The sequence below is a fragment of the Macrosteles quadrilineatus genome, unplaced genomic scaffold (genome assembly GCF_028750875.1).
Source record: "Macrosteles quadrilineatus isolate MER2022 unplaced genomic scaffold, UCM_ALF_1.0 Scaffold_8__2_contigs__length_117827958, whole genome shotgun sequence".
NCBI lineage: Eukaryota > Metazoa > Arthropoda > Insecta > Hemiptera > Cicadellidae > Macrosteles > Macrosteles quadrilineatus.
This window is the reverse complement of record NW_026542601.1, coordinates 97,728,361-98,016,718: the sequence shown is the minus strand read 5'-3', so window position 1 is coordinate 98,016,718 and position 288,358 is coordinate 97,728,361. Positions and strand designations below refer to the sequence as shown.

General features: G+C 33.0%; 2 protein-coding genes across 5 annotated transcripts; one reads left to right on the top strand and one right to left on the bottom strand.

Moving 5' to 3' along the window:
• Positions 1–39,432: 39,432 nt before the first annotated feature.
• Positions 39,433–40,236, bottom strand: LOC129000593 (palmitoyl-protein thioesterase 1-like). Its single transcript, XM_054427554.1, has one exon. It carries the CDS (start codon positions 40,234–40,236, stop codon positions 39,433–39,435), a length of 804 nt encoding a protein of 267 aa, XP_054283529.1.
• Positions 40,237–63,402: 23,166 nt separating this feature from the next.
• Positions 63,403–270,389, top strand: LOC129001336 (irregular chiasm C-roughest protein-like). 4 transcript variants are annotated; one of them, XM_054428606.1, is made up of 13 exons: positions 63,403–63,598; positions 232,185–232,312; positions 238,799–238,982; positions 241,887–242,030; positions 244,156–244,350; positions 257,603–257,863; positions 260,652–260,942; positions 262,249–262,442; positions 264,509–264,641; positions 265,728–265,841; positions 267,027–267,060; positions 268,820–268,973; positions 269,698–270,389. In XM_054428606.1, exons 1-13 carry the CDS (start codon positions 63,541–63,543, stop codon positions 270,046–270,048), a joined length of 2,241 nt encoding a protein of 746 aa, XP_054284581.1. In that variant the 5' UTR covers positions 63,403–63,540; the 3' UTR covers positions 270,049–270,389. The 4 variants fall into 4 exon arrangements, with proteins under 4 accessions (XP_054284581.1, XP_054284580.1, XP_054284584.1 ...); XM_054428605.1 differs by having other exon boundaries at positions 268,805–268,973; XM_054428609.1 differs by having other exon boundaries at positions 268,805–268,973; positions 269,609–269,840.
• The last annotated feature ends 17,969 nt before the right edge of the window (positions 270,390–288,358 follow it).

Sequence of the window (288,358 nt, the reverse complement as noted above, 5' to 3'; positions counted from 1 at the left end):
CCTCTAACAGTTCGGTCAACGACATTTATCTGCAACATTTTATAACAAAAAAAGTTAATTATTATACATAGTAATCAATGTTTTGGTTACATAAGCTAAATCATTTATAACAATGTCTATAGAAATATACCCTGATAAAGTAAAAAGTATAGCACGTAAAACAATGTATCTAAAACTGGAACTTGTCTTGTGTATTACTTTGGGTTATAAATTGGGTTAAGGAAATACAATACAAGTTAAGTTACTTTGTACGATTTGTTATTGTTATCGTATCACGTAGCTTCGGCAGGTAAACGTGTATCAAACAACTCACACTTTATCAACTAACTTTTCCAAATATATCAAATACAGCTTCTCCATTTACCAATGTTTTGTTAAGGGAGATGATTAACTGTTGTTGTTGGCTCAACCATACTCGTATCTATATCCGTTTCCCACAATCACATTAGTATCTGTTTATAATTCATAAACGTACATAAATTACATTTCACTTGTATCTTAAAACACACACTGTACCCTCTACGTTTCTAGGCCTGGTATACATTATTTAAGGGAATGCAATAACATGAAATCGAATTTTTCTGACACAAACGTAGCATTCCAGTTCACTTTGAATTCATTCTGGTTTATAAAAACCATTTGTTAAGTTTATTGTTTGATTACATATAGTTGTAACTCTTTAGTTTCATCATTATTTAGTTATTTGAATTTTTTAAATGCTAACTCAAAGATTTTAAGGCACTTTTATTCATCATTAAGTTTTTGGAGTAGTCAAATTCTGCAAAAACTTTTATTTCATATTCAGCAAGTGATTTTTGTCCGAGCTTGGGTTGCATAGCATTTCTTTGGCTGTATGTGGTTCTGCAAATCAATTTTTATATAAAACATGTAAATTTAAACTGTCACAATATTGACATCTATGTTAACAATCATAGACAACCGGTTGATATGAACTTGCTGGTGGTGCTGTTTGTATTTCAAAGACAAATCAAAGAGTTTTTAAACGTAACAATCATAGAATATAGCCTATGTTTCATTAATATATTTTATTTATATTACCTGCAATATGTAAATATGCAGTGGTGGAGCGAACTGGACTCGTTCCTAGCGTCCTAGGATGAAAAAAATATGTAAGCAGTCGATTGGTTTAGTGATGTATATACACATTACAGCAACAAACAATTGTTAAATATTAGACATTTTATTAATGATATGTATTATTAAAGAGAAATATTAAATATCACCACCGTAACTGTACAGTTATTAATTAATGAAGGGCAGAAAAGCTCTAGGGCATCGTTATAATAACGCTCAATTAGATAACATGCACCATTGAACAAAGTATTGCTTGTAGCATAGGGTTCAGTTTAGGTTTAATATATTATTAAATACTGTAAAAGCGTCTTACACATCCATGTCAAGTATTACATTTTCCAACAGTTAAGATTAAAATTAGTTTTTATTTTCGATGATTAATTTTTAAACTTCAAAAAACCCCCAAACTAGCCTACGTGCCTTTCGGTAACAGTGTACATACTGTTTTAAGGGAAACGGTACAGTAGTTGGCACCATCGATATATCGATATGTGCATGGTTGGCACATAATAGCAGACATGTGGTTGCCAAAACACTGCCCTGCTGATAACAGCTGATAGTTGGGAACAGGAAACACGTGTAATTCTTGGGACTGAAGCATCATAGGAGCGACACCGCCATGACGCAGTATCAGCATCCTGTCCTGTCTCCGTCTTCACTGCAATGTATGTCTTCACTATCAAATGATGAATAACTTAAATTATTTATTATTTTTTAATTATTTTTTTTGTGCTCGCCTTTTATACAGAAGGTTAGAGGTTAAATCCTAAGCATTCTTTAAACTTTTTGGTTGTTTGAAAAATGGACCCAGCTGACCTCAAATATTGGGATTATAGTGAATTGTAATTGGCGATGAAAGAGCTATATTGGTCAGCTATAATGCTACAAAATACATATGAATTCATCCTAAATTCATCTTTCACTGATATTCTGGTTATATTAGCACATTGGTTGATTAGCACCTATGTGGCGTCCCCGTTGCAATTGGTGATATAATATTGTATAATCATAACTAACACCTAAGCCCTAAGCATATTTTTTAAATTTCTCTATTCAAGGGAAATAAGTACTAATGATAGTTATTTTTAACTGACCCTGACATGTCTTATTTAGAAAGCTATGCTTCCTTTTTGTTACCAAAAACCGTAGAGTTACTCAAGTTTCTTCATATTACTACCTATTAAAATTTAACACAAAATAATCGTAAACCAATTATAATGCTTTAGTTGAATAAACGCGATGTATGCTTTAAAAAAATTCCAAAGCATACACTGCGTTTAAAATAAAAATGTTAGTTTACATTTAAAATTTAATAACATATTTTTTTATTTGACTGAGGATGCATGAAAGCTCACGTGCATGTCTGTTTGGTATTTATTGTTGAATTATTTTACGAATACTGGAATGATACAAGGTATTTTAATAAGAATTTTAAGAATATATATTAAACGATAGTTACAAATACAAATATTCAAGGGCTAACATTTATATTAAAGATGTTTGCTAACCCATGGTTGCTAATTCCTTAAAACTGATTTTAATATTTTTAAGATAACTTAAGATAAGCACTTAAAACATCAATATACACAGAAACACATATTATGTGTAGCTATAAGAGGGTTCGATAACCAATATTATAATCGAGTGACTACAAAGTTCGGTCCATCCATCTCAGGACTTGTGAATACTCTATCCATCACCCTACACACATTGACGATACGTTCTAAAAGAGAGCTGTTAGGGAGAATCGACAAGAATTTTTGGTAGCTGATAAAGAAAGGGATACATACATATTGTACTGTTAGTGAATAAAACATATTTAGGTTCACCATAATGTTCGAAAAACCAACCAAAGTATCAGTTTTATATGTGAAAAATATGGCTTTTATATACAAAAGAATAGACCCCAACGTCTCAAAATAAATAATAATAAAAAATGAACATTTTTGTTTATTTATTTTAAGTAATTCTTTTGAACTACGGTCATTTTTCAATAATATTTGAAAAATCAAACGACAGAAAATTTGTGTACAAGGTAAATTTACACAGCCAAACCTCAGAGGGGAGGCAGCATAAACCATTGCCAATTCATCACCAATGTTAGTGACAGATATTGGTTTTGGAAATGCCCTACCTTTATTATTTCAAATCTCATCCTTCACCGATGATTAATATGGGATTTTTTGTGTGCCTTGTATTGATATGAGATAGGTATGAGAGAAGGGAAAAATGTATTGAAATTTTTTTACAAACGTTATCAGCGATAAGTTAAAATTTTGTTTCTATCCATAAAATATATTTTTTTAGTAAACATACGGACAAGTATTGTAACGTCTAAGTGGTAGATTCTAAGTAATTGCCAAAATACAGCTCTCACAGAAGCAACGAATCGCCAAGTTATGATTTACTGGCAAAACAGCATTACTGCTGAATAGAGAATTGATCCTTTTGGTCCTTGGCCAACCTGTTTTACTTAAGGAATAATATTTAATGAATGGGGCAAAATGTTTCAATTAGATGCTCACTTACTGAACAAGTTTATTATTTTAAAGGCGTTGTTTAACTGATGGACTTTTGATGAATTGTGTCCTTATGGATTAAAATGAGACCTGGGACATAGTAATAGTGTTTATAATTTAAGAGGAAAGGATATTTTTCTTTTTATGTGACCCTGGTTTTAAGTGAATAATTGAACAACAATATTTGATTCCATGAGAAATTCATGAAAATGGAGTGGCAACACAATTTGAAACTCAGTTATTACTTTGACTTGTATTAAAGACAAGGATTTACTATTTAACAAATCGTAATTTGAATCATATTGTTCATGTGAGCAAAACAATCAATTAAGCCTCAAACGTTACAGATTCTAAGCCAGTTTAAAAAGTAAAACGCAGTTTTTAATTATTTTTTTTTAGAGAGTCATCAGTCGTATACTAATATTAACAAATTATTTTCAATATTGATTACAAAATATTTTACGGTTATTGTTGATCGTTGTAAAAGGTCTTAAGTGAATTTTTCGCAGCTACTGCTTATTGTTTTTGTCATAAAATTCGCACGAAATCATATGAATTTAAAAGAGTAATAGATATTTTTCTTTACTACAAAATAATGTCATAAGAAAGGCAGATTTGAAGTTTACAAACTACGCATTTAGTAAACGTCATAAAACTACTGAGTTTTATTGCAGTTATGTGTATAAAGTTATTAATTAAACGAGTAATGAGTGATATAGTAAACAGCTGCAAACTGATTACCTTGATAAATTATAGTTATCAACTTCTAATTCTTAACTACAATTAACTACCATACTATACTTCTATTCACAAAGGAAGATTTTTCAAAATTTTTGTGATACAGCGATTTAAAATTTTAAAAATAGCTGGTCAAACGTTCAGTATCAAATGAAGCTATAAATCCCCTAAAAATATATTTATTAGTTTTGTAAACAATTTATGATTTGTAAACAATTATAATTTATTTATAATTAGCAACCTAATGTGTCTTTTGGAAAGTAACGTTATTTTCAGAAGTAAAAACGATTGTCCAAGCTATTGGAATATGTCGGGGATAGTTATCTTAACGGTAGTGACAGTAACAATTGTTACTGTCTCATGAATATTTATTTTGGAATTATAAAAATTTAACAAACATCATCACTGGAATGCATGTAGTTAAAACGTATTTCTTGTTAAATCAATAATTGTGGCATTCAACTGTACAATAAATTACAAACCATATGCATATTTCTCCTAGTAATAAAAAAATCATTTAAGGATAAAATTTTACTTTAAAAGTAGGAAGGACCGCCGGCCATCTTGGATTTTCTCCCCTTAATGGCAATATATTGAATCATATTACGGCGTTGTTCATTAAGATAAAAAGATGCAAAATATATAGTTTTAAAGCTATTGAAACCGCAGATGTGAATTGCTATTCGGATTTAAAAATTTTTATTTTGTAAGTTGAAAAAATCATATTCTTAGTCAACTAGTTATGTAGTTTGACTAAACAATAACAATCAAAATTAAAAAGTAGATAACAAATCACATCCGGGGTGTCAATAGCTTTCAAATGAGATTTTCTCAACTGTTATCTTAACAAATAATAACTCAACAATTAACATAGTTATGGGGATAAAATCCAAGATGACCAGTAGTACTGCCGACTCTTAATCTTATGTAGTGACAAAAGAAGCTTAAGAAAGTGTGTATTGTAGAGCTCTAAACAGTTCTAGAGTACTGCAATAATTGTAACGCAGCCACTTGAGATAAAAAGCCAGTGATATACGATGGACATTCTACAACTCGTCAACATGTAAACTTGCGCTGTTTAGCCTAGCTCTACTTCTGTTGGAACTATGTGTTGTGTTAAAGTACAAAAAAAAAACACGCAATATAAACTGCTATTTATTTCTGTATAATATTCTAATTAAGATGTGGGAACGAATGGACGCGAAACAGATTTTAGCTGGTGACATTTTAACCTTATGTGATTGTCAACCACCTAAAGAGGTTTTTTAGTTGTTTGTTATCTTTTAACGTTTTTACCATAAATTTAGTTTACCAGCAATCAAACTCAAACGAACAATCATTAGTTATTGAAACAATCTTCCTTTACCCGTAGAATTAGTGTTAAGTGCCTACACTGCACAAATTCAATTTTTTTAACTATTCTTGTGAAATGTTTAGTAAATCACTAAACAATTGGTGTAATGAACATAAGGTATAAACCATATTAACACGTTTTCACGTTATGCACTTTCGCTTTTATGTCTTTAGTTAGGTATTACACAGTTACTATATAACAAAATTGTCATATACTACACCATAATTTAATTAATTAATAAATAATACCTAAAAGATAAATTTTCAATATGTTTGATTATACAACAAGCTTTTCTCTACTCTTATACCTATATCACAGAAATGTTTTTAATTTCCTTTGGTTGTTTGTGGTGGAGCTACTGTATCAAGTAGACAAACTGAATATGCTACAAATGAATCACAGATGAACACATGAACAATAATGCAGATTGCTACTTGACACATTCTAGGGTAAACACTAGACAGTATTAATTTACAGCAGAACAAAGATAAATGGTTGCTTTAAACGAGAGAATTAAGAAATAAATTTTGCTGAGATTGTTACGCTCTAATATCTGCTATTCTCAATTATGAAAGACAGAAGGATAGTCAGTGTTAGCTCTAACTCGTGTTTTTTTGTGATAATAGTTATAGTAAATATTACTAGCGTGTACAATTTTAAAAGTCAAAATTTAATTTAAAATGAGTCACAATGTTCACTATTAGTCATTTTTACACTATAATTTAGAAAAAAAAAAACATGGATCGACAGAGGTAATTTAGTGTATGTCTATAGTTTATGATTTGTGTATTATGCCAATAAACTTTATTTTACATTGTTTATAATTTAATTAAGTCAGCCTTATTTTGTACAATATATCCGAATAAAATCTACAACTCTGAGCGAATTGGGTGTTTTTTATTTAAATGTATGAGTGAGATATGAAAGAATGTAAAAAATATTAGAGTTGTTTTACAATATAATATAACTAAAATATAACTATACAAAATGGCTGAATTAATTTATAATGATAAAACTGTTGTAAGGTAATGTGTATACGTATTTTATTTATTACAATTTGTCAAATCTATTTACGAAGAAATAAAATTGACATAGTAACAATCAAACACAAGTGTTTTTGTAAAAAAAAAAAAAAAAATAGAACAATTCTCGTAAAATTTTTACTTTATTCAATAATTTTAATAATCTTCTAAATTGTTTGTATAAAAAATAATTTAACCTCATTTTTGTCGCTAAAAATATTTTAATTAGTCAATTTAGTGTCTCATTAGTGTCAATGAATGTCCAAGGTATGGTATGTCTCATATGCACAGTATAGTAATATATATATTGTATATATAAAGACCACACATACATTAAAATGTGTGATTATATATGCAACATTTCTCTAAACAATTGTCACTAAAGGTTTATAATTTGATGTACAAGCATGAGTAGTAGTACTTGTATCTTATAAACAGCTCGGGAAAAATACAATTTAATGTTTGTGTGACCGTACATTGTACCTCACTGCTGCGACGGTAGAAATTAACTTAACCATTATAATATTCATATGTAGGCCTACGATTTCTCAAAATAAGAATGGTCTTTGTTGTATATTAACATTATACATATTTTACAAAAATCGTTAGAGTAGTCATAAAATGCCTAATTACCTGATTTTTGTATTTTTTTTGTCTTAAGATATTCTTTGTAAAACATTTTTAATTATCGTCATATTGGTACAAATTATATATAGATATATAGTTTTAAAGATTCTTTTTGCTATACGTTTTTAAGAACTAAGTTATACACAACTATAAAATATCTACGATTAGTGGTTTTATTACTATACTAAAAAAGCTATTAAGATAAATAATCATCATTTAGCAGCCAATGATAAAATCAATGAAATTCTAATTAATAACTAAATGGCTGTTTTTTAACATAATTGAAAAGTCAAGTCATTTAGTCCTGACAAAGCTTTAGAAGAAATGCCCAAACAAAAGAAACAACAAGAGAAACAATAAGAACAATACGTATGCTAACTATACTCAAAGCAAAGTTTTGAGCGAGCTTGGAGAAAAGGTTGGATGTCATGGTAATATACTAAGAAGGCAAAGCAGCTAGACTCCTATTAAGTGTTAAACCTTTTTCTCTTAAGAGATAATAACTTTAAAACCAAATTAAATCAGTTCAAATAACGTTAACGTTTTTACCTAGAGTGTAACGTTTTTGCGGTACAAGTGTTTAATTTATGAGTTATTTTCACAAGTAGGACTAAAAAAGGAAACCTGTTAGTTAATTTTGAAGACATTCAATTTACCTACAGCTTATAAAGTTTATTCAAAAACTAAGCGGATACTTCGTATGGTCTGGTAATGCAGAGATTTCATTAACACTGAATTACTATCCAAACAGTTGTAAATTGACAGTTTCTTTAAATATTTTTTCTGTTGTCATTTATATTATTGTAGGAATATGTACACCTGAATTACACTAGTTCGATGGTGAAACGTGTAATATTAAAAGCATTAATGAAGTGTTCAACTATAAACAACAAATATATTTCACATTTAACGCAGTACATATTTCACAGGGAGGAAGAAAATACTTTAACTAATTCACTACAACCCACTTACGTATGATACATAGCAATAGTATGTAGTGAGCATAAATACTCTTTAACAGGATACTTGGTTTGATTAGTGTTATTGTTTCTAGCATAGTTAAACTGAACTCAATACATAAATAAATGGTTCATAAAAATTTATTCTATAAACTTTTTTGCCAACGGGTTTTTTATCAAGTTATAGTCCAAATCAATATTTGCATAACCCTAGTAGCACAAATATGTATTTTATAAATATTTTATATATTTAAAGTTGTATTTGATAGAACCTCGAATAAAAAATATATAAAATATATCTTTAATAATAGTTTGATATATTCAAATATATATTTAAAATATTACCAAAAAGCAATGCAAAATATAAATTAAATATAAGTTTTGAATATATAAAATAGATTCATAATATATATTGATAAAACAAGTATAGAATCTATAATATACATATTTTATATGTATATTTTTCCTATTAAATATTTAAAAAAATTATGTGTTGAGAATATTTTAAATATATATATAAACTATTTTTGAAACTATATTTTATATTTAAATTATTTATAAATATATTTTGAAACACGTCAAATATTTTTATTAATAAAATAATATTATATTTGTAGAATATATAGCCTATAATATTTTATAATTAGCAAATAAATAATTTGCATCTTTTTGTTTTTTATAGTGTCTATCAATTTAAACATGCATTTTTTGTAATTGCTATTGTGAAAGCGTTAAAATTAAGTTAATATTAATACGTACTCTGAGTTGTGTCACTCTATCATACACGTAAAGAAAAAAATTGCATATAGTTAAGAGGCAGTATACATGTTCGACAGCTACATTTGGGTCAAACGAAAAAAAGTGTTGATGGGTTTTATTTTTTTAATTGCAATATGTGACAATGAATGTGATCATAGAAATCTCGAATGATTGGCTAGAAAAGGGTGCTAGTGACTGGCAACCTTTTAAGAAACTAATTACGGTTGTATATGACGTTCTAAAAATAATTATTTGATTTACATATGCCATAAATAACATAATATTTATCATAATATTTAAATTAATTTTTGTAGTTTACTGTATTTGTATTCGTGGAGACTACTCACTATTCACTACAGCACTATTCAACTCAACTACTTGATGCCAAAACAGATTAACATAATCATATTATAGGCCTACTGTAGTATCAAAAATATTTCAAGTATTGCAACCATTGCAACTGAGGGCCACTCTTTCGCCATTTGAAAACCAATGCTAACAACAGTCACAAGTAGCTCAGAGGTAAGGTAGGAGGCTCATAAGTCGAAGGACCTAGGTTCGAGACCCACCTGGGCTGAAAAAATTGTATCCAGTAATTTTTCAAAATTTGTTTTTATGAACTATTTAATCAATTTACTCAACTGATAATTGTGTTTTTCATACTAAATCATTATTATTTTGTGTTTTTATGTTTAGGCCCCATTGGATGTTTGGAAGAGATATTAAATACATTTTTTATTTAAATATTATTCACTAAAATATATTATTGGAACATATTTTTTTTAGTATTTAATAGATTCAAAAACATATTTTTTATATATTTAATATATTTTAAATATTATATAAAATTGACATTAATACACACTTGAGATATATAAAATAGATTTTAAATATATTTATTCATATGTATTTAATATATATTTGTGCTACTAGGGAAGTCTTAGCCCATAACGATAAAGTTAAATTTAGTATGTAAATATTTTTTATTATGTAGTCAATAAAAAAATAGGCCTAATAATAGGGAATGTTGCTGGAAGTCAACAGTCCCGGAAGATCAAATAATTTATACCTGTGCCGCTAGGTCAAAAACTACAATGTTTGCAGTGTCTGTAGATCAAAAGTCCCAGTAAGTCAAATAATACAGTCCGAGCTAAAAACGTGGTCTATGTTAAAGCAATTGACTTATTGGGAATTTGACCTAATGCAACAGCAGTTTTAATATAACGAAATACGGTAAAATACGGACGCGTTGCAGAAAGTCAACAGTCCCAGAAGGTCAAATAATTTATACCTGTGCCGCTAGGTCAAAAACTACAATGTTTGCAGTGTCTGTAGATCAAAAATCCCAGTAAGTCAAATAGTACAGTCCGGTCTAAAAACGTAGTCTATGTTAATGCAATTGACTTATTGGGAATTTGACCTAATGCAACAGCAGTTTTAATATAACGAAATAAGATAAAATATAAGTTCAGTTTCGCTGAGTCAACAGTGCCGGAAGGTCAAAAGTATAATCTGTTAAAAACAACGATAGTCCTCTCGACGCATGACTTCAATAATTTCGTGTTTTGGTGTACTTAAAGCTGTGCTAAAATTTTGAAATTTGGCACAGAGCTTCTTGGTTAGTCCTACTCGATGACTATTTTGTTGGAACTTTAAACTATTTACCGATCTAATTAATAAAAATTGATTTGTACGGTGAAATAGTTTTAAATCGTGGTTTCTAACATGAAAAAGTTAGCATGCGAGATTTTTTGTTTGTTTTTGGGTTAGAGAGGTTTTGTTTGTGGCAAAGTTGTAGCCAAAAGTGTGATGCGTAAAATATATTTCTTTGAATTTTTTACAATCAGTGGTTCAGTAGATAACTTGGGTTGAAGAGGACGGCAAATTTAGCATTTCGCAACGCATGGAAAGAACTACATCGTACGATGCGACTGCTGAGTGGACTTTTAATTTATAGTTAAGGACAAGAAAAAGATGAATATACAGATCACCAGTACATTCATATTATTTATAAAACATCTTTCTTTATTACCAGCTTACATTTTTCACTTATAAGAATACATCATAAACAGGGTGTTAAAATAAGCGGGGAGATACTTTACCTAGTAATTCCTTGGGTCAAAGTAAACAGAAAATCAAGGCTAACATTTTTTTCCAATATCATTTCGTTAACCAGATATCCACCATTTTGTATTTTTTACATACAAATATTTATCTTTGCACTTTTCCAACCGATGTTTATGAAACTTGGTATGTATGTTAAGGTAGGAGAGACGCATGTTATAAACAAAGATTCATCTCGATTCACCCTAAAATTTCAAAATTTAACACTTAACTACAATATAATATACTTTACTACACCACAATATTTACTTATCACCATAAATCTTTAACAAAATAAAACGTTAACATTTTTAAAATCCAAAGTAAATCAATATAATATTTCTTTTTTGAAAAATATATTTTAAAAAAAGGCGATGGTAAAATAACGACAGGCGAGTTTCGATCTGGGTGTTTCAGGTTTGAATCTAGGAGGATTTAACATTAATTAACATTAATGTTTAATCCTCCTAGGTTTGAACTGATTGAGAGGAATACATGAAACCGAAGGGGGGATAGGTAGCAACAAGTTCACTAGTATTTACTAGTGTCCAATTACAATTTGATGGATTTAACCAAAACCTTTTCTATTTCACTTATTTTCAGCTGTTAAATTTCAAACTATACGTTTTAGCGACTTATCATCATCATCGTTTGAGTTTGGGTTTGCGGCAATGTATTTTTATGAATAAAACCTTTAATTTGATACCAAACTTGACCTCTGCTGCTATTAATTGACTGTATGCACTATTAATTAACAGCTGTGTCTAAGGATTATGTCGGCCTTAGTCACAAACAGGACAACAACATCGCTCCACTCACCCCACACTCATCTCCATTCATACTTGGCTTAAAATGCATCCATTTGTATGGTCACCATTTCAAAGCAACATGGCTACATTATCGATCATAGATATAATAACCATTATGAATTAGCATTATTCGGTGTAGAGTTTGAGACCATTGTCTTTAAATTTCAACACAAAAAAAGTTTTGTTAATAAATAGTTTAGTTTGTTCGTATTTTTCCGCCTACAGCCCACTCATCACACTCATCTCCATTCATACTTGGCTTAAAATGCATACATTTGTATGGTCGCCATTTCAAAAACAGGTAAAATAGTATTAAAATTATATAAGAATTTTGTCTTAGTCTTTGTGGTCCACCCCCTTAAGGGATAAAAAAGTGATAATAGCTTAAGACAGTAGATATTTATGGCTATTATTGATATACCAAGTCTCACTACTTTATCTATATTGTTAAAAAAATATAGCCAATCCAGGACTTTTCAACCATACTGTAACGCCAACACGAAATTTTTCCGTTGAACTCTTCCGCATTTCTTAGGCGATTTTGACCATTCATGTCTCATTAGAAAGAGCGTGTCACGTACATTTGCAAACCAACATTACGTTTTAAAATCCCTTGGGCTCAGACCCAGTGGCTCTTAAAGAACCCATGTTATGCCTATGAAGAACATATTGATTTATTTATATAAGGATCAGCTCAATTAATTGCTGTTATGCAATTCAAGGAAATAATGTAGGCTACATTATTAACATGTTACTGATTTTTTTGAAATACTATATTTACTATTTATATTTGGGTTTGCTGGATAATTTAATCCATTTTACCAAACAATAAAAATTAATTAAGTAATATATTTCATGAGCAAAGGACCTATTGAAGTCCTCATCAACCAAAAGAATGCCTACTAAAGCAAATAAAATTGAGACGAACATGTAATGCACGAAATCAGGTGGTTCTTAAGTATGTGAAAAAATGTATCGCTATTCAAAAACAGTCGGAAAACTTGTAAACATATTCGTGACAACGGGCGTTACATGTCTACATTATCATTGACAAACGTGGACAACCTTATACGAGTGTGAGTAAGTCCGAAACAACTCTAAAAAACAATAAACAATAAATTGCAAGAACCGTTGCTTATATCATTTTCAGATAGAATAGGCAATTTAAAAACTTTTTTATCCTTGACATTTTTTCGATAAACCCACTCGTTTAGGAGTTACAGCATATGGAAAAATGACTTCCGGTGTACATTTTACATCATGTAGCTCCTAAACAAGTAAGTTTATAGCTAAAATGCGAAGAGTAAAAAAGTCTTACAATTGCATCCACATTCAAAAAAGACCATAAAATTCATTAAAAATATGAATTATATTATTAAAAAAATGGCGGCAAACTTGAAAAGTGGAAAACTTGTTGTTTTTTAGTCTTTAAGGAATGTAGATGCAATTCTAAGACTAATTTACTTTTTACAATTTTGCTCTAAACTTACTCGTTTAGGAGCTACATGATGTAAAATGTACACCGGAAGTCATTTTTCCATAGGCTGTACTCCTAAACGAGTGGGTTTATCAAAATAATGTCAAGGCTAAAAAAGTTTTTAAATTGCATATTCTATCCAAAAACATGATCAAAAAACTAAAATCACATTTTTAACTGCCACAAAAAATAAAGGAATGTCCCCCATTTAAAGTTTTCTCTAATTCTTACCGTTTCCGATTTCCCAATGGTGGCCTCCTTGAGTTGATCACCCTGTATATATGAATTTGAACGGATGGTGTTTTTGGCCTCTAGGGACCTCAAAACGAAAAATTTAATCGGTCCCGGGTCCAGGTGTTACCATAAGTACTACGGTAATAGCTTATTCCCTATATGGGAAATTCGCCAAAAACCTAATAGTTATATAGAACAATATTACATTCAACCAGCTGTTAGTTAAAACAAATTATATGGGACTAAAACAAATCAATGAGAACAAAGATTCCTTTAAAAAATCACTTGAACATACTACAATTTTACTATGCATATTTAATTAATCTGCCATCCTCATACCTAAGAATTGAATGTATCAATGGTCAGCATTACACATAGAATAAATAGGTCAACTCTAAATATGTCTTTAAATTTGTTTCCAAATGCTGAATTTGTGTCACAAATGCTGAATGTATACAGCTGTTATGTTAAGCAAATTATATTGTACTAAAAGCTAGCTTAAGGTTAGCGTCGGCTGCTAGACTTAAAAAAAATTAAAACTTAATTTCTAAAAAACTGGGACCCTTAATTATAATTATGGCTTTTTACATTCCCTAGTTCTCAAAATTATCTTTCTTTCAACACAAAAATAATGAAAATCCGTCGACTGGTTGATTCAGAATGTGAAAAACCCCCATTTACGTTTTAATAATATATATGATAGTTTGGACAGGTTTCAACCCTTCCGAGGCGTAATACATTTACACAGTTAATGTGTAGACTACATTATAACTCATAAAATAGTTCTAAAATTAAATGGGTCTCCTTTTACAAACGTATATAATAACCAGAAATTTTCAGATCGTCCTTGCGTGTATTTCATGCCACAAATTTTGACGAAAGGCTTTTCATTACATAAACTATACCTATTTACAGTGTTGACCAAACAGTTGGCAAGAAGCATTAATAGATAAGCTATGTACCAAATATGATAATTTTAGCTCTATTCTAATTATGACAAAACACGAAGTAACTAAAAGCGAGTTTTGTTGGTGTAGTAAGCGTTGCGGGAGGTCTACTTTACACTGAATCGACGTTCACTTTTATTGCTTTTGATCTTCCGGCACTGTTGACTCAGCGAAACTGAACTTGTATTTTACCGTATTTCGTTATATTAAAACTGCTGTTGCATTAGGTCAAATTCCCAATAAGTCAATTGCTTTAACATAGACCACGTTTTTAGCTCGGACTGTATTATTTGACTTACTGGGACTTTTGATCTACAGACACTGCAAACATTGTAGTTTTTGACCTAGCGGCACAGGTATAAATTAATTGATCTTCCGGGACTGTTGACTTCCAGCAACATTCCCTAAAATACAAGTTCAGTTTCGTTGAGTCAACAGTGCCGGAAGATCAAAAGCAATAAAAGTGAACGTCGATTCAGTGTAAAGTAGACCTCCTGCAACGCTTACTACACCAACAAAACTCGCTTTTAGTTACTTCGTGTTTTGTCATAATTAGAATAGAGCTAAAATTATCATATTTGGTACATAGCTTATCTATTAATGCTTCTTGCCAACTGTTTGGTCAACACTGTAAATAGGTATACCCTTTCGTCAACATTTGTGGCATAAAATACCCGCAAGGACGATCTGAAAATTTCTGGTTATTATATACGTTTGTAAAAGGAGATCCATTGAATTGTAGAACTATTTTATGAGTTATAATGTAGTCTACATATAAACTGTGTAAATGTATTACGCCTCGGAAGGGTTGAAACCTGTCCAAACTATCATATATACTATTAAAACGTAAATGGGGTTTTTTCACGATTCTGAATTAACCAGACGATGGATTTTCATTAGTTTTGTGTTGAAAGAAAGACTATGAGGTGAATAAAAGGTAGTACATACTACGTAGTTCGTACTACATAGTTCTAGCATTTGCTCAAATCGAAGTGAATAAGAATTAGCTAGAACTAGGTAGTAAGTACTAGGGGTTCCCTATGTGATGTAGTAGTACCTGCCTAGTACGTACTACCCCCTATATACTAGTACTTACTAGAGTGATTCACGAATAAACAAGTAAAAACAGGAACAGGTGCGCGGCGATAATCAGCTGTTTGTCGTCATTCCGTTGGTCATTCCTGAGAGCACCTGCAGTTGTATCAGACGTGTTGAGTGACTAGTAATTGCTAAAAATTTGAACGAATGGCGTGTTTGACCTCTTGGTACATCAAAATGAAAAAGTAAATCGGTCCCGGGCCTAGGTCTTACCATGCAACTACGGTAATAGCTACATCCTTATAGGGAAATTCGCTAAAAATATAAAATTACAAAAATCAACAATCCTTTTAAGATAAAAAAATCTTATTTGAATTACGCTATGCAATTGATATTACTTTGTAAACAATTAATTTGCAATTTTACATAATTCCTAATAGGTAATTAATATTCTATCTAATTAAAAAATATTGTTTATTTCAATAACTTTGTTACTATATATTAAAACTTATTTATGACCAATAAGAAGGTATTTTAATTTGTACAAAAAAATTGCTCAACTTACCTGGATCAACAAAATAACGCAGTAAAATTTCCATTTTCTGTCGAGATGACAGTACCCCGTTTTTGCCTGGCAATGGTGAAGTTGTGAGAAGAGGAAGGGACCCCTCCACTTCTCACAACTTGACCATTGCCAGGCAAAAACTCGTGGTCAAATAATCAACACTATAATTCTCAAATCGCAGTAATTGCTTACAGTTACCAATATTTCTTCGTTCAAGGTATGTTTTCCTGTTACGAACTTGTAAAAACATAGCCATATTCGCAAATGACCAAACTGAAGCATGCCCTTGAGCGTACTACATAAAAATGAAGTAACTACTATGCGGACTGGTTTTTATTCACCGAAAAAGCCTAGTAGATACTACTTTCCCTAAGTGATGTAGTATGTACTAGGGGTAGTACGAACTAGCATTTTATTAACCTGCAAGTCGTAGTTTGTACTAGAGGCTAGTATCAACTAGCATGTTTATTCACCGAAAACCGAGTAAATACTTCGAAAAGAAGTACGTACTACCAAATACTACCTTTTATTCACCTCACCCAATTTTGAGAACTAGGGAATTTCAAAGCCATAATTTAAAATTAGTGTCCCAGTTTTTTATAAATTAAGTTTTAGTTTTTAAAACGTCTAGCAGCCGATGCTAACCTTCTCCATGCTTCTAGCTAGCTTTTAGTACAATATAATTTGCTTAACATAACAGCTGTAACATTCAGCATTTGTGACACAAATTCAGCATTTGGAAGATAATTCAAATACATACTTATGGTTGGCTTATTTATACTATGTGTAATGCTGACCATTGATACATTTAATTCTTCGGTACGAGGATGGCAGATTAATTAAATATGCATAGTAAAATACAGTAGTAGGATGTTCAAATTATTTTTTAAAGTATTCCTTGTAATCATCGATTTGTTTTAGTCCAATATAATTTGTTTTAACTAACAGCTGGTTGAATGTGCTATGTATACTTATAAAAGGCAAAGCCCTCACTGACACACTCACTCTCACTCACTCATCATCACTAATTCTCCCACTTCCCATTTACCTAGGAGGCTGAAATTCGATACACCGATTCTTTGGGCATTAAATAGGAAAACTAAGTAATTTTTATTATGATAAGGCATTCGAGCTTCGCCCCAGTGGCTCTGGAGTTTCCCATGTTAACCTTATGATTTTTCATATTTAAAAGGAATTAATGAATCTTAACAGCTGTGTCAATTAAACAATTTATGACAACAGCTAATTTGCAACCAAAAGCTGAGTGAGCGTTTCGAACGAACTTCGACCTGGAGGCGAGTTAACCTCAAGGCAAGTGAGCTCAGCGAACGAGCTCCAACCTAAAGGTGAGTGAGCGTAGCGAACGAACTTCAACCAGGACGTGATTGAGCCATGCGAACGAGCTCATCTTGAAAATTAATTAGTTAAACGGGGCAAAGCCAGCGGGTACAGTTAGTTATTCTATAGAATTATTAGGTTTTTAGCGAATTTCGCATATAGGGAATAAGCTATTACCGTAGTACTCATGGCAACACCTGGACCCGGGACCGATGTAATTTTTCGTTTTGAGTCTCTAGAGGCCAAAAACACCATCCGTTCAAATTCATATATACAGGGTGATCAACTCAAGGAGGCCACCATTGGGAAATCGGAAACGGTAAGAATTAGAGAAAAGTTTAAATGGGGAACATTCCTTTATTTTTTGTGGCAGTTAAAAATATGATTTTAGTTTTTTATCATGTTTTTGGATATAATATGCAGCTTAAAAACTTTTTTAGCCTTGACATTTTTTCGATAAACCCACTCGTTTAGGAGTACAGCCAATGGAAAAATGACTTGCGGTGTACATTTTACATCATGTAGCTCCTAACCGAGTAAGTTTAGAGCAAAATTGCAAAAGTAAATTAGTCTTAGAATTGCATCTACAATCCTTAAAGACTATAAAATAAAACGTTTTCCACTTTTCAAGTTTGCCGCCATTTTTTAAATAATATAATTCATATTTTTAATGAATTTTATGGTCTTTTTGGAATGTGGATGCAATTGTTAGACTTTTTTACTCTTCGCATTTTTGCTATAAACTTACTTGTTTATGAGCTACATGATGTAAAATGTATACCGGAAGTCATTTTTCCATAGGCTGTAACTCCTAAACGAGTGGGTTTATCGAAAACAATTCAAGGGTAAAAAAGTTTTTGAATTGCCTATTCTATCCGAAAACATGATAAAATATAGGGTGTTCCATAAGAAATTTCCAATTTGGCCGCTATTTTGGAAAATGGCGGCTGAATTTCAAAAAACTAGATACAGTAGTCACCACTCTATGCGACATATTCTAACCAGAAAATTGTAATCGTATGATTCTATAAGCATTGGTAGGATTGCAAAGTACTACACAAACATTATTTCAAGGGTAATAACAGTTACAATTTCCGCTGACTTTAAAAGAGTCAACTAAAATATTATACTAATGGACACACAACTAAATGGAACAACTAATGGAAATACTCACGATGTACATATAACAGTTCGATACATATAAGCATTGAGTATACACGTCAGTAGATAGTGTATACCCAATGATATAAGCAACGGTTCTTGCAATTTATTGCTTATTGTTTTTTAGAGTTGTTTTCGGACTTACTCACACTCGTATTAAGGTTGTCCACGTTTGTCATTGATGATGTAGCCATGTTACACCCATTATCACGGTCGAATATGTTTAAAAGTTTTCCGTCTGTTTTTGAATAGCGATACATTTTTTCACATACTTAAGAATCACCTGATTTCGTGCATTACATGTTCGTCTCAATTTTATTTGCTTTAGTAGGCATTCTTTTGGTTGATGAGGACTTCAATCGGCCCTTTCAATGATTGCTTATGAAATACAGTACTTTGTCCATTAATTTTTATTGTTTGGTAAAATGGATTAAATTATCCAGCAAACCCAAATTGAAATAGTAAATATAGTATTTCAAACAAATCAGTAACATGTTAATAATGTAGCCAACATTATATCCTTGAATTGCATAACAGCAACTAATTGAGCTGATCCTAATATAAATAAATCAATATGTTCTTCATAGGCATAACATCGGTTCTTTAAGAGCCACTGGGTCTGAGCCCAAGGGATTTAAAAAATGTAAGGTTGGTTTGCAAATGTACGTGACACGCTCTTTCTAATGAGACATGATTGGTCAAAATCGCCTAAGAAATTCGGAGGAATTTAACGGAAAAATTTCGTGTTGGCGTAATACAGTATGGTTGAAAAGTCATGGATTGGCTATATTTTTTTAACAATATAGATAAAGTAGTGAGACTTGGTATATCAATAATAGCCATATATATCTACTGCCTTAAGCTATTATCACTTTTTTATCCCTTAAGGGGGATGGACCACAAAGACTAAGAGAAAATTCTTATATAATTTTAATACTATTTTACCTGTTTTTGAAATGCCGACCATAAAAATGTATGCATTTTAAGCCAAGTATGAATGGAGATGAGTGTGTGATGAGTGGAGCGATCTTGTTGTCCTGTTAGTGACGAAGGCCGACATAATCCTTAGACACAGCTGTTAATTAATAGTCCATACAGTCAATTAATATTAGCAGAGGTCAAGTTTGGTATCAAATTAAAGGTTTTATTTATAAAAATACATTGCCGCAAACCCAAACTCAAACGATGATGATGATGATAATAATGTAAATGATGTAGCTAAAACGTATCGTTTGAAATTTAACAACAGAAAATAAGTGAAATAGAAAAGGTTTTGGTTAAATCCATAAAATTGTAATTGGACACTAGTAAGTACTAGTGCACTTGCTGCTACCTCCCCCCTTCGATTTCATGTATTCCTCTCAATCAGTTCAAACCTAGGAGGATTAAACATTAATGTTAATTAATGTTAAATCCTCCTAGGTTCAAACCTGAAACACCCAGATCGAAACTCACCTGTCGTTATTTTAACATCGCCTTATTTTTTTACTATATTTTTCAAAAAAGAAAGATTATATTGATTTACTTTTGATTTTAAAAATTTGAACGTTTTATTTTATTAAAGATTAATGGTGATACGTAAATATTGTGATGTAGTAAAGTATATTATATTGTAGTTAAGTGTTAAATTTTGAAATTTTAGGGTGAATCGAGATGAATTTTTTTTATAACATGGGTCTCTCCTACCTTAACATACATACCAAGTTTCATAAACATCGGTTGAAAAAGTGTAAAGATAAATAATTGTATGTAAAAAATACAAAATGGCGGATATCTGGTTAACGAAACGATTTTGGAAAAAAAATTATCCTTAATTTTCTGTTTATTTTGACCCAAGGAATTACTAGGTAAAGTATCTCCCCGCTTATTTTTAACACCCTGTTTATGATGTTTTCTTATTAATATAAGTGAAAAATTTAAGCTGGTAATACAGAAAGATGTTTATAAATAATATAAATGTGTATATTTATATATACACATGTTATATATTATATTATAACATATATATTATTATATGTTATAATTATTATAATTATTAATGTTATTATTATTATATTATATAATATATATTATATATATATTATATTAAATAAATTATATAATATAAATAAATAATAATTCGTATACATATGTGTATTTCAAAGCTATCTTCAAGACTTAATTAATACAATGTCCAATAACAAAAATCTCCATTAAAAATATATGTATATATAATAAAATTTTAAATAAATCTACAATTGCTTTAAAATCAAGTTAACAACAGATGTTTTTATAATACTGTATTACTGCAGGACTTATAATGTATTCCGTTGATAAAGCCAGACCAATGAATGCCACTCGTGTATTGGGAGTGGTTTAAAGCAACAGATTTATCCTTCAGAGGAAATATGTCCTATCTGTACGTTTACACAGAACATCTGTAGATTTAAGTTTTATTGGAAACCCTCGAGGAAGGTATATGAGATTTCTTCACAACAAATCCCTTTCTATTTATACCACCGCTTGATCTCAAGTATGTTTCCTACTTTTACATTTATTTTCAAATATAAGAAAAAGCAATGTTTTCTTTAAAAAATGACCAAAACTATGATTTTGATTGGATTTTCGCTATTTGTAACATGCAAACTATTTTGTACCATTTAATATCCGAACCATTTATACTTTTAGGTCACAAACTTTAAACTACTGTATAGTAGTCTTATAACTGTCTTTTTGTAAGGAAAAATCAATTTTTTTTGTGAATTTCCCTATAGGGGTAATTCTTTTCCTATTTTGATGACATTTGGCTTAAGGCAGGATTAACTTTAATGAATTCGCAAACCAGCAAGATCGAGTTATGAGATCCGGGTATTGTGGGGTTTTAAAACTTAAAATGTTTACCCTTAAAACATAGAAATACCCGATTTTCTATAAAAATATTGTGTATGGCTTAGAAAAACAAATAACTGTGTATCGTTGAAGCGTTGATGTAAAACTAAAAGCTACGGAGAGAATTAAAAAAAAAACTACATTTAACATTCCCACGTTATTATTATGGAAAACAAGAACACTGTTGTATTTTGTTTGTTTGTAGCTGTGTGTTGATCAAATTTGGACAATTTATTTTTTTCATCCTATACTAGGACTATAATTATTTAGCAAAACAAATTTACCTTCCCCATATTAGCAAACTTATGTCCTCCTTTAAACTAATGTTATTTGAATAGGGAATATGTCTTATTAAAAAGATAGTATTGTAAAAATCCAATTTGACAAATTCAAAAATTTGCTCAATCTGCAGGTTAACCGTAGCAGGGTATTGATTAAGCACTGCGGAACACCTTTTTTAGTCACTCTGTGGTTTAAATATATAAAATATAAATATATTTTAGCTTAGCTGTCAACATTTCGGCCTGCATTAAAGCATATTCCAGTGTTGGTTCTAGTTTTCTCTTGATGCTGAGTACTTTGACCAGGTCTACCAAACGAATTATAAACGACAAAGTTCCTGTGGGATCAAACTTTAAGTTTATAAACATTTCTCTCCACCGAGGTATTCATTATGTTTGGAACGCTTTGATCTGTTGAATTTCAAATACACTCTTTTCCCAGAGTTGACCTCAGTAAACTTTAGTAAGTATTTTAAGTGGTGTATATAAGAGAAAAATATCTAGCACTTATATTATAATTTGCGTCACATAACCTACTTGATACGTAGCTTAATAAGTACCATATGTGTATACTTCAAAAGCTACAGTACTTTACTTGATTCGTCAGTAGGTTATATTTCTTTTGGGAAACAAAAACTGTTCTTAATTCTTTTTCGCATTTTATATTCTACCAGAAATATTAGATTTTTTGATGAAATAACCTATTTTCAATTATAAATATGAATTATTATTGAAATCGTAAAAAAAACTCCTGTTTTCTACCATTTGCAATGCTATTTTGTTATTACTTATGGCTACAGTCACCAATAATCAATAAGACACACAACTACTAAAACATCTTCTACAAAGTAAAAAAACAAGGATATATGTTTGAAGAGTCAAGTCTGAGGAGAAATTTTTAAATGTACAAAAATGAAACATGCAGCAGCGTAATAAAACAAAATTTCTAATAAAAATATTGTCATGATTAACTTCCTTCCAAACAAATGTACTCGTTTTAGATTTTTTTTTAGTTATTTTAATTACTCTTGTAATTAAGGTTCATACACAGGTTCCTAGGAATAATTCTTAATTAGTTACAAATCTTTATATCTCTTGCACAATTATAATGCTAGCATCAAAACCAAAATGTTAAAATTATATAGAGTAAATTTCCTTCCGTCTAGTTATACAATAAATGTAATTAAGATAGTTCATAATTGTAATCAATTACAGAGATGGTGTTGGAGGCAGGTCAATAGACTAATGCCACAATGCAATGCCATGACGTATTGGTTGTTTCATACACACATAAGCTAGGGTTTTGCAACGAAATAAAAATTCAATTTCATAAGACCTTTAATTATTTAAGACTTTTTTAAATTTAAATTTAGTTTGTTTTCCAGCAAATAAAAAAATATTTAAATTTGGATTTTATATTTCAAAAAGTAATTACTAAAATAATTTAGAAACAGATTTCAGATCAGAGTGCCAAACTTTGCATGTGCTATCAGACAACTGAAAGGTTATAATCTCTTATTCGATTAAATAATGTTTACGTTACTTGAATCACTTATACTTATTTATGCATATATTATTCTTTATACACAGATAATTATATAAATAGTAAAATTTAGAAAATTTTTCTATAGGAAATAGAGTTTTTTTAATAACTGTGTTTATGGCTTTATGTACCTAGCTTATGCACTAATAGATTTTAAACATGATTAACTACGTATAAATTTCAAGGTAAAAATAAAATTTTTAAAATATACTTTTATAAGCTTTGTATTTTGAACGTCGCATCACAAAAATAAAATATACTTCTCTTGGAAATGATGACGACCAAACTTGAGAACTCCCATTGAAGCCTTGCCATGATGAGTTGTTTATTTGAGCTAAAAACCAAACATAAAGTTTTTGTAGGAATGCAAAATTAAAAAGACACAATAATAATTCCTTGTTAATATCGGTAACGTAATTATCACTATAAATTTCTTTAGTAAATATATAATACGTAGTTTATAAAAATACATGATAGAGTAAAAATTTGATTTTGAATTTCAGGATGTGTTAGTCAACTTAACAACACGAATTTGAAAATAAACTTCTAGTCTATTTAAATACTCCAAAGACCTTGGCTAGAGATGTTAGCTAGTTCAAAGTTAATAACATAGCAAGCAACAATATGTAAAAACATTCAAATTCAGGGTTATTGATTAACACCAGCTACAGCACAATATTAAACAACACCATAGAGCACAATATTAAACATTATTACTAGTGCAGTTAATTCTAATAGTGGCAGCAAAATATATGAACTATAGAGGAGTTGTGGTTTCACAACCTTCACCCAGCGCATCTTATCAAGAAAGGGTTTCCTACACTCATTAATTCCCGTAAGGGTTGGTAAGGCAAAGAACAAATATACCACGTTTCACTCTTCGCAACAGAAACTGTAAACAAGTTAAAATATTTTTTTTATCGAAATTTTTTTTGACCAAAAATAATTATTTTTTCCTTGCAAAGCTTTTACAATTCTGCATTTATATATTTACTAGTTATAAAGATAGAGTTTCAAATACTAGTAAAAGTGAGGTATTCCAGTAAATTTTGTTAGTATTTTGTTGATAGTTAGTTATTCATGTGATGAAAAAATTCGCAAATACACAGATTTTACTTAAACATTTAAAAATTAATAATTATCTTCCATTTAAAAAAATATATATTCTAGTGAACTAGAGTGAGTCGGTCGCTCAGTTGGTAGCGTCACGGACTTCGTGGGTTCGGATCATGGTCACAGCCACAAACTTTTATCAGTACAGTTCACCTTTGTACTGTACCGGCTCACCCCTTGCTTTGCTGGATACGTTCCACGGACTGATCTGTAGTCTATGTGGACGGGCAAATGCAAGGTTAAAAGAGGTCGCCAACCTAAAAAAAAAGAAATATTTGTAATGTGTGTTAAATATATGTTGTAAACATTTTACTTATTAAAAATATTTATTGACTTAGACAGTTACCTATTTTTGTATTTACACATAAAAATGCTAAACCACAAGGGTTAAAACCCCTACCAATAATCACACTGTTAGCAGGTATTACAAATTTCACCGCTCATAAAATCAATCAACACTGAACACTTAATTACATCCATCTTCTGTGATCAATATAGTGTAACGCTCATCAAAGCACTGTTCTTGTTCTTCTCTGTATTATGGTCTCCAGTGATAATTATGTGTTGTAATATTCGATAACTGACTTGCAGCTGACTAATGGGTCATTAATAAGACACATGACGTCATAGAGCCAAAGGTGAACACTCGTGGTCGTCTGTCTGGTTGATTAATGATGCGTGTATCTGTACGAAATCGATCAACGAATATTGCGGCACTCGAAAACCTCTGTCTATTGCATGCGCTTCAACACCATTATGAGATGCTATAAAGGAACTGGACAGTCAGAATATAAAAATAAACCACAATTATATCTTAGAGTTTTAAATTGTTCACCATCATCGATACCTACCATGACCCTGTTTCTTTTTTTTTTAAGCCACTAATACACTTTCTTATTATAGACATAACGAGATTAGTTCAAGAATAGTTTTACAGTATTTGTGATGATAGAATCATGGGATACGAAAGAATAAATAAAATTAATTATACAAATTATAACCATAAATAATTAGCATGAATCATGTCCAAAGAAGGAAAAAGCCTTTGTTTTCTGATGCATGCTAAAATATCTGTAATCGAATATATCAAAAGATTAAATATTTCGTAGATGGATAATTCGCTGAAATGAACTGAATAGGAATTGTATTGTATAATATCCAACAAATTATAACCATAAATAATTAGCATGAATCATGTCCAAAGAAGGAAAAAGCCTTTGTTTTCTGATGCATGCTAAAATATCTGTAATCGAATATATCAAAAGATTAAATATTCCGTAGATGGATAATTCGCTGAAATGAACTGAATAGGAATTGTATTGTATAATATCCAACATATTACACATTACACACTACCTAAAAACTACCTAAAAAAACCGTCTCGTTAGGTTTTGATTTAACCATTGTTATATTAAAGTAGTTTAGTAATTTTAATTAATTGCATGAAACATTAACAACATAATGATTTTATAAATAGTTTAATACTACATCAATTAGTGTTGTATTTATCCAAATCACCTCTTAAGATAAATATTCCTATTTAATTCTAATCAAGTCAAAGGAGTGATGAGCAAGTTGAGTAGTTTTTGTAGAGACAATTTTCATTCAACTAAATGAAGTAGTTTTGTTTGTTGGACAAAGTAACGGTACGTTGCTAAACTAAGCAGTGCAAGTTTATAATGCTGACAATTTGCAGCATGTCCAAAGTATATCACTGGCTTTTTATCTCAAGTGGCTGTTTTACGGTTATTCCTGCACTTCCTGAATTACAACTGTGAAAAGCTTAACAAAACATACTTTTTTCTAAACCTTTTTGTCACAACAAAAATATCAACATAAAATTAATTTTTATGCTAACCTTTTATGTTTTTTTTTCTGTCAACCTATTTATAGCAACAAAAAACAACAGTTAAACCCGTCATGGACAAATTAATGTTACAGTACATAGATAAATATCTATATTTATCATCTTTTATGGTTATTTTATTAGCTTGTTATTATTTTTCTCAATAATAATTTTTATTAAAATAACAGCGAAACTTTAGTTTCAATTAGGTCTTACTATTTACAACAACCACGAACTTAAAAATAATAAACTAAGAATCAACTGGAAAATAAATTTAATCCGAGAAAAAAAATACAAAATTGGAATACGTTGTTATTTTTCAATTAAATGAAACTGAAGGTCGTGTGAATTTGTTTTTGGTGGGAAAATACTGTAAATCCGATTCTTTGGGGATTGATGGCTTGATTGAAAACTGTGATAACGTCTGACCAGCTAACGTTGTGGCTGTTTTGTGGGTTAAAATAAAAGTACCAGTTTAAAATTAAAAAAAAAGTTTGTAATAAAAATAAGTTAAAAAAAACATATTTTAAAGGTTTTTATGACAATAGAAAATATTAAAAAATATGTCAAAAATATCAATACGTGGGAATTAGTTATTTGTATTGAGCCGTGACATGCCCACCAAGCGTCCCACCAGTGTCACGCCTCAGTGTTTTTTGTATAGTGCGAGTACTGGCTTTGCGCCGGAACTCAGTCGGTTTGGGTCCGGCAGCAATCCTGCAACCCAGAGTCAATGTCCGTTTGACGCTTGTGAGTCAGAAGGCGTGCGACTGTCAACCATCTCAGACTTTGTGTTTGTTTGCATAAAAAATTGTATCCGTGTAAATCGTTTTTATGCCGTTGTTTTTCATGTTGTTTATTCAACCTTACAACGTTTTGATCCAGTCATGTAGATAAGTGTTTTGCCAGACGTCAGATGAGGTCCCGGATGGGAGGCTTGGATTTGCTGCTGTCCTCGGAGAGGGTCGCCCGGGGGGACACTCCATCTTCCACCTCCTGGGTCTGCCAATGGCCCAGTTTCTCCGGGGACCATTAAGCTACTCACCGTCACCCACCACCACCGCCTGCCACCAGCAAGGATAATAGTTGTGCCACGCAATACGCAAGTTATACTTTGAAATTACGAACATTTAAAAAAAAACTTTATATTTGAAGGGGGCCCCGCAAAATGATTGATTCTTCGTTATTTATTTTTATAGTATTGTTATTTATTTAATTGTTAATTTTTTCAAAGTTTAAATCATATTTACAGTTACCATCTTTAATTATTTCTTGTTAGGCCTAATTTGTTACTGGTACCAGTTTGTAATTCAGAAGGGTAAATTTTTTGAAAGATTTTTAAATGAATTCTTTGGATGGCTGACATTGTTGATTATTGTTATTTGGTTGAATTTTGGAATTAATATAGGCTTTGTTGACAACTGTTTGTTTTTTGATATTCACCCGCGGCCTTTCATTTTTGTTAGGGATGTGGGGCGGCCACTCGCACTGTCACTATGGGGGGCATGCTTCCAATAGTTGTTCGTCTGGGGGCGGTGCGAGGGGTCGGCTCAGATGGTAGCAGAGCGTGGTTTTTTGGTTGCGTCCTGGGTGCCTTGTCGTGAAACTTCGGTTTCACGACTTGGATACTTAGAGATCCGATCACTGTCCACGTTCTGATTTGTTTTGAAGGGCCGTGGATGGATTTGAATTTTGGGTGATGCTGGTCTGGCAGTCTTAGGAATTTTTTGAAGAAATGTTGTCGTGTTGGGGTAAGCACACTGTTGTTGTAGTTTTTTATTAGGAGCTCGCCCTTGGCCGAGTCACCGGGTGGAATCTGGTTAATTACTTGCATCCTTTGGGAGCAAGAGTGTCAAAAGCATGGCCAAACCCAAAATTGAAACTGTGTGTGTGTGTTTACCTCATCACACAAATGTTAGGTGTTGTTGTTTAGTGTATGTATGTTGTGTGTATGTCGTGAGTGTAAGGTCCGTGTTTTTGTTTTGGTGGCTTAGGCGGTGTGTATGGGCAGGTTCTTCTGTTTGGGACCTCATCTGACTGTAGGCATTTCAGTCCAGAGCCTTTAGTTGGTTAAGTTTGTGTATTGTTCGTTGTAAAAAAAAATTTTTTGTGTGTTTTGAAGGTAGACCGACTGACTGAGAACAAAATGGGTTTGTTTGCTCCACTGCCCAATCCCATTGCTGGGGTTTTGAGCGACATTCGCCCGGTTGATGGTTTAGAGGTGGAACCTTTGTTAGAGTTTTTGGGAAAGGTGTTGCACCTGAAGGAGTTCCCAGGCATGGAGGACTCAGTAGTGTTGGAACTGCTGGTTCCACTCTGCCTGAGACCTCTTGGTGACAAATTGTTAGACTGTTTGAAACGGGGAGTAAATTTTGACAATTTTCACAGTGAAGTGCTTGAGCTCTTTGTCCCCTTCAGGGTCATGGAGAGATTGAACGTTGAGAGAGTGTTTCGACCTCAAAAGTTTGATGAAACTCTCAGTCAGTATGTGGGTGACATTCGTGGCGTGTGGCGTGTCCTACGGCTGGGCATCCCTGAAAACCAACTGGTGGACATTGTCTTGCAGGGGTTGAAGCCTGAGGAGCGGTCCAGACTGATTTTTGCTCCGAAGCCTTCTTCTTTTGCAGACCTGGATAGGTTGGTCATCCTGTCACGGAGCGTTCAAGACGCTGATTTTCAGAGGGAGCATGTTCCGGGGCATCTTCCCCAGACTGTTCTCCATCCCGTTGTAGCTTCCGTGGGTCAAGGTCCTGAAACACCGCAGAGACAGAGGCGTCCTATTGTTTGCTTTGGTTGTGGTCAACCAGGGCACATGAGACGAGAGTGTGGTCAGAGGGTTAATCTTAGGACTTTGTCCAAAAACCTGAGTTGCTCACAAGGGGAAAGTTTGCCTAAACCGCCCTGTGAGAAAGCTGTTTTGGAGAAAGTCAGTAAGACTTTGGTTTCTGTGAGTACTGCCCCTTCTGGGAGTGCTGGTTTTGGGGAGCCTCTGTCGCGGGGAATGAGGGAGCTTGCATGCATGGGAGTGAAAGCGGCGCGCTCAACTTGCCCACGACTCAACATCTTCTTAGGTAAAACGGTGCAGAAGGCCCTTGTGGATTCTGGGTCAGCCCGTTGTCTCATTTCCTTGTCCCTGTTTGAAAACCTAAAATCTTCTGGGCTAATCAAGCAAGTTGAGCGAAGTACCCACATCTGCTGGACTGCGTCAAAATCCCCACTTCCTATCATCTATGAAGCCCGTTTGAAGTTCAAAATTGAACATTTTTCTTGGGTGTGGAGTTTTTGGGTAGCCAAGGACCTTTGCATTCCTGTCATTTTGGGAGCGGATTTCATTAAGCATTGTGGCCTGATTTTGGATTTAGGCAGAGGCCAGTGCTTCTTTCGTTTCGCAAGACGGGTGCTCATTCCTTTCGCGGATGAAATTGTGGATGGTGCAGCTTTGGTAGAGCCTGAGACACCCAGCAAACCAAAAGTTGATCCATTAGGGCATCTGACTCCTGGTGAGGCTGAAGCAATCAGAACATTGTGTTCTCGTTTTCCTGAGGTGCTGACGCCAAAGCTTGGAGTCACCAATCTTTTGGAGTACGAAATCCGTTTGACTGACACCCGTCCAGTTCGTTCTCATACTTACAAACTTGCTCCACCCAAGATGGATACACTCCGTGGAATCATCAATGAGCTTCTTGAAAATGGGGTAATTGAGCCTTCTCGCTCAAGTTACGCAAGTCCAGCTTTTCTAGTTCCAAAGCCAAATGGCAAGTCTCGAATGGTTCTAGATTATCGCAAGTTGAATGCTCAGATTGAAATTGACTCTGTCCCTCTCCCTGATTTGCACTCTGCGTTCGATTGGTTCGGTAAGGCCAAGTATTTTTCCGTCTTTGATTTGAACCAGGCTTACCATCAGATTCCCTTGAAACCTGAATCTCGACCTCTCACTGCCTTCTGCGTTCCGTGGAACTTGTACCAGTTCACACGTGTTCCCATGGGCCTAGCTGTGGGGGCCCAGACCCTCACCAGACTTCTGGACTCCATCTTCCATGACGTCAAGTTCAAATTTGTGTTCAACTATCTTGACGATCTTTTGGTGTACAGTGAGAGCTTTGAAGACCATCTGGTTCATCTTGAGGAAGTCATGAATAGGTTGCTTAGGGCTGGCCTTACCGTAAATCCCGAGAAAGTTAGTTTTGCTCAGGCTGAGATTTCTTTCCTAGGTCATCTAGTATCATCTCGAGGTGTCTGTATCGATCCGGCTAGAACCCAGGCTATCAGGGAGTTTCCTCCTCCCCGAGATGACAAAGGCATTGCCCGTTTCATTGGAATGGTGGGTTTCTACAAGCGCTTCATCCCCAATGTGGCTGAGTTGGCGGCTCCTCTCAATGAGCTTCGGAAGAAGGGCGCCAAGTTTGTTTGGGGTGAAGCACAACAGATGTCTTTTGATCTTCTGAAAGAAGCTATCATGCAACCCCCGGTTTTGGCGATGCCAGATTTCAGTCAAAAGTTTGTTTTGCAAACCGATGCTTCCTCCGTCGCCATTGCGGCTGTGTTGTCTCAAGAGGTAGATGGTGTTAGGCAGCCAATTGCGTATGCCTCACGCACTTTGAACCCATGCGAAAGGAAAAGCTCTTCTGTGTATGAGTTAGAGTGTTTGGCTGTCGTGTTTGGAGTGAATAAGTTCAGACGTTTTTTGGAACACAAAGAGTTTTTGCTGGAAACCGACAACCAAGCGCTCTCGTGGCTCCTTGCACATCCTCGCCAGCTTGGGAAAATTGGTCGTTGGGTGGTCCAAATATCTTCCCTCAAATTCCAAGTGCAACATGTTCGAGGCACGCAGAATGTGATTGCTGACACTTTATCAAGGATGTATCACTCACCTGACGACCAACCTTCTGATCAGGAGGAGCACACAGGGTGTGCCGTGCTCTTGGAGTTTCCCCTTGCCTTTTCTGAGTTCATCCCACTTCAGCTAAAAGATCCCGAGCTGGCTAAAATCATTGGTGAGCTTCAAAACGGGGGAGCCCACCCCCCGTATTTTCTGTCCCAGGGTGCCCTTTGTTGTCGAGACCGACAGCGAGGTAAACCTAAGGTTGTGCTGCCTAGTCTTCTTGTACCCATGGTCTTTGCTTACTTTCACTCTTCCCCTGTGGGTGGGCACTTAGGGATTCACAAGACCATTGCGAAGGTTAGGGACATGTTCATCTGGAAGGGTATGGACAGGGACATTGCGGCACGAGTACGTTCTTGTCAAACATGCTCGCTAAGCAAGCCTGCTCAGAATACCAAGTATGGGTTGTTGTCATCTGAGGTGGCGGAGAGACCTTTGGAGAAGGTTTTCATAGACTATGTAGGGCCTCTCCCACGTAGCAAGTCAGGAAACAAATTCTTGCTTGTTTGTGTGGATGCCTTCTCCAAGTTTTGTTGGCTTTTTCCTTTGAGGAACGCCACTGCACAGCTCACCGTGCAGGCACTTCGTACCCATTTGTTCCAACACTTTGGGATACCCGCCACCATTGTTTCCGACAACGGAACTCAGTTCGTGTCTCACCTTTTCAAAAGAATGTGCTTTGGGCACGGTATCCGCCATGTGACCACTTCTCCTTACTATCCACAGCCTTCCCATGCTGAGAGGTTTAACAGAAATCTTCGATCCGCTCTCATAGCTTTTCATGCTGACAAGCAGACCACCTGGGATCAGGAACTTCCTTGGATCCAATTTGCTTTCAATACTGCACACCATGAGAGTCACAAGGCGGTCCCTTTCGAGATGTTGTTGGGCTATCCACCCAACAATCCCTTGGCAAATGTGTGGAAAATTGGCGACCTTCTGCCACCCCCTGGTGCAGCCAATGTCAAGGCAACTTGGCAGGCGGCTAGGAGGAACTTGATCCGAGCTAGGGAATTGGTCCGGAGGAAGCACAATCGAGGTCGGTTGGACAATCCTTTCCAGGTGGGGGATTTGGTTTTCTGCAAGGCTCATCCGGTCAGTTCGGCCGTGGACAAGAGAGCCGCTAAGTTGTCTCATCGGTGGTCAGGTCCCCACCGCATCTTGAAGTTCTTGACTCCTGTCTCCGTGCGGCTGGGAGATCCGCAGACTGGAGAAGTTTTCCGGAGGGCTCACATTTCTCATCTGAAGCCTTTCCGGGGAACAATTCCGTAGGTCATCTTTCATTACTCTTGTGTCTAAGTGGGAAGTGCACTGGGCCAGAGAGCTTGATCACCTCTTCTGTCCCTTGTGCGCTGCTGAAGATTTTTCCCTAGTAAATTTTCCAGCACTGGCCAGTGCAAACCCTGGGGGTGAGTAGTCCCTCCAGTTGAAAGACTTTTGGCGTTCCCCACTTCAGACACTTGAGTTGATCTGTGGTGTTGAGATCTTCTAGAATTGGGAGAGGTTGTTTTCTTTTTTTTTGGAGAGGAAGTCCTCCTTTGGGGGGGGGGGAGGTTGAGCCGTGACATGCCCACCAAGCGTCCCACCAGTGTCACGCCTCAGTGTTTTTTGTATAGTGCGAGTACTGGCTTTGCGCCGGAACTCAGTCGGTTTGGGTCCGGCAGCAATCCTGCAACCCAGAGTCAATGTCCGTTTGACGCTTGTGAGTCAGAAGGCGTGCGACTGTCAACCATCTCAGACTTTGTGTTTGTTTGCATAAAAAATTGTATCCGTGTAAATCGTTTTTATGCCGTTGTTTTTCATGTTGTTTATTCAACCTTACAACGTTTTGATCCAGTCATGTAGATAAGTGTTTTGCCAGACGTCAGATGAGGTCCCGGATGGGAGGCTTGGATTTGCTGCTGTCCTCGGAGAGGGTCGCCCGGGGGGACACTCCATCTTCCACCTCCTGGGTCTGCCAATGGCCCAGTTTCTCCGGGGACCATTAAGCTACTCACCGTCACCCACCACCACCGCCTGCCACCAGCAAGGATAATAGTTGTGCCACGCAATACGCAAGTTATACTTTGAAATTACGAACATTTAAAAAAAAACTTTATATTTGAAGGGGGCCCCGCAAAATGATTGATTCTTCGTTATTTATTTTTATAGTATTGTTATTTATTTAATTGTTAATTTTTTCAAAGTTTAAATCATATTTACAGTTACCATCTTTAATTATTTCTTGTTAGGCCTAATTTGTTACTGGTACCAGTTTGTAATTCAGAAGGGTAAATTTTTTGAAAGATTTTTAAATGAATTCTTTGGATGGCTGACATTGTTGATTATTGTTATTTGGTTGAATTTTGGAATTAATATAGGCTTTGTTGACAACTGTTTGTTTTTTGATATTCACCCGCGGCCTTTCATTTTTGTTAGGGATGTGGGGCGGCCACTCGCACTGTCACTATGGGGGGCATGCTTCCAATAGTTGTTCGTCTGGGGGCGGTGCGAGGGGTCGGCTCAGTATAACTAGATGCGGTAATAATTATTTTACTTATTCCCTCTTTTCTCTTTTCTTCTATTGGCTCTGTAGCCTAGATCGTTTTAAATAGGCGATGTTCATGGTTTTTACTAAATTCTATCAGTGCAGTTCAACTGAACCGGCTGGCTCCTTCCTTACTTACCTATAACACTCATAGTCTTGAGGACAAAGCAATATTAACAATATCTAATCAATGAAAAATATCTTAAAAAGCGTTGTTAATCAAGTATAGCACACCTTGATTATGTTTTATCCTTTCAAAAGGAAGTATTACTCTTTAACTGAATAAATTTGGCCAAGGACCAAAAGGATCAATTCTCTATTCAGCAGTAATGCTGTTTTGCCAGTAAATCATAACTTGGCGATACGCTCCTTTTGTCAGCGCTGTAATTTGACAATTTCCCTGAGTGTTAACATATACATTTGCTTTTACCCGTGTGTTTTGTCACAACAAAGATATATGTGGGTAAACACCAAGTTGCATAAAGCTCTAGTGCAGTGGTCCTGTTTAATTAATAGAGCCACTTAACTGTGCAAGAAATATAAGTAAAAATTATAGTTATTTTACTATCTATTACAGACGAAGGAAAGACAGATTTTTTTAGTTTAGGGGGAAGTGCAAAAGTTGACATTTGATGATGCCTTCTTATACACATTTTATGTTAGTAAACGATGGATAGCTCAATTTTGCATTTTCATCTACACCTAGCTTATAGAAATATAAGGCAACCAAAGAAACTTGCATACAGGTCCCCGGAAGAATATGAAACCTTAGGTAATAGCATATTTATCACCAATAAGGGTGGCAGATATTTGTTTTTAATGTGCAATACCTTTATTATAACTTGAACCAAAAATAAGTTTTAATCAAAAGCAAGGAAAACGGTAGAAAAGGGAATTATTGTTATGAAAAGGAGTACAGCTTAATTAACGGAAGTAAATGTCACATTAGTCACTTAGGGCGGACTGTCAGCCAATATTTATATTAATTTATGTCTAGGATACAAATCAAAGAAACTATTGGATTACCTTCTTTAAGTATAATAAATTAAAGTTTTCTTTCAAAAGTAAAATGGAGTTACAAAAAGAAAGCCAATACATTTTTTATAAGCAAGTGTCAGCAAATATGATTTTAATGAAAGTCTAAAATCTTGGTTGTTATAATTATTGTAATAGATGGTTACTGTTGAGTTTTATATGTAGGACTAATGGTGTAAACCTACGTTTATTCGAACTAGTTCGCGAACCAGCATGATCGGACTTTGGGAAGGGGGGTTAATTGGGGGTTTTATGGGGTAAAAATTGGTTTTTCCCATTTTTGACCCTAAAAACACAAATTTCACCATTTCTTTCCAGACCAATTTGTAGAGCTTAAAAAAAGGAGTAATTTAGTATATTAAAGCGTTGTTATATGCCTAATGGTTACGGAGATAATTAAAAAACTTTAAATACAAAATTCTTATGTTATTCTTATGGAGAATAAAAAACTGATGCACACTTACTTGTTTATGGATGTATTTTTATCAAATTTGGCAATTTTGTTTATTTTATACTAAGCTATCAACATTTGAAATAAAAACACACCTCAATACCCTCCCTTTAGCAGCAAGCCTAGGTACTCATTAAAATTAATTTGATTTAAATAGGAAATAAATCTGACAATTTTCAGGGTATATTTTAGTAGAAATCCAGCCAGGTTAATAGAAATTCACTTAGTCTGCAGGTTTGCTGCGGCGGGGTATTTTATTTTCATATCGAAATTTTTGCATGTTAGTTTCATAATCTATTTATTCTGAAGTAAACATAAAATGCAAGTACATACTTCCTATAATAAAAAAAAAAACAGTGAATATGTTTTTTATATATTTATGTTATCCAGCTATGTTTCATTGATTTTCAAAATACACTCCCTATCCTTTAATTTATTTATATTTGCAGTGAGAGCCGCGGCGACTTGAAATACGTGAGCTTGACTATTACAAAAGTTTACTTTATTAACATTATTTCGTTCTTTTTAGAGCGTTTGAAGTAGGTTTTTTTTACGGAAAATTACTATTTAATGCTTTTTAGTAACTGTTTAATTTGTTATAGTATATTAATTGAGCGGAGCGAAGCGAAGCTCTTTGGGATCAACTTCAATGCAAACTTTCTAACACATAAACTCAATAACAGCTGAATATATTTTATTCAAACTTACTGCGGTTGTTTTATCAAATGTTTGGATGGTTTAGACTAACATTACGAGTACGATGATTAATTACACACTTGTGTATGAAACACTTGCGCAAAAATGCCGCTAGCTCACTTCTGTCACTATTCTGTCTCACTATCTGTCGAACGTTTCACTAAGCATCTCGCGATGTTTCGTGTTGTTTTGTATGTGTTGCTGACGTGTTTTGTTCTAGTTACGTCTAACAAAGAAGAATACGAGACTTACACCAATCCTACACCTATTGTTTTGTGGCATGGTATTTATGATACCGCTCGATCAAAAGAAAACATGGAAAGTATTATTGGATATATAAGAGCTGAAATAACAAATGCCCACATCCTTCTTTGGTGATCAGTTCGTGTCCTTTTACGGAAAAGATGAATTCGCTGTTTATGGATGTGAACAAACAAGTAAAGCTAGCTTGCAGGATGATCCTCGATGACAAGAAATTAGAAAATGGCTTATAGGGATCTCGCAGGTAGGGCAGTTTTTGAGAGCAGTAGCACAAAGATGTCCTCGCCCTCCTATGTTTAACCTAATAACATTAGGCCCAATTCACACCGAACGGACGTCGGGCGGAGACGTTGAACGGACGTGGCGAGGACATATGTCCGTTCCTCGCCTCCCCATGTAAACAAATTGGTCAATGCACACACAAGTGACGTGGCGCGGGCGGCCGCCCTCCCGCCACCGCCACGTCGCTTCGTCGTCCCTCGTGGCGTATCGGAAGTGGCATGTCCGTAGCGCGCCCGTTGTTCGGACTGCAAATATTGTACTATACTTACCAAACTTCTTGTGTATAGTGTGCTTGTACTTACCAACCTTGTTGTGTAGAGTTGTTTTTGTGTGTAGATTGTGAGTTGTTTCTTCAATATGTGAGACGACATTGAATTTAATATCAAATTTTGTGAGGAAGTAGAACCATTCCCTTGTTTGTACTAATTAAGTTGACAGAAATTAACTAACACCATTGACATTAATAGAAATAAGCAAAAACCAAAGCGTCTAGTCTACATACAGGTTGTCTCGCCACTCTACCGTCCCTTCACCGTCCCTTCGGTGTGCATTGAACACGCCACGTCACTGCCACGTCTGTACCTCGTCCGTGCCACGTCTCCGCCCGCCGTCCGTTCGGTGTGAATTGGGCCATAGATCACAACACCAAGGATATTATGGTGTAGGGCAAATCAAGTATCATGATAAGGCGTTGCAAAACATATCTCATACTGGGTTATCATTCGGAGCAACACTGTAGTTACGCAAAACTGGCACAACCCGATTAACTACGAGACTTACGCCAAGAAGAACACGTTTATCGCAGATATTAACAATGAGAAGAAGAAAAAGGAGGAGAAGTACAAGACGCATCTACTGCGGCTTAAAACTTGGTGCTTTTCAAGTTTACACGTGATGAAAGAGTGGTTCCACCAGACTCTTCTTGGTTTGTGTTTTACACTAATGGGCAAGATAAGGAGATAACACAAATGAGAGAATCGCAACTTTACAAAGAGGACTGGATAGGTTTGAAAGAGTTGGATGAAAAAGGAAGACTTCGCTTACTTGAAAAAGCTGGTAGGCATCTTGAGTTTACGAGTAGGTGGTTTAAACAAAAAATAGTGACAAAATGGTTGGCTCCGACATATTCACACCGAACGGACGTCGGGCAGAGACGTGGCATGGACGTGGCAAGGACATTATATGTCCGTTCCTCGCCTCCCCATGTAAAGAAATTGGTCAATGCACACACAAGTGACGTGGCGCGGGCGGCCGCCCTCCCGCCACCGCCACGTCGCTTCGGCGTCCCTCGTGGCGTATCGGAAGTGGCATGTCCGTAGCGCGCCCGTTGTTCGGACTGCAAATATTGTACTGTACTTATCAACCTTCTTGTGTATAGTGTGCTTGTACTTTTCAACCTTGTTGTGTAGAGTTGTTTTTGTGTGTAGATTGTGAGTTGTTTCTTCACTATGCGAGACGACATTGAAATTAATATCAAATTTTGAGAGGAAGTAGAACAATTCCCTTGTTTGTACTAATTAAGTTGACAGAAATTAACTAACACCATCGAGATTAATAGAAATAAGCAAAAACCAAAGCGTCTAGTCTACATACAGGTTGTCTCGCCACTGTACCGTACCGTCACCGTCCCTTCGGTGTGCATTCAACACGCCACGTCACTGCCACGTCTGTACCTCGTCCGTGCCACGTCTCCGCCCGACGTCCGTTCAGTGTGAATTGGGCCTACTGTTTGCTGATCTTAAACGTGCATTGTATATTCGAATTAATTTTAATCATAACTTGTTCATAATATTTATGAAATATTTGTTAGTTGTGTATTTTGAGGTTGCTGTACTCTTGACAGCATTTCAAGCTGTTTATGAAATCAATTTTTTAACAAAATACCAGATAAATGTATTTACATATGAAATTAAATATCACTAAAAACCAGTCTCTATCGATGCTTGTTTGAAACAAAATTTGTTTAGAAAATATCTGGTTAGATTTAGGAATGCATGGATGAAACAGTTCAGGCTACTTCAATCAATAATTCCAATCAAGAGAAGTGTATACAGATGACCAAGCAAACCATAACACAAACATGTTTACCTCCAATGAGATACAGGGGCCAAATATACAGTTTAATTTGGATATTTTATACTAAGAAATTGACATAACTTTTGAGAATTATAAACTAAAGTAAAGAAAATTGCCTTGTATAGAGGTGTTAGCTGGTTTATACCATTTTGTTATTTCTCTTATAATGGACGACAAATCGTACAACACGAAGATATATATTACAAAAGGAATAATGAATTGGTTTATTAGAGAATATTTTAAAAAGAAAAGAAAATACAATGGATGTCTCCAAATGCTCTGAGTTTGATCCGAGATAAATCTGAATATTGTATTTCGTTCACTTTATCTGATCTGTTCAGTTAACTGTTCAACAAATTTTGGAATGTTTGTTATACATAATGTATGTAATGTTGTATTTCTAAAATAAATAAATGACTTCTTGATCAGCATGGTACGTGTTATTAAATTTACAGAAAGTAAATAAAAGAACAATCACCAAAATCGATCACCACTTACCATTTCTTTTTTATTTACCGTTTTGTGAGTAACAGTATAATAGTAAATATATGTTTTAAGTGTTATAAGACCTATCTTTTATTTACTCTCCGTAAAAAAATAAATTGAAATACTCGTAAATTGATTAATTGAGTTGATACACACGACAACATTCTCAAAGTTGTTTAAGTAATTTGAATAAGGTTTGTTACTTACAGATTAACGTGTTTAAAGGGTTAATCGGCTTATTTTACATAAAGCCTTTTTTTGTAAAATGACATAGACTTTGTATTCACAAGAAGAAGTATATTATTCAATGTTCATATACTTGCTTGTCACTGATAGCATTTCAACTCTGGGGGTTCTCCTCTTCTTCTTTCTTCCAGTAGGTCGGAGTCAACCATGGTGTCACTACGTTATCTATAAACCATTCTCTCGAATACCGAAGATGCACATTATCAGTTTCAAGTAAGTGAAGTCTTCCTTTTTCATCCAACTCTTTCAAACCTATCCAGTCCTCTTTGTAAAGTTGCGATTCTCTCATTTGTGTTATCTCCTTATCTTGCCCATTAGTGTAAAATCCAAACCAAGAAGAGTCTGGTGGTACCACTCTTTCATCGCGTGTAAACTTGACAAGCACCAAGTTTTTAAGCCGCAGTAAATGCGTCTTGTACTTCTCCTTCTTTTCCTTCTTCTCATTGTTAATGTCTGCGATAAACGTGTTCTTCTTGGCGTAAGTCTTGTAGTCAATCGGGTCGTGCCAGTTTTGCGCAACTACAGTGTTGCTCCGAATGATACCCCAGTATGAGATGTGTTTCGCAAGGTATAACGCCATATCATGATACTTGATTTGCCCTACACCATAATATCCTTGGTGTTGTGATCCTAAGGTTATTAGGTTAAACATAGGAGGGTGAGGACATCTTTGTGCTACTGCTCTCAAAAACTGCCCTCCCTGCGAGATCCCCAAGCCGTGGTAGCCATTTTCTAATTTCTTGTCATCGAGGATCATCCTGCAAGCTAGCTTTACTTGTTTGTTCACATCCATAAACAGCGAATTCATCTTTTCCGTAAAAGGACACGAACCGACCACCAAAGAATGGATGTGGGCATCTGGTATTTCAGCTCTTATACATCGAATAATACTTTCCATGTTTTCTTTTGATCGAGCGGTATCATAAATACCATGCCACAAAACAATAGGTGTAGGATTGGTGTAAGTCTCGTATTCTTCTTTGTTAGACGTAACTAGAACAAAACACGTCAGCAACACACACAAAACAACACGAAACATCGCGAGATGCATAGTGAAACGTTCCACTGTTAAAGTGAGCCAGCAGCATTTTTGCGCAAGTGTTTCATACACAAGTGTGTCATTAATCATCGTACTCGTAATGTTAGTCTAAACCATCCAAACATTTGATAAAACAACCGTAATAAGTTTGAATAAAATATATTCAGCTGTTATTGAGTTTATGTGTTAGAAAGTTTGCATTGAAGTTGATCCCAAAGGGCTTCGCTTCACTCCGCTCAATTAATATAATATAACAAATTAAACAGTTACTAAAAAGCGTTGAATAAGAATTTTTTGTAAAAAAACCGACTTTAAACGCTCTAAAAAAAACTAAATAATTTTAATAAAGTAAACTTTTGTAATAGTCAAGCTCACGTATTTCAAGTCGGTGCAGCTCACACTGCAAATATAAATAAATTAAAGGATAGGGAGTGTATTTTGAAAATCAATGAAACATAGCTGACTCTTGGAACTTGTAATTTAAGTTACTTAAAAAAACAGCTTGTAAATTGAAGATCTTAGCTTCAATTTAAAATAACTAAAAAAACAACAAGGATACGAATATCACTACGCTAACATTTTTAAAGATCATAATTTTATGAGTAAATTGACAATTAAATTGGTCTGAACAGCTGATTAGTCGAAGTTCAAATCGAATCAATTTTACTTATTCTCTCTCAATTCTTGAACCACATTGGTCCGTTTACCGTGTTGTTATGAGTAAAACTATGTTGTTATGACTAAAAATATGTTGTTATGAAAGTAAACATTGCTGTTGTGTGAAACTTTTTAATTCTAAAAACTGAAATGAAACAGCTACTTTAAAAAAACGGTCTGAGGTTAATAATTAAAAAATCAGAGGTAGTTCCCATGATGATTGCATATAGCATTTAAATAAGGGTTTCAATTTAATGTTAACAATTCATCAATACGTAGACTAGTTACTATAGTATATTTATTTATAATTGGCAATATATTTAAGTCTTAGTTGTGTAGCACAACCATGCATAATAGCTGCCTTGAGGTTAATGGCCCACATATGTAAGCTTTTCAAACAACTATTAACTTTTACGAGTAGAAAACTTTTCACGGTTATAAAACTTGGAAGACACTTTTAGTTTTGCGAGCTCAAATTATTACAGCTTTGCATAACAGATCCTAGTAGGTTTAAATTCGTAACCATCTATAAGTGTTATTAAATAACACTTAAGAAATGTGAAAGATACATTTTAATAGGTTGCTGCATTGTATTTTAGATGGAGTGATTTAAATGAATTGAACACCCATGTTGGAAGTTTCAACAAGTCTAATGTTTTTGTTAAAGTGGCAACTGTGTTACGCAGCTTATGAATTAAGTTTTACCTTATGTATATGTTTCTAAATTACTTTCAAAAGTACCACATGTATCAGAATCGCAAGCCACACAAACTTATAATTTAGATCCATACCTTTCTTTGAAGAGTTATGTAATATACTGGTATTAAAAAAATGTCTTTCTTTTGTGTATAAATATTAAAAATGATGTAGGCCTATTGTACAACAAAAAATATATTTTATAAACCTAGCTTTGTATAAGCGAAGAAGTGTAAAATTCTAAGAGCATATAAACTCATTAATCAATGAATAAGATGCATTTAGGGTGTACAAACTTCTAGTCCTGCATCTTTACTTTAATTAATATTTCATTATTTGAGTGAGAAGGTGAAATTTTCGTTCACTTTCTTATGGATTTAACAACATTCATATCGTCGAAAATGTATTCTTTGAATGGAAAAAGTACGACCCCAAAAATCGTGAGTAAAAGGACAGATATCTAGAACTATACAGAATCTGAACAAGTAAAAGTATTAATAAAATTTACTTTGGCCTAACAGATTGGCCTGAATTAACGTTTGATACAAGGTGCAACTCATAGTGTGTACCAAATATCTCATAACTTAACATAAAATACCAAAAGTTGCAGTTTAAAATAAAATTATATACATTCTTGTACTTTTCTATGTCTTCCTCAGACAGGAAAGGTTTCATGTTTCTAGGTTGCCAAGCAGACTATTCAACTGTAATTTATTACTTTAACTTTATTTTTTTGAGCGGAGCGAGCGAAGCGAGCGAAGCTCTTATACGTCGACTCTTATGCATTTCGTAATACGCAAACTCCTCCTAGACGGCTGAATCAATCGTTTTCAAATTTTGCATGGTGATAAACACCATATCGGGGAGTGCCAACATCTATATGGCGTTAAAAAAGTCCCTCAGGAATCCGCCCCACTGGGTCTCAAAGTTTCAATGTAGGCCTAATCCTTATGGAAGCAGTATTTGACACATAAACAAAGACATATGATCAGCTGTTGACTTTTGAATGCAGGAGATAAAGAAATAGCTGATAGCATTATTCCACAGATATTAGAACAGAAACGGTATGGATCATAAATATAATCAAATGACGACACTAGCTTGAGGTCCGTGACGTAGGAAGTGGTGAAGGAAGTAGTAAAGGTGAGCAGTCAGAAGTGTGGAACCTTTTTATGACGATTAGATTTAGGTATCTTCATTCCTAAAATTCTATGAGAAGGGAGGAAAACGGGTCTGCGACGTAGGAAGTGGTGAAGGAAGTAGTCAAGGCGAGCTGTCCGGAGTGTGGGAACTGCTTATGACGATTACATTAAGGTATCTGCAATCCTAAAATGCTATGGAAAGGGAGGAAAACAGGTCCGCGACGTAGGAAGTGGTGAAGGAAGTAGTCAAGACGACCTGTCCCGAGTGTGAAAATGCTATGGGAAGGGAGGAAAACAGGTCCGCGATGTAGGAAGTGGTGAAGGAAGTAGTCAAGGCGAGCTGTCTGGAGTGTGTGAACTGTTTATGACGATTAGATTAAGGTATCTGCAATCCTAAAATGCTATTGGAAGGGAAGGAAACAGGTCCGCGACGTAGGAAGTGGTGAAGGAAGAGTAGTAAAGGCGAGCTGTTCGGGGTATGGGATCTGTTTATGACCATTAGATAAAGGTATTTGCAATCCAATAATGCTAAGGGAAGGGAGGTAAACAGGTCCGTGACGTAGGAAGTAGTGAAGGAAGTAGTAAATGCGAGCATTCCGGAGTGTGGGAACTGTTTATGACGATTAGATTAAGGTATCTGCAATCCTAAAATGCTATTGGAAGGGAAGGAAACAGGTCCGCGACGTAGGAAGTGGTGAAGGAAGTGGAGTGAAGGCGACCTGTTCGGATCATGTGATCTGTTTATGACCATTAGATTAAGGTATTTGCAATCCTATGATGCTATGGGAAGGGAGGGAAAAAGGTCCGTGACGTAGGAAGTGGTGAAGGACGAAGTAAAGGCAAGCAGTCCGGACTGTGGGAACTGTTTGTAACGATTACATTAAGGTATCTGCAATCCTAAAATGCTATGGGAATGGAGGAAAACAGGTCCGCGACGTAGGAAGTGGTGAAGGAAGTAGTCAAGACGAGCTGTCCGGAGTGTTGGAACTGTTTATGACGATTAGATTAAGGTATCTGCAAACCAATAATGCTAAGGGAAGGGAGGTAAACAGGTCCGTGACGTAGGAAGTAGTGAAGGAAGTAGTAAATGCGAGCAGTCCGGAGTGTGGGAACTGTTTACGACGATTAGATTAAGGGATCTGCAATCCTAAAATGCTATGGGGAGGGAGGGAAACAGGTCGGTGACATAGGAAGTGGCGAGAGAAGTAGTAATGGCGTGCTGTCCGGAGTGTGGGAACTATCAACGATTATTACATTAAGTTATCTACAATCCTAAAATGCTATGGGAAGGAAGGGAAACAGGTCCACGACGTAGGGAGTGGTGAAGGAAGTAGTAAAAGCAAACAGTCCGGAGAGTGGGAACTGTTTATGACGATTAGATTAAGGGATCTGCAATCCTAAAATGCTATGGGGAGGGAGGGAAACAGGTCTGAGACGTAGGAAGTGGTGAAGGAAGTATAGTTCGGCCGCTTAGAAAAACGACCTGCGCGCTAATGCTAAACCAATGCTGGAGGAGGTCGATTTCTAAGCGGCCGACCTATAGTCAAGGCGAGCTGTCCGGAGTGTGGGCACTGTTTATGACGATTAGATTAAGGTATCTGCAATCCAAAAATGCTATTGGAAGGGAAGAAAACAGGTCCGCGACGTAGGAAGTGGTGAAGGAAGAGTAGTAAATGCGAGCAGTCTGGAGTGTAGGAACTGTTTATGACGATTAGATTAAGATATCTGCAATCCTAAAATGCTATTGGAAGGGAAGGAAACAGGTCCGCGACGTAGGAAGTGGTGAAGGAAGAGTAGTAAAGGCGACCTGTTCGGATTATGTGATCTGTTTATGACCATTAGATTAAGGTATTTTCAATCCTAAAATGCTATGGGAAGGGAGGGAAACAGGTCCGAGACGTAGGAAGTGGTGAAGGAAGTAGTCAAGGCGAGCTGTCCGGAGTGTGGGCACTGTTTATGACGATTAGATAAAGGTATCTAATCTTAAAATTCTATGGGAAGTGAGGGAAACAGGTCCGCGACGTAAGAAGAGGTGAAGGAAGTAGTAAGGTGAGCATTGTGGAGTGTATGGGAAGTGGAAACCGTTTGTAGCAGTTAGATTAATGTATCTGCAATGCTGAAATGCTATAAGAAGGGATGGAAGCATCCCCACGACATAGAAAATGGTGAATGACGTAGTAAATGCTAGCAGTGCGGAGTGTGGGGAATGTTTGTGGCAATTAGATTAACGTATCTAAAATACTAAAATGCTATGGAAAGTGATGAAAACAGGCCCATGATGTAGGAAGTGGCTTAGGTAGTAGTAAAGTATGAGCATAGTGTGAGAACCGTCTTTGACAGTTAGATTAATGTATCTTTAATCCTAAAATGCTATGAGAAGGGAAGGAAACAAGCCCCACGACGTAGGAAGTGGTAAAGGAAGTAGTAAAGGCTGGCAGTGCAGAGTGGGGGAACCGTTTGGGAAGTTAGATAAAGGTATCTAATACTTAAATGCTATGAGAAGGGAAGGAAACAGGCCCCACGACGTAGGAAATGGTGAAGAAAGTAGTAAGGCTTGCAGTGCAGAGTGTGGGAACTGTCTTTGGCAATTACATTAATGTATCTGCAATCCTAAAATGCTATGGGAAGAGAGGGAAACAGGTCCAGGGGTGGTGAAGGAAGTAGTAAAGGTTAGCAGTTTTGAGTGTGGGAATGGATTAATGTATCTGCAATGCTAAAATTCTATGGGAAGAGACTGTAGACTGTAGGTTAAAATGATTACGAAGCACGAATCGATACATATTTCGACACATGCAATCGTTTACAATATAAATTTACAACTGAGTTGAGAACAGCTGATTTTTACTCCTTAGAGGCTAAAAATGATTTTTACTCCCTAAAGAGTAAAAATGCTACTTTAGACCCGCAACGCATGCATTAAAAACTACTGTTTTTACTGCAGTATGACAAAAACAATATAATATGAACCCTTGATGACTCCGCTCAATTTTGTGGATGCCTCTGCGAACGCCACCTAGTATCGCATACGAGTGCTGAAGTTTATAGAAATAATAGTTAAAACGCCGGGGCCAGAGTTGTCTCTATAGATTGAATGAAATATGGTTGTGATTATTAAGATGAGCATTGAATGATGGTTTCGTATGCACTTTTGAATGCATATTTTACTGTGAAAACCATCAGTTTTTGTAAAAAAACTATCAGGCTAGGAATATGAAACTTTTGCTGAAATGCGTTTTTTGAGTGTTAACTTACCTGCAACTACTTGTATCTTCTATCAAGGTGTTTCAATACTTATCTCATACTAAATTAATATAGACCACTACAAAATAGTCCGTTAAATATATCTTAATAAAGTAGGAAACCAAAACATAATATACATACAAATTACGTGGTCTTATACCCTTTACAATCCTAACTGATTTGAAACTAATATCACTAAATTATATTATAGAGAAGTTTAAGGTGATGATGTAAAGGTTAATTTTTTTTTATCACAAATAAGGTAATCACAAATTACAAAATTAGTCATTAGTTTTGCATCTATTTCCTAGTTGTGTTTTAAAAAAGGGAATTCAACGGGTGAAACAGATACACAAATATGTATTGGCCCAGACTCTATCAATTTTATCAGTACAAACACCAATCTCTTCTCTGAATCGCATTCATTTGCACGCAAAAATCAAATTCACACCAATCTTCAGTTCCAAAAATAACAACCTATTATACATTCGAGTGCTAGTAGGATTTGTTTGACAAAAATCGAAAATATAAAAACTGTGCTTTATATATAGATGGTAATTTATAAGTCTTTATATTTATAATTCGTTCCGAGAAAGATGTATTAAAACTAGTGTTTCTTGTGAGTAAAATATTAAAATTCTTACTGTAAACGTATTATTTAAACACTTCGTTTGCGAGTTGTATTCACATTTTTCGTCCGTGGCGTTTGTAATTGTTAATCTATTCTATATCATGTTAGTTGTATGCGTATGGAGCCATAATGATATTTTTTACAAATCCAGTTTATAGGTATGCCAGGAATTCCTCTTGTGTGACTTAGATTTAAGTAATTATATTTTCCCAATTAGATAATTGTTGCTTGGGATCTTTGCAATATTTTTATGAAAAATGCTATAAAAAATCCATAAATACTTTTTAATTTAAATACATTCAGGCCGTTAACTAAATTATGTAGCTCAATACATATTAATCAAAACGTGCTTAGGAAAAGCTGTGTGAGACTTAGGTAAAATAATTTATCGCTACAATACAATCACTGAACTAGATATTGGAATGGTTTCACGATTTAATGTTATTTGGTAAAACCCATCGTTGCCTGGACCAGATGTCTTGTGTACTAATCGACCGTATCCCCTACTCTGGAAATCCTAGGGGTCACCAACAAAACACTGTATCCTCTCCCAGGTAAAGTCAAGCTAAGCTTCCTAACTGCAGAAGTAGAACAGGAAAAGGCTGGGCTGGCACCGAAAGCAATTCTCTTTAGTCACGCTTTACTGAATACCCCACTTGACAGAGAAATGAATAATTTGAAAAAATGGAATGTCATCTGAAAAGTTTTAAGAATTTGTAATCTAAATTATAATAAAAAATTTTGTGTTTGTACAATAATAATAAGCCAATTAAAATATAAAAAAAAATTGTTCAACCTAACGGTTATACGAATAGGTTGCAGAACATCATTTTATACTGAACAGTAGTGGGCTCATAAAGTTTCCAATTGAAGGAAGCTATTGGCCTCTGACGGAAGTGAGTGTCGCAACGACACAGGACTTCAATCAGCTGATATTCGTATCAGGGACGTTCATAGAGAGTAAGAGTGTTAAAAGCCCCTTACAATTTAATGTACAGATTCAACTTTCTAGGGTAAAAAGTAGGTGGAAGGTTTTAACATGAATCTAAAATAAGGTTAAAATAAAAAGTGAAAGTGGAAGAAAAATCTCCTCTTACGGACTCTTGTAAATAAATAAAGATTCTTAATGCGCTTTATAGTATCACTATAGCTTATATTATCTCTACTAAAAGTATAACTTTTAGTCTTATAGGCAGTCTGGAAATCTAAGGATAAGTTATGAATATTTGAGTCAATTTCAGTAAGGGCTTTTGATTTTTACATGTTATTCTATTGTAAAATATCCGATATTTTATATATTTTTAAATTAGTAACTAACGTAAAAGTTGAAATGAAGATTTTCGAATCCTTCACTTTTCTATTCTAGTGAAACCAATTAGTACATCACTTGATAAGCCAAGTTCTCAATCGAAAACCTAGTGACATGCCGTACTTTTCATAAGTTTATTTTGTACAAATTACCATCAATTACCATCAGTTAAAGCAGTAGACTCCTTTAATCTACGATATTTCTTACTATATTTAATCATTTGTCAAGTAAAACCCTGATTGTATGCAAGTATACAACGTATTCTTAGGAATATGAACCACGTCGACTTTTACCATCACCGCTATTGATTCTCATGTAATCAATCTTTGTAGACTGATTAATGAGTTGCTGAGGATGGTACCGTTTGTATTCTGCACTGACAGAAGAGAATGATGATTAAAAGAGGATAGCATTACTACCAAAAGTACTTGTAGTAGTACAGTAGTAAAGTACTTGATTCTAACGTAAGTTTCGTCTTTTTTGAATGACTTTCAAATTAAAGCTTAAACCTACAGTTCAAACAAAATACATGTGATGCACTTTTCACATCCTTTCTTGTGAAGTTTGCATACAGGGTGTCCCGTAGGTAAGTAAAGTTAATTTAGGAATAGGTTTAATTAATCAATCTAAAAAAAAACAAGAATATTTATTTTCAAAACAGCATCTTTAGCAAGATATCCGTTATTATGTTTTTATGTTTTAAGTAATTTAAATAAATAGATTATTTACATCTTAAACACTAATAAAGATATACTAAAGATATATTCGTTGGTGTCCAGATGGAGGTCGTTTTGATTTTTGTAACTTAAATGACAAAAAATGAAATATTTTATAAAAAGATGTCAAGAGCATTCTCATTTACCATTTTAGTTCTATATCAAACAAGGATATTTATTAAAAATTGTCTGCTAAATCACGATTTTTTAGTTGTACTGGTCAGACAAAATAACGCAAAGCTCTTGGTTGGATGTCTTTTCCATAAAAAATCTATATTTTTCAGTTAGCGTATTTATTAATATTTAATTTCGCATCATAATGTTGCTTGACTGACGATTTTAAATGCTAAATTACTTTTCTAAATTTATCAACCAAAATGCCATAAAGATATCTTACATAGGTTTAAGATGTAAATTGAAAATAGGTAGGTAGATATCTTGATTCTGTTGGTCTTTGAAAAGTTTTTATTTTTTATTTTCGTTTTATTTAGACTTAAACGTATTCCTAAGTGTTTTGCACTTACTTATGGCTCACCCTGTATATTAATAAAAAAACAATCTAGGTTTGTGGAAATAATCAAATGGATTTTATTGGCAATCACTCGTCAGCATCTGCATTCCTTTCACAAAACTATATCGTATATATTCTTCAATCAGGGGGTTTTCTTTTATTTGTAAAAATGTGTAATAATTTTAAAGGACGAAAACTCTATCACATGAGTAGATTTGCCATAAATCGAAGCCAATGCTATACTTTACGATTGGTTTAATCACCGTGGGTTATTCTATTGGAAATTGAACTTTTAACAGAACGTTAAGATGGATAGGATCATATCTATGAAATCCAAAACGGTGTTTGTCAAAACAATCTACAATCTACATGTTATGAAAGAGAAGTTCCCAACGGAGTTCTTCAAGATTTGGTACTTGGTTTACTGCTTTTCATTATTTCCATTATCTTTTTTAGAACTAGTTCAACTACAAAAGGTTTTATTAATATACTGGCTATAATTAACGATTATTTCAAAGCCAGTCCTTTAAAAAACACTGGAAACTTAATGAACCAAAATACTTGAAAAAATTTGTTTTGCAATGTCAGTAAAGAACAGAAAGGAACTTATCCTGTCAAAACGAAGCCATTGATTATGCCTATCGTAAATTTGTTTCGTTCAATTTTTCATATAAGATCAAAAGTAGAATCCATCTACATTTGTAACTTTTAAAGCCTACCATATACTGTTTTCAAAATAATTATTTTAATAACATTGTTGTACACATATTCCTTCTTACATGTTTTGCTTGAATTTTATTCTATAACACAGAGAATGTATCTGACAATCAATATCCAGAAGACTAAAGAGTTTGGTCCATCGATCTAAAGTCTCATGAATACTCCATCCATCACTCTCTCTATTGAGGATACATTCAGCGGGAAATGTGTGGTATCCGGTAGAGAAAATGTTTCACGTATAAAATATTCTAAAGGTTCTAAAAAAAAAAAAAACATTTTGTACGTAAGGATTAACTAAGAAAAATAACGGGGATACTACCGATGTTAATACATGAAGCATTTTACTTCTTCCACCTCTAAGAATTGAAGGGAAACAATATTTTCCAATGTGGCCTATACAACTGGAGCATGTAACTATGTTAATTTATATTTGCCAAAAGAAATTAATTATATATCACGGTTGACAGATGGATTGTATGGCATTGTATATTCTTATATATAATATTTTTATTATTTTATGGGTTGTTGAGATATATATGTTTTTTATTTTATTTAAAATAATTACGGCTAACTAAGATTTATTTCGTTTTATTGTATCTGGATATTATTTTTGTTGGTAATTTCTAGAATAAAATATTATTAACACTGTGATTGCTACACAAAAAGACACAAAACGTGTTAAACGAAATTATGAATAAATTATATCACCTGTAAAAAGGTAATGAATAAAAAAGAATATTTACTGAGACGTAGTGTACGTTTAGTGAGATGTAAACCGAAGCATTAATACAAAATTATGCTTTAAAAACATTAGAGATATTTTACGATACCCCAACATTGAACTCAAATTTGTGTGTTTAATATTTTGATGGAACTAATTTTTAAAAGTGTGTTATAAGAGCTAGCATTCAAAACAATAACTCTAAAAGGAAGCACTCTTGGAAATTGCCTAAATTCGGCCCAGGCATGGGAGAGCGTGGAAAATGCAGATCTATGGTGAAGAGAAAAACTCTAACTAGCCATCCACTTTATTTAATAAGTTTAAAACCCCTTGAAAACCTTATATTTATTTGTAATGTAATAAACTCTTTTAATTTCGCCCTAAGGTATAATTTCTTAAAGTTTAGTTACAAAATTAAAATATTACGGTACTGTACTTTTATTGCAAACACGGTTGTGTTATGACACAGTTGTCGTATATATTTCGTCAAAAGATAAATATTATGAAGCCGGTGTGCAGTCGAAAGTTGTAAATAAATCAAGCTTATTATGTTTAATAAGGGTAATATTTTAATTTATAAAATTATTAACTTAAAGGCTAAGTTTCAAGCTTATATTCATAATTTTGTATTTGCCAAGTTTATATAAAAAATGCCAAGTAATATTTGAAAAAGTGTATACCTTACGGAATGGTATTTTCCTTTCCTACCAAGAAATAACTTTATGAAACTATTAGGTACGTACAGTATGTGCTACTAAGGTACTGAACCAATAATAAATATACGTTCGGTTTGTATATTTGTAGGCCTACCCATACACGATATACACAAGGTAGTATAAGTTACATTAGCGTTTTCTTTATAAACACCAACCAACCACTTTGAATCAGCGTTTAGCCGCTTTGTTGTACACTGCCGCAAAGCGTTTCAAACAGGAAGTAAGCAGAAGTGTGGAGTTTGTGTGCTGAATGTGCTAAACCACATCCGCCAGCACAGCTGCAGCATATAGACACAAATGCACACAGACAAATAGACACAAAGACACGTAAACAAATAGGCATATAGACACACAGACACGTATATAGAATGGCAGATAGACACACAGACACGAATACAGATAGGCAGATAGACACATAGACACGTAGACAGATAGGCAGATAGACACACTGACACGTAGACAGATAGACAGATAATAAAGATGGCCTGGCTACGCATGTGCATATAAGCACACTTAACATTTAGAAAATTGTGTACTGAATTTGCTAAACCGGATCTATCTGTACAGCTATAATGTACAGACACCTTAACAACATACAGTCACGCAGAAACACACAGAATTACGTATTTAGATTGGATATCTACTATTTTTTTTATTTTAGACAACCAATTTTTCAGTTTACTTTGTTCTAACACAGGACGATGAATATAAAATACATACATTCACCCAATGAGCCTTAAATATATTCTTTCATGATTCTGAGAACATATTGTATTTCAAATCTATAAATAATACATTTTAAAGGTATTAAATGAAGCCGAAATACTATTACTGTCTACATTGTTGATCAATTAACATTCAATTGTACAAGTATTCCTTGGGAAGTAAAAGTGTCTTCAATTAATTATATTTTTAGTAAAATTAGTATTTTCAAAGACTGACTTTTAACGTATATTTTTCAGTATTTCATTATAATTGCAGATTTAGTTAAAAGAAAAATATGCATTATAAATTACACGGCTACTGCATAGCAACTAATAAAATAAATTCTATTTGGATAAAAGCCATGGAAATAATTATTTTAAAAGGTGGGCAAGGAAGGTCCACTTTTCCGGCGCTGCGTCACCAAGTTTTGATTTATGGGTAAAACAACATTAGGCCGGGGAATAAAACCGAAGTGCTGACTATGGAAATATTTCATAGTCTGGCGGACATTACCCTTAATGTATTGTTAGTTTAACAAGATCACTGTATTTTTCAAGGGTCGTAAAATCTTGTATGTGTATATGAACAAACAAGCTGGTTCACACGTTTCAGGGACATACATCGTATTAGTATATCGTGTATATGTGCTATATTGGAAGAACCATTTTCTGGCATAAAATATACATTTAGTCCAAGAATTTTAGGAATAATAAAGCCATTCGACCTAACAAATTCGGATTAAGTCGAAACTTTGCACAGTTGTTTAGTAAGCCTTAATAAATAAAATCTCAAAAGTCTCACTAAATCCGTGCTGTGCTTCAGCCGCCATATTGGAAAATGGTGGCCGATTATCACTTTTTTGACAATATTTCACAAACTATTGGTATTAGAGAAATTGTGTAAATACAAAAGTTAAAGAACGTCTTACATACATCTTTTTTATATTACAAGGTTTGCTCTATCTCTAATGGTTATTGAGATAAATAATAAAAGTTAGTATTAAATAAAAAATTCCCATGTTATTCTTATGGAGGAAAATACAATTGTTGCAGTTTGCTTATTCATGGAAATATTTTTATCAAACTTGGCAAATTTATTTATTTTATACTAAGCTATTATAGTACGGTGCAATTAGACCTAAACCGAGACATCAAAAAAAAAAGTTTCAAACCAACGCAAAATTGTTGAATACACTTCCCTCAATATGTAAAAATAGACACTGATTTGAGTGTCGGGTTTGGGGGGGAGGGGGTGAAAATGGGGTGAAAATATGACCTTTTTTACTTTTTCGCAAATACCTCAAAAACGGTGCGTTTTTCTCGAAATACAATGAATTACAAAAATAATCTACAAATAATTTCGAACAAAATGATACCATACAATACCTATCTACTATAAACGGTTCAGGAGATATTGGGGGGTAAATGTGATTTTTTCTTAAAATTCTAAAAAAAAGAATTTCTAATACCAATAGTTTGTAAAATATTGTCAAAAAAGTGAAAATTTGCCGCCATTTCCCAAGATGGCGGCTGAAGCTCAGCTAGGATTTATGGGGACTTTTGAGATTTTATTTATTTAGGCTTACCAAACAACTGTGCAAAGTTTCCACTTAGTCCGAATTTGTTAGGTAGATTTTACTAATATTCTTCCACTAATTGTGGTAATATACATTTTGAGATCACGATTTATTTTCCTAAGCATTATCCTATAATGACATAGATATATATTCCTTGGCGGTTATTTTATATAACTCGCTCGTTTGGATAGGAAGAGAATCGCGTAAATCAGCAAGTCTCAGTGGTTATTTCTGATATACCAAGTATTAAAAGTTAATCTTTAGGGGTCAAACTTTAACCATCTCAGAATACGCTGACAACTTCCTGTTATTAAAAACAGTTTTGTAACAAGTAAAAAAAACAAAACAAATTAATGATATATAGTGCATGGTAATGCACCTTGTTAATTCATACAAATACAAGTATTTTTGCTTTTTTAGAAGGTACTTGAATTTTACTTTGTTGAGTGCAATTTAATATTTGCCACATGTCTGTTTTTAATGTTATACTTCAATGATGAATACCAGATGGTTAAATTGTTAAATGTGTTGTTAAAAACAATAATAGTTTTAATCTATGTCTTCTTTAGTTGGTTCAATTAAAAAGTGTTGAGTTTAATAATTCAGTTTGCCCTTTTATTTTATTGAGCTAGGTATTTTAATTTAGTGTCCAGGGAAACCACATATTTACAGGTTATGGGCCCAGGGCTGTTTAAATACGGAATTTGTTAATATTTTTTTACCTGGCTAATGAAATTGAGTTAATATGGCAACTGAACATGAAAAGTATCGAATACCATTGTTGGATGGAACCAATTTCAGCAATTGGAAATTTAGAATTGAAACTCTGCTGGAGGAATTAGAATTATTATCTTTTGTAAAGGAATCTTATGTTACCAAAGTTGAATTTCTGGATAAAGACACAGATGAACAACGAGAGAGGAAGGAAGCAAGGTTGTTGGAATTAGCGAAACAAGATCGGAAGTGCAAGTCGCAGATTATACAGCGTATTGCCGACAGCCATTTGGAATATGCAAAAGACAAGGCAACTGCTTTTGAACTATGGCAATCTCTCTGCAACACATTTGAAAGGAAAGGAATAGCTAGCCAACTTCTACTAAGGAAGCAGTTACTAACAATGAAGTTTGATGCGAAGAATGATGTTTTAAATCGTCACTTTCTGAAATTTGACAAAGTCATAAGAGAGTTACGTTCTACAGGAGCAACTGTTGAGGAATCTGACATTGTTTGTCATCTACTACTGACCATGCCCAAAGAATATGACGTCGTTGTCACGGCCATAGAGACTCTATCAATGAAGGACTTATCTCTAAGCTTTGTGAAGGTCAGACTGCTGGAAGAGGAGACAAAGAGGAGGGGCGTTGGAAAAATTGAATTTGATTGTACATCACCTCCTACTGCCTTCCAGTCTCAACCAGGGAAAAAGAAAAATTTTCCAGGAAATCAAGGAACTTCTGGCAACTCGTTCAATTTCACTTGTCACAGATGCGGAAAGCTTGGACACAAACGAGCTAACTGCAGAGTCAAATTACCACAGAACCCATCAAAGAAAAATAATTCTGCGACCGTGGTTGACACCAAACAGGAAGATGCCGCATTTTGTTTTGGAGCATCAAGTGAAGACTGTTCAGCAGATACCATAAATTGGATATTAGACTCTGGAGCAACAGAACATCTGGTTAACAGTAATGAGGTATGTCTCTCTAACTTTAAGAAATTAGAACAGCCTATTAAAATCAAAGTAGCCAAGTCTGGAACTTATCTTGAAGCAAAATGTAAAGGGGAATTGTATGTCACTAGTGTTGTTGAAGGGAAGGAAATTAAAATAACAATCAAAGATGTTTTATCTGTACCTGGAATTAGTTACAATTTACTTTCAGTAAGAAAATTGGAAATGAATGGTTTTTGTGTTATCTTTCAAAATTCATGTGGCTTGATTAAGAAAGATAATCAAACTGTTGCGGTTGCAAAAAGAAACAATTCTCAGTTATATATGTTAAATTTTTTGCAACAAAAAGCTTTGTCAGCTTCTTCAACTGAAACAGAAATGAAACTGTGGCATGACAGGCTTGGTCATTTGAGCTATGGTTGTATTAAAAGTCTCAGGTCGCAGGTAGATGGGATGGAGTTGAATACTTCAACATTACCCTTAGAAAAGTGTTCAAAGTGTGTTGAAGGGAAACAATCACAATTTCCTTACAATCAGAACAGGAGACGTGCCACCAGACCTCTTGAGTTGATTCACAGTGATTTGTGTGGTCCAATCTCACCAGTTTCATTTGACGGTAAGAAATATATCATCACTTTTATTGACGACTTTACTCATTTCACGGTGGCCTATGCTCTAGAATCGAAGGCGGAAGTCACACGATACGTCAAGATGTATCATGCTTTGGCTACATCTCATTTCAATCTAAAGATTAGCAGATTTCGTTGTGACAATGGTCGTGAATACATGTCAAATGAGTTGAAGCAGTTTTTTGAGGAGCAAGGAATTCAGTATGAGTTCACAATCAGATATACTCCTCAACAGAACGGTGTCTCAGAACGAATGAACAGGACTATTGTTGAAAGGGCTCGTTGTTTAATACTTAATTGTGAATTAGGTAAGACATTTTGGTCAGAAGCTGTTCGAACTGCCGTATATCTAATCAACCGAAGTCCGACATCAGCTTTAGGAGGAAAGATCCCTGCTGCTTTATGGTACAATGAGAAGCCTAATCTTAGTAAGTTAAGAGTTTTTGGCTGTGCAGCATATTTGCTGTTACCTAAGGAATTAATATCGAGTAAATTTGACAGCAAGTGCTTGAAGTGTTACTTTACTGGATATTGTCCTAATGGTTATCGACTGTGGTGTCCTGAAGAAGGAAAAATAATCACTGGAAGAAATGTTGTGTTTTATGAGGAAAAATTTAACTTTGAGAGCACACCAATAATTGAAGACTGGATTCCCGATCATGTACATGAATCCAGATCGAGTAAAAAGGAAGACAAGAACAAAGAAGAACCCAGATCATTGTCTGATGAAAATCAAAGAATTTCTATACCAGATCTTGAAGAAGAGGAAGAAGAAATTGAAGATCATGTAAGTGAAGAAGAAACAATAAGACACTCTACCAGAAAGAGGAATGTGCCAAGACACTTACAGGATTATGCAGTTCTTGCTCTGAATGCTGAATCTTTTGTCGATGATGTACCGCAAAGTTACAAGGATATTGCAGCACGTGATGATAAGGATCATTGGTATCAAGCTGTTAAGGAAGAACTTAACTCTATAAAGGAAAACAAAACTTGGACTTACACTGAACTACCACCTGGAAGGAAAGCTATCTCCAGTAAATGGGTTTTCAAATTGAAGAAAGACATAAACGGAAATATTGAACGATACAAGGCAAGACTTGTTATCAAAGGATGTTCACAGAGAAAGGGTTTTGACTATGAAGAAACATATGCTCCAGTGGTTCGTCTTGCAACAGTTAGGGTGTTGCTGGCTGTAGCAAACGAACGTGGATTAATTCTTGAACAATTAGACGTCAACAATGCTTTTCTTCATGGTGAACTGAAGGAGGAAATATATATGTCCATTCCTGAAGGAGATGAAGGAACACCCGGCTCCGTTTGCAAATTGCAAAAGGCGCTATATGGCTTGAAACAGGCACCATTAGCATGGAATCAAGCTATTCATTCATTTCTCATTTCAGTTGGTTTCACCCAATCAGAATCCGACAAATGTCTTTACGTTATGATACAAAATGATATTGTCGTGTATCTTGTGCTCTATGTTGATGATATTCTCATGGCAGGAAATAATAGGGAGAAAATCAAGGAAATTAAAGTAAAGTTGAATGAGAAGTTTAAAATCAAGGAATTGGGAGAACCAAAAACATTTTTGGGAATCGAAATCTCCAGGAGTGAGGGGGAAATGTACTTAAGTCAGACTGCCTACCTAAAGAGTCTTCTTAAACGATTTAACATGCAAGATTGTTGCCCAGTCAAAACGCCAATGGAAGTAAAACTAGAAATCAAAGGCGGAAAAAGGACTGATAAGCCGTGCAGAGAAGTAATCGGATGCTTAATGTATGCAATGCTAGGTACAAGGCCAGATTTGAGTGCTGTAGTAAATTTCCTAAGCAGGCATCAAAGTGACCCAACAGAAGAACTCTGGAAATGTTTAAAGAGAGTCTTAAGATATATAAAAGGAACAATCAACTTAAAATTATGTTATCGAAAGAGAAAACAAGATGACATTATTCTGGCTTACGCTGATGCAAACTGGAATAAAAGTGGAGATTCAAGATCGACCTCAGGTTATCTCATACAAGTGTTTGGAAGTACTGTAAGTTGGGCAACAAAGAAGCAATCTAGTGTTGCGTTATCATCTACAGAGGCGGAATATGTAGCTTTGGCAACAGCAGCAGCCGAATTACTCTGGATGAAGTATCTGATAGAAGATTTTCAAATTTTGCTTAAGTTACCAATCCGCATCCTGGAAGATAATCAATCTTGCATACGACTTCTACAGAAGTGGGAGCATCGCCGATTGAGACATGTGAATGTTAAATACAATTTTGTGCGGGAACTTCACCAGCGGAGAATCATGTCTGCAGAATATATATGTTCGGAAAATCAGATTGCAGACATTTTTACAAAAAGTCTGCCTGCACCTCGGTTTGGCAATTTGAGAAAGATGTTAGGATTGTTTGTTTGTTAATTGTGTCAAATGTAAAATTATTAAATTGAGGAGGGGTGTTGAGTGCAATTTAATATTTGCCACATGTCTGTTTTTAATGTTATACTTCAATGATGAATACCAGATGGTTAAATTGTTAAATGTGTTGTTAAAAACAATAATAGTTTTAATCTATGTCTTCTTTAGTTGGTTCAATTAAAAAGTGTTGAGTTTAATAATTCAGTTTGCCCTTTTATTTTATTGAGCTAGGTATTTTAATTTAGTGTCCAGGGAAACCACATATTTACATACTTGATACAATTCTATGTTATCTGCAAAAACAGTTTCGTACATAAAACATATGACCACTACTAAATGTATCGTTCAAGACCAACTGTGTGGAAGTACCTACTTGAGATTATTTTTTTTTTTATCCGTTTAGACGCATTTGCTACGGCTATTACATAATATTTTAATACTGAAATCGAACTACTGAAGATTCCTATTAAAAATTAAGTTTCACACCAACATAAACATAATAGAAGAACAATAAGAATAATGAGAATAATAAGAATAAGAAGAACATGGAATAGAAGTGCGTTGTAGCGGTTCCCGGGAATATTGCGTGTTTTCGTATAATTCTTGAAGGCTGCATATTCCCACAAAACCACGCAACTAACTCTGTGTCGCTTGCCTGTTTGTATTCATGTTTTATTGCAATTCTTAAATTGATTCAATGGTGTTGGGGTTGTACCCGGCAATTGTCAGCCACAATAAAAGCGTTGTATGCGGTAGTTTAGTCCAGTAGAAGTGATTCAGAAAATAAGATTGTGTGTCGTTTACGGTTATGTAGGAAATGTACATAATGATTTGTATCTGTAATGAACTTAGTCCTTATTTTTTTTTGTATTACGTATTTGAATTTTCCTGTGGATTAACACCTAAGGTGAACATCAGACTACCATATCAATGTCAAATAGTCAATTTAAATCTTTAATCACAAGCCTTAAAAGTGCTAATTGCTGATAATCGCAGTGTTTTTAAGGTAGCCTGTATATTTTATAATCACATCCACCCACGATAGACTAATATTTATTGTTGATTTTACATTAAAAATAATGTCCTTTAAATTCGGCAAAATATGGCGAAAGTGATTAGTAGTTAACAAAACAGGTCATAAATTCGATTAGTTATACATTTTATGTTTACACTAAAATTAAATTAATTTCATACATATTTAAATATCCGGCACTAGACATTCAACTTCAAGAGATAGTTAAATGTATTTTGATTTTTAAAAAATTGTTGGTAAGCAACTACTGCTTCTATGATACGAGTATATGCTACACACGAGGCTCCAGGTTTGGCAATTTTAGTATAGTTATTTCATTCGGTGTAATAATTCAGAGTATGATATGAAATTTTAGTATCATAAATCACGGAGATAAAATTACTATTCTGACCCAACTAGGCCAATTTGCGTTTATGTCAAGACGTACCATTGTATGATGTTTTAATTTATTAAAAGCATTAAATTCAAGTTTCTTAGTAGTTAATTTTGAATGATTACTGTATAGTCAAAACTATATTAGTACACTACGAGAGCTCGCCCCGTGGTCAAAAACTCGACCAAAAGTATGTATTGTTCAAACTTCTATATTTTCACCCCAAGTTGTAAATAAAACATTTGACTTTATTTCTTCCATTTGTTTTGGTTTTTGTTTACATTTCGTTGTTTTTTCGTCACCAACATGGCAACCCATAAGGCCCATGATATTATTTTATTTTAAAATTCATTTTTTCTGCTTATTTTTTAACCTATATAAATTTATAAAGAGATCTGCACGTCTAAAGGAAAATAGCTTTCATTTGGTACCAACCGCGTGTAATTCGGTCCAACAGTACGGTCAGGGTAGCTGTCATAAGTTTTGCAAACGTTTTTTAGTATATAAGATTAGTTGTTATTTTATTGTACAATGATTTACTGCAGTTTTGTATCACTAATGCTATGGTAAGTTTTTTTCCTAGGACGCTAGGCACGAGCCCAGAATTGTTTTTTGCATTACTTCAGGAACTAGAGTTGCGGCAATATCACTTCGATAAAATGCATTGGTGATTTAGCGGGATTTGAACCCGGGACCGAAGTCTTGCGCTCTAACCACTTAACCTCCTTATTGTTATAGTAAGTAGGCATCGGGGACTCGTAACGGATTTAGCCCTCCAAATCCACCTGACTTACTCATAGACACATTGAAGAACTTGTCACATTTTGACTTGACGCCAGCTTACCGCAGCGACGTGGACAGGCTCGCAAATACTGAGAGCGTGTCGCCGCGCGGACGACAGACAGTTCTGCGAACGACTAAGTGACTAGCATTGTCCGTGACGCTATTTTGAAACTCTCCTTTGTTCTTTTGATTCTCACTGATAAAGCTTTCAGGCAAGCAGTCTATTAGTCACCGACAGGAAATACACTTGACTTTGGAAAGCAGGATTAGAACATTTGCGACTATTTTAGAAACCTTGTTAATTCTGGTGGGGTTGAAGTTGTGTTTATCGTTGACAATTATTTTGCTCGGAATGAATTTGCCTTCTTTAGTTGTAATTGTGTTTCGCAGAGGACAAGTAAATTTCCTATTCATTATAGTTCGCAACTTAGGGTCAATCCTATGTGTTATTTGTTTATGGACTACACAAACTATTCGACAAATGATTGTTGCATATATTTTTAATATATGAATAAATTAATAAAATAAAATATTGGCTTAATGTAAGGGGAAGTGATATAGATTGAATATATGCTTAAACGATTTGTAGGAATGTATAATTATGTTTTAACCTCTATACTTTAATTTACAACATTACAAAATAGGCCTAAATACTTTAGGACTTAAAGAGTTTAACTAAGACTATACAATGAAAATATAGGATAAATAAATTTAACGCAATCTATGACAATACAAAAATTACAAATTACGAATTTGTATCTACAAATTTCTTTGAATTAAATCAAGCAAAGAATTTCATTTCCCCAAAACAGAACAACATTCTAAATCATCGTAATTGAATTAAGTCGGATATATTATAAAATATCAGTATAAGATACATAGACATTAAAGTAATCAAACACAATGTAAACGAAGCTAATGAATACGATTGCAGTTAAGTATCAAAACAAATCAATTCAAATTGAAACGAAAATTACCCATAACGGTGATTATAAACGGGCGAAACGAAACTAATAAACACTCATACCACAGTCATTACCATAAAATAATTGAATTGGCCTCTTGAAAATTCAATTAAGTCCATCGCAGTTGGCGCGATTTTGAACGTTAGCACTGTGGTGAGACTACTGCTAAATGTTCAATTATTAGTGAAATAACCTCGAATAAAATAAAGCTTCTCTTTATTAACATCTCAAACTAATTATTTGCATAATTATTATGAGTTCCAATTATCGTAATTTTTCAACACAAAGAGCTGATAGAAAAACTCGTTTGGTTTGAAAATATGCATTTAAAAGCTTGTATTTAGTATATACATATATAGCTGAGCGAAATTGTGAAGAAATGTGTAATTTTTTTAAATGGACCAAGCTTCCCTTTCTCATAGTGCTCTTAGTAAATGGTTCTGATCAGGGAAGCGGCATATTTTGGTAAGTTACTCCATTCTACTTCTACACCAACCCTATTCATATTCAGCAGAAAATACGAACAGAAAATATATCACTGGCTCGGCGAAGTGATAAAATGGTATTTTAATCCAGAAAATACCGTTAATCTGTGACAAATATTGAAATACAGTATGGGAAATCTATAAAACTTATATATATTCCCAATTATGTTTCGTGTATAAGAGTATGCAAATGATAAAAACAGATTTATGTGATTTAAATTATATGTTTCGAAAGGGCTTTAAAATCCTTATGTTTTGTTTTTCCACGTGGAAGTTTTAAAGTAAACCCACCACACACAATGACAATAACAATGCCTTATGATTGATTATTTTACATAAATTACGCTGGATATTGTTTTTTGTTTGTAAATAAAGCCTTATTAAAAGTATCTAGAAAGTGCGTATTACCAACATACTTTAATAAAAGTTTCGACAAAATGTAGGAGGATTATGATTATGTAAAAAATTCTACTTTTTAATAACCATTAAAAAGTTTACAAATATTAAATTGGCTTATCAACGCGACTATATTTTTTGTTTATCGTCTCTTAAGAAAGGATTGTATATTTAATATCAATTGATCCTTTAAAAAACACATTGTCAGCATACGTAATAGTTTGTCATGCGTATTTGTCATACAATTGTCATACGTTAATATAAAGCCCATCACCTTTTAGATTTTTGAAAAAAACTATCATAACTTTCGTCATCATAACAAAAATATCTAATGCAAGTTGCACACATAGAACCAACACTGATATAACTTACAAAAGATATAAAATTATAGGATATAATAATACTTTTAACATATATTTGTTCATTATAGGTACATAAAGCCATTGTCTAGTATAGTTTAAATTATAAGATTCGAACATAAGTTTCAAACACAATTCCACATATGAAATACATATCAGCAAGTTACATACCAAAACTTGACTGAAACAATCAAACCAATACAGTATCCCCATATGAAGGTAATTTATTCATAACACAACAAAGGGCCAACGGGACTCAGTGCGTGTTTCTCATACATAACAAATGCGCTAATACCCCGGAGAAATCCAGTGGGATGTAATCATTATTAAATCGGCGGTATTTATTTTGTATCGTGAACGTAACCAGTCGTGCGAAGATTCGGTCGGATTGACCTCCGCCGCGGGCGAAGCCTGGAGCTGGAACGCCGAAACTGTACGACGCGGAGCGGAGCATTGTTGGGTGGGGCAGTAGGGGAGGTTGTGTGGGGGAGGGGGAAACGCGAGTCCAGTTCGGAACGCGCTATCAGCTGAGCGGAGCCGGAGACCTCCAGTTGCCTGCGTGCGCTAGAACAAGACAGTTGAGGTTATGTTGCTTTTCCAACCGGCTTTGATACGTATTCGTGTTCGGATTTGACGTATGTATTCCACCCGGTGTGGAGAGTGATGACCTATTTGAATTAGTGGATTTCGTTCGGATAAAAGTGAAGTGATCAAATTTGTAATGAAGCCAACAGGAGCTGCTGTGATCGCTTTGGTTAATTTGTTCTACTTGATCAAAGGTTTGTAATTTAAATTGTGTTTATGTTTGTTTTAAATACTATGTATACGTAAGTAATAATGTATATTATTTTAATAAATAACCTTACACCATTCTACTTAGCTTTGTGGCAAATTCAACGATCACCAATCGTTTTTATTTTAACATATGCGTTAAAAAACCTATTTTCACCAGTTTGTTGGATCATGGCGTTTGTTGAATTTGTTTGGCTTCTTGGTTGACATGGGAAATTAAAAAATAATCTGCATCTTGACGTTAGTCGTAATGCAGTTTTCAATATTACTAAGCACTTTTGGATGTCAATCTTCATTTACTGATACATTCCATTTCATGTCATATGATTCGAGATTCGTTTAGATGGTCATAATGATCCACTGCACAATATCACACACACATCAACAGAAAGAGCATATATTATGGCCTTCGTAAATTAACGTAGCGTTTCCTGGAATTCCGTGTAAAATTTATCATATAAAGAGCTTGTAAACAAACATTTATAATTTTGAACAGCAGTGAATTAATTAAGCTTATTAATCGTTAGATATTCCGAGTATTTGCAAATTATTTAAATTTGTCAGGATAAAAATACCTAGTCATTAGAATTTCATTAAAAATACGAAATTATTAATACGCAGTTAACTTATAACTTATGCAATTATATTTTATATTTACTTGCAAAAAAAAACTTAAACAAATAGCATGAAACAGCAGCAGCAGCTATAATATAATTAAAAAGCTAATTGTATCCAAGCAATAAGTAGGTAATTGAATTTTCAATGCTTGTCGTCTTGTACTTGAGCTCGGAGGCAAACTGGTATTCATAATACTTATGGGATTGTCAATTTTAAGTAACCTACAATAATTAATTAAAAATAAATAAATCAAAATAAAACATTTCATAACCTTAGTGTAGTTTTAATCGTACTTTTCATGATTAAAAGTTTATATTATTCATTAAAAATTTAAATGTGGTGTGAAAACTAAATTAGCAATAACAAACCATTATAGACAAACCAGTTTCGTTCACAAATTGAAAAGTAATAGCATTATGTCACTACAAATACAGAAGATTAATTCATTGTTAGGGAATAGTTATCATTGTTGCTCTAGCATAGTAAGACTCAACCAAATTTATAATAAAATATGCCTAGTTTGATAAAAACAACAATAGTATCCTAAACCAACATTTAAACACTTTTAACTGTGGCAACCAACTAGGTAACTACCTGATTGAAGTGAAATCATATTTCTGTGTTAAGCCAATATAACCACAGAGCAGAGAAAAAAATGTAATCAGTATGTATAACTAATTTGATGTGAATTGCCACAAACTACATGCAGTACTTGTAAAGTGAAATACTTAGTCGATTAAACATTTTAAAAAGTGATAACGATAAAAAATACGTGTTCTGAGGACCTTAACTAATTAATTTTAACGATACGGTAAAATGTATCAATGAATTTTGAAAACAATTAAATAAACAAATACTAGGGTAGGGCTCAGATTTGTATAAATTGTATAGCTAAATTCTATGAGTTTGGTCATTGTTATCTCTATTGTACGGGTTAGGTTAGGTATTAACAATCAAGGTACATTAATTTATTATAGACTGTAAAAACCACTATGACCATTTTGTAAACATTCAGATAAAGTATTCCTGCAAGTTCTTGTATTTATTTAGTTATAATAACTTATATTTTACAATAATTTAATTTCCCTACTTGACACGAGGTTCAAACAACATTAACTTATATTTGTTTTGATTAAAACCTACAACAATTCAAAGGGGATTAGTAACAAGCAAAACATATGTTTTGTTTATATATTTATAACTTTCGTTATGTTAGTTAGAGTTAGTTGTTCTAAAAGCTACTCCATACTAATATGTCCATAATATCCTAGTATTTGTAAAAGCAATCATCAAAAATACTTTCAAAGTTGTAGCATCCCATAAGACAACGTGAAACCCATCAAAGTATGATAAAAGTACGATACCTTAGTTAATCAACATAAACATTATCAACCATACCAATTTAAAGGGTTTGTTTAAACTAATATAAATTAGTGTTCCCAAGTTAGGTATTTATCATAACAATATTCTTATTTATTGGTATTAATTATTATCGTATTCATTAATTTATTGTGTGTAATACTGCAAAGCACAGTTTTATAAATATGAATTAGTAAATCATATGATATAGTGTACCATTGTTGACAAAAGACTAAAAACATTTAATAATCTTTCATTAAAATATAAAATTCTGATTTCATATACTTTCATTAAAATATTTTGGACAATTTAATATACAAGTACCTTTTGAAAGTAAAAAGAATGTTGAGTCTTTAAATTACCTATTTTTTCCATGTTACAAGCCTAGTTTGATTGTGTTATCCTACTGCTAACATTATCTCAGTTTGTAAGTAAACAGGGCTTATTCGTTTCCTTATTGACGTTGTTGTGTGGACCAAAGCTGTTTTCACGCCTTTAAATTGTTATTTCAAAGCGATATCATCTTGAGATAACGTAAGACGATGATGACTTGTTAAATATTGTCTTTGAAGATTGTTGTTGTCAATTATCGGTTAAGATACGGGTTAGTGTTCCTTTTTCTTAAGCATCGCTAAGGTAACAATTGTTAAGGCTACATGTTAAAATTCTCAGTATGTGAAAATGGCATAGTTAAGTGTTGTTGGTAAAACATTGACTTTGTTATTGGCCTACGTAAATGTTTCAATTTATGTTTTGTTGGGAAGGAAATTAACTGACATCAAGCACTGCGAATCCCAACGTATTATACGTCAATTTTCTTATATAAATTACAATTATTAATGTCTAAACTTTCGTTCATAATCTTGTTATTATATTAATTGTTCGATTAGAATAATAAGATGAGTTAGAGGCTACAGTATTAACGCAGGACTAAAACCAAGGTTGTGATGAGTCGTTCCCAATGCCGCTTACTTACGAGAAGGTCTATGTTTATATTGCTCCGGCTCACTCCTTTTCCTAATGCCATACACAAAATCTAATTGTATTTAATCCTATACTAGACATTTCTCCTATAACAAGACATTGGGCCTGTTCAGACTATTAAGTTCAAGGTTTGAAAACACCGTTGGACTTTTACAAAATTACAAATTTATATTTAACATTCACTAATTAATAAGTTTTTCAACAAAAAAATCCGTAAATTTATCGTTCTTTCAGTTTATTATTTTTTGTGTTCTTGATTTGTACACCGAAACCATTTAGACATACACCCATCACGTATATAAGAAAATTTAGTTATCTTTGGTCAATGGCCCTACGATAGGCTTTTTAATCTGCTAAGACAGGCAAATTCAAGGTGAGAAATGACCATCGACCTTTTGAATATTTTCTTAGCATTACGCTTAACTATCACTAAATATTTTTTTTTTCCATAAATATATCCGAATGTGAGAGTTTTAGATCCTTTGTCGTCTCTAATTTGTCCACAACACCCATTATAGCGTAGGCCTACTTTCCACCAATCTCGCCGAGGGCTAATGGGTAATGGGTAGTCATGGGTTTGTTGACCCAATGGGTAATTAAACACAGTAAACAGTCGGCCATGATGGGTTACTGTCGAGTGCATCCACTACTGGCGCGTGACAAGCTTTTTATCGACAAGAATGAAATCTTCAATACTCGCTGCCGTTCCGCTCGAAGTAGCTCGCAGATTTATTTACTTTCAACAGATAAGAGCCGCCCAGCGCAACTATATTTCAGGATTGTATCTAACAGTTGTAGGTGGTGGGAGGATGATTGCAATTATGTAAGTCACGGAAAGTATAAAAATCCCGCTTAGTTTTAGTTGCCTTCGGTTTAAAAAGTTAAATGTTGTACAGGAGCTTTAATTTCAGTTTCATTGAAGGTTCCCCGATTCAATGGCTAAATATTTAAGAGTTTTTGGGTGTGTGCAACCAAATTTGCCACACATATGGTATTAGGTTTTGATATATGTATATGTGAATAAGAGCAACAATAAATTTCGGCCAATGGATGACGATGAGAATGACAAAATTATCGAGATGTTAGCCTATTATACCTTAGATCAGGAAAATTTGGTCATAAGATAGTGAATTTGACCTAGTGACGTATTGCATTTAGTTGTCGTGCAAAATGGCTTAGGTTTCTCTTGTCGATGTTAATAATCTAAGTAATTTACCAAAACCATTCTGTAAGCGGGGGAGCGAGCTGGTGGTTAGAGCCAAGGCCACACTATACTACCTACCTATGTAGTATAGTGTGGCCTTGTTAGAGCGCGGGACTCCGGTTCCTAAGATCTCGGGTTAAAATCCGGCCAAATCACCAATGGATTTTATCTAAGTGATAATGCCGTAACCCCTAGGTCTAGCCTGAAGTAATGTGGAAAAACAATTCCGGGCTCGTGCCTAGAATCCTAGGACAAAAAAAAATCTGAAAAACATTTCACGATAACTAAATACAGTAAAACATTGTTCTTTGTTACAGGAACACTTGAATGTGTAGCTAATTATTGATATCGAGCCAAGAATGCCTTTTCGAAATAAAATCATAAACCTTACTGTCGTTTAGTAAATTGTATTTCTGCATTTATTTAAATCTGTGAAGCCAGTTGGACATTTTATAGAAATACTATGAAATTTTTACCTGTATGAAAAAAGAAATGATATTTTGTACATGTAAATAACATATAACTAATAACATGGTACTTAATAAAAAGACTAACAATATCACCATGAGTACACTTACCATAAGTTCGCAATAATCTCTACGTATCGTGAGTTTTCTAATGGATTCCACCAACAAAACATTTATTTAAGGCTCACATAAGACGTTATATTTCACGAGGAAAGGAAAAATGTCACCATTTCACCTGCGTGCGTGGAGGCGTCTCATGAAAAATGTATTGGAAATCTTATACATATGTTGCCACCACACCTTGTGCTGCATTTATCATGAAACTGGTATAAGACTTGGGTTATGTAACTAGTTACATACTTCCAACATTATTGGAATGTTATTTAGCCTGCGTTTGACTTTTTTAGTCACAATTGCGATTGTTAATAATATATAATAAAACAATATATTTGTATAGTTATTGGAGTTCTTGATGACCAAAATGTATTATGAAATTTCCAAAATATAATCTGACGTAAGTATATAAGTTACTTCGAGGGATTCATTTATATGAAAATTTATATGGCGTGTGTAATCATAACCTGTCATTTATAACGTAGTAAAAGAGACAGTTTAAAACTAAATTAAAACAAAATTAAATTAAGAATTTCATGTGGATCTTAATCATAGGTTCAATTTATATTATGCTTTCATTGCTCATTAAAGCGTTTCTCGCTAAAGTTACTGTTTTAATGGATTCCTGTAATAAGACTCTACGCAGATACATACACAATAACTAATATGTAGAGGTATGAAAATATGAAATTCCTTGTAGTAACTACTGTAGGTGTTTATGGGGTTGTAGTGTACTGTGTGTTTCACTAGGAAATTAGATTTTCCCCGTAAATGTGTCATCCTCATTAGTCGTAGATCTTGTAGCTAATTTGGGGATGCGAAATGGGGACGGATACCGCACTGCGGATCTTCCCTGAAAAACTGACTCAAAAAGTTATTTAGTTCATACAGAAGAAGAATCAAATACATATACCTTACATCTCATCAACAAAGATCACTAGCGCATCTGCCAGTTAACATTTTTTAAGCAAATAAAGCTTTATATTATATCGAAAGTTAATCTCACTGTCTTTGTAAATACAATACTATGGACTAAGTACGCTTAAATACATCGGCGATGGTCGGGATTTGAACCCGCAACTCCACCACAGAAATACTACGCTCAGAACATAAGGCGAGAATCTTACCTTTTTTTTATCAGATGTCTTGTTAAACAAAAGGGAATGAATAGAAAACAGTTATTACGCAAAACAATAAGTTGAAACTGATGTAGAACAAAGGGATTGTTTACACCGTGGGTGCTGGACTTAGGTGGTTCATTTCATGTTTACATGTGAAAACACGAAGCTGATTTACTCTTCCCTTAGGGACATTTAACTTGGTAATAAGGGAGTTTTTATTTCCAAATGTTTTTATTTTCACTGCGATTATGGAACAACTTGGAGCCAAGAGATTAGTTTATTTTTCCGTAATGGTTCACAAACACACATTTGAAATAGTATATTACGTTACTACTCCTGAAAATAGGTGTTTACCGGACGAGTGTGGTTGTTCCCGTGTGATTTTGGTAAACACATTTTGGACGAGTGATGTACGATATTTTACGCCATACTACTAAATCCGTAAATATTATCACCGACTAAAGGACTAACAATCACTAGTTAAACCTCTAAGAGAGGTTATGTTTTAGTTTATAAACTAACCACTCTCACTCATTGCCAAATACAGTATAATTAGCTGGTTGGTGTCCGGTAAAACTCATTACAGTACAGTAGTACGTAGCCTAATGAAACCCCATTTGATAAAGATGGCGGCAAACAGCTGTTTTTTGGATTAAATCCTTGCGTGGGAAGTTCGTCAAAACAGTGTAGTGTGGCATAAAAGAAAAATCGTCTAAACGTCTTAGCTAATCAACATCAACAAGCTTTTTGTTAACAATATGAAAAAAGCCACCAAGTAATTCAAAATATTCGTCCAATTGTAGCATTGCTGATACCAATGATTACAGTATTCATTGCTGATACCACGAAAACCACCAAAAACTAAGTATGTACCACAGTAGTAGGAGTAGACGTATTAAAATTGCAATAGTTTCATTCACCAAATTGTAGATTTCGTACCCAGATGCCATTTTGTCATTAGTTTCTCTATCAATGATTCTGTGTGACGTTCGTGAGTCTACTTAATTATGCTAAAGAAACACAAAAAGTCAAATTTCAAGAAGTAATTGCATACATAGTAAGTTGACAGCTCATTCTTCTTGTATCATTCAACAATAAAAAAGAATGACAATTTTAAATACTTTTAAAATTGTACTTTTTACTTTTAAGTTTTAAATTTTTATTATATATTTAACGAGAAAATACCGGTTCAACCTAACGTCGTTTGAAAGCAGCAAATGAGCCACAGTTCAGAACAAGGGGAGAAGTTACATCGTTTGTCAAAGGTTAAGTCAATAATGGCAAACAAACTTTATATCATCTGCCGTTTGGTTTAATGAACAACAATGAATATGAACTTGGCGCCTGGATACAGCTGGCAAAGTTTGAACGAGGCTTTTGAGGCAGAACATTATCATGTTTTGGAGCAGAACCTTCGCGACAATCACTTTACTTTGTGTCATTTTCGTTTTGACTTGATCTATATTTAATACAACTACTTAAACTTTTTAAACTTTTTTCTCAATGTTTCACTTTACCTCATGTATTTTTGTAGATTTTTTGTATTATTTTATTTTAGTTGTGGTTGTTATGTTTTAAATGGGCATGTTTCCTTATAGTAGTTTACGCAACGATTGCGTAAAGATAGTGTTAACGACACGAGTAGAAAATTTAAGGTACGATCCTTGGTTAGTGCCTGAAAAACTTCTACGAGTGTCGTTAACACCATTTACGCGAGTTGCGTACACTACTTTACCTACGACGGTGTTTTAATTACTAAAAATCACTACTCACAACTTCTAAGAAAGGTTATGTTTTTGTATATAACCTCTAATTGCCACTGACATTGAAGCAACGAAACATTGTATCAAATACTAATTGCACCAATCAACAATTAAATTGGCCTGAACAGCTGATTAGTTGAATTTTGAATAACAACAATTTTGCTTCTCCTCTCTCAATCCTTGAACCTCATTGGTCCGTTACCCGTGTTGTTATGAGTAAAGCTATGCTGTTATGAAAGTAAACAATGCTGTTATGAGATACTTTTCAATTCTAAGAACTGTACTGAAACGGCTACTTTAAAAAACGGTCGTAGGTAAACTCATTTTTATTTATTTGTTGAAATACCTATTCACTTTATTGATGGCTTTATGTGAATTGTAGAGCTTGTATTTATTGTGGAATAGTAGCTTTTATTTATTCATATATTACATACTGTAAAGTAGATTTTTCCACATACGTAGTTTTATGAATTCCCTTTGACATATCTACTCGGTAATTAAGAAGCCAATGCTTCTAGTAAGATGACAGGTAATAGGTGGTGTCAGTACCACATCAGTGATTCTATTTTGCAACAAATAGGTAATATTTAAACACAAATAATAGCAACATATTTTTTAGTTGATAGTAATATTAGATAAACTGTAATGAGATATTAGATTCAGATATTTTTCGAAGTTTTACAGTTAGATTAACATTATTAAGAACATATAGGTACAAAAAATAGTAAAAAAAGTTGTACTAAAACAAACATAGCCTAAAAGTATTATCAAGTTGACTTAAGTATATGATACAAATTTCTTGCCTTTAAAACTTTCTCAACAACTTGGACCTTGAGCTAAATACATCAACTCATCTAAGGACAAAAACTAATTCTCCTTTTCATATAATTTCTCTCATACATTAGTATTCCACGAGGAAGTCAGGAGTAAGAAAGGTGACCCTTGAGTTCAACTAAAGTTTCCATCAAGGTGCGATTTCAAAGTTCCAAGCTGCGCACATTTATCACTTTCAAAGCGAGTTATGCGTTAACTTTCTTAGACAAAATTAGATTAGTCCCAAGCGTGTGTTTCGGGTGTAGTATATCTCTGGACAGACGTTCCCTCAGGACTGCAAACATGTTTTGGAATTATGTTTCATGCAGGTTCTTGAGTCGCACATACTGTAACATCAAATGGCAAATGAAATGTGTGCATGTTAACTAACAGTGATACGTTCTAAATCTTTTTCAATGTTAGTAACGTTTTTGTAGCAAAAAACACTAAAAACATTTATATTTACATAAAGCCCACGCGCACGTTGCAGTATTGAATCAAGACATTACTTTTATGATTCGTGAAACTACAATATAGCAAGGTGTAAAGACATGAGAGCAACGTAAAAACTTTGCCCAGGGCTGTTATAGCCTCTAGACCTTTTACGAAGAGAATTAATTACGTCGAAACAAAGTTAAGTTAAGGACAACAAGAAATTCAATTTTCGTGGAAAGTTTTACCTACCTCAGAGCTTTACATACTAAACAAAGTTCGCTCGTAACAACCAGTGCAGACCAGAAATACTAAATATTTTACAAAATTATATTATTTTGTAAAAATAATTTTTTTAGAGGGTAAAAGTGGATTTTGTAGATCTTAGATATTTATACTTGACTGTATAACTATAACTTATTAGGAGGGTAGCATTTAACAAGTAACATAAAAATACAGTAACTAGTATTGCTTATCACGGATCTTAAAAAAAAAAAAATTACGGGTCTGCTACTTTCTAAATAACAATTACACTGTATAAGTCCAACGTAGCTGGCTCATGGCCAAAAATATGTGGAAGTAATGAGTTTGATACCCAGAATACCTAAAAAAATGTTTAGGATCACTTTTCCTGTAATGCTTTATTGATCCTAAACTAAAGTGTTTGGATAATTCACAGCATAAACAAAAGGACTAATGACATTCAAATTAATTTAAAATTTATATTATAGCTTCGAACATAACTTATGAACTAAAATATTTTATTGCACTTGAATAGCCTAAATCAGATATAGAGCTTTGAGTTAAAGGAGTTTTTTAATGCCTACTAACTGAAACATCCTAAAATATGATACTATTGTGTCAAGGTTATAGTATAAACGGTGAAGTAATTTTTGTATTGTATACCTAGAACAATTTGTACAAAACAAAAGGTTGACATTTCGAGCTGAAAACGTCTTTGCTAGACTTCATCATAGATATGTAGGTATACGCACTAGAACTAAGTGGAGATTATATTTGGTGTCAAATATATATTCAATAGGAATATTCTCTTAAATAAAGAGTTTTTTGAACTGAGTTTTAAAGTAAATAATTTTGCGAGGCCAACAAAAGGAGAATGTACGGATAGTTAGTTTTGAAATACAACTCTGTTACAAGAAAATATACATAATCTTTTTTCTAAAATTCCTAACAATATATTTCCTTTGTCATTTCCGAATTTTGTTTCATGTGTGGAAACGCCATCGGATTATATTAATGATGTCTCAGAACGCCACGAACAAAAGACATCAGAGTCAACAACAAATGACAAATGTTAGTTTTCCCCTCCGGTCGCTGAGAAATGTATTTTCCCTTTAGCTATTTATTTTGAAAATGTTTCTGATTTTTTTAACAGAAAAGTATATTTTAGAAGTGAAATCAACTACATTTCTAGAATATAAAATGTAGCCTAATCACGCAAATAATATGTAAAGGAGTTGAGTTAAAAGGTAGAAACCCCTAAAACTTACAAATGGGCAATCGTTTTTGTGTTTTCTGTTGATTTAGTCCTAACTAAACATAGCTAGATAGCTATACAGTTTACTCACTCGTGCGGATGTTAATCCACACCAGGGAGTATCACATCCACAGTACATGTCTATAAATATCCACAGTGTGTGACCTCCTAGTAGCTGGATTACAGGACGACGCCACCCGTCCCAGTCATAAGTTCAGATTCATAAGTTCTCTAGAGGATAATATCCTTTAACTTCCTCTTGAAATGCCTTATAAATATTTCGTATGTACTGCTACCATATAATATTGTAAACCACAGGTCCACAAGAAGGAAATTTGATCCATGATCAACATCAAGTACGGATAACTAATTAATATTAAGTACAAAACGGAGTAAATTAATATAACAGCATAACTAATTGAAGTATCATTGGAAATATACAACCACTAAATTAGTTCCATGTAATTAATAATGTACTCAGCTTACTTTCAATTAGGTGCATTGTGTAATGAATTAACAAGCTTAATTGAAGCGAAATTGGATTACATTGTATCACTTAATTACTTCACAGTGATTAAGTAGTAAGACAATGCCGCACGATATTTATATAATTTATCCAGCAGATGAATTTATAGTGTGTTTAGAATTTAGCAAGACGATCTTTGTTGTTTTTTACCTATGCTTGCTATGTTGCCTTTCTATGCTGTTTCATTAGGTAGTATCGTTTATTGACTAGAGAACCATTATCAAGCCAAGTACCAAGATGAACTGGGTCTAGTTTATACCCACCAAGAAGCTGACGACGTTTAAATTGTTAGGAAAGAGCTGTAAACTCACCTATACACTACATTATTGTACTAGATTATTCTGATCAATATAAGTATAGGAAAAAGGCCAGTTCAGATACAAATAACCCAACAGCAACCAGTAAAACCATTAAGGATTAGTCAAAACTAATAATAAAGAAATTGATCATTAGAGACTATTAATATCTATTAACATCTATGGAGGTACATCAAAACAAAATTTGGATAGAATTCTTATTCTTCAAAAAAGGGCGATAAGAATCATAATGAATTTGAATTTTGGTGATTCGGTTCGTCAGCATTTTACAGATTTGGGCATAATGACTGTTTACAGTTTATATGTTTTTCACACAGCACTTCATGCTAAAAAACTAAGTATAAACAATCTGGTTCCCAGGTTAGGTGACAGCCATTCTTATTTTACAAGAAATAGAAATCAAATTGCCATTGATTTCCACAGGCTAGAGTTTTATAATAAAAAAAACATTAAATGCGGGTGCTAAGTTTTTACTACGGCTACCTGTGGAATTAAGAAACGTTAAAGATGTAAAACTGTTTAAGAAAAATTAAAACTGCATTTGACAAATAAAACATTATATAAATTTGATGAACCCTGACAACCATACTTTGTGTTGTTTATTATCAACTTTTGGTTTAAATTGGGAGCTTATGGCTTATGGAGGAAATGTAATGAAATTAATTTGTTAGCTGTAATTTAGCATAATGACAGTATACAAGTGGTATTCGATGTATACCACTGTATATTATATGAATAAAGACATTTTCAATTCAATTCAATTCAATAGATGGAACCATTACGCCGAGGAATGATACTAAAGTGTTTATAGAGTCTACGATTTTGCCATTTTTTTCGAATGGCCAATAAATATTGTGATTTTCAACATTATTATACAGTTATCCATTTTTTGTCGGGTGGTACAACTGCTTCCTGCCTATGAAGCAGGTGTAGGCCGGAACTGAGTCGACGACAGTCACGGAAACATGATTGATGCTCAAGGCAAACTTTGATTATTTGCTCAAAACTTTGCTTTGTCATTATAATAACTTATTCATGACGGGCTTCTTTCTACCTGACATTTCTAGGAGTTTCGTTTGTTCTATAATCTTCTGTGTGGGGGTATGTAAATTCGTAGCTGCGTTTGTCTACCCGTAGCCATGAGTTTAATGTATATTGGGGTAATTCCACATACCTTATAGTATATTTTGTTTAGGTATATCGATAGTATGGTGGGAGATCAAGAGTTTAAGTGGTAATTTTCAACTTAAACGGCATAGAAGTTTCTTTTGTAATTATTATGTACCTTTTAAAAGTACTCAGGTATGTTATTTAAATATATTACATTATTGTTATAACGTTGATTCACTCATACATTATCAACATTTTCCATGCAAAGATATTTATTCCAATTGAAAAAAAAAACTGGCCGTTTAAAATGTTTGATCCTGTTATTTAGATCCTTTTCAATGATTGAACACACCAAATGCCTAATAGCAGAGTTCCTCAATGAAAACGATCATGTTTATTTTTATTGATTTCAAAGACTAATGTGAAAATAATAAATATAACTCGAATTTTGACTTGCAATTTCAGATCAATCAAACTTAATTAACCACAAATATGTAATATATATTTATTATTCAGCGATGGATTTATTTTACATGAGGAGTTCCATACATTTTATACAGTAAGAATACCAGGTGCATTCATATGAAAGATCAAAGAATTGTGTTAAAGATTGGCCGAGTCGCTTGAAATTGATGGATAATATAATGTCTGAAATGCCTGAATAAAGAAATTTTATGTACTAATGGTATGATATTCGGATACCTCTCTAGATTGAAATTGTACTGGAGTAGCCATCTTTAATTCAGAACCAATGATTATTAGGTTGAATTTTAATTTTAATTAAATTTTATGACATGGGTGTTAAAAATATTATTATTTGTTTCAATTACTAAGTGTTAACTCTTATTAAATCTAGGCATAATTTTTGGCAGGGTGTCCATGTATGATTCATTTTAAAAACATACAACTACCATGACAAATTCATTTTTTACAATGTCTCTCTGTGTTACAAATCATGATACAAAACTTCTAGCAGGTAACTCAGGATCCAACGGAGTGTTTCAAAACTCCAGACCGTGGTAAAAGCCGATTTTCTTGAATAAAACCCAAAGTATGTGACATAAGAAGAGGCGCTGTAATGCGATTATCAACAGTTCGAGGACTTGGCTCCTTTTTGTTCTCCTTACCTTACAAAACGACCTTTGTCAACTTAAGGTGAGGAAGTTGAAAAGATTCATAAGGAAAGATTAATTTCACAATGAACAGTCTTCGAGATTGCATCATTTCCATCACGCATTATTTTAATACGTTATTTTACTTAGTGTATGAACAGGGTGAACTCAATAATATATGTGTGACTTAAGAGGCTGTTGCTGTTTTTATAAATTTGTATGGTAGACATTTTAACATATACATGTTTAAATTCATAGCAGTAGCACAAAAGTCATGTTTGTAAGCAGTTTGTTTTTGTTAGGGAATTCTATTTCACATTAAGTTCTCACCATAGGAAAACTAACTTTTCTCATGTATTTATAATTGGTGTATATATAATTACAGCACTATTGGCATTATCGAATGAATAATAAATATGCTGCCTTTAATATTGCGTAGAAACGTACTTAAAAAATTACAATTAGAATTTTTAAGTGTTAGTTATTGTTAAAGTAAAATGCTATTTAAATAATTAATTTTACCTTTACCAAAAACTACTATTTATCCGTCTCAAGACATTAATATGTAATAATATGAAGAAAGTAAAATACCCATGTATAATCCTACATTTTGATAAGCAACCAAACACATGGAAGGTACTTGTAAGAAAGCTAAACCTAAATATTAGTTTTTTCATCAAAGCATTTTACAATAATATTTATTTGGTGGCATAACATATTACATTTAGTACATTGGGTTTTAAAAATATTATGAATTTTACAAGTTAAAACAAGCTTAAATAGTAGGCTAGTTTTCTACAAAATAACTAAAATCTAGGGGTTCAAAACGTGTTGATTATAAAGTCTACTGTTCAATGTTTTTGCTGAGAAAGATTTTCTGGAGAAACCCATTGTATAACAGTTAAGTAGAACATAAACTGTTTTCAGCTTGGAAAGGATTCCGGTTTTCCTCGCGAAACGTACGTTCTAGGTCAAAACAGAGTTAGATAGGACCAAATTCTCCCTCATTTTCCAAGATATAAACTTCATCGCCGACATTCCTTCTACTCTCCTTTATAAAGCTGCGAACTTAATTTTCCACTACTCCTTTACCTTGGTGTTATAATTAATTTATGGGTTAACGTTCGACTTTTGAAGTTATAATGATAATGGACTGTGAATACTACATTATGTTACATATAGTTGTCTGTTATATATCACAGTAAGTATCTTTTTATATTTTCAACTGCGATTAAATAATGAAAAAATAGATTATTTACACATTCTTAAGAAAGTATTTTTGTGCTTCGTAAAATAAAAGAGTGAAGAAATTCTAGTAAAAATTGTTTATCCAAATTTTAAAGTAAATTTAAGGTATAAAGGTATACGATTTCAAGAAATTGTTATTACAATTTAGTACTTGCTATATCAAGCATGCAGTAAACCAGATATAGCCATTAACAAACATTAGGGTATGAAAATGCAAAGAAATCATGTAAATATTAGGCCTATTTTTAACTAAACATATCTATGTACAAATCATAAAGAAATTTTATGTTGTAAATATTGAAGTTATATATTAATAATACGTTGATATAAATAACCGAACTATTACTATCTAAAGCTTCTTATTTCCATCGTAGGACGCAATACGTTTATAAGTATAAAGCAAGAATAGAAAGTGTATTCAGATGCAGGGTCAAAAGATTGTATTGGAGGTTGATCTGATCACTTGACAGTTGAAGGATTATGTCCGAAGCATCTACTTAAAGCTTTAACTGGTTTAATGTTATGATATTCGAATACCTCTGTACCGTACACCATTATTGAGTCGTCAATTTCAATTTAAAAGTTCTTTAAGTTACATTGAAGTTGTAAACTGTCAAATAAAAATTGGTCGTTGTGTAGTACATGCAGAGATAACTTAGTCAAGTTGGTTATTCATTGCTGGTGGTGTATTTTGCTCACACGACTCTTACTTAACTCTCTGTACCTTTTGCCTGTGTACATTGTGCTTTAAAAAGGACTTGAAACCACTTATAGGAGTTTAATAATCAATCTTACAGGCACAGTTTTGGTGGAAGAAAGTGCCAGAATCTTTCGAAATGTTTACCTTAGAACTTACATTTGCAATATGACTTTACTGGGGATGTGACACAATTTAGTTACTGAGAGGTATAAAGGGAAAGGTTTGAACTCATGTAGAATTTTTTAAGTGCTATTGATTACAAATCTTCGAAAAAAAAAGATTCATAGTGTTTGTTTGATGAATATTATTGGTTCTTTTTTAAGTTGTTTAATAGCACTACTTTTTTTATTGCAATCCCAATATTTTTAACAGTTAGCCTAGTCTTTGAATATATCAATTATGAAATGAAACTAGTCTAAACTAACCTAACCAATCAAACTTGCTGATTATGAAATAATTATGATAATAAACGGAATTGCAATAAAAAAATAGTGGTAGTGAATTAACAGAAAGGGACCATTCTATTGACCATGATTGTTTAATAAGGATCTGTTCTTGGATTACATTATGTTTTAAATTTTAAACTACATCACTAATGAAGCCGGGTTGTATATATTTAGCTAAAATGAAAAAAATAGTTACACCCTTATTATTCGTAAAAACTCCTGCAAACCTCAAACTTTCATAGTCATTTTCGTAACGCTCTGTAGTATATCACACAAAATTTTAAAATGGCAGTTCTCTCACCTATATGGCAACATGACTGTTTGTATCCTTGAAAGTTCCATCCACCTTCAAAACAAAATATTGTTCTCTATGTTGAGGATCTATTTGTAAAAAAACTAATTAAAGTCTGCTAAATGTAAGCACTACTTATTATGCTATTGAGTGAAAGTGTCCATGTAAGTAAACGAGTGGGTATTTTCAACTCGTCATCAAACAATATGAACCACAATGAGCATTTTAATTGGTAATTATATTTGAGCTGGCACATTCAGCTCATGTGGAAACGTAATTAACTTTTGCTCGTGTGGTTTACGGTCAGATGTGATTAAGAAGAGCGTTTCAAGAATTAAATTACCTTCGTAAATGAAAAAGTAATTTTTAAAAGTTCCATGTTATACATGTATAAATTTTCAACTGTGTACTACAAAAGTACAATTAATTATGCCGTTCAAGTTGTTTAAATTCCATTTATAGCCCCTGAACTGCTTAGTATAGACTATAATAAAACATACCTCATCTTGCAGTTCAAATAGTGTGTTTTTGTTAATCCACTACATGTTTCGCCATGATGGCATTTTCAAGTGGTACACAGAAACATTGAAACGTTATACCATCCGAATATGACTTTGTCAAGTTGTAGAAATTTACATTTACACATAAAACTGTATATACATTTAACACGCACGAACAAAACATTTTCATGTAGGCCTACAACACTTATTTCAACCCGATCACGGCACTGACAGAGACAGAACTCGTGCCGTGATTGGGTTGAAATAAGTGTTGTAGGCCTACATGAAAATGTTTTGTTCGTGCGTGTTAAATGTATATACAGTTTTATGTGTAAATGTACATTTCTACAACTTGACAAGTCCAATTCGGATGGTATAACGTTTCAATGTTTCTGTGTACAACTTGAAAATGCCAACATGGTGAAACATGTAGTGGATTAACAAAAACACACTATTTGAACGGCAAGACGAGGTATGTTTTATTTTAGTCAAGTTGTTTAGTATGGTTTTTATTTCGAATTCGATATTAATATTTGTTGAAGATCTCTGAAGGTTGTTTGGAAAGCAAGTAATTCATATCGGTTTGTTCTACAACGTTGAGTTGTATATCGTACCTTTACAGCCTACATGTTCTATTTAGACTCTTGAATTATATCTAACTACATCACACAGTTTAATCTACAGTTACAACAGTACTACAGTTCTAGTTTAATCTAACTATATTCGTCTGTTAAACATGTATGTTGCATGTATTATTTTAAAATGTAATCTTAAAACCTCATTGACAGCTAAATAAAATACTCAGTCAGTTATAAACACACTTGAATTCTATTGCAAAAATAATCTATACGTTTCACTCAAACTAATTTTAACCACTATTGGTTTAACTGTTATGCAATTTCAAGCAGTGGGGATTTAAATCCCTAAATCCCTATTTTTAGAACTCCAGCTTTAATCTTTTTAAATGAGTGTTTCAAATTTTTGTTTACTTTATGCGGATGTAGATCGTTTAACTCAGGGTTTTAGGAAAACAATAATTACATAGATTCTCCGGTATATGTTTTACTTCAATGCCTATATAAACGTTACGTAAGTCTTTAAAATTAATTTACACTTAGTCTGTATGTTAATGCAGCACTATTACGGCAAAGAAACTGATTAAGCTAATTACCCGTCTGTCCACATGATGCAATCAATTATAATTAGGCTACTGGTTGTTATAATACCAATTACGTGTATTGGATTGAATTATTATAGTTTAACAGGTATTATGCTGTTAATCACTACTAAATATATTTTTAAGGACGAGCTTAGTTATTTATTGCTTTGATTATATGGTACGTTTATCAAGATTATTTATTGTACTATTTGGCATTGTATTCATAGTTGTTACATTCCAAAAGCAAATGAAATTGGAAAGAAAGTTAAATGTTGTGTTTATGATTTGTTTAAGATTGTTTACGATTGGTGTTTTAGAATCATTGTGAACATATCGTGACCATAAGGGGTTGAATTAAGTATATCTATATATAGTACAAACTTCTATATTTTTAATAACGTTAACGTCGGAAAGATTTTGTTTTAAAAATGCTGCAAATTACACAAATGCATGAAAAGGGAAATTAGTAACGCACTTGTCACTTTCATCATAATAAAATACATGATTAAGAGGTCAAAAATGAGTTTTTCTATTAAGGCTCTCTTTAATACCTATACCCAAACTAATTCTTAAACACTAATAACAACATATCGATGCAGACCAAACATTAAGGGGCTTTTCGCAGCTCGGAGGAGTTATTTTTCCTTTTGGAAATCACTCAACCAAAAATAAACCATGATATATTTTGTTTGAAAGCAACTATAAACCGTGTATTTTACCAGTCAAAGCCAATCTAAGCTCAGGGCATGTTACTCAAAGGAGGGTTAACCATCAAAACCAAAGGCAGCCTACACCTCAGGATTAGGAGCATTGATCAAAGGTTTTGATCGCTAGGACTACTTAAACCAACCACATAATTGATGCAGCTAAACTTTATTTTATTTACCAACGGCAATACACCAATTTACAAAGATAATCAGTTATAAATTAACTGGTATAATATAGTGTATCTTTAAGTTTCTATAATTGTAGTTCAACAGTTTAAAACAGAGTATAAAACAGCCAAAACGAACAACACAATACAGTTCAGACCAACAATATTCATCCTACGCATCCCTGCAAACCTACACGACGGCACATCCAACGTGTTTGTTTGTGGCAATTCAAACATTTCCAATCAAACATAACTTCGTTAAAATGGAGGGAGTGTTTGGATTGCAAACATACATTGTCATCAAACCAAACGAAATTTCACGCCGGGAAACGTAATAGTATTGCTGTTGATTATTACTGAATTGTTGTTAATAGATGATTACTTTTACTTCAATGTCATAGATTACTTGTGGTTATTAGGTTTTTAGTAGTTTAAGTGTTTTTAGTAGTTAATAGTTTAATACTATTTCTTGTGGTGTATAATTTTGACTTAACACACACCTGAAGACTCTCTATAACAATATCAGGATCAATAAGTGTCATTTTAAATAGTTTTTTTAATGGTAGGAATTACTAATTTTCCTATGTGCCTGGTTAAGTTAGTCCTTAAATTAAGCATTTGACCATGTAAAGGCAATGTGTAAATAAATAAATGTCATGAATGTCAATTTTGCATTGACATTAAAAGGAAAGTAATTAATTATTTTCGGATTTTCTTAATAATATGAAATAAAATAAAATGGTTAATAGTAGACGATGTCAATATATAAATCAGGGCAATGAGTTATTGTGAGTTATTGTTAATAACCAACGGAACCTTAATTTAATTTAAAAAATATATATAAAAAGAGAATATGTAATTCCTTCTAAACCTATAGTAATTCATAGATACAATCAAGGAACGTTTTTATATAAATGAATTAATTACCTGCTAAAATCATGATACAAGAATTGACCGGAATTTAACTAATTTAGTGTCTTGAATGGCAGGGAAGCGAGCAGGTCAGTGGTAGAGCACGGTGTCCACGAGGTCCCGGGTTCAAATCCCGCCAACCACCAATGGAGTTTATCCATGTGATAATGCCGCGACCCTCTACTAGCTTGAAGTAATGTGTAAACAGTTCCGTGCTATAACCTAGCGTCCTAGGATGTGAAGGTGGGACATTAAAAACAAAAAAATGTCTTGAATGTTGATACTTAGATAGATAACAAAAATACAATTTATATAGAAAACATAATAAATTACTCTATATAGTAGGCTATAAAGACTTTGAAGTGTATGAGGCAAACTTTTTGTGACTAAAAAAATTGTGTGTCATCAGATAAATTTCCAATGTCGTCGACGAACAATAAATGTAGACTATTCCCCAAATCACCTTGTAAGGCCCCGCTGTTTTTCATTTGTTCTAAAAAACAAATACCTTAAATCAGAAGCATTTTCATTTGATTGACTGGATTTATAATAGAATATTTCAGGTGAAATATTCCAATTCTTTATTAGTATATATTTGTAAGTTGTATAAGTTTGTGAAATTCATTTATTTAATTTTTTACAGGTAAGCCAAAACTCATGTTGACCTAATTCAAGCAGAAAAAGCACAGGTAAGTTAAGTGTAAAAAACCTTATTTTATGTTCTGATATTTTGTGATGTTTACTTTTATAGAGTAAACAGCAGGACAAATACACATTTTTACTGTCATGTATTTTAATATCAGAACGGGTTTCAAAAGATACTATAGGTAGTAAAACATGTAAACGGATTTATAATTTTATTGTTCCAATACTAGAAATGGTAGTATTGTATTTTAAACCCCAATCGCAGTACAGTACTTGGTTGTTAAAACGATCCATAATTGTGAAATAATATTTTGATTCGATCAATTTTTTTAAATTTTTTATGAAGAAGTTACTCAAAAAGGCCAAGTAAATCATGAATCTTCATAAACGACTCAATAAATTCTATTTTCCGATTGTTTTGGCCAATGCCGACATCATAACGGTCAATTTACGTAACAATATTGCTCACGACCTCATTCTTCGTACGCTTTCAACATTCCATTTTGTTTTATGCCTTTAATTTATATTTTAGCTTGTATTTTAATTTACAATTGTGTAAAACAGTAACTTACTGCTATAGAAAGCATACGTAAGTTTAACGTTTTTTAGAATAGAATATATCACCTGCTCCGTCAACCCAAGAATAATGTCTCATGAAAAATGTAACCTAATCCTTATACATATGTGATTTTCAATGCGATTTTGGAGATTAACGGAAAACATTTCCGATATAACTGCAGACATTTTAACTGTTCCTCCATAGGCGTTGTACCTTAATTTTGACTGTGAATCCATTGTTACTAGTAGCTTTTTCTTAAGAGCAAGGTTATCTTTTCCTCTTAATCTTGGATTTTAGGATGGTGCATTGAACTAACTTATCACTTATCAGCAATGCAAGGTTTGGGCCGGGACCGTAGAAGAAAATTCCATAGTGATAAATTTTTAAAAGGGCGGCGCCCGGACACCAACACATGACAATAGTTATTTGTGCAACTAGTGAGAAAAGTGAGCAATTGACTCACTCGAGAGAAATCCTTACTCACGAGCCGTAGGCGAGTGAGGAATGGTTTCTCGAGTGAGGCAATTGTACTTTGAACTCGAGTTGCACATTATACTTTTCCTACAGTTACCATAAAACAAATAAATTGTTGAAGAAACTTAACCTATTTTTACACAGAAGTGAACTTTTAATATAACATTTAACGTGAAGTAACAAATACAACAGTACAACAGCTGACCAGCTGATTTACAGCCAGTGCTGCCAACGTATTTCGCGCGCATTCGACGTTGCCTGCATGTTACGCGCTCACTATTTCGTTCCTTCACGTTGCAAATCTGGAGTGAGACAAAGTAATTAGAGTGAGACAATGTTAACATTGTCTCACTGATGAGCGAATTGGCCACTTTGCTTTCTCAAATCAGTGAGAGAACATGTACATTGTTAGGTAACTGTAGGAAAAGTTGTATTTATTCCAAAGTCTATCGTGCCACCTAAGGTACAGTCTCGACATTTTTTATATTTTTTTATAATTGAAAAGATTGAAAACCAATTCCAGTTACATAGTTATGTTTAAACACAATATAACTATAAAACACATTATAATTGGATTACCACCTTTGTAGACTTAATCAACACGATTTAACAAGAGATTAGTAATTAAAACAATAATTCCTAATAAGCCACTGGCTCCAAACGTTTACAAACGGATCAACATTACAATATGTAATGAGGTTATTAAAGACCATAATGAGTACTTTGTACGTTTTAATCAGATTTTATCCATTCACTATGTTTGTGTTCAGGTGTTTTGCCGGTTTATGTATTGCTAAATAGCTAATCTCGGAAATAAATAATAGTGGTTTACATGAAATGTGAATAGTAGTTTTTGTAGGTTATTTCGCCGATTTCGTGGGTTACAATCTTCGGAACGCAAATAAATTTTATGTTACTGTTTGTAATATTTTTACAATCTCTATTGCGTCCTCCCGACGAAGTAAAAGATAGAAATTTGCTGAATGACTTTCAACTTTCTTATTTGATGATTCAAGTTGCCAGGGAGAATTCTTCTTATTCGACCATAATACACTGGTAATTTTAATAAAATAATAATTATTAATTTATATAGATAAATTTAGTCAAATTTTGAAATTCTAACTACAAGGTTGGCTTTGCTTTGAGATTAAGTTACAGTGATTGTAAGTAAAAAACCTGTACCGTCATCATAAAATGTTTGTCTTTAGGCTTTATGGGAAAAGCTAACGACTTCCATTGATTTAATAAACAGTGTTATTGTCAAGAGAAATGAGTTGTTTAGCCTGAGCAATTATTCTTTGAACTCTTTTTCTCAAAACAATTTTTAATTCCTAGATTGATGGTAAACTAGATAGTTAGTAATTCCAGTATTTCTTATGCCATTCCTTTTCTAATCGATCATGTGGTTGTATAAAGCTAAGTAGGGTTTGACATGTTAAAGAATTTTCCAAAAATGAAGGATGAAAGTCAGTTTTATCAAACATGTTTAGCTCAGTAAATTGCACACGCGTTTATATTTATTTACAAGTTTTAATGGATATTTGTTGTCATGGCAAATATTTCGGTCCATTAATGGTGTTTGAGTTTTGGTCCCTGAGGTGCACCAACGCGTTTACAAAGCCATGTAACCAATCTTGTATCTAATTGCTTTTATGAAACAATAATATTTTCATCAGCTTTGGCACAGAGGACAATAACGAACTAAATTGTAATTCCATGTAAATGATTTATTTGGAATAGTTCTGTCAGATATTTTATAAATTCTTTTTAACAACTCAATATCATCGTGAAATTTTTCTTAATGATTTGTGCAATTTGAACCTACTGAAATCATAAAAACTACTTTAAATCCCTACCTATGTCCAGTTCTTGGTGAGACATTAAGTGTTAAGAATTTACAAGAGGAGTGATATGTTAACAACCAAATCCAAATATCTAATGCCACATTTCCTTCATTTCTGTCTATAGAAACGACAATTGAAACGTAAAAAAACACTAACATTTTACCAGTTACACTGAATATTGACCTAACTAAAAGATTGGGATTGATAGCTTCCTTATTAAAAATATATGTTATAAAAGATATGCTTACATTTGTAAAAAACTTGCATCGGTATTTTGGGTTACATTAGGAAAACGCAAACATCGAAACTAAGAAAAACTTATTTTACGTAAAGATACAACCTTACTCGCTGATCAACGTTTATCTATCGGGCATAAAAGAAATACAGTGATTACGAATCCTGATTCTGTTCAATCTATACAATGTAGTAAGTCTCATTTGGTTGTTCAAAGAAAACTTTATTGAAAGTTACGATACGCAGACTATTTATTAATAATACAACTCTACCATGCAATTTCTGTAAATCAAATGTAAAGGTGCTGACAAGTCGTAACCATTGTCCAAGTCTAAGTTTTGAAGCATCAACAAAGTCGTCCTCCGTTACTCAACATTGTTTTGACAAACTGGATAACTTTCTTGTTGATGGTCTCTTGGTCATAACGTTCTTAGGCAAGTACCTTGGTGAATAATATATCCTTCTTTTGGTGTTATAGGCACCTTTTACAACTGAAAACATATCCTACATTTCGTTAAAAATGATATATTTGATTAAAAATTGAATAACGGCTTTAAGTTAATAAAAAGTCAATGTTATCAAAATTAACAGCACACCACAGTTTAGCTTTGTCTATGAAGACTTTTATACAGGGTGTCCCGGAACTCTCTACTAATATTTTAGGGCATTGCTCCTGGGTAAGAAACATAACTAAATATCATATTTAAACTGTCCGGAAGTCCTTAGTTACTCACACAGCCGCCTTTTTGTTTTTTTTTAGTTATTAATTTTTTTCTGAAGAATGGTTAAACATACGAAATGGAAACTTTGCACAGACATTTATGACAACTAGACAAAGCTACCAAAAAAGTATCACGATTATTCAAATTCATGAAACAAAATGGCGGCCATTTAAAATTTTTGTAAAATCAATGGTTTTTGAGTTATTTAAGAAAGAAAATTTTAAATGGCCTCCATTTTATTTTATGAATTTGAAAAATCTTCATAGTTTTTTTGTAGTTTTGTCTAGTTGTCATAAATGTTTGTGCAAAGTTTCCATTTCGTATGTTTAACCATTCTTTAGAAAAAAAATAATAACTGAAAAAAAACAAAATGGCGGCTGTGTGAGTAACTAAGGACTTCCGGACAATTTAAATATGATATTTAGGTACGTTTCTTACCCAGGATCAGTGCCCTAAAATATTGGTAGAGAGTTCCGGGACACCCTGTATAAGCAAATATCTTTTTGGTCCGAGACTTCTATTACAGAACTCGGCCATTATGGCAAAACGGTTCCGTGTCAAGCCCACTGAGAATGATAAGGTAAACAAGAAATGATAAATGTAGGAGGTCATTATATAAACTACCTTTGTTCTGGATTCGTCCCTTGTAATACGTAATTTTGTAATATGAAATTCTCTTTGATTTACATGGAAGAAAACTCGTTTATTCAAGTAAGTAAAGAAAAGTTGTGTTTATTTTCTTTCTATAATTTTAATTATTTTACCTACCACCGTTTTTTAGTAGCTCTCTTTCAATTCAGCTGAAAAGTTTCAAATAACAGCACTGTTTACTTTTATAACACGGACCAATGACGTCCAAGGATTGAGAGAGAATAAGAAAAATTTTAATGATTCGAACATCAACTAATCAGCTGTTGGCCGATTTAATTGTTGATTGGTGCAATTAGTGTTTGGTACAATGTTTCGTTGCATAACTGTCAGTGGCAATGAGAGGTTATAAACGAAAATATAATAACCTCTCTAAGAAGTTATGAGTAGTGATTTTTGGTAATTAAAACACTGTCGTAGGTAAAGTAGTGTACGCAACTCACGTAAATAGTGTTAACGACACTTGTAGGAGTTTTTAAGGCACTCGCCAAGGCTCGTACCTTAACTCGTGTTGTAAACACTATCTTTACGCAGTCGATGCGTTTACCACTATTCCTTACTTAAGGAAATATTTCAGATTAAACGATTAGTGACTCTATATTTTTTACATTGCAAATGGCATATTTTGGAAATGATTGTTATGTAATAGCGTTAAATATATAGCTGCATAAAAAGCATTTTTTTGTACATTCCATTAATTTTTCATCGATTGTAGAAACCTAAACAAAAATATGCAAATTCCACTATAAATAGAAGACGGCACACGAACATGGTAACAGTTTTATCCCTATAAAAATACAGACGCTAAAAAGGTAAAAAGTATATATGTAGTGTTATTGTAACTTAACAATATTTTAATTGTACAAACGTGGTGTTTTCAACGTTCTTCCACCTGAATAAACCACCTGAAATTAGCATAGAAATAGCAGTCACGCACTTGAAGAGTAACCAAAGAGAAACCTTGCGGTTGAGAAGACTCCGTGTACACGACTCCGGTGAGTTTTGGGGAAATGTAATTAATTCTAATTAAAACATTGCTTTGCTAGCAAACTAAGGAACGCTATACGACATTTGTGTATTTTGTCAAACAAACACACCTTTCTTGCCAGTTTTCAAATAAATTTAACTTTGAAATATTCTTAAAAATGTTGATCAGTTTTATAGTTTCAGTTAGAATTTTATTTCAAATACCTTTTTATCACAATTTACGTATTCACAGCTAGTAAAATACCAAGCCTGACCCTTCTCAGTGACCTAGGCCGGATGAACAGTGTTGAAAGGAAATACAAATTACAATAAGCTTCATTGTGGACCACAATCAATCCCCACATAGTAATGGAATAAACAGTTTGATTCATAGCCACATATACAACTCAGTATATCAGATTAGGTCTTGTGTTTGACAGAGATCAACAACACAATAGTCCCTTCATTTATGGCTCGTCTGAGCTGTGACCTCTTTGTTTGTAGTACATTCAAAGAAACCACAACTCCTTGAGTAATTAATTGGTCAAGATAGGTGAAAATATTTGCCAGGCCGCTATACAAACTACGAGTATATTATGATTGTGAAAATAATTCCATTATAATACTGAAGAATCTTATGTAAAAAGTATAGAACATTTTCTGAACGTGACGGTGTCGCGTGTGGCATTAATGGTTTTACATATTCCGGGTATATTCGTACTAACTCATTATATTTTTCATTCGTCTGAACATTTGAGCTGTGTTTTCTTTCTAAACGTGCATAAAAGCCCCAATTGAAATAGCCATAAAGTCTTTTAACTTTTTTACATATGAAGCACGGAAAAAATCCATATATATTAATCCCAAAGTCCAATTAAAATGTTCGTCATGACGAGAAAACTTCGGCAAAACTATCCATTATTTCATCATTTGCCCTTTAAGGTCGTAATTCCTTTCCAAAATTAACTTTCCATATACCTAATGTTAAAATTACCTCAGCTATACTACTACTTTATGATTTTCTTTCTATTTATTACCTTATTAAAATAAGGCGTGATTATTTCTTCGTATAACTGTATTCTGTTTTGTTTATTTCAGCTTAACTTAACCAATCAATATTTTTATTAATCCTTATGAAGTCAAACGGGGTGAAGCCCGTGAGTAACAGCTAGTTACCATAACAGTAAAATTACCTAGTATAACGTAAGAGTATATTTTCTTACTCAGTTCGTTAGATGAATTAACTATGAACAATTACGAAAACTCCATCTGAAGAGGAATTACCTTTTAACAAGGATTCACATAATGGAGGATATTTCAATAGAAAGGTAATTCAATTATGGATTGCAACGACAGTGATGCAACTGAGAATTGGATACTGTGATTGCCAACTTGAATGTGTAAGCCGAATATACCATTCTGTGTTTCAAGTCATGCGGAAATATAATTGACTCTAACCTACAGTTGGTATGACTGACGGCAATGAGCGATTCCCTGAAGAATGTAGATTCAGTGAAGTTAATTAGGGAGGCGACCCTTTCATTACTTTACCGTTCATTTGGAATGGAAGTCACGCGTTCGGTTGTGATTTTACTTTCGAGTTTTGCTCTTACTTGTATTTTCAACTTGTAAAAAGGAAATGTTTACGTTTATTTTTCTTCTGTGGAAATATACGAGTGGTTGTATTGTATGCAGGTTTGTGTATACAGTAAGTTGGTAAATAACAATGTTTAAAAAATGAAATTTTATTTTTTTAAATAATTAATTTATAACATTGTTTGTTGTTCAGAATACGATAATGATCCTTTATAGCAAGAAACTACATCAGACCCTGAACCTTATAGGTGTACAATGTAATATGGTGTATTTGGTATGGGGTTTTGAAAATAAGTTATAAGTTACGCGGTATGTAAATAATTAGTTTTACACATGTTTCTTTAGCTCAGTTATGTTTATTTACTTCCATTGCAAACAAAATCAATATAAATAACCATAATGCTTAAAGCATTAGGATGGAGGAAGATATTTTTTTGATTTGCGATGTTATATTTTAAATTCTAAGGACATCGACCTAATTTTATTCCTTTGTTTAATAACTACTTTGGTACTATTTATCAATACTTAATCTCTCTCTAGTTAAATATTTGTCAACAGTAATTTGTTATACGGTCTTTGAATGATAAAATACACTTATTACGATTCTTATATTAGGCTACACTAAACTTAATAAACATAAGATACTAAAGATTTAGCACGTGAAACAAACATTCTAATAAAGAGACTATCCAAAAATTTTGGTTTTATTCTATTAATGAGCGTGCAGAAAATAATCAGTTACCAGAAAACTTATATTCATATACTTTCAGGGTGTTATACCCAAAGAGCTGAAACTATCTTCCTTTTCTAGGAAGGCTTGCAAGGGAACTATTAGTCTTAGTGTGTTTTGTTGTTCTAGCAAGACTTTGCAACTGCTAACATTTATCACCGTAAGTAACTTGTGTAGAGAAACTTTGGTAGATAAAATTGAATCACTGAAGGATCTTGTTATAAGGGACTCCTGATCAAGGTCCTCTTAAAATACTATACAAAGTCTTGGCACTGCGTTTATTTGTGTTAAGATAAATAATGTAACTTTCAACATTGTTTTAAAAGAGAAAATATATTTGTATTTGCTGGATTGTGTTCCCTGGAAATTTATTTTATTCATGATGCGCAATAAAACATATGCTTTTGCCCTATTTATGATTTATTAATATTGTTTATTATTAATTAGATTTACAGTTTGTACTAAACGATTGTATTGCGATTTGCATTAATTATATTTAACATAATGTGTTCACTCTGTTTTGAAGTTAAAATCTAATGTTTTTAATATTCGATCTTTTTAGTGAGCTTGTTAATTTAGTTTAATTTCTTAACATTTAGACTTGAAAATTTGCGAGTTTTTTCTTTGACTTACCATATTAGTTTTTTTTTTTAGTTGCTTGAAAGTTTTAAACGCATTTAGTATTTACTCAGATTTAACTTAAAATTGAAAATATTTCTTTTTTCAGACTTTTGTAATTTTTTAGCACATCACTTTTTTATAGCCATTGATTTCTAATATGATCCCGGAAATATGTTCATCCATCAACCCGTCACCAGTATGTATAATATGCTATAAGGTCAAAATATACTATTTAAATTATTATTTTTTTTATAAGTTTTTAAATACTGTGAAAAACTCTGGGTTTTTTTAAGTTACAAAGGATAAGTAAATTTAAGTAAATAAAAGTGGCTATAACACTCTTACTAATATTATACGTTATGTTATAGTCTTCTGCCAAGAATCGTCGAATCACGGTATGAAGCACACATTAGGATTAGATTAAACACATCCAATCTAACTTGGCTTGTTAAATCACTCCTGGCTTTTAACAGTTAACTAAAAATTACTTCCACACCCATTGTGGATAATGTGATTGAAGTAAATTTATACTCCTTTAAGTTATAAATATATATTTTCATTGTACACATCAAGATGTTGTAACACTTTATCGTTCCAAAATACTACTTTTATTATGCAGAAAACATTATTTGATAAATTTGTTTACTCATTTAGTACTTATTGCTCATACCCTTGTTACCTTACTTTTTATTATCAATCTTTTACACTAAAATTCAAATAATACATACCATATTATTTACAATGTTTGACCTCGAATTTTATAGATATAAATAATTAATCTTATTGATTTAGTGCTTTTCTCTTTTGCTTAAAGCAATTTGATTAATAACCGTATAGGTGCGGCTTGACTAGTAATTAAAGTGTAAACCTTAAGCTTGCAGGACCGGGTTCAAATTTCGGTAATCACTAAACAATCTTATTTGCGTCATGATTTTAAACCCATTGTTTGGAGGCTCCAAGTAAACCCAGAGGTGGGGCTGAATCGAGGAGAACTTTCTACCAAACTTCCCTTACCTCCTAAAACCCTTATATTAATATATTTAAATACGTTTACCTACGACCATTTTTTAAAGTAGCCGTTTCAGCAAAGTTCTTAGAATTGAAAAGTATCTCATAACAGCATTGTTTACTTTCATAACAGCATAGTTTTACTCATAACAACACGGGTAACGGACCAATGAGGTTCAAGGATTGAGAGAGGAGAAGCAAAATTGTAATGATTCGAAATTCAACTAATCAGCTGTTCAGGCCAATTTAATTGTTGATTGGTGCAATTAGTATTTGATTCAATGTTCGTTGCATCAATGTCAGTGGCAATTAGAGGTTATAAACAAAACCATAACCTCTCTTAGAAGTTATGAGTAGTGATTTTTAGTAATTAAAACGCCATCGTAGGTAAAGTAGTGTACGCAAATCGCGTAGATAGTGTTAACGACACGAGTAGAAAATTTAAGGTACGAGCCTTGCGTAAACTACTATACCGTAATTTTCTTTTACTAACTGAACTTTAAATTAGCAATCGACTGATTTATCCGGACATTTGAAAAGTTCAAAACCGGATAAAGTATCTAACAGTAAACGATTTTCAGAAGAAAATTTATAAATAAAATTCAACTTACGCATTTCAAATGTAGACCAGTTTTAGTACATTTCAAATGTCTGGCTATCAGCATTAAATTGTTTTCTCTTTTGGCCCGTGTTGATAGACACAAAGTGATGGTGTCTGTTTGTTGTGGAAAGATGAGGCTATGTTTACTGACATGGATACCCTTGAAGGGTGTTAAGGGATGTAATCTAGTTGGTGTCTGATATACAACATGCATAGCAGGTATTAACACATGCGTGGTAACTCTTTCAATAACAGTTACAGTTTTAAGCCATAAACATAAAATAATGTTGTTGGAACAAATGTTTTTTTATGTTTTTTTTTAGTCTTTAGCATTTATGGTTTTTGTATTTAAATGGTCCAACCCTCGTCGGTTAGTGTCGGGTTAAGAATAGTATCAGTCACAGAATGGAAAATAAACTACACAGAATAACAAAATCTTTGAATAAACGTGTCATATTTTACTGTTTACCAACATTAATACGTCTAAAGTATGCATTATAAGAATGACTTTTAGGCTAGGGCTTACACTGACCTAACACTGGCTTACACTTCAATATATTACACTGACTTGGCGACTTTGTTGCCGCGACAAAGTCGCCAAGTGTGGCCCTAGCCTTACAACTGTATTTATTTTGTCCTTGCACGCTAGGTACGAGCCTGGGATTGTTTTCCACATTACTTCAGGCTAGACCTAGGGGTTGCGGCATTATCACTTAGATAAAATCCATTGGTGACTTGGCGGGGATCGAACCCCGGACCTCAGGGACTGAAGTCCCTTGCTCTAACCACTAATCCAGCTCGCCCCCTTACAACAATACTAGGTCGTAAAAAAAACTTAAGTTGACATAAAACATTTTATTATAGATCCACTATGATGAATTAGTTAAGTTTTCCACATTTTACCTACGTATCTATTAAATAATAATAGGAAAATTAAAAACGCTGGCAATAGGCACCAACACCAAGGGGTTTTGACCAATGTTATGAGGTCCGTAAGAATAAATTTTTATTAATCGCATTTTTAATAGTGCCAAGCTAAATGAGCAGCTAGCACAGAAACTATACACAGTAGTACCTAACTCTTTAAGAATTTCATCCAGAAATATGTTCTTTTTGAGTATAAACGTTGTACCTGTCAACACGTGTGTGACATTTATTCTGCCTTAAATCAGATGATGTAATATTTATTATTATTATTGTTTGTTGTGTTTAGTTTAGTTTTGGAGTTTTCATGGTGAGTTCTATTAAAAACCAGTGTTCAGTACCAATAAATAAAATATAATTTATGAAGCTTTATCATTGGTGGCAGCGGTAAAGGTAATATACAAACTTAAATAGAATAATGGACCTTTTTAAACCTCCGTCAGCTATTGATTTAAATAGCAACACATTAAATGAATGGACTAAGTTCAAGCAAAAATTTCTGTTGTACCTGGAAGCAACTGAAAAATCTAAAAAGTCGGGGAAAATCAAAGTTGCTTTACTGCTATGTTTAATGGTGGATGGTTGCCTAGACATTTTCAACACCTTTGAATTGGATGATGGGGAAAAAACAATTTAGACACTGTAATTAAATGTTTTGACGAATACTTTGAGCCTAAAGTAAACACTGTTATTAATAGGTATACTTTCTTTAACCTCAGGCAAAAGTCCGACGAATCAGTTCAGTCATTTGTAACTAGTCTAAAAAATCAGGCAAAAAAATGTCAGTTCGGGGATCAGGAAGAAAGCCTTGTAAGAGATCTATTGATAATAGGGACTAAAGATGAAGCGTGTAAAGAGTTACACTGTATTCAGTTGCTTTCAGTTGATGACGAGTGATTTGAAACTTGATAAAGCAATTCACTACTGCACGGCTAGGGAGGAGAGTAAAAAACAAGTGCTACTAATGAAACTTGATTCACAACTTGACGAAACAACTAATGTAGGATCTAAAATTCATAACATTACTTTACCAAATTCGAGTAACATTACAAATAAAAGACAAGTTAAAGTCTGCTCTAAATGTTTAAAAACTCACAATTACAGAAATTGTCCTGCTTGGGGAAAGAAATGTATAAAATGCAAGAAATTTAATCATTTTGCAAACGCCTGTAAGGCCCAAAACATTCATAACGTTGAATCTAATGAGGACATTGAACCTAATGAAGTGGGAATTAGTGGCGAGAGTCAGGACTTAAGTATTGAAACTATTGTTGTCAACACTGTAGACTCAAAACATGGTTGGTGTCAGAATATTACCGTAAGTGGGGTTGACATATCTTTTAAGCTCGATACTGGCGCCTACGTCAATGTTATTCCTTACAAGCTTTATCAACAATTAGCTCCTGACGCTAACATGACGACTCCAGGTAAACGCCTCAAGTCTTATAGTGGGCATGACATCAAAGTTGTAGGTACTTGCCTTCTAAATTGTACACTGGGGGGTTCTAAAAGAATTTTTTTAGCAGAATTCTACATTGTGAATGAAGATGCCTGTCCCATATTAGGGCTTAAAACATGCCAAGAACTGAATCTCATTTCTAGAGTAAATGAAATAACTAAACCAAGTGAAAGTGTGTACGATAGATTTTATGATGTATTTGGTGATGAGCTAGGAAAATTACCATTCGTTTATGATATAAAACTTGAAGATACCGCAGTTCCTAAAGTTATTCCTGCCAGAGCTATCCCTAAAGCTTTAAATGATACAGTTAGGGAAGAGATAAATAAAATGGTCAAAGACGGTATTTTAAGAGAGGTAAGCGAACCTACTGATTGGGTACATCCGATTGTAATAGCAAAGAAGCCAAATGGTAAAGTTAGAATTTGTATTAATCCAAGAACTCTTAATAAGTATATTAAAAGGGAACACTACAAAATGGCGACGCTCCAAGAAATTTTCTCACAGTTGGATGGTGCAAGATACTTCAGTGTACTGGATGCTTCTTCAGCATTTCTACAGATACCGTTATCAGAGAATAGTTCTCGGTTATGCACCATTGCTACTCCTTTTAGCCGATTTAGTTATTGTAGACTACCTTTCGGATTGAATAGTTCCCCAGAGATTTTCCAAAAAGCAATGGACCATGTAACCTGTGGATTGGAGGGAGTGAGTGCATACATAGATGACGTCCTAGTGTTTGGTAACTCAAAAGAGGAACATGATGAAAGACTGGCTGCTTTCTTAGAAAAGGCAAGATATTTTGGACTTAAGCTGTCTAAAGAAAAAAGCCAGATTGGCCGTGAAAGTGTCCAATATCTAGGTCACAAACTTACTCCACAAGGTATTTCAATAACCGAATGCAAGCTGAAGGCTATTCAGGACTACCCGAGCCCTAGGGATAAAAATGACCTCCAAAGATTTTTGGGAATGATTACATATGTAGGAAGGTTCATTGATAATCTATCTGATAAAACAGGACCACTACGATTACTGATGAGCAAAAACAAGTCTTTTATATGGACAAGTATAGAACAAAAATGTTTTGAAGCATTAAAGGAGGAGATAACAAAGGTTCCTGTTTTGGCCTATTTTGATGGAAGAAAGAAGTCTACTTTGTCTGTAGATGCTAGCAAATTTGGCCTCGGGGCCGTTGTTTTTCAAAATGACCATCCTATCGGCTACAGCTCTTCAGCTTTAACAGCAACTCAGCAAAGGTACAGCCAGATTGAAAAAGAGCTTCTGGCAGTAGTAAATGGTTGTAAAAAGTTCCACTATTACCTATATGGAACAGACTTCACAATAGAGACAGATCACAAACCTCTACTTGGTCTTTTAAACAAACCTATAGCAAGTCTATCACCACAGCTTCAGAGAATGATGATGGAACTGATGAGATACAATTTTAAGTTAGTTCACGTACCGGGAAAAAAATGTTCATTGCGGACTCCCTTTCGAGAGCTCCCATTGATGAACATTTAAACACAAGTTATCTGGACAACGGAGCTGAGGTAGTTTACTCCCTGGCAGTTTTTGCTAATGACGATGTAGTAAATAGACATAAATATGCTACAGAAAGTGATGCCGCACTAAAGCAAGTACGTTTTTACATAGAACATGGATGGCCTGAACACAAACAAAATTGTGATGACAAAGCTCACCCTTTTTGGGAAAAAAGGTATCAATTACATTTATACGATGATCTGATATATATGGAAGACCGACTTGTTATTCCGAGTGAGCTGCGACCCGACATGATGAGGCAACTACACGCTTCACACCAAGGAATTAATTCGTGCCAAAACAGAGCACAGGTGGCTTGGTACTGGCCAGGAATGACGAGAGACATAAAAAAAACAGTAGACCAATGTACAACATGCCAGGAATACCAAAGATCAAACCCAAAAGAACCTCTTAAACCTTATCCAGTGCCAGAAATCCCATGGGAAGAAATTGGAGTTGATTTCTTCAAAATTAACAATACCAATCACATGCTAGTGATTGACTATCATTCCAAATTTGTGGAAGTAAAGAAGATGAGTACAACAACAGCTGATTCAGTAACTGCAGGATTGACACAGATATTTAGATCTCATGGCCTGCCTAAGAAATTACACTCTGATAATGGCCCTCCGTTCGGTAGCCACAAGTTTTCCACGTTCACAGAAAGGTATAAAATTGAGCATATAACTTCGTCTCCGTACTACCCAAAATCTAACGGGATGGTGGAGAGGGCTATACAAACTTTAAAGTCAATGCTGTCTAAAACGCTAAAGACCAAGGGAGATCCAAACCTGGCCATAATCGATTACAATAATACTCCTAAAGCTAATCTCAGAGCACCTGCTCAAATGCTAATGGGAAGATTACTAAAGACACTTCCTGCTACTAAAGATTCCATGAAACCACTCTTCCCTACCAATGAAACAGTTCTAAATTTGAAGCAAGCCCAAGAAAAACAAAAAACATATTATGACAGATCGGCTCATCCACTTCCAGAATTAAAGGAGGGCGAAGAAGTTTATGTCCAAAAGGGAACTCGAGAATGGGCAAAAGGAAAAGTTGTCAAGAAACACAAAAGCCCGAATTCCTATTTGGTACAAATGGACAGCAGAGCAGTTTTCAGAAGAAACCGGTGCCAACTGAGACAATTTAAAATGGAAAAGGAAAAAGATTGAAATTGAAAAAAAGGACATGTGACATTTATTCTGTCTTAAATCAGATGATGTAATATTTATTATTATTATTGTTTGTTGTGTTTAGTTTAGTTTTGGAGTTTTCATGGTGAGTTCTATTAAAAACCAGTGTTCAGTACCAATAAATAAAATATAATTTATGAAGCTTTATCATTACGTGTATACTCAATGGCGTAAAATATCTACTTCATTGTCTACAATCAATAACACTACATGGCAATAGTACAATCATTTTGTAGTACCACGCCAAGCGATTACATAAATGAAGTCATTAATCATTCAGAAAGGTAATCAGAACCCATTAAAACAAGAATCGCAAGGAACATTAATGGACTTGTTAAGGCCAGTTTATGTGCTAACGTAGGACTCAGATATAAGTTATGGCATTGTGAAGCGCAAACCAACAATAATTCAACTCAAAGAGCTCATGTAAATGTGGTCATTGATTATCTTTTCTTGAGCAACCTTAATGGTAAACCTTTTGAATTATTTCTTTCACTATGGATAAGCGAATATGATCTGACATTCCCATTTTAACTTTCAACATAAGTCAAATAATGAAAACTTCTCTTTTAATTGAGCGTACGACAAAATATGCTGATGAAAAATACAGTTTTATGTACTATACAATTTTCTTCATCACTCAAAAAGCAGAGGGGAAATTTTGAATACTCTACACCCTTATAAAATATCATAAAAAATTAAATGTAGAAACGTAACTTATAAACGTAGCACATTTTATAAGAGGCTTAATAACGAACCCATACGATATTAAAAACCCGGGACTCCATATAAATAGGACGTCTACTTTTAAAGCTAAAGTCAATGTAAATCGTTAATGAATAATATTCAAGGTTATTTTTTAGACCCATTATATTTTATACCCATAGAAATACTAGTATTTTAGAACTAGTATTTTAGTAAATAGAAACACTACTATTTTGTGCCCATAATAAATCAAGAACAAATTATTTTCGAAATACCTCTTATATTACAAAAACAAAACATATAAATGATCTTTAAGCTTAAAAATTTTCAATATAGTAAAATATGCTTCTAGCTCTAACAGATCCTAGCAGCTTTCTTGCCTCGTTTATGGCAGAACTTACGATGTTTGTTAACTCAAGTTGAGATACGGGCGCTCTGCAAACTTACTGGGAAAGTAACTTTGGATCTCATCGCTAAGGGTTATACCTGCGCTCTATGGAGGTGTTATGAAAGAGGTCACGGAATATATAAATAGGTGTGTGCTTACAACGATGTTTTGTCCAGCTGCATCTTTTGAATTTTCTCTACATGAACGACCTTAAATTTCGAATATTGCGTACCTTATATGTTTATATGAGTGATTTAGTCCTTTTGCTGTGGCATTTTTACTGTGGAACTCCTTGGATGTTTGTGGATATGCCAGACACATAAATTGTCCTTTGGCATGGATTAATCCGTGTTTTTAATCTGTAAGATGTATTCACAAAAAATAATATTGCAATTTTAAGTAATTAGTATAGGAACCATGACCTATACTCTTTGACCTATAAGTCAAATGTCTATACTTTTCCTTATTTTCCTTATTATTGTGTTAAATTATCTACTGTTTAAAAGCGTCAAAGATCCATAACTGAATGTGTAAAAATAATTTTAATGTACCAAAAAGCTATACAACATACAAATAAAAACAACAAAAAACTATAATTGTTATTTTAAACACCATTTTATGTTAGAATCTCCGATGAAAAAACCTATTTTCGAATGCTTTGTAGCCCGAAAAGATGTTTAAGTATTTGATGTCTACGTGTTTGGCTTTGCTCATGATCGAAGTTTTAGGAAACGTTTAGACCAACTGGTTAGTTTCTTTTGATTCGCCCTCAACAAAAATAGTGGAATAAGCTGCATAAACCACCTCTTTGTAAAATAATTGATTAGATTCGTAGGAATTGGAAGAAATGAGAATGAGGTTGTGAGTCGGTGGTTCAGTTGTTAGCGCCACGGACTTCGAGCCCAAGACGCGATCTTGTGGGTTCGGATCCTGGTTACTGCCGCAAACATTTTATCAGTACAGTTCACCTTCGTACTGTACCGGCTCACCCCTTGCTTTGCTGGATACGTTCCACGCACATATCTGTAGTCTATGTGGACGGGCAAATGCAAAGTTAAAAGAGGCTGCCAACCTCTGATAAAAAAGCTTCCTGAGTATAGTCGTAAGCTGGATTTATAGCGTCATAGTTGAGTTCAAATCCAATGTGAAATATCAAATCAAAACCAACCCAGTTATATTATTGTTGGTGATGGGATTGCTGACATCAAAACGCCATCAGACTGTACAATACGGCTATTTACGGTTGAAATTCCCAATGTCAGTTGATTGTTTGCAATCCCTTTGTAGCTGTTACCAAACATATTTCCATATTATGATATTTATTCCTTTGAATCCTTTGTTATATTCTTGCAAAACCGTTGTAATTTTATAATGTAGAACTTGAAATGCCCTTTGTATGATTATATTAAGACTTGAATTAAGATAAAAATTTGAGTTAATGCTACAAAGATACAGTCCTCTGTAGTATTTTGTTGTTTTTTTTTTATTTGGTAAGAAACGCTTATAGAGTATTCATAGTTTTTGTAAGATTGTGTATATCCTGACAAAGACTTTAAGCCCTTTAAGTCGGGATATACACATTCTTAAAAAACTATGAATACTCTATAAGCGTTTCTTACTAAATAAAACAAATACCCCTTCCGCATCAAACCTGCAGACTTAGCGATTTCCCATTTGCCTCATTGGATTTACACTAAAATATCTCCTTAAATATATCACATTTATTCCCTATTTAAATAGAATTATTTTAACGAGTACTTAGTTTGCTGCAACAGGGAGGGTAAAACAGGGTTTTTTAATGTAAAATTTTAATAGGTACTGTAGTTTAGTAAGAAATTAATGTATTTTCCAAATTTGATCAAAATATGTTCCTAAATAAGAAAACTACAACAGTTGACTTATTCTCCATTAGAATAACATGGGAATTTTAGAATTACAATTTTTTTAAATTTTCTCCGTAACCCTTAGGCGCATAATAACGCTTCAATATACTAAATTATTTGTTTCTTTAAGATCTACATAATGGTGTTTAACGAATGGTGTTTTTGGCCTCTGGGGACATCAAAATGAAAAAGTAAATTGGTTCCGGGTCTAGGTCTTACCATGCCACCTACGGTAATAGCTTACTTCCCTATGGGGAAATTCGCTAACAACAAAATACTACAGAGCACTGTATCATTGTAGCATTAACTCAAATGTCAAATTATTATCTTAGTTAAGTCTTAATATAATCATACAAAGGACATTTCAATTTGTCCATTTTAAAACTACAACGGTTTTGCAAGAATAGAACAAAGGATAAATGGAACAAATTGAATAGTATGGAAACATGATATGAATGAATATAAACCCGACTAAAGTGAGATTTTGGTTTAAGTTCGCAATCAATCATTACATACCTTTTAGTACTATACTTAAGTGTATAAATAAATGTGTTTTCTCTACATAACTCACCTAAAAGTTTGGATAGCAGCGAATTGAGACTTATTGCGAGATATAAACTTCCAACTTTCTCAAACTACTTCATCTCCTCGGCCACACCGTATCACAATTTGTAAACTTTAGTTGCCCCACTAATGTCAAGGATCCTTCCAAGAACATGATCCAATCTGATCATTTCACCTTTTCGTTTGCTTTTAAAAAGTGAGTCGTAAAATAAAGTTAAATAGCAAATAGGTTAACCTAAATCAAACAGAAAACGGTTTTTTAATCATACTTGAAATTTGTTTACACATATGATTTCCAATTAACACACATTCCAATACATTATTTTGCTTTTATTTACTGTACTATCTCTTTCCGATACACTAACCAACCCGTGTTTCTAGTTCTAGTTACAGTATCCACAGATATCTTACCATTGTGAATTCCAAATTAACATGCAATTCTATTTGTTAATTGCGAAATTGAAAATGGAAATGGTTGTAATGGTTAAATTATGACTTATGAAACTAAGTCTTGACGAAAATGTTTTATTTATAGTTGCAATTTGGTCCAAGCATATTATTATTAATCAAACTTGCAGAAATTAAAAACATTATTTTACATGGACTATTAATAATTTAGTTTGCAGTTCCAACCAACAGTTACTACTGCTCTGTTAATATAGTTTCTTGTAAAATTACTTTCTGACGATGATCGTGCTAACTTTTATCGTTTACTTAATGACTCTTCCGTTTACTACCATTACCTATTGAAAGAGGTTTGTCATCCATCAAAATATAATGAGAAACTTTCTAGATACAAATGCTACCTCTGTTGAGTATTTAGGAGGTACTTATTTTTTGAATATTTATGTCAAAAAAATATTAAAAAATATAACTATACAAACCCTACTTACACTACATGTTCAGTTTGTCCGCTTGAACTATTGTCCAGTCCTAATGTTCAATTCGCTCTCTTCAAAGACTGCGGGGTTCTTTTAAGATAAATTAATTACTTTGTGCAAATTGCAGTCATTCGTTCTGTTCAAGAGTTTTTATTATGTCCTTCCTTCACTCCTTAGATTTATCATCATATCACGTCCTGAAATGTTTATATCACTTCTATTTTGTGCATTGGATGATATTAACATAGGGATAAAGACATTGCTGATTGGCTGGATTTGAACCCATGACCTCGGGAACCAAAGCCCAACGCTCAACCACCAATCAAGCTTCGTCCCCAATTTTCAGTACAGTAGCTATCTATCAATATTTTTACACTATATTTCAATCAATCAATTTGATTTGTAAATAAACAATATACATTATACATTGTATAAAACAAAATACTTAAGTGACCAGTCAGGTATTTATTTACATCACAATTAAATTAAGACCGACATTTGCTACAGAATTCAACTGAGAATGTGTAATTAAATTGAGTTTTTAAGTGTTATACTCAAATTGACATTACAATGTTATTAATTTAGTTTGAAATGTAATATATTTCACTATAATAATATATATTATACTCTTGCATCTGTAGTGGAACAAATATTTGATTTGTTTGGATTCCAATCATTAATTTTCATATCTTTGTACCAAGACTGCACAATTGTAATGGCTAACCTAAATTTACTTTTCGTCCCCTTCTTTTCACGTTGGACAGTGAGTACAGAGTGCTACTCATGAACAGAATCATTCTTTCAAAACGAAAAAAAGCTTAATACCCCCTCTCTCAGTTTAGACTTCTTGTTCTAGACCATCAAAGACGTGATTGTTTCAGAGTCAGATTTGACTGTAGAGGTTTCAGTAAATCATAAGAAATGACCGGTCGAGAATGCAGCGGCAATAAGCTAAACAAAACTGCTTAACTTATTGGTTCTGACAAACGTAGCAATAAATTGTCTATGTTATTGGTCGCGAACCGTCGTTATGGCTCAGGCTTTCTCCCCTTCACACCATCGCACGTGTTCGATGCCAGCTGTTCACAGTTGAATATTTTCGTTTCCGATTTTCCAGAAAATTTATAATATGTACAAAAACGATCCATGCAGCTTACTGTTACTTTTTATATACCCGCTTCATATTTTCCTAGATTATATTACATTTACTTTCGATTTATTATTAAAAATTGGTTAAGAAAATATGAATAATTATCTAATGGATGAGTTACGTGTTGAATTGCAAGTTAGTTTTGCAGAGTTTTCGATGATTCTTTTCTATAACAATTGTTAATATTTTCTTTTAAAAATCATATTTCCCGTCATTTTATTTATTTTTGTATTTTTTATAGAGAAACGAAATTATTTTCACCATATTTTATTAGTTAAGTAGCAATTTTTTACGTATAATAATCCTGTCTAAGTTGAGCTTAAGTCCAAGTTGCCAATGTTGCCTAAGTCCAATAGTTGATAACAATACGTACAATGGTACTTTTTGTACCATTTAATTTTCAAAAGCATGTTTTATAGGTATGCTACCATGTTCTTTGCAAGCCTGCGATCGTTTTAGACTAACAATATAAATTATTACGTGGGTAATGTAAGTTACTTTTAATCACTAAAATCGAATTTGCCTATCCAAACAACAATAAATAAAACTACAACTAAACGTTTCCACTGTTACTATTAGTGAATAGAGGCGTAAGGGCTCAACATATAAACATTATGCACACGATTGCCAGTGCTCATAGAACTAACCTAATCTTGTTGGAAAGAGGTAACAACCATTTTTGAGTGATATACAATGATTAATTTAGTTTTAATAACACTTTTCCCTTAATACTCAATGACCACAAACTACAAGAAAACATCCTTAAACCTTTCATCTTACTTTAGCCAATTCTTACTCAATATTTAACCTATCTAGTAATTAACTGAGGCGAAATAGTTTGTTTACGTCACGTGCAAAACTTCGTGCAGGTTGAGTAGGATCCTATCGGGAGGCGATCGCGCCGTGATTTGTGAAAATGAAAGCAATCGCGTGCTTGAAGAGTTAATCAGCTCGCATTAAGATTCAGTGTCGGCCTGAAGATTAACTGCCTTGTTAACGCCAGTTTATGCGCCAGAGTGTAAGGCTGAAATATTTCTGAGGCGCAAGTCGTGGCACCCTTATCCCAACCTGTCTTGTTATTCTCTTGTTAATTAGTACTTGGTAACAGATTGTTATGTGTCTTACAGTGGTGTTGATTGGGAACAAATTGATGAGGGTATTCCTTGGTAAAGTGTTATTGTTGATTTCTATAAGCTATTGTCGGTAGTTGATGCTATTTTAACACGTTAAAGAATGTTATTTGGTTTTTAAAGTCTTTCTTTCAGGGAACAATAATTGGTCCACGTTAATAGTTTCTATGGTAACACATCGCAAACATAACTCGTAATGTGTATTTTAACTTCATTTTAAACCTTCTAATTAGTGTTTTGTTTAGTTAATTAGTGTGCTAAAATGTTCGTTAAAAAGCCTTTTAGTTTTTGACATCGTTTAGTTGTGATCATTTTTAGTTTAACAGCTGTGTTGATGTGGTCAACCTGTATCTGGATGTCACTATCCATGATACAACTAATATTATATCGTTATTACAACGTCATTTATACCTATTGCAATTGAGGCTGGGACGCAAGAACTGACGTGTTTAGTTGAGGTATGAGTAACGGATGAGTCTAAAAAAGAGTAAGATGAAAAGCTTAACTTTGTTGCAGATTAACAAAACTCTTTTTATCAAGACATTTATCTAATGGTAAAGCAGTTATGGACATTGTATTACTGTACACACCAAAACGGAAAAAGCAGGATTTGAAAGGTATATTTAAAAGGCATATTTTGGTGTTGCGTTAACTACTAGTACACAAAAATAGCTTGGTCAAAACCAGTTAGAATTAAACGCTTAAACTGATTAAAACCATATTTAACATTTCATAAATTTATGATTTGCGAGTTTATTTTAGTGTCCTATTTCCACTGGCTCCAGGTGATGTCTCTTTACAACGTTGTGTCACGACATTTTGATTGATGACTGCCGAAACTTTTGTGTTTTCCCGTAAACTCGCTTTGTCATTATTATTTATTATTACTGCCAAAGTTTGACCCACTTACAAAACGACCGTGAATCGCATTCAGTAGGTCATTTAAAATGTTCATCAAACGGAGTTAAAATATATAATCATCAAGCCACGGTGTAGAGAAAAATAAAATAATAATTTGATTAATATAACAATACTTACATGTAACCATTGATAATTTCAATTACAAATTTCTGTGGGATTTATACAGTGTTTTTTAATTGCCAGGTCAGTTTAGAGCAGTACTGTACGGATAAAAATATCGTACGCCACTCATCAAAAATGTGCTAAGCGTACTCGAATGGTTACAGTATCATCTATTTTCCGGACTAGTAACGCAATTATACTATTATGATTTTTAATCAGTAGTATGACACATATTTTGCACAACATCTAATGTCAAAACTGTACCAATCCCAAATATTTTATTTTTATGAATGTCATAAAGGACATATCTACTATTCCTGAGATAAGACATCAAAAGCTATAAGCTCCTTATACCAAAGGTGCGACCGAAACTTTGCTCTCAACATCCTCCTAGTTATCCTCTTAAGGGAGTGAACTTTTCAAATCCATTATACTTACAATGTGAAATGTATTTCTTAAAACCTCGGCTGGAACGTTAGAGACTCAAATCTGCCTTGGACGAACTTATATTTGTAAGTATAACTTGTACAATTGCAGCTTAAGTTAGTTTAAATAAATAAAAAAATTGTTCTTTTGTAAAAGAAGAACCCTCTGATTAGGTCTTGTGCTAGTTATTTTGGTATGAATTTTAAATTTTAGTACAATTTAAATAAAATCCTCGGCCAAGATTTTGTTTATTTTGTGTAACAAGATGTATTAGGTATACCTCGACCACGAATGTGAAAGGATATTATGTAGTGTGTAATCCGATAAATGTAGTGTTGTTACATTTATTTAAATCATGTACCTTTTTCGTAAAATATGTAAGTTTGCCTTAAAGTTTCTGATAAGTAAAAGCTGTACTTCATCTTAAATAAATTAAAACAGTATTACGTTAACAAAAATACAATTATTAGGTATAGTAGGTAAAAATCTGTTAGAAGTTCTCTCTGAATCCTATGTTCTGCCTGCCTTTTGTGCGCAAATCATATGTTTTATTATAGCTTGTTAATACTCTATTTACATTACTTGTTTACATTTTGTCAGTTTTGTTCTCAGCCATGTTAATCAACCATCATTGTTGTTAATCTCTTTTATTTTGTAAAATCTAATTAATCATACTATCATTAACAAAATCAAACTAAGGTTTCCTATACAGTAAATTAAATTGTTTCCCTCCAAGTTAAATAAAAAACATATTCATCCGACCCATAAAAGTAAAAAGTACGTAGGTTAGGTTAGGTTGTTCCTGAGCTTCGATAACGTTGTCTAATAAGAATAAAAAAAAACTAATAATTCTGTTTGCGAAATATACGTATTTTTCTCATAGCTTATGCTGCGTGAAAATACCAAATCAGTCAATAAAACCTATGTATTAGAAAACCTAAACACAACACTTGAACGATCGACAACTCCCATGGCAGGTGTATGTTTAGCGCTAATCAAGGGAAATCGGTGAAATATTGACAATGGACTACCGTATTGACTACCTGTCACAACTTTGTTGTTGCTGGTTAAGGTTTCTTGTTAGGTGGTTGTTAAAACGAAGAATATTGTCATAGTGATAGTAGTTAACTTATATTTTCTCTATTTTTTTTGTGTAAAATCCTAATTTAATCAAAATTGTAAGTAACACTACAGTAAACGGTCTACCCGAACAACATGAAATATTACACTTTCAGGAAGCCATTTGTACATAAATATTTTAGTGCTTGGCTGTATCCTGAGGCTCGGATAGAACAGAAATCATACAGACCGTATAACATTTATCCGGAACTGTAGGGATATACAGCAAAGTAGGACAGGCGAGCGGGTCACAGGGTTACAAATTCGATGCACCTTTAACCTACATTACACTATACTTTATCCAGGTTTAACGGAAATCCCTTAAAATAGGGTGCACGTGATGTTGCAGCACTACATTATTTATCGAGATATAAGCATCTTCTAAGTATCTGCTGTTTAAAACTTTATTTACAGGGTTTTAAAGAAAACAATATTGTCTATTTTACAGAAGTAGGTGATAGATATTCAGACTAAGCTCAGGATTGTTTGTTTATACCAGTATTTCACAAAAGAAATGTTATATACGGATTTGGTAAACACATTACTTATTTTAGTTGTTTTTAGTTTTGCATACTCTTTACCCCTCTATGAGTGTAAACACATACACTAACATGAAATTTGTTAGTTTTGTGAGGTCCCACAATAGTTGCCACCGACAATAGTTTAGAGATTGACCCATTGGAAGTATAACAACACAAAGTAATTTAAAATGTTCATTCACACTATTCACTTACATCTTGCCAACATTTCTTCCAGCTTCTTAATCAAACCAAAGGGACTTTAGTAAAACTAAGATGATCAATAATTTTGTTTCTTTCTATAATCAATGATTGGTGTAAACCGTTTGCGACTAGGTACTTAAAGAATCACATTTTCACTCTAAACAATAGCAAATAGTTAACACATATGTAACGATGGTATACAACCTTTAAAAATCATTTTATGATTTGATCTTCTTCATAAGACCAAAGAATCATTTGTTTGCAAGTCAACAAATAGTATTGTAAGACACGAGGCTAAAAGATGATTGTTCCTGATTTTACGAAGGAAGTGTCCACTTATACCTGACGTGGGGCCGAAGGTTCTAGGGCTACGCCCCACAGGGTGATGAGGAGTCACGGGCGATGGATATCAAAGGGAAGTCGGGAGTGGTAGGTGATTAAACTGACAACACAGAGGTAGAAGGGTATGAGGAAAGTACAGTTAGTTACAAAAAAATCATGATTGGTACGTCTGTCAAGAAATAATAATTATAAAAATGTATACAAAAATTAGAAGGGGGTAAATGTGATTTCGTTCATTAAAAACATGGCTGAAGCTGGTCGGTTTAGTGATAAAAGTAGCCATACCTGAAGTAACAAATTCGATAAACTATTTTGTTATCAATTACATTAGTGTTGGTTGGTATTCGTATAAATATCTTCAAATCGTCAGCAATAGATGTATCTAGAATGTCTGGAGTATGTTGAGTTACGGAAAGTAAATAAAAGAAACGTCTTGTAACACTTAAAACATATATTTACGCTTATACTGTTACTCACAAGACGGTAAATATACAAAACAGATGGTAAGTGGTGATTGATTTCGATTGGACACTCCCAATCATCATCAGACCCAATAGGCGAATCTCGCATTCGCATAGGCGCATTCGCCTATTGGGTCTGATGATGATTGGAGTGTCCAATCGAAATCGATCAACACTTACCATCTGTTTTGTATATTTACCGTCTTGTGAGTAACAGTATAAGGGTAAATATATGTTTTAAGTGTTACAAGACGTTTCTTTTATTTACTTTCAGTAAATTTAATAAAACGTACAATGCTGATCAAGAAGTTATTTATGTTGAGTTAGCAAAAGATTTTTAACGTGGTTACTTGTTGAAAGAATAACCTATATCAACGCGATACTAGTATACATGGTTAACAAAATTTAAATTTAAATGGTGGCGGAACTATTGAAACCTACACCGCGAAAATAAAATATAGACTAGATATCACTATCAAACATTGAACCATACACTTTCGCCAGTTCGCGGATATTTCTGATACTAGACAAAGGAGCGCCTCGACACCTCTATCTCAACATGCTTGGTTAACTTTCCCTTCTTACAGAGAAAGTCGATTACACTTTGTTGAAAGAAACTGTTTTTAGGAAGTCACTGTTACTTGCATTCTGCTTTGTAACGTGATAGCGAAAGTGACAAGGACTAATCAAGTCTACAAGGGGTTTCAATTATCTTTTTATGTTGAGGATAGAAACACATGGAATGGGGTGTTAAGTTTTTCTGAGGTTTCTTTTAATGTTTACTAACGGATTTTGATTGTGTATTACCGTATGCCATAGATGTGCAGTGGATACTATTATGTTGGGACTATTCTAATGGTTAGGACGTTGCACTAGGATCTGGGGACACATGTTAAAATCCAGCCAATCACCAATATTTTTAATCAATGATATTATGCTATAACAGCTTTGTGTAGTAACTTTATGTTATAAAGAGACTTAAGGTTAAGTGAAAGGGTTTATAATCCAAAAAGGTTCTGGGAAATGCAAAAGGTAAGCTATAATTTAAGTTATCTAGAGACTATAATACAACAAAGTGCTTAGATTATATTCTGTTTCTAGCATAGCTGTGATTTGGAAGGTCTTTAGTTTTAGTGTCAGAGTTTTTAATTACTACACAAATAGAGATTCTTCCCCACTACATCAGGGGACCCTCTCTTTCAAGGACTATCTGTCTCCTCTTATCAGGCTGGTTTAGGAATTCATTCAAATATTTGTTAGTTTAAATGTTTGATTTATGCATAATTAAAATAGTAAACATTTTAAAAGCTGCGTCAACGATCACATTCGGATACAACATAAATACATTTAAAAACTTTTTATAAGTTTTTTTTTCTAAGCCATGTAAAATTTGATAATCCAGAAGATAGATTTCGTCTTACCACAAAAAACTACTAGTAATTTGCTCATTTAGAACACCGTAGAAAAACTAGGTTACACAACAAAAGACATAATAGTCTGAGGTCTGAATCAAATTATTCCAAGGCACGGTTGTCAAACAATTGTTGCATGAAGATTTGCAGACAGATCAAACAGAAGGACCGCTAGAGAGTATTGTGTCTTGGGCAATTGTAGGAAGTTTAGCCTTACTCCGCTACTCGGGTGTACCGTAAAAAGGTTAATTGCTGGAACTATCTGCTAGCCAGACTGAGAATAGATGCTGTTGTAACTGTTGGTTAACTAACGATAGAAGTACTGTTAAGTCATTCTGATTTTACAGAAAAAAATGTACGTACCAGTATTTTATTTAACCAAAAATGCAAGGAAATGTTGAAAATAATGTTTATAGGTATTAAAAGTAATTAGGGTAAAATTTTACATATTCAAATGAAAACAAAAGAATTAACTAGTGGGACCTATCACTTAAAAAGTCCCTGATCTATGAGTCTGAAAGAAGTATCAGGGAATCATAGGGAAAGTATCAAATTAAAAGGAATGGACAATAAATGTGTTTACTGAATGAACAGAATGATTTTTGTTATCATCCATAGTTAGCGTATAATCATAACATACATTGTTAATTCATCCAAAGAGGAAAAGCTTTCGTCATCATGTAGTGGATGAAAATCAATTTACCTTGTACTAGTGTTGACTTTTAGTCAATTGATTAAGCTTTATTTAGGGTTTCAATAAAACCACTTTATAAAAAAAAATATATTTCAGCAGTGTTGGGAACTGTTATGGTACAAGTCCAAAATTCCCAATACATATCCCAGCGTCATACTTAAGATTTTCCTTTCGCTTTCCCAAAATAATACTTATAAAGACATCCTTCGTACCCAGAGGGTCAAAAAATATCACTATTCAGGGAGAAAAATCAGCTAACACTTGTTAGATCAAACAATGAATCACCAGAACCAAATTAAAAGTTCTGAAGTTCTGAATTAAAAGAACTCTATTGATTAAAAGTCCAGCAGGTTGAATGCTGACTTATAAAGACATCCTTCGTCCCAGAGGGACAAAAATATCACTATTCAGGGAGAAAAATCAGCTGACACTTGTTAGATCAAACAATGAATCACCAGAACCAAATTAAAAGTTCTGAAGTTCTGAATTAAAAGAACTCTATTGATAAAAGTCCAGTAGGTTGAATGCTGACTTATAAAGACATCCTTAGTACCCAGAGGGACAAAAATATCACTATTCAGGGAGAAAAATCAGCTGACACTTGTTAGATCAAACAATGAATCACCAGAACCAAATTAAAAGTTCTGAAGTTCTAAATTAAAAGAACTCTATTGATAAAAGTCCAGTAGGTTGAATGCTGACTTATAAAGACATCCTTAGTACCCAGAGGGACAAAAAATGTCACTATTCAGGGAGAAAAATCAGCTGACACTTGTTAGTTCAAACAATGAATCACCAGAACCAAATTAAAAGTTCTGAAGTTCTGAATTAAAAGAACTCTATTGATAAAAGTCCAGTAGGTTGAATGCTGACTTATAAAGACATCCTTAGTACCCAGAGGGACAAAAAATATCACTATTCAGGGAGAAAAATCAGCTGACACTTGTTAGATCAAACAATGAATCACCAGAACCAAATTAAAAGTTCTGAAGTTCTGAATTAAAAGAACTCTATTGATAAAAGTCCAGTAGGTTGAATGCTGACTTATAAAGACATCCTTAGTACCCAGAGGGACAAAAAATATCACTATTCAGGGAGAAAATTCAACTAACACTTGTTAGATCAAACAATGAATCACCAGAACCAAATTAAAAGTTCTGAAGTTCTGAATTAAAAGAACTCTATTGATAAAAGTCCAGTAGGTTGAATGCTGACTTATAAAGACATCCTTAGTACCCAGAGGGACGAAAAATATCACTATTCAGGGAGAAAAATCAGCTGACACTTGTTAGATCAAACAATGAATCACCAGAACCAAATTAAAAGTTCTGAAGTTCTGAATTAAAAGAACTCTATTGATAAAAGTCCAGTAGGTTGAATGCTGACTTATAAAGACATCCTTAGTACCCAGAGGGACAAAAAATATCACTATTCAGGGAGAAAATTCAACTAACACTTGTTAGTTCAAGCAATGAATCACCAGAACCAAATTAAAAGTTCTGAAGTTTTGAATTAAAAGAACTCTATTGATAAAAGTCCAGTAGGTTGAATGCTGACTTATAAAGACATCCTTAGTACCCAGAGGGACAAAAAATATCACTATTCAGGGAGAAAAATCAGCTGACACTTGTTAGATCAAACAATGAATCACCAGAACCAAATTAAAAGTTCTGAAGTTCTGAATTAAAAGAACTCTATTGATAAAATCCTGTAGGTTGAATGCTGACTTATAAAGACATCCTTAGTACCCAGAGGGACAAAAAATATCACTATTCAGGGAGAAAATTCAACTAACACTTGTTAGTTCAAACAATGAATCACCAGAACCAAATTAAAAGTTCTGAAGTTCTGAATTAAAAGAACTCTATTGATTAAAAGTCCAGCAGGTTGAATGCTGACTTATAAAGACATCCTTCGTCCCAGAGGGACAAAAAATATCACTATTCAGGGAGAAAAATCAGCTGACACTTGTTAGATCAAACAATGAATCACCAGAACCAAATTAAAAGTTCTGAAGTTCTGAATTAAAAGAACTCTATTGATAAAAGTCCAGTAGGTTGAATGCTGACTTATAAAGACATCCTTAGTACCCAGAGGGACAAAAAATATCACTATTCAGGGAGAAAATTCAACTAACACTTGTTAGTTCAAACAATGAATCACCAGAACCAAATTAAAAGTTCTGAAGTTCTGAATTAAAAGAACTCTATTGATAAAAGTCCAGTAGGTTGAATGCTGACTTATAAAGACATCCTTCGTACCTAGAGGGACAAAAAATATCACTATTCAGGGAGAAAATTCAGCAAACACTTGTTCGATCAAACAATGGATCACCAGAACCAAATTATAAGTTCTGAAGTTCTAAATTAAAAGAACTCTATTGATTAAGAGGTTGAATGCTGATTTTCATTTTGTGTCACTGTTTTTTTTTGTTTTTTTTTTCACTTTCCTCAAATATATTTTCGCTCCTCTAAGGTGTCTTAAAAGTTTCCAATTGATTGCATAGACACCCTTCATTAAATCTATAGAGAACGAATCTTACATAGGAATGTGTGAGTTTCTATGTTAAAACCTTCATCCAACAAACCTGCTCTCATGCCATCCCTTACCTCTCATCGACCAAAAACATAAAGCTTTCGAAAGAAACTTGCTTCTAAACACTTATTTTCTCAAACCTTTCTCCAAATGAGTATAATCAACAGTTTACTATGCGGTCCAACAAGTAACGCGAGCAACAGGCCCAGAGGATATGCGCACTGGTAGCGTCACCGTCTACTTCCGGTAGCGGCGGTGCGTGATGTAGCAGTTCCGGTGTCGAGGGTCGCCTGCGGTGCCCACAGAGTGTGACTAGGCGGAGCCCCCCGTCGACACACCGCAGGGGGGAGTGGCTCCAGGACTTAATACTCTCTTGTACTTAATGGTGCGGAGCAGTTTGATAGCTATTAAGACCTATTAGGATGCAGTAAAGCAAGAATTATTCAGGTAATATTGTAAGAACAAAAATTGGTAAAACAATCGCTAACACCGGCTAAGGACTACTCTTCGTTCTCTTCGAATTGGTAAGAAATGCTCGGGATGGGGGTACGTGTGGTTCATGATATGTTGCAGATATCCATCTTTATGCAAGATATAAATACTGCCATTTTAAGAGTTTGATTGCAGATTTGTTCGAGGATGTATTTCAAGGTTGCAGATTTCTTAAGCTAAGAATCTTCCGACACGTCGGTCAGTGTTCGTTGGTCATCTCCTTTAAGCACAACATTCGACAGTCTTTTTTTAAGCTTACCTTCAAGTATATACTCTCTTAACCTCCGTAAAAGAGGACATCGACGCACATTAAGGCGTTTACTAAGCGTGTTTGTTAGTTTATTACTTGTGTAAATTAATTTTTTATAATGGATTACTAGCATGGTACGTGTTAAAAGGGAATGAAAATTATCAAGAAACGTCAATTAATTAAATAAAATTTGGCTATCGCTCAACATATTCCAAATGAAGGGACTTCACAAATTCTTTTAAATCTCTGTTATTGTGTTCCAAACATTCCTCAGTAGTGTAGTTTGGTAGAAAGTCCTTAGTTTTGCATCTACCATAAACCCTTATTTATTTATTTTTTGTCCTAGTACGCTAGGCACGAGCCTGGGATTGTTTTTTCACGTTACTTCAGGCTAGACCTAGGGGTTGCGGCATTATCACTTAGATAAAATCCATTGGTGACTTGGCACGGATCGAACCCGGGACCTCAGGGACTGATGTCCTGCGCTCTAACCACTACGCCAGCTCGCTCCCACCAAAATCCATATAAGATGGACGTATACTTTGGTTATTCGTGTATAGCCTTGTCGTTGTATCAATATATAGAATAAGCTAATTTAATTATGTTAAATGTTGAAAAAAGGTTTTTACACTATTTTAAATTCACAAAATCTGGTTTTTGTCTTGGTGTTGAGGGAGTAATTCATAAACTTGAAATCATCAAGCTGTTTCAAAAAGCTTCTTTAATGTGTGTGTGACAAAACTTCAAAAATGCTGAAAAATAAAACCCAGACATGTGGTTGGAATAGGTAAGCTTGTAGCACAACGCCGGATCAAACTTTGGTGGTAAGAAGCTTAAATGAGAACACGAAGATGTTGGTACACACCCTACAGTAAGGGGTGGGGGTGTTGCATGTGTTAAGCATAAAGAGGATTTGTGGGAAATTACTTAAAAATTGTATATTTCACGACTCGTAATTCAAAAAATATAACTCAATTAAAGTAAACATTCAATATTTTATTAAATTTAACACTATTAGTTGGTAGCAATAACGACTACGAGTAATTACAAAGTAATATGGTCAAGGTTTTGTTTTGTTTATAGTTGGCCTAATGCATTTGTATTTTAGTGTTTTTTTTCTTTTTCAGGTCTGTATTTCAAGTATTGTGATACTACTATTCCTACGCCTGTTCAGTGAGTATGCTGAGAATATGTAATTAAGTATTGCTTTTTGTTTTGGCTTTTGCTGGTAATAAATTTGGCTATCTAAAAATTTGTCGACCTTAAATATTAGTATAGACTATAAATATTGCAAGTAAATGCATGTCCTACAGCATACTTTAAGTCCTGAGTAGTGCTTATGGTGGTTTTATGTTGGTAATGTTTTGGGAAATGAAGTCGATCAAATTTGGCTCATTATATTTTGTAGGGATTCGAAATATTTACCTCCTTTAATCACTGTGATCCCAACTGCAGTCCATTTGTACACGATTCATATTCGTAATTTGCTACCAATTGGCGATACTACATGACAAACAGTCTACGTTGATTCGGACTATTCAAAAAACTTAAAAACCAATTATATTGGAAATCACTCTCAAGCACAAAACAGCATGAATATTTACATCCACTTGTAACTTGTAGTTACAAAACGCTCACTTTTTTCACGAAACAGTTACAACTCAGCCTTTACAACGTGTTGTCCGTGCTATTTACATAATATTTTGTGTACATTCACGCTAGAACCGCAGCTGTCACACGTTTCGTGGAACAAAGTAATCATGCAAATTCATTCTAATTTGAAACTGTAAACAATTCTGACCGCGGCAGTCGCAAAACAAACATTCGACCGGGTCTTGTAAAAGTGTCAGCTGTTGTGGAAAGTGTCCCGTAGATCACAAGTAATGCTGTGTGTGTGTGTGTGTGTAGAATAATTACTACAATATTTGCTGGTTAGTTTGACATTGCTAAGTCATATTTTTAAATAAGATTATTATGTTTTTTGCACAAAATCTTTGGGTAACAAAATTATAGTATGGAATACAAACGTGCAGATAGAACTTACATAAACAATCTATAGTTTTGGTTGGTAATGATAATTTTAGTAAAACTCAAATCACGAATACCACCCAGTATGGATCATAAACATAAAAAAATGAAGTTTTTGGCCAGAAAGTAAACATTATTTTTAACTTTGTTTGAATGGAACTGTCTAAATCTATTAGTATAGGATTCGAGCCAAACACGTAATTTATTTATGTTTATGATCCATACAGGCATTTTTTTAGTATTCGTGACTCAAATTAACTTACTGCGTCATCCTGCCGTACTATTTTACACAAAATATACCTAATAGTATATACACAGGGGAGCGAGATGGCGTAGTGGTTAGAGCGCAGGACTTCAGTCCCTGAGGTCCCGGGTTCGATCCCCGCCAAGTCACCAATGGATTTTATCTAAGTGATAATGCCGCAACCCCTAGGTCTAGCCTGAAGTAATGTGAAAAACAATCACAGGCTCGTGCCTAGCGTCCTTAGGACAAAAAAAAAATAGTTTATACACAAACTGGTAAGTAACATGTTAAAGAAATATTTAGTGAAGGCGTTGTTTTATTTCACATACTCGGCAAATTGACTAACTCAAACCTAACTATTGTTACTCATCTGTAACTTTATACTAAGGACAGTGCTATATTTTGCTATATTTCTAAGTTTTGAGTGCCTATGGTATGGGACATCGTGATGTTCACTCATAACGAAAATTTAATTTCATAATGAATGTAAACTGAGTAGTGAATTGAAAACTTTAATAGGATGATTGACGAAAAAACACACCGTTTTAACATTTTACGATTTCACAAGGAACCGATAATTATAGGTTATGTATTCTGAAAGAATCTACCTAAAACAGAACCATATTCAATATATTAATATACAGTATAATATAATGGATACGTTTGATTTTTATCTTCCTATACCAAATAAAAGCATATTTAGCTTATAATGCATTTAAACACTGATTTATTGACTTATAGCATAAGTGTTTTATAATTTTGTATTCCAAAGAAAGCACGTCCCACAATGCTGTTACTTCAGTACAAAACTTAACATGGTATCTCTGCTGCATATATATAGACACTGAAGGATCCACAGGGCTGTAAAGGCAGAAGGCCAAACGACTTGTAACGTTATCGAAGTTTATACGACTTTGGAAGATCGAAATGTTTGAAAATCGAGTTACATATTACACAAAGAGACAACGTGACCGAGTAATGGAAAAGTCGAAGACACTCATCGTTTCCGGTTCATAAAATTACTGACTTTGATAAAAGTGTTATAGTCTGTTTTATAATGCACTCGTAAGTGTAGGAAGTTAAAAGTTTTATGTTAAAATATTCTTATCGATCTTCTGGATAGTCTTTAAAATGCCACAAACATAGTTTTTCGAAATCTTACCTCATTTGAGAAGAACTAACATCGAGATTACTTTACCTATGCTATGAAGGCATTTTCTTAGGTATCTATGACCAGTCAGTCACATTTGAAGTATCGTCATCATTTTTAATAAAACTTTTACACTTTAATTTGGATAGTGAGTTTTTAACCAATACTAATTGGAATACTTTAAAACCATATACTTCACAATTTACAATATCGTAACTCTTACTTGCAGTCACATAACAGGATTTTAAACAGCAAACAGAACTTTTCCTGTTTTTGTTTAAACTTTTATCGTAACGAAAGTCTAAATATGAACCACGTGTGTTCACTTCTGCAATCTTGTTTTTGACAAAATTATCCCAATTGTTTTTGTATAGAGAAGTGAAGAATAAAAATTTGAAATTTTTTCACCTTCCATAAACTAGATGGACACACAAATATTCACCTTATTATTCATTGGTTTAAATAACATTTTGTCATAGATAAATTATCTCAAATTTGAACGTAAACAGCTGTGACAAGCCCTTGACAAATTCACACTCCACCATCAAACGTCACAGTTTTGCAAGCCTTTACAAACCAGTTGCAGGTTAAATTAACGACAGCCCCACCAAAAGCAGCCTCTTTGTTCAAAGTCCTTTGTTTTTGTTTTCAAGTATTTACTCCGCGGGCCTGCGCTCGCCACAAATTAGAAACGTTCCGGCGAGTTTTGCATTCAGTCCATGTTTGTGTACAAATGTCGGTAGTTCCTTTTTATGTCTTTTGTTTGAAGTTGTGCACGCAATTCTCCGTAACGCATGTGCGTTGTCAAAACATCACACTGTTAATGAGGATGCTTCTATTAGTGTGTACGAGAGCAATTTATGCGACACAGTTTTTATTATTACATGTTTTATTTCTAACACAGAATGGCGTAAAGAAGAGGAAATTTAACTGAAACAGTGATTCAACCTATTCCAATCCAGTCACCTGACACCCCCAACAAAATAAATATCCTAATTTGGTATCAAGATTTCGTAACTCAATTGCTGGTTTAATGTTGAAGTGAAAACTGTCAAATAAATTTATTAGCATTAAAATATTAATTAATTCTAATTTCGGTGTTTGATTATAATACTAGTGTTTCATTAATCATTGGTATTAGGTACCTGTTTCAAAACCGGACCCCAAATGCAGACTATTTTGATTACAGTATGATATTAAACTGTAGGGATAAATTAAATTAGCTGAAATTCAAAGATAATTAATTTTGTAGTGTGACATACTCTTATTACGTGTTGATCATCGAATACATAGTAGATATCATTGTTCTGTGTTTTGAACACTACGAAAATTGAGCTAGAACTGTAATACGGCTATTGCACTACTATTAATGATAAGTTAAGATCTGTGTTTTCATAAAATAATGTTTATATTTTTAGTATATCATATTTACAGCCTATTAAAAACTGTTGCAAAACATTGCACCGGTTAATATCTTCGTATAAATAGTTTTCATAACAATTCCAACGCAAATAATTATATCGTTACAACAACACTAAGCCACTTTATAACGATTCAATTGTCCATAACTGATTTGTTTGCTAGTTGTGGTAAATCATAAACGGTTTTATGTTATTTTACCGCCTACAGAGAACACAGGCGATGGAAAAATCATGCAAATTTATTCTAATTCTAAACTGTAAACAAAGTTAAGCACCGACATTGGAAAACAAAGGAAATATTTACACCGGTGAGCCTGTGAATGACAACAACATCTGTAAATAACTTTTGACGAAACGTGGTGGCCATCATCTGTATTAAAGTTGAATAAACTAATTACATAAATGTAAGGAAAGTTTTGTGCATAAAATGTCTTAGTTACGTCGAAAAAACATATAACGAAAAGAAGCTACTTTTTGAGGGTTTTCTCCAATCTTGATGACGGATCACTTTGTACTTTTTATGTTCCTCAAGATCTAATATAACCAGTTATATAGTTCACAAGCTACAGCGCTTTCGAGCAGGATATCAGTGTTAAAATACGTAAACACAATTATATACGTTTCTTATATCATAATTCAAGAAGGGAACGATTCCTAGAAGAAGGGAATTTCCTATTCAGGGAATTTTAACCTGAATTTGAGTGAAATCTGGTACAATTGTGAGAATACCCCATTCACTAAAGATGAATAAAGCAAAATGTTTTTGGCCACACTAATGTATTTACTACACGCTTCAACTACTAATGTACTATTTACTATAAGCTCAGCAATCAACTAGTTATAGCTTTGATTAATCATAAAAAATGACTTAATTTTCTTCAGGATAAAATTAAATTACGATATTCGTCATTATTCTAATGTTTTGACAGAGCTATCAGTTGTTTTTGAGCATGTGGGGGGAGAAATTGAAAAAAAAATAAAACAAGTAGAATTTTTTATGAACTATTAAAACTTTGCATTGTTAATTTACTTATTAGACAAGGAACTTTGAATAATGTAGATCAACAACCGAAAAGTAACCAAATAAATTGCGTAATATTTGCTACTAAATTTTTTGGCAACAATAAAATTGTTCCAGGATATCATATCTTCACTTATTAATAATGAGCCAAGTGAAAACATTTGCCCCAAACTTATCCAATTTAAACCGAACTACGCCAAAACACCAAATAGTTATATAGTATTTAAAAAACTTAAAACAAATACCTTAAGATATAAAAGGGACAAACAATATCCATTGTTTAGCGGTTTCCTGTAAGAAGTGAGTGGATAGTTAAATTAATTACGTTTACAATCCATTATCGATAAAAGGCACTTCGAGGAGTCCTTTCAAAAGGAGACAGTTTCGCAGTTAATCCAATTTTCTCGCTTTAAACAAAGAAGTACGAAACCAAGTTAGTTGGAGTTTTTCTCGTTAAAGCTCGTGTTTTCTCTACTGTCCATCTCAGTTTTATAAGAGTAATAAAAATGTATAATTTTTATTCTTAAGATGTGTAATGAATGTGCTATTTTGTTTTCAATATTACAACATGCAAGTTTTAATGGTGTTAATCATTAGTTATTTATAGCTAAATTGTGTTACAATATTTTGTGAAATCATAAGCTCTCAAACTTAAAACACAAACATAATTCTGTGAAAATTTATTCACCAATTTATAAAGTTGTTATTTTATCTAAACAAAAAATGTTGTTAAAATATTTTTCCTACGACCGTTTTTTAAAGTAGCCGTTTCAGTACAGTTCTTAGAATTGAAAAGTATCTCATAACAGCATTGTTTACTTTCATAACAGTATAGTTTTACTCATAACAACACTGGTAACTGACCAATAAGGTTCAAGGATTGAGAGAGAAGTAAAATTGTAATGATTCAAAATTCAACTAATCAGCTGTTCAGGTCAATTTAATTGTTGATTGGTGCAATTAGTGTGTTTCGTTGCATCAATGTCAGTGGCAATGAGAGGCTATAAACGAAAACATAACCTCCTTTAAGCCTCGTTCACACGGGGCGAGTTTACACACTACTCGCCGGCGTGTAAGAAGCCGGCGGGTTGGCGAGTGCGCTTGTATTCGTTCACACGGAGCTTGTCCACTTGCCAACTCGCCGACGTGTAGAAAGACGCCGGCGAGTCGGCGAGTGCGCTTGTAGTCGTTCACACGATGCTTTTTCCACTCACTCAGTAGCTGGCTTGAACTAAATCCTCCGACATCTTCGAATAACATGCGCACAAGCACAAGAAACTGCCCATGTAGCACAGATGGTTGGGCCAACGTTGGTAAATTGTGGAGCCACACAGTTGGCCAACGGTAGAAATGTCACCTCTTTAAACTGTTTTCCATCCAACCATTGACCAACCGTTTTATTTCACTCAAAATAATAAAGATTTAGTACGAAAAGCATAATTATTAGTTGAGTAAATTGATTAAATAGTTCATAAAAACAAATTTTGAAAAAAAGCTAGAACAAAATTTTTCGGCCCAGACGGGTCTCGAACCCGGGTCCTTCGACTTATGAGCCTCTTACTTTACCACTGAGCTATCTGTGATTGTTGATATAGAGAGTTTTCAAGTGGTGAAAGAGTAGCCGACAGTTGCAATGGTCGCAATACTTCAAACATTTTTGATACTACACAGTATAATATGATTCTGTTAATCTGTTAAGGCATCATAAGTAGTTTTTTTTTTTTTTTTTTTAGTTAGAGAGGATACTGGTATTTGAATATATATTAATTAATTACTGTTAGATTATTAATGCTATTATAATTGCCTGTTATATGATTAATTACTCTTTCCCCTTAAATTGTTGCAAATAAGTTAAAGAATATTATTTTAAAAAATATTTGCATTATTATAATTATTAAAATTCATTGTTGTAGCCCCGGAACTGTATAAAATATCTGGTTTTACAATACCTTTATCAGTTCCAAAAACTTTTGGAAACTTTTGGAACTGATAAAGGTATTGTAAAACCAGATATTTTATTATAATTATGTTGTGAAAGCTAGACCCAGAGAATGAAAGTCGTGTAAACTCAACTATGGACCATCGTTGGTCCAACAAAAGTATCTTTTGTTGGTCCAACGGAGTGAAAAACGGTTGGACAACGGTTGGCTTGATGTATGATACCCAGCAATGCATATTAATGTATTTCATTAACAATGAACCAATGTTGGTCCACAGTTGTAAATATTGGTTGGCCCAACTACGAGATATACAGTTGGACAACGGTTGGTTGGTTGTGGAAGCTCCAACCAACCATCGACCAACTGTCCCACAGTTGGCCAACGTTGGCCCAACCATCTGTGCTACATGGGTGTGTTCACACTGGGCTACTTTACACGCCTACTCGCTCAAAAGCTGGCGAGTTGGCGTGTAAAGTAGCGGCACCGTCAACTTTTTCCAGAGCTTTTTTACAAGCAGCTTTTGAGCGAGTACGTTGTTCACACTGAGCTATTTTACTAGCTGCGTGTAAAAAATCCGGCTTGTAGCTTGTAAACTCGCCCCGTGTGAACGGGGCTTTAGAAATTATGAATAGTGATTTTTAGTAATTAAAACAATGTCGTAGGTAGTGTACGCAACTCGCGTAAATAGTGTTAACGACACTCGTATCGTTACGTAAACTACTATATTAGTTATTTTATTCGACAAAAGAATGTTATTGGGCTACGCTTTCATTAAATAACTCCTTGCTTTGCTAGTTTTTTGTATTTTTAAAGTTGCCTAATGGCAAAAAATATGAATATTTATATTTATTTTTAGTAAGTTACATGGTTATTTTATTCTGCGGAACAATGTTTCCTCTAGTATATTACAATATTCGGTCAGTGAGTTATTTTTTCAACGGAATATTATATCCTACAAATATTATAAATAGATTATTAATTCCTGATCTAATAACATAAACAGGGTACTTACGTATTAAACGGAGGCCACATTTTGTCAGCGCGCTGCGGCGGTTATGTTAGGTTGGGTTATCGTAAATATTATGTGTGTAGGACTTTCCTCGCTTCGTTATGAATCGATACCAGACGAGTTATACTTTCTATTATGATAACCCAACCTAACATAACCGCCGCAGCGCGCTGACAAAATGTGGCCTCCGTTTAATACGTAAGTACCATAAACAGTTTTTAACTCCTCACTGTGGTAACTTTTGCCTAATAAAAAAACTTCCGTTCGCCAAGTAGACTGGATTAATTATGAAATGAAAATTAAATATATAAAATTGGATTCATGAAACATTGTGAAAGTTTTTTAAAATTAAAAAAACTATTTACGATATTTTGTTCATATATAGAGAGATTAATATAATAGAGCAAGGGTCAAAGTAAGTGGTTATGTTTAGTGTCTAAAGGTTTTTTTCATGTGTCATTTAACAATTGCTGAACAGCAACTTTTTTTAACAGCAACTCAAAATCACTTGCAACATTATCTTAACATGTGCCACATAAAATTTCACAATACTACAATATTTGAAACTGAAAACCTAATGTACTGAATCTACTTAATATAACGCACTGTAGTATAAATCCGGGTAAAAACAACAGCTCCGAAATACACAAAAGACAAAAATTAAACTCAGAAAGCTCGTATAATTGTATCAAATAAACTATGACAGAAATAAATGCTTAAAACAAAACACAATAGAAAGGGGGGAGGTCAAGTAGCCCAGCTAGAGTACACCATTAATTCAGACACCGCTAGTCTTGACAAAGGGGTTGTAAAGCGATGAAGAACGCAGCGTTCTCCCTTTGTTAAGTGAATAATTGCAAAAGTTGTCGAAACCCCAACTGCTCTGGGCACGCACTGTAGAAAACAAAAGTTAAAAGTATTCCAGTTTAACCTACATGTGTTAGGACGTTAGTGTAGATACAATATCTTGTCTTAATTCAGTCAACATGTTTTCAAATATAGTTTTCTTATGTTAATTGTTTATAGGCAAGGAGAGTCAACATTCTATTCATCTCTTGTGTGAACTATGACTCTGCACCCTAACCATTCTCATAACAATCTTTAAATTTTAAATAGACTGCCACTCTCCAGGAGCCAAGAATTAAAATCCTGCTACTAACCAATGGTTTTAAGTTTAGATAATACCGAGCATTGATGGTTTCTGTGCTCACATATTGCTGCAGATCAACCTGTCATAAAACAAAAAAAAGCTAGTTTCTCAGGTAAGGAGTAGGCCTTTAGCGTCCACTTTAAGCCCTCCGATACAGAAACCATTGACTATATTTAACACTAGTGTAGTGTTATATAGTCAATGCAGAAACTAGTAATAAGACTATTAAAAATCTCTATTTTCTTTAGTCAGTATTTTTAATGTAACAAGAAACCTATACAATACACCCTTTTACCTAAGAATGATCCAAAATGAATTTCAGAAATATTTTCGTAGTAACGAATTGAAGTATTGTATGAACATTTCTTGTGTGTGTTTTACCATAGTATTATTTTTGGATATGCCGAGAGGTTGTTCTTTGTCCCGAGCCCTATTCGCCACGGTTTCCAGTAGATCACAATAGGTTTTGTCCCCAATTACATAATTTCCGCTGTCAAGGCTGATACGCTTATTTCCCCTAGGGTCTTCGGGCTCCGCAATTTGCCGCTTCAAAACGAAAGCTAATAGGGTATAATTGAACTCAGGTCTTCGACTGTCTAAAAAAAAACTCTTACTACTGTATTTCACTTATTTGATGATAAAAACACTGAAGTAAGGAAAATATTATAATATTATTCATTATTTGTATGAATATCAAAGCAATCATGAGTCAACCATATTGACTATTTGTTTTAGAAACTCGTACGAGCCGAGGTGGTTTATTTATGGGAACGAAATTCATATGCAACGATTTCTCACTCTTTGTCTATGAAAATTATACAGTTTGTTACTGTATTTTTTTAAACTAGATATTTTTTTTCACTGGAACGACGTGATTCAATGTTATTGTATAAGGATTTAAGAAAGCGTTTTACAGTTTTGTGCTTATGAAAACTGGTTGAATGAATTGTTACCATGTCTATGTTACTTAGAATGATAATTTGTTGGGAAACGCATGATAATCTTTGTATAGTTAATAATATAAATATAATGTTATTTGAGGTTAATAGACGAAATTTACATTAATTCCATCCATGATGCTACAAAAAGTTTGTTGATACGTATAATTAAATTATAATAATTAAAAACCATGAATAATAAAATATATGTATAAGTATAAAATACTACTGCTAATTTGTATTTACCTCCGGTCACCATCTGCCAGTTTCCCATGCAGGCGGGAAGGTCATGCAAATGTATTTTAATTTCAAAATATAATTTCTAACTTTAGAGGTCGCAAAAAACACAATATCTGTAACCTTTGGCATGTGAACGTTAACATATTTTGAAATGTTAACAACTAACGTGGTTTTGTACATGTGTGTTGAGAATGATGACGACTAACTTGGTGTTGTACATGTGTTTATCTATGAGTGTGAGTGCAAGATTGTGTGTCTCGTAGTCACATGTTGTACCACATGTGCTGTCTGGATCAGTGTGGTCCTTTGCTTTTTATAGACACCCCTCCTGGACTGCAAGTCCATTGTTGGATTATCGTTTTCCAGAGATAAACGTAATAGTTTCAACGGATATATATTTTTTCCAGTAGGATACTACCATAGAAACCACCATGATATATACTATCAATATACTTACGGATTAGTTACCATCAGTGTGCACCTTTATAGCTTATAATTAGTTAAGTTTTATCCAACTCGAATCTGGCTGACTGAGTAATTAAAGAAAAAACCTTACCATGACATTTGGCGATAGTTAAGTTCATTCATAGTAGGCTACTGTACACAAACCTTTAGGTATTTACACCAAGAAGATGAAAACAGTTACCAACCATTAGACGTTTGGAATTTAACTTGGGCTAAACATTGAGGATTAGGATAAATTCCACTCCCTACGGCACTTGGCAATCTTAAAATATTAGCCGAAGCCCATTTGGCCAATAATAATTTAAATCAGGCTAAGTGGCCGGTGTAAATTGAAAGATAAAATAGCTACAACTACTTTCAGAAACGTTTTCGTCGTCTGTTAACATCCAAATTTACCTCTCCGATCCCAAGCTAACGCTTTCTAAACCAAGATGTACTCGGGGAGCGAGCTGGTCTAGTGGTTAGAGCGTGGGACTTTGGTCCCTGAGGTCCCAGGTTTAAATCCCGCCAAGTCACCAATGGATTTTATCTAAGTTATAATGCCGCAACCCCTAGGTCTAGCCTGAAGTAATGTGAAAAACAATTCCGGGCTCGTGTCTAGCGTCCTAGGGTGAGTAAAAAATTATAATATGAATTTGAGCTCTAACGGATAATCGTTCCCTCTGACGCATATGCTGAGTATAAGCTCCCAGTCTCACGATCAAGGATTTATTTCCCTTGAATTCCCTTCCAAGATCTGTGCAAAAGCGGTTTAACGAGGTTCACTCCATATGGGGATATTGCGCACGCCACCTACTGCTTTTCAATCAGAGATGGATCTAAGGACCTGATGATTTACGTATATCCAGAGGTTGATCACGTCTTGTTGGACGATAATAGGTTAGGTAATCTTATAGGTATAAGATTATGGGCAGGTTCCCAAACTTATTAAATATGAATAAGTTATTCACTTGTCAATAGTTCTCAAACCAATTTCGCTTTTCATCATTTACTCAAGAGGTTTCAGCAGAAGAAATGTTCTTAGACTGATTGGATGGTAAAATATATGTTGCAATACATTATTCGGATTTACGTGTAAAAACTTATTTAAATTATTGTACTATTGGGTGGCTATGTCATTCGTACCTGTGATGAAAAAAGGTTTCTTCATAAACTCGGCTACAATAAAACCATAAAAAAATGACTAACATACTAATAGTATAGAGACTTACCTTGTACTAAAATACCACCATTTGTTGTTAATTTTTATTTATGGTCGTCAAACAAAGAAACCTAATATAAAAATAAACCAGTACACAAGAAAGTTTGTATAAAAGTAAAGGTGTCACTGATAGCCCCATTGTCCTGCGTTGAAGACGACGTCATGATGTGCAATGTCCATTGCTCGACACTGTTGTTTGCTTTTACAAAACCCACCTTTGTGAGGGAAAGCGAGAACCAATTTACTCTTGCGAGAAAGGAAAACACGGAAAACCGAGCAGTTTACCACCGATACGCTCCATCTTGCCGACGGAACAAATGATCCAAGTAAACTACAGCAAACTCGCATGGGTTGGAAATGTAGGGGTTTTTTCTCTTAGTAGTGATGCTGAAATTTAATCTAAATAGGCATTATTTAAAATTTACTGCGCACAATAAACACAAAACGGAACTTAATAAATAAATAGTGAAAAAAAGATAAAAAAGACAGTTATCGTGTTAATTATTTTTTGAATTTCTAGTATCGTATGATCATGCTGTATTGTTTAAAGATTCTATGTAGACCGTGAGTAGTCATGTAAAAATGTAGTTAAAAAATTTAAAATTAGAAAATAATAAAATGAGGTTATAATTTTCGGTTTCTACGCTGGTTGTATTATTTTGTCTTTAGGGGACTTTGTAAATTAATTTATTTGAACGTTTTCACCAAGTTTATATCTTTAAAACTTCTATTAAATTGGTCTGTTAAACGTTTTCGTGTCCCTTGTTCTTTTTTATTTGGTTTTGTTAGAGAAGAACATGCTGCAAGTTCAAATTTATTGATATGAGTAAAGGGTTTTTTAACGTTGTGTTTTTTGTGTATATTTCAGTTGTCAAAGGTTTTTTTGTAAATGAAGTCATATAATACACTCAAGAATTTAAGGTAACTGGTATATTACATTTAAATGTGTGCCATATTACAGCATAATAATTGTTAATAAAAGTTGTAATTCAAGCCATTACCTGTTATAATGTAATACACAATTAAACCAATGTTTTCAAAATAAAATTGTGATGAATATATTCGGCTTGTGCACATCAGCCTCTTGTTGTAACATATTGTATTATAGTTATATGTAGATACATGACATGGATCTATTGTCTATACTACACAACATGTCTGATATTATGCAATTAATCCCTTCGTGGAAACACATAGAAGCCAGTAAAATACTCTTGACAAGCTTCTAGCTTAATACACCATAATACATCAAACCTGACTGGGTAAGAAACTTATAAAATGAACGATTATTGACTGCATGTTGTGAAAATGTAATCATCGTAAATTTTATCAATAGGGTATAAAGTTATTACTTGATACTTGATACTTGATACTTGTGTCCTTAATCCTTGACCGACAATGTCGGATAGATTGCTTCATAGGCACATTAACATACTATTTATTTACATATTATTTAAAACTAATATTTACAAACTTCTTACTAAACAAACTATTTATTAACTGGGCTGTGGCGATTTGATTTCCTAACTGATTTCCTACTGTAGTGCTGTTTTCAGCTAACTTTTAGTGGCACTTCCCTTAATTCCTCTAAAGAGTAGAGGGGTCTTTTTACCAGATGTGCCTGCAGTACTGCCCTGAATTTAGTCCTGTCTAACTCTCTCACTCTTTTTGGCAGCGTGTTAAAGATCTTGATTGCTGAGCGAGGGTAGCTTTTGATGGAGTGGCTAAGCCTACACCTCGGCAGATCAAGGTCCTGGGCCTTTCGAGTGTTATGGCTATGCTGGCTTTCCCTCATATCAAAAAGGTGGAGGTTGTCTTTTAGGAGTAGCAAACTGCTTAGGACATATTGGCTGTGCACTGTTAGTATTCCTAGCTCCATGAAGAGAGGCCTGCAGTGTTCATCAAAGTCTGAGGATGTTACAATTCTTACAGCCTTCTTCTGTAAGAGGAGAATGTCCTGAGTTAGTGGTGCGTGTCCCCACATCGCTATGCCATAGGTGACATGGCTATGGAAAAGAGCATGGTACACATTTAGTAGATAAGGCTTTGTGATGTCGTAACGGAGCTTCCTCAAAAGACATAGTACTCTGGAGAGTTTAGTACATACCTTATCTATGTGCGTATTCCAACTTAGCTTGGGGTCAAGCCAAAACCCAAGAAGTTTCACGGCTTCGTCTTTATGTGAATCAAACTTTAGGGTGCACAGCAGCGATTGGGTTTTGTCCTCATTTAGCTTGAATCGGTTCATGTTGAACCAGTCTTTGGCCCGTTCCAGTAGGTGGTCAGCCTCCGTCCGAACCTGTCCAATGTCCTTCCCCTGTGATATGAGGGTGGTGTCGTCTGCAAATAACATGGTGGATCCATTAAGCCACAGGTCGTTAATCATCAAGCTGAAGAGGATTGGGCCTAGCACCGAGCCCTGAGGTACTCCGTGTGGGACGTCTCTAATACAAGAGGAAGCACCATTTAGGGAGACAACATGCTTGCGGTCGGCCAGGTAGCAGGACAAGGTGTCAAGGACAGCACCTCCAACTCCATACTTCCTAAGTTTTGCTATTAGCAGATCATGACTCACGACATCGAAGGCCTTGCTGAGGTCGCAGAGTCTCAGAAGGACTGACTCGCTTTGTTCAAAGGCTTCCGTGATTTTCTCAACAAGAAACGTCAATGCAGTGGTCGTAGAGCGTCCGCTCCTAAAACCGTGTTGAGCCTCAGAAAGTAAGTTATTATTTTCAAGGTAGGCCATCAGTTGGATTTTCATAACGGTCTCAAGGATCTTGGAGAAGACTGGTAATATGGAGATTGGCCTATAATTAGACAGCATAGATGGGTCACCCTTTTTAAAGATTGGGATAGTTCTAGCTATTTTAAGACTGTTCGGAAAAATACTATTGCTTAGACATAAATTTACCAGGAAAGTTAGTGGTTTTACTATTTCATTTATTGTACTTTTAAGTATGGAGGTTGACAGTCCATTAACATCTTGGCAAGTTGAGTCTTTAAAGCCTTTGACTATGCTAGTAATTTGTTTTTCACTCACCTTGTTCCAATGTGTTAGTGTATGGTTCGAGGAAAAATCGTCAAGTTGGTGTAGGGGGTCCTGATGCTGTAACAGAGGTAAATCAGAGATTATGTCATCTGCAACTTTAACAAAGAAGTTGTTAAATTCGTCAGGTGACGCTACAGCAATGGGGCCAGGAGTTTGCTTGCGGTGTTCATTAACAATCCCCCACGCGGCTTTACAGGCATTAGTAGATTCTGAGATCACTTTAACATTGTGTGCCTTCTTTGCATTTCTAACTTCAGAACTATAGTGCTGTTTTATTTTAGTATAGAGTTGGAAGTAGCGAGCTTTTAGATTATCATCATCGGCAAGTTTATAATGATCATGAACTATGATCATATGAGAGCGTATAGCTGCAAGTTGAGGGGTATACCATGACTTATTGCTATTTAGGGGCTTAGGTTTGTTAGAGGTTGATTTGAATTTGCAAACTTTTAACGGAAAGATCTCATCAAATTTATCTTGGTACATTGTAGAAAAGACAGAAAAAGCAGATTCAGCATGTTGAATATGTTGGATTGAGTCCCAGTCTACTTTCCCTAGCTCTTTGCACAAAGTAGGCAGGTTGGTCTTATATATAACTCTTTTTTTAATTAGATAATTATCACACCATGCAGGTTGGGTCCTTACCTGGTCTGCTACCAATGACATGAGCACAGCTCCGTCGTGATCCGCCACCAGTGATTTAACCACCTCAGTCTTATGGTCCCAGGAGTTTATGTTGGTAGCTATAGCGTCCAGACAAGCACTTCTTCTGGTCGGATCCCTTGAGGTTATGTGGAGATCAAAACTTCTTAATAAGTTCACAAAGATGGATTCTTCTCTCGAAGGGCGTTCCAGATGCACGTTGAAGTCGCCACACACAATCAGCCTTGAGTGGAGTTTACTAAGATAGTCAAGACACAAATCCAGTTGTTTTATAAATGTTTCAAAGGGGCCATCAGGTGACCTATACACAGACAGCAACGTTGTCGAGATGTCAATTATTTCCACAGCGGTTGCTTCAAAGGCAAGTTCAATGCAAAAAGTTTTTAAATTAATATATTTACATGTAAAATTGGATTTTGCATAAATAGCCACACCACCATTTCTATGGTCCTCACGGAAATAGGCACTAACTTGTTGTAGGGAAGCTAAGTTCATATAGTAAGTTGATTCTTCAGCGTTCAACCAATGCTCCGAGATACACAGAATGTCACAGTTGTTTTCCTCCACAAAGAGAGACAAGAGCTCAACTTTAGTTCTAAGACATTGAACGTTTAAAGAAGCTATATTTACTGTAACTGGTTTTATAACAGTCTTATTTACACTAACAGGCTTTCTAGCACCAACTTGCAATGGCCTAGGCCTAGTCGCTGACAGGTTTAGGTTAGGCCTAATTGAGATGTTAGATTGGGGAGTAGGCCTAGGTGAACCCAAAACCACAGTCTTCTCTTCCACTACCTCACCACAGTTCGATAAAAGGTTCTGCCTAAAAAAGACGACTTTTCACTGTTTTCACGTCTGGATGGAAGATAGGCTCTTACTAATATTCCAGCAGGCCATAGGTTAGGGTCACGGATTTTGGATTCAAGGTCCGCAGGAACACACACTTTAAATGACTTGTAGTCTTTGAAACGGGTCTTGAGCTCATAACACTCACTGTCGGTTATGCCATTGTCGTTCCCCCCCAAAGAATGTGATATCAAATTTCAGACCTATTTCTTTACTTAGTGCGGTATCCAAGATAATTGAAAAATGTGTCAAGCAACAGTTGTATAGATACCTCGAGGAAAATAATATCATTGACAACGCACAGTTTGGGTTCAGAGCTAACGTAAGCACTACCCATGCCTTATTTAATATCTCAAAACATATTTATGAAAAAATTGATGATAAAAAACGTGTGCTTGTAACCTTTTTAGACTTGGCAAAAGCATTCGATTCTATTGATAGGCATAAATTAATCACAAAACTGCAGTTGATAGGCGTTGACAACCCATCACTTGACTGGTTCCGCAGCTATTTGACTGGTCGATCACAGTTCGTTACTATCAATGGCGAAAATAGTGATATCACTAACATTGACTATGGTGTCGTCCAAGGAAGTAACCTAGGCCCTCTTCTCTTTTTAATATATATCAATAACATTACTAAATTAAGAGTCAATGGTAAATTGTTTCTTTTTGCTGACGACACAGCGGTAGTGTCCTCGGGTAATACGTGGGATGATGTCTACCATCAAGCTGCATCTGACTTACTTAAAATAAAAAATTGGCTGGATCATAACACATTGACATTGAATGTATCAAAAACCAAGTGCATGCCAGTTTTCTTATCTCGAACTCGTGACCCTGGCCCTAGAAAACTCTATCTTCATTCATGTGGCGATCTGTGGTCTAATACCTGCGGATGTGACACAGTCGATCGTGTGGACCAATACAAGTACCTTGGGGTGATCATTGATCAAAGGATGACATGGTCTCCTCATATTATCTATGTAAAGCAAAGATTGAGGAAACTGGTCTACGCCTTTTATCAACTAAGCCGTGTGTTAACGGTTGATCACTGCAGATACGTTTACTATGCATACGTGCAGTCTGTGCTGCAGTATGGCATACTGGCGTGGGGCGGTGTATCTGCTGCCACATTGGCTCCTCTTCACGTAACCCAGAAAACCTTAATCAAAATTATTCTTAAAAGGCCAAAACATTATTCAACAAGTTTACTTTTTTCCGAATTCCCAGTTTTAAATATTAGACAATTGTTTATCAAAACACTATTACTTTTCATTAAGAACAACAAGGAAATTATTTTTTCTAACTTACAACACAGTTATCACACTAGGCACAGGCATAACTTTGGATACCGCACTCCACAACTAGCATATAGTTCCTTGAAAAATAACGTGTTTTACATAGCTCACATCCTTTATCGCAACTTGCCGCCCAACATAACTGATGCTGAATCAGGCAGTGTCGCTGTGTATAAAAGCAAGGTCTGTGAGTGGCTGATGACTGTGGGAAGAGAGGCTGCAGAGGCTTTAATTCGCTCGCCTTACATTTAAATTAATCTCTGACATCAAACGCCGCCATAATAGCTATCAAAATAAATTTTTCTTCATAGATTAATATTTTTATTGTTGCTTAAGGCTGTTTATTGTTAATTAATTCTAGTATACAATATATTTATATAGCATATATATACATTTATTAAAGCTCCTGATACGTATTAAGTACAGATGTACACATTATTTATAAACAGTGTGCACATTTTTTTGACCTATGGACAATAACCAAAACTTATTTCCTGCTGGTAAGAGCTCTTCCCTCGAGCACGGACTTGCAGTTCATTCGGGGGAATACTATTCTTACCCTGATAATGTATTCCTGTATTTATATATGTGAATAAAGTGATTTTTGATTTGATTTGATTTGATTTGTTCAGCAGGCAAGAAATTTCTTCGCTTGAAGCGTTGGAACTGACTCTAGAGACAAAGAACAGGGATTTTCTGCGAGCTGCTTTCAGTTTATTTGAGACACCACTTCCAACTATGACGTCATTGTATTTCGATTTTGACTTGCTAGTATGAACATCAGTGTTGTTTGACTTGGTTTTAAGGACATCAGAATAGCTTTTCGGATATTTGAAAATATTCGATGCTTTACTTGTGTTGAGATCAGAGGTACTATTTTCGATTAAAAATTGGGATGAAGAAGATTTAGAAGTTTGAGAATCAGCAGTTTCGTTATAACCGTTTGGTTCACTTTCCTTATATACCGAAACTAGCGTCACTTCCAGCAGTCCATTTCCATTTCTTGGTTCTTCGTTGTGATTGGTCATCTCTGTAGTTTCAGTTTCATCCACTGCCTTCTGTATTTCATGTGATTTTTCGCCAGCCAATGAGGGTTGGATTATAACAGAGTCATCATTCGATGTCGTCATTGACATAAATACGTCATCACTCATATGTGTGGAGGGGAGTGGAGACATGTCAGGTTTTGAAATTTTGTCCAATGAGGTTATGTTATTACTAGACGAATTATCTGAGTTTACAATTTGTTTTATTGCTACTTTAGTTTTTATGCTATGATTAATTAGCAAATTTATTCTTTTAGACACGAGAATAAGTTTAAAGCTAGAACATGAGCGAGTGTCAAAAAGACATTTTTGGCCTGTGTAATGATTGTTCGTTCTACTACAATTTGTTGTAGTCTGTATGATGGAACCTGGCTCTTGAATAACCATCTATCTAGGTACTAACCAATGGGGTAAAGCCCAAACCAGGTCTAGGTAAACGGAGGATAGGGTACATGATCTACCTTACAGACTATAATCAAGAGGTTGATGGCCGAAATAAATTTCGTGCATTGTTATTATTAATTTAGCTTTCAAATGGTTTCTGTCTGGTTTTGCTAATTTGGGAACAGCTATTATATTTATTAATAACCTATATGTACTGTATTCATCCACTACCACAAAAAAATCAACCTATGGAAATTTTAAATTTGCTAAAAAAATATTAAAATTTTACATTTTTGCTAATCAATTAATGCAGCACGATGACATATGAGATTCTTAGTAACAATTTCATGACAAATTTATTAAGAGGTAGGCTACTATAGTCTTTGAAACAGAGGAACAATTTTAAGGTTTAAAACAAGTTGAGCTGGTGTCCTCATTTCCAGCTGATTCGCTTTTCACCCAAAAAAAGATCAACTGAAAAATACATAAAAGTATTTGAATGAAAGAGCCACTTTTGCCGCAGTGTGACAGCTTGTGATCGCATTTCAGTTGTATTTTAATAGCCAAGCAACAAAGCAATAAACATGCTAGATTGTAGTTTAGAACTAATCAGCTGTGTGATTGATACAAACCTAAAGACCTTTGCCTCTAGATTAGGCAATACCTTTGGCCATCTGTCTGTGAGATTGTGCAATGCTTTGTCCTTCGCTTGCTCCATCAATGGTTGGTTAATTACTTTCACATTCAAACTGTCAAAGCTAAACACACGCAGATTGACTCACATCAGACGGTTAAATATATATTCGACATCTATTAAAGGTTTGCAAACGTCTTTATTAAAATATCTTCCAGTAAAGTTTCGGTAAGTTAATTATGGGTACCAAATTCACCTCATCTGTTTATTCACCATTGATTATTTTAAAACTAGTGTCTACTTAAAAATTACATTAGACACTAAGTTGCATTTTCGTTGACCATATTTCGTTTAACTAAATGTAAGGGGATGTTAATTTAAAAAAGATATATTTTATAGTAAAGTTTTTATTGACCAATTACTTGCAAAACTAAACCTATTCCACACCCCAAATCTACAAGGGTTTAACACACCACACACTAAGAAAAATACTTATTCATGCTTCTTCCACAATTCATTGCAAATTACTACTTATTGATATAAAAAAAATATACTAAATCGTCCAAGTCGATTAAAGAGATGTAGGTGTAAACATTTAGTTTTGAGTTAGAAAATAATAAAAAATCTCTACACTTGTAAAGGTAAATTGTATTTGTTTTCCCTACAGGAATTCTTTTTCGTTATTTGGGAATTGGCCAGATACCAGTCTTTATTGTTTGCCCTATAAAAATGCATCTATGTCTAGGATTGGGGTATAAGCTAGCAACCCTCAAATTAATTACGATGGCAAGAATTGTTCATACTACCCTACTCGAACACCCAACACGTTCTGGAAGACTTATTAAATTTAGATAAAAGATCCTTTTTGCTTGACCCTTTACAAGGCATGATCCAGTCAGAAAAAAGGGTTTCACCTGGATGAGAAGCGTAAAGGGTTACAAAACATGTAAACGACTCCCTAATATAGCGTGAAAAGAAACACGGACTAAATAAAAAGGCTGTGAAGCGTTGTTAATTTGTGGCGAGCTCAACCCTCACGAGGTAAATACTTCAAAACAAAACGAAAAACAGAACAAAGGGCAAGTGGCTTTCACTGAAAGACACCATTAATTTGGCCTCGCAACTGGTATACAAAGTGGGGATCTTTGTGTGTAGCTTTGAACTTATTGTCATCTAAATGCAGCTGACCTTAAAACTTCCTTTATTATTTTGTTACGAAGGCTCAAGTGTGGCTATTGATAAACGATTCAAAGCAAGCTCGTTCTAATTTTTTGTTTACGTAAAACTTGTTTCTAAACGTAAATTTATTTTACTTCAGAAAAGGAATATATGGTATTCCGGTATACTAATACATATTTAATTTCCTGTACCGATTGAAGCACCTTTCTACAACACGCTTTGAATTTATAATTTTTTTAAAGTTTAATGGATTTATTTCCTAAAAAAAAATAATCTTTGGTATTGATTTAAAAATAAAATTTAATCCTTTTCCAATAATTAGTTGAGAACATTTTCAAAACTATTATGAGGCTTTTCCTTAAACCATATCGACAATGTTGCCTTGTATGTTAACAGAATATCAACCTATCACAAAGTCAATGCTGTCTTGACGAGTACAATGTAAAGAACAATAAGGCATATTATACAGTTTGTCTATTACATTTTTTGCCGTAGTATTTCAACAATGGGTCCAAATTGCCTTGGTAAATTAGTAAATGGTCTAATGGAGAGCGTTTAGCAGAATTATAGGGTCGGGATAGTGAGGACGCTGTCGTCGTTGTATTAGAATACAATGTCCTGCATTATCTCTAACGATACCTCCCAACTATTCAGTTTACATGTTTCTGCTTTTCATCGAAAATACAATATATTTTCGTGTAGTGCATCGTTAAGGCATTGTATCGCAAAAATATAGAAATCCACGATGCTGCAAATTTGAACCATTTTAGTTCTGTGACTTTTAACTCTTCGATTTTTGCCTTTTTTAGTTTGTGAAGCTTGTTATATTTTATGATTGTAGGAGAGATTACCATTTTAGTTTAAACATATAAAACATAAACCATTTAAGAGTAATAAGTATTTAAGTAAAAAATACAACCAAACCAAGTCACCTATTTGTTAGTGTCCAACTGCTATTGAAACTAAAATGTTTTTCAAAACACACTAACAAAGAAAAAAAGGAAAGTCGTACAAGGAAAATAAATACTTACCTTCAATAACACTTCAAGAATTAAATTTAATTATTTTTTTACAATTTTTTTTTATCATTAACATATTCTTCATAAACATCCTGAGATTTTAATTACCCGCAGGACCGATTCTGGATCCGCATGAAATGTTGTGATTGACATATTAATTAATCATGCTTTCAATGCGTAAAGGTTCACGTTAGGTAGTAAGAATACTAGTAATGTACCGTACTAGTAATGTACACTCACAAGCATAAAATATTTATCATTAAAACACCTATGGTATTGGAATCACACTTATAAATATACAAAAAATAAAACAGTGCAATGCAAACACGCAAAATACAGTAATCCATTACCAATTCAACACTCAAAGCAATTATCGTCTTGCATGTTAACAGCTTCGGAGCGCTCAGACAGCCCGGAGCCCCTCTGATTGGGGGGGGGGGGGAGCGAGGTTGGTGGTCAGGTATATCACAGTCGTGGGCGGCACAGGGCGCAATTATGTCTTAATCCTGGACCACCTCTGAGCGGCCGCCGTAGCTTTGTACCTAGACAATGCTCACTGCTTGCTCGATGCTCACTGCTATAGACAAAGACATGAACACTCTGATCTTCACAGAGTCCAATCTGTACTCTAGTGATTGAGCCTTCAGTGAAGAGCTCTTGGGTAGATTAAACTTCTTAGAAGAGAGAAATTTAGGAGGAAGATTTAGTAAGATTCCGTAAAATGAGGAAAATTATCAATGTAAAATCGGTTTCGTCACAAAAATTATCAAGAATTATTTAGGTAATTGCTTTCCGGTTATATTTTGGATAGGATTGTACAATATTTATTTTTAAATTGAGGTATCAAAGAAACTCATACTAAATACAGACACATCAATTCATCTGTTTGTTTATTGGGTTTAATTTATATTTCAATCATATACAATATAATACGTCTTACAATAGTTTTTGATTCTTAAAAAATTACGCTCGAAATAATAACAAGTCTGCCAAGGTTACTGATGGCATTCAATTTCGACCAATTGATCCATTCAATAATTAAACCAACATTTAATACTCGTCAAATAAATTTCAAATAAAAAATTGATAACATTTTATTGTACGTATCGCAGAATGATGGCATCGTCTAGAAACGTATATCAATCTTCGTAGAGTTTGGATCAAATAGCTCTAGTTAAAATGTTTATCAGTAAATTGGCAGATTTTTGTTTTGCCATAACGGAAATATTTAATTTTTGTTTTAATTTTAAGTACACTTTTAACCCTACGCATGATAACGTTATTCCTGTGTAGTAGGTCAGAGTTTTTATTTTGAGTTGAGTTGAGTTTATCCTATCGCTACAAAATGAATGATACATTTACGAAATTAGTCAAAGTAAAATACGAAAGGGGTTCAATCTGTCCCTAAAAAATTAATCCAATATGGTGATCTTAGAATATTACTGTTGCAAAACATTTGACAAGTAAAACCTCTTTTACCGCGGTCTATTCAAAGTATTTAAATTAAAATACTAAGGAGATAAGCTTGTTATATTTTGTCATGGAAATAAACTAAACTAATCTGAATAAAAATATTTCTCAAATGAAACGAAATTAACCGTAACGTTGCAATTGAGATGCAAATTTATATGCAAAGTAGCTCACAAAGGCAATTAAAATGCGTGCAATATTACCCAGCACGGACTAAACCTTTGATGGAACATAAAACGACATTTTCGTGTCTTCATTGCTCCTTAAGTTTTATGTAACGCATGGTTGAACATTGCTCATTTTACGCCAGCCATTAAGATTGCGTTTATAACCAAGGTTGTTACGCAGTAAAAATACGACAAATGTATTAGTTAGCATGCTGTAATATTCTTTTCAACATTTATTATAAAATTTATTTAGTTTTAAATTATTATTAAATTTATGTTTTTTTTTATTTTGGGTACAAAATATTGTGTGCATTTTTAGCTTGTCTAAACAAAGATCGTTCTTTTTGGTCTTACACCGATTTTGAACCAAATAATATTTTTTTCAGTAAACGTATGGCTTTTTTATTACAACATATGTCTAAAATATACATAAGTGGTATTATGTATGTTGTGAGTGAGAGATTTTATGTACGACACGGTATTTCAAAAAGCATAATATGTACAATTTTAATTATATAACAATACGCAAATAATACATAACATACTTATTAAGTATGAATGTTTACCGAAGATTAAATGAATAATAGTAAGTCAGTTGTCTTGGTTAATATTAAAGGCTACAACAAATTAGAGTACAATAATGATACATCAACATGTTCATTTTTTTTACAAATATTTCTCTGAAACTTATTATTCGAAACCAATTGCGAATGTTATACAACGAGTACGTACAACGTGATTACGAATACGTATATCGTGATTACGAATACGTACAACGTGATTACGAATACGAACAACGTGACTACGAATACGTATAACGTGATTACGAATACGTACAACGTGATTACTAATACGCACATCGTGATTACGAATACGTACAACGTGATTACGAATACGTACAACGTGATTACGAATACGTACAGCGTGATTACGAATACGTACAACGTGATTACGAATACGTACAACGTGATTACGAATACGTACAACGTGATTACGAATACGTACAACGTGATTACGAATACGTACATCGTGATTACGAATACGTACAACGTGATTACAAATACGTACAACGTGACTACGAATACTTCATAAAGTTAAGTGTAGATATTATTTCTAGCAACAATAAAGTTTTGTTTAGTGACGCTAACCGAGTTTTTGCCCCATCCCTGGCGGATGTTATTCTAATTAATTCATATTCGAAGACAAATATTCACTGGAATAACAATGAGTCTATGTAGGGAGATGGGTACTTTTTATGTCGCTCTTATTTTAACAATGTAATGGTTTCCTTTTATTATCTGACACTATGTGTAATCATAATAGTTTTCTTTTATATAAAATTCAATATTTAAATAAGTAAACTCCTATTACAATTTGTATTTAATATAATGCAAGACATGTGATGCAAGACATGCTCAGGTGTATAATTTTTACCTAATTAAAATTATTTTCTTACAATTTTTCTGTTCGGGATATTATCACGTCATTGAATAAAGGAAATAGTGAGCGAGGTTTTGGATGTATACAAAGATTTGACAGAATACAAGACTTAAAATCTACTTTGTAGGTGGACATTTAACATCATAATTCTGTAAATATTATATTTTAATAGTACAGATATTTTAGTTTTCGTCAACATGTGAGAAGAACTCATATTAGTTGGTAGATATTTTTTCCTTTATATACTTATAATTGTAAAAAAATATTTATGTTCTGTGCATGTAATTTTTTAAATAAATAGAATGATAAATGTGTATATAGATTATTTTGGTTTTGGTTTATTTTCGACAAAGTTTGATTTTTATCTTCTTGTAATTTAATTAGTTTGATTTATTGAATTTAAACCTTTTAATTTTAGGCAACGTTAAGATATTTTGCAACTATTGCACCCATCCTGCATTACGTAGTCGAAAGCTACTTTTTACAAATTTATTGCCGTCAATCACAAAAGTTGCTTGATTATTAATTTAAATAACCCCCAAACATTCTAGGTAATTTACATTTAATAAAACGGATAATTGAACACAAAATGAAACAATTAATTAAAATTAAAATGTTCAGGCAAAATACTTGACTTGTGGAGACTTGGGGGTATAATACTGGAGTTCCAAATAGAGATTTACAACAGGTTTTAGAGAAATACGTTCGGCTCACTCGTAATTAACTTGTTATATCGTAAATTACTACTCGAGGGCGGGGTTTCTGGAACAAAGAAACGCGGGAAAATATCTCCTAGTCTTTCGAAATAGTAATAGGGTTATATTTTATTTCGACATGTTGTAGGCTCGTATTTTACTGTAAATAAGCACAGCATTAATCTTTCGTGTAATGAATAGCTTTGGACACTACAGTAATCACCGTGATTATATTGGGACATCGTGGCCAATATAAAACAAATAAAAACATAAATATATAAACACAATTATAATATTGGTACATTATATAATTATGTGACCTAATGACACCAAAGCTAACATAATTGTTATTCTCATATTAGCCTATATTTTTATCAGTTACGGTTTCGGAATTAGTAAAACACAAAAATTAGTATATATTTATAACTAATCAATACACATTTTTAGGAGAATACAGATCCATACGTAAATAACTCAAAACTGCAACATTTTAACATCAATATTCATATTAATATCAACAACTGTACATCCAAAATTTCTAATATCGTTTACGTGAAAAAAAAGGTTGTGAAGTTGTATTTACATGTTGAAAAGTTACGAAGTCAACACCAAGCACAAAAAAGAACAAGTTTAAATTACTAGCTGATTTATAAACACTGCAATACTATTTATACATTTGTTTAGGAAATATGATACGATTTATTTCCTACACTTTAAGATTATAAATTTCTGTATGTCATTGAAAGTAAAACCTTTTTAAGGCTATTGACTAGAATTAACACTGAACTGATTCTTCAAAATATTATCCAACATATAAAACCAAAATATTGATAAAATTACCTAGGTTGTTTCTTAAATCATGGCGCATTGACACACTGTTATAATCCTTCCTTAAATCATTTCAGGACAAGTCAAATAAAAATATGAAATATTTGGCAAAAGATTTATCGTCAACAATTGTTTAATCAATGAAACAAATTATTTTATAAAATATTTAGGACAGTTTGTAGTAATAATAAAGTTTCATTGGTCTATTTATTTTGAATTTATAATGATCTGACACTTTATCGTGTGAACTATTCATCGATTCGAACAAACTGTGACACAATTTAACCGACACGTTGAACTTTTTTATTAATACTGCATTTATTCTTCCTCGATTGAACCAGAAAGTTTAGATATGCTTGAAATCGACGGAGCACGAATCATGATACTTCGGCAGCCCGCTATAATGCTTGCTGCTAGAGCAAATATAAGCATCTTAATATGCAAGACCTTGCTTCGCTGCTGTTTTCAGCACATGTTCTCTGCTGGTTGTGCACATGGTCTGGAACCGTGCTTCAGGGCTGTACGTGTTTCAGTACATTTGAGTGTGTTATCAATAGAAACACACATAATGTACTGTTTTTTCTCGAAAAATTCCGTACTTTAGTTAAACATTTCTTAGGATAGTTGTTTTGTTGTTAATTTAAATGTGGATAACGTTCTCAATGGAAAGTTTTTTTCTATGTACAAATATACAAGGTTACAAGGTTCTATGTAAGGTTAGTACAAAATATATAGATATGATTTAGACAGGTATGTTACGGACTAAGCGGTAGACCTTTTATTTGGGGGTTCCAGAGAAAAACTACCAAACAATTACCAAACATGGAAAATCTATTTAATATTGGTATTAAAAGGCTTTCGAATGGGTATAACCAAAAAATAGTAAGTTTTAAATCGTCAGTATTTTAATATATAAGAAAAGAATAGATATAAGTCGGTTAACAAGTATTAATATTAAGTAGTATTCGTGAGTTTTATCTCTACATGTAACAGAATCTGAAGGCACAATGTTTATACAAAAACAAAAATGTCTTCAGGATGTAAATTCATAATTGATGATCAAGCCCAGATTGCTGAAGAATCATATAAAATTCAAAAGGAAAGATAAACAGAGAATGTGACTTTTCTTCAACTTGTTGTTTTTGTTATGCAAATGTTGATTCAGATCTTTTTCTCTCTGCATATTCTTCAGTTTTATTTACATTAAGAAACTCAGCTCTAAGGTAAAAGATATTGGATGTTTACCAACTGGTAAATAATTAACTGTGGAAAATGTGGTTAAAACTTGGGTTTCTAGCTTAGGTAAAATATCACTCACATTATAATTAAAAGGAGATAAATTCCCAAAGAAAAACAAATTTCCAAATATTTTAATTTATATGGAACATACTCCAAAAAAAATACCATTCTTCAAGTACAGGTACTTTTTCATAATGGAAATTCATTTATTAATAAATATTCGTTTAAGCTTGACATGTTTAACCGAAAAGTTATTTGTTGAAAAGGTGGTAATATATTTCTTCACTTAGGAATATTTTCCTGTTAAACATGAGGCTAGCATTACTGACGACGAGAAAAATGTCTGCCTGCCCCAGTGTGTTATGTCTGGATGTCAAAGGGGGTTCAACTTATGTTAAAAGTATAACAGTTATACAAAAAAAATATTGCTTATCCTCACATGCTGACATAAATCATATGTGAAATCATGTATCATATAAAGCATATAGAAAACGTTTCGGTTACTCAAGATTTTATTAAATTTAATTCCTAGTTAGAATTTTTACAGAAAATATACATCTTGTAGCTAGAAAGAAAATAATGTCTTATACAGTACTATTTTAAATCTTTAGGTAGATTGTAAATTTCCAAAATGGAAGTTGTATACGTTGTTAATTTTAGTACATGAACGTGAGAAATAGTTATTTGTATAACTAGTGGGCAAAGTGGCACTTATCTCGAGTGCAGCAAAGGCCTTTTGCACTAGTGTTACACATTATATTTTTCCTACAGTCACTATAAAGCATATAAATAATTAGTCTTTCAAACATTATACAACACTTTTTTAGGTTCAGCTGGCAAACACAAATAGGTGCCCTAGAGAAAGTAGTACCCGGTCCGTATCATTCCGCTATTTTTCCTCGGCAAGAAAAGTGCTCCGCGTTTTGAGAATATAGTTCCGTATGTTTTTGTAATTTGAAGTAGTTCCCGCGCCTAAACAAAATGCTTTAAAGGTATTTTCTTGTTTATTAAGATCGTAGGAATGTTATAAAAACGTGTAAAAGAAAAGTCCAGAAAGTTTAGAAATACCGAAACTATAAACACGAAATGACAGGTTAAATCGTAGTTATAATAGTCAATCAGCTGCTCATAGTATTAGTATTTTCAAGTGTTGCCAACCTATTTCCAAGCGTACACGGATTACGTGCATAATAGAACCACGCTGTTTTGTGTTGTTTCGTTGGAATCCTGATGTGCGGCAAAGTATAAACCGTACGACAAAGTATAAACCGTACGGCAAAGTATAAATATGCAGCAATTAGCAGCTTTCTGTACTATAAACAGTACAAGGAAGCCAACTTTGACTGTAGCCAAGGGTGACTGTAGAAAAAATATTTTTTGTAAGTTACTAGAGCATATTTCCCAATTAAAAACATTGAAATTCAATAATGTGCATTTAGAATAATAAAAAAAAAAACATTTATCTCACAAGATACAATATGCTGACAACAAACTATGTATATATTTACAGGTTATTTTCCTGGTAGCATAGGTTGACCACATAAAGTTTACCCACCTCACGTGACTGCTACAATATCAAAGTTTGTGTTATTAGTACTCGGATATGCTGTACAACCGCACGAATGCTGGATGTGTGTACTCTGATAACACCAAACACATCCAACTTATTATCAACAGCCAACTTGTTTAGCTTACTCTGTGTACTGTGGTTGATATAAACTTAGCAAGTCCCTGCTGCGAAACTTTATTACTGTTTCTAAATGTGGTTAATTATTGTAGCACTGGTTATTTGAGGGTTGAAATTGTTTGTTGTATTCAGTAAATAAGTGAATTAATTGTTGATTTAGCCTAACGTTGTTAGGGGAAATATATGTATTTTGATAAAAAAATACCTTACAGGATTGTTTTTATTGGATTTTTTTTAAATTTACGTGTTGTGTTTTGATTTAAGTTTTTTCAAGCGAGATTTTACAGAATTCAAATAAATCCCTGCGTTTGGCTCCAATAAAGTAACGATTATGACTACGTGAAACAAAAGAAATATATTTCTTGTTATTTGTATAATGTTTAAATTAAGTCGTAAAAGAAAAAAATTTTAATCTGTAGTATATTTTAAAGGAATATACCAGAAGTGTATAGTAGAAATGGGAAGCAACTTTCTGTGGATAAAGTTAACAGTAATCACACCTTGCAGGGTACGAACTCTAACGCGAGGGTTTAAAACTTCCCCCTATCTCATCTAATGATATAATAGCCCATTAGACACTAGTTATCAAGGCGAACTTTCATCTGTGGCACGGGTTAGTAAGTCCTTGTTACTAAATCAAAATGTTTTAACTTGCAGTAATAACGTGTTTAATTGCGTTACATGCATGCGCTTCGATGTCTGCGTTTTATTCCATTAACATTAAATAATGTCTAGAATATAAAAGGACAGTTAAAAAAGTTCTTATAAGATAAACTATATGAGTCGTTGAAACTCTATTCAAATGTTCTATTCGGAATGCATTATGCCTTTTTACGGTAACGTATTGTATGACTGGATATTATTATTTTTCCGTTGAGGTAGCTTAAGTGTAAACAATATTGGTATTTTTTTTAATATTGTCCTTTCTTTTTTTCAGGTAATGTAGCTGAAATTCCTACCTGAAGACCTCCCAGTATCGTAAGCACCCCTCCCTTAACTGTGTTTGCTAACTTAGATAGAGAAATTTATATGTAATTAGTTTGAAGGTATACCTAGCCAACCATGTTGAAATATATGATTGAATACTTAAACATAAACACACATTGAAAGATCATTAGAAAAACAATATTTTCTTAGAGTAAATATAAATAATATCAATATAGACTATAAGTGCTAGATTTACAATTCCTTAAATTACAATTGCTTGTCTGTAACCAATTGCGCCGGTTACTAAGATTCACGTTTCTTCGTACGTCATACTGTATTATCCTACTGTCATATGCTGTTGACAAAGCAAACCCAGTGTTAGTATGCGAGAACACGGTACTGTGTTTGGTGGTGGATACATGGTTATGGGGGGGGGTTGAAATGTTTATGGGGGGAGGGAGAGAAAGAGGGGCACTAGTTAACATGACACAATTTGAAAAGAGCAGTCCTCACGTGCTAAAGATGGTTAAAAGATATAGACAATGGTGAAAGAGCAAAATATTTATAATGCAAGTTGCTCTGGCATTACTTCTAGGTGGGTAAGAATGCAGATAATAGTATAATACAAAAAAATATTGTGATAAAGGATTTCAACACCCAGACAAAATAATGGAAACTAACCTAAAGCATATTACTCATGTTTACTTATTCCGTACACTTACCAAAATTATTTTATTAATTCAATTAATTTTTTTATATGTGAGGTCAAAACTCTTTTTCACTATGGGCCTCTGCATAAGTTTATAGTGTTTATTATTAATGCGTTTAAATACAGTTTTTCAGGTCAAGGTCTTACCTTGGAAACTACAATGATGTTTATATCTTCTTTGCGAACTTTCTGAAAACGTTATTCAGGTCAATCATACTTAACTTCTATTATATCTACAATGCACTTGTGATTATATTTGGATGTTAGTGTTTAAACTATTTGGATCCTATTATTCAGGGTGATTCAAAATGAATGACCCAGTTTTAACGCTTTATAACTTTTATACTATTAAACTTACCGCTATAAAATGCACATCAAACGAAAAAGCAACTCAAAGAGTTTATGCCATCCAATGACACATCATTTTACAAAATCTATCCAGCAGAACTGTAGATTTAATTGTACAAAGTTAAAAAGTAATCTCCAACTTGTCTTACCACTAGAAATTTGGAGGTTACTTGACGTTTTTGCAAATAACTTTTAAATGATGAGGAAATCGACCCAAGTGGAAGGTAATATTCCGAAAGAGAAGAAAATTTTCCTACAACCTACGACTATGCATTTGAAAAATACTCAATAAACGTAGCCTAATTTTGGCTTAAAATAAAAAAGTGTGAAATTTAATGTTTGCTATGTTTATTGTCTACATTGGAGACGAGGATTTCCAATTTTTTTTTTTTCATTTTGAGGCAATGTTTGGTGCTTTTCTTGAGTATAAAAACATTAATAATAGTAGATTGTAGGGAATTTTATTCTCTTTCGGAATATTACCTTCCACTTTCGTCGATTTCCCCACCATTTAAAAGTTATTTGCAAAAACGTCCAGTAACCTCCAAATTTCTAGTGGTAAAAAAGTTGGAGATTACTTTTTAACTTTGTACAATTAAATCTACAGTTCTGCTGGATCGATTTTGTTAAATGAGGTGTCTTTGGAAGGCATAAGCTCTTTGAGTTGCTTTTTCGTTTGATGTGTATTTTATAGCGGTAAGTTTAATAGTATAAATCTATAAAGCGTTAAAACTGGGTCATTCATTTTGAATCACCCTATTATTATGTTCCCAGCAAGATAGAATACCTAGAGTAATTAAAAAATATTACGAATATATAGTGGTAAATTCAGCAAAGTACGATGATTTACACAACTAAAATATAGGGTTTTGTGGACGGATCGTGTAGGAGACCATTTGTCACCGGGACTGAGGGTCTGGGACTCAACTCCCTTGTGGGTTTATTGACATACGTTTTGGTGGTAAAATCTCCCATAACACCACTTGTGAATTGTTAAACGAAATTGAGATATCCAAATTTACTGATATTGATTGACATTTCTTACTTGTCTTGTTCTTGTCAACACCATTAGCTTTTAAACGTGTTTGTAAGTAAACTCCTAACCCTAACTTACGCCATTTAATCTATAAGACCTGTTGGATCCCATCGTGAAGAATCAATAGAGAATTCAAATATGTATTGCTAGAATAATAAAACAACTATTAAATGGCACATCTTATTTAAATCAAGTTTGCAAAACAAACACCAGAGAAAAGTGAAAAACTAATAAATACATCAAAACCTATCATACACGACCAGTGTCTGAAATTATGAGTTTTAAATTCAAAGTAAAATCTTGTACCTCAAGCGGGTAAATAGTTTGTGCTACATATTGTGTAAAATAACTAACAGGTACCTGACGCTTAAAACATTAAATTATATATTTTAGCTTCAAATCAATCTAAATTATTATTAAATTAGTGTTACTCTCATTTAGAATATTTTATATCTAAAGATTCCAACTTAACTTGATAAATTTTTATTCAAAAGTCCAAAATAATTAATTGACAATAATGACATCACCTTCAAACAATTTAATAAATTTCCGAATAATATTATGAATTTCCAAATGTAAAATATTATCATTATTATAATTATAATAAAGAATGTCTAAGGCCAAATGTTCCGTTAACTAGGCGAGACAAAAATATTTATACTAGGTGTACAATGCAGTTTTCTGCTTGCAATATTGAGCGGAGCCAGCATATTAATTCAATGTCAATGATATATTTGGTTCGCATTTTAAATAGAATGCCTAATTGCAGTAGGTATCCAAAGTCAATCATAAGTCAGGATTAAGTGAATGAATTGTCTACTTGCAGGAACCATATTCTATGTTTCATCTGGTTCTCATAAGTTAAATGTCTACTTTCAGTAACCAATGCCAATGATACATTTGGTTCGCATAAATGTAATGCCAATTTAAGGATTCTAAAGTCAATTGTACGTCCGGTTCACGTAGACGGATTGTTTACTTGTAGTATCCAAACTCAATGGTACATGTAAATGAATAGTCTACTTGCAGTATCCTAAATCATGGTCCATTTATTTCGTTCACTTAAATAAAATGCCGAATTGCAGTATCCGAAGTCAATGGTAGGCTTAGGCCTACTTCTGCTTCACTTATATGGGATGTCTATGTGCAGTATTTAAAGTCAATTATGCGTCGGGTTCATGTCAACGAATTGTGTAATTGCAGTATCGAAACTATGAGTGTTATATTTGGTTCACCTTAATGGAATTCCTATTTGTACACTGCAAATAGGAATTGCAGTACATATTCAAAGTCTACATTAATGGCACGTCTTGCTCACATAAAATACTGTAAAAGTTATTTACAGTATCCAAACGCAATATGGTGCATTAGCCTAATTCTGGCAACCCTTATGGTTATTCATTTTGTAGTAAATTATGCTCAATGCTATTAATCAAAAGTAGGAGTGTAGTATAAGAGAAGTTATAAAGTCAATGATAAGAGCTTCGCTACGCTCTGCTCAATAATTTCTATATCCTGCAAATGAATCATGGTAAACCTATGCGATACCTGAATTATTAAAAGGCAATAACGTGCATTATTTGAGAGAATGCCGGGCAAATGCGGACACGGAATATTGGGGACACATCATTAAAGAGGGCATAAGCGGACACTAGAGATTACTGCTACCTGACAAGGGGTTGACAGGTCTCTGCAAATATTTCAAGGGTGGAACATTGCGGACACAATTTCTACGACGGGGAAAAGGTGCGAGGGAGGGAGGGTATTAGGCAGTTTAAATCTTTCATCTTTCTATTTATAGCTAGACTATTCCTACACTATTATACGCGTTACGTTTGTGCTTACAATGTTGTTAAAAATTGCTCCAACGATTTCCAAAACTGGGACTAACTGGGTCATTTGCCTTCAACAAATGTTGTTATTTATTATGAATATTTTGTAGAGCTTTGATAGTTAATTGTTAGCTTTGGTTTTAAAGCTGTTGATATTTATATTTTTTATAAATATCAACATAGAAAGAACAATAGATATAATATTTTTATTAGAGATCGCTTGCCAGATTGACAATGTTTGTTAAATAAATAAAGAATAAATATGGGGAACCGCTAAGAGATATTGGTTTCCTTACTTTATTAGTCCGGACATACTGGTTCCCGATCTCCTTTGAAAAAAAACGTATATTTTTAAACGTTTGTTTCAAATGTTGCCAAAATCGTATTTTTCTTACTTGAGTTATAGTGCTAATGGACGCATGTACAAATATCTCTATATTGCACATACATATTTGAACGAACTGTTTTTGGCCTCTAAGGGAGCTTAAAACAAAAAAAATAAAATCTACTTCGGTTCCGGGTCTAGCCTGGTCTGGTTAGTAGGTCTTGCCATGAGACCTATGTTTAGCGAATTTTCATTTGTGCTATTGGATATATTATGCCTATCCTGTTGTGCCGCATCACGGTAATAGATAATTCCCTATATAAACAATTTGATTTAACAGATTACAAAGAGCGATTTCCAGATTACAAAGAGCGATTTCCATCATACTTTACACACGAACTGCAGTCCACAGGCTGTGGACTGTCAAAATGATAGTAACATTTCGTAATATCATTTTTGCGTGTTTAAAATCAGCTTACTTATTAATAGGCTTCGTCAAGTTTTTTTTAGGTATAACTACTATATACATCAATAGTTTCTACAAACACCCTCTATTATATTAAACTTTCTTGAATATATACATAGTCAGCTTATTAAGGCTTCGTCATAAACATTTTATACATATTTACATCAGTAACAACCAAAGTGTTGTGTCACAATTGCAGTTTCAATTGCTTTGTCAATTCTTTCCTTCCTCTTCTTGCCTTCCAGATTCATCTCAATTTTCATACACATGTAGTTGGTGTGTTCCGCTTCTTTGTTTAAACAGTTGACCAACAAGCTCAATCGTGGGTGAGGGTTGCCGATGATGGTGTTGATTTTATTATGCCATCCTTCGACAGCATGTGTAGTCCTGTGCCGTTTTCCAACACAATTCCACATCTCGATGGGGATTTGTTGATTTTCCAGCCACGTCTCCACAAAACAGTCCAAAAAGTCCTTCAACTTAGGATACTGAAGGGCAGGAGCCGATAGACACGTCGTACAGTTTTGACAGGCCTACAGGAATAGTATATTACACTACTAGCCCGGTAAGTGGTGTTTTAACGTGCAAGCACGACAGTTCGCGGATTTTCACATGATTTTCGTGCGAGCACAGTGAAGCTTACCGGGCGAGTAACGTACGGTAACTGACATCATACTACACAGACAAATTAGTACATTTTAAACTCATGAAACAATTTGTTTGGATATTACATAAATAATTATAATATTTTTATACTTCAGAAAATAAAATAGGCCGTTGCATTTTGCTGTTTATTTCATCAGCTGACTAAGTGCACGGTAAACAACCTTTACGTGTGGCGTACACTGGTTTTACGAACTTCCCACACAAGGATTTGTCCAGATAACAGCTGTTTGCTAATAAAGTAAGAAAACCAATATCTCTTAGTGATGCCCCGTCTTTATTCTTTATTTAATTAACAAACATTGTCAATCTGGCAACCGATCTCTTATGAAAATTTAATTATTAACAGTAGACTCCACAAAATATTCATAATAAATAACAAAATTTGTTGAAGGCTATTAGTTCCAGTTTTGGAAATCATTGGAGCAATTTTTAAAAACATTGTAAGCACAAACGTAACGTGTATAATAGTATAGGGATAGTCTAGCTATACTATCAGAATAGAAAGAATTACTTGAATAGAAAGATAAAAGATTTAAACTGCCTAATACCCGTGGCCTCCCTCCCTCGCACCTTTTTCCCCGTCGTAGATACATGTGTCCGCAATGTTCCACCCATGAAATATTTGCAGAGACCTGTCAACCCCTTGTCAGGTAGCAGTAATCTCTAGTGTCCGCTTATGCCCTCTTTAATGATGTGTCCCCAATATTCCGTGTCCGCATTTGCCCGGACACCATTTGAGATCCCAGGTTCGAATCTCCTCGGCGGCCTTAAAGTTTTGCTTCTGATTTTGTTAAAATATGATTTTCTCTTAACTTCACTAATCAGTTTTTTTATCTGAGACATTTATAATTTAATTTTGTGATAAGAATGCATTTTTTATATAAATACATTAACTTTTTGTTTGTAATAATTTCCTAACAGCGAATAATTGAGATAGGCTAATCGATAATATAATTAGGTCTAGTTTTATTTCAGCAGTTAAAAGTAAGAAATATATTGTCAACCACTTTCAAAATTTCCCTTTGGTGCAATACAATTTATCAATACGACTATAATGTAGACTACAAAGAATAAGTGAAAACTTTAGGAATTGGTTTACCGGTACGTTACATAACATTTATAATGACATCAAAATAAGCAGTTTGCTTAACTTGAAACCTTATTATTCCTAGTAGCTGGAACCTATATATTTTTTCCAACCTAACTTTAGACTACTACATGGCAATGTTTAAAACTATTTTGTAAGTTAGTATCGCAGAGTAAAGCGAGGTGGTAGACAATAGGCCTACCAGTAGGCATATTTGGTTTAAAACGACGTTGTTACATCTTCTCATGAATTTGACAGAGGAGCATATAGTCCTAATTTAATTAATGATTAATTCTTGTCGAAGTGCACACAGCAATATTAGTGTTAATCCTTTGGGATTTTATTGTCTAAGTTACACCATTTAGTTGTAAACCTTATCTGTAAACCAAGTGGTTGTGATTTCATTTCGTAAAATTATTTTGTATTTTTAGCTACAGGTACATTTTTTTACAAATTTACTTGCAAATCAAGGGCAGTGTGATTTTTGTCGGTATAATTATGTTATAGTGTTTTTTAATGCCCTCGTTTTAACTTCTCCTTCTCCACGCTACATAGGCCTAGGCCTAATTAGTTGACTATTCATTGTTGTTAAAAAGAACAGAACGATTATACAATTAAATATAAACGTCATGATTTTAATCACTCAATATATGACTGATTGTTAATCACTTCGTATTACATGCAATTAACTAATATGCTCTTTAGTATTCATCAGATTTTTTCTTTTGTACTGTATTTATAATGTGGTAGATTTGTTGACTAACATATGTCGAGGCTCTTGTTTACTTTTTATTGTTTACTCGCAAATAATGTCATGGCAACCAATTAACCCATAAGGCCCATGTTAAATTTCTAAAAGTTTGCATTCATGTAGGGAATATTCCTATGGTCCGATTTGTACCATTTCAGATTTATACCTTCCCATGGTTGGGTACTATGACTGTGTTAAATTTCGTGAAGATCGCTTCAGCCGTTCAGGAGGAGTATTTGTAATAAAAAAGCAGGAGTGTAGTATAAGAGCTTCGCTCGCTTCGCTCGCTCCGCTCAATAAAATACAACCTAAAAAGATTAATGTAATGTAACGATGGGTCTATATTTAACCTTCAATGAACTGATAGTGTATATTACAATACCTATTTGAGTTCCCGAAAGCGTTGGCTTGCACTCAATTAATTATCCATCCACTCTGCAAGAGGAAATTCGCAAGAGAAATATTGACTTACGGTACTGTTGGGAAGGCAAACTTAAAACACTCCCTGCCACTTGGTTGGCTATTTATAAGCGGAATCGTCGTCTTCAGTTTATATATTTTAGACCTGTTGATTTTAATTTAATTCTAGTATTATTATTACTGAAGAACACAATTATGACCTGAACTAACATTATAACTTAAAAAATACTTAAGAAGATGTTTATTATACTTAAATCATTGAGGTTAGTTTCAAAAGTTCTTCTTATTCTACTGAACATTTGAAGATTGTCCTGGTGGGTTTTGTGTTCGGTTAGTGCGCTGATTTAGAAGTTTGTTCGTTCTTATTTTAAGGAAACCTTTACTATATGCACTTTTCTTTATTTAATTAAAATTCCAAAAGACAATAAACAATTAAAAATTTATCAACTTATTCTATTAAAGTAGTTTTAAGCTACTAAATCATGGAGTCAAAATCTTACACAACACCCTTCCATATATTTCAGACAAAGCCATCAATTGAAGCTGTCTTCAGCTTAACTAGAAGAATGATAAATCGTTTAAGTTGTTATATTTAATCCTTGTTAGTAAAATTATATTAAATATCATTAGCAACTTCCATGTTAAAGTGACTAATGTCTGTATCTTTGATCTTAAAATGCATTATATTCTAATTTATTTAATAGGGTGGGAATTTCCTATCAAATCATGGCAGCTTTACTTAAAAACATATTTTAGTTTAATCTATCCACTTAAATTGCCGATTGTATCCAATAAAGAAATGTAAAAATATTTTTACAAGCAACGGCATAAATAAAAGAATAAACAAAAACTAAGTAACAAGTTAAACTATAAACAGAAGCTATAATTCTGTACAGTGGTTTAACCTTTTGTTTAAATTAACTAATGTTAACACTAATCTTTCCCCGAAATGTTTTTTTTTTTTGCCTGACCAAGGTTTGAGCTAGCATGTGTTTGTGTGTTCGAAGCTACAAGTGATGGTTATAGTCCCTTGGGCCATGTAGTAGTCATACATTTGACCCGCCACCCTACAATACTACCATCACATTTGTTGTGTTTCCATGGAATCACACTCAAACAAATAAAATGATCAAGTACATTGGATCGATCGGGTTTCTTCTTCATAATATTATATGTACACAGTATTCATGACCTAGGGAATAACTAGTTTGTTGGGTGGGTTATTGAGATAACGTATTTTTCATTTAATCAATTGAAATATTTTTTACAAAGTTAGCTTTTTTATGGAACAGGTTAAAATAATACGTACTGCTATCCAATATATAGCAGAGAGAGAAAGCAGAAAAAAACATTGCGTTTGAAATAATATATTTCAAAATTATATCACTATCATTAATTTATTACATTAAAACAGGTCCTTAATAAATGCATTTTTTTACACTTTCGCTCATAGCACTGTAAAGTGAGATTATCCGTGTGGTAATGTTAATTTGTTATATAAAACCGTCTGTTTCTGTTTACAGGATAATTTGAAAACCAATTATTAAGCATCTAGGTCCAATGTTTCAGAAACTACCGACCGTTAACATGCAATAATTTTGATAAATAACCTAGATATTGTATAACCAAATAGAAGGCTGTATACATAAAACAAATTAGACTTATATCTGAATCACAAAAACTTTAAGTAATCTAACTCAATAAACGCAAAAAATATCTACGGTACTTGATGTGTACTCAATCATAAATACATTCACATACGTAATTTGCAGTGAATCAGGCCTATTATCTTTAATATTCGAAATAAGATGGTAGATGATAGTGAATATTTATTCGTATTTTATTAAAGGAACTTTTAAATTTAATATGACTACCGTTTTCATCTTTCTCCGTATGAGGTTCAATAACGCTTTGTGAGAAAACTTTTTTATAAAATATGGATCATGATCAAAAGCAATTGATTAGGTATATAAACAGAGGTGGGCCTGATTTAGAGCCTTTTCCCTCTTCAAAGCCTCTCCCTGGAGGGCACTTCACTCACAATGGTCAGGTGTTGGGAACTTTACAGCCTTTGTGCAATCAAGCGCGGGGTTCACTTCTGTGAAATCCCCGTCTCAAAAACTTTTGCAGATTGCAACTGCTTCTAACTCTTTTGATGAGAAAAGGTATTACTTTATGATAATTCGACTGAAACTCTGGCTGGGATTTGTATTTGGATTTATCTCCTTGGTTGAAAATTAGTGGAGTGTTTGTGAAAAGTGAATGTATGATTTGTTGCGTAATTATAATATTACTGACATATTTTTACACTTTGTATGTATAAACATTGTTTAAAAAAATAATATAAAAATAAATTCCAGCAAATGCAAAAGTTTTTTGTAAATAACATGTTTGTTATACTTGTAGGGATCTGCTTTTAAATTCAATATAAAATAATATTACACATTGTAATCTATTCAAATAGAATAATGGAAATATGTTCATAAAAAAAACATTTAAATAAAACCTGAATTCACATTGAAAATATTAATAACATAGCCTACTAATATAACAAAATATCATATTTTTCTACGTTCAACATATTTGATTTTTCATGTTAGAATACTAAAGATGTTACTTCGTGACTGATTTGTATACATCCTGATTTCCTTAAGTTGATTAGTTTTTCATCTAACGTAAAACCCTTTACTTAAATTCCATATTTTCCTTCCTTCAGGCTTTAGAACTGTATGCAAATTTAACAGTTTCCAAAACCTATAGCTTAGTAAATGACTGATGGAAGCAGAGTTATGTGTTCAGTCAATTAATTATCAACGCAACTTCTACAATTCAAAAGATCAACACTACGAACATCCCAGGAGGAAAGTTAAACTGAATATGTAACATGTAATGTATTCACAGCTTGCCAATACTTATACCATCTCGCTTAGTTCGGTTTTCAATCAATCATTATATATTCAAAAGTTTCCTAAAATACGTAAAAACTGTTTTAAGTATAGCCGAACAGTCATTGTCTTTGACAACCTATAAAATAAACTTGTGGTCATTAATCCTTCACATAAACCTTTGAAGACACATTCAGTTATTACTGAACATTTTTAATCACTCAACTTCAAGACAGCAATGTTCTGTGTACGTATTTAGAGAATAATGCAGATTGTGTAGCTTTGTTACTGACTGAGATCAGCTGATTCTAAAACTAGGATTGTGTATCCCTATTATGATCTGAAACCATCTGATTAAACCATTTAAATGCTACCATTATCTCAGGATACTGCAGGCTGTTTGGACTACATTAAAAACATTCCCCGTTACTTCACTTTCAAGTAGCTAATCTACTATTTACCAGCAATATAAAGTAAATAATGTTTTTCATCCTATCTCATGTTAAAATAACGATTATTACATGGATCCGATTTCTTTATATACGAATTTATGCTGGTTATAAATTTGCACATCTTTATTGCCTATAAGGTTACATAATCCACAAAAGATTGCTCGATGAAGGATTTGGTTTAGTATTTTAGTTGCAATATTTTAATTCTTTACAAATTATTATTTTTCATGAAACATAAACGCTGGAGATTTGTGCTCAGACCTGAACCGATGCAATCAGTGCTCAAACAGCTTTGGAATAACCGATTTTAGAAATTCCAGGAGCTGCTTTGAAAATATCGTGTTGGAAATCTAAATCCGTGGAAAACGGAAAATAAATTATTTAGAGTACTTTATTGTATAAATACTAACCTAAATACTTTAATAACTAGAAAATATCAAAGCTTGACTAATCTCTGTGTAAAATCAAATGAGAGTATTTTCAAACGCAACGCCGACGTAATAGTTGAAGCGGTGCTTTTTAATATGCCATTAAGCAGCCTCGTGCTAGCTGCTTATTATTGCCTAGTTTAATGTCCCTTGAAAGCTTTTAAATCCTCTAATCACTTCAAAGTTCTTTTACTGTCATAAAGCATAGTTAGATTGAAACCATACCAAGAGCTTTAAGAAGTTTGTTCAGGGATTATGTCTTGAAGAAATAAGAGGCTTATACAAAACATGAAACTGGATGACAGGATATTAATAATATTGTATAATAATAGGGTGTTAATATTGTGTTTAAAATTAATAGGACAAGGAGTATTGAATGGATGTGTAAGTCTATGAAGAGTGTACAAATAAAACCTTTCTTTATTTTTGGTGGTTTTTAACCATGCCAAAATAAATTGTAACCAATAAAACCTAAATTTTACTTTAAGCTGGGTTATCTTCTTCTGACTTAAATTGCCTAGTTCTTAGTAAATTGGTTAGCTTATGAAAATGACGGAAAAAGCTTTCCTATTTGTGTTTTTTGAGAACGATAAATTGTACAAGACATTTGGTGCGAAGGATGGGCTGATCGTACTTGTCAGAGGTTTGCTTATAGAATATCAAGTACTTCCTTTACATGCAGCCAGTCGCATTTGCATTTCATCATAACGCAGGGTGTATGGGTGTAATTTATCTGATCGATACATCTGTTCTTGTGTTTGTCTGTTCCTCGTGAGACAGGAACAAGCTTATAAGATCTAGTGATCATTTGGTGATTGAAAATAAATGTGGTAAAATAATGCATTAATTAAGGTTTGTTATTAAATATTCTACTATTTGAATTGCTTTCAAAATATTTACCACGTTTATCATATCAATTACAATTTCAAGCAACACCATCTAAAATCTAGAATACTAAAAACTTTATTTTGATTTAAGATGTTTAAATTAAATTAATTTAATGCCATAGATGTATCTTTTCCAAAATTTTACTTTATTAAGAGTCTTTGTGCAAGCTAAGTAAGAGGATTAAACAAACACGTTGGTACTCATAATTTTTATTCAGCCTGTAATATTGTACGAAATAAATGCTTACAGAAGATTTTTACAAAATAACCGTTTCCCAATTTGTTTGTAATTTGTCAAACAAACCTAAAAATTTGTGATTTTAAAGTTACTTTGACTAAATCTCCTCAATGCAATCCAAAAGTGATCTATATAGCAAACATGATTTCTTTTCTTTATCAATTTCAATGATAAGCACTTCCATCCTAAACAATCCTTTACAGAATGTAAATAACTTCATTTTTTATAGTATTTAAGTAAGTTTCAATAAAGTCTAGACTTTCAAACATCAGGTAATTTAAACAAACACGCTAGGCCGGGACTATGTCAAAGGCTCGGTAGTTTCACCAAATTAGAGAAGCGGAATACATAAGGGAAGTTGTGCAGATGTTTCAGGGAGAAGTTAGAGTTTAATTTGAACGTGTAGGTCCCTACGTACCTTAGTCAAATTCCCCTTCCTCTCTGTGTTTACAGCCATGGCCAAAATTTATTTTTAACTCATCTCCTTAAAGGGTTGCACTTATAAACAACAAGCACATAATATATATTTATATTATGTGCTCGTTGCTTATAAAGTGATGCTAGACTAGAGGGTAGATACCTAGTACTCGAACCTGGAAGTCTTGAGTGAGATCTAGCTAGTTTAAAGCTACCTACCAACGCCTATCAAAATCATTTAGATACCTATAAAAAATACACCGCATTTCTCCAACCTTCAGGGTAGGCGAATTTATATTTGTCTGTTTGGATTTTAACTTAAATATTTCCACAAGCATTTAGATTTATTCCCTTTTTTCATAAAATAAGATTGAATTCAGTAGCACTTAGTTTTGCTGCTTCAGGGAAGGTAATACAAACACGAAAACTGCCCCAGTTTATAGATTTAATATTTTAAGATATTTAAATATACAGTTGTTTAGGGCTTTCTTCATAGCCATTAGACTACAGTTTTTCAATATACTAATTAGACTGTATTTTAAACTCTACAAAATTGTTTGCCTAGTAAATACAAAATATTTGTTTCATATATTGCAGTATAACACTTGAGTTTAATATCCAAATTTAATCCCGTGTTTTATATTTCTGGGTTAATAGGATACCAATGAGTTTGACATGGTATTTTAAAAGTATACTTCGTGGTTTTGAAAACAAGTCTTGTTTGTCGTTTATACGACAAAGAATTACTGTCACTAAACTGCATAATGGATATTGAAAGTGCACTCAGCAAGCATATTAACCTGGTTATAGCAAAACACGACACTGCTCTAAAGACACTGTTGAAAGATCTGCGCCATTCATTCGTAATGTAAAACCCCTAACTGTTTCTGGAGTCAATATTGTTCTTGCGAATTTCCCTCTCGCTCCCGTTGCTGATAATTAATTAACAATTTCGCTAAGCATTATATGCTTAATTGTTTGCGAAAAACGTTAATATAGTTCTTATATATATTTCACAAATATGGTTGTTAGGTTAATACCTTTTGACTTCCTAGAATGTTTATCAGTTTCAATCTCTTATTATCTCAATAATTATGATCATAATAATGTTGTTAAAACCCCGGAAAAGCTTGAGGATTTTAAAAGCCTCTGATTGGAAGGTTAAGATCTCATACATACCTTTCTTTTAGTCTCAAATCAAATAATGTGGTTGAAATATCCGCCCTGAGGTTTAACATACTGTAAATATTCGTATGAGCTTAAACTGTAAAAAAAAACCCTAGTGGATGACTTTACCAATTTTAAGGCATTGTTTTAAACGTGTACAAGTGTATATTTAAATTTAAGCAAATCTTACTTTTTTTAACAAATTATTTTTTTAATCCTCTGGCTTATTATAATTTTCAGCTGTGTTAGCCTATTACAACAATTAATTGGCGTTTGTAACCTTTTTTATAACACAGATTGTTAAGTTACATATATTTTTCTTCGTTGGCTGAAAATCCAGTAATCATGATAAACAAACCAATTTCTATTGTTCAGACCGAATGTAAAGTGTTTTAGTCGAAGGCTGTGGAACATGTCTATTACAAAGGCCGTGGGCGAGTTCCCGTATTTGGAACCGGTCTGTCACCTGTCATTGGAGATTTACTGATGTCCGAACTGTCAACGCAAATTAAACTCAACACCGAACCCGGAGATTTATTGAATGAAACCTCAGATCCTGACGACAATCTATTGTGGGAAGTGTATTATTCCAAGGATATAACTGTGGCCTAGTCCTAGTATAACCGATTAGAAAATAACGGCATACTTCTTAATTTGTTGGTTGTTAGCAGATTTTTTAATGCATTTAAAAACAACTTATGTGTTTTAAACTTACATTTTTTATATTTATATCCTTCAATGTACCAACTAAATGATCCTTGTGGAATTCCCTGAAGTTTTTTCTTCTTTTTATAATTTGTCCTAACAATAAAATAATCGTTTTATCATGTATGTTTTGGCTATATTCAGTTTTGTATACAATAAAATCAAACAGTTTTTGCGTATCACCTATGTTACGTGTATTTTTGTTTTGTTTGAATTCTTCAGTAAACAAACTATAGTGGTGTTTCCCTTACTTGCTGATATTTGTTTGTTTCAATGCTTCAATTGAAACAATAGCTGTATTTCACTGCGTTGTTTACAGTTATTTGCTTTTACCGAACGATAAATAAAAATGTTGAAGTGTTTCACTTGCACGATTAATATGTAATTGTTTTAATGCAGCATTGAAAAAAACTGCGTTGTTGTTTCGAATGTTTAGTTTAAATTTATTTGTTTTAATACAGACCTATAATGATTCAATGATGATTAATATACGGTATTCATATAAACATGTTCCAAAGCGTAAAACCAAGTAACAATGTGTTTAAAAAAAACCCGTTTGTAACAGGGTTGGTAAACGTCCCTTTGGGAGGAATATATCAGCTTCGTACGTTGTTGTGAAGATGTACATTGGATCGCCTAACATATGTCCAACCTTTCCCGGTTTCATTCGTAATTCCAATGTTTTGCAATCGTTTATAGAGTAGTTTTATGTTTTTTTGTTGATGTTAGGTGTGACCTTTATGTAACTTCACAATTTGTAATTTTTTTTTTACAAAACTAGAAGAGTGTTAAGGATGATTGCTATATACAAAAATTAAGAAATAATAGAGGGATTCAGTACTTAATAACTTGTTTGTAAAGGGATATCTTTTCACGAAAACATAAAACTAAGTGTTAAAATTAGAATAATAATAAAACCTTACTATTTTTAGGTCTTTATAAGCATTTGTTTTATTTTGTATTGATTATAAAAATCATTTTGAAGTTCTCTACATTAAATAAATAATTTCTCTTAAATTAAAATGTTAAGCCTTCATTGTAGGCCCTTTAATGCTTACATGGTCTATATATTGGTGTACTTATCAGACTTGATTATTGTCATGAATTAAATATTTATATCCAACACAATATTATTGATCTCACTAATAAAGCGAGTAAAACATTGACGTATTAATCTATATTTCATATTTTAAATATTAAATTTAATTTTAGTTATTAGATTTTTTTACCTTACGGTAATCTCCAGTTAAATAAATAAATTATCAATTAACACACGTGGATCGGAAATTGTTAAGCAAGGCATGAAAAACAATTTATGCTTAACATTGCTAGTATTTTAAAGTAGTAATTATTATGATACGTATCTGTACGTAGGTTTAGTAGTTAATTATTATATCAAGAGGTGTTATACTATTTTTAGAAGCAGTTCTGTTCTTACAAAAGTATCACATACCCTACGTTTGCACTACCCTTAATTACAAAATGAGATGAAATGGAGAGCTGGAGGAACCCATCACACGTTTCCAGTTACAGTCCAAGTTTATAGTTGCAAACTCCTCTCCTCATACAACCTTTAACTCTATACTTCCGTGGATAGAATACTCTTGTAATTAGATTATATTATTTTAACCATTTAAAGAGCTAATTTTTAGAATTAAGAACTGCGAAATACCGTATAGAGTCTTCTTGAACTCATTGTTTAGAAATCGGGAATGTCATTATTTTACAATTATTAACTTTTAGTTCTACCATTTTACATTAAAAACCTATCTCATACCAGTACTCTTTCTTCGAAATATCCAGTATCCCATCTAAAGTAAAGTTAATGCTATTTTACTACAAGCATCTATCACACAATTAATTTTTCCGAAATAACTAAAATATACTGAAATATATAGCTCCCCAAAATATTTCAATTCCGATTTTAAATTTTGTGTCTCAGGGTAGTTCACGAATGTCTCATTATTCTTCGATCACATTGCGTATACCTCATCATGTGACCACGGCTTATGGCAGGGCTTTTGTTGTTACCGCTTGTCGTCTATGGTACGGCCTACCCCTGCGCATTAAGACACTTGAAAAAACGTTCCCAGTTTGTGGCGCCACTGAAAAAGCTCTATTTTGAGAAGATGGTCTCGGCTGGCGTGTCCTAGGGCTACTGTTGCTTTGCGCGATTGCTGATGCATGTATGCGAGAGTGTGTAAATGTGTTTTTCTATTTGTTAGATTTGTATGATTTTTTCTTAGATATGTAGGTACTTAAATTGTTGAATGTTTTATGTTTGATTAGAATAAGTATCCCAATGTAACATTATCTTTGTTATATTTTGAATGTCAGGTTAAGTGTAAGAAAGGGCCATGTGGCCCTAACTTTGCCTGAAAAAATAAACAATTTTTCATTTCATTTCATTTCATTTAAAAGGTAATGACTAAACAGTGTTTCCTTAACCATGTTTTCTTTTACTACTATAAACTAATTTTCGATGCTTTTTGTATATAGAAACATACGATTATTGTACACTGTATAAACCAAATGAAAATCAAACCAGCCAGAAGGAAACGTAAAGATAAGCGCGATTTATACCGCTCCTCATCAATAGATAAGGTCTGATTCTCGAACCGACACTTTTAAACTAAAACTCATAAAAAGTCAGGCCGTCAAATCTACAGAAACGGGGTTTCCAGTCAATAAATCTCAACTGGTGGAGGGGGGTCTGGAGGGGGTTTAATTTGTGCGGACAGCCTGAACCTTCGTAAATCTCCGGTTGTAATAAACTGACCGGCGTAGATTTGGTTACTCGTGTAGCAACACTGTTTCGATAATCCAATGGTGTTCGATTGCCTTCAAACATTAATTTGTAGTTGTATGTTTCCAACTTAATTGAAAACACAGTCCCTAAAGCTTAGCTAGGTTTAAGGTTGTCGTTCTATGTAGGACTTGTAGTATTACAATACCTTGAGGGGCTTTGACTAGAGAGCTGGACTTATTTCTCATTGGTCTGCCTTATTGGTTAATAATTGGCTATATCACCAATAATACAATGACTTACTTCCTCGTAGCTCAGATTAACCAGGTATACTTATATAAATAGAAAACCTCCATATGACAAGAAATTTATTTGAACTGAAGAACTTGTTCAACTAAAAGCTACATTGAGAATAGTTATGTTGTCTATGTTTTCCCTACGGTAGTGACATCCAGAAAATCTGCATAAAATAAATGCAAATTTTAACCAAATAGATTTTAGTTTTGCCTTCCTACCCTTACCGAATCCCAACACTAAAATGCAGTTATGCGTAGCTTACAGGGGTTTTATTATTATTATTATTATTTTTTTTTTTTGTTGAACTTACAATGAAATCCCTATTTATACGGTTATTTTTCCGTTTTTATTTGCTTATTATTAGAGAATCTAGTAAAATCGAATAAAAATATCTTAGTATGTATAGTGTAAGTATATATACGGTTTCGGTTGTAGTTTAATTGTTGTCTAGTTGACAACTTTGTCATTTTACAGTAATTAAAATATGTATAATTTACAATTTTGGTAACTACCACAAAATGACGTACGAATAATTAATTATTGTTGATAAAATAACTCCTAAACCAGAAAATGATTTACTACAAGTTTGGTTAATACATAAGATTTTATATTTATTTTAATTTACGGATTTTACTTTAACGAGTAGTTTTTTAAGTTTTGTATTAAATTGAGTGGAATATTCCTACCCCTATGTGAAATCAAACATTCATTAAATACTGCATAAAATCTCCCGCCATTAGATCTTAAGTGTAATTTTTAACAAAACCTAAAAATGTTTTAGTGTTTGATATCCAGATCAATGTAAATAATTACGAAATATTATTTTAAAAATATAAAAGTTTAGTAAGTTCCTAAATATCCTCCTAACAATGCCTGGAGGTTGCTAGCAGAAGGGTTTTACACTTTGGAACTCAAACCCTTTGTGCAATCAGGGAATAATTAATTTTACGAAAGCACGCCGCAAGCATTCGGAATTTACAAAAATCTTTCTTTTTATTGGAATTTTTACGATAGTCATTTATAGGGTTTGTAGTCTTTAAATTCCTGATGTAGGCTATTTTCGTAAAACAGGGATACAACTAGTCTGTAGTTAAAGCACGATACTTTTGTCCTGAAAGTACAGGTTCGAGTCCAACCAACCACATTTGATTTAAAGTCAAGACATGATAGTCAACTAAATGCTCAGAGTCTACAACAAGCATTATATTTTGCTATCTTAAAAAGTCTTTGAGGTGTAGAGAACATTTTCTGTAATAATAACAATCGACTCAACTAAATCCACTTTAAATTTGATTACTTTGGTGAAATCATCACGGAATACTTTAAAGCCACTTACATGTGCAAATTTTATGAGAAGATCGTGATTTAAATTATGAATGACGTTGAACTACGACGAGCTTTTTTTCATAAAGTTTGCGAACACTGTAACAACCTCTATGCCTATTATAACTTTTTTTTAAATTTTAGTACGTAACTTTTAACACTTTTCAATTACTATCCTGCAGTTACAATAGAATGGATTATTGCTTCAATATGGTATTACCTACAGAATATCAAATAGTTTCTACGCTTAGTAAGGCCAGTTAGAAGGGTAATTTCCATATAATGGCTACGTGAATGTAGCAATGAAACTCGGCACTAAGGTGGTTGTTAAATCTGTATTTGAACAGTACGAAATATGTATCAATAAAGCTTTTTATTCTTAACTAAAAAATGTATTTATAATGTACTTTTTTACAAAAGTAGGTTTTTACAAAAGTACGTTTTTATTCCTGGTATGAAAAAAATATGTTTTGTTAATTATTTGTTGTGTTTTTCAGGTGAATGGACTAAGTGGAAATAAGCTGACGTAAAGTATTGCATGATATTACCTTTTAAAAATATGTTGAAAAATTAAAAATTAAATAATTTAATTATTGTTGCAAAAATAATAACTTAATTGCTAAAACACCATTTTAAAACATTTTTCTTTTCATGATTAGCCCATGTATTAAATATGTATATAACTAAGATAGATTTAATGATTACATTTTATTTTCCTCATAAGTTCCACAGTTTTGTTTACAATATCTTATTTCCTGTTCACTGTATTTATTAATAATCAATCAATCAATAATAATCGTTGAGATGGGGACAACACCTAGGTGCGTATTTTAACCCAAATATGAGTGAAGGATGAGTGTAGAATGGTGTGTGATGACCTGTGTAGTTTTGTTACTGACTAAGATCAGCGGTTTCATTAGTCAGGATAATTTATTTAAAGCCCAATGATCAGGAACAGCTGGGTCCAGTTTCGAACCATCAAAAAGCTACTGACTTTTCTCAGGACCGAACCGGTGACCTTTTGATTAATAGGCGAGCCCTATAACCACTCAGCTACCCAGCCAGTTAAAATACTGCCACAAAAACACAAAAATCTCCCTAAACCGCAAACTAATAATGGAATGGGTCTAAAACTGAGTTTGATATCAATAGAAATTTTGTAATATTATTTTGTCAAATCAACAGCAATGTAAAAAAGTAATCTTTAAACTGGAAAAGAACAAAACTGGTTTTACAAAATTAGTTTACTGTGCAGCAATCAACAAATAAACTTACATATTTTGACAAACAATAGCAAATACAGGCATTCAACCATACTATGTAAAATTTTAAATTTATTGTTAAACTCCCTATAAACTATTGTCATAATCCCACTAAAAGAGTATGATTTCCAACCTAACTCGTCAGGTGTTTCTATATGCAAATGTCGATCAGCTGTCATTGTTTTTGTGACATATGACCTCAATCAGGCTGGCAAACCTCTAAAACAAAAGCAGAACAAAAGATCCCTCTTGATATATTGTGACAGTAAATCACAAAACATGCAAGCCGGGCAGATACGGATTAATGTTAGCACATGGATTATTATTGTTTTCTATTTATAAATCTCCGTGCTTAATGAAAGACGGATAAACTAATTCTTAATTGATCTTTTCAATGGTTTATCTGAGTCCATACCGGATTTAGCTACGGACTAAATTTCAGCCACCTGGATATGATATTTAAATAGATAATGTAAATAAAATGATTTCTTTAAAAATAATAATGTATGTGTAATCTCTAATGTACAGCTCGTGGATAAATAAATAATTAGTTCATAGTTAGAGGAAAATGCTTATTTTAAAATACGTTCTTTCAAAAATGTTTTATTAATTACCAAGATTTAAATATCTGCTTAATTTATTGTATACAGCCCAATTAGCAGTATATAAATAATAAGTATCAGCAATGTCAGTAAGTTAATAAATAAACATTCCATTAAGCTTAGAAGCTTCTGTGCTTTCCACTATTCTATGAAACGAAGCATGAATATAAAATTGATAAATGCGATTTGATGAATTTGAATATTATGACTTGAAAGAGCTACTAAATTATTGGATAATTATCAGCTACTATTACCATATTACTAATTATGCATATTGAATATAATTATGTTTATGTGGAAAAAAGAAAACTACATAAAAATTGTTCTGGAAAAAAATTAAACTAAGTTTAATTTAGTTACTAGTACAAGGTTATAATACAACTACTTTACATATACATTTCAACGCCGATGACTTAAGTATCTTTGATAGTTTTAAGTAAAATGATTCTCAAAATCTCTTTAATGCGTGAAATTATATAATTTGTATCCTAGTACATAACATTATCAAACCACAAAATCAGGCCATGAAATACTGTATTTCCGTCCAAAACTACACAATGTATTAAAACAAACCATAGTGTTTCCTCTTAAAATACACGAGAAAATGAGTGAAATAGAAATATATTACGCTCAAAGAGTTTGAGTATGTTTGCTTTGTTCTGCTGTTAATTTGCAAATGTGTTTCCATTTATGTTCCTAAAGGAGTTTTATTTTCCATTTGGTAATTACTTAGACATCCTTTGACTGAAAACGAGGTGGGTGTTAAATGAATAATTAATTGTAGGTTATGTCAAACAATGATAAAATACATTGATGTCATTTTCCAACAATATTTGTTTGCGCTTAAGATATTTGGTTTAGATAACCAGGTAACTCCTAGTTGACAAAATATTTAAGAAGATTTCCTCCACGTCTTACAGCAATGGATATACTCTACTGTATTCCATACATATGCATACTATATTAATCTTAGTTATCTGATTCATTTTATTAGTATTGTTCGTCCGTGAAAAATAAGGAGTCAAAGGTTTTATTAACGCATGCTGTTCTCCTGATGTTATTATTAATTTTGAAAAAGCCGTAAACAACTTAACTAGTTCTTAAGCCACTATCACTAGTTAGGACAACAAATCTTAACAATTTAAAATTAGAAGGGGAATAGGCATAAAATAAAAAATATACTAATTTAAATTACCGTTTTATTCACACAGTACTAGGCTTAAATTTAACATAAGCCCACTAGTTAACTATTACATGAGAATGGAGAAGGTAGGAACATATTGACTTGGGAATGAGTGAAGTTTCAAAGCTTTACAATTAATTAAACACCAACTTGGTCCCTTGCGAGTCGAAGTGAGAGAAACTATCCTCCTCTGCCTCGATCTTCCTCTAATTGTGTTCGCTGCCATTTCCTCGCCTTTGCAGGATATATCCTGTTTATTTGTATACGACAAGATATCTGGTTATAAATACACTGTTTTATGTTTTTATTTGAAATATAATAATTCATAGACATTAGTTAGGAATTTTTTTCAATTTTAAATTTTAAACCAAAGAGTTGTATTTTGTCCAATAAAATAAAACATTGTAATAATTTCCTATTTAACATTCAATTTAGATTTTTTATGCGCAAATAATATTGACATTAAAGATTATATCCGTGTACTGTGGAACATCACATATTTTTACACCCGTGTTTTAGTGGTTAAATTACCACTTAATATCACTGTGGGAATTTCTATACATTTTTAGCTCTCTAAAACGTAGTCTTTGTTTATGGAAAGTAAATAAAAGAAACGTCTTATAACACTTAAAACATATATTTACGCTTATACTGTTACTCACAAGACGGTAAATATACAAAAAAGATGGTAAGTGGTGATCGATTTCGATTGGACACTCCAATCATTATCAGACCCATCATCATCATTCGCCTATTGGGTCTGATGATGATTGGAGTGTCCAATCGAAATCGATCACCACTTACCATATTTTTTGTATATTTACCGTATTGTGAGTAACAGTATAAGCGTAAATATATGTTTTAAGTGTTATAAGACGTTTCTTTTATTTACTTTCCGTAAATTTAATAACACGTACAATGCTGATCAAGAAGTTGTGTTTGTTTATATCACACAATATTTTGGATATTCAACGTAACAAGTAAAAGTGCTGTACCCGGTTATAAGTTTTTTTACTATATAATCAGCATGTTCCCCTTTTCCCTAATAATAATATAATTTCCATCCAGATTAATTTTTTGTGATAATTGTGCACAGAAAAAGACAGATTTACATTTTTCTTCTATGTTTTTGATAAAATTTTGATCGAATTTACTGTATTTGTTGCCTTACTAAACGAGCTTAAAATCATTAAAACAATTTAGATTCATATTAACAAAAAATGTCTACAGTTTTAACAACCAAATGGTTAAGTTTTAGATCGACACGTTATTCATAGACATGTTCGCCAATCTATCGATTGACCTATGGGGGAGGAGCTGGCGTATTGGTTAGAGCGCGGGACTTCAGTCCCTGAGGTCCCGCGTTCGATCCCCGCCAAGTCACCAATGGATTTTATCAAAGTGATAATGCCGCAACCCCTAGGTCTAGCCTGAAGTAATGTGAAAAACAATCCCAGGCTCGTGCCTAGCGTCCTAGGACAAAAAATCTATCGATTGACCTATCAAGTATCCACTCCTGTAACCGTTTTCACACAGTATTAAACGGAAGCCCCTGACTCTCCAGGTATGTTCACAGTGTATCCAGTGTTGTCTTATCCTTCTAAGGAAGGAAGCCGATGTGAGAAGCCAGTGGAGGAGTAATGTGAACCGGAGCCTTACAAATGCGCGACAGATCTCACGTTACAGGCTAGCCGAGTCGCTCTAAACGATCTTCTGGATTGATATGTAACTGGTAATTGCTGTTCCAAACGTGCATAATTTCTCAAATGCTCACACTAAAATTAGTTTTTTTTGCTCTAATATTGGTTTGCCTCTGTATCACGTTTATAAGACAAAAACTATGTCCGGAGTTCTATAAAGTGATTCACTTTTCCCCTACTATTTTCAAGCATGGAGACTTATTTTTGAGCTGAACACTGGATTATTGAAACAATCCCACATTTATTTAATCTACAACTTGACGAAGCTACACCCGATTGGGCTACGCTTTTACCGTAGCTTAAAGTGGTTCGTAATTTGTGGGATTCGAACCCGCACCCTTAGGACAGAGGTCCTGCGCTATAACCAGCAATCCAGCCAAACGTCGATACCTTAGCAAAAATTGTGGAGGGTATTTTATAATTTGAAAATTTACCAGTGTTCATGTTAATACTCGCTGTTTTGGCGCGAAAGTAACTTTTATTACATTAATATTATTTATTATCCAAAGAATGTCGTTTAATGCTGAGAAGATTCTCCTCGCTCGAAAGATCTTTTATGTAGTAATAGTATTTAATATTTAATTAGTTAGATTCACACGACGCTGAAACGCCAGGATGCTTTTTTTAAGGCGAGTTCTATGTATTTGGTAAAAGCTTAACATACTAAAATAAGCTGGTTCTTGAGCCAGACCCTTTTTTATTTCTGGTAAACAATGACATCTAAAACCAATTTCAAGCCATGAAACTCTTCAAAACTCCTCAGGATTGAACCAAAAACCTTATGAATCTTCTCATGGCTAGGCAATCAGAAGGGTGTATTAGGATTGTTTAAAAGCGTTATTACCAACATAATGACAACTCACGAGTCATGGAATCTAATTGAACATTTTCTCGATTATATCCATACATATCATCACAAAAGAAGTAATAAACACTATGTTTCCGATGAATATTTTGTTGTCGAGCATGGGATTCAGCCAACCATAAATTCATCAGAGAAACGAGAATGCAGCCAAATCTAAACGGAGAATTTATTGCCGGGCTGGTTGTTGATTAGAATATACTGCTTTGCTCTCTATAAACATTGCTTAGGAAAATGGAATCTGTTTACATTAGTATATTCAAAGTAAAAGGCTAAATTTTTCGGGTGAACTAAACATTTTAGTGATGTTTGAATGTGTTCTTACTAAATTTTGGTGTTTAAACGTTGAAAAGAATCATGTGACCCATGGAAATAGTGTGATCAATAAATGTCTTCTGAGGATTCTGAGGATGTATAGCTTTTAGATGTTTGATGAGGACGGGCATTAACTGCGCCAACTGACCTGAGTCAGGTAGGTAGTCTCAGATTCCTTAATTGCACCAACTACTCCAAGGAGCCACCCAACACGTTCATTAACTGTGCCAATGTGTGGTCTTCATTGATTGTATAATTGAGTAGGTTAGGCTAGGTTAGGTTAGGTAAGGTTAGATTAGGATATGTTAGGATGACACGTAAGCAAGGTCGTTCCTTCTGCCGGCAACTCACCCCTATCTGGCTTGGGCTTGGCGCATCTGAGGAACATTTTTAGGGACCCTTTGAGGGCTTGGTGCAATTAAGGAACTTTTTGACGCAATTAATGCATGAACTATGATACTAGGTGTGTGTAGGCCAGGTCATTTTACATGTGTTTTTTTTTTTGTTTTTTTTTTAACTTTAATAGAAACCTTTGCGTAAATAGGCATTGAAACAAACAGTTGATAAATATTGTTTTGTCGTGGAGAGAATGTTATGAAAAGTTAAATCATATTTTGATAAATGTTTGTGTCGCCGAGGTGCGTGACTTTGCTGTAACAGGTTCGCAGCCAATGTTCTACTTAATTACTGCGTCATGATACTTCAACGTTGTTTATACACTGTTTTGGTGTCGCAGCTGCATATGCCTAAATATTGAAATACAGATTTTTGATGTTATAGAATAAATATATATTCCCCCAAACGATGATTTCACGCTAAGTTCAGGAGTAAATCTGTATTATGCTAGCGTATTTACGCTAACCTACACATGTTTTGGATTTTTTTTACAATTCCAAAATGTCAATATTCTTACCTAAATGAGGGAAATATGCGTTTAGTTGACCCAAACCATCCAGTTTTAAACAGTTGAGGTTATGTTTACAAACCTAATTAATTCCAATCGTTAGGAAATATATTAAAAAAAAAAAACACCTGTACCTTAATCTAATCAGATAATCGTGACTCCAATGTTTTTGATTTTGTTGTATTAAGTCTGTTCTTTTAGTCATATGATTTATTTGTGTTTAAATATCTTTTGTTGACAGATGATTTTTGTAAACATGTTTTTGTAAACATTGGTTTAGTTTGGAAATAGACTTTGTTGAAACAAGATGTGTGTTTAATAATCTTAAATTATAAATAGAACAGATTTGAACTAGCTTAATGGTACTAGGTAAAGGTACAGAAAAGCCATGTGTTATAAAAATGTACGATTAAATTACAAAACATAAATGATTTGTCTTGATAAATATTTCCCTACCAATGTGTCAACATCAAACATTAGGCCCTCTTGTATGAAATAATGCAAATCGTAATCCAACATTAATTTGTTAATTTACTAAATAACAACAACAATTGTCACAAAAACGCTTATACGCGTTCTTCTGATAAGCGAAGGTGTTACAGTACTTTGAATCCTCAAAGGCCTGATATAAACTAATATAAACACAAAAATATGGCCGATCGCAAACAAATTTATTACACGCATCTTGATGTCGGGTCGGATCTACTTTGAAATGAAGTGTCACATTTGTCTTTTCCTTCTCTCTTTCAAACCTCCCCCTCCCCCACCTTAGACAACCCCCCATCCTACCACTGGAGTACAATATAACCCCACATCTATCTACAGGACTCATGTTCCGAAAACCCTCTGACTTCAATGACCTTTCTTCAATCCTCCAACGTTTCCTTTTAGTAAATTAATGAAGCCTAAAAGTTCGACCTCAGAACAGTTTACAAACGTCCAGAAAAGCATTGTTGTTTTAACAATGGCTGCTTTACTTCTTAAGCTTGGATCTTAACCAACTTTGTTTGAACTTTAGCTCTTCCTTTCAACTCTAGACTAACAGAAAACTTCTCGCCCAATTAGCTTCAACGAGTTTCCAAACTGTTTGGACTATGTTTAATAAGATGTTTTATTCAACTATAAAAAAACTAACGTTTTTTGTGATGGATGCTATCTATAAACGTCTGTGTTGAGTTTCAAGAAAATGCTACTTACTAGTGATTTTATTATATCCCCACTTTTAAAACACAATAGAGGTGTTAATGAGTAATCTAGATAGTTAAAGTAACCAATTAGCAACAAATACTAGATATCTATGTACTGAAAATATTTCCATCCAAAATATAACATGATAAAAACCAAAAAGTTTGCAAATAATTAATTTTAGCACTTATCTAAATTGTAAAAAAAATTATTGCAATCCCTTAACTCTTGAATACAGTTTTTACATATTAGCGTTTTAAGCATAACCCTTTAAAACAGCGTATTTTAGTTTCAGTTAAAATTTCAGCTTATATATTTATTTTATTGACAATTAAATTATATAACGTGATTGTGGAATTTTTTTTAACGAACCTTTACGTAAACACAATAATAAACATACCCGCTCTCTTATTTTTACGGTATAAATAAAATAACTAGCTTAATATTTTGGAATTTCACATATTTTTGATAATAAAAGATAAATTAAGTTCAAAACAAGCTTTGCATGACAAGGGGCTTTATAAAATTTAATGCAGTAAGGTAAAACAAAGTTGATAAGAGCCTAGGATCGTGTTCAAGAGTAATTATGGACTTATTGACCTTACTTACATAGATCACGAACCATCTTGAACGTAAATATTTACCTAAACTTAGTTTATCCCAGAAATATTTATAAGACAACTAAGAGTCAAGTTATATTAAGTTTTTGTATATAAGACTGCACTTAATAAATGGAAGCTGAAACTCGATTCAATTTTTTATTGTTTTCTTTTTCTTTTGTTAAAAGATTTTGTTACGTGGAAATGTTTAGCATCTTTAGCTCCCGATTTTTTTAAGGTCCAATCGATGTATTGGGTATTGCCCCGGTGTCTTCACATAAAACTTATCAGTTCATTCTCGCACCCCACAGGATCTTCCCTTGTTCTAAGGGATCCACTCAAATGTTTGAATATCAAAAAAGGGAATTTCTTCTTTAAAGTCGCCAATAAAAAAAAAAATCAATTTGTAATAAAAAGGTCCTAAAGGTTCCTAAAGGGCCTGAAGAAAATACAATCGTAGTCTCTAAAAAAGCTACCTATCATCTCACCTTTTCTACATTCAAACCTTCCCCCCTTTATTTATTAAGATATATTGGCGATACAAACCCTAACCCAACTTCAAAATATAAATGAATGAATAAAATGAAAATGACCTGAATAAAATGAAGAAAATGAATGAATGAATGAATAAAAGAATGAAATGAGCTGTGGTATAGAAACTACCACAGCTCAGCTAAAAATGGTTTTTATACTATTAAAGTTTGCGTGTGTATAGAAAATATAAATCAGCAGTCAGTGATCGGACAGGGTGGTTTTGTTCAGCGCTTCGTGGTTTGCCACAAAACAGCTGTTCTTTCACATGTCAGATAACCAGAATCACCCATCCGATCGGTTCTATTTGTAGTAATGCACAAGTAAACTTCGCTGTACACGATACTTTTGTTGCGAACGTCAAGGTATCTTGTAGAACTAAATTAAAATTTATCTCAAACATAAGGGAATTGGTTCATAATTATGAGAGAAAACTTATTTTAAAGATATTGTGTACACAATATTTGTGCTCATTGTGTAAATAACAAAAAAAAAACGGCTGATTTATTAGGTAATCTCCAATTAGGTCTTTGCATTAATAATCGATGTACGAAATGTAAATTTAATACACAAAGCCGATGATAAATATCAAATAGTAACAAAAAAAAAAACTAAATGGCTGCTCTATGGGTTACTATAAATTGACCTAAAAATATGTTTTAAATATTTCTATTTGTCCTTGATTCATTTTACCTTAAAGAGGACAGTATAAATTCCGGAGACACACACTATAGAATGGATATGACAGAAAAGTAGTTTTTACACTAGTCAAAACGTTAAAAGTTTTATTTTGCAATAAAGATGTATGAATATTCAAGGATCATGTACTATTACGACGCTATTTTTATGTAAATGCAATTAAAATGCAAATACCTCACCAAGGAACTACGCGGAACCGCTGGAACATTGAGGAGTTCGTTCCGACAAAACACTGAGTTTGTACCTAATTAGCGAGGACATCGCTGATTGAGGAATACTGGTAATAGCAAACACGTTTTAACCTAACCAATTTAGGGAGGAAAACTTAGTTCATTACACTTTTAATTGTTGTAATTAATTTGTGTGTAAAATCTTGTAAATTCATAGTCTGCTAGGGCATGGATGGTAATTATATATTTAATTTTTAGTGTGCAGTACAATAAAGATTTTAGTTTAGTTTTTTGTTTAGGCCTTTATTATGGTAATTAATTTTGGCATGTCTGTTCAATTATCTGACCCTTCAAATAAGATGTTGATTGATATTCTTTTTTGGATGGAGCTCTTCGTTTCGTTTTTCAACAACCAAACGTGGTATAAGTCAACCGAATTTAGTGAAGAATAAAAATACATATTTTATTATGCTTTTAAACCTACTCAAGAATAGAAAGGTCGCATATGTAAGAAACACTGCCTTAATGATTTATATAACGTAGATGTATTTGAAAAGATTTTTACATCAAGTATGGCACCTCACTCCTAGGAAAAGGTTGCTGTACATAAGCAGTTTAAATTAATGGATAAGGAATATATCCACACAACAAATTATTTTGTAATATCCTTTATAAGTTACAGTTTGAACACAATATCGACCTTCATATTATCAAATTACTCCATTAAACATCATTCCAACAAATTTTAAAATTACAAAATCTGATCTGCTGCCAAACCAGAAAAACATAATATCAAAATCAATATGGGATTGTCTTTCTCCATAAACTGATAAATGTGACATTTCAAGTTAGACACAGCCTAAACTTAAATTTGAGTTTGAGGAGCAGTTATTAACAATTATGTACCCAAACAAACTCACTTATCCAGTTGTAGCAGATTTGATGTTTAACCGACTCCTGATCTAATAGAAACTCGTTATAACTTGCTAACATCCGGGTTAATCTGAGTTTGAAACTTTAATTCTCTAAATCAGAGTTGGAATTGTAATTAACTTCTTCCATTGGAATTTTATTCCGTCTATTAGCAGTAGCTAAACCTTGTGATTGAATTTGTGTGTTAGACCCACCCTCAGAATATATTACAATATTTGATAATCAAATAATAAAAATATTTCCTATTAGGTAAGAAACAATCTAAACATAATGACATGGGAATACATACCGTTACATCAAGTAGATTAACAAAGCTCCTATTGGAAACATAACACCTTTTGTCGTAGAAATAGTTCTTCGTAGAACTTAAATTGGAAATCAAACTCTTAGTCACTTTGATCTACTCTGTGGTGATAAGATTTTTCTTGCGTTCTAGTAACGAGATAACATCGGTGGTTATAGAAAATATCATTTTCCGACGATTATTTCATTCCTCAGTTTCTACAATCGTCTTAAACAAAATGATAAATTTGAATGTTTAAAGTAAAATTGTGAAATGTTTAAAATTATTATTTGATATTTACTATCTGAAAGAAGGTTAGTAGTAGACTATTAAATGACCAGGGCTGAAGTGGTATTTAAATATGACTAAGATATACAGAGACGTTAATGACTAGTGAGGTATTGACGTTATGTCTTTTATCATTGAACTCCTAATAAATTGTCCTTGTTAATGTCCTTGTTGTAAATGCATTAAGCCTACTAACAAACTATAGGGGATTGAGCTGGTCTACTAATAAGTAGTGTTTGGAACGCGTTTCAAATCCCGCCAAATCACTAATGGATTTAATCTAAGTGATAATGTCGCACCCGTAGGTCTATCCTAGCCTGAAGTAATGGGAAAAACAATTTCAAGCTAGTGCCTAGAGTCTTAGGACTAAAAAACTAACAAACTATACAATAAAACTAACGTAAATAAATGGATCTTATCAAGATCGTGGACGAATATAGAAAGCAACTCGCTAAAGGTAATTTTCAGATTGATACGTATTTTTACGTAGGGTGAGAGCCGATTGGGGATTATACGATGGATTGCAGCTCGTTTTCCTAATCGCCTCTCAAGATTGGTACACACTTTGCATTTCCATCCCTCCCTTTTCAAGTCAATTCAAAATAAGCAGGTATTATATTTGTCAACGTTTCAATATAAAACTTTTTATATCCCGGATAATGAGAAGATAAAATTACCCGAGTCAAGTAAACAACAGTTAAATCTTTTCCTCGTAAGCAACAAACAAAATATAAAAATGTTCAAGAAGATTCTTATTTATTTGAATGTTTAAAACGAGAAAATTAGACATTTTGTTAAATCACTTCTTGACCAGTATTTAAGTGTTGTTACATTTATGAAAAATAAACAGAAATACATCTACCAACACTCTTAAAAAATTTATTTTGACTAATAATGTTAACAAACTAGACTATAAATACACAAAAAATATATAAGTGGTGATCAATTTCGATCGGACGTATCATTCACCCAACTGCTGATAAGCTGATAATTGGTGCGCCTATCGAAATCGACCACCACTTATCTTTTGTATGTATTACGCCTTGTGAGATAACAGTATAGGTAGGCTATGTTAAGAGTTTTATTTGGCGAATTTTTAGCTATTTTACGTGACATGTAGTATTAAATTAATCATTACCTGAATATTAATGAAATCTTTAATAAAATCACATTTGTACTCGCTCCGTCCTCCTTTTTGGAGGAAAATTGAGCTCAGAACTATCAGACATCATCAGCTAACGAGACAAAAAAACACTCTAATCAAACAAACCAAACTATATGTAGGCTACAACGGCTATTAGTGTACTCAATTACATTTTATAACATAATTGAGTACATTGAGACGTTATAAAAGCCACTATAACAACGTGAACATGTTTATTTTTACAACTGAAGGTTTTGTAAGATTGTAAAATTCAAATTTATTCCTTGAGTGGGCTGGGATACATTTCACGACACCAAATTGGGTTGAAGTCCGTTTCAATCGATGTTGTCCGGAACCGGGTAAATTTGTTCGATGGCATTTTATTATTCGGGAAATTTATCTACTGTCACAGCTGTCTATACGGTCCGAGTTCGCCGATAGGATTTACAACCTTGTAAATTGACTGTGATCTTTCAGATTGATTCGCTTGTTAAGAAATAGTTAATTAGCAAACCTGTATTGATTGACCTTAGTTTATATGATATTTTGTCTGAATTGTTAACGTTATTTTGCTATTACAGAGGCTATTTTTACAGCAGGACAAATTAATATACGTGTAATATAATAAACCTTTTAACGAAACTTTATGTATTTGCAACTATATTGAAACTTTTTTCGTAGGTGCAAAGAAAATGTAAAACATATTGAGATCACATAGTAAGGATGAAAATGTGATAAATGTTGGGTAGTTATTGTACGGTGCTGAAATTTGCATTTCATTTGTATCTATAAAAAAAACTACCAGCTGTATTAATGCTATTTAATATCTTATTTATATAATTTTATTTTCGGTAAAGGCAAAAAAGATATTCTTATTTTATTCAATGTAGAAAAAGTCGGCCGTGTTTACTCGAAGGAAAATGTAGATTTTTTAAATTAATTGTACATAGCTCTCTTCGCTTACATATTTTAGTTTTTATAAGTCATTACAATTTTTTTAATTTGATCTTTCTTCAATAAATTATTATGAAAGGCTGACTGTTCTAATTAAATACAGATTGACGTTAATTAGTTGCAAATTAGACATGACAAGTTGTAATTAAAAAAGGAGAATTCCGAGCTTCCAATTACAGATAATGAAGATTGGATTTTATTAAATTTAATCCAGTTCAGATTGTTTTGCTTGTTCTTGAAATTTATGTAATTCCTTTTAAAATCCTATTAATAGCCTAAATGAGTTTTCTCCTTTAGTTGCATCAACTTGCTTTTTCAAGACAACTAATTAATTCCATGTATTACGTATGAACTTAAAATTATATTTTTATAAAAAATGCAAAACGAAAATCGATTTGCTTTATATATTGCATAGTGGATGTTAACTTAAATTATTAAATTTATAATAAAACGATTTTGGATTAATCTATGTTTTATTTTATTGTTCCCTGTATAGAAGGAATGCTAAGCATAGAAAAAGAGGAGAAAAATATAGGATAGCAGAATATATTTTGTTCTTTTATTTCTATTTGTTTTCATTTTATTTTTAATATTACAATATGAACTATTTGAAGTTTACTGCCAACAATGCAGGCCTTTACATATATTTATTTGCTGCAATTGATAATACGTATTATTGTAATTTAATTTACGTATTATTATACTTATATTTATAAAAAATTACATCAATTTTTTTATAAATTGTTAATGTATTTGTATTTTGTTATAGGTAATTGTTTGATTGATCTGTAATCGTAAGTATTTATATTTAATTATAAATTTGATAATTGAAAATTTGAAAATCATTTTTTATTAGACTTCAAACTATTATTCCCTAGAGGTCCTAGAGGGTACTACGTAAAATAAGTTTGTAAAATATTCAAACAAATATGATCGTAATATTAATACACAACATCTTGAATAAGGTACATAAAATGTATTAAATTAAAAAAGTTAATTCATTCATCAATGTTTAAACAAGTTATTTTATGAATTCATATGGTATTTTCTAAATTAATTAAAAATAACCATAGGGTTGTTCTATTTGCCAGGGCGTATCTCGCATATCTTACTAATGAGTTTGCCAAGGGTAACAGGGACTAGAGTTGGAACCGGAGCTTCTTGGAGTTCATCCAAATCCTAATGAACTTACTAGATGAAGGATACATCATATAATCTAATGAAATGTATTTTTGGTAAATACAATCACACAATATTATGCATTACACGCTTAAAGAGATGGATATTGATTAGTCTTAATGCAGCAAGAGATATTAACGGCAAAAATGCACATATTAAAATATTTAATACACATTTACATACATCTGAAATTTTTAGAAAAATAAATCTTTGACCTGAATCATAACATTCATGTCTTGAATAATAGTAATAGAGTTTGTGGTTTAACACAATATGTACAATAGGTAACTGAAATAAGCCAACATGGGCCTGTGCGTTGAATGAGGTTAGGTTTAAAAGATTTAAGTTTTGTAAAAAAATAAAACAAATATGAGGTAGATAAGTACTCATTGAATTATTGGTTTAAGATAATATAGAGGAAAATGCTAAATAGTTCAAGAATTTTTTTTAGTATTCTAATTATGCATTTACTAATAAGATGAAATATTACAGTGAAGATTCATGCAATGAAATCAATAGTTTGTTGGTCCAAATACTTAACTTCATTCGTGACTACTAGGTGGAGTATAGCTGATATCAAACAACCAGTAGGGTAAATAATATTTGTTTATAATTTACAAAACTTATATTTCCAAATTAAATGTCCTTATATTATAAATAAAATATCAGAGAAAAGTATTATATTCCACTTAATTAGCGTGGTCCACTAATGGCCCATAACTGACTACTACAGCCCCATTAACCTCCTGTAGATCTTAATTATGATAGTTCGGAACAGATGTAAATTACCCCTATGTTAGAGAGGGGCTGGTCTCTCGTCCTAACATGTTCGATCTAATTTCAACCATTATAAACTGAGGTTAAAAGGATCACTGAAACGAGGGTTTTAAATTATTTTTGCAACAAGTAATATGATCTAAAACATACTAATTTACCAGCAGGATATTTAAACACATATCATTTCACCTCATGTTTGAAAGTTATGTTAATTATTTTCAATATATAAAATAAAAACCGATATAAACATAATATTGAAAATAAAATCAATTTGCACCTAGTATTCATTTATAGTACAAGCTTGGTTTAGTTAAACGTTCAAGTGTTCAAGGTTTCAAAGATGTCTGTCCCTGCTCAAACTGTTTTAAACCATGAGAGATTTAGTAATACATAAGTATTTACTCCATCTGGATACTAAGATATCTTATCACTGAACACATTAGGTTGCTTGTTGTAAGATCTTTTTATGGTAAAATTAATTGGAATACAGTACATTAAAAGATAATATATATAGGAAAAACTTGAAATTTAATAAAAGCCTATTTTTTATGGTCCCTTGCAACAAATGACTGAATTACTCACTTTTCCAATTTAATTTATATTTTACGTAAACCTAAAACTACATTTCTACTATACTAGAACTGTAATGAATTTATTATATCTTTTTACATTTCAAATACACAAAAAAACATTTAAAAATTCGCTTAGTTTTAAGGATCACTGAAACGAGGGTTTTAAATTATTTTTGCAACAAGTAATATGATCTAAAACATACTAATTTACCAGCAGGATATTTAAACACATATCATTTCACCTCATGTTTGAAAGAAGCTCTTAACGGGAAAATGGTCTAATTAATTACCACCATTATATTCAGCGACAACCTGTTTTAATCACATTTGCCGTGTGTTAATTCCTGCCATGCAATGCCATCGCATGTTCTAAGCCATTGCTAGAGCCCAATCATTATTCGCTTTTAATTACTAACGCATGACTCCTGAACCGTTTAATTAGCTAGCTTTTTAACTAGCTGGAATTGAATTACCTCTTATAGGTCTCGACCCATTTAATTAACTCTTGCATTGATACACTCTTCGTGGTTAGTTTGATTTGTTTGATTATTCTTTAGGTTTGTGTAGATAATTGATATTGAATTGCATAAAAATACAGTAATTTTAGTTTGTTTTATTTCAAAAACTCAGAAGTGGCTACAACGACTTATTTTAATAGGGATTTTAGTAGGCGGTTTCTTATTGCTAGGCCCTACTACGACCAAATATTTTAGTAGGCGCTTTCTTACTTAAATTTCATCTGTTATAAATCTGAACTCATCTTTTCGTAACTGCAAATTCAGACGAGTTTAGTAATCATGATTAAGGGTTAATTTTTTCTTGTCATATGAATAAGGATCGAACATTGTCCATAATAAGAAAAACTGTTTAGGTGGTTTTAAGTTTTCACAAATTGATTTATTACATAAAGATAAATTTCTAGATTTATATTTGTAGACGGATTTTATAAAGTTAATCTCAATTTATTACTTTGCTTAGCTAAGATAATAAAAACTTTGCATAAATAGCTATATAATTCTCATATTGTATTATTTACAATGAATGTTAAATCAGAGTCAATGTCAGAGTTAATGTTTTTTGGGTTCTAAAGTGGCAACACAGATTGAAACCTAGTAGTAGAAATTCGTTTTTCTTCCGGCTATTTATGAACCAAACTCTTCATAATCAAACTATGCAAATGTGTTTAGAGAGTAATTAAGATTATATGTTAATATTTGATGATAAAATAACTATATACCAATGGAATAAAGAAGAAAAAGGTTCAAACGTTACATTGGTTTTGTACATAAAATGTACCTTTGGTTCACTGTCGATCTGAAAACACTCTTTTGAGCCTTTCTCTGACGGATTGAACGGTTTTATTGTCTATTGTCCTCAATGAAACATGTTGATTCTGCCCTCCAACAACTTCCCCCTATTGTATGATTGAAAACAATATTCATTCTCGTCCTGTTTGAATGTACGATCGGGTTTCATTCTTTCGCCACTGTGATGGAAACCAGCGTGAAAAGATACATTTGCTTTCCTAATTTCCTGAATTTACTTTTTCTAAAACTAAATTGTTTCGATACTTGTTTGGGTGGAATAGTTATGCTAAACGTATATTTTCGGGGTTAACTTTAGGTACTGTATTAATCGCTTGGATAATTAATTACTTAGAAAACTATTAAATAATTATCGTATTTGTAGTACTAGAGTTGGAATCGGAGTTTCTTGGAGTTCATCCAAATCCTAGTTGGTGAATACAATTGACATGAAGAAGGTTAAATCAACGGCTACAACAAAGACTACATTTTTTTGTAAATTATTTGTGTACTGTAATTAAAATTAAGTTAAAGGAAACAGTAAAAAATGGATACTATTCATTTATTTTTACTAGAACTAAATGTAATAATTGATTATATATTTTAATGTTTTGCTAATATAAATTTTTTTATAAATATTTTACTTACATTGCACTCCTAAATTCTAAAAACCCTGACAGCTACATTGGCATTTAAACTTTTTTAGGAAAGAAATAAATATATTTAATTGCATCATTGCTCATAAATAACTTGAATTGAAAACGTTACATCAAATGTAATTTAACGTTAAATATCGGATTAACGAAACTGGTCAAGAGAGCGGGAAAGCTAGATAACCAGTAAAGCAGAATTCACGACGAAGGTAATCTAATCGTGGTTTATCAGGTTTTTCATCCCAGGAACATTTTACAAATTGGCAACATTCGAGCTTGTTTGTATCGTGCTCTCTCCTTAATTCACCGTGCAACCTTGTTTTGTGTATTACATGACCTCTAGCTACAAAACATATTTTATCCAGCATTCCAGCTACACGTTTATAGTTATTTTTGTTTTTTTTCTTCATTACATTTATTCGGTGCGAATTAGAATGTTAAATAAAAATTATATGGGGGGATTTATCTATAACATTAGTTTTAGGTATATACATTTTTAATTAGGAGCGGATAAAGCACATTTTACAATTTGTTTGTCACTTTTCTAACATCTATTAGACCTCACCGAAGAGCTATGTTAATTAAGTGCGGCTGTGTCCTTGTAGTATATTGCATACATATATTTAAATTTAAAAGAATCCCTGGCTTAGTCAGTAAAGCAAAGAACTGTGAAACCAAAGTCACGACGTCTCTTGGGTTTGCGTCTCTGGAGCTCAACATAAAACGATAATACCGTTATTATAATACTTATATTATAATACCGATAATAACGGTTATTCTTGTACTGTATCGGCTCTCATCTTACGAAGCTAAATTCATCTAAGCTAAGACTACTGCGTTCACATGGACGATTACATTCAAGGTACACGAGTTGCCAAACTAAAAAAATAATAATAAGTTTTGATTTATGTTGTAGCCCCAAAAATCTAAATATTACGAAATAGGCTTTCTTACGCTCTCCCGCAGACCATAATGTCATCCTACCGTGGCCTCCGGGACCATTCATTACGACAACGTTACAGTTGTTCGTTTCATTTCTCGTTTTTAGGACTTTTAGGGGTTGAAAGCTTTGATAATACTTAAGTTTCAATGGAGTCAGAATGTTGTCTATGAACTCAAGATTACAGACAAACGGATATAAGAATTACTATTTGTTAAGAAATAAGTATTCGTCTATTTAAGCTGATGATTATCTACACATGATATCTACATTCTAATGATCACGATACAATTGTAGAGCTCGTTATACAGAAACAAAAATCTTTGTTTAAAGATCAGGTTTAGTTTAAACCCCTTTGACCCTTGAACTCCTACAATCCTATCGTTATTATTATTCTTTATGTTTCCGGAAAGCCCAGATCAAAGGTTTAATCTTTCTTAGAATTGCATTTCTTTGGATTACTTCAAAGACATTGTTAAGAAAAGATTTGTCATTTTAATGACAACTTTGGAAGCATTTTATTTTCAGAACTTAGTGAGGGTTTATTTCAAGGATTGTGTGAGATATAGTGTTCAAACATTTGATTTAAATAATCTACGGTTTATATTTTGTTTTGTCTTATTCCAGCTGCTTTAATTATGAACTTTAAAAAAATGTTGACACATGTTTTTTGGATGAATTGTTATGTTGTTATTACATAATAATAATCTGGTAGCATTTTACTATGAGAGTAATTGTTTTTTGTGAGTAATTGGATTATTTTATGCTCAGTATCAAATCCTTTTCTCTCCATTTTTTACTTTTAACGGATTGCATTGAAATATCCTTAGGTATATCCAAGTTGGAATTGTGAGTTTTTTTTGGCTCAATGTATAATTATTTTACATTTGTGTTAATAAAAGCCATGCTGTTTTACCATGGAAAATTCTGTTTTCTACTGCAATTTTTAAACGGTAAGAGATAAAAAGAAAACTTAAATACGTATAATGTTTGTTTAAAAAGGATTTTTAACATGATATGAAATTTGTTATACCTTAGATTTTAAGAATTTTGAGTTTTCACCTTTATTTTGTTTTTCAAATTTGAGTTTTTTTTTTATTGCAAAATAACATGGAAAATGCCCTTACTACAAATCTTTAAGAGTAGCTAAAGAATATATGACGGTGTTCTGTTCAGTAGTTAGGGTAATACGGTAGTTAACTTCCAAGTCCTTTTTTAAAAGTTTTGACCCACCCTGTAAATACGGTTAAAGATAATTATTTTTTTTCACCAAAATATCGGAGTGTTGAGACCTTTAAATTGATGTATCACACAACCCATGTTTACATTTGAACATTTTTCAAAAAGCACCCCTACCCCCCAAATTTGACCCTTTCGGGGCATTTTTCAAAATTGAAAATAATTTTATTGGATTTGGCATCTACATATTAGGGAGAAATGTGAACAAACAAGTGTTAAAAGCCTTACCTTTGCACACAACAGATATGGAAAGTTTTCAAATGAACACCCGGTATATACGAGTCTTAAACTGATACGTACGGAATCTATGAAAAGATCTTTATACATATTAATCACAAGCAATGTTCTGAACTACGTTTATTTTAAATATGACAAAACTGCCATCCATTAACATGTCTCAAATTATTTTTCATCTTAAACATACGCATCCATCCACAATCACAAGATCATACAATATAATAAGATACACGCTCTGTCAGTTCACACCATGGATTATGTAGCATATTGAACACAATGCCATTCGCAGGCTTGTAACAGGATTGTATTTAGTGAAACACCTAATCCTCTGGCGTCTTAGAAGACCCATTAACAGCTTCCAACAGTTGTAACTTGATTCCCCCAGAGTGGGGCGGCTCATTGTGTATCCAAAATCATTTACAGAACACGATCACTCTGAAGATTCGCTTCGATTAATACGAACAATGACTTGGAATATAATGCAAACAGTTTGTGAATCTTGCCTCTCTGCTTAGGGCCAAAATTGTCATTGTTATGGGTTTCCCCAAGGGAAATTGCTCAAACAATTAGTCGTATTAGCTTGTAATAGGAACCCATGGGTTTTGGATATTACAGTAAAAATGTATTTCTGTCGTCCTTCTTATGAAAATCTATGTTTACTATCACAAAATGCATAAGGAAATAAGAAGGAGATATGAAATGGTTTGAGCATATCGATTCATTTTTCCTGAAGATAATTTATCACTGGACATCTATATTTAAAAAAGGATTAAAATGTAAAATAAATCATTTTTTGGTTATCTTAGTCTGCAAATCACATATTTTATCTGGTTATGGAACAATATTAGTGTCAAATTCTTATCATATAGCTTGTATGATAATACAAATTTGCGATCCTGGGATTGAGAAATAACTTTTTATATGGGGATGATTATCTCAAAATACTGCATTAAAATAGCATACATTTTACCCAAAAACTAGTTGCAAAGTACCATCTTTGGATCACCATAGCCAGATTACTACTGGCTTATGTCATTATGTGCCCTATAACAATAAAAAAATTAAAGTTAACCCGTTTTATATCTTGGACGTTATAATAGAGACACACTTCAGAAATACCAGTTGTTCAAAAATATATTAGTCTATTCAAATCACAACTTCACACTGATATTTTAATCTCATGCAATCAGATCTATGACCGCCCTCATATAAATGCAAATGATGCAGAAGCCTTCGTATGCTAATACGAGAGTTGGCTTCACCAACTTATAGCATTGATTACAAATTCATAATGTTTATTTCGTCTGTAGGCATTTGTGGTGAAAGAAAATGGTAGTTTTATATAATAAAAGCAAAGTGTTATTTGATTTTTTTATTCAATTCATTTTAAGCCCACAATACCAAGTTTTTACACGATTTTATATAAAAGTTTTCTCAGAGTATATTAGCATTGGAGTTTTTGCTGTATAGTTCCTAGACGTGAAAAAGTATTGCGAAATAACTACCAATCAATACAGATAGCAATAACTACCAACGATTACAGATAGCAATAACTACCAACCAATACAGATAGCAATAACTACCAACCAATACAGATAGCAATAACTACCAACCAATACAGATAGCAATAACTACCAATCAATACAGATAGCAATAACTACCAACGATTACATATAGCAATAACTACCAACCAATACAGATAACAATAACTACCAACCAATGCATATAGCAATAACTACCAACCAATACATATAACAATAACTACCAACCAATACATATAGCAATAACTACCAACCAATACAGATAACAATAACTACCAACCAATGCATATAGCAATAACTACCAACCAATACATATAGCAATAACTACCAACCAATGCATATAGCAATAACTACCAACCAATACATATAGCAATAACTACCAACCAATACAGATAGCAATAACTACCAACCAATACAGATAGCAATAACTACCAACCAATACAGATAGCAGTAACTACCAACTAATACAGATAGCAATAATTACCAACCAATACAGATAGCAATAACTTCCAACCAATACATATAGCATTAACTACCAACTAATACAGATAGCAATAACTACCAACAAATACAGATAGCAATAACTACCAACCAATACAGATAGCAATAACTACCAACCAATACAGATAGCAATAACTATACCAACCAATACGGATAGCAATAACTACCAACCAATGCATATAGCAATAACTACCAAACAATACAGATAGCAATAACACAGACATCACTACTTCCGGACAACCATTTGACAGCTGTTTGTAAAAGTTTTATACACATAGCTTGCCACTGTAAACTACATGGATTGGTGGTACAGTTCAGAGTTTTTCAGTAATTTACTTTTTTACATTTAGAATACAGTAAGCTTTTTTTTAAAAATGCTTTATAGGCTATAACAGCTTATAGAGTCATACAGAAATACATAGTATTCCTTTATATTATGTGTGTATAATTTATTCTGTGCATAGAAAACATGTATGTTCAAGTCGTCCGGACGAATGATTATTTTAAAAACTAACTCTTTACGACGGTTGAAAAATTATTAATATTTTATTATTGTAAATTGTATAAGTGAGATCGAAAGTTCTAAATTAACCACACGATCAAAAAGAAAAATACCATTTTGTTATCATAAAGTGTTCTAAAGGTCGATAAACGTTTTTGTGGTTAAACACATTAACTTAATTTTCAAATACTATGCAAATCTTACACTCTACATTCTACCTAACCTACGAGAACACAATAGCAACAATAATACAGAGAACCCCCTACGTGTTAGAGAGAAGGATAGCGAGCGTTTCAGAATGGAAGACGAATGTACGCCTATTACAGAGACACAGATATATCTTAAGCTAGCATCTGTGTCTTCATTATAGAAATCTCCATACGAGGATTAGGTGACGAGTGCGATAAATATCAGCTGACTGGAGCTCGTCGCAGCTGTAATTGACAACGGTGTTTATCACAGTTGTTTATTTTGCTCAATTTATCGCTTATAACACGTCACCGGATCGTTTATACGCTCAATCTACGCTCGATTGTTGGACGTTTGATGAATTTGGCCGGTGTGGAATTGTTTTGAGTTATGAGTTATATATAGTAGTCGAGTTGATAAAGTGTGTGTGTGTAAATACTGGATTTGAATTAATACAAATTATGAACATTGATAAAGATTAGCACATGCTTTATCCTACAAATAGTAATTAATTGAACGAACAAGTTCATCAGTTTGAAAAAGATTCTTTATTGAAGGAGTTTTAGGAGGATTTAGATAATTAATTATTGTTCATATATGACTAGAGGCCCATTAAAAGAATGTGTTCACAATCATTACACAAACATCTCGTAAACAACTTTATGCAAGAAAAAAACATATATTACGTAAAACCTGTCTACTCTCCTGAAAGATACTTAAACCATACTTGTCACAACTTTTATAATTTTATATGACGAACCATCGAGAGTTTTTATATTTTAGACTTGCTCTCTGGGAAAACAGAAAACTGAATTGACCAATGTTTATTGTACCTCATACCATCAATTACGGTTTATTTTTATCACTGAGTCAAGATAAAAACTCATTTCGATAACCACTATCAGGTGTAAAAATTTAATTCTGTGCAAGTTAGAGTGAACTTACATTTTTCAACACCACTTTATTCTAGCATTTTCTTAAACCTGCTTCACTACCTTGGTGATCCCAATGTTTGATATTTTTTCTAAGACATTCATCCTAATCTTAAAAGAGTGTCCTATGGGATAAAATACATCCAAGCGAGGCAAGGTATGTGTCTAAGCCCAAGGCCTTCGGCTCAGCTAGCCAGTAAGCCGATTACAGCGGAATGGCCTAACTAAGTAGGTTTCTTGATTCCTCGCCGCGGAAGGGATCACATCCAAGGAGATCGTTTCTATAATCTAAAATGAAACACCTGTCAATTAATGCCGTTTTATATTCGACCCTTTGGCAGGTTTGGGGATTAAATATCAACAAATCTAAGTTTAGGTTTAATAGAATATGGTTGACTTGCAGTTATCGTATTTTGAGTTATAGCCTGATCAAACAAAGACTGTAAAATTTTCATTAGATTTTTGCTGAGTGGAATTTATCTTGTGACATTAAGCTTGAGCACTTATCTTTTCGATGTCTACAATTATAAGTCTGGATGGTTTTTATTGATTTTTTCCTGAACAGAAATATAATTGAAGTTTATAGTTTTTTGAACATGTGGAAACTACTCAATGATACATGATTAAAGGTGTGCAAATTTATTTGGGCTATTATTAAACGCTCTGGCAAAATCGTCAACATAAAATAGTATAAAAATAATCCACTATAAGTATAAAATCGTTTTACAATGAATATTAAATAGTATGTACTGTATTTATATCATTTCTGTAGTTTGTAAAATATTATATTTTAAAGAAAAAATACACAATTTTAAATTTATGTTATTATAAATATTGACTATTTTCTTTACTCGTTTTTGTCATAGTTGTGAATAAATAGATATACTACATACATACATTTACATATTTAAAAAATTTTTAATAAACAATTTTTGCTCTTGGATTTTCACTGATATATAAGATGCAGGTGAATCATATGCATATTTACTTATTGTAAACCAGTATACTTTAGGTTATTTAGTTCAACGTCCTGAAGAAAGAATAAAAGTTATATTTATTTTTGTACAGTAAATTCATAATCATACCGAATACCCTAATATTCCATTATTCTCTCCTCTCCCCCCGCTCTCTCCTTCCCCCACTTCTGTGGCCAATGTCTTCTATAATCACTCTTTTATTCAAATTAAACGGGTCCGTATTTAACTTACAAATAGGCTGAGGCCATGATTTGAATTTCTGATTCGTTTTATATGAGGCAATGGATTCTAAATAATATATTACCTGTCTTTGGTCGTTATGTGGGTATTGATATTGAACTAATCATCTGATGTTGTTCAAAGGTTTATTGCGGACATTTTCCATCACGAATGTAAAAAACAATACACAACGTTTCGGGATCTGGAATCTGATCCCGTCTTCAGGTGAAAAAACTTAACTAACACATTACAACTAACAATACACAAACGCCCAACCTAAGTTGGAATACACTACCGAGGGTAGTAGTCAAAAAATATATGCACTGTATAGCAGTCAAGTCATGATACAACATGCAATTAATAACAAATCACAAAAACACTATAATCTATAAAAAGGTTTAACGTAAAAAACTCACACAATGGAACACTAATAGCACCGTACGCAATGACTCCACCAATGAGACCGCAATGAGACGTAATTATCTGAGTTGAGTACTACCGGCTTTATTTCTATTTACTGGTGTCTTAAAGAGGAATACAATGTAACTGCATATACACATAAGCAAGAAAACGACAATTCATTAGATCTCCTTCTTCATAATACGACGTATACATTTTTTAGCTATATCTTTGTCAGTCTATTACTAGCCAGACATTCAGTAGATAAACGTAGACTCAAAATTTACAGCAGTGCGTCAACTATTCGCATTAGTTTTAAGTAGGAAAAAATCTACACTTTCTTGAGGCATATTCCTTTTAATAGAGTGAAATCCTTCAATGGGTGTACGTTGGAAATAAAATGGTATAGGCCTATTCAAGGAAAAATATTTTAGTTTTTAGCTTTTAGATTTATAGAATAGGTTAACTATTTCATTGACGATATTAAAGTCATCTATAGTTATATTCTTCCAGGTGTTTAAAAAATATCTCGCAGACGGGAATAGTATATTACGTTACTAGTCCTGAAAATAAGTGTTTACCGGACGAGTGTGGTCGTTCCCGTGCGAGACGAAGTCGAGTACGGGATTACCATACGAGTCCGGTACACATTTTGGGCAAGTGACTTATGATAGTTTACACCATACTACTAAATCTGTACAAATCCTTATATACTGTATATTACCACCAACTAAAGGACTAACAATCACTATTGTCGGGACCACGTAAGTTTGTAGTTGGTGGCAGCCAATCACAAGACGAGAATAGTGCGACGTTGCCACATCACCCATTGACAACACTAATTAAAATATACAAAACTATAATTTCAAATCAGCAGGTATTGTTAGATTTGGCAACACCACACCGTTCTCATTGGTTCATTGAAAACCATATGGTAAATAGGCTCCTCCCTCAACTGCAAACTTATGTGGTCCCGACAATAGTCATAGAGGTTATATTTTGTTTATAACCACTCATCGCCAAATACAGTATAATCAGCTGGTTGGTGTCCGGTAAAACTCATTACAGTACGTAATTAAGCCCCATTTGATTAAGCTGGTGGCAAACAGCTGTTTTCTGGACTAAATCCTTTCGTATGAAGTTTGTCAAAATAGTGTAGTGGGGCGTAAAATTCATAGTCCAACCTAAATCATTCAAGAAGCAAAAAATCATTAAATAGAATATAATGAAATATATTTCATACTTAATGAACTCTAAACAGTAATTGTACATGTTCACTATACTTAAAATTATTAGACACTTTAAACCGGAAGATCTTTCAACCGTCAAATAAGATGAATCTCTAGAATATCCAGTTCCTTCCTCGACAGGTGGTTGCTGTGAAATAATGCGATCATTATTTTGCAAAGTGAAAAACGCCGCCAATTTACTCTTGTTTGCCATAGAATGCAGTCGAAGCAAAGATCGTACCTTAGCTATTCTGATTAACGTTCGTCACTCAGGTGTCTTGTCAATTACTAGAAACTACCGGATGGCTAACGATCTAGAAAATAGCTCGAGGTGATGTGCAATTTTTTAAACTTAGTTAACATTCTTTTCAAGTCGTGTACAACGCGACTGGAAATTATCTGTTGATTATTGTGCTCATTTTGAATCCTGAAGGTCACGTAAAATAGGATTGATTCCAGATCAAATTGCAGTTTGTTGTTAGGTTAGTTAATTAGTGTTATTTACAAATTTGGCGATATTTAGTAGCAAGACGAGTATTTGATTGGTTCCTTATAAAACCATAAATAACGTAATCGGTGTGGAAGGAATACGATAAAATTTACTGTGTTGGTATTGATAAAATGCAATATATTATTGGAATTATTAACTTTTCGAATATAATTCTTATGTCGATCATGATTCCAGGATGTAGTTTAGTTAAAAAAAAAGCTCCTGTCGGGATAAAAGTATGAATGAAATTGGCGTAGGTAAACACAAAAAATGAAACAGGAGTAAAGAGATTTTGTTTTTACGTATATTTTGCAGCTAACTAACCAAACCACTGAAGAATACAACACATTCTGATCAGCTAAAATATTAAGTTATACACTATTATATTAGCATGTTAATTAAATTTTAATATTTTGTTGTTTGTTGAAGGGACTCTTTTAAAATATATTGTTGTTTCATTGACTATATTCATATTGTATTTAGTAAAGATTGTAGTAGACGGTACACTTTGTCATTTACAGTTTTGACGAAGGTCATACCCATATTTCAGACCCGCTTATCCTTACCTACGAGCAATGCATAAAGCTCCAGTATTTCAACAGTTTTACGCCACAAAGCTAAAGCTATATATTAACGATTTCCTGATGTTGACGAGTGTTGGATAACATTACTAATTTATGGTAATACCTCTATATCCTCACTTGACTCACTTCAAAATTAACTTTTATTTGCAACTTGCCGATGATATCACTTATTATGTATTAGAATATCCAATGCAATTCGTAAGTTAAATTCGATGAATTATACGTTAGGTTAAGTTAAAACTTTACAAGGAACTGTTTCTCCAATAACATTTATAGTTTATTTTATAAATATAGATGATCGCACTTTCTTTTCATTCGACTATAAAGGACAGGTAGATATTCTCATAATAAATGCTTATCATTCAATCATTGTTACTTCTGAAGGTTTTGTCACCTAATATTACTTATACAAATACTTATATTCTAAATACATTGAAGACTAGAACACACTAAACATGATACTTTTAACATTTATGTGTGACCTACAGTATTATTCCTTACAAAACACTATTTTACACCAACATTCGACAATTAATAAGTTCCTCCGAGGCTCTCGGAAGTATCGTTTCATACAGCGGTCACCGACATCGGCCATGATCGGTTAGCTCCAAATGAGCCATGAAAGTGGCCCCGATCCTGGTGTGATACCGCCAACTCCTCCAAGAGTCCTGCTGACCGTTGTACGTGGGGAGACAGCTGATGACCATCACGCACTTAGCAGTCGTCACACTTTCCACTTTCGTCGTCACTTGACCTTAAAACAAACGCTGGGTGTCAGGACATTCCGGACAACAGGGTGTCACTGGTGGACTGCCAGACGTCCTGAAATCGGGACAGTTAGAGGTTTGGCTTTGAATTTACAATAAAGTTATCAGAAGTGTATAATAAGTACGAAAATGTTTTACGTCCTACATTCACTTTCCATTACTCTATGCTCTAGTCCAAAACAGTTTAACGATTTACTTCAAGCTAAGTGATAGAGGACTGTGATATTTTCACATGGTTGTAAACAATTGGTCATATGCGGGATTCGAATCTAGGACTTAGGAGATCAATGCTACCAATGCTTTGCGTAGCATTGATAGGTTTTAATTCACTCTATCACTACACTAGATTGCTGTGTGTGTACAAAATAAGATTATTTGAATATTTATAATTTGATTTTAATGTTATAATCTAATTAATAAAATTAGTTAAATAAATAATGCAGTATTTAAAAACATTCTTGAACAAAACAGCATATTTTAATACTATGTGTAGGCCTATCACTTGTTATTTCACTAAAGGTTTCAAGCTGATGAAAAAGTTGGTATTTAGTGAGTTTAGAGTAAATACTATTAATCAGAGTTTTAACCGAGAATCGTGATATTTCCAATAATAAACAGCAAACTCAAAAATCTGTATAGAAATTAAAAATCTTTATTATTAGAGTTTTAAATTAAATTTTGTCAGTTTGGTCATTAACACGCTTGAAAACTTGTATGACGAATTAAAATAAACTTAAAAAAATATTTAACTCATGTAAATAGGCTGTTTAAAAATAACTTAAATGACTAAACAGAAATAACTAGTTTCGTAAAATATTATGACAAAACGAAATTGCAGTGTAGTTTAGAAAGTCAAATAAACAAGAGAATGTGACCATAGTTACTGAAACTCCAGGGTAAAGCCTGTTATATGAGTATCATAACGTACTATCAGACCAAAACTTGGTAATTAGGGGCTACAGTTTCGAGTATTACATGTATAAATTATGGTAAAGTTTGTACACCAGAACCTAAACAGCCCAGTTAAACTAAGGGCATTCCCCTTTAATTACAATAACAATAATTGGAATCGTGTAACTAATTTGGATTGTGACGGATTAGGAATATTTAATAGGTAAACTATTCACATTAACAGTTTTTGCTGTCGTATTTTTCTAAAAGTGTCTTGTAAGAATATATGAATTGTTTAGTGATTATTTTGATAGTTTTAATATGTATTGTATAACTATTTCAAGTATGTCAAAAAATAATTCAAATTAATTGTAAGGAAAGTAACATTACCTTACATTTTTCCATAAGTGGTGAATAAATTGTTTATAAAAATGTTAAATGTTTCAAGTCAATTACATAATTTGGACTTTATGGAATGTTAAAGTAATTTTGTTAGGTTGGCCCAAAGGTTGTATAGAGCTCACCTCTAAACCCTGAAGGTTGCTGGTTCGGTCCCAAGCATGGTCCACCCTGGAGACGGATGTCAATAATTCTTATTAGGATTCAGTCAATGCAATTATTAAATTATAACGTTTTATAGTGACAAGACTAGTATCCTCCCCAACAGAACGCATTGAAAATGTGAAACCTATTATTCTGGAAAATAGATAACAGAATACATAATTCATATTAGACGATAAATATTACCTTAAAGATCACGGAAATGTAAGATATAAAATGGCATAAAGATTTATAAGTCCTTTGATGAGTCCCTTAAACTGAACACCTTAAACTAAAAGCAGTTATTGTTATATAAATATATGTATATATTCATGCTGGAATCTCTTGAAATGTTGTTTGTCCAGAAAATTTGAACCAATCTGAGCGGAAGTTGTTTGTTGATATTGACTTTTATCAGACTTTCGAAACTTTTAGATTAAATTCCGCTATCGGATGGCTGAGGGTGGATCCGGTGGACGATTCAGGTAATGTTTACAAATAACTTAATTAATTTGAATTTGTTTACTTTGAGTTTATCTCTCAAATGTTGGCCTTTAGGAAAAGGTTAAAAAGCTACTTTTTAGTACTAGCTGAAGAAGAATTTGTTGAATTAAATTAATATTGTGCTTCCTCATGTGCATACAGATGACTGTTCGAGCACTAGCATCACGTCCTTTCTAAAGGCGCCATTTATACAAACACAGGAAGTAAATTATGAAATCAAAACGCATGATAAACTTTATCATAAGCATCTAAACCAAACAAGTTTACAGTTTATTACAGTATAAACGCAGTAAATGGTTAGAAAGGCTATCGTTGTTCGTCTTCCATGTAACGTAATATTTTCCCACAATCTTCATACACATTGGTGATGCAAAACCGAAAAAGTATTTCATTACAAACCTACGACATGCTTGTTTTATTGCCGATTAGGCAATTTGATAAACCATTCCAGCCATTTATCCAAGCAATAAGTGCATAGCGTGTGGGCAATCAAATCAGTCAAATGTCCTAATCAGGTACACATCCAGCAATTGGCAGTTTTCTATCAGTGGTTGATTCAGTGGATTGGTGAGATCAACGGACGTCGGAGTTGTTTCATACTTCTTTGTACCGGGGAAAATTTGCTATGTGTTATCTGCCTTTAGAATTTATAATGTTTTCTATTTGTAATTTCTTAATTTCTACTTTTATTTGATCTTGTTTGGTTTTTATAACGTCAGTCAGTAGAGTTTGTGAAAAAAATTTTATCTTTGAGTGGTTGAAGTGGTTGCTTTCAAATCTAAATTGTTGGCTTAATTCTAGCTACCATTTGTCATTCGGTTATCAAATAACCATCTTATATGTTTTCTGTTTCTGTTTGCGCACCATATGGAAATGTCGTGAAGGTTTTTGTAAGTGAACTGTCCAAACCCTGGTCTTGCTCTTAATAACGTCACATATTATTAGTATTATCACGTATGATTATTTATAGAGTTATGATAAATTGCTTCTGAGAAGAAAAGATCTCTCTTGGAGTCAAATCCACAACAACGGTATATATATTTGCAGGTGATCACCGTAACCACTCGATTACAAATACAGTTAATAACTATTCATTGTTTTATTAACTCAGTTATTTTTTTACACAAACGTAACATGTAAAAAGGTCCAATAACCTTAATTATGCTCCAATAATAGGTTAATTATGCTCACAAAAACTGTGAAGTGTTATAATTGCATTTAAATATCACTATCACATACTATACTATACTACTCATACTATATATATTCAGTCATGTCATTGCATTGGCTTTTGTTATCTGCTATATTTAGAGACTTAAGTTTAACTATTTTGTGTGAAATATTTTAGTAAAATCCGATATAATTATATTTCTGTTGCTGTATGTGAACCGATAAAACAACATAATTATCAGCTCTTACAAACTATTGGTGAGTCAAAACTCAGTAGGTAAATGGGACTTACAACCAACGCATTTATGTCGTCAGCTGGTTTCTCATTGGTAAAACAAACCAGTCAATTAAGTTATTTTTTCACTGTCCCAGCTCACTATTTGCTTTGCTCCATAAGGTGCAAGTCAAAGAAAACATCCACATTAAATTACCAAAAATTCAGTGCATTAAGTAAATAAAAACTGTATCCAACATTATTTGACATCAGGGACAAATTATTTTGACAATTGTATTTACTACAATAATTACCCTCAGGTGCCACTGAATAATTTGTACCACATAACCTGACAATGCCACATGACCTGGACTTTTTGCAAAAGTAATTATTGCAGAAGTAATTAGGTTTAACTGTAATAACACAACAATCTGTGACAACTCCACTTACTTTGACGGTTTCATTAACTGGAAATACATTTAATTAGCCAAAGAGAAAAGTTCTGAATGTGACACATGTTGGCTAGTTTTCATTTGTCGTCATGTCCAATCGCAAAATTATTTGAAGAATTCTAAACTATTATCCGCAAAATATTGACTGATCAATAAAAGGTTAATACACTAATGTTGGCTTGAACATATGTGAAAGATTGATTGTCTATTAGTTGAGTGGTTATAGTGTTTGCCTTTGGTTCGGATGGTTCATTCTAGGCCTCTAGGGGTTGGTTTGGAAGATACAATCGCAATCGAGATTGATTCTAGCCCAGATATATATGTCCATAGGCTAACAATTTATTATACCATCCATCAAAAGAAACCCCTAAATAGAATTCTTGTCGATTCCTTGGAAACCGTAAAAAACAAGGGTTATAGCAGGAGAAATAAAAATTACAACAATAAATGTTTCATATTATTAATTACATTATTTTCTTTTACTGGGAATCATAGGTTTTAATCACCTATGTTTTCGTTATGCTTTCGTTATATGTTTTATGAATGCTTTATGCTTTTATGCTTTATGCTTTCGTTTTCGTTTTATGTTTTTGCTACACCGCCGGTTATGCTAGAAATACCAAATATGTGTATAAGTTAATATTTATTTATATATTATATGTATTAGATGTCATTCCAGTAGTATAGAAATAATTTTATGAATCATAGTAATAAAGAAAAGGCAGAGTAAACCACTCTCTATTTTTTTTTCCAACGGGGCCTGGATTTTTCGAAATATAATACATGAATATTGTCATTCCTGTGGATAGGCCTTCCAGTTTGTGGGTTGTTATTTTTAACTTTTTGATAAACAGTGATGTTCATATCCTAAACATTATTATTATCATAGGAAAAAATATTCATGAATATGTTAAAGATTGGATCATTTATACCAATCTTATAAGCTATAAATAGTAATACTGTAAATGTATTTTAAATACAAGATGTAATTTAAGTAGAAATGGTTAGGCCTATATTGTGAGAACGAATACCCAAACTAGCGATTTCTATTGTGTTTGTATAATTAGATTTTCAAGAATGATAGTACTTAATTTATCTAGACCAAGCTATCATGTTTTAATGTACTTATTCGACTTCATTCATCACAAACTTATCTTCACTCACTATTTCATCTCTTACTGTATTTCTCGTCCTTTTTAAATGCTTATCGCTATGAAACGGGTTCTTTCATTTCCCTCAAACAGTTATTTGTTAGAAGATAGCGTCAAAACTGGAATTACTTCTTTTAGGAGAGGAAAACTTATAGTGCAATATAACGTTTAGGCCATTATGTTCTTTCACAGTAGAATTTTAATAAGACAAACATGGTCTTAAATGTAAGGCTATTACTGTAGTTTTATTTTTCTTAACATATCAATTAGGGTTTTTGATAGCGATGTTTTAAATTAACTTAAGTTTACATTATGTATGATCTCTAGAAATAAACAGTGTACATTTTTAAATGAATTTATCCAACTAATTAAAAAAAAGTTCAAATATTTTTTAAATTAAAATACAAAAAGTTATATGTAAATTTAAAAAGTCACTTAAAATGTACATAAAAACAATGTAGATTAAATTATTTTGAAATTTCAATAGGGCCTACCTAATATTAGTGATTTTTTACTATTAAATAAAAATGTTCTTTCAAGTAATATACTTCAACAAACGAAGTGTGTTTTCAAATACCTACCAGCCACCCATACAGAAAAATAAAAAAGTTAGTTTAATAATTATTCAAGTAATATGCTTTCTACTAGAATAAGTTTCAAATAAACTACCAGCCAGCCATAAAGGAAAAATAAAAAGTTAGTAAAAAAATTAATAAAGTAATATGCTTTCTACTCGAACAATTCCTAAATCGTTCATAAACATTCAGCATTAGAAATAGTAACTTGGTAATCAATACTTTAATCATTGTCTAAATTACCGTATGACATTAAAATACCTATTAATATTAACTAACTAGGAATGAGGCTTTTCGTAATATTAATTACATTGCCGGGCCATATTAAGCAGTTATTGTATCAGCCCAGTTAATTGTCCACTTAATGGAAAGGGGAGTTAATTAGTTTGTTGACGATAATTAAACTCAATTTTGTAACTAGGCCTATTTTCTGCTCTCTTTTCGGCATTAAAAATATTCTAATTTGTAGGTCTTTTGATTCCTATTTCTAACTCGTGTATGAGTAACATGTTTACCTTAGAAATATCTCGATTTTACTGACTTACTAGGCTGATTATTTTTTGACTGATTTTAGGCTGTTTCAGATGGAATTAAGATCTTTACATAGTAAAAATAACTCAACTATGCACACACACGTTTCTTTAGACTAGAAAACAATTTACAAATAAATATGAACTGTCAAATGTATAAATATTTGAAACGTAACAACTTGCATTTTTACCCGTAAAGAAACATTTTAGGGTTATAAGAAAATAATAAATAAATTTGACTTAAATGTTATGCTCTATTAAATGCTTATCATTGAACCATTGTAAGCTAATTTAACATATACAAACTTGTGAAAAGCCCTATCGAAGACCTGAGGTTCTTTTAATTTTGAATACCAAAGAACACCTTTTTATGAAATCCTCAACCTTAATTAACCTTTAACTCAAATTTACCAATAATTTTTACAAGAAATTTTTAAACTTTAACTTGAAAAATAAAAGTTTACAGATGCTGTGCAGTGACAAAGTTAACCTAAAGTAGGTAAAGGTGAAAACTATGTAATCCAGGGGTTGGAGCGGAACTTGGATTTAATTTAAAAGTTTCTTAACTTGTTCAAAGTCAACATTCCGGACAAACTAAACTCAACTTTTACTTCGAGGCACTTAACAGGAAATACTTTACCAGGTGAACTTATGTACGCGTTAATGGCTTATATTAAATTACTTGTCAAGTTAGTAAGCCTACATTTGGGATTGTTCAAATGGTTTTGTTTACAAGTTTTTCCAGTTTTCATAAATATGCAGTCCATCACCAATCATTGGAAACTGTCTTTCTTGAATGTAATTTTAAGAAATTATAGTATAAGGTTAAGACAAATATATAGTACATTGTCATTATATTTGTCGTAATATAGTGAAATATATTGTTATCTTAGAGAAAAAAAAGCTATATTAAAAACTTCAGAAAAGGTTCGTTCCTTAAAAAATCATACTATTCTATAATTATCCATTATCTTAAAATACGTAGTTAATCTAACTGTTTTTACAGGTGTAAATTTACATTCATGAACAATATTCATATTTTGTAAATTAAATTAAGCTTTCAATTGACAAAACACTGCAAAAATTAAATTTTACATTTCTTGGCCAATTTCAAAACGACAGGTGAATGTATGCACGGAATCTATGCAATGTTTTGCAAACATGTTGCCTCGTTAAACATATCAGACATTCTTACTCTACAAATATTGCAAACATTTCACTTGTTTGTAACTTAGAGATTAATTAAAGAGGTTTAATTTACCGATATACTACTGAGTTAAAAATTTGTATGTAAATTTACCAGATTTTTTTTTTTTTAATTAATATTTTTCTTAAAATGATATATTATTTTAGTTAGAGCACCATCATACTATTACTTAACTATAATATTATACTATTTTCCCAATACTATTATGATCATACAATTTAATACAAATGAATTTAATTTAATTTAATTAATTCCTCTCTATTCAAATCATCATTATTTTTTTTGTTTTTAAAGATAAAACTTAGGTTTTACAGTAAAATAAGACTGTAAAATTTTAAGGTAAAATAAGTTCTCTCCTCTAACTATTTTACACAAATAATAATATGTTGCGTAATTAAAGAATTTCTAAATAGAAAGTCTACTTCAATACCAAAAAATCTCCAAAATGTCGTTTAAAATTACGTGAAAGACTTAACAATCATGTCTAACATATATGTTGGCCATGGAATGTATGCTCTACATATCTAAGGCTCATTTCGGTTCAAATTAAACGCCGAGGAAGAGTCCAATTCCAGGCGACAGGTTGATGCTTCACAGCCTCTCTGAGGATTTTACCCTCGATTTAATTCTGTTTGTTCCGTTTAATCGGAAGAATCGTCACTCTGACGTGACAAAACGCTACGATTTCCGAAACTAAAGAAATCCTGGCTCTTTCAACATAATTGTAGTTCATTTCACTTTTTTTCATCTCAGCAAGAGTGTTTTTTCATTGTAGAGAAATCCCTAAAGTTAAGAGTCTCTATGTGCTATAATAGTGTACACCAAATACACTTTTGTAATATTAAATCTCTATTTTTGGAATAAAATCGTTTTAGTCGTCCAAAATATCAAAATATACATACACGTTTATCACATTATGAAATTATCAAAAAGACAAGATGACCGTTTAAAGGCATCCATTCTATTGAGATAGTACGATAATAACTTAATTCAATTTAACACTAGACGCAACATAGGCTATCTTAAGTTATGGAAACATTTATAAGTTATGATGCTACGAATGTATGACATCAAGTATAATTCATACTTTCCTATTCATCAATAGTTTTTAAAATTCTACTATAGAGTAGGTTCTAGATTAAAATTGTTTCCGTGAAGTTTCCTTAAAGAGCAATAAGAAAGCGTAGAGCATGTATACTTTTTACTGTCAATAAAAACTAAAATGTCTTAAATTAACATTGATTATGGAATTGTTTAGAATAAACACATTTTTTTATTATTTTCCTTAGACAGCATAACCACTATTTAGGAAGCAACTCCAATACTTGTTCTATAAAGCGCAATAAATAACATAATTTCTTATTATTGTGAACCAACTAAAATGTATTATTAATACCCCCGCCACAGCAAACCTGCCGTCTAAGCGAATTTCCATTTGGCTGAATTGATTTTCAGTTGATCTATTTAAATAACATTAGGTTTAACAAGTACCTAGGTTTGCTGCTACAAGGAAACTAATAAAGTAGTGTGTTTTTAGTAAAATATTGATAGCTTACTATAAAATAAATAAATTTGCCAAGTTTGATCAAAATATATCCATAAACAAGCAAACTACAACATTTTACAATATTCTCCATAAGAATAACATAGGAATTTTAAATTTACCATTTTTTTAGTTTTCTCCGTAACCAATAACTGTACAAAAACACTTTGATATACTGAATTGTTTGTTTTTTTAAGCTCTTTAAGAAGGTTTAGAGAAAAATTGGGAAATTTTGTGTTTTGAGGGTAAGAAGTGAGAAAACCCAATTTTTACCCCATAAAACCCCCCATAAAACCCTGTTCCCATGGTCCGATCATGCTGGATCGCGAACTCATTCAAGTTTATCCCGCCTTACACCTTCAAACCAAATTTCATCAAAATCGGATAAAAATTACTCAAGTTATCGTGTTCACGGACACACATATATATATATAAATCTATATATATATATATATCTATATATATACATATATAAAAATTTGAACGAATGGTGTTTTTGGCCTCTGGGGACATTAAAATGAAAAAGTAAATCGGTCCCGGGCCTAAGTCTTACCATGAGACCTACGGTAATAGCTACTTCCCTTTAGGGAAATTCGCTAAAAAAAAGTTTTTGCCTTCAGTTGCTTAAGTCCTTAGACATACTCAATAAACTCCATTGTTTACGTAAGGAGTTGAGTCCCAACCTAAGACAAATGTATGGAGTCAGGCGACAGCGCAAACTTACAATTCATATGATTGTATGGGTTACAATGGATGAATTGAACAATGGCCTTTTGTCTATTGTACTATTCCTGCCATTATATTTGATCATTTGATTACGAGTGCGAATTTGGCATTAGTAACGATGCTGTAACGTGCGAATTATTCAATAATACAGTTACAATAGCATTATGTATGTGTTGAGTATTCAGCTATTGAAGTACCAATATGCCAAATAGACTAAAATAATTCAAAGGAACAGAAAAAAATTGTAAAAATAGAAAATATATTTGGTGTAAAACACAATTTATGTTTTGTCATTTTAAGTAAAAACTTTAATCTAGAAAAATCTAACAAGTTTTTTGGTCTTTGGTAAAATAAGTATGTGAAAAAAAATTTCAATAGGTAAAATATGCAGCCAATGTCCTCGACTCCTACGAACGCTAGGGGTAAAAATAGTTTATTTAACCACGGAGGTTCTTCATTAAAAACATTTTCTCTCACTGGGGTATTACAAAAAACATGTTCTTGTTCATCCTGCTTAAACTAGAGCTCTTAGATTTAACTTTCACAACATTGTACAAAAGTTAATGAATAAAATGAATGGGAAAGTTGTGTCGAGTGTTTTCATCCTGAATTACATTTGAGAAGGGTTAATGAGGTGAAGAAAGCAAGAGTTTCGTTGCAGTCGAGTTTATTTAACGAAAGCATTTTCGTTATTCAATAAAGTGAATGAGGAGGCGTTGACTGTAATTCAAACACCATCCAAGAGCTATTCACTTCTTCATTAATGATCATTCAAGTGCCAGCATACAAGAGTGAATAATGCTCTTTTAATTAACATTGATACCAGTGGTGGGTGTGTTATTTTAATTACTTTTCATGAGTATCTTTTGTGTTGTTATATCCTGCTAATGAAGTTATTAGTTAATGAGTTAGTTTCAAGTTATTTAATTTCATTGATCGGGTGCTTAGTGTTCAACTTGAAGATATTTCAATACACTTGTAAGGTTTTGTTTTCAGACGGGTACAATATTTATTTTGAATTTAGATTATAATTCATACATTATTTGTAGGTAGTAAATAAGTTTAATATTGTATTTTTTTTTCTTGAATATATATAGAACAACCCTTATTATTATTTCACTATACACAACTCAATTTAAACTTAAATAAAATAATTCCACCTGACAATTAAAAAAATACTTGTTAGGTAATCACTTCCCTCTCTCTCGTCAATAGTTGGCTCGAAAACTTGATTTACGGTTTGGTACCAAGTAAAGTAAGTAGTTAAATTTCATGGGGACCAATTATAATATAATTTGGATGTTAAGCTACTTGTGTTCGGATATTCCTACAGATTGTGCTTGTGTCACCGTCAAATCCTGACATCGTCACTACTGCTTCTGTACTATTATTTTGTTCTTTTGGGTATAGAATAGTAAACTATTGGTGTAAAGAAGTTGTATGTAACTTTCTGGTGTTTTAAACATGTTTATGTAAAATTTATGCAACACATAAATGAAAAGTAAAAGTTGATATCGAAACGATAAATCGGGTCATAATTCTATAAACCGATAAAAGAGTTCATTTCGCTTCGTCGAACGATTTAGTTCCAAAAATATATCTACCAAAAGATTTATGAGTTGCGAATTCCACCAGTATTAGAATCGGCTACCAGTGAATAACGGCCTTCTGTTCTCTACTTGTTATACCGTTCTGGATTTTTCATACACCTTTTTAATTAGAGAGACGGGAGAGTTAATTGGAAATTACATTTTTAAATTTTCATTTTGTATGAGATTAAAATCATTCTTGTTCTTTCTAGAGGGTTTTGTTTACATCAATACAAATGTTTTATTTGGTTCATCTACTATGTTACCCTGCATTTTCAGTGATGTTGCTCTATAAACAAAGACTATAGGATTTACCATAAGGATTTGAGTAGTTTAATCACCTTTTGTTTCAACATTGTTGATTTAAGTAACGATAAACTGGGCAAATTTCTTTTGAAAGTACCAAATAATTTAACATAAAAGCAAAGGCTGCAAAAATATATGTGGGATACTGCAAAAAATATGTAAAGATATAGCATCTTTATACACTACTTTAAAGTTTTGATAGTTGTTATTGAAGCATGTAATATATAAAATACTCACCGATAAAATTTTGAGTATTAGGAATTTTTATCCCGTAGTATTTTCAAGATTTTCTCAGCCGAAATCATAAAATCTCAAACCATTCAATCCAAAGCACACAGTGGAAGGAACGTTTTTGTTCACCCTTCTCCAAGCAGGGATGCTGCGATTTGTTATTCTACTCATATCCTCCTTCTGGGTTTGCTTTTACTCACTGCTAGAATGCGGGACACACGTTGAGATCCATATCTTATAATCTTGGTTGAAACATCCATATGGAAGATAAAAAGTAAACTAATAGTGTAGTTTTGTTATAGGTTATACAGATATCTTAATTACAGGTAACCATTTCACTGCAAGTGCAATTATCTTTCAACTTAAATATAAATTCGAAATACTGTACTTAAAAACTAAATTTAACAACTAAATTTACGGGTTTGGGATTGGAGTTCCCCTATAATCCCTTTCTATACCACACCTAAGTAATATCATAGACAAATTTATCCATGGTAATATTTAACTTGGTATGACATAGCCTTGGTACACATAAACATAGTACATAGGATAGCCAATAAAAATAAAAACCATTTGTTAAAATATAATTTAATACGCTAATAAGTAGTCAATATGTTTGTTGACAGCAAATAACTTCAATCCCTATTTAACTGAACCATTAAATGCATGTTTCACCTGAAATTATAGAATTTACATCCATTATTTTACTAGCCACAACAATCTTTCTGTATACTAATAAATAATCGTTAGTAAAATAAATAGTTAGTAATAAATAACCGTTACAATTACACAAATTTAATTTGACTTTTCCTTAGTCGTTTATTGATACACTTGTATAATTTAATGTTGTAGGTAAATAGATTAAATATAACTAATTCCAAACGTAAACCATCGGACAAACCCACTTTACAAGAACTTCATTAAGATAAACTTGATTATAATTCAACCTACATGGGCTGGACATGATGTAGATTATGGAAAATACGCACATGTTCGCCCGGGCATCTATAATCATTACCCACCTTGGAGTGGGTAGAACCAGATCTGACCTCTGGAACACGTAAAATTCTGTAACAGGAGATGTAAGGTTTTTATGTGGTTTCAGAGGCGTATATTTACTGGTTTCAACATTGAAAAGCTTTTTGATTTAATTTACATACTTTATTTAGTTATGAACCATACACTGTAGTTCATATAATAACTAAGTTCCATTTAAGATTCCATCTTCAACATTAGTTTTTAAATATTTCCGGTGAAGTTTGGGGACTGAAATTAAACTTTTGCACTCACCGATATGCTAGCTAGCTATCATAATACGCTTCTTTTAGGCCCTAAATAAAGCTATTCTGCATCTCAATAGAGGGGTTTGTAAGACGAGAAAATTTGAAAATTTTAGTTTTATTGAAAATGTTGATAAACACATACAAAATGAATTATTAATAAATGTTGGTGAAATAAATGCGTGTACATTTTTATTCTATTAAAGGCTTGGTATTTTTCGTTCACTATTACAATATAGTCTAAGTGTTTTGAAATATTCATTAAAAAGAAATTGTATAAAACATATTTTAAAATCACTTCTGATACCCAATATTAGTTTGATCGATGGTAAAATATACTTATTAATTTTCAGTATATTTTATGACAAATGAAATTCATTTTGTCGTTTCCAGTATTTCCACATTTTATATTCACCATTTTACTGACCCACTAAGCTAGACTAAATAAATTACGTATCACCGTTAAACTAATGATCAATTTGTATACTTAATTTTAAGAGCCTATTTATTTTGCAGTTAATCTTTTTAAACTTCCCAATGGTACAAATATAATTTGTAAATATTGTAGACGTTAAAAATAATACAGTTATAAGTGTATCAAATAATGAAAAATTAAATTTGTTTACTACTAGGAGAGTAATTTAGGGACAACACTAATAAAGCCACTAGGGAAATTACTTGGCGACAAGAAGCATCATAATGCTATTACACCAATCCTGTCGTCTGCTGGCACAGCGGGTGCTTCGTACTTGGGGTTCATTAAATAGTCATCAGATATTAGTTTTCTAAAAATATCTGTTAACATTATTTTGAGAATATAACAATCAATCGTAATATTTAGTGAGTTTGGATGTAAAGAAATGAGTTTGCATAATGATAGATGTAATACGGTACTGTACAAACGAAAATTATTTAGGAAAATATCATATTTGAGGAACATAATAATGACTAGGCAATGTAATAAATCATGTCTTCTGATAAAAAAATTATTAATCATGCGAAAGTATTCAAATTGAGGTTTTCTTAAACTTTGTGATGGCACTGAGAAAAAAACTACATTGAGCATCGCACAATGTATAAAGTAATATTTTAAAAAAATCACTAACATTAGCTTATAAACGATCGATTTCAAAATATTGCTATTTTGCAAAAAAAAATATTGTACACAATACACAAAACATAAAACATCAACCCGGCTTTACACGGGAGATAATAAAAAGCTATTTAGCCAAACTTGACCCTCCTAAATACTACGTTGAAGTTTTTTTTTAAATGTCATCTCTCATCGCTCATTTCAATAATAATGTTAAATTTCACGTAGGCTTTTGAAATTCTACTGCCTATATTTGATCAAAAGGGTGCATCAGAGGGCCAGCGTTAGCCATAAACACACGAAATTGGAAAAGTCCACATCGGACCAGCCGTGCACTGTCCAGTCCATTGGCTTTATTACTTTCCCAGAATTTATAACGGGCCGAACTACCTGTGTTTGCCTTTTTTGCTTTGCCAATTCCAAATATTTCCAACAGCCTTTCACCTGGCACACAATGGGGCTACACTTTGGATTGCATGTTTACACTCAATATGGTAATGAGTGTCAATCGAACAATCACTTTTCTTGTTACAGATGTTTTATAAGAAATGAACAGTTTTGATGGTAAGTAAAACCCCCAGTTTGACGATTCTTCTCGTTTTGGTTAGTTCAGTTACTACACATTGCGGATTTTCGTAGTAATATTTCAACAATTAAAAAAATGCAAATAATATTGACAATCGGAATTATTCTTGTTCTATTTTTTTTTTTTTTTGTAAAATGGTTTCAAAGTCCGTTCAAAAGCTGTCATGTATTCCTAAAATCGGAATTTTTTTGTAAATTCCATTATATTAAGTCAATGCTATTTTGTTGTTTGGTGTCAATAATAAAATATATTATGAATTCAATTTTTTTCGACATCAAAAGATTCAGTATAGCCTAAGCTAGATGCAGTTTAAATATTAACTAAAACAAAATTCTACGAAGAATTAATAAAAAAAAATATTTTAGCCTATATTTAAAATAATTATGTTAAACTGAAAAGAATTTTGTGAGAAAAACGTTTATTTTCAATGTAGTATTTCTTTTTAGTGTAGTATTTCTTAAATACTACCATTTACCATTTTAAATTATACCTTTTAGTGAACATTTTATCTTCTCTATACGCCTCCTGTAAATATTTAAAAAAATTCAGATCAAATACAGTAACTTAAAATAGGTATAAAACATGCAATTTTTCTGATTTTATGTTCTAAAAATGGCAGCAATAATATAAGTTAAAATGTTTATTATTAATGTTATCTTTATGTTTCTATGGATTACTAAATTTAAAATGGGTCAATACATTGTACAACCTTTTACCTTCAAGAATAAATTTGCACGGTTCTTCATTTTGGCAACACAATGCACAATAATTAAAATATACAGGGACTCCATGCTTACAGTTAGGAAACATTTCTATTCTATGTAAATCATCCCTAACGGTTAAGATATTTCGGCATGTACAACACCATCCTAGCCTACGGCATACAAGGTATGATTTCAGGATGCATGTGTGGAGTTGCCGGGCTGTAAAAAGGGCAGCCAAAGCAATATTGGCCTCCCGGTACATCAAAGGGAGCGTTTTATAGATTTTTCAACTCTCTCATTAAACAAAAAAAGGCTTTTGCGCTTGGCAGTATGTGATTAGGATTTATTAAAATACTTTACCAAACATTTATTTTAATGAACTAGTTACATTTGGGTCAAATAAACAAATAGTCAATCCACTTCACATGGTGTCAACGTGAAAATGTCAGTGAAATAATTAATAATATTTTTTAAGATATGAATTATTCATATTTTTATGATGCCAAACCTCTTTTGATTGGGCATATTAAAAATCTGTCTTTATTTCTCAATAAAAACACATAGTGGTAAAACAAAAATATTATATTCCTTAAATACAACATTTTGTAACTAACTTGCTCGTATAAATGAGATTTTCTAGTTACTGTTCTTTATTTGCAATGAAGATTATGGCTAACCATAAATTATTTGAACCTCTTTTCAGAAAGGTCTAATTTTCTTATTTTCTTGCATAAAAATACATTTTTTGTTACAAATAACAAGGTTTTCGGCTTCATAAGCAAAGCAATGCAGGTAAAAAAAAACTGCACGGTAAAACATATAGAACCTCTAAAACAGTTTTTTTTTTTGTATCCTAGATGCTTTTTGACAAATTTTTGACTAGAGTACATCCTCACTTCATTGACAAGTCCAAGGTTTTTTATAAAATATCTTGAATAATCTTATTTGTTGTACTATTAAGGCTTATTCGCTGAGGGGAATTCTTAAATTCGTCCTTTGTTTTAATTTGATGTCCAAATTTATCAACAAAATAATCAACGTATGTATTTTATAAACTAAAAAAAAAACTTACAAAAATCAAAGGTCAAGGAAAGTGAGAGTACATAGACAGATTAAAGAAGTTCATTATTTGCCAACCGTTTGTTCAAGTTTGGTGGTCCATTGTTCAACGCGATGGAGCATGAGCGTGAATGAAACAGACTTTAAACCGAAACCAATTAACTTGCTGTTAGTTTGCACAGCACTTCAGATCCTGGATAAAATCCCTCCCTATTTTAGTAAAATGCTGTAAAAACCCGTTTGGAATTGAAATAAACAGTCTGCTTGGCAAACACTTACAAATCGTTCTGTCATTTCGATTTGATTTCAGAATTATACTGAAGGACTTTCAAATATTTGTCCACTTCAAAAAAAAATTTTCGACGTTTTGATAAAGCAGTATTTATTTACGAATAGTTGTAAGACGATACTAATCAAAATAATGAAGATATGTGTAGCTTCAAGGGTATGTTTTATTTGTATTCATAAAGCCTTTTGTGTTAATTTGTTGTTTTTATTTTAGGTAAAGTATGCCACAACTACTGTACGAGTGAGTAAACGATTTGATTTATTTTAGGGTAGTATCTATGATTTTTTTTTTTTTTTGAAAATATTGTTGATCAATATTTTATAGCACATTAAGAAAAATAGTTTTTAAACTATTAGTATCTTTAATGTTATTTTATCAACTAACATACAACAATATGCTTATAACTCTAAGATTTGTTTTGTTTCTTTTAATTTGGCAACGGTATGAAATTATTTGTTTTCCATAAGTTGAAGTAAGAATTTTAACTTTTAAATATATTAGTACTGTTATAAGATAAAATATGCAATTTAAAATTTAATTTTACGTGTAAATTTCCATTACTTGTCCCAATACGACAAAGTTAAAGGTATTTTATCAATAAAAGATCAATTACTGGAATTTACTCAAAAAAGTTTTAAAAGCATTTACTAGTTCTATTTACATGATCAAAATATATAACTAATATGAGTATTGGCAACCTTAGTTACTTACTACCATGGCCAACAAATGTCTAATATATTTGTTTCATAATATTTTTACAAACATGCAATGTCCATGCCGGTTGGTACATTTTGCTTAACGAATGGTTTAATGTTTTACATTATTTCTTCATGCACTTATTAGCATAGGTTTCGGTGAAAAAGAATTTAAGGAAATGTGACATTACAAAGTTAAATTTTCTCCGCTGCACTAATTCTAGTTTTTACCACACAAGGACAAAGCAAAACCTGTTCCAATCTTTCGTACGTAATTCAATTCCTTCCGAGGTCTTCCAAAATGTCTCTGTTTTGTCATTTCCCTCTTTCTCCTCGAGTTATAATGAAATAACTCAAGTCAAATTCTACATTCAGACAATTAGGTGATCGTCGCCTTCATCTTAAAAACTCGTCATAGAACCAAGCTGACTAAATCTAACTCGGTGTGTGACGCCTCATGAAGACCTACGGTAAAGTAGGAGCTACCACAGTTTTGAAAATATCAAGAAAATAATCCTAAATCATTATAGATTTTTTATTTTCTAAGAATTCCTTGAGTCTGAAACAGTTGCCAGTTAAAGTCAGTAGAGCGTAGGGGTCAACCGTCCACGTACCGCACAAGACGTCTGCAATTGTAGCATTAGAAACGAGGCAAATTGAAGTCAATCGGCTGTGAAATTGGTGCGTGAAAATCATCGCAAGGTAATAAGCGTATAACGAACAATGGGAATGAACTGTAGCAAGCAAAACGCGGTGTAATTAAAGATTTCTCAGTGCGATTCAGGGATTGCTAGTACAGCATTTCTAGAATTATTAACAAAGACTTAGTCTGTTCAGGGTGAAAATATGATACTGAATTGTTTGTTTGGGGGAAATCTAAAAGTTAAAATAATTTAAACACATATCTGACATTTTCGAGACACATTCGATTTGCCAAAGTAAACACGAATAATGTATCAAGAAACCAGGTACCAAGGACCAGTTACCAACATGATATTATGTGTCTATTTTTGTATTGTCTGTAAATTTTTTTTTTGTTTGAACCAATCATAAAAAATATATATTTTTTGTGTTACACTATTACGTGTCAAACACTATTGCACATTTATTCGATGTACCTTATTCAATTGGTGTTTTGTAATTCAAACACATTACACTAAATTTCTTTAAATTTGCAACTATCTCTTTAATGAAAAATTTTAAAAGCAGGTATAAATACCATACATTTATTCGAGATCATTTTTAATTCTAACGATTTTCCGTTTTCTCTCAGGTAGCTAACTTTATTCATCTCATTGCTAAATTACTTCAAAAAGTAATGTTTGCTATGTTTAATGAGATCACATTTTAGAATAAACCAGTCATACTCTGTCAGTAAAATTTTATAACTCATTTTGTCACAAAGTTGTCACGCCAAAATGTTTATAATCAATAAAATTGTATTGTGTGTAAAATTTCATAATTGCTTTCCTATGTAAATTTGTATTAATATTTGTAAATGAGTATAAGCACCTAAAATCTTTCGATTATTCTTCGTTGCCTAACAGAGACTAGTATACAATAATATCCTAATCCTTGTCAACGTGTATCCATTTCAACTGCTCACTTGTTTCGTTTTCTGTTTTATCCGATCCTTGTCAGCGGATGAGTGTCAGGCTGTAGAGAGTTTGTTAGAAGGGATTCCGAGAAAATTGTTGCTTAACAATCCACACAACTCCGTAACTAGGACCGGGGCTTTCTGCCCATTACTGTAAACTAGCAGGTTTTGGGTTGTTTATTAGTCTTTAGTTTTATTGTATTAGGTTTATTATTGAAATATATTCTTATACTGTATTTATTATTGTTACCGTTAAATGTTTAAAGATGATTTCGTCCGTCTTTTTTTATTTTTTATTAGATTAATATGCTCAAGAGGCGGTGAATCTATCATAAAACTGCATGCTACTGGTTCAAAATACAGTATATAGTATATAAGTAACGCTATTTTAATGCGGACAACTATTTTTGTTAGATAAATATCTTCATTGATCGGATTCAATGGCATAAGGTCTAGATATATTTCCGCAACATAATATACAGAGCTTAAACAGAAATCCATTAAAACTTGGTATTTCTAGCTTTTCGTTAAGACCTGTTTTATTTTGGGACCTACAAATCTCAAACAATTTTATTAATAAAATATGTAAGATATGTTAGAGGGATTAATTCACAGTAACATAAGATTTACTATAATCAGACTATTCTTTTAGGACCATGTGATTTTTCAAACGATCTACCAAAACTTTAAATTTTTATTTAAATAAATTTCTTTCATGTAACAGAACATTGTTTCTGCGGAATACTAACTGCTTCATATGTCAAGTGGTTGTTCTGAATCTTCAATTTGCATCTTAAAAAACTGAAACATTTTCCTTGTTGCAACAAAGCATAATAACAGTAACAAGGTTGTCATTATGTTGATATGTTTGTCTCGCATGATTCTTGTACTTTCCTTGAAACATCGCATTGGAAACATGTTCTTCTCCATTAACTATCTTGTTGTGTGTATTTTAAAAATTGTAACATATTTTAAATTCAAATAAAACAGCCAAAGAAAAATCATATGAATTAAAACTTGTTGAATTAATTTTGGAATCAAGCGGTAAATATTAATTAAATACTCTACATATTTATTTCTCGAGTTTCATCCTTCACTAGACTATTTGTCGTAGGAAAAATATTTACACACAGAAGTATAAAACTTTGTATGAAACTTGTTTAGCCCTCGAAATTATTTCGTACCGACCCTTCGTTTGAATAAATGATCCTCGCATTCATTCAAAATTAAACATTAAGTCAGCATAGTCAGGGTTGTCCCTGTTCTTGGTATTCCTAACACAATTAGCAACCAAGATCTCATTCCGTATTTAGTTGGACAATTGGACCTTGACCAATCTCAGAGAATGTATTCTATGTTACAGTTTATTTCTAAAAATATAAGTGTTTTTTAAATTAAAAATTATGTTACAAACATTTTGTAACAAAATGTTGTTATGATTTTGTTATTTGAATTTGCATTTTTACAGGCGTGATTTACACTGCTTAAATTAAATTAAATTAAACCCCAATTTATAACTAAGAGTTGAGTTACGAGTTCATTGAACATTATAAGTACTTGACGGCGATGTGGTGGGGTTCGCGTACATTCAACCACTAAATTTTATCAATATAGGGTATCCCTAAACAGTACCAGCTCATTTCTACGTTACACTACTTCAACCCGTGAGCAATGTTTTCCAAATAAAACATGTGCATAAACTTACAAATTATCAAAAAAGATTATGGAAAATTGTACTAACTTTTGCAAAGCAATAATTTGAAAAGTTTAGTAATCAGCTGATATAAAGTTTTCTTTTGATATTTCCTAATAATGTATCTTCAATAGCTGTTATTTTTTGCTACATATAGTTGGCTTGAGTAGTTTCAGTTGTACATCATATGAGAACATTCACGGCCCTAGCGTCGCCGCGAGGAAGGTAGCTTCCTGTTTCTTTGTTACTGACCGGTTCCTACATTTCAATTATTCAGGACCATTTTCATGTTTAATTCATTACTAATGTAATTACGACTTGATTCACGAAACATGATCCAAATTTAATCGTTTATTTGTGTAAAACTTGCAGCTGTTCATCTGGGATTTTTTTAGTTTGTCAATTCGCTTATTACAAATTAAATATCTATGTAAGTGTATCATTCTTATGGTTTGGCTACAGATTTTTTAATGTTAGTTCAGTCCGGTTTAGGTAAAGTGTTTATTGTTTTTTACAATTAGTAAGAAGGCAATAGGAATTTATAAATTTATGCTCCTTAATTTATATACATAGAACTGAAGATGAATTGTTTGAATCCATCCTAAATTGAAAAAAACCGATTCATTCATCATTCAAGTTTCTGCAATCTCACAGTGCTTACTTCCATTGGTTGATAGGTTAGAGTAAATTGGCTCTATACGATAAATCAAATAGTAATAGCCGTGACAATGTCTGTACTGTAAAAGTAAATTTTGTATGTTAAACGATTTTATTGATGATTTCTCAGATGTAAAATGTGACTTCGATTTAATTAAAGATCTAAATTACATGTGGCACAAATCCTCAGAGTTACACAAAATGTACTAATGTTAACATGCATTAAGTTTCTCTTTGTACTGGGTTGTTACTTAAACCATGCTTTATTTGCAACAGTTATGGTAATACCGGGTGCTCGCTCATACCAGCCAGACATTAACTCTCCAAATTACCTTTACCTCTGAAATTTTCACACCTCAACTGAGTGAGTTAGACTGTGTAAGTTACAACACAACATAAAACTTGTTTACGTACGGGCGCAGGCAAACCTGTAAATTGCAGTAACCACAGTTGTTGAAACAAGTAGAAGTGTTTGAACGCACAATTACTATGGAAATGCTACTGAGTTCTTGTAAATATTTTTGAAGCCTAAACAGTTTACCTGTTTAGCGTTGTTAGGTTTTGCCATAGATGTGTTGTTGTAAAAGTAAACAGTATAAAGTAGAATGTATTATGCAAGTTTTACGATTGATAATCTGTTTTCATGTTTAATTATTTGAGATTAAAGAAAGATTCATGGACTATGAAATAGTTTATTGGTTGCCAATATTTTTTTCGTAATGAAACTTCAGTGTGAGAGATACAGGTTCAATCCCCGGCAAAGAAACAACATTTAATTAATATCTGTTTTCGAAAACATGTTAGACCTCAGTTCAAACCATTTAGTGTCCGCAATATAAAATTTCCACCGGTGATAAAGCTAAGAAATTAGAGTTTTATAAATACATATACACACTATAAATGATAAATGAGTTTTATGTATTCTCTGGAAATCTTTTTGAAAAGTCTAGTAAAGTTAGCTCATGCAATCATATTAATAAAACTCAATCGCATAATATGTGTAAAATTTCAAATAGAAACTTATTCCCAAAAACACAACCCAAAAATTTCAAAAAGCTTTTAACCATCGTTTCTCCGTTGGTAAAGACAAGTAAATCATTTGGAAAATGCAGCTACTTGATTATAACAGCTTTGCAATTTATTTTCTCTGTAGACAGCATATCGGTGTTCTGACACATTAAGCTCATTTTAATTAATTTCAGGCAAATATGTAATGCATCAGCCGCTTTGTTACTTTCAGAATCCTAATTTAAAGAAAAGGTTTATAATTTTAACCGAGAGATATTGAAAGGGATTGTGTAGGGAGGTAGTGACTATCAGTGTAATGAATGAACATTATTTAGACTCTTTATTACGGTTGGGTTTCTGCTAAATGAGTCGTTTACCTAAGTACTATAGGCTGGAATAATTAAATGATTCCCTCTTCATTAATGCGAGAAAACGCTTTCTTCCTTTTGTTCATCGTTATCTGTTGAAATTAAAAGGCATTTGAATCACCATAGTATTTGGTTGCGTCCCTACTCATTATGAATTGTATGCCCTAAACATTTCAGTTTCATAAAAACTTTTATCAGAATATTATATACGGATAAAATACATCTTTAAAACAACTCCATGTACTATGGGCCAAATGTTATAATTATGTTATACAGTAATTTTTTGTAAAATAATTTCGATGGTGAGCGATTCCGAAAAGTTACGCCAGTTTTATATCAGATTCAATTTTGCGTGTCTTGGTGTATTTTTAACTTAATCAAACTGTGTTGAAAGACTAGCCCCTTTATGGACAATTGAAATCAAGAAGTTTTACTAGTAATAATTGGAAATGAAATGCAATATCCGATGTCACCGATTTTACAGAATACAAAACATAATATTCAAAAATGTTTCAGTAAGTGATAAAACATAGTTTAATTTTGACAAAAAAATCGCTTCTTTAAACAATATCCGTTTACATCCCACTGTAACTAGTGTGGTTATATAAAAATATGAATAGGCAATTAAGCTATTATTCAAAACCAAGTTAAACAAGGACTAAACGTTGAATAAATAGAGTAGTTTTCTTCTGTTTGAAATTCAATACCCTTATAAAACCAAAGTGAACCGTTTCCAAAGTGATACTTACCACATTTTACCCAAACGTTTAAGAAATACATCAGAAGACGTAGACTGCAAGCTATGTTTGCAACAAACGCAACAACCTGGACAGCAAAACATGATCCGCATTGGCTACAGCTGCACGGTTGACTGCAACGTACATCAAGGGTTTAGGGTTAAAAGCTACATTACACAAAGTTGTACCTGCCTTAATGCACTTCCATTGCTATTCACTTGTCTTTAGAAGCCCCTTTGTTAACCAATTAGTTAAGAGTATTTGTCTGCGTATAGCATGAGTACAGTATATTATTATCTTCTTATTACTTTATTTATTATGTAATAGCTAATCAATTCTGTTACGAATTATTGGGAATGTCGAACATATATTTTGACCTATATTAATTGTTACTAATGCAGAATAATTTTATTGTACGTTATACAATTAGTTATGTGCAGATTCTTTTGTAGCTCCCTTTATTGCAAATTGCATTTAGTTATTAAGTTAAGATATTTGATTGATTTGTGTGTGTATTTTAATAGAAGATGTTTTATATCTTGAACATTTAATTATTTAATTTTACAATTTTACTAATTGAAAAATAATTAACCTTGCCCAACTCGGTTCTCCTCTAATTTGTATTCAGATGAGCTGGGACAGTAAAGGATGTTTAATATTTGACGTTTTTGATAAAAGCCGGAATAGTGTAAATGAAAAGTAATCCAACTCACTTTATCAGGGATTATTAAGTATCGAAATACAATTAATTGTTACGTTGTGCATGGGAATTGGAATAAACATAAATATAAGTATCTAGTATACTATGTAAGCTAATGTAATAATATAATTAACTGTGATTTTAGATGATAAAATTAAAGTTCCTGAATATATGAATAACTCTGGTAAACTACATATTTAAAGTAAAACCAAACGAAATAAAAATATTTAAACTAAATATTATTCTAAACTATAATAAACTAAAATTGTATGTATAATATTCTCTTCAATTATTCTTTAAACACTAAAAAAATCTTGTTGATCTTAATTCTCAAACTACGTAGGTTATCCAACATAAAATATATCCCGAAGCTTACCAAGTGCAATAGCAAAGGGTGACAAGAATCCGATTAAAATCGAATCAATCATACCAACCTCAAGATTCGAAAATTGATAGCTTCGTGATGGGATGTGGCTTGTTCCACCACAAGAGAACGTGCTTCGAAATGTTGGTAGACCTGTTATTATGCGTTATTCGATTGGTTAATATCACTAAAAAGTATAAATATTGCAATTTAATTTATTAGCTAAACTACAGTTATCATTGTGATTACATTACAACTTATCGATTTTGTTATTAGTTTAGTTTATAACTACGTTTGAAATTTAGATTATATAACGGGGAACGAATACAATCATTATTACTGTTTCAAAATGGATTTTTTAATTCGAATGCTGCACAGTAATTTGTAAAATTAGTAGGAAATGTTAAAGATGTTGATAAAGAGTAGGTTTGTTTTTGGATATTAGACGCCAACTAACTTAATTTTATCCAAGTATAGTTAATATTATTTATATATAGATTTTACAAAATAGTACTATAAATTATACGTTTATTTTATTTTTGTTAAAGGTATAATTTTACCTACTTTTTCAAGACAGCAGTTTTGATGCTTTATGGAATTATTTTACAACGGTTAAATAATCAAGTGTTATAAATCACAAGAATTATTAGATTTTTCAGTTATTTTACAATGGATAAATCGTTAATTTTATCCTCCCACTCTTACATGGCTGCCAATCAGTAGACCAATGTTTGCAAAGTTAATTTTAATCATTGTGTAAACAGGTGGAACGTTAATGAAAACTGACATTTTAATTAAGATTTACAAACACAATGTTTCAGCAAATATTACTCTGTAAAATACAAATCTTTGTCTATATATTGTCTAACTTTTAGGATGATAAAAACACTATAGTTTAGTTTACATTGAACTATCTAACTTCATTCTAATCAATGTAAATACGCATAGCTGTAAAATTTTAAAAATCCATTAATCATTTCGTGTAAATACTAACATAATGTTTCATTATTAAATGACATAAAACTATAAAATTATGAACACATTATGTGGCAATAAATTAATACCTTACTAAATAAAGATAATTAAATGTTTTCAATTAGGTATTTTTTTAGTTGCGATTGATGTTTTCTGTACCCTTTGAACATCGGGAAGCTGTTCAACGAGATATCAAAAGATGTTTTTTGTTTGGACCAAAGAGACGATGATTAAGAAAGTCTTGGTTTTTCAGGTCTGACTAATTGGAGGATGAAGACATTCTATCCACATAATTGGTCGTGTTCTAACCGGTCTAATCAGTCTACCCATCTTGGGCCGTGTTTTTCACTTTTACGATTCGATATTTCTCCTCTAACGACTGTGGTCGAAGTTTTGGACCTGTTTCGTCGAAAGGTTAGCTTACTCCGTTGGATTTTCGGTTAAGATCGAAAGTATGAATGATTGCCTAAACAAACTATTTCTCTTTTTGGACAATGATTCTCATTTTGTTGATATTTATTTTATATATATACTAGCAGTTACCTGGCGTACATTGCTGCGCTTAACAACTACTATTTTAAATAGTAATTTGTTCTGTGCGGTTAATAATAAAAATGTATAAAAAATAGAATATTTATTTTACTTAATTGTTAGTAGATAAACAATGTGTGTTTTTTTTTTTTTATTAGGTGTATAAATATATAACTTTTTAGGCGTAAGTTACCCTTTTACGTTTACATATTTAATAGTGGACAATTTAAACGTTGTTGAGTGTACAGGTTTGCTGCGATTGGGGCTTAATATATGTCGACTTATCCAAAAGTAAAATAGTTTTCTGTGCTGCATTCTGTGAAAACGGTGTGGCACTATTTCAAATCATGACTAATGCAGAATGCTGTGATTATTAAAACCTAAAAAACCATTGGTGAAAGTAAACATCTGCTTTTAAATTATATTTATTTGTAAACATTGTAGTTCCAAACATCTGACATTGGACCCCTTAAACCCCTTCTGGGGCGGAGCCCTTTTGACTGATCTGCACCAAACCTCACACAAAGCATCATTGAATAATGCTTAATAATGCCTAAAAGTTTCATTACAATCTGTCAAGTGGATTCGGAGTCCATAAGGTACATATATACATAGTTCCTCTTTTATAGAAATAGATAGATATTAATTTTGCTACTGCGAATAAAAGTAAAAAAAAAATAAGTTAGAAAGTTTAACTACTCGTTTGTTATCGTTCAAGTTTGGTTTTGAATCATTAGTACGAATTATTTACGTATCACAACTTCGAACTAAGGTTCCAACTTGCAAGTAAGAGATGGGGCAATGGCAAAAATTTTAAAAGTCACGCTTGTCCAATTACTTTGGTGGTACTGGTCAAAGTTGGTAGCCATAGTAACATATATTTTCCCAACAGGAAACTTATATTATGAAATACAAGTGGCCTGCATTGAAAACTAAAGTATTAATACTGTATATAAATTCGTGTTGAAATATGTGTTTTTCTATAACAGTGTAAATCCATCAACAGAATCGAATATCGCAAAGTCATATTACTATTCTTTTTTAGCCCTTATTACTCTTAAACATTGTTACTGTGCTAGTTAAACATACACGTTAAAAAATGCAGAAAATAACTATTACATATATTGGCAAATAAATAAGTATAAAATAAGAATAACAAAACAAACCGAAATACAGGTGGCACTGGAGAGAAGAAGAATCATGATTCAGTCAGTTTTATTTAGCCAGTGACAGTGATAACACAGTGCTGTCCAGCCCACACAGTTCCAATAGTTTTATAAATTTTTATTTCATTTTAACAATTTTTACATGAAAAGTTTCAATTATTTTGGTTGTGATATGTTTTTAAAGACATGCCACAATTTGTTAATAGCATTAATGACGTGGTTGAATAAAAAATGACCTGATGAAGTTGTAAGAGACAAAACTAGTCGTCATACCAACAACTGTGGTTGCATAGGTAATAATTTAAAAAATAACACTACGAGTAAAAATTTTTTATTCCTAAAACATTATATTTGTAACACAACTCTACATCTGTATTTTTGTATGCACTGGCATTTGGCTATTGGAAGAATAAATAATAATATCGGGATAACAATATATTTTTGAACAGTTTTAGATATTCTATATTACATACATGGACAGGCATGACAGGTTATGTTCGGGGAAGTACTAAATTACAGTCCCTGAGGAGAGTTGGAGTTATTCGCCGGTTGGAGGACATGACGACATTCTTGTTATAATGTCCTTGTAGACTGACATATGACTGCCTTCCCTACACTTGTTGACTACACTTAATCTCCCTTTATCACCACAGGGAAATCTTGTGTTGTTACGAAAATCCATTTCCTAACCAACCATTTTGTATTGGTAGTACTTAAAATTGATTGGTTTACACAATGGATTTTTTATTACAGTACCTATTAAAACATGAATTTTCAATTTAGAATCAGTAATGCATTCAGATAGTACTCGTTGAGTTTTCCCTGTTGTTTAAATTTGTAACCTGTATGATTTTTGGTTATAATGTTTGAGTGCACAGATGTTGACATTTTCTCTGTTACTGTAGGTTTGTATTTTAATATTTGCACCTTGGTCGATGGTTACACAATGAATAAATTATTTAATAGAGCACAAACACAGTTTACAATTATATTGGTATATTTAGTTCTAATAATTGGTTAGGTCACAAAAACAAACTGTAAACAACAAAATGGCAATTCTATAAACTGGAACTAACCTCGAAATGTTCTTCATGTGATTCATAGAGATGCATAAGTATGTTTGATATTTTTGATTGACACTGATTATTAAAACTACCGCCAAAATCATTGTTACTTCGACCAACTTCTGGTGCTGTCTGCTCAGAGACTGAATTAAATAATAAACTACATTTTAACAAAGTAAGCAATAGTGAGTTTCAGACAATGAAATAACCTATAGTTGTCTTAGGTGTCGTTTAGAAACAAAATTAAAGCTTAAACACGGGGATAAAAAAACTTCCATATTATATTAATAACAAAAACAATCTTTTGTTGCCTATCGATTTTACGATACAGATTCGAGATTAATTAAATTATGATAAACTTTCGAAATGTTGGAAAACGTTCTATCCAATCAGCCTCTCAACTATATCAGCCAAACCTGCACTCGTGTAAAACGACCAACCGATTTATTAAGGTACGTGTTTCAAGGGTGAAAGGGGCCAAACGACGGGTAGAAGCAGTTAGAACGACCGACCAATAGCATTACAGATAATACGACCACGTGACCAAGCGACCGCAGTGGTACCACATTATCGGAATGATTTCCACCTGAACACCATAATCAGTGCGCCAATTGAAATACTATTGTGTGACTGTTAGAATTGCATGAGTACGACGCTACTGGATGTATTCATGAGCAACGTTATCATCATGGATTGTTGTAGAATAAATTATTTGGAGAAGAGTTAAGATATTATTTTTGATTTGCATGGTAAATTTTATATCATGTTAGCCTTGATGGATTTGCATTAATATTATTATGATTCTAGTTTTTAGTATTTTTTTGAGCAGTTGGGTGGCCAAGTTGAGTGGTTTTCTTTATAAATTATTAATCATCGCACGTCAGTATGTTGTAGGTGTGCGAAACATAAAAATAAGTAAAAATATCCAGGAAATTTTTAGTTAACGAATACAGGATATATTTGTTTAATTAAAGAAGAATTCAAGAGATAAAAACCCAAAATATACTCTAGTACCTCCTAAGATTACCTTGTGAGATTTCAAATTTTTTTCACCAAATTGGTGTAAAAATCATTGACTATAAATTATTAGCCTCATTATGACACGTGTTTGGTTTTAATGTACGTCCAGTAACTGTGCACATAGTAAACGTTAATTTAGAAAACTCCCTTAGCTACAGATAAAGAGTATTATACAGCATATTTGTTGAAGAATGAAAATACAACTTTCTAGAGCTTGATACCGAAGCTTTTTTTTTCTTCTAAATCAATTCATCCTTCAATAACTCCGGTCTTATATCACGTTTGCATCTATTACGGTAACATGTGCATAAACCTGGCTCTGGCAAGTGAATTCTTGATTGAAATTACGAAACCGCTGTAGTGATTTGCATTTTACAATGTTTACCATGTCCAGTTCCCCGTTTGATTATCCTCTAAGACAGCGACGCCCCATAACAGATTGATTACTGGACCCCATTAGTCCATTAGTGGACCGGTTGGATGGTCCAATCATGGGTCATTACAGGCCAGGTCAGGGTCGTAGGTTGTTTACCTTTTATTAATTCCTGTGTTTTCTCGAGTAATAAAGCAATCAGGCTCCATATTGAACAATCTTCGCCACTATAATTATAAAATAAGTTTCTGGACCCAGCTTTAATTTTGAAACGGTTACGAAAGATTTGATAAGAGCGGAGAGAGTAGTTTTTGTGGTTGACACTTTAATTGCATATGGGTTTCACTGAATTAAAACAACTGCGATGGACAGTGACGTAACTTTTAGGAAACCGCAAATTGACGTAATCATTTCTTTATTTTTTTATTATTACGTTGCACTGAATTGCTTCTCTTTACATGTTACTTCAGCAGATATTCTGTTGGTCTATTAAATAAAATTGTAATTGCTATAATTTTACAGTTTATAACATTTATTCTGCCAATGTTGAAAGTTGGTTATACTATATTATGTTACTTATAAACCAATCAAAAGCTTATCTATACACGAGACTAGTTTAAATAATTCTAGAGTCATTAAATTTAAAGGAAACGGTCAAAATGAAGCTACCAAAGTTAGATTTATGATTAAATCAAGTAATTTTACTTTGCAGACAAAATATAACTGCTTCAATACACGTACAAGAGAGTTGTTAATAGAAAAGACAAAAATGCCATGTGATGAATACTGTTATTCCAGTAGGTTTTAGACTCCTAATTCATCGAAATTCACCTAGAAACTCTTCTGTCTCATGCCAGGTGTTGACGTCGTTAATATGATAATTTCGTCATCATCCCTTCGTGTCAGCTCCCCAAGCACAGAATAACATCCCTTATATGCTGACCTACGTGGCATTTTGTATTTCGTATGTGTATTTATTTGAATACAAACACTTTGTTGGATAGGCGATATATTTTTGCTAACTTAAAAATTTAACCTGCGCACAATTATCCTACTAATATTATAAGTGAGAAAGTTTGGATGTATGGAAATATGGATGGATGTATGGATAGATGGATGGATTTTTGTGACAAGTAAACGTGAAAAATACTAAACCGACAGGGATGAAATTTGGTATGATGATGGTTCACATTCCTGATTAATATATAGACATACTCTATCTCAAAAGTTCTTTCGGGCTCCGCCCCAGTGGCTCTGGAGTTGTTAACCTTATGAATATTCATATTTAAAATGAATTAAAGCATTTTTTAGCTGTTTCAATTGCACAAGTTGGTTCTATGATAAAGAGCACTAAAGAGTTATAAGGTTTACCTAAAGGATGCAGCACGATTTTTTTACATTTATGACAACAGCTAATTTGAGCCAACTAGCAACAAAAAGCTGTGGTACACATTGAGAACTTTACTTTTTTCTCTTTAGGTACGGTGCAGTGGCAGATGTAAGGTGCGGTGCAGTGGTAGATGTGCTATACCATATAAATTAAAAGAACCAAATGTTCTTAAACCATGCCCTCTCCCATAACTGCAATAAGCATTTTATACTTATATGCTAACCCCGTATGAAGGACGGATACTCTGCTAGTATTAAATATTTGCAAACTGAATATGTTTTAGTATAATTAACCTCATAAGCGTTTTTAGGATTTTTCAAGGGACTGGCAAAAACCATAGTCTTGAGCCTAATTATTTTAGAATCAATCATTTACCTGGTGATGAGAATTTGGCGTGGAGATAAGCTTTTTGACAACTAAACTAGTCTTAAAATTTTACGAATCCTTAAACTGGAAAATCTTTATGCTCTATAATCTTTACATTAGATGAATCGCATGGAACGGCAATGTTGGAGTATGTTAAAAAATCGACTACGTATTAAAGTTGTGAGCAATGACATCTTTAAAAATGGTATAGTGATTTAATGATTTAACAATGTTTAAGAGCTTAGGAAAAGACGTAAAGCTGCTAGCAGGACAAACAGAACTTCAGTTTACAGACTTGTATTTACTCCAAAGTGGGCATAAACCTTTGTAAACGACCCATAACAAGGCATATATCACGTGACTGAAGGCCATGTTCCAGGCCGCGATGCTTCCAACTGTCTCAAATTGGCGCGCGATTCCAGCACTGTGATTGGTTGCTGAGTGTTCGTTCCCGCCAATATTGCACCCTAACCTCAACATCACCGGTCTGACCGCTGCAAAATTGAATTCCTGTTTCGTCAACGATTCTAATCAGCCGTTTGATGGGTTTGTTATTTGATTATTTCCACATTCCTCGATTGGAATTTCACAAAAGTGGGTGGAGGTGAGATTGTTTTTATTACAGAAGCAAAATTAGTGTCGCACCTATCACGATTAAATGCTTTGTGTCTCTCAGGTTTTATTAATAACAGATAAATTATTTTCACCTGTTTGCTGGTTAGTCCTCGTACAATATACTACAAGTATTACTTACCCTTCTTTTGAAACTAGATATTTTAATTGTAACGATTGATTTTGATTTTACATCAGTATTTATTTACTTTATATAGTAGTTTATTGTCAGTTGCAGAACCTTTGGAAAGACAGGGATATTATTATTTAAGTTCTATTCCGATTTCCGATGCATAAAAAATATCAAAACCTTAGTTTTGAGATCCAGAATCTGACTTTGATCTTATTCATCCTCAAGTGACCAACAATCTTAAAAGTAACAATTTAGGCCCTACTACGGGTCTCAAGTACGCAAAACCACTAGAGCTGTTTATTACAGTTGTTTCAAATAATCATCAATCGATTCAGACTAAATAGTTCTATAAAATCCAACAAATCAATCATAACATAATTTTTTAATTGCACAAATGAAAAAAACCAAGCACAAAACAAAAAGTATTGAATTCAAAACCTGTTCCCCTCAAGGATGACGTTGAGCACAAACACTTTGGGTGTCCCCAAGGATCACTCCTCGGTCCCTTTCTCTTTCCAGAGGCATCAGACTGTGAGATGGGATCATAAAAAGATCATCTCCGTGGGGTCGGTGCGTGCCACGGTAGCAGCTATCTACAAGTTTGGCAGGTGTGCGTGTGCGTGTGTGGGTGTGTACAGTACACGTGTGTGTGTGTGAGTGTGTGTGTGAGCGCGCAAGACAAAGGTAGATTGACTTGTCCAGACCACCCACGGTCTGCCCGGGTGGGCTTACTCGACCTCATGCATATGTATCCTATCACGAGTCTCACACTCACGCACCAGACAAGAAAACCCTTGTATTCGGTCGAAATCGAGAGTGAATTTATGTGTACGGGTGGCAAAGGCCATTTCCATATTTATCGAAAGTGGACAACGCCAAAGCCGTATTGTCTCTATGGCCTCGCCTGATCCAAAATGTATGTGGATTACGGCTTTATATCGTCGAAACGAGTTTCGGGATTCAGGCTTGGTAACTAAGGCTTTTCATAGCGGGATGTTTGTTTTGGTGCGAATGTTGCTGATGTCGGTCTCTTAATACTTTTATATGTTAAATGTACCACTTTGTTTTGTATTGTACTGCAGTTGATGTATTGAAAACCAATGTGTAAATCATAAAACAAAACAAAATAGTTCCACGACTATTTAGTTGGAACAATGATTTCTTTCATCCAGATCTGGAAATTTTTAAAATTCTGCACTAGGTTTTAAAATCACGATTTCATTTAAGATTGTGTTATATAATAATTAAGTGATTTTATACTATGCTGTAATCTATTTTTTATCCAATAGAATTATATTTTGTTTACTAATAAATAATGATAGCCTATATAACTTCGATACTTGGAACAAAATACATTTTCAATGAACAATTTTTGAACCTATAACTCTGAATAACTAATAATTATATCAATTTAGTGTTGGCTTAAATACAAAACAAATCCAAAAACTGGACATAGACTCATGTTACTGTACAGTTTTAGTTTTAAGTCGGACTAAGAGAACAATACTTATATTATTGTTTTGTAACTATCAACAAATACAACAAAATGATGTAAATCTAATCAAGGCCTAATGATTATTATGAAGTTCAACAAACTTGACAACTGGATTGATGTGCGAAAACCCATACAATAAATATTTTTCACTTGAATAATGTCAAAAAATTCGAAATTACAATATATTTTTAATAACATTATATTAAATAAAAGTCGTAGTTCACAGAGTGTTACATTGTCAAGTGAAAATCCCCGAACAGCTGGAGCTTTGACAGTTTCGCGCGGCTAAGTCGCAACGACTTCTGACAGGTAGGACCTAAATCCAATGATCGATTCTGATGGCAAAGCTATCTTAACTTAAATATCCTCTGTCAACACGTTTTAACAACTTTTCAAACAATAACTACTAAACACTCAGGCTCATGTCAGTTTCATTCATTTCACTCTTGAAAGTTCGATGTAATTTAATTTATTCCACAGTTGTACAAAGGTACTATTTTATTCTGGTGTAAGGTAATTTAATTTAATACTATTTACGGGTTCATGTACCTATGGTGTTTATGAGTTAACTATTCTATCCATATTGCGTATTGGAGGTATTTTTTTCATATCAATGAACCTCTGGGAAAGGGACTATTATGTTGTATGTACCTAATTTTAACTGATTTTTACGCAATAATTTTACGAATTAGTTTCAGCAATATATTTACTGTCCCAGGTTTGTTGAAAGAATGGTCAAAAACCCTTCTTAACTTGTTAATGATGCTTTTTTTACCCATTTGCCTGTAATATTGGTTGAAATATAGTTTTTGAAAAAAGTTCTATTAGTTAGGTAGTATAAAAACGTAAAACACCCAACAAAGATTGTTTTACTTAAATAGATTTTTTTTACAAATTAATTGTGTACGCTAAATTCAGCACATACATTTAAATCACTGTTTAACTAAAATCACAACCGTTTGGTCTTTGTTCATATTTATTTACAAGACCATATACCTTAATATCGCTTTCTTTTCTTCAACGAACCAATAAAATCAACTAATGAAGTAATCAACGAATGTATTCACCCCAATGATAACATAAATCTCCTCATACTACCCCATATGACTTTAGAATATCCAACCTGTGCAAAGAACATCTAAGCTGTAAATGAACATCAATTAATTTAACAACCTCATTCTCTGGGCGTGGCGGATGGTTTGAGAGAATTAACAAAACAATGGTCAATTATTCTCAGCTAATCGGCTAAGGGTTTGTGAGTAGTGTTTGGTGTGGAAGATGATTTCTGTTGATTACAATCTTATCCGACATCTAAATGAAATCCAATACTGTTGATGTTGGAGCAAAATATTTGTGAGTTATTAAGTCAAAACATATAATTAAACAATTATTGGTTCAACTGCATTAACATATGGCTGCTCCGGAACATATTTTCACGATTTAAAATGTATTTACACGGCTCTTCGGACATAGTAACACATCAGCTATGATGCCACAAGTGGGGTACAGATTTGTTATAACTGCCTCGAGGTGCCATCATATTACTATGTATTGTTTAAATTAGTGTCAGTATTTTATTTGGGTGTCATATAATAGAACTAAATAGAAATGAGTGAATAATCTTAATCTTTTTGTTAATCGATCATATTTGTATTACCTACCTACAAAATCAAATTATTTATAACATTAACTGTTGAAGATGTCTGAAAAATATCAACTGCAAAACAAAGCCTGATAATGTAATTTAGAGCACAAAACATCTGAGTACAAATCAAACGTTTTATATTTCTTGTCAATTATAACAGTATTATAAGAAGACAAAGAGAATGAAAAATATCTTTTGAATATCTAATATCATAATCCGCGTTTCTGAAACAACTGTAAAACTGTTTTGAACAGATGAAGCTTTGAAAGAAGCGAAAACACGTCAACATGTCATTCATGTAACGTTTCACATTATATTTTCCAAAGGCCCATTCGATTAGGTAAACAATCGAATGAATTGTTAGTGACGAAGCGGGTGAACGCTGATGCAAGAGCGATTGATAAAATCAGTAACGAGATTAATTTTTCACTGCGTTTGACACTTGATGGCAACATTTAACGAATCTTTCACTACTTCAGCTTTTGACACCGGCTGACATTCGATATTTTTATGAGATATTACAACTTTTTGTTTTTGATGGAGTGATTGAAGTGTTGATAGGATTTACTGTGACATTTTTGATTAACAATATTTAATTATGATTGTTTGATTTTAATGTTGAAATAAAATCATTATTGAAATAATATTATAAACAAAAATTAAAAATCTAATTGTAATAGTTAGAGCCATCTATATGAGTGGCTCATTCTTATAATCACTACGTATTCCTTAAGTAAAATCAAAATATAAAAATTTTCTACAGCTGGCCTCTATAATGTCTTATTCAGTATCGAAACGTATTTTAACAAGTATGTATCCGTCTGATTTATTTGTGCTGATACATTACATTTGCCACGAAATTTGCTGAAGGACAATCTTAGCTGAATATTAGCTGACAGTATTTTTATTGACTAACACCAGCTTCAATCCTTCGATCCTTTAGCCACAAGCATTTTATTAGAGCCCAAACATCTGTTGGGTCAACTAGGTCCAGTTAAGAAACCACTCAGCTAGCCAACTATATACAAATATTATAATATTAAAAACTATATTAGCAACATGAGAACATCGATATATCGCATCGAATTTGCTATCGATATCATTATGACCGATTCCACCAGCACTGAAGATTATATCGTTAAGGACTTAGAATGAGTACATCGAGTAATCACAAAGGATTTCCTATTCAGCTTACTATGGATACCTCTACCTTTGATTATGTGTCACCTAGGACGAGTACATTGAGTGTTATCGATCTATCGTTGTCGTCACAACCACTTTCACCGAAACTTAAGATTCAATTGTTTACACCGAAGTCATTTTCATTTTGACAGCTTCTACCGACACGGAAGATTCAATTACGTATCACTTCGAATGAGTAGATCGAGTAATCGCATCGGATCTGCTATCGATGTCATTAAGACCGCTTCCAACGACACGGAAGCTATCAAGACTAATACAAATCACTTAACCCCCCTTCCTGCTTGCCCAACATGCGTAGATTGCCCATAAACCGATTAGTCGGGTTGATTGCCCATTGTCCCGGTAATTCCCTCAGGACATCGCTGACCCGCCTTACGGAATTAGGGCGTTAATCTAATTGAAATTTTACCTCTTAAGCTGTAAACATGATACGTTGCCTATTGTGTCAAAGCAATTGCATATTTTGTGTGTGAAGGGATATAATTAGTGCTCAGTACTCAAAGAGGTTAGATTTTTCTTTGTACTTTTTAAAGTAGTAAGCTAAATGAGTTGCATAGGTAAAACTCTGTTCCACTATTACTTCGGTACTAACTGAAGATATTTTGGTTAACCATGTTACAGGTGAACATATACAGGGATGCAATAAATAGTAATAGTAAAATTTTACCATAAAAACCTTACGGTAACAAGTTTTTTAGAGTGGGTCAAAAGGCCTAGCTCAACCAAAAACTATAATTAATCAAAGAACATTACGTGTATGTATTCGGAAAACATTCTTCAGCATTACTTAATAAGCAGCCATTACCAAGGAAGCGAAATATCCAACTAATAACGATTCCTAAGTTAGTTATAAGAATGTTTCAAATATTCAATCCACAGTCAGGAGTTAATACAACAATGAACAATTCGGATAATCACCAACAACTAACTACCCTCGACACATTCGATTATTTACAATCGAAGTTTGCATAGATGGACATATTATCTTTGACTCTAGCTGACACCTCGTAAGCTGAGGCATCTCATGCGAAGATGTTGCTGCAATCTGATGATCAATTGTGTACATTCTTACAAACCTTGTCCATTTCGCTAGACGACTCCGATTCATGACATCTCCAACACAAACAGAAGTGTCTCTAGACGATGTTATGGCCATTTCACAGATTGAGTGTTATTTTAAACTATGAAGTAACTGAAGGTGGTGTCATTGTTCCAGATGCGGCAACGTTGCAGAAGTTTGATAAGCAGCCTCATTACTCCGAGGTCAACCCTGGAGAAGACATCAGACTTGACTGTAAGATATTCAACAAGAGAGGCACGTGCTCTTGGCAGAAGGACAATAAGGTCAGTCGTAACAGTGATTACAGTATTGTTAAGTGGCTAAGTAGTAAATAGTAGGTAGGCCTACTTGTGCTATTCAACGGGGCATGACCATCATGTAACACAAATGAGATTCTAGCACCCTTAGGAGCTTCAAAAAACTTTTTAGCATTATACAAATGTTTGTAAAGTTTTAAGCATTTATTTTACTTAGTGGCGTAACAAGAGAACAAATAAACTGATAAAACGTAAAACTGACTCATAACTTTACTCAAGGAAGACTCAAGGAACAGGCACCTCAACCATAGATTATTGTGTTTAAACCAATAACTTTACATATTAAAATATTAACGATTTGTTGGATTAGCAGAGAGGCAGTTCCATTCAAGTGGTTAAATGAAAAAATGGAATGTAAGTGAATACCATATATTATTAAACATCTTTCTTGCCGTTTCTATGAACAATAATATAAGTGTTATAGATGCAGTCACATTGAATTGACACTATAAAGCTGTGTGTTATCCCAAGATATTTTATTTACATTTCACAATAGTCTACTTTACCACCGCAACAAAATTTCAACTATTCCAGCTTTCCCTTAAAGTGGATTTACTTACAATAAAATAAGGGAAATAAACACTTACCGCAATCTCCACAACGGGGACAGGAAATAGGGAAAGCAGGACAAAGAAAACATTAGCTAGTAAAAATCATCAGCGTGACGACTGATTACAATGACCGCACTCGTCCGCTAGCCGCTCGTCCGCTAGCCGCTGCATAACCGCTACAGACAGCCGTGGAGCAACCGCCAGCGACGGTCGTCATTTGGAAATCCAATTTACAGAAATAAAGTGCGTGACTCGGGTGAGGTAGAGGACAACAATTAGCCCAGAATGCCTCGGCCAGAACGGCGAGTGTGGCCCCAGGGTAGTCTGGCTTCTGTGTTATTATGTGGTTGGGTAATAGAGCATCATGCAAACCGACCTTAGCATACGGTGCTCGGCTACGACTATACCTTCACCACGGAACGGTTGAGGAACGGTTTGAGGTATGGAAACGTAAGTGATGGATTCATAAATCCATTAAATTTGTATGGTTATGTTATTAAAAATTAGTCATCCATGGAGCAACTTCCCACATTAGTAGGTCTATATAGTGCTGGCTAGAAACTATACCTTCACCGTGGATATGGTGTTGAAGAACGGTTCTACCTATCAAAACATTGATGAATTATAAATAATTCTGACAAACTAATAGGCCTATAACATTGAATGAATCATGATTTGTAGTATGCTTAAGGTCCAGAATGTATAATGAGGAGTTGTCTACTTTTCCATCCAAGTGGAAGAATGTCTTTTTTGGAATATTGGGAGAAGAGTCGCTAGGGCCTCAAGAGAAATTGTTTTAGCCCAAGTTCAATGACTGAAGCGATTGTTGGAAATGAATAGAACTGATTCTGATATGGGACCGAGTACTGACATAATTGTGTAAATTACAAAGATGAAGTAATGGGTCATACTTTGATCATTATTATGGCTCAAGAGGTAAAATGGGTAAATGATCTTTGTGCATTGAAGTGTTAGGAACGATAATGTTTAGAGAAGTATGTTCTAAGCACACAGGTGGTATCCTGCAGTGAGAACACTACCAAGCAGACTATTCACTAAAATCTCCTCTTCCTTGATGTCTACGCCTGATACATGGGCGTTTTTTTAGTTGCGAGTCTACAGCGAAAGGTCGGCTACCAACTAGTGGGTTGTGGCATTCAGCAAAATCCATTAGCACTGTAGATGGAGCAGAAGTGTTCCACCCCAAATGCTATAGATTCTCTGAGACCACCCAGTCTAACTAATACACTTATATTAGTAAAACCAATGTTTTATATCTTGAGTAGGTTAGATTTTTACACAAAACTACATAAATATTTATTCACATTTTCATGTATATTGAACACTGTAAAATACCTATTCTACAACACAAATATTCCTTAAACCCACAGACACGTCAAAACCGTAACCACAAGCAATATTTCAAATCAATATTTCAATAGTGCTGTATTTCAAAGTGGCATTTCAATAGTTATCCGATTGAATTGAAAGCGCCACATAATACTATCGACCGATCTACCGCAGTTCTAATGCTGTAACGACTTTCCTCAACCAATGCCGTGATTCACCAGACCTTCTGTTTGTGCAAACTCCATCAGACAACTTTTACTGTGAAGTCAATCCAATTCGACGCCGGAGTTAGGTTAGTTTTGTTGCCCAAGTTGCCAACATCTCAGACCAAAGTTGCCTCTCCAAATCCCAATCTTCTAACTCAGTTAGCGTTGTCTGTGCCACGTTATACGGGATTTGTGACGGTGTTCGTCACCTGATGAGACACATAAACTGGCTTATCCCTCATATTGCGTCAACGATAAGATTCAGTGGAGCTTTTGGTAGGGTGTGAAAGTGGAAAACTTACTTTCCAAGAACAAAATTAATTTTGGCACAGCCTGTAATTGTGGAATATTACATAGTCCCAAAATCAAGGTGTAGTAGTTGGTTAGGTCAGAACGAAAATAGGCAGAAAGAGATATTTGGTCAGTTATGAATAAACAACACATTTGTTTACTGTTGATGTTGGTAAAATAAATTTTTACTATAGTGTTGTCTCATTGTTTTAACTGTTAAAACTGGAAATAGGCTTGTTTGTACAAAGACATTTTCCTAGAATATTTTCATTACTGACATTGGATGATTATTTATTTGTTATATTGATGATATATTTTAAAATTACAAACTATATTGGTGTTCACGAATCGTAGTTAAAATGGCCAACGACGCAAGAAAATGTATATACAAAACGATGTAAGGTAAAAAACAGTTTTTTAAAAACATAATTTCTATATCAAAACCAACCTTGAAACTTTGTAATGTAAATAATCCACAAAAAGCATGTGCAAATGAAATAAAATCAAAATAATACAACAAACGAGCTTGCAACAAGGAATAATGAGGTACTCAAACATGTAAAAAACTAAGCGATCACAAAACATAAAAAAATAATCTAAACACTTATTATCTCTGGGTGACTGAACTGACTCGTCTATAAAAGTAATGACACTTCAGTAATTGTTAATTAGTTGAATTGATTTTGTCGAGTTTGCCTGGTTTCCTATTTCACTAGATAATTACAAAATAAACTAATGAGTTCTCAGTGAGGGCAATGGAAACAATTAGATTTTTAACCAAATCAAGCCAATTGTTTATATTTTTTTTAATTTCTCTCAAACAAATTATCATGTTTTGAATGAAACCATGAGCCAAGTAGTTTTTCTTGGATGTGTTTTGGGATGTTTGACACGACCAGTATCAACCAGTTCAACTATTAATTTTTGTTTACATATTTTTAGCATTTGATTCAAAAATGTATTGCACACATAAAAAATAAACACCTCAAATAGCTCTACTAAAGATAAACTTTAGTAGAAGGATATCATCTTTGCAGAGAGTTTTCTCCTATCTTAAGGCACCTTTTTGGTTTCATGGGCTCTGATGCACAGCTATTGGTTATCGCTAAGTTTTGAACCCAAACCTCCTAGAATGAAGTCCTGCGCTCTAATCAGTTTATCAGCCATTTGTAAACAAAGAAAACTTCAAGAAGGAAAATCCAACGCAAATGTCTGTTATGAACCTTACTGCCATACCGATGTAAAACTCAAAAGTAATTTCCAATCAGCGCGTCTGGTTCCACAACTTTCAAGTTTTGCAAGTTTTAAGTTCAGGTGTAGAGAATATGGAATCCTGCAGCGGCGAATGATTCGTCAGGCCCCACCGCTTCCGATTATTCGAAAAATCAAACAGGCTTAATCTCCAGCCCAATGGAGTGTGACGGATATGATTCGAATCATTTGAGTCGACATGAAGAGTCGTGATCCCACCGTTCATTGGTTCATTGCCGTAGAGCTTACATTACCCAGTGATCTTATCGGAGATAATCTCCAGTAGTATCGAAATTTACGTTGCATTTTTGAATTTGCAAACACTGACCATGGATAAAATCGGTGTTCGTTGTGTTATAATAGTAAATTTGATAAAAATGTATAAGATGAATCGTTTTTGTAACTATAGTATGGCTTTTAGCGGGAGTCGCTCTAAAATTAAGATTAACTTTCCCTGAACTCAGGGATTTATACTTTTGTTTTTTCGACATATGGGTACCGAAACATCACATTATGGCATCTAAAAGCCATTATAATAATTATAACAATGACACTATCAATGAATTATAGGCTAAATGGTTTATGTTACCTCGCTTCGTCAAGTGATCCTGCTTTAGTAGTATACTACTATTGTTCCGGACTTAAGGCCACCTTCAGGTAAAATACAAAAGCATCAATAAGTCATCTAACCAATTTGGTTAGATTCGTCGTTAACACTGAAAACACATACACGAACATGAAAAACACAGAAAACTAATATAATACTGTAAAACTGGCCAGTGTAATTAATCACGGGAGGAACGTGTGGCGACGCCGGAAGATGAGTCATGACTATAGTAGTACACTATAGTAGTACTATAGTAGTAGAAACTATAGTAATAATTATAAACACTACTGAAGCAGGATAACTTGACGAAGCCAGGTAAAATAAACCATTTAGCTTAAATTTAGTGATCCAGAGGCTACCTCACCATGAGAATGAATGATAACTGTACAACCTAACAAGATTCCTTTTTACCCTTGTCACTGTCTAATACGAGTCGTTTCTTAACCTAGGAAGCAGCTGACTTTCTCAGGAACGAACCAGTGACCTTTAGATTATCTGACGAGCGCAATGACCGCTAAGCTACCTAGACATATATTGACTTTGACCAGGCATACATTCTCTCAAATCCTCTGTCTCAAATAATTATACCTGCCGCATCTTTGGTATTTATAAGTAAAATACGATTCACACCAAATAGTCAGCTATATAGACCCCAAATAGATTTTACGTTATAAGACAATCAGAAACATTTACTTTGCCTCACTATTTTCTTTTAAATGAAAACATCAACTGCAAACTAACATCACCACTATCCCCCATAATCTTCTGAGCGCCTTCCTCGCCATTAACGATAAAATTAACGTTGCTCCTCAGGCAGATTAAACGATAACGATAACGATCTCAGTCTGTCTCTCGCGTAACGAAGCTAGGTGCTTCTAGGAGAAATGTGGCGTCGTTTGACTCAACGGGGGACAACTCGTAATTAGAGGGGGGCATGCTGGGGGACGGTAGATATGTGATACAGGGGGCACAACACGTATGATCACACAAAGACGCACACAAGCACACACACGCGTAGCAAACATGACACGAGCTACGTTGTACACGTCGTTTGTCCTCGAGAAGAATCCAAATGGCTCAATTTCCCAGGTCGAGCCCCGGGTGCCGTGTCAGGACAGCGTAGATCCTGCTTGAAATAAACAACAACCGCACTACCTCTAAATCTTCCTAATTAAAAACTACGGGGAGCTGGGCTATCTGATTTCATTAACTTAAGGCTAAGACGGTTCATTTAGGAGCTCTCCTGTTTTATGTGCGAAAATACAACTATTTTGGGTGTTTCAGTGTTAGTAGTTGTTTTAATGTTTTAAGATTATCCAAACGCTGGTTTCGTAAAGGTTCGCCAACTGTGGAATGTAACAGTTTGGTCGTTTTTTAGGTAGCTTACTTAGTAATGCAGCATTATAAATATCTATTTACATTTATTTTTACCAAATGTAAGGCGAAGATCTTTGAAGGATTTCCGTTAGTTTGTTTGAAAAAATCAACAATTAAATGATAGTGTTTTGTTTCAGCACTACAACAAACAAATTACAGTCGTAGTTTATTTTGAGATTGTATGGTTTAAATGCTGGTAATAGCAACCCCCAATTAAATTCTATCCTATGTTATAGATCGTACATATTCACCCACTATGTATATTAAATTTTTGAAAAGTAAATTCAATACCATTATTTTTCATTTAAATCTGTATTTTTCAACTACTTTACTTATGTAGAGAATAGTAAACCTTTCAATGGTCAAGCTGTATGTCTCTAAAGTAGGACCCACATTACGTTACCAGTGACTATTATAGTTATAGGGGTAGTTTGGGTTACAGACCACAACAATTAAACAATAATGACTACTAAGATTGACTATATAGCTAATGCAACAACAGATTACTACTTTTACTTACAAAACTACCTGTAACTGAAGATAACACAACTTTTAAAGGGAACATCATGTTTCAAGTTCAATTATTCCATTCAACTATAGTGTTTCTTGAACCACTAGAAACCTTTTAGTGGATACTTTCCTATAGGGTATAGCTTACACCTAAAATAACACCACTGTTATGATAATCGAGCACAAATGGATAAATTATTCCTAAATTTTATAAGTTTTCCTTTATTCACTGAAACGATTACTGTACATACTTCCACAGAACACAACTCTTAGGATTTTTTTTGGAAACTTACAACTTCTTCTGTTGCAGCCCGTCGGCATCTACCTCAAGAAGTATGAGTGGGCGGGGAACCAGGAGAGCGGCGACTGCAGTCTCTGGATTCGAGCAGCGACGCTCGAATTCGACGACGGCGAGTGGGAGTGTCAGGTGACAGCGAGTGACTTCACCACTCAGGATGCGCTGACAAGTTCACCTGTACGACTTGTGGTTAGAGGTCAGTACCATAGACTAACCCACTTAAGGAAGTATGTTTTACATATGTCAATACTGACAGTAAGGGATACATACATTTACATTGGGTGCATCTTATATTATGTATCAAATATCACTTATCGTGTACATTCGGTATCCTATATCTTAGACCATGTACGTATAATATATGTCGTGTAACTTATGTCCTGCATACTATATCCTAAACACTAAATTATATAAAGTGTATCATTTTCCTCATATCTTTAATATATTTGATTCCTATGAAATTTGTTCTACGCCTCTTCCAGTTTGAGCTTTTTGGAATGTATTTATTATTTTATTTTATTGTGTTAAAAGATTAACAGTTGTCTAAAAAACACCAGTCGAACCAAAAAAGTAACTTTTTGTTCAGCCATATAGGAAGTTTTCTTATAGTAAAGACCGTAGTTTCATCTGCAAAACTAACAGTTTAAATTTATGCTGGATAGGTCTAAAATCAGACGAAAGTACATTCACATATTTAATATTTTAACAATACTATTTTTGATCATAATGGTTTAAACATTTGTCTAATGTTCGCATATGTAATGTCATATTTGCACTATAACTGCATTATAATAAAAGCAAATCCACATTTAAAAATAAAATATTAGCACATGTAAATCAAAATGTAAAAGCATTTGTTTTCAGTATGTGATATATGATAATTTAAATCCATGTGATACTTTTATACCCCATAAAATTGTACTCGAATCTATAGAATTTTTTTTAGGGGTGCTCACCAAAAATTTTATTTATATTGATATTTGTGATCTAAATATAAAATAATTAACGGTGATCTCAATAAATAGAATAGTATCACTAAATCGAAATATGGTGTGCGTCAGCTAGTATGTATATTGATGAGCTGTTTTAATACATTTACAATAAGGAGTTGAATTGAAACGTATATAAAACAATTTATGCTTACATGCACATTACGAAAATCAACGCTCAAGTAAATACTTTACTCTAGAAATCCACATTTTTACAATTTTTAATACACTTTTCTTCTAGCAAATTAATGTTGAAATAACAAAATTACTTTTGCACTTCGGTTGTTCGATTTCTTATAACTGTTTGCATAAATGTAAAAATTACAAAGAGCATTTTAATGGAAGAGTAATTTTTCAATTCCTCGACTTGGAAATCTCTTGGAATTGTTCTTTACGCTTCACTAGAACAGGCGAAGATAGTGAGCCGTAGGAGGGACATAATGCTTAGCAGGGTGGAAAATAATAACCAGAAATCGCCTGAGTGAGTCACTCTTTGAGATGGGAATTACCTTCGGTCGTGAATTAGGGTCTCTATGAATTATATATCGCTTCTGTTGATATATTACCCTAACTTCATCTAAAAATAATAAAAATTCATGTTTCGTTAATTTGGATCTGCAGTAGGCGAAGTGTGATTTTAATTTATTTAAATGACAATAATTGGAACATAAATTAATATGATCAGAAAACATAGGCAATCATACATTTTATTGATTAAATTTAACCTTTTCTCTCCCCTAAAATATTGTAACTAAATTATATGATAAAATATACACCTACTGAAAAGCAATATAAAATTTTAATTAGTAAAGATATAGTTATTTTGTTTACTTTTATTAACAATCGATTACCTTAGTGATACATTTTAGTCCAAAATTTTGAGCAATTTGAGATGTAACATGAAACGCAGAAAAAAGCTTTTACATTGACTATTTAAAAGAATTTTCTACGAGGTACATTTTGCATGACAATAATAACGATTTATTAAACAATACTTTATTAATAAAATTTTTAAATGTAAGAATTAATATTAAATCCCTAATAAATACAATTATAAGTCCTCAAATAAGGGCACTCCCTATAGTTTCAATTATACAAATAATTACAACTTTGAGGTTTAAAACATATAGTTTTTTACACGAAACAACACTATTTCGCCTTTGAAAAAAATGTGTAATTAAAATAATCAAGCGACACCTGGAAAGGATATAAAATGGAGGATCACCAGGAACTGTATCGGAGAGGAACAGAGGAGTAGAAACTAAATATTTGGTGCAGGAAGATTGAAGAAGGGGGATTAAATTATTTTTGAAGGTGAGAGGTAAAGCACTGGACAAGTTTTAAGAGCGAAGCGAGCATGGGGGAGGTAGTTGGGCCCAGTGTTAGTAGTATGGGTCCTATGCTCGAGGATCTTAGAGATTTAGTCAAGTACTGTATAACTTCTCTAAAGAATGCTTGTTGGAGAGCATTGGTGGATTAGATGATAATTACTTCGATTCCTTGGAATGTGTCTAATTTTATATAGTTAAGTTAAGGTGGACAATGAAGGCTCTAAGCTCCGAGAGTAAGGATTCAAGACAAACTTCCCCGAATCAGGGCGCAGTACGCAAGATATCAGCATCGGTTTCTCCATTCCAGATTTCCCTTTTCTTAGACGTCCACATTTGAATTTCCGATTCGCCATGTGTAATGCCCTTGTCACAACCCCAATTAGTTCCAAGTTATGGTGACTGTGTCACATGTTTCGTTCCGTCACCTCTCCGCGATTCTCCACATTCCGGCGACACTGGTCGTCCCAGTCGTCTGTCAGGCGTCAGGCCAATGTACGAGACCTGCGGACGTCCCGCGGAGACTCAAGTGGTAGATTGTTATCACTTTTCTCCAGTCTCCCACATTTTGGGACGCTTCAATCTTCTACGCCAACGGAATGCTTTTAACGCTACTGAGTGGGGCGAAAAACGTACTATCAAAGGATTGGTAGGGATGATTTTTATGGTATGTTTAGATTGCGTGTCTTCTTTTAGTGATACATTTAATTGATACTATACGTGAATCTTTCTATTTCCATGCTATGCTGTTTCACTACAGTTAAGTCTTTGTCTCATTTTCAGTCCAACCACAGCGGCCCAGGATAGAACACCGTAGCAACGTCGTCCTGCCTGGACACAATGTGACGGTCAAGTCTGGGGACAAAGCCACGGTCAAGTGCCTCAGCAAGTATGGCAACCCTCCGGCCAAGCTTATGTGGTTTTTAGGTAGGTAGTATGATCCTTTAATGATATTTTTCTTCTAGAAATATCATATGTGTGAGTTGATAATCTAAATATAATCCACAAATGACCTATTTGAAATTTTCTAAGCAGTAAACTCTTTTTAAAACACATATCATGCACTCACAGGTAAGTGGTGGATTTATTAATTTATTACCCTTTAAAAAGTCCCTGCGTTTAAAAATCTTATAAAATAAATACCTTACAAATCTATATGCTCCTTTTACGCATTTTCCCTTTAGGAGGGGGGGGGCTCATACCGTAAATCACATGGTGATTGTAGCATTCAGTAGGAACAAACAGACAAATACACACACCAACTCTTCCTTATAACATATAAAACAAAAGAAACTCAATTTCATGCAATAGAAAAATCATTACGCCAATTAGTATCTGTCTATAAAAATATATCGTTCATGTTTGCATCCATATATTCTAAATGTTCCATGTTGTACGTATGAGTAACAAACAAAATCCCCAGCTATAACATAAAAGAATACTATACTATCACCCTTCCTCAAAAATAAAACTACAAAATCGTGTGAAACATAAATGTTTACAACCCCATTTTACCCACTAACAGGAAGTTTAAAAGTACTGGCGACGGACCCTGGTGCCAGTCCACTGATAAGGGTAATGCCACCCTGTTATCAGGGTTGTGTGTCGCTGAGCTGGGTTATCAGCTAAGTTATTGTCCAGTCCGAGACTAAACTACTCAAGATATACAAGAGTGTCTTTATCAATCCACTTTATCTCATGTCCTCAAGAAACTTTGAAGAGTTTTAAATAGTTTGTTCTACTTAGAAATTTCTCATTAACTTGATATCGTAGAGGAGTTAAGTGTTCGTTGATTAGTTGTAACAGGAACGCTTTCCGTAAGTAGATTAATGCTTAATGAAACGTATGACTAACCGTGGTTTCCTGGAAATAAATTTTTAAAACAGTAATAATAATAATATAGTGAAAAGAAGCAGAGTGAAACTATACAAACACATTGACATCTGTGCTTCATTACTAAACGAACTTGTCTACCGTTTTCCTAAACGGGATGATGAAAATATTTAAATTTATTTTAAAATAATTTCCTTGCAATCTCCACCAATGTATACCCTTTATTGAACTCTGTTTTAAACAAACAATTAAACAATTATACATTTTTACATTGAATATTCAGAAATGTATTCTATAGATAATATTGGTTTCTAACTAACCCGTTTTATATCAAAAATCCGTTTAAAGCAGAAAATACGTTTTAAGTAAAATAAAAGAAAGGAAACGGGCGCCAAGCATTTAAGGGCGCATAAAGAAGCAGAATCGCTGAGTCGTTTCTTGTTATTAGTAGTGATTGTGTACATTTACTTTTGTGAGGTAACTTTATGTAGCATTTCTTAAATTTGTTTCTTATTGAGTTTAGCTTTTCTGCCTTGCGTTGTGTGGATTATAATAACGATGAATGTATCGTAAAGAACATTGCTTTATTGATAGTAGTTGAATTGAATGAATTTCTTGATATATTTGATGTGTAAATAAATCCCAGTTATAGCTAAAAAAAGTTGTATGTGTCAAGTTCTGTGTCATTTATATAGTACCTGTAATTGATTGACGTTTTTATCGTATCTCACTTCTAAAGATATATTAAGACACTGTTGCCTATTGTTCATTTTATTTTAAACAACACCAAGTACTATTCATTTCAGACGTGTAACTATGACACCACTTATATACCACGTGTTCTTCTGATTGTTAGGCCTACTATGACGTCATTCACAGATGTAACCACCATGCATTGTATATTCACACTTGCATGACGTCACTCATATTTGGCTAACATCTGTCATAACTTCCACACGTTAAATGTTGACTACTACAATGTGGAGCAAAATGGTCTAGTGGTTAGAGTGCGGGGCTCCGGTTCCTGGGGTCCCGGGTTCAAATCCCGCCAAATCACCAATGGATTTTATCTAAGTGATAATCCCGTAACCCCTAGGTCTAGCCTGAAGTAATGTGAAAAACAATTCTGGGCTCGTGCCTAGCGTCCAAGGACAAAAAAATATTGACGTTACTCGTGGATGTGCCTGACATTTGTTCTGACGTCACTGCTGTTGTCCAGGTGAAGTTGACGTCACCAACATGAGCAGTCAGAGCAACAGTCCTGAGATAGACAACCCGAGGACCTGGGTGGCCAGCTCTGTCCTGGAGATATCCTTGGACAAGGACCACCACCAGAGGAGTCTTCGGTGTGTCGCGGTGCATGAGAGTTATCCTGCCAAGAGTCAGAGTGCCGAGGTCCGACTGGACATTACCTGTGAGTACCTTTATCCTGCATGTTTCACAGTAATTTATCAAATTTGTAGATAGCTGGATGGGTGGATTTAGTCACATAATGAGAAGGTTATTTATTTAATTAGGAGAAAATTAAGAAGTTTTTTTAAGGTTTCAAATTGAAACGGGGTGTCCTTGATCATCATCGTGTAATAAATGGTCTTGGAAAAAGAAACAGACAAATTCAGGATTAAAGCTGTCGACTAGTTTGTTTAATACTCCTTCGTCACTTAGATTAAAATACGGACCCTGCCTGATGAGCCGGCTTAGTATATGATTAGCTCATCTACAATCAAAATCAAATAAACTTATCATCCAGTTGTAAACAAAGGCTTCGTTTTACCAATGTTTCATGTTGGGTATGTTTTAGTGAATGCATATTGACTAAACATTTCTCCCGTTGATCTTACGTAGAAAACTATGTATAATTAAAGAATGTTTTGAAGTCTTACATGTAATACATATTTTGTGCCACAAGCTCATAAATGTATTTTGTGTGAAACGATAACGCCACGTTTTTGCTTATTTAAATAAATAGGGGTTTTACACTTAATTTTCTTCCGAAATAATTACAGGATTTCATGTAATTGTGGCGAAAAACTAATCTTTAAATAAAATAATAATTTAATAACGATACATATATTTGTAGCCTGACTTTCCAAGGTAAACATGTGGTGCCCATTTGAAAAGGGTCAAGACATTACACCCTTGTTAAGCTTGACTTCTAACACACCACAACTCTGGCGAGTCTATAAACATCTCAAAAGGTTCCAAACTGTCCCAGTCACAGTGGGCGTAGTCCTGTAGAAAGCATTCCACAATAAAAGGGCCAGATTGTAGGCGAAGGGCCCTGATAGTGAGCGATGCACCACCTGAACAATGGAACGAGCGGAGCGAGCGAGTGCCGTCCATTGAATGGGCTAAAGTGGTTGATATTGAAGTGACTTATGTCTTAGCCCTCGGGCGCTGGCCTAGATTTTCATTTCGATAAGGCCTACTCCCCTTCTTAGGGATTGTTGTCCATAAATGGATACTCTTTGGGTTTCTTTGTGAACAAGGCATACACCACGCATGTTTGACAATATTTTCGTGCAGTGTCACCATTAAAGATTACTTAAAAAATTACTGGTCTTTGAAAATGTAATGAAATTGCAGTATTTCTTGCGAAAATGAATTTAAATCTAGGATTTTATTTTTTTTAAATAATAAAAATATAACTAAACAGCTTTATTTCCAGTTTGACAGTTTTCTATCGTAAAAGGTTAATAATACAATTCGTCTTCGAGAAAAAAATGTATAGGTGTACAACTACATGTATACATCTATACAATTTACTAAACGGTGCATTCGTCTAGGCCTTACGTAGTTTATAATGGTGACTGATTACGAACAATCAGTCATCATCAGCCCCAATTTGAGGTTCAGTAAATGTTTTAATTATTAGTAAATATAAATAGAAAAGTGTCAGAAGAAGAAAATTGATATTTGTGTAGGAGCGCTGATTAATACGTAAAATTCTAATAAAGAAATTATTCCTTAATCCACCTCAGTAAGGAAATACAGTTTCAAGGATTTGTTTGAAACAAACCAACATTTCATGTTCTATTCTATTTCTTACTACAATGATAGGATACTACTGAGTAGCTTCTAAAACCCTGTAGTTCATATTTCCTCATCTGAGATGGCAAAAGCAGCAAAGAGAATGGCAATTGAGGTCAAATGCGAGTAATAAATTTAATTTAAGTAATATTAATTAAACTTAAACTTTCGAACAAATAAAACGCTTTTAAGACATGACAGCTGGTTTCTATAACTTGCTGGATATTCTAATCAAATTTTTGTCGGTTGTTAAAAATTAACTAGTTCCCGTAAATAGATTATTTATAAAATAATAAACTCATGGGAAAACTAATTGTTTAAAATTATATTTAAATGTCTGAGATTTTACGAAATTATTTACGTATTTGGAGCGGTCCAAACGCTAGTTTTGTTACTACATAACGTCAACTTATGTATATATGGTTAAGTAGTTAAGGATTTACGTGCAAATTAAATTTCAAGTCCAAAATTATATGGATCTTTCATAAAGTACAACAAGATTTATTTCCTTTTAATGAAAGTCTTGATTATAGTCAGCAAAGTCTGAACGAAACCCCTAAATAATGAACATCAGTCCCAATCAGTTCCTACCAATTTCGTGTTCGATGCGTATAAGCTTCTTACAATATAATGTAAGACTGTTGAGATTTCAATTAGGTTAATCCAGGTATAAAGTACAAGGCGGTTCATTTATTGGCCTTGATATTACCGCCTATATTGGGCCATTATTAGCCGTGGGAGCAATAGATTACAATTAGACATTAGAATTATAGATCGTCATATGGTAATGCTGCAAAGTCGGTTTTATTTATCTAGGTATTATCATAGACAAAAAAAATTAAATATAGCCTGTCAGCCGTGCTGCGGTTACCATGGTTACCATAGGTTCTGGCGCACACCGCTGGGAGCGGCGTGTAGTTACGTAGCGCGTACGCCTAGTCACATGGCGCTCCCAGCGGTGTCCGTCAGAACGTATGGTAACCACAGCACAGCTGATGGTCTATATTTAATTCGTTTTGCATATGGTATTATGTATGTACTGTATTATCTATAATCTATATGCGTCGTGTGGTTTACGTTAGATTTTAAACCAATCTGTACTATTATCACAGCTAGATAATTAGGACACGATATACTGTTTCTTTCAATATTATTAAATTTCTTCCATTTATTTTGGCAACACCAGCTGATAACTATGTAAAACCTGTTGAACATATGCTTTAAAGTTAACTTTGTTGAGCTCAAAGTGTTCAAAATGGTCAGCATTCATAAACAAAATCTTAAACTATGTACATTCCAAAATATCAAAGGTTTGAGTTGTTCTGTAAGTACTTTTTCATTAGAAAGGATAATATTAGTTAACTCGTTTTTCCTTGAAACGTTGCAAATGTATTTTTGTTCCACTTCCAAGCAACAATTCGCTCATTAAACAATATCCACTCTTTAATTTAAGATTCTCAGTTAAGTCTCGCAGTTTTATTTAGCAAGATGTAATTAAGCTCGCCTTTGAAGCAGCGGCGCCGATCTCTCAAGAGCTCTGATAATGACGAGAACTGATTACTTCAACTCTCGACTGAGAACTGCTCTTGCTAATAGTCTTTATTGAATATCGTTTACATTTTATTGTTAATTCATTTTCTCTTTGATTTCGATATCGTTAGCTTGTAAGTTAAAGAGATCCAGTAAGTTATTGTGTTTGCGAAATTGTTAATTATTTTATTTCAACGTTTGGATAAGTTTTTAGAACAATTTACAGTCTTATAACAGAAAATCCAATGAAAGCTACTAAGCTCATTCTGTTTATTCACGCCGATACGAAGTGAAGGATGGTTGCTGTTGTAATCTAAAATGCAAATCATCAGAATACAGATATTTGAAATAAAGGGACAACACTGCAAATGTATTTTACTACATAAAGATATAATAGGGCCTCTTAGTAAAGAGCGTCTACCGAATGTCATAGTAAACAGTTCCGTTTATTTTGATTCAAAATAAGTAACATTTACTTGGCGAAATTAAGTTCGGGTAGGGCAGTAGATCTCGAATTTGTTTCTATAAACACAAATCATAATAAACTCTTAATTATAAAAACACGAGAGTTAAAATACAGTTGTTACTCTCTCTATATTGCTAAATTGCACCCAAATATATTACTTAATTTAAAAGCAGTTTATGAGCGGATACAATACTCATTCTAATATGACGATAAACAATTTTATCTTACAATAATCACTGTGATAAAGAGGTATTAGAATTTCAAATAGAACTCTTTGATAAAGACTTGGCTAAAATTTAAGATCTGATAATAATGTTTACTGCATATTGCTTGCGTTTTATTGCTTACCAAATTACTTATCGGTTCGCCACAACGAATAAACAATATTTTGCCAAATGAAGTTACTTTTTACGATTAAAAATTGTTTGTAGCTTTTTTATACTTGAACACTTGCTTTTATCGTAATTTATACGGTTAAAAACTATTACCGAACGCAAAAAAATCAACGATGGTGCAACTGTTGAAATTCCCCAAACATTATTATAAAACACATTATTTTAAGAAATAAAAATACTGAAGTACTTTCAAAAATAATTTTGCTTCAGTATCAACAAATTATATATACATTGATGTTAAATTATTAACGTTGATGTAAAAAGAGGGGAAAACTATCACAGAAATTGAAAATATATTCATTGTGGGGTTTAAATTATGAATGGCATGAGCCTAGAACAATAATTAGCCTTATTGAGTTGATTCTTTTCACATATTTAAAATTGTTTTAATTTTTCTTTTCGTTTACGATCTTTAATTCTTAAATTTTTGATGTAACATTCCAAATATTGAAAGGAGATAATATCAAAGAATCATTAGGACATTTCAAGCTCACTTATTTACAAGCTGCCTCTAATTTTCAAGCTAACAACGAATATCGAAATCAAAGGGAAAATTAATTAACAATAAAATGTAAACGATATTCAATAAAGACTATTAGCAAGAGCAGTTCTCAGTCGAGAGTTGAAGTAATCAGTTCTCGTCATTATCAGAGCTCTTGAGAGATCGGCGCCGCTGCTTCAAAGGCGAGCTTAATTACATCTTGCTAAATAAAACTGCGAGACTTAACTGCGAATCTTAAATTAAAGAGTGGATATTGTTAAATCATCGAATTGTTGCTTGGAAGTGGAAAAAAAACAAATTTGCAACGTTTCAAGGGAAAACGAGTTAACTAATATTATCCTTTCTAATGAAAAATCACAGAAAGAACAACACAATCCATTGATATTTTGGAATGTATACAGTTTTTAAGATTTTTTTATGAATGCTGACCATTTTAAACATTTTGAGCACATCAAAGTTAACTTTACACCATATGTTTAACAGGTTTTACATAGTTATCAGCTAGTATTGCCAAAATAAATGGATAATTTAATAATATTGAAAGGAATAGTATATTGTATCGCGTCCTAATTTTCTCGCTGCGAATAATAAACAGTAGTTTTAAATCTAACGCAAATCACACGACGCAAATAGATTATAGATGTCATAACACAGCACATACATAATACCATAGGTAAAAAGAATAAAATATAGACCGTCAGCTGTGCGTCAGTAGGTTCCACTGGAGTTTCTGCTATAAGAATGTAAATTGTTTTAAAAACGTATCCAAGCGTTAAAATAAAAGAATTATTAACAATTTCACAAACCTAACAACTTACTGGATCTCTTTAATTTTCAAGCTAACAACGAATATCGAAATCAAAGGGAAAATTAATTAACAATAAAATGTAAACGATATTCAAAAAGACTATTAGCAAGAGCAGTTCTCAGTCGAGAGTTGAAGTAATCAGTTCTCATCATTATCAGAGCTCTTGAGAGATCGGCGCCGCTGCTTCAAAGGCGAGCTTAATTACATCTTGCTAAATAAAACTGCGAGACTTAACTGAGAATCTTAAATTAAAGAGTGGATATTGTTTAATTTTGGAATTGTTGCTTGGAAGTGGAACAAAAACAAATTTGTAACGTTTCAAGGGAAAACGAGTTAACTAATATTATCCTTTCTAATGAAAAAGCACAGAAATATAAACACAATCCATTGGTGTTTTGCAATGTATACAGTTTTTAAGATTTTTTATGAATGCTGACCATTTTAAACATTTTGAGCACATCAAAGTTAACTTTACACCATATTTTTAACAGGTTTTACATAGTTATCAGCTAGTATTGCCAAAATAAATGGATGAAATTTAATAATATTGAAAGGAACAGTATATCGTGTCCTCATTTTCTCACTGCGAATAATAATAAAGATTAGTTTTAAATCCAACGCAAATCATACGACGCAAATAGATTATAGATGTCATAACACAGCACATACATAATACCATAGGTAAAAAGAATAAAATATAGACCGTCAGCTATGCGTCAGTAGGTTCCACTGGAGTTTCTGCTATAAGAATGTAAATTGTTTTAAAAACGTATCCAAGCGTTAAAATAAAAGAATTATTAACAATTTCGCAAACCTAACAACTTACTGGATCTCTTTAATTTTCAAGCTAACAACGAATATCGAAATCAAAGGGAAAATTAATTAACAATTAAATGTAAACGATATTCAATAAAGACTATTAGCAAGAGCAGTTCTCAGTCGAGAGTTGAAGTAATCAGTTCTCGTCATTATCAGAGCTCTTGAGAGATCGGCGCCGCTGCTTCAAAGGCGAGCTTAATTACATCTTGCTAAATAAAACCGCGAGACTTAACTGAGAATCTTAAATTAAAGGAGAAAATATATGGTAATTGAAGCGTATTTTCCCGTGATGGTAAGTGTTTTAACTTTTAAATCTTTTTCAAAGATATTATGTAAGTTTACCGCTTTACTTGGGCTTGCAAGTAACTGGAAAATACAATATAATTTTATAATTTTTTTATTAATCAGATGCATTCAAATTAGGGTGCATATTTTGGTGGAACGAGTAAAAAGTGATGGATGATGAGATTAACAAGATTTTTTTGAATGAGCCTTGTAAATTTCTAAAACTAGTGGTGGTTTTTCCTTTTGAATAACCTATTGAATTCCCAAAATTCAACAATGGCTGGGTCCAGTTTTGAGCATTAGACATACTACTGGTTTTTCATGTGGTTGAGATTGTGTTTTAAAGAGATAATGTGTTTTCCATTAATCGTATTTATGAACAAAATAAAATAGTTATGGCTTTAAAAGACTAGGCTAGTTAGTTGTGCAGGGGATATGTGACGAAGAAAAATATTGTTCAACGTAACTACAACAAATTAGGTTATACAATAAAATTAAAAATTCTATAAATCACTACAGTTAAAGACAACCTGCTGGCAACTATACTAGATGTACGTTTATAATCCATTGCTCACACTGCTGATAATGGACCAACACGGGTAGTAATATCAAGGCCAATAAATGCACCACCTTTTACTTTATACTGTAGCTGGATAAACTAATTGAAATCTCAACAATCTTGCATTATATTGTAAGAAGCTTATACGCATCGAACACGAAATTGAATGGAAATTATTGGGTCTAATGTTAATTATTTAGGATTTTCTTCAACACTTACTAAGCCGATTTTAATTAAGGCTTTCATTGGAAGTAAATCATGTTGTGTTTTAATAATTTATGAACATGAAATCTAGGAAATAATATTAATTATGTATGTTAAGTAACAATTAACTGCTTTATTTTCGATGAAAATTTATTATTTTATATTGTTAGTTATAATAATTGTTAGATATTCGGATGGCAGTTCGTCTATAAACCAAAATATTTGCAAATGAATAATCAGCAAATTGTCTCACAAATGAATGATTAATATAGATGTAATTTACTCAAATATGTTTTGTCGAACATTGATTGTGATTAAAAATTACTAATCGTATTTAACAATTAACCTAAATTCCCATTTGTTATTCCGTGTTAATAAATAAATAATTCGCATAACATAACTAGCATAGCTATCAAAAAGCTTGGTCAGTGGATGATTTAAGTCTTTTAGAAATCATACAGTAAGTTATTTTTTATACATAAAACTATTCAGTGTCAAATCACGAGCCACGCTTTTCACAAAGCTCAGCTATCAAAAGATTCTAACTGTTCAGCTTTGTTTTCAAAAATGTCTTTATGAAGATTAGAAATTTATTTAAGATCAATTATAGGTATTAATGTAGTTTTTAACCTAAGGCAATGTAGGTAATGTTTCTATATTGATTCTTATCCTCACTGTGGATGCAAGGCTTGATAAATTATGAACAATATACTACTAATGTAGACTTTAACAAAATTTTTTCTAACCGTTTGAAAAAGTGTATAATAATATTTATTGAATTCAGTTATAAATTTAATATTATGGATTTAACATTTTATTACTTTTATATTTTGAATGACACGTCCAGAAATAACAAAATAAGTTTTAATACAAAAATACCACTCACAGCTTTCTAAAACTAGGACTAAGAAGATATAACGGATGACTGCTTTTCTGCACTCGAATCCACACTTCCAAAGGGGTTCTTAATTACATCAGTTACAAACGAATAGAATTAAAAAGAATCCCCTTTTAATTTACTTTCTTAACAGAAGAGTCTTTGAAGTAGAAGACTACCAGTTCCAAGAAACCAACATCGGCTGCACAATGTATCAGGCAAGCTTTTAGTTCCTAACCATTCTTCAATTGTAACACAATGAGGTATTACCTAAATGACACAAGGAATTTTGTAAGTTTACGTTGAAATTGAAACATTACCTGAAATACATTAGTAAATGATGGTAAAGTATATAACAGTATAAAAACCAATGACAGAATATGACGACGATTGTTAGTGTAACTTAATAATTGTAGTGAGCTGGTCTAATGGTCTTGCGTGGGGCTTTTTACCCGAGGCCCCGGGTTCAAATCCAGCCTATCGCAAATTCTAGCTGAATTTATCTGTAAAAAGTTTCCACAACTAGAGCATACCGACCTAAAACTAAAAGTGAGACATGAGAAAGTGTAGTTCAGTAAGGCAGTAACTGGAATATAAAAATCCATTAAACTCCTTTTCACTTACAGTAAAAACTCCTTATATGCTAGCATTTATTTCAAGCCACTTTAAATAATAAATCCATCGATATATAAGCCTACGCACTCAGTTAAATTGTATTCCCCCTAATTTGATATAAAGTAATTATACAAATCAACCTTACATCAAATAAATATTTGGTAATAACGTTTAAAGCCATACGATTGCCACCCTCTCTGTCTTTCCCCAACACTAATTGCCGATTCAGTCGCACAGCTGTTACAGTGCAACACATCGTCTCGCTCTAATGCCTCTGCAGTATCATATGAGCACCATTATGAGAGCTTTACAACACATCAGGAGACTGCTAAATGGACCTGTTCATAAACAGAGGTGACCGTGAACGTTTCCCCTGCGAAGTAGCTAAAAGCACAGAAAACGTACTACTATAACCCAGAATGCCAACCGCATGGTAAAAAGCATTAAGCGGTTTGAGAGAGCTTTGCCTGTCAATCCGTAGGCAGCGCCACCAGCGTTGCTATGCTATTGCATGGCAACGCTGGTGGCGCTGCCTACCGATTGACAGGCAAAGCTCTCTCAAACCGCTTAATGCTTTTTACCATGCGGTTGGCATTCTGGGTTATAGTAGTACGTTTTCTGTGCTAAAAGAGAGATTGCTTCATTAAATATACGTATACTCTACGTTTAACGAAGACATTGCTTCATTTAGTATGCAAACGAAAACTCAACAGAATGTGGCATCTAAATTGGAACATTGTACAATATGATTTGTATTCAGCAGCTAGACTATTATTGCTATTAGTATACAGCAGAACTAGGACAATGCATCAAATAGTACGTATAACACATTTCAACCGTGATATTGTGTCATATGTAGTTGAAATGTGTCACATATCAAATTATATATCGCTTTATGAAGTATACTCAAATAAATTTGCTACGTTTTATCAATATATTTATAGAAAAGCATCATGCATGAACTAATTTAATGTAGCTTGGTTTTACTTAGGAAATAACTTAGTTTATCCACCTTTTAAATGGGATGAAGTACAAATTTTAATACCTAATGGTCTGTGCTTTAAGCATATATAAACAAGGTGGAGTCGTTTATAAATGTATACAAAATTGAACTAGAAAACGATACGAATGCAAAACTAGTTATGTTAAAACACCTTCTCGAATAAAGTAGTACATCTTTTATATAATGACCAATTAAATTCTTTAAAAATTAAAAAATCTAAAACTAAAACTGTTTTTATTTCTGTACACACACTACAATCGCTTTTAATAGTTTGTAATGATAGTTTGGCCCATCTCATAACTCAGTCGCAGGCCATTTTAGCGGTTTCAACTCCTCGCCCTAAGCACTGAATAGCAGCTAATGGCCTTTAATTGGCTATAAAGCCTGTCCTAGCCGAGTGTGATTGGGAAACTACTAGGTACGAGTGCCTCATAAGCTTGGGTATGGAAATACAGATTATGGTGCAATCCCTGGGTAGATAAGTTCATGGTTCAAATACATTTTCAATAATTGGACTAATGGACTAATAAAAAATAAATCATAAACGTACAAGGAATGAACGAGCGTTAACAAAACTAGGTAAACGTTTGTATTTCCTTATGAAAATAAACGATTGAACGAATGGACAAATAAAAGAATGAGCGCATGGACGTAGAAATGAAAGAATAAAAATAAGCAAAGACAAAATTAGAGATTTTACAAAATAAATTTTAAAATAACATTTTTAAATTTAATTCAAACTAACAAATAAAATAACAAAATGTAACAAATTCCCATTCCACAAAACCAGTTGGCAATCGCATAACCATTTAAACCAGGATAGAAAAAATTTCACTACTTTAAAACATAATATGCGCAACAACACAATACAATTACAATGATAAAAATAATCAAGTCGCAACACACTATTATATTTTACTAATATCCTAAATTGTATGAACATTTTTGATAGTTTTTTTGTAAGGTCTAAATAAACCACGTCATTTAATACAAATTGCTAGAATCTTTTATTTAAAATAAACAAAGGGGCTTTTCTTTAAGTCTGGAGATGGTGGTTGAAAATAAGTTCGATTTTAAACTTTTTTTAAATTAATGAAATCTTATTAATGTTTGACGTTACAATGGTGACAAAACAGGTTTAGAACAGTTGCCATACATAAACATAAACAATTCTAATAGCGTAGAATACTTGAAGAAAAATAAATGCAATGTCTGTTTGTGGCTAACATTTTTATAACATTAAAACGATGACGATCTACCGTGAAAAAGATCTGTTGAAATATACCCGTCTAATCTTACAAGTTTGAGACTGGAAATTGATATAATTAAGATCGCTTTTGAAGTGAAGAACTCACAGAAGAGCGATCTGTTAGAGTTTTAAACCGAATAAATATTAATTGAATATCGCTATAATTTACTTTCGATAATCATTGCCTATAAATAAATCTAAAAGCGTGTAAACTAATTACAAATGTTAAAACTGTATTAATTTCGATCCGATAAAAACAGGCTTAATAAGATTTTAATGGCAGTGGAAATCTGGACGCGTTTCTTCTCGGAATTTTGCCTCGTTTTCGTTAATATTATTTTTGATAATTACTTTTGAAGCTTTTCATAGAAGGTTTATTTTTGTTCCAAATATGTATCATATTTTTCAAGCAGAGCCGTTTCTACTTGAATTAAATTTAATATTCGATATGCAGTATAAGCACATGTATCAGTACTGTTTTGCTGTGTTAATAATATATATTGCCAATAAAATTTCCCAATAAAGAGGGAAACGCTAGTTTTTTTTTTTTTTTAAGAATTTAGTTATCTATGAAATTTAACGATCGATAATAATTTACACTAAAAGTTACGGTACTACATAGTTCAGAAATATTGAAAAACTAACAAGGGTCCGATTTTTTATTCTTTGTGCTTAAAGTTATAAAGTATTTTACATTATGTTGTAGGCTACATTGTTGTGGAAATAAAATTAAGGTCACTTTACGAATAAACATGTCGAATATTCATAGGGTTTGCTTTATTTGTATATACTTTAACTTTAAACACAATACAAAGACTACAAATTCCAAAAAAATAAATAAAAATAAATATTGTGAGAGTGGAGTGATATTAAACTATATGAGACTGTTAATCGTGGTATTTTAAAGAACCACGAATTTAGGTAAGGCGTGTATAATTATGATCGAATTTATCCAAAAAATTGTACTAGGTAATCTCCTAAATTAGGCCTATAACAGGGCTCTCATAAAAGCAATTTATTTAGATTCATGGTAACAGGAATAATGAATGATTGAATTTTGTAACCCAAACTTTACACATGGGAGCAAATTTAAACTTTAAGGGGATTAAAATAATTCTAAGAATATTAATTTTTTAATGTTCAGCCACAAAGTTTCATTTGTCCAGCAGCGGTTACTTGGAACGAAATTAAACCAAATATTTTCCTGCGTCCACAAAACATCCCACGGTTAATTTGCACAAATTACCCACAGAATTGTGATACCGAGAGTGGAACGGGAATGAGCCGAAGAGACGGAGAACGCAAGAGGTTTCGGCTGCCACAAAAACCAGTCAGACCGCCAGCCCGCCTACTTCGGGAACAATTTGCGAATTTGCCTAATTCGCCCAAATGTTTACAATATCCAAATCGTAATGGCCTGTTGAATATGCAACGATAAAAATTAAATTAGCGTATTATACCGAAATCAATTTCTTACGAAGACAGTATAATTAATGTCTGAGGTGGAACCCGATATACATTTAATAGCGATGATGGCAGCCTAATAGCTGGATTATGCAGACCGGTCTTTATCGATTTGTCTCGCACTGGAGGCGGTGCATGAGCATGATGTGCAGCTGAGTGAAGCATCGGTGCATGAGCATGATGTGCAGTCGAAGCATACAATGAGCATTAAGTGAAGTGTGGGTATCTGTGTGATCATTGTAGATGGATTTCAAACATTTAGGTACATATTCAGTTATTGACGCAATCTACCAAACAAATCAATGAAGTAGGTATGACAATAGGTTGACAATAATTGTCTAACCAAATTGTCTAACCCAACCAAATGGTAGTCTCCAACACTGTGGTCGATGGTTCCATCCTCAGGGAATCAGCTATGTACACAGACCTCATTGTTATAACTATCAATAAATGACGGCTTGAAACAAAAGGTTGATGATAGATTATAAGATATTTTGACTTTTATTTAACTTAAAAAAAAATTAAAAAAAAATTAAAATAATTTTGTATACACCTTAAAACTATCCAAACATTAATTTGTGTAGGCTATAAGTACTTAACTTTAGATTCAATTACAAATTAACTAGAAGTAAAATCTTCCTTACATTCAAACTACGATTATGCGTTAGTTTCTTGTTATTATTAACTTTGTTAATTTTGTCTGCCCTATTTGAGTTATAAAAAAAAAGGAAATATATTTCATTGTTTTATGGATAAACGGTGGTTAGCACCCTAATACCACCTACTGCATTGAAATTAAATTGCTTATTAGCAAATACTTATTAGCAAAGACCCAGCTCCTAACTCCACGATTGTTGCAGATCCTCCAGAGACGCGGTTGGTCGGCACCCCCGGGTCAGACGTGGAGGAGGGGGTAGACACGGTGGTCCTGAGGTGCGTGACGGATGCCAACCCCCCGGCGACCATCACCTGGCGACGCTCGGACCGCCAGGAGGTCGTCAGTGCCGAGGAGTCGCTCCAGTTCCGTCCAGTCACCAGAAGAGATTCTGGGACTTACACCTGTCAAGCTAGCAACAAATGGGGTTCTAGCGACCCTCTAACCGTCCAGTTAGACGTCAAATGTGAGTATAGTGATTTGTATATTTCTTCCAGTTGTAGGTTAGCGATAAATGTAGTATTTGGATAGGATTTTGGTATTATACCGACCAAACCTAATAATTATAACCTACCCTAAACTAAGGGTGGACTACGTTTTAGGTTAGGTTAGTCTAGGAATATTTTGCGATCCTGAAAGCCCCTTGGTATGTATCCAACATCACCATTCACAATGATTGCAAAATTCCTTACTGAAGAAGTTACGAGCTGCAGTAAAAAAATACATCTCTAAGCTTGAGTATCATCCGAACCATTTGGCCCTCAACCTCCTAGACAACAGTCAACATGTCTACAGACTAAAAAAAAAAAATGTTTTAGACCTTCCGACTCGATTTGTACAGCAGCTCTAAAATTAATTTTCATTTTTTTTGTAGTGCTAAAGCTGTTTAACTGCTAACTCATGCTTTCCAATTTTTTTATTTTATTGTTAAAAATGCCATCATATTTACTTATTGTTTAATGTAAAACAGATTGTAAATAAAACTATGTACAAAAACTATGTCTATTATGGAGGGTTTTTCTTTAGTCAATAGTGAAGTCAAAGATCGTAATCACAATTACTATTACTGATTATCATGGTTTTGACAGTCCTATCTCTCTGTTAACGATTGCCATGGTTTTAACCTAAAAAGTAATAGCAATTCAAAGGCTTGAATTCACACTCACCCTTACTTATAGTGTTTTGCCAATGCCTCAAAGACTTCAATTCTTTGCCAAAAGGTTGCACCAGATCCTGACAAAATCTGGTCTTTTATTCACTGGAAATTCGCAAGTCTTTTAGTATTGAATTTTAGTCAATGGTCATCATAGTGACAAACTTACTTTTTCCTATGGTTTTGGCAGTATTGAATCATTGTTTTAATCATATTGGTTATAATTGTTTGGAATGTAATGAGTCACAAACTTATTGTTTCTATGGTTTTGTGTTGATGACAAATCCATCAGGTTTGGAAGATAAAAGATAAAAATGTGGTTGTTATTAGGTAAAGACTATATTTCTACCCTGGTCAGATTAAGCAAATTGTTACATGAAAAGGCATATGAGAACAGCAAGCGTTGTGAAAAGACCAAAATTATACTAAACATAAATAGATAAATATAATGTAAAGCCTTAAATTTAGCATAGCCAAGGACAATAAGTGTTTAATTACCACTAATAAAAGTTAGTCTACTAAGTAAATTATAACCGTTTAAAAGACAGTTGGATTATGCATTAAGAAATTAAATATCAGAGAAGTCACAAATCAAGATAACTTTACGACTAAGAACTCCTAACTTGATGAGAACTGGTTGATTGTGTTTATTATTAACTTTGCAGGCTTCCATTAAATGTTTTATCGCCATCTTAAAGCCCCAGATATATTAAAGTGGGAAATAAAACAGTGAATTTCCATTTGAAGGTGGAATCATAATTGTTTAATTAAAACTCACCGCCAGAAAATTATAACTGTTTACTCTTTTATTTCACTGTTGCAAGCTTTTTATTGCGATATTGCTGTTGACCTTTATTACCCCATGTTTACTTGTTCCTAGAAGTAGTTAATTAACATAGATTATGACTACCAGTATTTATACCAACATTTAGTTCACAGTAGCATATGAGTAGTACAGTTTCCATTGTCAATAGACATGTCTAAGCAGTTCCCTTAAGCTCTTCAAACAAGTTAATTCCAAGAGTTTATTTTTAAGTTTTGCATCAGACCTAATATTTATACCACTGATTCTAAAAAAAAAAACAGGGTTCCCATGTTTATTACAAGTTTGTGAATGTATTGTTTTCTACACTTCCATATTGCAAGAGATTTAAACAAAATATACATATTGAATATCTAGCTGTTTTTTTTTTTTTTTTTTTTTTTTTTTTTTTTTACTAAAATTTACACAATTTTTCATCCTCTCCTCATGATTCTCTTTGTAGGATACCAACTATGTACTATGTTACAAGTTCTTGTTATCCACTCTCAATTCCTTATACAGAAATTATCATATGCTTAGCCATGACTTATTCAATCTCTATCATCTAGAGCAATAATTTTAATTCTTAATACTAATTTATTTAACATCCCTAAACCAAATACTTTTCAAATATCACAGGGCTATGTTTATTTATACTTATGCTGAAACCACTCATAATACTTTTTAAAATCATTTTCCACATGTCCCTAACCATTTCTTTTTGTATTTTGAAACTCTATAGCTAATCACTTCAGCCACATCTTCCTCAAAATGTATATTATCTCCTTTGCAACACCAAACCTCCTTTTACAGAATTCACATTTCTTTACCTGGGCCTTATTTATTTTCTTCTACATAGCTCTTTGTCCATCCAGCATCATCATGTAAACTGCCCGTTACCATTTATATTGTATTTTTATATCAATATCAATGGTGATGTTCAGTTTGGTTGTGAGTTAGGAAGTTAAAGAGTGAATAGTCTTGTTCTCATTTTGGAAATTTTAGTTCTTGGCACTAAAGAACCATGCTCAATGTGTTTTAAATAGTGTTCATCTTTAGATTTAATGCTGTAACTGATGATATACCAGCCAAAACACTTGATCATTTTAAAAGCAACATAGTTGTGGTATGTTTTGATTTCACCCATACTCTTTGAAGAAATTTAAAAATATAGGGTGAGGTAGACTGAATATATTCATAAAAGAAGTAGTCTGTCCTACCAGCAGAATTTAGTTTTGAAAATATACATCTTACATTAAATTACACATTATTAATCTATTTCACACATTTCTTCTCCAGATGCCCCAGTGGTCAAGTCTGTGGGTCCGGACCGTTTGACCACAGCCTCCCTTTACTCCCAGGCTCTGTTCAACTGTGAGGCCGAGAGTCATCCTCCCCCGCAGTACCAGTGGCTACAGAAACTGTCGGCCACTGCATCCCAGGACGCCATGGTCCGGGGCTCAGAGCGTCAACTTCTGCTGCGTAACGTCACCTACGACCACCAGGGAGAGTACGTCTGTAGAGTAGTCAACTTCATCGGAGGCAAGGAGAGGATGACTCAGAGCGAGGCAGTCAGTTTGCAAGTCGTCGGTGAGTTTAGTTATGTAAAATGTTAAGTCTATAACCCCGGTTTGGATGAACCAATATATTATTTTTATTGTATATTGGTGATTTTCAGTTGTATCTTAGAAAACTTGTATTTGTCGCCTATACTGCAAGTGTAGAGTTGAAAAACTAATATCATTAGACTTTCGGATTAATAACTTCTTGATCACCAACTACCTAGAACTACAAATTCCAGAATACTAAAGGCCCATCCATACGGACCAGCTGTCAGCAAATTTCTTATTCAAAAAGAAAATAGTTCTGTGAGCCAGCCACATAATGCCATTGAGTATAAAATTATATTTTATACCTTTTTTTTATTGCTGGCATAGTTGATGTGTCATAACAGTTGCTAAAGCTCTCGATAACGCAATTGGCTTAACTTGGTAAAAAAGGTTTGTGTATTTGACAGAAACTTGTAATTTAGATCAGCACGATCAGTAGCTCATATCAACTACGATGATTATGATTTTGAAACTGGCAACAAATTTAACATGGGATGGAATGTATAGTTGTATCAATAGCCAAAGCTAATACGCAGTATAATTTCAGCTTGCCTGTAAAATGAGGGGTTTGTCATCATAAAAATCAATTGGACAAATGATTAATGTTCAATCTAAGAAAAAGCATGTCCAATAATAGGCCTAACTATAGTTTTGAAGAACCTAAAGACTTTTCTTACAACGGGTTTGTTTGTTTAAATCAGTTGTGTCAACAATACAATTGGATTTGTGTTAAAGATATCCACAATGTTATGTTTACCAGAGCTAAAACTAATATAAATACCACTCACTACAAGAGATAACTTTAAACTGCTTGTAGTTTGCTATAACTTCTAATGCTTCTACCAGCTTGCAGTTTTTAATGCTATGACCTTTTGCATTATATCAATGCTTAAATGCTTCAATTTGCTGTTTCATTCTTGATACTTTTCTTACATTTTGAAGTTTGTTGAAGTCAGCTCTCGATTTTGCCAAATAAGAAGAGTCTTTATCTTTAGACTTATTCTTTTTGTTTTTCCCCCAATAATGTACAAATTTGCTTCTTGCCATTTTAACAGAAGGTTTTTCATAACTTTACTAAACTCTTCAGCAACTATCTCATTTCAACACAGTAAGTCATCCAAATAATTAACAGGATGTACATAAGATTTTCATAAATTTTCCGGACTTTAATTATTTGATAAATTTGTCCTGACTAAAACACTTTCCCTGATCTTCCAGGTCCATAGAATATCCTACTTTAAAGTTTTCAGATTACATTTTCTTAGACTACACTTATATCGTTACAGGAGCGCCACAGATCCTCAGAGAAGGCGGGGATGACGCGCTGGTAGAGGTGGTGATGATGCGAGGGCAGACTGCAGTGCTGAGGCAAGTGGTGTGTGCTGACCCTCGACCTCGGCGACTGATGTGGGAGTGGGGCAGTCTGCAGCTATCAGCCGGGCAAGGGCTGGGCAGATACCACGCGGAGGACCTTATACAGGTGAGAGCAGCAAGGGAAGGCAGGGGGAAGATGCGAAATGGAGGAAAGAGAGAATACACAGAGTATCTAGGATAAATTCTGGTTTATTTTTGCAGGACAAGACTAAAGCTATACAAATAATGTGCAATACAGTGTTGTGGGCTATAAAAACAAATAATTTCACTTATAATTAAAAAAACTAATTACATAACAATATAGAAGAAAGCAGGGAATAAGGCATAGGTAGATGAGGGAATAGAAAATAGGTGGAGGAGAGAAGAAATCATGGGCTGAAGAGGCAAGAGGACTATTTGCAGAGAAGGGATTTGGAATATGAGCAAAATCCACTTGCAAAATGAAACCAATTAAGTAAAAGGGAACAAAAACTTGTCAAAAATTAGGTAGGGTTCATATTCCACATGGATGCTTTTTCAAATCCGCATTTTCATGCTTTTTCAAATCCGCATTTTCAAAAAAATATGGAAAAAGTCATAACAATCAATACAGAACCTAGATTTTTCTATTTGTCAATGTGATTAAAATTTACCGTATTAATGCTAACTAACTAACAAAAGGTCATATTGGTTGCAAGACAAGATTTTTGACTTCCCCAAAGATTTTTTTTAAAATTCCATTGTTATTGAATAAATATACACAAATAAACTTGTTGAATAAACAAAACTACAATGAAGTTAAATAAAACACAATATTTAAGTTGCAACAACCAATGACACTTGTTTTTCTCAGCGCTTTTCATTTGATGTTTTCACCTAACCTTATCAGCTGGAACTTTCCAATTGGTATAAAGCATTCACCATCATTAAATTACTCTGGGTAGCCATTATCCTACAGTAAACTTGCAAAGTTGTAACCTTTATGGGAGAACTTGATGTCACAATCAATATCTGTTACCAAAGCAGCAAACTTAAACATCAACAGGTGTCCACAGCAGAGGCTTATCTTCAAAGTTCATCGTTCAATGTGTCTCATCTAATAAGCTTATGCAAAATAATTCCTTTAAATAGACTAATTGTGCTGTGTTACTGCAAACTGTCTTATTAAACAGTTCCCACTCATAATATTACTTTTTGTTAACATTTTCTTCTTACAATGATGAGTTTAAAGACAATGAATATGTGTGCAATGTAACTGATCTATTTTTCTCTATGATAAATTCTTATAATGCATATCAGTTAAAATGGTCCTTCATATAAGGGAATCTTAAACCTTTGTTTTATAATGAATATAATTCCAGCATACATATGTCACTTACACCAATTACTCTTGTATAGTTAGTAGACTGTTTACAAATGTAAAGATCTAGTAGGTGTCCTAGCAAAATTAAAGGTAACACACTCACACTATATACCACTAATAAAAATACAACTTTAAAAAGGTTGTTCTTGATGCTTCTGTTTTATTTTCCATATGACTGATGTTTTATTTTATTTTGGCCAAAATAAGTCTAGAAGTCTACGTTTGATATCTATTCCCATTCAAAATTCTTGTGATGAAACTCTGTTAAAATAATAACTACATTTAATGGAACAGAAATTATTGATTTAAAATGTAAACAAAAACAATAAAACGTTTTATTACATTGCATCTTAAAACATTTCTTATTCTTTTAAACCTTACAATACTGAACTCAAATTATGTTCTTAATTTTTTCTAAAACCTAATTCATACTCTCTGTTGGTTAGCTGAACCAATGACTTTGAAGTCTAATAAATAAGCTGCTAAATAACTTAGTTGACAGGAGGAACTTTAACTCAGTCATAAATGTTTCCTTTATTTCAATCTAGATGAACTTTAAAATTTCCTTGTTTATTTGCAATACGAGTCTCCGTTCGTGCCTTACGGTATTGTGATGGATTGAGGGTCTATTGAACTTTTAGGTAATATGTAAGTTTATCTATGAAGTTAATTAAATTAGTCTCTAATTCAAGTAGAACTAACTCTGTTGGAAAACTTCCTCACATAAAGCTTTCCAGTGTAGAAATAAAACACTATTTATGACTATTTCTTCAAGATAAATGTCTTCCAATTTTCTGTCACCCATCACCAACTTTGATTCCTGTTCGCAGGATGAGAGGGAGGACTGCTACGAAGCTCGTCTGGTGATTCAGGATGTGGAACCCGCAGACTCCAGGAATTACTTTATGTTCGTAGAGAATGACCGCGGCAACGACCGGCACTCTGTGCGGCTGGCCGTCCGTGGTTCGTATGCTGGCAAGTCTTTCACGTTTTGTTTTGCTCACCCTAGCATAAGGCTTACTAACACTAGCACTGCATGTAGTTTTGTTTGGTTCTGCTTAGTCAGTAAGGTATAAGTAAGTAGTTATAAAAACACACGGTAATTCAAATTTTTGCAAGAACTCTAAGTGGGTTAATTAATCCGCACTAAACTAAAAACAGTCAGAGATGAATTACTCTCAAATGAGTCGGATGTCAGAGAAAAGCTAAGAAGGCTTCGACGACCTCTGAGTTGTTTAATGCCTGTATCCGCACGAATCCAGTGGACAGTTAGTGGGCAGGCTAGGCACACTTGAGGCGGATAACCTGCCTGCTCTGGTATATTTTCCAGCCTGAATACATCAGCTTGGATTGTTGAAAAGACATTTTAGTAGTTGGAAAGCTTACTTGTACTTGGAAATAAAGAAAGCTTTCAAGAGTTGTGATTTAAATATACCTTTGTTTAAAGGAAGCTAGTTAACATATTACTTAGTCAAGTAAAAACAGAATTCATGAAATGTGGGAGTGAAATGAAAAGTTCTTGTAAATGTTTCCATACTATATTATTGAATTTTGTAATTAAATTTCAGTTTTCATTTAAATAGTGTATTTTGAAAATACCCAACTATAGTAATTTATGATCATCCAATTATATTCTTGTATCCACAATAAGCAATATAAAATTTATTTTGAGATACAATTAATTTTATACGAACTTGCAAACTTTAATTAGTACATAATTATTAATATTAAATATTTGGGAGGAAACAATTTACTTTGGAATTTCATAACTGATTAAACAATAATTAATAATGTTTGTTTTGGGATTGTTTTATTAATTTTCACTATTTTCTGAATTCATTCAAATTAACAGTTACTCATTTTTATAATAGCTATTTACGACACATTCAAAACCAGTAATAAAACCAACAAACCCTATTAATTTTTACTACACATATAATACATACTACACATAATACCGGTACTGCACTGCGGCTCGTAAGAGATCTTGTGTAGTTCCTCAGAAAATTTCATATGTTACCATTGTTCTCACAATTTATTCTGTCACAGAACCTATTGCCATGACTACCTTGATCAGCCTAGCTGGAGCTTGTTTCGTAGTCTTCCTCCTGTGTATACTCTGTGCTGTCTATTGTGTCAGAGCAGAAAAGTGCTGCTTTAATAGTAAGTATACTAAAGTCGCTAATAGATTTAAGTTTTCAAACTACAGTGTGTTACAGATAAATGAAAACTTTAATCGAGAAATACCACAAAGGCATTACCTTCTCTAATAAGTGGCAATGCCACAGTAACGGCCTACCGAAACAGCTGTTCCACTGATTATTATCAGTCTGCGCAATGTTTATGTTTACAAGTTTGTTGTTGCTATTCAAAATAAGTAAATACATTTCCCTGCTTTCAACCATGGCAATAAGCCACCCCGAGCGACCTTGCCGCACACCAACCATACCTGTGGTTTGCATGTGATGCGCTATGGGCCCAAGAGATAATTAATTGTGCCTCTCTCCACTTACATTGTGGGGGAATTTTTCTCTTCCTTACACTTCTAAGAAACCTAAACACTCTTGTGCCCCTGGGTCTGGGCCCTTTTACATAAGCGGCCCTGACATCAACACCACTGCCTTGTATCAGATGAGACTATGGCAGAGTAATTGTAAAATATGAAGATATTAAGATGGGGTGATTAACATTTTATGTGGGGACAATCCCAAATAAGCATCATCAATTGGATTTTCAGTTACATTAAAATAGTAGGGCAACCATAAATAGCTAAGGCATGGATGGGCATGAATAAATTTTGTCTAAAGGGGTTTTCCATAATCCCTCCAAGGCTCTAAGGGTCTTCTTATCCAATAATACCAGTTTGCAAAGGGACTAGTCTACAATGTAATGGTGTCAAACACCAAGGATAGCATGTTTGTACTTGTAGACTATCATATTCTGAACAACTCATGATAGTACCTGACAAAAGCAAGAATTGATCTATCAGAAGTAGCAGGCAGAGAGACTCGACTATCGGATACTGAATTTGTATTTATAGTCAAAGGTGTTAGTCTACAGGAAAAAAGGTAATATTACAATTTAAAGATAAAAAACAATATGTTTAGAAAAAATTGATGTCTTTAACAAAGTGCAACCCCCCTATTAGAACAATCTTTGTCTGCAGAAAGTTTTCTAAATGAGCTTTTTTCAAATGAACAGAGTCATTAAGATGCTCATTAAGATTGGGTTCAATGTTTTAGACAACTAAACACTATCAAGAAATATTCCAAAAGATTTAAGAAAAAAACTGGTTAACTGTTTATAAATAGCAATTTGATTCATAATCAGTGTGTGTTGTTTTTTCAGGAAGAGGTGACTTTAGACCAACAGATTTGGAAAGGTAAATATAAATAGTAAATTTTATTTCAATCTAGATAACCATTCAATGAGGAATATGAAGATCAACATGTTACTGTTAGTCATGAAAATACTTAATACTTAAAATTTATAAGAAGTTAAATATATTTTATTATTTGTCAGATACATTTATATATAGATTAACTGTTTGCTCAGGTGCACAAATGACCATGCAATTTTTTATAACAGTTCAAAACAAAACTAGAGAGAACACAATTTGTTTCCAAAGAACTGCAATCTCAATATTGTTTTAAACTCCATTGCAACTCAGTTATTAGATACACGAGGCTGTGCTTACCATGTATCACATGTTTCAAACTCAACATTATGTCATAATTACGGTAAAATATTTCTAAATTTTATGTGAGTGTTCATGATATTATAGGGTTTTAATATTTGCTATCACCTTTTTAAGGCATGAGTTAAAATATATGATTTTTGTGATACTACGTAAACATTTGTGCAGAAAGATATGTACACCTAATTGAGCATGAAGATATTTAGTAAAAACTATTTCTATAGATTGAAAAAGTTAACAGTATATAAATTCTTTAAATATTTTGCCACCAATACTGAGATATTAAAATGTATAAAGGTTAATGTTTCATCCCTGCCTTCCATCACATAATATAGTGTCAAAGACTCAAAGAATAGCATTTATCAGGTCATGAGATCCATCTCACCTCTCGCCTCTCTTCTTTTTGATAGCAATTTTAATAATGGGTCAAATGACATGAAACTAGTTATTATTTGAATACAAAATAGAATTGTAGATAGAAAGTAGATAAACCTGGTACATTTCAGTAATTAGTTGGCAGCTTTTACAAGTATCAGTTCTTATTCTCCCATGTGTCTTAAAGCACTTGTTTCTCTCCCTTGGATCCAATCATTGTAGAGGTGTGATTCTGACAGTTTTTAAAATGCATTTTCTTTAGTCCCAGATTGTTTGATTTAGATTTGTGCGGTTAGTGCTTGGCTATAGTAATCATAAGTTTGCTGGTTTGATCCTGAGACAAGTACATATTTTGATAGTTCAAAAGTTGACTTAGCAGTTCTTAATCATTAGGCTTTTGCTACATGGTCGAGGCTAGAGAATCAGCTGATCATAGTCAATACAAATCTGCTATATCTTTCATTCAACACTTATTCTTCACTTTTCTTTGCCTTACAATATGCACATTGATGTGTCAGTATTAGTAGAGTAGTGGGACAGGAATATCCCACTGGGTTTTCAAAAAAATATATCGGTAAACGGTATTTTCCCGTGAGAATGGTAGTACCTATGACATTTTTTCGTGGCGTTTCCACACCGGAAAATTTACGACTCCACCACTGATCGTTGTCATATAAATCTAATCTAATCAAAAGCAAATCCTTAGCTGTAATCAGTGGCGGATCCAATAGGGGGGGGGGAGGTTTGCAAAGAGGCATTTCCCCCTTAACCCGAGACTTTGGAAAATAAATCTAGTTGAAATACTATAGTTTTAAATTACAAAAAATGATCAAGTTTTTTATCTAGATTGTCTAAAAACCCGAGTTTTCAGTTCAAATTTTCCAATATTTCTAGGGGGTGGGCCCTCTGACCCTTTTTTTACTTCATACACCCCGGAAGTTTACCCTTACAATCCACCTCCCTCCTCCCCCCAAAATCATGCCCTGGATCCCCCTCTGGCTGTAATAGTAGTTGTATCAGTCCCCAACGTTTGTGTCTCAATAACCATCCCCAGTGTGATCTTTTACAGCGAGAAGTCCGAGTTGGACAGCACAGGGAGGAAGACGCCCAAGATAGACGGACACAGTGTGCTGCACAATGCAGCGGAGGCTATGTACTGCAGCACCCCCACAAGACGGCCCCCCCACACCATCACTGCGGGGGGCTCGCCAGAGGCCATGAAGGTGAGGCTTGCCGCCATGGTTCTGCAGCCCCCCACCAGAGTGTAAACCGCCGCGCCATGCATCAGTGTTTGCATCAGTGACTGTGTGTGATCTCCAGCATGTGATATGGACACTAGCGATTGCACTGCACCGGACTGAATCTGTAGATTAGTCTTAGCACTTATGATTTCGCTAGTCATCACCAAAGACATTGACAATAGTTAAGACAATAAAGCGATAGTTAATGTATATTTTTGTAAATATTTCCACTTTAGTTTTCATACTTTTTTACAAAGGCTGCATGATCGACAAGCACTCGGGTAAAGCTCAAGCACCTGCATCTAGCACGTTTAAGCACTGCCTCACTGCATTACTGTTATACGTTTGACTGTTGTATTTCTTGTATTAAATTAAGTTGTAACTCATAAGGTTAGCCAAAGTAGTCCTTCTATGGCAAGAGAGATATCTCAGATGAATTATTTACAAACATGATAATTTCTGTAGATTTTAACTAAATACACAAAACACTTAAACTTCTTATATTCAGTAAAGGATTCTCTAACTTTTCCAAATTCTTTCTCAAACTTACCTTTTCCAAATCTCACAACTGCATAGCACCTTTAGCACTGGGGTGGTGACAGGATGTTTGTTTTCAGAATTACCAAGCGCACTTGAATGCCACCGCGTGATTTTGCTAAGCTAGGCAGACAGTTGATGTTGTAGTGATGTATGTGTGTGGGGCTAGCGAGGTGCGAGCCATAGTCACCGGCGCAGTACGGGCGCCAGACGCAGGTCCAAGGAGGACACTTTCAAGGAGCTGCAGGTGCCGAGTGTGAGCGCTCATGGGGCCACTATCAACAGAATGTCCTACTACAACAAGGCGTTCCCTACGGACACAACCCCCCCGTCCTACTTCTGTCCGGCGCCCAACCTCAAACACAGGTTCGACCTGGACAGTGGCCGAGGTGACCAAAGGTCGTACCATGATTGCAACACTGTGTTGGTGCGACCTCACCGTGACCTGTTCACTCCTAGGACCATGCCTTTAAGACACTACCAGTACCAGCCTCATAGCATTGATAAGGCTGAAATATGATACGAGTAATGTTTGTTGATGTGATTTTAGGTTTTTCGATCTCAGTTTTTGATCAAAATGTTACCTAATACTTTTAAGAGCCCAGGAATAAAATGTATTCTTTCAACTGCGATAATTCAACTAACAATTAATTGGTAAAAAATAATATTGAGAAAAATTAATCATAAAAAACATAATATTCCTAACCACAATACTGTAGGCCTACTGCATTTGGTTCTCTTGTATGCTTTGCTAAATTATAAAAAATGAATCTACACAAAATGATATTTGTGTATTACTTTTTATTTGTAAATACTCAAATTGAAATTGTTTATATGAATTGCCTTAGTGAGCATGCTTGACACAACTGTATATTTTTTTGTAAATTTGTATTTATTTTTAAAAACATAGAACTAAACTTAGTTTCATAGATGATTTATTGTAAGTATTTGTTACCATAAAGTTATTATGATAAAAGTAAATGTTTTTGTAGAAATTGTTGCTATATCACTGTTAAAAAGTTTTAAATCTCAAAATATTTATGTGATAAGTTATAATACTTCTATTTTCAATGAAAAAGATGAATATGATTTTTATTATCAAATTTAAAGTAAGGCAAAATGAGATTATAGACACTGTTTTGTTATTGGTTATATATATGCTTATTAAAACTTTTATTTGTGTTGTTGACTAAAATATTTACGTGTAATTAGACTTTAAAACATTAAACATGTGAAATATTACATTTTCTGAAAATAAAAAACTAATAAAAATACAAAGTCATACCTTAGCATGGTAATGGTTGGCTAATTTCATGGAACATCTTACATTTAAATATATCTTTTAAACAGGTTTTATTTAGAAACATATATTACCAGCAATTCCTTCAGTGGTAAAATATTACTTTATTTTACAACAAGTTTTCAAATATTTTCGCTCATTTCAAAGATGTCTTTATAGTTAACTTCCACTGTCCATTTAGTCACATAAAGAGTTTAAGCTCAAAAACACTTAAATTGAAGATGTTTCACCTGCTCACATAATACATGGAATATATAATTTAGTTTTAAGGTAAACTTTAGTACTTAGACTGTTAGAAAAATGATTTAGTTTTGCTTAAATGTCAAAGGTTTATTTGTATCTATGTACATTGTACATACAATTGTGTGTTAAATACTTCCTGTACAGGGATCAACAGTTTAAAGAACTGATTAATGTACTCCTGTACAAAATTATTGTACGAATGATCGTATATTGTGTATGTACAGACTTGATGATGATGCGATCATTCGCAAACACGGCCCATTTTGTATCGATTATGTAATATACAATATGTTGTGATCAATAAATATATTTCTGTAAATACTTTACTGTCTTATTGTTTTAGATTTATATTTTGAAACATTTGTTTTTTAATGTTGAAAATGTCTTGAATTTGTAATAAATATGGAACTCTTATCAGACAGTGTATGTTTTTCCTGAGATAAGTTTATTCTCTAAACAATATAATGTGTACTTCTATCTTAGTTTTTGATTACTAGTATGTATAGCACTTTTTACTGAACTGAAAAATTATTTTCATATTTAAAATATATCTAGTCTACACAACATTTCACAGCAATATTAATTTTTTTGCTAACTTCTAATCCTACAATTGATTATTAATAATTATTGACATGTATTTGTATTTAATTATTGGGTTGGACTGATATACTAGTTGTAGAGAACCCTCTTTGTTGTTGAGGCCAAGGTACAAATTCCTGTAGACTCCTATATATTTCACCTCTGAATTAATGCCATAATCAACCAGCTCTGAGCCACTTTGAACTTTGGGTCAATTTGACTAGGATACAAAAAAATCTATCTTTCAAGTAGATGTAAGACAATTACAATCAGTTTTAATTAGAGTAGGCCTACCTCCCACGCTGTCAATTAAAAACAGAATAATTAAACATATATTTAAAATGCAATTCAATAACTGTAGTAAATATAATTGACATTTTAGGATTTAAAGCCAGTTTATTTTAAAAATGTGATTCTATCAAACAACTTAACTATATTATTTTCTAATAGTTTGTACTGTTAATTTCACCAGCAGAATCGAATGAATAATAAATTATATCTTTGAAAACTACTAAAACAAAACATATTTCATGGTACCATTGAAATGTACCATGAACAGGCACTATTTTTTTTCATTGTGGTTTTAGGTACTTAAAAAAATTAATTTTATGTAAGCTGATCAAAAAAACATATATTTGAACTCACAGTACAGAATCTTTCAGGAAAAACAGTTTCTTAGTTATTTTGATTTTGTTTTATGAATTTAAAATTGATGGTGAAATCAGACAGAGACAAACAAGGGAGGTAAACAGATGGTTCGCAGTGTATCTGACCACCAATTCAATTAAAGTTGAAGAGAACAGAACACGATCTGACCACACCAACATATCTCCCACCTCTTCCAATAACACCCCTTCAATACAATCCCCTACTCGACCTGGTCTGGTATTATCAGTCCAATGTAACTTCATCCCCTGTTACATCAAAATTGTTGAACTCTTCAATAATTTACAGATAGCAGTTGTTATATTTGGTGTAGAATTCATATTATGTTTGTTGGGTACATAAATAGGCTGTAATTTTCAGTACTAAGAGTTAAAGGTCTAAAATAGAACATATCACAAGTGTTCCAGTTACATTCGTTTTTTAGTGGATTTACTACCATGTAAATCAAACCATAACAAACAACAACAACATAAACAACATAAAAAAACAACATAAACATTATTTATACTTGAATAATACATTTACTGAAATAATTATTCTTCTTAGCCATATTTATTTCTCTGATTTGTAAATCAGAGAAGAAGAACTGATTTGTATTCAGTTTTCTGATACTAGTGGGAATAACAGTGCTGAAAACTTAAGAACCCAGTGTGAACTGGAGGCCTGCTACCATCACTACAAAAAAAGGTTGGCCAAGGCCTAAAGTGAATCTAGAATGAAATAAGATAGGATAACATATGCGGTATTAGAAAGAACTGGATAGGTTTGTATGAAGTTTGGGGTTTCTGTTGGAGCAGCTTGTAAGCTGGAAGCTTATTGATCTTCAAGAGCAAGGTATGGTATATTCCATCAGCCACCATTAAAATACCATTAGACCATTAAACCCTTCTACTTACCATGGTATAGGTTAAGTAAAAAATACTTTGAGTAGAATTCTAGTAGTAAAATTGAATAGAAAGAAAATTATTAGAAAATGACACTTATGAAAAAAATCATGAAGTAAAACTGACCTGAACTGAAATATTTATCAATATCATATTTGATCATATGATATTCATAAAGTGTAATTCAAAACAAAATCACCTAAAGAATATCAAATCCTATGTGTGCAGCTGGTAAAATTTAACCACCAACAAATAATTATCACCCAGAGTCTGGTTTAAATCGTCCTTATTTTACTTTCACTTCCCTTCTCATCCCATCTCAAGACCTACTTCATCTATAGTATACTCCTACTGGGTCCTACCATCAGAATATTTTCAAGTCTCTACCCCTTCAAAAATTCTTAACACTGAATCCCTCTGCAAAACGTTTTCTACCCTTAGTGTTTCAAATCAAATTTTCTGTATCATTTTATTGTTGACTTATCAAAAACTTAAAATGGCCTTCACAAAGGAAATTAAATGTTTACTTGCTTTGTAGTGATTTGAAATTACCTACATGATTGGTTTTGAAATAAAATAAAATTCAATTTAGGCGAATAAATCAAAACAATTAAACATATCACTTATTTATGAACGAGGCAAAGCTAGGACCTGCTCGACTACTTGACCTAACCTTTGAACTGAGAACTGTTTGTTAGTTTTCCGAACCCTACAAATACATCACGTAACAGCTAACTAATAACATGAGTGGTAAAACCTCCCATTACCTCGCATGACACACGTCTCGAGGTAGGCCTATCATAAGATGCCACTGAACTGTTGGAGGAGTGTCAGTGTGTCACAAATCCAATTACAGCAGAGTGAATGCGGTTAAACCACAGACACAAACTTCTCTGCCACGACACGCCGCTAGCCGCACTAGCTACTGTGTGCTGTGGATTAACTTGATTTGTGTGCTGGCTTATAAAATAAAAATAATGAATTTGTACTCGTAAATTATTGGTATTGAAACTTAATATAAATGATCAAATAGAGCTTTTCCCCTTGAATTGTGTGGAATCAGGATGTTTTTTATGAGTTTTAACTCATTTATCCTAGTAAGGTCAATAGTGTTGGAGTTACAACATCATCCAATTTACTTATTACCTGTTTTATAAAATCATATGTTATATATCTAGTTTTGTTATGATAAAAAAGTAAATAAAAGTTATTATTGTGTGAGTGTTATTAAAGAATAGTTGATTCAATTTTAACAGATTATGAGACTCAATTAAGTGAGGAATATGGAAAGAAATATGAGTAATCACATTGAACTTTTGAACAGAAATAATTATGACACATGGAAAATGCAGATGGAAGCAATTTTAGTTAAAAATGATTTGCTTGGGTATGTGTTAGGAACCATTAAAAGGCCTCTAGAAGAAGGTGAAAGAATGACTGCTTGGCTAATCAATCACTGATGCAAAGGCAAAGGCAGATATAATCCTCTCTATCAGCCCAAGCGAATTAAAGCAAGTGAAAGGATGTAACACTTCAGCAGAGATATGGGAAAAATTAAAAGGCATTTATGATTCCAGTGGACCAGCAAGGAAAGCCTTTTTGTTGAAGAAGCTAATTTTGGCAAAACTGACACCTGATTATGATGTCAGAGATTACATGAATATGTTTTTTGATGTAGTGGACAAATTAAAAGGAATGGAAATCGATATTAATGAGGATCTTTTGACAATTATTCTTTTGTATTCCCTGTCAGATGAATTTGAAAACTTTAGAATTGCTATTGAAACTAGAGATGCACTGCCTTCTCCTGAAACTTTAAAAATAAAATTTGTAGAAGAGTGGGAAGCGAGAAAAGAACATGGTAAGAAAGAGAGTAGTGAAGCCCTGCTAGGAAAATTTCAAAACAAAGTTAGATTTCAACCAGGAAGATTTTTAAAAGACTCTTATAGAAATAGAACGGAATCAGTTGATTTTCCGTTTTGATGCTTTATTTGTAAAGCGATCGGGCATAAAGCAAAATTTTGTCCCAAAGCAAATAAAGATCAACAAAACGTAGCGATTGCTAAACTAGAAGAAGTAGGACTTAATTCTTCTGTACAAGATGACAGTTATTTTGGAAACTTGTCAATGAAAGATATACAGTGGTGTTTGGACAGTGGATGCACTTCACATATGACTCATGTGAACAGTAAATTTACCAAGTACAAGCCTGCAAATGGAAGAAGTATATCTCTTGCCAACAATTCATCAACTGATGCAAGAGGGGTTGGAACAGTTAATATGACCATTTTAAATGGGAGTACAAATCTAAGCGTTAATTTGTATGACACTTTGTATGTACCAGAACTTCGAACAAACCTGATGTCTGTAGCTAAAATTACTGACCATGGGTATCAAGTTTTGTTTAAAAAAGATGCTGCTTTGATAATAGATCAGAATGGACAGACAAAGATCCATGCGAATAGGTTAAATGGACTTTATTACGTACAAGAGAGTAGTGAAGAAATGAATATAAGCTGTGAAAAATCAAGTCTATTGTCTTGGCACCAACATTTTGGACACTTGAACTTTAGAGACTTGAAAAGAATAATCAATTTAAATATGGTTAAAGGTATTAAAGTGAACACAAAAGAGCTTATTCCACAATGTGAGGTGTGTATTCAAGGAAAATTTACAAAAAGACCCTTTCCTAAAAGTGAAAGAACATCTGAAGTGTTGGACATTATTCACTCTGACATCTGTGGACCAATGAAAACTGAGTCACACGGAAAATCTCAATATTTCATTACTTTTATTGATGATAGCTCAAGATGGGTTGAAGTTTACTTTTTGAAGAAGAAAAGTGATGCATTAGATTCTTTCAAAAAGTACAAGAACAAAGTAGAAAATTTTACTGGAAGAAAAATTAAATATCTTCAAACAGACAATGGAGGAGAGTATGTTAACAGAGAGTTCGATGGATTTTTGAATTGTAATGGTATTCAGAGAAGATTAACATGTAGCGGAACGCCTCAACAAAACGGAGTGGCTGAACGGATGAATCGTACATTAAACGACATGGCAAGATGTTTGCTCATTGAAGCAAATCTTCCTCAAACGTTTTGGGCAGAGGCAGTTGCAACAGCAGCTCATGTTAGGAATAGATGCCCATCAGATGCAATTGATGGTGTATTACCATATCATAGATGGTATAGGAAAATTCCAAATGTTTCATATCTAAAAAAGTTTGGTTGTAAAGGTTTTATCCTAGACAAGACAAATGACAAGTTTCAATCAAGAGCAAAAGAAGGGATATTTGTTGGTTACTCAGATGTATCAAAGGGCTGGAGGATGTGGTTACCCGAAGATAGGAAAATCATTACAACTCGAGATGTAGTTTTTGACACATCTTCCTTTCCACATGTCGATGCAAATCATACTAATTCGAGCTTTAGGGTATTGCCTGTAGACAGTTTACTCCAAAGACATGAAAAGGTCGAAGAAAATCAAAGAAGTGTTCAAGTTGATCAACCAAAAGGTACTGATGAGAAAAATGTACTTGATGATAGGCAAACATCAACAAATGAAACTAAAGAACATATGTCAAATGAAATGGAAGAGATTGAACATGACGAGCCATATATGATTGATGGGGATAATAATGGAGATGATCATCAGAACAATGATATTAACTTGAAAGTAAGAAAATCTGAAAGAAAAACAAAAGGTGTTCCTCCTAACAGACTATCATTAATAGCTCAAGGAAATGTGATTGAACCAAAATCTTGGAAACAATTGGAGAAATTGTCTGAACCTGAGAAAAAACAATGGGTTGTAGCAGCTCAAGAAGAAATGGAAGCCTTATTAAAAAATGATACATGGGAACTTGTAGATTTACCTCCACAGAAAACAGCAGTTGGATGTAAATGGATATTTAAAGCAAAGTATGGAGATGACGGTATGGTTGAGCGCTATAAGGCACGTTTAGTAGCCAAAGGTTACTCACAGAAATATGGAGAAGACTATGATGAAATATTTGCTCCTGTTGTTAACTCAACAACAGTAAGAATTTTACTAACCATAGCAGCGACAAAAGATCTGACTGTGCATCATTTTGATGTAAAAACAGCCTTTTTAAATGGAAAGTTAGAAGAAGAAATATATATGCAACAGGCCGAAGGTTTTGTGAAATCTGATAATGAAGATAAAGTTTATAAATTGAAGAAATCAATTTATGGGCTAAAACAAGCAGCTCGGGCCTGGAATGAAACACTGAATACAACAATGATGAGCATGGGATTTGAAAAAAGCAATTCTGACCCTTGTTTATATACGAGTAATACTGATGGAAATTATACATATGTAGTGGTTCATGGTGATGACATTTTGTGTGTTGGATCAATTGAAAATGTCAAGAAAACATTTCAAAAACTGACACAATGCTTTGAAATGAAAGACTTAGGAGTTGTTCACAACTACTTAGGAGTTGAAATTGATAATATGGATGGAGACTTTTACATTCACCAAAGAAGAAAAATAAATAAAGTCATAATTGAACATGGACTGGAAAACAGTAAACCAGCAAGAACACCAATGGAAGTTGGATTTATCAACTCAACAGCTATGTCACCAGATCTGCCAGATAACAAAATGTACAGGAAGGCAATAGGATCACTTCTTTATCTTGCAGTGACATCAAGACCGGATATTTTGTCAGCTGTTGGAATTCTAGCTAGAAGAGTTGAAAAACCCACCCAAAGTGATTGGAATGCTGTAAAGCGAATAATAAGATATCTGAAAAGTACCGTTGACAAGAAATTAAAATTAGGGGTGGAAAAAGAATTGAAATTGTCATGCTATGTAGATGCTGATTGGGGGGGTGATTTAGCAGATAGAAAATCAATCAGCGGAATGATGTACAAGTTAGGAAACAGCACTATAAACTGGATTAGCAAAAAACAGACCAATGTCACTCTTTCTTCAACAGAAGCTGAATTCATGGCCGCAAGCATAGCCACTCAAGAAGTAGTGTGGTTAAGACTATTGTTGAAAGATATGGGCTTCCCCCAAGAAAATCCTACAGTAATATTTGAAGACAATCAGAGCTGTATCAAGTTTATTGAAAATGAAAAGATAAGTGCTAGAATAAAACATTTAGATATTCGAAAACATTACGTCCGAGAAATGATAAGTAAGAACGAAGTATTTCTGGAATACTGTCCAAGTGAAAATAATCAAGCGGACCTTTTAACAAAGCCACTTCTAGGGCAAGTGTTTAAAAGATCACTCTTTTACCTAGGACTTTACTAGGCATGATGTTGAGAGGGTGTGTTGGAGTTACAACATCATCCAATTTACTTATTACCTGTTTTATAAAATCATATGTTATATATCTAGTTTTGTTATGATAAAAAAGTAAATAAAAGTTATTATTGTGTGAGTGTTATTAAAGAATAGTTGATTCAATTTTAACAAATAGAAGCTTTATTTTCATGTTTGGCTGTTTGTCTATTTACTTGTGTGTCGGTGACACCCAATGTGGCTATTTACGTTGCTGGCTCTATTTACGTAATTGAACTCTCTTATTAACTAATAAAATCCTGTTAACCTAACTGTTTTATTTAACTTGATATTTAAACCCGACCTTAGTTCTAAATAAAAGTAATAGCTTTGAAAACTCTGTTCTGTGCTATATTGCACGCACACCCCTCAAGGTTTAATGTATAATGTGCGTCATATATCAAATAATAGCTATTTAGAGACGATTCTTTCTGCCAGTGTCATTGGATTGTTTCCGTTATATGCAATTAAAGTGAGCCAACAATTGTATTTTACGTTAAAGTAAATCTAGATATTTTTCTTGTTTTGTCTCCTTAAAATGTATAAAAACCACAAATGTTGCTTGAATAATAAATAATTTTTAATTCCATTTTCCCTTCTTAAATGCTCATGATAGCCATTAAAGAATGAATATTTGAAAGAAAAATCTATTTTAGTGTCAAGAAATAATTACATTTCATTGCATAAATAAACAGTTAAATAATTTTGTTGCTAATAAGCACGTGATTCAGTTGTAGCTTTTGAAACTTTCGAGTATGTTTATCACATTGGAGGTTTTTTTCCTCTTTGGGCAACGAAAATTTACGTTTTTCATATATTGTTATAATATTTCATTGTGACACGTGTTATTTATAATCACGTTTACCTCGTGTTTATTAATTCTTGCTTAAAACAATATTGGCTTAGCAAGAAGGGTATAAAATAATTCTAAAAGTTGATACTAAATTCAAACCAAACAAATTATGTATTGATTAATCTTTTTCACATTTATATTAAATTGAAAAACGTACAGTATCTTTGATTATGCTTAAACTTTAACTTTAACTGTGATAGTAAGACTAGTCTTATAAAAAAAAAAAACATTCTTTCTATCTTTCCACATCTATTATGACTCATTTAAATTTTAATTTCATTCTTACACCATTAATTTCAAAAGCAAATGAAACACCATTTGATTTATCTGGAGGGCTGATATTATCTGACTTGGAAAAAATGAGGACATAAGTAAAAAAAAAAACATTTTAGGACCTAATAAAACGAGGACTGTTTGATAAAATTAGATGCTCAGCCAACAATGATAGCCTACTAACATTGTCTATTGGATACTGAAGTATTGAGTTGTATTAATAGTCAAAGCTTACTGTACGATTTAACAGTCTGCAAGTGAGTCTGGACCATAGATGGAATTGGGTTTGTTTGACGAAGGTAATCCTCTGATTGGCTGAAACAAATTTGCTTCAGACTCTTCTTAAAGTTACTCTGGCCTATCAGAAATCATGAGAAGCTGTTTGCAAGTAATCCTGACAAATTCCGTGTCTTAAGTGCAGAGATAAAACTCCAATACGGTAAAGTATTTATTATTTCAACCAAGATCTTAGGAAGGTAATAATATGTTTAGTAAGCCATAACAATAAATCAAAAATCCGTATATAAATCCCAATGAACTTTTGAGATAATTAAAAGTCACACCCCCATACACCGTATACCTAAAATGTTCGTCATGACGAGAAACCTTGCGCAAAACTATCACTTATTTCATAAATTGCCCTTTAAGGTAATAATTCCTTTCTAAAGGGAACTTTCCATATACCTAATGTAAAAAATACCTCAGATGTACTTATTTGTTTGTCATTCATTCAATTTATTACCTTATTAAAATCAGGTGTGATTATTTGTTTGTATTACTGTATTCTGTTTTGCTTATTTCAGTTTTAACTTAACCAAGTATTAATATTTGACTTCATAAGTATTAATAGTTTAATTACTTATGAAGTCAAACGAGGTGAAGCCCGTGGGTAACAGCTATTAGTAATATTAATAAGCTAAGATTCTAAACGTACGTAATCAAAGTAATACTTTACTCACTCAATAACAACCAACTAACATCAATCATCACTACATCTATCTTCAAGATCACTGAGAAAAGGTAGAAAAGGGTTTGAATTCTACAAGGTCACTCGTACATATTTTAGATATAGATATACGTATAATATGATCAAAGACTTATTAATCCACTACAATGATCCTGGTCTACAAATTACATTAACACACTGTTAGTGTAATTAAACTACAGATAAAATACCTAACACACTGTTAAGTATTTTTATCTGTAGTTTAAATACAAACTATTACCTTTACTCAAAAGCAAAATGTTCTCGTTTATTCTACTATGTTAGTTGAACCTCGATAACAAGACTCTCGTGGGGATTATTAAATAAGACTTGTTATCAATGTTGACTTCTTATTGAGGTTGGCAATAATATGTGATAAAGGGTAAAATAAGTTCAAGGGTATTTGAAACTTACACTTGTTATCAAGGGTGACTTGTTATCGAGGGTCTTCTTATAGAGGTCCCACTTACACTATCGAGGTCTTATTTATACACTAACACACTGTTAGTGTAATTAAACTACAGATAACTACAAAAAATGTTCAAAATCCTATCGTTCAATTATATTTGAATATTAAAAATTAGCTACTTAAACGAGCTGTATGGATTGTTATTGTATTATTATGGGTGTTGATTCAATTCAATCATCAAATCGTGTGTACGATAAGGTAACACAGATAACATTGTTTACACCAATGACAGTTTTATTAGGGGATATACACTCATCATGTACATTTTATTTTCTGTGATCCCAAGAAACAGACGACTTCTTACCAATGTATACAGTAGACGTTAAGTCGAGTGGTTGAATCATTAACCACGTGGGCCTTCAACGAAAGAGGCAGCTTCAATAATTAATGAACTTGAGTCAATTAGTTTAGTACAAGAGCTGAGCACCTTCCTACCCTCTTGTATATCTTAGGGCTCTTTTTGACTGACGTAACCCTCCAACCAATCACGGCTTGAACAATGAAATAATTATACAAATTTAGTTGACATTTATGGCAATGTTACTGATTAATTTACTTTTTACTGCACCACTAAAACAAACGTGTATTTTTGTGGTGATTTTTTTTTAGAAATAGTCTGGAATAAAACAAACATGCCTTTCCCTTTCCAACATGCAAAATATACCCTATAGTCTGAAATGTTACACAGGTTTATCGAAGAAAATGTGTAAAAGTCATACTTATTGTTAGCAATAAACCTACTTTTATTGCAGTTTTATTGTTTTATAAAGATTTAAGTCTTAAAAAATCAGTAACATTTTATATTCTACTGCAAAATCGTGCAAAAATCATAGTTACCAGCCAATATATGTACCAATAAGTTACCATTACACATAAGAATATTAATTTCAAAATATTTCAAAACTTGGTTAGTCAGATTGCCTCAAATGCAATGTATTCTATTCCGATGAAAAATATTTTTTCTGTGATACGGCAATCTGGTCTTGTTTTATATTGTTGATTTATACGTTATAAGATAAAAATATTGCCAGTTGTAGGTTATTAAAGAAAAAAATAGGACGCCTAATAACGTCCTTCAGTAAATGGTAATAGCTCTCATTTTCTACTAAAAATAACTTTCAAATCAGGATTCATACTCATGTTGCATAGCACAGATGGACATTTTCTAATCATATAAAATACTCCATTCCTTCTTACATCGATTGTGATTGCATAAAAAAAAATATTTAGTTTTTAGTTTTTTATCACCTCTTAGGAATTAAAATTGTAATCGGTTTAGGTAATTTTGGACATTGTTTTATAGGAATACAGAAATTACATTATTGAAAATTAAAACTATGTAATCATTTATAATAACCTCTACACATTAGTCCAGTCAATAAAGATATTGTAGAGGACATGGAGAGGGGGAAATTTTTTTCTGCGGGAATGTGTTCGGGGTAGTTAGAAGATAAAAATACCAAAAGTCCCCGCCCCTGGCCCTGCTGCTTCAGCGGGGGGAGGGGGGGAAAGACCCCATTTTTTAGTTTTTTACTTCTACACTGAAAGCCGTGCATCGTACGGAAAAAATGTAAATTATAAAAAGAAAGCTGATAAAATTCTCTACAAGAATGGATGTATTCATTTCTTATGTATATGCATTAGTTTTAAAGATATTCACAAAATAATATAAACATTATTTTCTAAATTGAGTTTTCAGAAGTTTTTTTCAAATAAATTCATATAATCGAATAGCCTGCTGTTGTTTTACATTAATAAGGATAAAAAACAGGGTTTGGAGCACTATCCTATATAATATAATATATCCATCGTATATATTGTGTTAAAAATAGTTTATATAAGTTATGTACATTTGTCATGGAAACAAGTAATTTTGGCATAATTATTACACTAAAAATGAAAAAAGATTATGTTTACAGCTACATTTGTCCAGGTTTATTTAAATAACAACTACCGAAACCAAGACTTTTAATACTATTGTTCAGATCTGACTCACTTGAGACAAGAGGGTCCAACTTCTGTCCCAAAAACAGGTGCCATTTGGAACTGAGAACCACCATCTAGGACATGTCCATCATTCAATTCTTGTTGATTAGACTCAATATTGGCTATCGAAGTTATAATGTGGTGTAGTCCTATATATTCTCTATCTTTCCCTCTCATTCATCATGAATGGGTAAATAACAACTACCGAAACCAAGACTTTTAATACTATTGTTCAGATCTGACTCACTTGAGACAAGAGGGTCCAACTTCTGTCCCAAAAACAGGTGCCATTTGGAACTGAGAACCACCATCTAGGACATGTCCATCATTCAATTCTTGTTGATTAGACTCAATATTGGCTATCGAAGTTATAATGTGGTGTAGTCCTATATATTCTTTATCTTTCCCTCTCATTCATCATGAATGGGTATTCCATGTAAAAAGTACCCTTAGCAGTTCTGTCATAACGGGGAACAATTGGACATTTTCTTGCATGCACAATTTGCACTTCTGGCACTGTTACATTTGCAAAAAACTTGGTTAAGAGATTAATTGTTCCTGGTTACTATAATTTCGATGTCTCCGTTCAAATGAATAGTTACTGACCAGTGGCGGTCCCTGGTTGGTGGTGGAGGGGGGGGGGTAGGGAGGTATATCCTCTCATTACCTAACATAAATACTATATTAGATTGAAGATATTTTAGAGCTCAAATACATATAAAACTACGTCATTAAGCTTCAACTTCCAAATTAAATGCTGGGACCACCACTGCTACTGACTTTTTCAATCTGTAGCGTCTTTCTTGGTCTGCCATCTTCGTGCTGTTTTCTGAATTTCTATAGTATTGAACAGTGCAGTCATTTTGGTCTTTATCATACCACTCTCATTAAATAAATGGAAATGGAGCAAGTTCAAATCGTAACAATCTTTTAAATCTTGATAACTTTTTTTACTTATACAAATCCTTTGAAACAGACTTAAAGGTTTTGCTAAAACGTTTTAATCATTGCAATATCGATGTTTGAACTCACAGAAGACAAAGGTAGAGCCATATTTTCCCGTGACAGCTTGTTGTCCGAAAATGATTACCATTTGATTAATTACTTGCTGACCACGTAATAGAGCATCGTAACAGTTAACGGATTCATCTCCTACAACCCCAGATGCTATTGACAAGATGTCTTGAGTTTCAGGGAAGAGTGGGTGATTTTCAAACATTGCTGTCAGTTTAGAAATATATGACATTTCATCATTTGTATCATTTCATCAAGGACAACTCTGTTTGGAAAACCAACTACCCTCAGAAATGTGGGGTTAGGAGCGCAAAAAGGTAATCCGTTCCCATTTAACCAATGAACCTCCTAAACCACGAGAAATGTTGGGCTTGTTTTTTTTTATACCTACTAAAGATTGTAGCAATAATTGATGTACATGCAATGAAATGTCCATTAATTGTTCCTCGTTGGCCGTTATGCCAGAACTGCTAAGGGAACTTTATATATAAAATGCCCATTCTGATGAATGAGGAAGATGAAGAATATATAGGCCTACACCACATTATCACTTCGACAGCCAATATTGAGTCTAATCAACAAGAATTGAATGATGGACATGTCCTAGATGGTGGTTCTCAGTTCCAAATGGCACCTGTTTTTGGGACAGAAGTTGGACCCTCTTGTCTCAAGTGAGTCAGATCATGAACAATAGTATTAAAAGTCTTGGTTTCGGTAGTTGTTATTTAAATAAACCTGGACAAATGTAGCTGTAAACATAATCTTTTTTCATTTTTAGTGTAATAATTATGCCAAAAATTACTTGTTTCCATGACAAATGTACATAACTTATATAAACTATTTTTAACACAATATATACGATGGATATATTATATTATATAGGTTAGTGCTCCAAACCCTGTTTTTTATCCTTATTAATGTAAAACAACAGCAGGAAATTCGATTATATGAATTTATTTGAAAAAAAACTTCCGAAAACTCAATTTAGAAAATAATTTTTATATTATTTTGAGAATATCTTTAAAACTAATGCATATACATAAGAAATTAATACATCCATTCTTGTAGAGTATTTTATCAGCTTTCTTTTTATAATTTACACTTTTTCCGTACGATGCACGGTTTTCAGTGTAGAAGTAAAAAACTAAAAAATGGGGTCTTTCCCCCCCTCCCCCCGCTGAAGCAGCAGGGCCAGGGGCGGGGACTTTTGGTATTTTTATCTTCTAACTACCCCGAACACATTCCCGCAGAAAAAAATTTTCCCCCTCTCCGTGTCCTCTACACCCCTCTTTTGAGCATTCATTGACTGGACTACATGTTTACTGAACCATAACTATGACGATAAAACCTTTAATTTATGTTATAATGGATACAATATACAAAGTTTTAATTCCTCTATGTTCTCCCAGCTGATCCTGGTGGCAGTGGCGGTGTCTGGATAGCTTTGCATATCCAATTAAACTTGTGCGAATGTGGTTCAAACCCAGTTATTGTATTCCTTGTCACTTTGCCAGTGCATACATCAACTTCTACCGATCGCCTACATTTCTTGAAGTATCTCAAATAAATTGCTACATTTCAGATGTATCGTACAACTTTCTGTTATTCTTATTATTTTTTATCGAATTCTCCGTAAATGGAATAAGTATTTAAAAAAGCACAATAAACGTATTTTAATTTATTTGTCCCCAACTGGAGATGTCTGACAAAAAATATCTGAGAAAAGAAAATTAATAACCAATATTAGACTAAATTTATTCGACTACATGTCTAACGATTGATGATTTTTGGATCCCTGTTATGGCTAAAACGAAAATGTGATTAAAATAATTGAGAATGAATTACTTTGGACAGCTGTAGGTTAATTTCCTTATACCGTATGTCATTTACAAGCTATCGTGAAATTCCTTTTGAAGTATAGTAGTATATTTTTTACCTGTTCAAAATATGATCATCAATATGACTCTTTTTAACAGAGCTCGTTTAAAATTTACAGCTTGTTAAATTAATTTTAGAAGATTTAAAGCAACTGTTAAAATGTATAGTTTTCAACAGACTCGAATTAGGCTTTTAGATAATATACAGATGTGTATTGTGTAACCTGTATGTGGATGAATATTTCTCACACGTAAAAGTACCCGCCTGCATTTTCTTGATACCAAAATATATCAGATGCGTTTAAATTTTGCTGACCCACATTTGAAGGGGCTAGGAATATTCCATATCAGCAACAAAAACTGAAAGCTTCGCTTACCTGTACAGTAAAACAATTTGCAACAGCCAACATTATACGGAAAACTTTAACAGTTGAAATCGTTGTTAGAGTCAATTAATGACTGTTAATTTTTATCTGCGGATCTTCTGCACTTTTGTGATCAGAAGACTTAGTAATATAGTAAGCTTAGATATTTTGTTAGCAGTTTATTTCTCTCTAATTCAAAGTCACTTGATGTATGGTATTGTGATTTGGGGCTGTGATAATAATATTAAGAAATTGTTAGTGTTACAAAAAAGAGCTTTGAGAGTAATGTGTAAAGTAAGGAGAAGAACCCACTGTAAGCCACTTTTTAGAAAACTAAGAGTGTTAACTGTACCTGCATTGTATGTGTTAAATTTATTGCAATATATTAAGTCTAACATAAATGAGTTTCCTACCAATAGTTTAGTTCATAGTCATTGTACTAGACAAAATAGTTTTGTGAGAGTCAATCAGTGCAATTATCAAGCTACTATTAATTCACCTTTTGAAACAGGTAAAAGAATCTTTAACTCTCTTCCTCAAAATATTAAGTTGTTAGATGATAAGAAATTTAAAACATGTTTAAAAAGTTTATTGTTAGATATTTGTATATATGATGTGAATGAGTTTGTAGAATATTTGTCTCAACCCAATCTATATTTCAACTTATAGGTCTAGTCAATAGAATGTTAAATAGAAGTCTTGGATGTATACTAGGCCTAATGTTAATTATTATTATACTGTATTCTTCCCGGACGATGCCATGCATGTAACATGTTTTAAAGGCAATAAAGTTTGTCATTTGTCATTTTATTGCAGTTTTGGCAATAAACTTCTATAGCTGAATATCAACAGAAATAATCCAACTTTATCACAATCCAAAATAGTTTAAGGAGGATTCTAAAAAATATGCTTAGCTTTGATTTTGCTCGAATTATATAAACAGTGAACTTAATGACTGTATAAAAAATATATTACTAAAATAGATATTACTACAAAATCCTGTAGAACAAAACCATTGACAACTAGACATTCCATCTCAGGTTAAATATGTTGCCAGTTTTTTTTACCAAAATCGTCGTAGTTGATGTGAGCCACCGACAGATTGTGATGATCTAAATTACTGATTACTGTTAAATACACAATCTTTTTTACCAATTCAAACTAATGTAATGACTTATGAGCTATAGCAACTGTTGTGACCCATCAACTTGGCCAGTAACAAAAAATTAAGTAGAAACTACAGTTTAACGCGCATTCTGTGACTGGGTCACACAACTATACGTTCTTTTTAACATAAAAATGGCTGCAGCTAGTCCATAAAGATGGGATGTCTACTTCAGTAGGTATCCAAAAGTCAATTATACAGAGTGTCCATAAAAAACGTTTCAGGACTTTGGGAAATAATTCTTCATACTAAAAGGAAGAAATAAGTTAATGTGAAGGTATGTCCTAAAATTCATATTTACCCAGTTATCCGCCATTTTGTTTTTTATACAAAAATATTTTCATCTGTGAAGTTTTCCATCTGATGATTATGAAATTTGGTAACTATGTTAACATACACTAGACCTATTATAGAAAACAATAATAAAGATGTTCCGATTGTAAATTTCAAAATGGTGGCCGTTTAAATTTTTATAGCTTAAATAACTCAAAAACGGCTAATTTTATGAAAAAATGTCTAGAATACTTTTTTTGCATTTTTAATTCCTTATCAAACCATACCAAGATCAAACAAATCTTTAAAAAAGCCTTATTTTTACACAAAAAACCTAATATTTCAATTATCTGTTGTCCGATCTTTTTGATCTAGGTATCGTTTGAGAGGGAATTAAAAATTCTAAAAGAAAGTAGCCTTGACATTTTTCATAAATTTAGCCGTTTTTGAGTTATTTAAGTTATAAAAATTCAAACGGCCGCCATTTTGAAATTTACAATCGGAACATCTTTATTATTTTTTCTATAATAGGTCTAGTGTATGTTAACATGGTTACCAAATTTCATAATCATCAGATGA

Bases quoted from the DNA above. Each gene is read 5' to 3' on its own strand.
- LOC129000593 (XM_054427554.1), bottom strand. From the start codon at position 40,236: ATGGAAAGTATTATTCGATGTATAAGAGCTGAAATACCAGATGCCCAC.
- LOC129001336 (XM_054428605.1), top strand. From the start codon at position 63,541: ATGAAGCCAACAGGAGCTGCTGTGATCGCTTTGGTTAATTTGTTCTAC. The intron at 63,599-232,184 runs GTTTGTAATTTA...TCATTGTTCCAG, and splicing joins TTTGTTCTACTTGATCAAAG to ATGCGGCAACGTTGCAGAAG. The intron at 265,842-267,026 runs GTAAGTATACTA...TTGTTTTTTCAG, and splicing joins AGAAAAGTGCTGCTTTAATA to GAAGAGGTGACTTTAGACCA.